Source organism: Delphinapterus leucas, chromosome 15 (assembly GCF_059928025.1).
Source record: "Delphinapterus leucas isolate spDelLeu-1000000601 "Yukka" chromosome 15, BTC_Dleu_Yukka2, whole genome shotgun sequence".
In the NCBI taxonomy this organism is placed as follows: domain Eukaryota; kingdom Metazoa; phylum Chordata; class Mammalia; order Artiodactyla; family Monodontidae; genus Delphinapterus; species Delphinapterus leucas.
This window is the reverse complement of record NC_143143.1, coordinates 77,740,637-78,027,935: the sequence shown is the minus strand read 5'-3', so window position 1 is coordinate 78,027,935 and position 287,299 is coordinate 77,740,637. Positions and strand designations below refer to the sequence as shown.

Genomic DNA, 287,299 nt, shown 5'->3' with positions numbered 1-287,299 from the left:
GATGACATACGCCATAAAGAAAAAATAGCCTGAGGTAGTAAGGAGTGGAGGAGAGGGAAAGGAGGCCTGAGACTGAGAGCCGGTGGTCAGGGATGGCTTCTCTGGGGAGGGGTCACGTAAGCAGAGACCTATGGAGTGAGGGAACCCGCTGTATGGGATACGGAGCTCATGTACCTGATGGATTCCCTCCATCCTTTCCTTCCTGACCCTCTCACGTGATTGGAGCCCCACCTCTGCAGGGATGCCCTTCCTCTTTCAGACCTGGCTCAAGCACCACACCACAGGTGGGGTACCTGGCAGGAGGAATCTGTCTGCCCAGTTCTCTCCTATCTCCCTCTTGGTCGAGGTGTTGCCCATAGAGAGAGCTACTGCCTCCTCACTTCTGAGTTGTGTACCGTGGCCCTATTCTTCCCTTCTTCGGTATAAGCTTTTTGTTTGGAAAAGCAATACATCCAACCAAAACTTGACATTTCCCAGCCTCCCCCCACTGCCTTGTAGCTAAGCTGTCGCCTTGTGATCACAAGTTCAGTGTTGTGCAAAAAATTCTTAGAATGTTCCTTAAAGGGAGCTTCCCCAGCTGAGAAGTAGGCCCCTTTTGTCTTTGCCCCATCTTTGTTCATGATCCCTGGAATGCAGACATGATGGCTAAAGCTCCAGCAGCCATTTTGCACCATGAGGCAAACTTGAAGGAGGTGCTACAGAAAAACAGAAGTCCAGGGCCTTGAAGACCAAGGAGTTGCCAAACCAGCCTCAGACTGCTGATTTCTGGGCTTCTTTTACACGAAAGAAAAATATACTTCTATTTTTTGAAGATACTGTCACTGGGTAATCTAATTCCAGTGGATACACATCAGGGCTGCATTATGACTCATGGATCCTCAGCACCCATGCCTTCATGGGCTCCTTCCTCCATAAAAATGTTTAAGATTATATTGTATGACTATGCAGGTATAAAGATAAGTATAATCTGGACTGGATTCATTATTATGCATCTATTATTATTATATTCTTATTTTTCTTATGATTTAAAAAAGTAAAATGGAAACATTTTGTGGATCCCTAAAAGAATCATGGGTCCTGTGCCTTCTGCACCTAGTGGAGACATCCATCCATCCTGATACTCATGCCTTATCTTGCTTTACCCCTAACAGAACCTGATGGTGTAGGTACTATTAGTCTTCCTGCTTTTTAGAGCAGGAAGCTGAAGCCAGAGAGTTAAGTAACTTGTCCAGATTTGAATCCAGGTCCATCCAACTCCAACCCCAAGAAAGGGGCTATTTTTGGCACCCAAAAGCAATTATTGCTGCAGCTATTATTATTATTCATGCAAACAGCTCTGACTACTTAAGAAAATAGACCTGATAGATGGTAACAAAGCATAATGGACACGCTGACCTTCTGGTAGCTTCTTTTTATTTTAATCCATAAGATAAACACAGCGACGAGCCCCATCTCTGCAGGAAATGTTTTAAATCCCCATCTTTTAGGACTGGATTTACTCATCCAACTTCACAAAGAAAATAACTCCACTCAGCTTGACAGAGTCCACAGTGAAAAGGAAATTATTTTTCTGGAAATCACCCTAAAAATAGCATGGAATGGGCCTGCTTACAGAAACCAGAGGCAGTAAGACTGAATATGTTAGTTTTAAGGGCACAAACGTGTTTTGAAACACAGAGATTCTTCTGTGGTCTTGAGAAGAAAAAATTGATTTTCCAGAGAGCACGATAAATCACGTGGGAAAACAACTTTGGAGTAAAAACAGCGTGAACTTTGAGGGGATGGCAGAGCACTCAGTCCATCTTATATGCCTACCCCACCATGGGAGCCAAGAAGAAGTCCCCCCCACCCCCAACATCGCTCTGTTTATTTCTTCTCATGCCCTCTTAGCACAAATTAAAAGACAAGGAAATGTTGATGAAACCAGACCAAAGGATGGCTCAGCTTTGCAGTCCACTGCCTCCCAGGGAGAGGTGTGCAAATGGCTGGTTTCTAGAAAAGAGCCACAAACTATCCCCTTTTAGGTAGCATTTTCTCTCCAAGGCAGATCTGAGTAGACAACTTATGCCTCAAACAACCGTATTTTGTTTAGTCATTCATCCGTCCAGCACTTATTAAATGCCTTCTGGATGCATTGCACCATATCAGACACCAAAGACCACTCCGAGACCCCACCTTTGGAAAGTGAAGTCAGCGTTCAGTGAGGACTTGGAACATACACAGAGGAATCAAGTGTGTGTCGATACTTTCCCAGTCTAGAGGTTAAGAATCGGAATGCTGGAGCCAGGCAGCCCCAGGTTCAAGCCCTGGGTCTACACTTACCTGCAGAAAAAATTGGGGCAAATTAACCTAAGCCTCAATTTCCTCATCTGTAAAATGGGGATAACAAAAGCACCTTTCTCTTAGGGAATTCCCTGGCGGTCCAGTGGTTAGGACCCTGAGCTTCCACTGCCAGGGGCCCGAGTTCAATCCCTCATCCGGGAGCTAAGCTCCCATATGCTGCATGGCAGGCCAAAAAGTGAAAACAAAAACCAAAAAACCCAGAAAAACAAATGCACCTTTCTCTTTGAGTCAACCCTGAATTTTGCAATTCATGTAAAAATGCCTGGTGGGAGTGGGGTTATTCTGTGGGAAGTGGGCAGAAAGACTGACTGTTCCTTCTGAGTCAACCCCGAATCGGCACCATGTGTAATAAGGGGCAGCTGAGAGAGTTGGCCAGAAAGGCCAGAACCCAACCCAACACAACAGAAATGAAAGCCTCTAGAAACTTCTCAGAAACCTGGGGCCAAGCACCAAACTGCCACTGGCATAAAATAGGGTTTGAGACAAACTCTAACTATGTGGTAAGAGGTATGGACACCACAGACAAGAATTATTTGAAACACACGTTGGGTTGACTTGGGGGGCGGTGGGTGGCATGATCTGACGCACAGACTCAGATACCAGGTAGACCCTGGTTGCAATTGACCAAATACATTACCTTGGGCAAGTCCCCATGACCTTCAAGCCTCAGTTTCCCTGCCTGTAAAATGGGAGATAACAACACCTACCGTGCAGGTGAGAGTTACAGAAAGTGCCTGGCGCACAGGAGATATGCCAGCAAAGGTAGCTACTATTATGGAACTGAATTGAATCTGGCAGAAGACAGCTCCCCGGGAGCACAGAAAGGCTGGAGCCTGTTGAAACAACTTTGCTCTTTTCCTGTATTTCTGGCAGACATGTCCACAAGCAAAGACATGACATTTAAGTTGATAGTTCAAGCAGAGTAGCTGTTCCCACATGTGCAGTGTCGCTGTCCTCCCTGAGAAGTTGGCTGTGGCCAAGGGGATTTAATAAACCTGGGGCCACGGATGCCTGGGGCTGGAGCCCAACGGGGTGTGTAATGGAAACACGGATATAATTAAGAGGCGGTTCATTTGCAATGTTATGCACTGGTTGGTTAATTCTTTCAAGATGCTAAACAGCCCTTCCCTGGGGCTTCGGTAATTGACTCTGTCAACGGCATCTCACACTGCTGTCTAGAGACTTGTGCTTAAACAACCTGCTAAGTCATTTTAACACACGCACGCTCACTTTCTATGCTCCTTAACAGACAGGTCTGAGCAGAAGTGCCAGGGTGGAGATTCTGCTTGGAAGGAATGGGGAGGAAGAGAGGGCTGGGGAAGGACTTAGATGGGAAGAAGTGCTGTCTGCAGAGAGAGCAATAGAGGGAGAAAGAGGAAGTGAGACAGGCTCCCACGCTGAGGTCATGAGGTAGGAGATAGATGGGCCCCAGGCTGAACAGCTGCAACCAGTCTCCTGCTGACACCTTGAGATAAGAGACCAGCAGGAGCAGAGCCCTGATTGGGTGGAAGCCAAAGCGACCACATTTTTCTCATTCTTGTGGTCAAGGGGATTTTCCAGCAGGCCCATATGCAGAGGTGGTCCTCAGCCTAGGGAGGGGCCAAAGGAAGGACGAGCTGCCAGCCCACAATGTGACCTGCCAACCTCCCAGAATCCATCTTGACTGAGGAATGCCGTGCACTCACCAGGAAGGATCCTGAGTCAGGCCAAATATGGGCACAAGCAAGATGATTGGCCAGAGACAACCCGGAAGACTGCCCACATATAAACGATCTCAGCCACCCTCATTGGGCGTAACTCACTCCCCAAGTTCGCCCGTGTGTTCTTTGCTTCTAATAAACACTTCCTCTGCTTCACAAGCTCTGTCTCTTTGCTGAATTCTTTCTTCAACGAGGACTGGGGGCCTGCTTCAAGCTGCCACACCCTTCTCACTCCCTCTCCCCCACCCTGAGATCAGTCAGGCCACCCGGGTTCAAACCTGCTTTCACTGCTTACCAGCCGAGTGACCCTGACCAAGCTCTTGGAGCCTCAGCTCTTTGTGAAATGGGGATAAATACCTTCACCTCAAATGAATTGTTGCAAGGATTCAAAGTAACATAATGCAGAGTGCCTGGCACTGTGAGGGTGTTTAATAAGCACCGGCTGTTTCACTCGCAGAGGGACCAGGCTGAGCGATGATAACACATCCGGACAAAATCAGAAGAGTTTGCAGCTGGTCCAGGAGAACCAGTACAGGCTCTGCCTGTTGCACTAGGAACCTGAGGTGTGACCTCAGGCAAGGTCCTGAACCTCTCCATGCCTCGGTTCTTCTTTGGAATTGGAGTTGTAATACGTCCCGGGGAGGGTTGCATGAGGACGAAATGGAACAACACCTGGCACATAACAGACCCGCAAGAAACGGTGGGTCCAAGACTTTGTCCACCTTCAAGTTTGGCTCTACTTGAAAGCCTGATGTCCAGGCACGAGTGGCCAGGCAGCTGCTTCCTACGGATTCCACAGGTACCGAGACCGGCAGCTGATTCCCCGAGGAGGCCCAACCTATCCTGAACGCTTACTCAGCCCCACTGACTCCCTTCCTGGATCCATGCAGACTGCTCCTGACCCGGCTCAAGCTGTCTTGGAAGCCAGACAGGGGAGCGGAGCCTTGGTCAGCCCCCCGCATCTGCTGGGAGTAGGAGAGATTTCCCCAAGTCAGTCCCCTTCCAGCCACTTAGACGGCAGCCGGGGGGATGGGGAAGCCCTTTCACTGATCCATGACGACCCTGGCTCCCCTTCCTCATGACGCCCCTCATGATGGAGAGAGGGCTGGTATAATGGTGGGTGCCCATCATCCAGCTTCCTGTCCCAGGAGATGGGTGAAAGGACAGGAATTAGCTTCCAGATGTATCACAGTGAGCATTAATACCCTTCCAGTCCAGCCTCCCCCAGTCCACCACCCCCAGTCATCTTTCTACAACACAAATTTCACCATCTCATCCACGGGCTCACAAACATCCAGTAGCTTCCAGTGACCCAGGGTAAAGCCCACAACCAAACACAGCTCACAAGGTCCTTTGGACTCTGATCTCTGCCAACCACTTTGGATTCATTGACCCCACCCCCTGCCCCGTCCCCTGACATCCTTCCCCAGACTTGCTACACAAATCACTCTGCAAGCATACTGTTCAGTTCCACACCTTCGTGCATTCGCACCAGCTCTTCTCTCTCCCTGAAAGGCCCACCCTCGTTCTCCATCTGGAAAATGCTTCCTCATCCTTCGGTACGTAACTGACATCAACTCCCCGCCTGGCGCTCCCCGGCACCTCCCCAGAGTCAGCCACCTTCCCTGCATTTCTGTTAGGCTTTGTGAATATTCACTCTTTCCTTCTCTCGAGATGTACTGAGGCCCTGCCGTGTTCCAGGCACCGAGCAAGACCCTGAGGTCAGAGAACAAGACCAGCCCCTGGGCCACGAAGCCACGGTCCAGCTGTTGGAATCAAGCAGAAAACACGGGAATGCCAGAAAGTTGCCGAGGTACATGGTGATGACAGAAAAGTGCAGGGTGCTGAGCAAGCCTGGGAGGAGGGTCTCAGCCTAGTATGGGGAACAGCAACCCCCCACCCCACCCCAAGGATGTGCTGTTTAAACTAGGATGTAAAGAATGAATAAGCATTAGCCAGAGAAAGAGGAGGAGAAAGACAGAGAGCAGGTATAGACCCCGCAGCATAGATGCCAGGGTGGTCTCGACACTCCTAAACCAATGCCTACTTCTCCCCAGGCCTGCCCTGCCTCGCCAGGAAGTCTTTAGGCGCAGAGAGTCCCACGGTCACTGTGACATATCCGTTCCACCCACCTCTGGCCAGGTTTTAATCCGCCGTCCTGACCTGCAGACAGCGGCCCGGCTTCCAGTCAGTATCTATCAGTCGGGCTCTGGGTAAGTAAGTCCATGGAGCCAGCAGAACATGGTACCGTCTCCGCCCTCCTCCGGCAACGTGTCTGCCACTCTCCCAGGCTATATGTTGCTCCTTGACATTTATCACACTCTAGGATACAATATATTTGTTTATTAATTACTACTTTTGTCTATCCTTCCCACGCCTAAACCTAGAAGGTAAGTTCAGGGCTTTTTATCACTTTCTTCTCTGCTGTATCTCAGCATTTGGAACAGGGTGTGGGGCATTGCAGGGGCTCAGTATGTATTTTGGAATGAAAGGTAAATACAGGCACATGCGCATTTTTCTGGGAAGAGGATTTTCATCAAGTTCTCAAAGGGACCTGTACCCCAAAAGAGATCATGAGCCACCAACTTAGCAGACCATCTAGATCCCTTCCGGTTCCAGCTTCTGGGATCCCAGTGCCAAGGAAAGTGCCTCGCTGGAGAGTGAGGGATGCTCAGTCCAAGTCCTAGGAGACAATTGGTCCATTCAAAATGGTGGACCAACATCACTTGACCAGTGGACCACTGCTGGGGGGCAGGGACAGTAGCCATCCTAAGGCTGGGTAATATATATCGATTGAATTGAGTCCTGATTTGGACGAATGGACAGAATGTCCATAAAAATCATCCATAACATTTGGATATAATCAGCCTTTCAGGCATCTTGACTAAAAGTAGATTCACCAGCCCTACAATGCACCCAGTATTGTGTTTGTGGTTAGGGGAGAGAGTTCCTGTTCACAACAGAGTGGAACAAATGTACTTGACATGGGGGAGGGGGGGTTAAAGCTTCGTAATCCATGTCTCCATTCTGTGGATGAGTCTGTTTAACCAGCCCAGGCACAAAGCTTTAATGAAATAAACAATGTCACCAGTATTTTAAAAACGGACTTGGTGAAGTGATGCATGGCACATTGTAGAGAGAGCTCATCACAGCCTGGGTGGCATCTGAACAAGACAGGGTTTGTCAGCTGAAAATTTCAAACCAATTAGATTTATGTCATGGAATCAGATAAACAGACCAAGGTTTGCAAAAATCGGATAAACTTGGAATCACTGCAAACAATGACACCCACATACTCGCCTTCTTGGCGCTGAGCTTGCTGACCTCTGAATTATTTAGCAAGGAAAGAGATGGTACAGTGTGTTATGTATCACTGGAAAACAGTCAACTGGAGGTTTCCCGAAGCCACTTGCAAGGTCCAACTCAGTTCCAAAGAAACAGCCGAAATGCCCCCTTCTCCACCCCTCCCTACCACTCCGCAGAAATGCCCTTCAAAACAAATACCTGCTCACAGCCCCATTGGTTCCTTCCGGGTAGCCTCATAGCACTTCCAAAAACAAATGAAGAGGCTCCCACATTGCAGTTCCCACCGTTTCAATTTACGCTTCCAGTTAAGATGCATTCAAAGGAGAAAATTAACATTAAATGTGAATCTGGGTAGTTGCTTTCTGACTCTAGATTCCTTACTACATTTTCCTCTGTCAGTCTCACCTCCCCTGACCCCACTGTAGTGAGCTCACCCTGGGCTGTCAAAGACCCCAGTGGAGCCGCGTGTCATCAAACATGTGACACCCCAACTCTAGCAATGGCGCCAGACTCCTTGTCTGTTGCCAGGTAACTTCTAGCAGAGAAAGAGTCTCTTGCAGGGAAGGAGGGAGAGGAGAAGACCCAAACAAGGTCAGCGTCTCTGAGGAGACAGCCATGTTAGCACACATGCTCGTTTAATAATCTCAATAACCCCACAAGGTAGACAAAAATCAATCATCGCCTTACAGACAGGGAAACTGAGCCTCAGAGGAGTGAACTCCTTATCTGGGATGTAAATGTGAGGTTGCATTCTGTCTAACACCTGAATCCATTCTTTCTCATTCACCAGACGGCCTCTTATGACAGTGATCTGAGCACTTTGTCCTCTGCCAGCCTGCCTTCCTGGGATTGAGTGCAGATAAATATATTCTATTAGGAATTTAACAGCAGATATAATCCTACTAGTGGCCAGATAAATGAGTACAGGTACCAACAGAAAATGACTATACCTCATTTTGTATTTAATACGGCTATTTTATCAAAAAGTGTTTGGAATTAATAAAATTATTTTAAACCACCGAAACGAATCATCCACTATAATTTGAAGACATAACTGTATAAACATTACAAAATGTTAAGCACTACAATGAGCACAGAAAATATAAGCAATACATATTATACTTTAATACAAATTATTAGCAGATACAATTTAATAAAATATAACAAAAATAACATAGTCAACATTGAAAAAAATTCAAAGGAATTTTTAGTAACTGGGAAAATTTTAAATAAAATATTATGGTTCTTTAAATGCAATCATTAAAAAGTAAAAGTGTGAGGGGCTTCCCTGGTGGCGCAGTGGTTGAGAGTCCGCCTGCCGATGCAGGGGACACGGGTTCGTGCCCCGGTCCAGGAAGATCCCACATGCCGCGGAGCGGCTGGGCCCGTGAGCCATGGCCGCTGAACCTGCGCGTCCAGAGCCTGTGCTCCGCAACGGGAGAGGCCACAACAGTGAGAGGCCCGCATACCGCAAAAATAAAATAAAATAAAAAATAAAAGTGTGTATCAATGATGTCACAGTTGAGTCCCGAGCATCTTCTTGTGAAAAATTTTCAAGGTGTTAAAAACATCTACTCAGAGGAATGGAGAGGAAACAGTTAGCTAATCCAAATATTTCCCTCTGACACTTTCATATTCAAATATCTTTGAGATCCTTTGGAATAACTGATTTCTTCACAGAGAGTATAATTTTTTATTGATAGGAGCCTGGAATTTTGTTTTAAGGAAATTGTTTTACCAGCTCACCTTCAAGTTCTTTCATTTCTTCATATACAGTTACAGAATCATTTGATTCAGCTGTTGCTGCAGAGTGCCCTGTATCAGTTTTGAAGCTATCATGTTCACATCCCACTTACATGGAGAATTTTTATTAGTAGTATCTTTGTAACACATGCTTTGCTTTGTCAAATACATATATTTTTTTCCTTCTCTTGAGGATAAGGGAGATGAGAAAGATGTTTTCTAAACAAGTGATCTTTTGTTCAATTAGAACATTCAATGCAGCATAAAACTCTCTTAAAATCTCAAGATGTAAATGATTCAGCTTTCAGATTTCTTAAAATACCAAAATAACGGTATTACATTTTTTAAAGGCAGTATTTTGGTATTTAAAAATAGCATAGTATACTGGAATACAAAAAAAAAAATTTACTGCATTCATTAGCCCAGTTGCTAGGAAACGTGTGAGCAAGCCTAAAGCTAGGGTATAGGTAGGTAAAAGGGTACTTCTTTAAGCAAAATAAGAAAAACCAGAATTAATTTTAGCAATCATGGGTAATAAAGAATGCAAGATGATAAGATGATACTAAATTGTATTGACGAGTTTGTATTCCTTTAGAACATGCTCTTAATTACATCCTCCACTGAGTAAGTATAAATACTAATCATTAGAAATAATTAGACATGCTTGTTATTCTTCTAAATATTATCTTTATTTTCAAATAGCACATTGATATTTTCATTCTCCATGGTTAAATAAAGACTCTGTGGGTGGATTCATCCCCACAGTAAAGGCATCATGGATAGAGGAACAGACAACTTGAACTGCAAGTAGTTTGAAGTGTTAGCCATGTGCATCCTGACCTATAACATATGACAAGTAAAAGAGGAGCCAGTTCTTGACAAAGAGGGAAAAGATGAAAATGTTTTCAAAAAATTAATCAGAGTTCTGCTTCTTGCTGAGTCAGCTCCTATTGGACTTACTCTCCCACAAATAACAACAATTCAGGGGGCAGAGGACACAACTACATGAAGGCACTGGAAAGTCAGCCAACGCAGACATATTTTAGAAAGGAGGTGACATTGGAAGAAAGAAATGGCAGGAAGTAGGTTTCCTGACATTTTATATTTTTTAGCCTAAGGTCAGGCCACAGTCAGTGCTACGTGGGAAGGTAAAACTCTGATAGAAAAACCACAATCCTTCTGGCCTGAATAACTGGAAGGCAGAGTTCAAAGCAACTACAGCCACTGGAAAGTGAGGAATGTGGGGAATCCTAAAAGGGAGAGCTACAGAGAGGAAAGGCCCCAAAATTCTGTATATAAACTTTGCCCAAATCTCTGTCTAATCCCTGAATAGCATGGGGAAGACTCCAAGAAGCCTAGGTATGGGTTAAAAAAATAAATAAATAAACTGAGGTATTAGCCACCAATCAAGAGACAGATCTTACAATTTCAGTTCAACCAAGTTAACTGCCTACAAAAAACTCCAAAAACCAAACACTCTTTGGAAAAGTAAAACAATCTTATGTCTCTGTGGTATAATACTCACAATGTCTAAGATATAGAACAAAATTACTCATCATGCAAAGAAATAGGAAAATGTAGCCCATTCACAAGTGCTACTATAACTGCTCAAAGATTTAAAGGAAAATATGATCATAATAAATAAAAAGATAGGAAACTTCATCAGGAAAAGAAAATGCAAAAAGAAACCAAACAGAAATTCTAGAACTGAAAAATACAGTATATGAAATAAAAAACTCAATGGACAAGTATAATGGCAGAATGGAAATGACAGAGGAAAGAGTTGTTCACCTTGAATACAGGTCAACAGAAATTATCCAATCTGAAGAACATACGGAAAAAAAAACATTTTTTTCAAAAATGAATAGAACATCTGAAACTTTCAGAGCGATATTAAGAGGTCTAAGAAGATCATTCAGGCAGCCTAGGAGCAAAAAACCTGGATCCAGGAGAATGGATCTCACAGCCGTGTGGGCACAGTGACTAGGATGTTAGTCATGGGTCTGTGGAAAGGAAATACCAGATTCAAGAAATATTGGGAAGAAGGAAACATCAAGTCTTCATAATTAGTTGAATAAAGACATGCAAAAGAAAGAGAAATCTCAGGCTTCCCTGGTGGCACAGTGGTTGAGGGTCTGCCTGCCGATGCAAGGGACACGGGTTCGTGCCCCGGTCCGGGGGGATCCCACATGCCACGGAGCGGCTGGGCCCGTGAGCCATGGCCGCTGAGCCTGCGCGTCCGGAGCCTGTGCTCCGCAACGGGAGAGGCCACAACAGTGAGAGGCCCGCGTACCGCAAAAAAAAAAAAAAAAAAAGCACACCTAGCACCCAGATCCTGGTTTCTAAATACCATGCCCCTTCTAAAAGGAGAAATGACTGATTCAATTTCTGGGGCAACATCTTATTGTGTCAGAGAGTAAGGAAGTGCTCAGAACTGACGGAGGCATGTCACAAGGTCAAAGAAGCCACCTTGAAGGGACTCCCACTGGCCAAATCTTGTGGGGAGTGGAGAGACTCTGTAATTCCACAATGATACTGAAAATAAGAAACTTAAAGGTGAGTGGGATGGACAGGTGGATGGAGCGCTTCTTTACACAAGAATACCAGATAATAAATGTACAAAGAACAACACAACTAGAAGGCTGTAACTGCCAATATGATTATTGATTTAGGCAAGGGCAATCAGTAGATGATAAAACCACAGAGGAAAGGCTGTTCGGAACAGAATTGTCACATGGCCTCAACTGTTAATTATAAAAGGAAAGAAGTACCTTTACTAGTAGATACAACCTTGAACAGTGCTCAAATGTAGCATTACCAATAATGGATAGTAACTGACATGATGTGCCTCCCAGTGGGAACCAGTGGGAAGTGAAAAACATTCCTTGTGTATGACATTTGCCAAAAAGGTTTATCCTAAATCGAATCATAAGGACATAATCAGATAAATCCAAGTTATTGGACATTCTAGAAGACAGCTGGCTGATTCTTTTAAAATGCCAATGTCATGGGAGTGGAAAGAACAAAGGCTAGGGGAGGGGGATGTGGCAAACATTCTAGATTAAAGAACCCTAAGAGACCTGACAACTGAATGCAGTGTGTGATCCTTGACTGGGTCAAGGAAGAAAAAAAATTGCTTCAGAGAACAATAAGAAGGTAATTGGGAAAATATGAATATGGATTTTACATTCGATAAAATTATTATACCAATTATTAAATGTCTGAGCATGATGATGGTATTGCGGTTTTGTAGGAGAATGTCCTAGTTCTTAAGAGATGCAGGCTCCTAAAAGATGAAGGATCATAATATCTGCAATCTAATTTCAAATAGTTTGGGAAAAAATGAAAAATGTGGCAAAAATGTCAAATGCCAACAACTGGTGAGTCTAAATGAAGGGCATAAGGCTGGTTATTGTACAATTCTTTTACTTTTTCTATAGACTTGAAAAGGTTTGAAATAAAAGTTGGGGAAAATGAAGAACTGGGCATGAAAACCCAATTACGTGTGTGGATAAAGGGAGCCCTCTTTTAGCAATCGGTGTGAACGTTGTTAGAATACCAACAGGTAAGTTATTAACAGCTTTGTTGTGAAAAACTGGTTACTCAGAAACATCAATGGAAAATGCCCTGTTAATTTATTTGGGGGATTGGAGAAGCAGGAAAGAAAACAATTTAAAACCAAGTATTGCAGATGAATGAAACTCCAGCTGTCCCTACTCAGACAGAAAGTGAAAAATTAGATCTTACTGATGTTTGATTTCTGTGAAGCCACTCGGCAGAACTTTTCAAAGCGTGTGTCTGTGATTAAACTGCACTCACCCTGGTTCTTGAAACACCCGTGGCACACCCCAAACTTGCCCAGGCTGGCACAGTTGCCATCTGTGTCTTTAAGATATGCTAAAAGGCCAAGGCACACAATAAAGAGTATAGTTTTCTGCCATTTGTACATACAGATACATTTGTGTGCGTGCAAAATATTTCCGGAAGGAACTAAAAGAAACTGGTAACTGTTACTCTCTAGGGAGGAAAACCAAGTTGCTACCGTCTTGGGCTTACCTTTTATTCTTTTGTTTTATTTGAATTTTTCCACGTGAATGTATGAACCATTCAAAAAAAATTTTTATTAATGGTGAAGAATGGATGGAAGGATGGAGGAGTGGATGGATACATGGATGGATAATGGGTGGATTAGTGGGTAGGTGGGTGGGGAGTGAGTGAGTGGGTGGATCGATGGAAGATGGTTGGGCGAACGGGTGGATGAATGGATGGATGGATAGATGGATGATGGGTGGATGAGTGGGTGGGTGGGTGGAGGATGAATGGATGGGTGGACAAAAAAATGAGTCTATGCACAATTCCCATTCCACACATTTGCTCCACAATACTTCCCCTTGGGCTCCACGCCCCAATTACAAGGATAGGCTGCTCCCAGGCTAATCTCTGATTTGAGGGTGGCTGGCGCTGTGCTCAATTTTAGGTCTTTAGTTTATGAGACACAGCTTCTCTCAGTTCCGCATCTCCCCTGATTCCAAGAGCTTTCCCCCACCCCCTACAGCCCGAGACACTTTCTTCTAGCCCACTGCGGTTATGTCCCTAGCCAGGGGGACTTCATCTGTCAAATTCTAACACCCATCCACTTTATCTGCAAGGACAGAACCAAATTGCAACAAATCTCGTGGACTGGAATTGCTCAACCTCTAGCACAGAGAATAATTCTAGTCACACCCCTGGGAAGCCTTCTGATGACTTGCCAAGGTCCCACACTTCCCTGGGGACTGCAATCCTTTTCTCTGTCTCTGTGGTAATGTGCTTTTTCCCCAGGCTCTCATCTCTCTGGCCTCTGCGTGAGCAATGTTTCTGCCTGCTTTCATTTACAGCAAAGGATGAGAAGGACAGTGCAAAGGGCTGAGACACCTTTTCATCTCCACTACCTGATACCATCAGGGCAGTGGAAATGAAGAAACATCGACTTCAGGTAGATGACGCCCCTGGGAGGGCTGAGTCCATCAATATGCCAGCCACTGCCCCCGTCACAGGCCGTAATCCCACAGGAGTTTTCATAGAAAGAGCAAGGACCACCAAGCCTCAATCTTTTAGGAATGAAGAAGTGCCAAGGGCCCTGATGGTGCCCACCCTGATCACCCCTTACCAGGCGTGCACCCACCCCTCTCTACTGTGGATGAGTAAGGATTGGCTTCTAACAGCTCCCAGTTGCCTCCTAATCCAGCAAATTACCTTCTTGCACGAGGAAGCCCCCATCTCCACCCCGGGAGGCTGCCCAGGAGCAACCACTGGCTGACACAGGGTCACAAAGTCTAGCCTCTTGCCGCAAAGTGGGACCAGTTCTGTGCAGTTCACATGCCAGAGCCCCACTCACCCATCCCCAGTGGGAACGGGCTGAAGCTCAGATGAAGCTGACATCACCTTACTCAGTTCTTCCCCTGCTCCATCCTCCTTCCCTCACCCCAGTTATTGCAGGGCCACATCCTCAATAAATCACAGGCGCTGCAATCCCCTCTCAGGCTCTATCTTCGGGGAGCTCCACTAAGAGGCAGCCTTCTCCTCCACCACCAGCATCCTTGCTCTCAGTCAAGTTCCCACCGCGTACATGACGCCCCACTAAAGGGAGGAGCATTATCTGATGTAACCCTCACAACAGTCCCATGAGGTGGGGCGATTATTAGCCCCATTTTACAGGTGATGTCACAAAGGCTGAAAGAGGTGAACCCACTTGCCCAAAGGCATACAGACATAGGTGGTGGAACCAACACAACTGTTAGAGATGCCTTCCTGTCACACTTCGGGAAACTGAGACAAGAGGACGATGGAACATGTGTCAGCCTCAGACCAGACATCCAGACCCCACTGCAGTGCTCCTTCCATCACATCAGACCTTTTAGCCTCTAGTCAGGATTATATCTTTAAGCGCAAAACCAAAAAATCTCATGTTCACACACACACACACACACACACACACACACACACACCCCAAAGTGGATCTTTCATTCCAAACAACCCAAGATAAATACAAACCAGCCTGTGGCGGTTTCCTTAATCCCAAACATGGATTCCATGAGCCGTGGCACCCATTTTAATAATCTGATTACCATCAATTACTATTGCCCCTCGTAGAGAACGGGCAGGACAACAAAGCTCCGATTTTTAGGGCGGTCCAAGAGCTGGTGTCCCTGGGAGGACATCAAGCCTTTCTTTTAAAGATTCATTCTTTTTTTTTTTTTTGGCCATGCTGCACAGCATGTGGGATCTTGGTTCCCTGACCAGGGATCGAACCCACACCCCCTGCAATGGAAGCATGGAGTCTTAACCAGTGGACCGCCAGGGAAGTCCCAGGACATCGAGCCTTTCAACTAAGCAGACTGACGTCCATGCGTGTGCTCTTAGGGGGTTACGGGCTTGCCCTATCCCACCTCCCAACTCCCCCCACCCCAACCCCACTAGCATCAATATCTTGCTAAGATTTGGGGATCACTCAGTGTGTGCCAGGTACCAGGCCAAGTGCTTTACCTGCATTTTCCGTTTTGATCCTCATGGGCCCTGTGTGGTAGGTGCAACCATTTGACAGGTCAGAAAACTGAGGCTCGGAAAATTCAAGTAATTCGCCCAGGTTTAGGCAGCTGGAAAATGCCGGAAGCAGTGCTGGCACCCGAGGCAATCTAAATGCAAAGCCCGCACTCTCACACCCGAATTCTGATGGCTGGGCCTTGCCTAGGTCTGCCTAGTCCCTCTACAGCTGACCCCACGGCATCTTCTAACGACATGGCCCCAGGAAGACAAAGAGAGAACAGATGGGACCGTTGGGTTCATGCAGAAACGTGAAACTGAACTAAAACTCTCAGCCTGCAAAGTGTGTCCCTTTGCATCCCTGGCAGAAACATAGAGGAGATAAACAGAGCTGAGGCTGTTCGCAAACCTGTCAGCTATTTCCATATGAACACAAAGACACTGAAGAGAGCGAGGCTATTTTTTTTTTTTTCCTTTTTCTGAAAGGCCACTGGTGGACACTTCTGCCCTTGCTGGCGATAAAGCGTTCCTTTAATTATCAGTTTGGGGCCAAGTCCAGAAAGCTATTTTCCTGCACTATTGTCACAAGGAAATGAAAGGCGCCAGCCTCCCAAGTGGCTCTCGTTTGGGGCCACGGGTGGTCGCAGATATGCTGCATGCCCGGGAGTGTGGGCTGAGCGTGGTGATGGAGGCCACTGCAGTGACCACCCGACTCAGAGGACACTACCCTCGGGTCTCTGGGACTGTCACAGGAAAGAGTGCCGGCGCCTTGAGTCTGCCTTGGACTCCTTGCCTTCCCTCTGAACACTCACGCATCTTCAGGAAACCGTGATGGGAAGAAGACCAAGGGGGTATTTCTTTCTCTACCTCTGACCCTCAGCTTAACTCCTGAGAACATTCCAAGGTCTTGCTGGCATGATCCAGATGTCCCTGGCCCCCAAGCTGGCCACTGCTGGCTAGAATCTGGACATTCAGGTCAAGAAGACCTGCTTTTCCTTACCCCACATTGCCCCCCCGCCAAAACCTTCCATAGCTTCCCATCGCCTTCATGAAAAGGACCTCACTCCTGCACCAAGCATTTAAGGCCACTGTGATCTAGACGCTAGAGACGCAGAGGGGATGATCGAGAGAGCTGACCTGAGAATTAGTATGCCAGGTTTGGGGTCATAGCTGTGTGACCTTGGACAGGTGTCCTCATCTCTCTGAGCCTGTTTCTGTATTACATATTACTGCATTTTAAAATTACCACAACAGTTAGAGGCTTAAAACACACATTTGTTACCTCACAGTTTCTAGGAATCACGAATCCAGGCGTGGTTTCACTGGGTCCTCTGCTCAGAGTCTCTCATGGGCTGCAGTCTAAGTGTCAGCCTGTGGTCTTATCTGAAAGGCCAACTGGGGAAGGATTCACTTCCAAGCTCACCCCTCTGGTGTTTGAAGCATTCAGCTCCTCAGGAGCTTTTGGAGTAAGAGCCTCAGCTCCTTGCTGGCAGCCGGCAGGAGCTGCCCTGGGTTCCTTGCCACCTGGGCCCCTCCTGCTTGCTTCATCAGACAAACCACATGAGAAGAGGCAGAAGAGTCGCTTACATGATTAGGTTATAAAAGAAATCCATCTTTGTAACCTAATCTCAGACAAGACATCTTATACCTTCTAACAAATATTCTATTTGTTAGAAGCTGGTCACTAGGTCCAGCCCACATTAAATGGGAGAGGAATACACAGAGGCATGAACACCACAGGGTGGGGATCACTGGGGGCCACATCATCAGAAGCTGCCCACCCCAGTTTCCTTCTCCCTAAAGTGCAAACTATGGAGTTGTTACTAGATTGAAGCATGTAACGTACACAAAATGCTTAACACAATGTCTGATAGATTATAAGTATTCAGTAAATGGTCCTCTGACTTTTTTTAGATCAGAGTTTCTTGACTTTTTTTTATTATCACTCCCACTCCAAGGATCCTTTTGGACAGTGTTTTCCTAATTGGCCCCCACTTCCACATGAAATTTAATACCTCAGATATACTACCTAGGGTTGAGTTCTGGAGGACCATTTATCATTGTAATACCTAAGATTTTTCCCTCCCTGCAAGAACTAATTTTTTCCCTGTTGGTGATACCGCGTCTATGACAAATACGCGCTCTATCTCTGTTTTCTCATGCCTCCCCATAACCACAGGTATGTGCATGCATATGAATGCAACCACACGTGTGTGCAAGCACACATACAACCTGATGCCAGTCACACAGGACACGGCTTTCCCCTGATGCCGTGCGCTTTCTTCTCTATCTGTACTTCCGTTCCCCTGTTCTCTCTGCCTAGAACACCCTTCTGACCCTTATTCACCTGATTAACTCCTGGTCACCCTTAAAGGTTCAGCTAAAGTAAAGATGACAGGCAGCCTCTAAGATGCCTCTTGATGATTCCTGCCTCCTGGTGTTACACCCTTGTGTAATCCCCTCCCCTTGAGTGTAGGTCACACCCTCTGACTCCCTTCTAACAAACAGAATATGGCAAAAGTGATGGAATGTTACTTTTGAAATTAGGTGACAAGAAAACTCCGGTCTCCGTCCTGCTCACTGTCACCTTCTCTACATGTGGTGTAGAGACATGTGGTGAGATGTCCCATGGAGAGGCTCCTGTGACAAGGAACTGAGTGGGGGGCTCAGTCCTGTAGCTCACAAGGACCTGGGTCCTGTCCTCAACCAAGTGAGGGAGCTGGAAGCCAATCCTTCCCCAGCTGAGCCTTCAGATGAGACCCCACCTTGATGGCAGCCAGCACCCAAGTAAGCCCTGATTTCTGATCCACAGAAGCTGTGAGCAAATGTTTGCTGTTTAAGCCACTAGGTTTTGTCACTTGTTACACAGCAACAGATAATGAAAACAATCAGCTCCTTTAGGAAGACTTCCTTACCACTTAGCCACAGACACACACAGGCAAGCACACACTCACTTAAACACACATATTCACATACGCATAACACACATGCACACCTACTCATGCTTTCTCACACACACTCACACACTCCTGTATACTCCCTCATTCCAGGAATGCCTCGGTCCTTACACACTTTCTCACATATACACATGCTCACGTACACTCACACACCTGTGAGTAGGAAGCATCCCTTCTCTGTAACGTCTTGTTCTTAGAATTTATCACACTTTCTTGTCACTGCATTTTGACCACCCAGTCTCGCCCACTGTGAGCTCTTTGAAGTCAGGGACTGAGTTTTTGTTTGCCTGTTTTTAGGGTCTAATATCTATAGGTATAAGGGCTTCCCTGGTGGCGCAGTGGTTGAGAATCTGCCTGCTGATGCAGGGGACACGGGTTCGTGCCCCGGTCCGGGAAGATGCCGCAGAGCGGCTGGGCCCGTGAGCCATGGCCGCTGAGCCTGCGCGTCCGTACCCTGTGCTCTGCAACGGGAGAGGCCACAACAGTGAGAGGCCCGCGTACTGCAAAAAAAAAATAATAAAAATAATAATAATATCTATAGGTATCAATACATTTTCAATAAATTAATTTTGTTCATCAGTCCCCTGTGGAAGTGAGGGTCAGTGACTCATTCTGCCTCTTGAGTTGGTTGTATCTCCTTTCCTCTTTTTCATGAACAGAAAGACTGTCTTCTTAAGAATCCTTTACCATCAGCCTGCTTCCACTGATGACAGGAAATTACTTACCCTCCTTCCTGGAAAACAGCCTGTAGACTGACTAACAGATGACAATGAGACAAAGACAAGCACCTGCTATCCACCTAGAACACTAGGGAAGGAAAAGACACAGCATCTTTGGGAAGGGCATCAACCTTGTTTTGCATTAGAAATGATGCTGGGTGGTTTCTGATGATGTGACAAAGTGAAGAGTTCAGACAGCAAGGTGGCAAAAGCAGGAGGCATGAAATTCACCGTATGAATTTCAGGGCTCAGAAGCCCCACTGCTTGAGCTTGAAACCGGCTCTGCCATTGGTTAGTGCATTAACTTGGGGCAAGTTACTTCACCTTTCTATGCCTGTTTCGTCCTCCTAAAATGTAAATAACCATATTGTTTTCCCCCAAAGAGCTTGTGTAAGGATTTTTAAAGGTTATATATTTACCACACCTGAAACTATTATTTAGTATTATTATTATTAAGTTCAGAAAAGAAAGAGATAAGAATTAGTGGCAGTAAGCAGGGAAGGCTTCCTGGAAGAGGCAGAACCAAGGTAGGAATAGCTAAATGGATGGGATGAATTAAGCAGAAACTACTGAAGGTAGTAACTCTGGTAGAAGAAATTGCACAAACTGAATGGAAGGATGACCACTGGGTTGCTGGTATTCACGGAAAGCAGGGGACTTTTCAAGAGACGCAGATGGTGGAGCTGGAGTGTTACTATTGTGACACAGCCTTGGGACAGACAAAGAAAGTCGAAGGCTAGCTCACCAGGGCTGTGTTTCTGCCTTTCAGTAGGTGGGAACAGCAGGTGGCTCTGCCATGTTCTATGGGGCGTCACTGGCACAGCTAGAGCTACAGAAGACGAGTGAGATCGTAGGCGATCATGGACTTGGGAGAGTTAGTGTCTAATGGATACAGAGTGTCTGTTCGGGATAATGAAGACGTCCTGGAGGTGGATGGTGGTGACGGTTGTGCAACAATGTGAGTACAATGCCACTGAGCTGTCCACTTAAAATAAAAATGGTTAAAACGGTGAACTTTATGCTATATATATGTTACCACCAGCACCACCACAAAAAAGAATGAAATCGACCTGCATGTAATTAACATGTAAATTTACCTCAAAGAGAGGATTAGAGAGGAATAAGTAGCAAGATACTACTGTAAATACACATAAAGGGCCAGGGCACAATACCCTTATCTGACAGCACTCATTACCTTGGGGGAAGAGACTGCAACTGATGGGGGCGTGGGGAGAGGAGCCAGTAAGCCACGGGGACACTCTCCACAACCCGGAAGTGAGAGCCCAGGCTTTCAAGCCACACTGTCTAGATTCATATCCCACTGAGCAACCTTCACCTCTCTGTGCCTCTTGTTCCTTCATCTGTAAAAAAGGAAATAATAGACCTACCTCATAAATGGCTAGGATTATTAAATGAATTAAAACATAGAAAGCCCTTAAAATAGTGCCAGGCACATAATCCCTTAATGAATGCTAGCTATTATTATAATTATTATTATTAGCCTGAGTCCAAATAGTTGGAAGATTAAAGAAAATTGTTCCAGGAGATGGGGTTTGTTTGGAACAGGGGCAGATAACGTAGGTCCCCCAGTGCCAGGCTTGCAGAGGGAGTTTTTCCTCCGGGACATGAAGCCAAGGCAGGTGCTGAATTGCGATTCATCTCACAGATGAGCTGCCTCAGGACAGCAGCAGTCTCACAGTCTGTGGTCTTCCTCTCCAACCTAATTATTTACTTTCACTTCACTGTCACTCCCCTCGCCCTTCAAGACCCTCTAACGGTGCTTAATTGTGTTTACCTAGCCTTTCCCCAGCCTCTTATCTGCAAGGCCCTGGCTTCCCTGAATGCTGAAACAAACCTGACGAATCCAGATGGCCTAAGTAACTCTCAGAAGCACAGGACCCAGAAATAAGGGTCAAAATGGGGCTAAATCAACACAATTACACTGGACACTGGAATGAAGACAGCTTTGTGCTCTCTGTTCCCGACCAGCAGGGTCCTCTGGGGTTTGACTTGATGCCTCCTGGCTCGGTCCTGACTCCAACGTGATGCCCCAGGTTCAAATCTCGCCTGGGCCCCATGCAAGCCCTGTCTGCCACCTTGCAGGTCACCGCATCCCTCCAAGCATAATAATAGTGTCTGCTTCATGGCTGTCAAGATGACGAAATGAGCACGCTCCCCTACGGACCTAGAACCAGGCCCGCCCAGAGTAAGCACCCCATAAACTACACCTACATTACTGCCAAATTCAGTCATTTGCGTGAAAAAACACACCAGCAAACCAGTGGTGTCACATGACAGATAAGGTACCTAGTCGGGTGAGCTGATTTCCATTTCTAAATTATTCAATATATAGTTATTCACTTGTTGACTGAAAAAAATGCACCGCCTAAAAGTTGGGAATTGTTTTATCTGGCAGCCTCACTGAGGGCTATAGCCCGGTATCGCAGCCTTTCAAATAGCTCTGAGGGACTGTTCTAAAGAGGTAAAGGAGAAACAAGGATACATGAGTTTTTGCTGAAAAAACAAAACAAAACAAAACAAAAAACCATGTAGTCAAAGATCAAAAAATGACTCCTCAACATAAGAAACAGACATCTCAAGTAAATGATTATAGTGTTTTCCCATGTATGAGAAGACGCAAGAGTCTGGGCTCACTGAAATTATTCCTTGGATATGCACCTTCACTATCTGGGGCCAGTATCCGATTTTTCTCCATCCTGAGTCCCCTCAGGGCGCAACGTCAGGGGCAGCTGCAGTGGCCGATTGCTTGATGCCCACAACAACCTTTGTTTACTGAAACGGCAGGCAACATTCTTTGTCCACACGCTCCATAACGTACACTGAAGGCAGGTAGCAGGCTGGGATATCAAGAGTGTCAAACCAGAGACCCTGTGCTGATGGCCCATTGGATGAGGCTTCACATTAAACTCCAGATTTCAGCCTCCTGCTCTGGGAAAAACAGAGGCTCCACAGCGCTGGGCTGTATCCTCTCGTGGCAATAATTGGCCGAATCCCTTCTCCCCACCAGGGGCAGCTAGCCATACCCCCGCTGTATCTCAGTCAGACCCTTTCCCACTCACATTACTATCTATTCCCTGTCATCACCCCAATGTGCCACCCCTGTAATCAAGCCCAGATATACAGAAATGAATCACAAGCACTTCCTTACCCAGGAAGCTTAGAAACAGGCTGGAGAAACCCTCAGAGGTACACAAATAATAATGTACAGTATAGCCGGTGACAAGATTGACCAAAAGCAGTAAACAGACAAGGAATCCGGGAGTCTTCCTGTAGGAAGTGACTATTAACTCACTCTGGGGCTTCCCTAGTGGTACAGTGGTTAAGAATCCGCCTGCCAGGGCTTCCCTGGTGGCCCAGTGGTTAAGAATCCGCCTGCCGATGCAGGGGACACGGGTTCAATCCCTGGTCTGGGAAGATCCCACATGCTGCAGAGCAACTAAGCCCGTGTGCCACAAATACTGAGCCTGTGCTCTAGAGCCCACGAGCCACAACTACTGGAGCCTGCGCACCTAGAGCCCGTGCTCCGCAACAAGAGAAGCCACCGCAACGAGAAGGCCACGCACCGCATCGAAGAGTAGCCCCTGCTCGCCGCAACCAGAGAAAAGCCCACACGCAGCAAGGAAGACCCAACGCAGCCAAAAATAAAATAAAATAATAAAATAAATAAATTTATCAAAAAAAAAAAAAAGAATCCGCCTGCCAATGCAGGGGACATGGGTTCGAGCCCTGATCTGGGAAGATCCCATATGCCGTGAAGCAAGTAAGCCCATACGTCACAACTACTGAGCCTGCGCTCTAGGGCCCGCGAGCCACAACTACTGAGCCCGCATGCCACAACTACTGAAGCCCTCGTGCCTAGAGCCCGCGCACCACACAAAGAGTAGCCCCCGCTCGCCGCAACTAGAGAAAAGCCCGCGTGCAGCAACCAAGACCCAATGCAGCCAAAAATAAAAATAAACAAATTTCTTTTTTAAAAAACTCACTCTGGAAGGATGGAGAAGATTGAGAGAGGGAGTGTCCGGGAGGAAGGAGTGACAAGGACAAAAAGGTCAGACACGAGAGAGTGGGGCTGTGTGCAGAGAGCAGTGTACTTATTCGGTCTGCGGCCAGGTGCCGAAGATGAGCAGGTCAAGGTTAGGGAGGCAGGTCAGAATCGTATTGTGGAGAACCTTGAATGCTACGCTGAGTTCAGACTGTTTTCAAAGGGAGATAGAGAGCGACGGAGTCCGGGAGAAGAATCGGAACGTATTGTGAGAAATGCACTTGGTTCAGGGCGGGAGGCAGCATCAGAAAAGGAACGGCAATAATTCAGCAACAAGTTCAGGGAGGCTGAACGTTTGGGGACCTACAGTATCCTACAGTATTTGGGAGACATACACCCCCAAATCCCAGGGCAGAGGGACGGTGGAGGTGGGGGGTAAACTTTCTGTCGACAATTTGAAAGGTGTCAGAATCTTATGCTGAATTTCACAGGAAGCTGCAGCATTAAGAGTTTTCCAGAACAAGAAAGAAAAAAGTTTATAACTTCGAACATAAACAGGCTGGTTCAGTAACACTGATTTTTCAGAAAGTCCATAACCTGCAAAAATTAAGTAAATGTGAATGCTGAATGCAGAGTAAATTACTGTTGAAAGGGATTACTGGATTCCTACGTTCACAGTGAAATATCTTGGGGATTATGATGAAATGTTTCATAAAGTTAATAAGGAGGGGGAAAATATTGCTAACCAGAAAGCCACACTATATTTCATAGTGATTTTCCTCTAAGAATGGTGATCTGCTGAGGAATAATTAGGTATAATAGTCATATTATTTATGTCTAACTTCTATATCAAGACACACTGGCAGCATTTATGAATCTTAGGCGGTTTTTAAATGTTTTCACTAAGTATGATTATTCTCTTCAGGGTTTTCTAAGTGCAGTATAGGTATGATTGTGGTGCACAAGGTGATTTTAGGTAGCACACAAATCAATATTTTGTTTTAATTTAGTAACATTAGGGAATCTTTTATTGCATTTATATCTGGCTGTTTTTTACTTATGCCAAGTGATGTTGGTTTTCCATTTACCATAGTGATGATATAAAGCTTCTTTTTTTCATTTTTTAACATCTTTATAATTGCTTTACAATGGTATGTTAGTTTCTGCTTTATAACAAAGTGAATCAGCTATACATATACATATATCCCCATATCTCCTCCCTCTTGTGTCTCCCTCCCACCCTCCCTATCCCACCCCTCTAGGTGGTCACAAAGCACCGAGCTGATCTCCCTGTGCTATGCGGCTGCTTCCCACTAGCTATCTACCTTACGTTTGTTAGTGTATATATGTCCATGCCGCTCTCTCACTTCGTCCCAGCTTACCCTTCCCACTCCCCGTGTCAAGTCCATTCTCTACGTCTGCATCTTTATTCCTGTCCTGCCCCTGGGTTCTTCAGAATCGTTTTTTTTTTAGATCCCATAAATATGTGTTAGCATACGGTATTTCTTTTTCTCTTTCTGACTTACTTCACTCTGGTGAAGACTCTAGGTCCATTCACCTCACTACATATAACTCAATTTTGTTTCTTTTTATGGCTGAGTAATACTCCATTGTATATATGTGCCACATCTTCTTTATCCATTCATCTGTCAATGGACACTTAGGTTGCTTCCATGTCCTGGCTATTGTAAATAGAGCTGCAATGAACATTTTGGTACATGACTCTTTTTGAATTATGGTTTTCTCAGGGTATATGCCCAGTAGTGGGATTGCTGGGTTGTATGGTAGTTCTATTTTTATCTCTTTAAGGAACCTCCATACTGTTCTCCATAGTGGCTGTATCAATTTACATTCCCACCAACAGTGCAAGGGGGTTCCCTTTTCTCCACACCCTCTCCAGAATTTATTGTTTGTAGATTTTTTGATGATGGCCATTCTGACTGGTGTGAGGTGATATCTCATTGTAGCTTTGATTTGCATTTCTCTAATAATTAGTGATGTTGGGCATCCTTTCGTGTGTTTGTTGGCAATCTGTATATCTTCTTTGGAGAAATGTCTATTTAGGTCTTCTGCCCATTTTTGGATTGGGTTGTTTGTTTTTTTGATATTGAGCTGCATGAGCTGCTTGTAAACTTTGGAGATTAATCCTTTGCCAGTTGCTTCATTTGCAAATATTTTCTCCCATTCTGAGGGTTGTCTTTTTGTCTTGATTATGGTTTCCTTTGCTGTGCAAAAGCTTTTAAGCTTCAATTATGTCCCATCTGTTTATTTTTGTTTTTATTTCCATTTCTCTAGGAGGTGGGTCTAAAAGGATCTTGCTGTGATTTATGTCATAGAGTGTTCTGCCTACGTTTTCCTCTAAGAGTTTTATAGTGTCTGGCCTTACATTTAGGTCTTTAATCCATTTTGAGTTTATTTTTGTGTATGGTGTTAGGGAGTGTTCTAATTTCATTCGTTTACATGTAGCTGTCCAGTTTTCCCAGCACCACTTATTGAAGAGACTGTCTTTTCTCCATTGTATATTCTTGCCTCCTTTATCAAAAATAAGGTGACCGTATGTGTGTGGGTTTATCTCTGGGCTTTCTATCCTGTTCCATTGATCTATATGTCTGTTTTTGTGCCAGTACCATACTGTCTTGATTACTGTAGCTTTGTAGTAGAGTCTGAAGTCCGGGAGCCTGATTCCTCCAGCTCCATTTTTCTTTCTCAAGATTGCTTTGGCTATTCGGGGTCTTCTGTGTTTCCATACAAATTGTGAATTTTTTTGTTCTAGTTCTGTGAAAAATGCCCTTGGTAGTTTGATAGGGATTGCATTGAATCTGTAGATTGCTTTGGGTAGTATAGTCATTTTCACAATGTTTATTCTTCCAATCCAAGAACATGGTATATGTCTCCATCTGTTTGTATCATCTTTAATTTCTTTCATCAGTGTCTTATAGTTTTCTGCATACAGGTCTTTTGTCTCCTTAGGTAGGTTTATTCCTAGGTATTTTATTCTTTTCGTTGCAATGGTAAATGGGAGTGTTTCCTTAATTTCTCTTTCAGATATTTCATCACCAGTGTATAGGAATGCAAAAGATTTCTGTGCATTAATTTTGTATCCTGCTATTTTACCAAATTCATTGATTAGCTCTAGTAGTTTTCTGGTAGAATCTTTAGGATTCTCTATGTATAGTATCATGTCATTTGCAAACAGTGACAGCTTTACTTCTTTTTTTCCAATTTGGATTCCTTTTATTTCTTTTTCTTCTCTGATTGCTGTGGTTAAAACTTCCAAAACTATGTTGAATAATAGTGGTGAGAGTGGACAACCTTGTCTTGTTCCTGATCTTAGAGGAATGCTTTCCGTTTTTCACCATTGAGAATGATGTTTGCTGTGGGTTTGTTGTATATGGCCTTTATTATGTTGAGGTAAGTTCCCTCTATGCCTACTTCTGGAGGGTTTTTTATCATAAATGGGTGTTGAATTTTGTCGAAAGCTTTTCCTGCATCTATTGAGATGATCAGATGGTTTTTCTCCTTCAGTTTGTTAATATGGTGTACCACATTGATTGATTTGCGTATATTGAAGAATCCTTGCACTCCTGGGATAAACCCCACTTGATCATGGTGTATGATCCTTTTCATGTGCTGTTGGATTCTGTTAAAGCTTCTTTTTAAAATAAATCCATTTAGTCAAAAAGAATTGTTAAAAAAAAAAACTTTGTCAGTAATAGCACAGGTATTCTACTATGGCATGGACATGGTAAATGGATATGACAAATATAAGGAATGCAGAAAACTAACGTTTGCAAAATATTGTTCTTAAATAAAAGGGAATTTTGATGGAATCTAATATACAACTTCTTGGGTATTGTTTCCCTCTAATTTTATTCCTTTTAAATATTTTCCTACTATTTCCAGTATATTAGCATGGCAGGCCCTCATACATATTTGCTGGATAATCCAGTGAGGATCAATCATTAGAAGAAACTTCCCATAAGACCTGCAATATCATCCCTGATTAATTCAGTTAATAGTGACAGTAACAAAGGCATTTACAATACACTGAATATTTATTATATTTTAGAAACTTAGTCATATGTTTTACATACATCATCTCATTAAATCTCTACACCGACTTCATGCAGTAAGTATTTATTCTTCCCTTCTCACACAAGAGCAAGACAGAGACAGCTTAAGTTGCTTGCCCAAGTATATCAAGTATGGTCTAAACTCTAAGGATATTTGTGCCTTAACAAGAGGCCTAGAGGTAGATGCTTCCAGGCTTTATTCATTGGTTCACCAAGGTCAGACATCTCTGTGAGTCTCCTGACTTACCTCATGGTCTCAAGATGGCTGCCACAGGGCTTCCCTGGTGGCACAGTGGTTAAGAATCCGCCTGCCAATGCAGGGGACAGGGGTTCAAGCCCTGGTCCGGGAAGATCCCACATGCAGTGGAGCAGCTGAGTCTGTGTGCCACAACTACTGAAGCCTGCATGCCTAGAGCCCGTGCTCCGCAACAAGAGAAGCACCGCAACGAGAAGCCTGCGCACTGCAGCGAAGAGTAGCCCCCACTCACCGCAACTAGAGAAATCCGCGTGCAGCAACGAAGACCCAACACAGCCAAAAATATAAATAAATAAATAAATAAATTTATTAAAAAAAAAAAAAAAAGATGGCTGCCACAGCCCTATTTATCACATCCCCACACAGGTACTCCAGGCAGGGAAGCTGTAGGGGCTGACACCAGACAGCTTCCTCTCCAGAACATTCTCAGGAAAGAAGCAGTCTCTGTCCCAAAAGCCCCCAGCACATCTCCCCTTACATCTCAGTGGCCAGAACTGTGTCACATGGCAACCTTGAGCTGCAAGAGAAGCAAGAATTATCTAGCACTGGGGTGTGTACACAACTGGCTTAGACCTGTCACAGTTCATCTCTGTGGCTGGTAAAAGACTAAGCTCTTTGAAGGGTGAGGTTCCTTAGAAGATAACAAGAATGCAAAGGGAAGTTACATTCAGAACAACAGGAAGAGAAAGAAAAAGAGGTTCCCAGGCTGTGAAGTTGTCAGAAGTCAGAAAGCTGGGAATATAGAGGCTTGTGAGTCTCTAAGGCAGGTTTCTCAATGTCAGCACTTCTGGGGGCAGGATAATTCTTTGCTTTGTCGGGGGGCTGTGCTATGCACTGCAGAGCATTCAGCAGTGTGTGTGGCCTCTACTCACCAGGTGCCAGTTGTGACAACCAAAAACGGCTCCAGAAAAACACCCCCAGGGGGTGGGAGGAGGGGAGGGAGATTGCCCTGAGTTGAGGATGACTGTCCTAGGATGATAAGGTCGGATCCCAGCCACAGTGAAGATACCTATGGCTCAAACACAGGTCAAAAGCCAGGGCTTTCCCACTGCTCTGGATCTGCCAGGTCCTCGGCACACTCCTGGCAGTTGGGAGGCGACATAGAGAACCCCATTAATGACCGAGATTGAATTTGCCACCAGCTGAAGTGAAAGAAAGTAAAGAAATGTGCTACTTCTTTTTCTGGCCTGCCCAATATTTACGGACTAAGATTTATAGCTGCTACAATGTCCCCTGCAAAGTCCATGTGAGATAAATGCCGAGGTTACCGGGCCAGCTGGGGCCCCACAACATCCCACTAGAATGACTCAACATTCCCCAGCCAGGCTGTTTACATCCCTCTGACCACCTCTCACAGCCCTCCTGTCTGCAAGGCTGGTCACAGCGGTGCCTTGTTATTCCACCTGCCTGTGACCTTGGCCAAAGCAGCTCTTCCTCAGATGACACAGGCCAGTGTATGAGACCCAAGTTGTGAATCCAGGTGCGAGCAGCTTGGCCGGAGACAGGCCTGTGTAAGGACACGTCTGCGCTGGGAACCTTACACTACAGCATTATATTTATAATAATGTAGTTAATTAATGTATGTGTGTATTGGGTGGGGGATGAGAAGGGTGCTCTTCCTGTTTGTCAACGATTTGATAGGTGTTAGAATCTTCACTGAATTTTGCAGGAAACTGCAGCATTTAGAGTTTTTCAGAACAAGAAAGAGAACGCTGGTTATAACTTTGAACATAAAAAGGTTGGTTTCTGATTTTTCAGAAAGTCTGTAGCCTGCAGAAGTTAAGTAAATGTGAATATTGAATGCAGAATAAATTACTAATCACTGTTAAAAGTCATTATGTTATTACTATTATTACTATTACTATAATAATTGACGTACTTATTATTATAATTTCTTATGTTGTAATGCTGGAGAGGAAACATGAGGATCCTGCCCATGGAGCGTTTCCTGATCTCATCTGAGCACATCAGGGCTCCGGGCCAGCCTGAGTCACGTGTAAAGATTTCATGCACACGTGGTGATGCTCTTTGTGGAACCAAGGGCAGCCAGGAATGTTTTCAGGGTTCGTACTGGGGGCCAGTCAGCAGATCTCAGGGTTTCCCTTGGGTCTTCGGAGAAGTTAGGAGGCTGGCAATGCATTCAGAGGGATCCCCAGAGCAGGCAGGCTGCACCCCGCCAGCCCTGAGTCTGCTGGGAGGCACAGCCCTGCCAAGACCAGCGGGTGGGCTGCAAAGGGCATGTGACCAGTGGGCCCCCTGTTCAGAAGAGCCCTGTGCTTGGGTGGGTGAATGCTCTGCTGTTGCTATCTTAAAATGCTTAATATTTTAAGACTAAGGGCCCACATTTTCATTTTGCACTGGACCCTGCAAACTCCATAGCCTGTCCAAAAACCACCCACCACAAGGTGGCCAGGTCTGGTTCACTGGCCTTCAGGTGAGGCCGGGGTGTAAGCACCTTGGCTTGGGAGGCAAATTACCTGGGTTCACTTTCTGCCTCTGACAGTCGGTAGCTTTGAGACCGTGGGCCATGACCTGAGCTCTGCCGCTCAGTTTCCTCATTTGAGTAAGCAGGATGATAAAGCGATGACCTCCTAGGGTTACCATGAGGAATACATGAGATGATACATAAGAACACAAAGCACCAGGCCTCACTTATACTAGGAATGCAATAGCTGACCACGCTTATTGGTATAACCATCGCTGCCAGATATCATGTGCTCCGCAAGTACAATTTCACACTTTTGTTTTTTTAAAAATGATGCTGAAGTTACCATTATCCTCATTTTCCATGAAGCATCTGAGACAGGGCAGGTTAAACAACTCACCCAAGCAATCAGAGCTAAGGGAGTGTCAGAGCCAGGATTCGAACCCAGGGCTACTAGGCTCAAAGCCAGTCACCTTTCCGCCACGGTACCCTGCCTTGCACCCTCCGTATCCATCCAAAGACTCCCACTCCTTGAACACAAAGAGCTGCATCAGGCTGGTGGGTATAGAACAGCTGCGGGGAGGGCGAAACAGAGGGTGCAGGAATTGCCAGTCAGTTCGCAGCCAGAGCTGAGTCCCGGCTGGGGCCGCAGCTGCTGCAGGTGCGACATGAGCATCCATCCCAACCTTCAGCTACCGCTCAGCTTCCCACCTCTCACAACCCACAGCAGAACCTGGCGGATCGGTTTCTCAAGTGCTCATATTCACAAGCCAGCTCTTGCTGTTCCCTTTACTGAAGGGACGTTGAAGAGGAGCCAGCAGATTCTCCTTTCCAGCCTGAAAAAAGCAACATTTACCAAGTACCAGTGAGGTGCCTGGCGCGGTGTTAGGCATCTGGCAGAGTGGTAGTGGCTGGGAAACAAAGAAATGGGAGATGTTTAGCTCTGCTTCAAGGAGCTCATCTTCTTCCTAGAAATTCTGATATATTCACTCATTTCCTCATTCGTTCAAATGTAATTGGAACAACCCATAAAAAAAGAAATGCAAATGTCTATTAACCATAAAAAAGATGTTCAATCTCGCTCATAATAAGAAAAATGCAAATTAAAACTACACTGACACACCTGAAACTAACACAACATTGTAAATCAACTGTACCCCAATATAAAATTAAAATTAAAAAACTACTCTGGTAAACCATCTTTCCTCTATCAGATTGGCTAAAATCCAAAGGTTTATACACAAGGTTTGGGGGAAAGAAACCAGCCCTCCTGCACATTGTAGGTGGTGATGCAAAATGCTGTACCCCCGTCAAGGGCATTGACAGTATCTGCAAGACTGCACATGCATTTACTCTTTGATCCGGCAATTCTATTTCTAGGAATCGATCCCAAAGATACACTGGCAAAAATACAAAAGGATATATGTACTGCAGCACTATTTGTTTCAGCAAAAGACTAGAAACAATCCAGCGTCATCAAAAGGAGACCAACAAATAGAATATGGGACTTCCACACAATGGGATTGTCTACGCTATAAAAAGGAATGAGGAATAACTCTACATACTGCTATGGAGTGAGCTCTAGATTATCCGGTTAAGTGAAAGACGCAAGGAAAAGAACGTGTATAGAACCTATGGATCTAAGCAGGGGATACAAAGATATATGTATTTGGTTATGTATTTATATAGTTGATTACATATATATGTATATACACATATATATGTATGATTATATTTCTTAAAGATGGAAGGATATGCCATAAATATAGTTTAAAGATTATAAGGGAAGGATGGAATAGGGTGGAGGTGGCAGGAATAAATGCTAGACGCGGTTTTTGGAACTGTATGAGTTTCCTACGGCTGCTGTAGCAAATTACCATGAGTGGCTTAAAACAACAAACTTATTCTCTTACAGGTCTGGGGTGGGGGGCACTGGGCTAAAATCAAGGTGCTGGCAGGGCTGTGCTCTTTTGGGAGGCTCTGGGGGAGACCCGGTCCCAGACTCTGCCAGCTTCTGGAGGCTGCCTGCATCCCTGGGCTTGCAGCTCCTGTGTCTCCATCTCCAAAGCCAACAGTGCAGCGTCTGCTCTGCTCTCTGACCTCCGCTTCCATTACCAAATTTTCTCTCTGACTCCCCCACTCCTGTGTCCCTCTATAAGGACCCTTATAATTCCATTGGGCCCACCTGGATTATCAAGGATAATCTTCCCATCTCAAGACCTTTGGGGACTTCCCTGGTGATCCAGTGGGTAAGACTCCACGCTCTCAATGCAGGGGGCCAGGGTTCAATCCCTGGTCAGGGAACTAGATCCCACATGTGTGCCGCAATGAAGATCTCCCACACGGCAACAGAGATTCCCACGTGCCGCAACTAAGACCCCATGCAGCCAAAATAAATAAATATTAAAAAAAAAAAAAGATCCTTAATCCCATCTGCAAAATCCCGTTGCCATGTAAAGTAACATATTCACAGGTTCCAGTCCAGGGATTAGACTGTGGACATCTGCAGCCAGTGGCAGGGGAAGGATGGAGATACCATACAAATATTTTACATATTTACAAAGTTGAATTTTTCACAAAGCAATACTTGAAAAATGAAAATAAATTAAAACAAAAGATACTATGTATCCAGCTGATGGCATCACCTCACAGAGAGGAAGTATGCCAAGTGACTTTAAGTGACAGTATTTTGACTTACATTATTCTAAGGGCAAAAGGACTGCAAGTAAATCTTAAACTGTTTTTGGTAATCATACTGTTGATGGTAATGTTGACGTTTTGCTATTCTGAGACTGTTGTGTGTGTGTAATGGGATAAAGAAGGTGAGCAATTATGTTTTTGTTGAAAGAATGAGGGTTTTGGCATGAGGGAAAGAAGACACAATGTAAAATCAATGAAGTTAAGTAAAAACCCTGTAGTTCCTGAATTTGAAGTATGAAATCATGATTTATTGTATACATATATATTTTTTAAAGTAATATTTCCTAACTCTATCTTCTGAAAAGACTTAGGAACAATGACCAACCCAGTAGCAATGAGCACCCTAGTGCCCAGATCGTGGTCTCTAGGTGTCATTTCCCAATAAAAGAACCAGAGCCCCCTGGAGAAATGACTGATCCTAGGTCTGGGGCAGGAAGTATACAACATGAGTCTGGGACATCTTGTCATAACAGAAACTGAAGAAGCTACCAAAGACTACTAGTGGTCACCTACCAGGAAAGGTCTCTGAGGAGAGGTGGCTTTTGAGCTGAAACATGAAAAACAGAAGACACAGCCATGAAAAGATCTAGAAGGAACACCAAGGGCAAAAGCTCTAAGCCTGTGCAAGATGAAGAAAGAAGCCTGGAGTAGCATCCTAGACAACGCAGAGGTGAGAAGACAGGCTGGAGAGGGAGGCAGGAGCCCTAGCAGACACACAGGAAGGAACTGGGATTTCTTTTTCCTCCTAAGTGCAATGAGAAGCCACTGATGAATTTTAAGCAAGTGATGTCACTAAGTTCTCAAAAGATCCCTCCAGCTGCACAGAGGAGGATGACTTGTAAGAGGCCAAGAATGGCAGCAGGGCTTCCCTGGTGGCGCCGCGGTTAAGAATCTGCCTGCCACTGCAGGGGACGCGGGTTCGAGCCCTAGTCCGGGAAGATCCCACATGCCTCGGAGCAGCTAAGCCCGTGCGCCACAACTACTGAGCCTGTGCTCTAGAGCCCGCGAGCCACAACTACTGAGCCCGTGTACCACAACTACTGAAGCCCACGTGCCTAGAGCCTGTGCTCTGCAACAAGAGAAGCCACCGCAGTGAAAAGCCCGTGCACCACAATGAAGAGTAGCCCCCGCTCGCCTCAACGTGAGAAAGCCCGCGCGCAGCAACGGAGACCCAACGCAGCCATAAATTAATTAATTAAAATTAAAAAAAGAATGGCAGCCGGGAGCCCAGTTGAAAGGCTGCTACATTCCTCCAGGCAGGACATGATGGTGGCCTGGATCAGAAGAGGGACCATGGAGGGATGAAAACCTGGATTCAGAATTCGTTTTGAAGGGAGTAACAGTATGACTCGCTGATTGGATATGGGATGGGGGGAGAGGAGAAATAAAGGAAGACTCCTAGGACTTTAGGCTGATAAGTTAGGTTTAGAAAGAGGTGAGGAAGACGGGGCAAGAGTGATCTGGGTTGGAGGGGAATCAGTGGTACTTTGTGTAAGTGGAGTTGTTGAATAGATAGATACATGAGTCTGGAAATCAAAAGAGAATCAATGCTGTAGATATAAATTTAGGATTCATCCCAATATAGATGGTATTCTAAGACTTAGGACTGAATATGATCACGTAGGTTCTGTATGTAGAAAGGGGAGGGGAGAGAGACAAAAGCTAAGTGGTGATTTCCTCCAATATTCAGAAGTCAGGAGGAAGACGCTGGGGAAGAGCCGTCAGGGAGGCAGATGGGAAGCCAGGAGTGCGTGAGGTGTAGCTCAAGAGTGTAGCTCAAGGACAAGGTCAACTGTATCAAATGCTGCTGAGAGTCTGTGATTCTCCTGAGCAGTTGGAGTGGCTCAAAAGACAATGCGCTGGGCTTCCCTGGTGGCGCAGTGGTTGAGAGTCCGCCTGCCGATGCAGGGGACACGGGTTCGTGCCCCGGTCCGGGAAGATCCCACATGCCGCGGAGCGGCTAGGCCCGTGAGCCATGGCCGCTGAGCCTGCGCGTCAGGAGCCTGTGCTCTGCAACGGGAGAGGCCACAACAGTGAGAGGCCCGTGTACCGCAAAAAAAAAAAAAAAGAAAAGAAAAGAAAATGGGCCGGCATAGCACAGGGAGATCAGCTCGGTGCTTTGTGTCCACCTAAAGGGGGGGGATAGGGTAGGAGGGAGGGAGAGGCAAGAGGGAGGAGACATGGGGATATGTGTATATGTAGAGCTGTTTCACTTTGTTATACAGCAGAAACTAACACACCATTGTAAAGCAATTATACTCCAATAAAAATGTTAAAAAAAAAAAAAGACAATGGGCTGGGAAGGAACTGGAGACCCAGGTATGTTCAACTCAAGGGTGTCACTCTCAAGAGAAGTGGGAAACTGGGAGGGCTGTAGGCAGAGGTTTTCCTACGACACTGAAGGAGCGGTGGGGAGAGAATGCAGGAGGTGGAGAGGAGATCAATGCAGGAATAAAATCCGCAAGGAAAGGGGGTGGGTTCCAGGGTGCAAGTGAAGTTGGGTGAGGACGGAGAGGGAGAAAAGGTGGGGTGTACGGCTACCGACGCAGGCGCGCTGAGGGCAAGGAGAGAGTTCTCTTCTGCTTGCTTCTGCTCTCTCAGGAAAGTAAGAAGCCACATCACCAGCTGAGCGTAAAGAGTGAGAGAAACTGAGGATGGAGTAGAAAATGCAAAACAGTAATCCTCGGTAGAAAGAGGATGAACAGAGAGACTGAGGAAGGGGGGTGGGATCGTCGGCATTTCTGAGGGTCCACTGAGGGCTTTTGTACACGAAGATTTAAAAAGAGACCCTTGGCACAGCTGTCTTTTTCTGTCCAGGTAGTGTCCAGCGTGGGCGCAGCTGGGGACAGCTGGATTTAATCAGGGTCAGGGTTTTGCTGGAAGGACTCAACAGAGGGAGAGGGACCGGAGAGCTGAAGCTGTGTGCACAGACCAGCTGTAACCATGGAACTGGAATTTAAGAGGGGCCTGCTCTTCCCAGGGTTGTTACATCAGAAACTGGGCTTGATTCTCACTGGCTTATTTCAAAGACTCACAGAGCAGAGGGACTTGATTTCACTTCTCCTTGGCCATGACTGACTATCAGTCTTGGCCTTTGCACTGAGTTGAATCTGCCCCCCAAAAAGGTATGTTCAAGAGCTAATTCCTGTTGCTTGAGAATGTGACCTTAGCTGGATATAGGCTCATGGCAGATGTAACCAAGTTAAGATGAGGTCACACTAGATTAGAGTGGGTCCTAAATCTAGTGTTTTTGTAAGAGAAAAGAGAGAGAGTTTTGGACCCAGAGACACAAGAGGGAAGGAGACCACATGAGGACGGAGGCAGAGAGTGGAGTGATGCTGCCACAAGCCAAGGAGCGCCAGAAGCCTCTGGGAGCTGGAAAATGAAGCCTCTGGGAGCCTGGAGGCTCTGGAGTACGGCGCCGCTGATACATTAATTTCAGATGTCTGGCCTCCAGAACTATGAGAGAATATATTTCCGGTATTTTACACCACCTGCTTTGTGGTACTTTGTTACTGCAGCCACAAGAAACTAATCCAGACTTCTAATAAGATTACTTACTCCTCAATAAATTTCACAAAGCTTAGGAATTCAAAGGATTTTTCCCCGCCTAGGAAAAAATATATATATTTTTTTCTAGTCCTTTCTCTGGATATGTTACCTAATGCTTAATATGCTCTGGTTATAGTATTTAATTACCTAATGTGTTAAATTTCAAAATTGTTAAATATGAAGATAAATTAGGCACCATGAAGCATTCCATCACATCACCTTTTTAAAGGTGAGATTTGAAATTGCCTTAGGTGGTTACATGAATATTGTCTCCTTCTCCCCAAACCCTCTCTAGAATATGGTCTTCAATGTGTGGGTAGGACCAGAACCAGGACACACCAGAAACAGGTCTGTCTGGTCCAATTTTATATTCCCAATGTCTGGCACATAGTACATGGTCTTCTACATATACTGAGAGAGGGAGAAATAATAACAACAATGACAATAATTTATCCTCCAGAGTAATATCCAGGGAAAATATTTCCCATAACCTGCAAAACTTTTAGCCTACACCCTAAATCAATAGTTCTTAACCTAACCAGGCACCATTTTGCTCTCCAGGGATATTTGTTACCATGTTTTATTGGAGTCATTTCTCTTTGTCATGACTTTCAGGGCAGGTGCTCCTTGCATCTAGCAGGGTAGAGACCAGGGATGCTGGAGACACCGGACAAAATACAGGACCGCCCCCCGCAGCTAAGAATGCTCCTGCCCCAAGTGTCAATACAGGCAAACCTCAGAGAGATTTTGACCCTGTAAGGCCAACTGGCCCGAGGCAGGGGAACACAATCAGATTCACAGGTTGCATCTGAGCGAAACTCTCCGGACCACCCAGTTCCAGGAACTGACCTGGGGACTTTGAAGCCAGCCCAGCCTTCCCGCCTTTCGAGAGGTGGGACTAACGGTCCCCCAGGATACCTGAAAAGACCACCAAATAAGGAATACCCTGCGCCCTCCCAGATTCACCACACCCCTTTCCCTTCTTCCCCTATAAAATCTTGCCCAACCCTCGCCCGGGTGCGACTTCTCTGGCCCCTTTCTCTCGGACCAGTGAACCTCGCCCGGGAGCGCTCCCTAATAAAGCTCGCTTGAAGCTTTCCTCTGTTTTGTGGTGCCGTTTGTTAAGATCCGAACTTACAGACCCCTTGTTCTTTTTTTATTTTTAATTTTTATTTATTTATTGTTAACATCTTTATTGGAGTATAATTGCTTTACATTGTTGTGTTAGTTTCTGCTGTATAACAAAGTGAATCAGCTATATGCATACATATATCCCCATATCCCCTCCCTCTTGCGTCTCCCTCCCACCCTCCCTATCCCACCCCTCTAGGTGGTCACAAAGCACCGAGCTGATCTCCCTGTGCCATGTGGCTGCTTCCCACTAGCTATCTATTTTACATTTGGTAGTGTAGATATGTCCATGCGACTCTCTCACTTCGTCCCAGCTTACCCTTCCCACTCCCCGTGTCCTCACGTCCATCCTCTACATCTGTGTCTTTATTCCTGTCCTGCCCCAGGTTCTTCAGAACCATTTTTTTTTTTTAGATTCCATATATATGTGTTAGCCTACGGTATTTGTTTTTCTCTCTCTTACTTCACTCTGTATGACAGACTCTATTGACCCCTTGTTCTTCATGGCATCTAGAATGATAAATCCTTTCCAGAAGGTTTTCAATTGACTTTGTCCAGATCCATCACAGGAATCACTTATCTGTGGCAGCTATAGCCTTACGAAGTATACTTCTTGAAGAACTAGGCATCAAAGTCAAAATCACTCCTTGGGCCATCAGCTGCAGAATGGATGCTGCGTCAGCAGGCGTGAAAGCAGCATAAATCTCATCGTCCATCTCCAGCCGAGCTCTGGGGCGACCAGGTGCATTGTCAGTGAGCAGCAATATTCTGAAAGGAATCTTTTTTCTTCAGCAGTGGGTCTCAACAGTGGGCTTAAAATACTCACTCAACCATGCTGTAAACAGATGTGCTGTCATCCAGGCCTCGTTGTTCCATTTCTAGAGCACAGACAGAGTAGATTTAGCATAATTCTTAAAAGCCCCGGGATTTTCAGAATGGTAAATGAGCACCGGCTTCAGCTTACAGTCACCAGCTGCATTAGTCCCTAACAAGAGAGTCAGCCTGTCCTCTGAAGACCTGAAACCAGGCACTGACTTCTCCTCTCTAGCTATGAAATTCCTAGATGGCATCTTCTTCCAGTAGAAGGCTGTTTTCTTTATATTGAAAATCTGTTGTTTAGCGTAGCCACCTTCATGAATTATCTTAGCTAGACCTTCTGGATAACTTGCTGCAGCTTCTACATCAGCACTTGCTGCTTCACCCTGTACTTTTCTGTTATGGAAATGGCTTCTTTCCCTAAACCTCATGAACCAACCTCTGCTGGCTTCAAAATTTTCTTCTGCAGCTTCCTCATCTGTCTCAGCCTTCACAGAATGGAAGAGAGTTAGGGCCTTGGCTGTGGATTCGATTTTGGTTTAAGGGAATACTGTGGCTCGTTTCATCTTCCACCCAGACCACTAAAACTTTCTCCATATCAGCAGTAAGTCTGTTTCATTGTATTATCATGTGTTCACTGAAGTCGCAATTTTAACTTCCTTCGAGAACTTTTCCTTTGAATTCACAACTTGGCCAACTGTTAGTCACAAGAGGCCTAGCTTTTGGCCTATCTCAGCTTTTGACAGGCCTTCCTCACTAAGCTTCATCATATCTAGTTTGTTTGTTTGTTTGTTTTTGTGTTTTTTTTGCTGTACACGGGCCTCTCACTGTTGTGGCCTCTCCCGTTGCTGAGCACAGGCTCTGGACGCGCAGGCTCAGCGGCCATGGCTCATGGGCCCAGTAGCTCTGCGGCATGTGGGATCTTCCCAGACCAGGGCACGAACCCACGTCCCCTGCATCGGCAGGCGGACTCTCAACCACTGCGCCACCAGGGAAGCCCATCATATCTAGTTTTTGATTCAAAGTGAGAATCACGCAACTATTCCTTCCACTTGAACAGCTGGATTATTAACTGGCCTGATTTCAATGTTGTTGTGTCTCAGGGAATAGAGAGGCTGGACAGAGGGAGAGATGAGGGGGACAGAGGGAGAGATGAGGGGGACGGCCAGTCAGTGGAGCAGTCAGAATGCACAGAATTTATCGATTAAGTTCCTCATCTCATGTGGGCAGGGTTTGTGGTGCGCCAAAACAATTAACAGTAGTGACGTCGAAGATCACTGCTCACAAATCACCATAACAAATACAACAGAAATGAAAAAGTTTGAAAGGTGGCTAGAATAACCAAAATGTGACCCAGAGACATGAGGTGAAAAGGTGCTACTGGAAAAGTGGAGCCGATACACGTGCTCGGTACAGGGTGACCTCGAACCTTCAATTTGCAAAAAACGCAATACCTGTGAAGTGCAATAAAGCAAGGTACAATAACACGAGGCGTCCTGTAGTGCCTGGGCTGAGAAACCGTGCCTAGAAACGCAAGGTATTCAAACTGGAAGGAGCCTTACATACCACAGTACAACACCCTCATTTTACTAAGAGATAAACTGAGGGCCAGAAAAGGAAGTAACTCGCCCAAAGATGGAATGAGGGAGTAACAGAGCTGAGACGAATACTCAAGGTTCCCTTGCCCAGGCTAGAGTTCGGGCCGCTGAGCCATGAGACCCCATCGCTGGAAACGAGGATGGATTCAGTAAGCTGACGAAGGGAGAAAAAGAGGGCCTCTTTCCCCACCCTCAGCAGCAAACACGATTATCATTATCAAAGCCGGAGACTGACAGCAGGCAGCGGTGGCTGACTGAGAACCGCCTCTAACCCTGGCGCTTGGTACAATGCCTGTACCCAGCACTGAATGCCAAATCACAGCAATTAGCCGTGTAGTGCCCACCAGCCAACTTCACGCTGGGCTAGTGGTCCAGATTGCTGAAGAGCCACGCCCTCTGCATCTCAATGCCTTGGCAACCACAGCAATGTTCTCTGCTCTCCTTGGAGCAGGAATCATAGGGCTCCGGCTGTGGGGTGTCTCCTAGCTGCTACAGCCTGGCATGTGAGTCCCGGAACAAAGGAAGAGGGAGGGCAGTTTTCCCTACACTCTTCCTGCTGCTTGGCACACCACACCCTGCCACCTTCCCTCACCCCCGGAGAGGTGCTCCCTTTGGCTGGAGGGAGGGAGGGAGGAGGGAAATAAACTGATCACTGCCTGAAGCATTTATTAAAAGCTGGAGTCAAGATCTTGTCTACAGGTCCCCAGCAAAAACTGGGTATCCTGCATACTGATGGGTAACAGAACTACTACCCACACCTGGGAGTTTAAGAATTCTGTGGATTTTTCCATCAGAAACCAATTGAAGTGAATCGGTTGTGCTAAAAATATCTGTCATTCCCAGGTCCTCACGGTGACCAGTAACCCATTTTGCATCTAGACTTGGAATTCCCAAGTCAACGCAGGCATTTCAGCTGGTGGCTGAAATGAAAGCAACAAATTTGTCCAAGACTCTGCCATTTGCACAGCATTTCCACATCTTGAACCTCACTGAAACTTCACAACCATCCAGACAGGGATGCAGAGCAGGGATTTTTAGCTGCATTTAACAGATGAGGCAGAGGGCACAGTGATTTGTCCAAAATCACATACCTGGTCAGTGGGAGAGCTGAAGTTCAAATTCAGGTCTTGTAATTCTCCACACTCATACTGGTGGAAATGTTGCTGTCCACTGGGTCAACCCTTGCCTACTGTGATGGCCCCCAAACTCTTTAATAAAAGCCTAGGGCTCCAAACAAGAGTTTGAAGGCCACTTGCCTCCAGATCGCTTTCTCCACCCTTCTCTGTGCCCTTAGAGGCTGACAGGTACCTGCCTCCATCTTCTGATTGGGCGTGGCCAATGGGGAGCCTTAGCAAGACCAGAGGGAGTGAGGAGAGGACGAGTTCATCAGGCTGCCTGGTCCCTCAACTGCAGGTCATTGGTTCTCTCCAGACAGCTCTCTGTCTCCATTCTCCCTCGGATTCCGGTAATGCTTCCTCCCTCATCCCAGATGATCAAAATCTACAGTATGTCAAATCAAAAGCTAAGGAGGAAAAGGAAACAGGATAGAGAATGGAGAGGTCTAGGAGTAGGGATGGGGTAACTGTACTTTTAAATAGAGTGACCAGGAAAGACTTCACCATGAAGGTCACTGACCTTTGAGCAAAGACCTAAAAACAAGTAAATGATCAAGCCGTGCAGATAGCTTGGGGAAGAAGAATGTTCCAGATGCCTGGTGTGTTGGAGCCATGGCAAGGGCAGCTGGAGCAGATGAGCAAGGGGTGGCCCAGGGCACTAGTGGATGGACTGGATTTAGGAGAATGCAGGTGGGGCAGGAGCCAAAGAGAAGGGGGCGAGGGTGACAATGGTTCAGCACGGCAAGTTCCTGACTCGCAGAGAAGGAACACAAGGGACAGACGCTATGGACAAAGGATCTGCGGCTCAGCCCTATGCTCTGCAAGGAGTGATACTGAGTGAGCGGAGTGCACTCAGCCCCGGACATGACTTTCCCAGAGCTGCCCCCACTGCTCTTGAACCCTCACCATTTTACTTTGCTGCCCTTCGTTTACCATTATCTATCATTCCATATGTATTTGTTTATTATTTACTGCCTCTCCCTCACACTAATATTTAAAATGCATGGAGACAGAGATCTTACCCGTCATGGCCAAAGCCATATCCCCAAGAGCCAGTAGAAGGCTTGGATCATAGCAGGTGCTCAATAAATGTTTGTTTCAAGATGAGTAAATGAGTGGACCAATGAATGCACAAACTACTACTACTGCTGACAGCTAATGTTTTTTTCTTTTCCCCCGAAAGATTTTTCATTTCAGTCCCTATGAAATTAAAGGCAAGAGCTACCGCTCTACCCCTAAGAAAGCATAGCTTTTAAGCATTCAGGGTCCATGAGTCAACAAAGCGTTTGGCATACGGTAGATGCTTAATAAATATTCAGTAACTTGACCAGGCATGTAAGCTGAAGTGATGAGAAAGCATTAACCTGGGAGCCCCATTCTACCCCAAACCCACCCTACAATTTCTAAATGCCACAACAGACTCTCTTGAAATGTCTTTATGTTTTTGTTGCCTTCTCTGCCCATCCTTCCCATCCAAGACTCTGCCCCAATAAGTCAGAAGGATCCGCACTGTGTGAAAGAGAATTAAAACTGTTTCAGAGGAAATAAAAGGAGAAATTGATAAGGTTCCTTTTTTTTTCTTACTTCAAAAGGAAGCTCTTGAAAATAAATGGGAGGCCCCAAGGGGAATGAACATTAAGTGTGCTCCATAATAAGGGTCTGGAGAGCAGAGAAATTGCCAGAGCCCTCCATTCCAGGGGTGGCTGGAGGGGACTCGACTAGACTGGGAGACTGAGGGACCAGACTTGGGAGGACCAAGATTAGGATTTGAGTCAGTATCAAGAGAGCCATGAAAGCCAAGCCCACCCCTGCAGACCACCAGCCACCAGTTCAGAGTCAGACAAGGGCCTTCCTCTGGCAGCTGCCCAGAAGCCCCCAGGGATCCCCCAGCAGGATGATGCCCACCTAAAACCAGGACTCTGTCGAGCACTAACAGGTGGGTTGACCCTCTTGTCAACAGCCCAAGATACTTCTAAGTTCCACCCCCATCCCACCTCCCTGATGTCCAGAGGGCTGCTAGTAGTACAAGGAGGCAAAAGCCCCAGTGCCTGGACCCAGCTGAGACTGGCCAGCCAGTGGCCAAGCGCAGGGCAGTTACATGAGACCTTTACTTTGGTGAGCCTCTGTTTCCTCTTCTGTAACACAGAGAGGGCAATATTTGACCGTCACAGGCAAACATCTGGCAGAGCAAGAAAGGTGGGGCTTTGTCCCCCTTGAAGGGCTCTCAGCAGCATTTGTGTGGGAGCAGCTCAGGGGAGGTGATGGGGGGGAAGATGACAGCCAGCCTGGCACAAAGCAGAGGTGGCTCCCCAGGAGCTGGCCTCCAAACAGCTGTGACAATTAGCCAGGCCGTCTATTCCCGAAGTTCCCTTCTTGAGGAAGAGATGGTGGAATCGAGGCAACACGCGTTCATTCACTCAGCCATCCAGTCATTCATTCTACAAATATTTATTAAGCATTTTCTGTGTATCACTGTACACTGTGCAATAAATAAATAAATAAATGGGAATAAAGCTGTGAACAAGAGGGCGTAGACAAGGACTTCAAGATTTTTAAAGATAAGTTTTGAACTATACTTACTGTTGTCAAAAGTGCCCCCAAGGAAAAAAATACAGAGATCACTTTTGTCAGGAACTGTGAAGGTTCTGAGATTGGCCCTACTTGCAAGCTAGAGGATCAACATTTTCTCATATGAGTTCCCCAAGCCCCAGCTCCCACTGGGTAGTGCAAAGACATACAGTGAGTTGCATTACAGGAGAGGAACCCTGAGCTTAGGAAACCCAAATCTTTCGTCCATGTGTGTCTGTGTGTGTTTAAAACATGCAACATATGGACTTCCCTGGTGGCGCAGTGGTTAGGAATCCTCCTGCCAATGCAGGGGACACGGGGTCGAGTCCTGGTCCGCGAAGATCCCACATGCCGCGGAGCAACTAAGCCCGTGCGCCACAACTACTGAGCCTGCGCGCCACAACTACTGAAGCCCACGTGCCATAACTACTGAAGCCTGCGCGCCTAGAGCCCGTGCTCCGCAAGGAGAAGCCACCGCAATGAGAAGCCCGCACACCGCAAAGAAGAGTAGCCCCCGCTCACCACAACTAGAGAAAAGCCTGCACGCAACAATGAAGACCCAACGCAGCCAAAAATAAATTAAAAACGCGCAACATAAAATTTACCATCTTAACCATTTCCAAGTGTACATTTAGTGGTGTTAATATTCTCATTGCTATGCAACCGATATCCAGAACTTCTCCATCTCCCAAAACTCTATACCCTTTAAACATCTCCCCACTCACTTGCCACCCAACCCCCCTGGCAACAACCATTCTTCTTTCTGTCTCTATGGATTTGACCACTCCAGGTACCTCATATAAGTGGAATCACATAGTATTTGGGCTTTTGTGTGTGTGACTGGCATATTTCACTTAGCATAATGCCCTCAAACTTCATCTATTGGCATAGCCCTTGTCAGAATTTCCTTTCTTTTTAAGTTGGAATAAGATTTGGAAACCTAAATCTTTTCTAATGGACAGTAAACATGCTTGTCCTTTGCTCCGGAAAGAAACACTATCTCTATCTTCCAAAACTTTTCCCAACACAAACATCCTCTAAAATGTGGTCTAAAGGAAAACAGTTTGTGACTCTGCTTACAAGACATGCAGAAACACAAGACACCCAGGAGGATTATCTCCAAACAACTAGCAATCCAAAAAAGACTCACCCCTCAACCTAATCATCAGAGCTGGCTGTGGACGAGCTACTAAGCAGAGTGCCTCAAATAATAATGCACTGGGCCTTCACACAGTTCACAACCGGGTCACACCTCCAGACAGAAGACCCTAGCACACGGAGGTAGTCTATCATTGTAAATGAGGATGTGGGATTTTTCACCCAGCAAGTTCACTGCTAGGAATCTACTAAAAATGGGTGCACATGTCCACGAAAAGACGTGTACGAGAACATTCATAGCAGCTTTATCCACAGAAGTCCCTAACTGGGAACACCTGAATGTCCATCAACAGGGGAACAGAGCAACAAAATGTGGTGCATCCGTGCAACAGAACACTACTCAGGAATGAAAAAGAACGAACTAGTGATACTTGCAGCAACACGCCAAGTTCAAAGCTGAGCACGAGCTTTATGCTAAGCCAAAGAAGGCAGACACAAAAGAGTACACTCCGTATGGTCCCACTCACACGGAATTCCACAGGACACAAAGCTAATCTACAGTGGAGGAAATGGGAACAGTGGTGGCCTCTGGGATGGCAGGTCTGGGGGAGGGGGGCCTGATAGGAAAGGGGAGGGAACTACGTGGGGTAATGGAAACTCTGTTCCTTGATAGGTGTGTGAGTTATGCAGGTGCACGCATTTGTCACGACTGATCAAACCACACACTTATGATCTGCAGCATTTCACCCTATGTAAATTACACCATCATTATTTAAGTAGCTTTTAAAGAACATGGGCTTTGGAGTCAGGCAGACCAAGCCCTTGACTTTTCAACCACGTGAACCAGTGGCTTCTCCTTTGTGGGGAGGCCAGTTTGAGAAGAATCCTGGTGAATCCCGGCTTCTCCTTGTCTCTGCACCCCCCAGCACCTTGCACAGGGCGTGGCACAGACCTGGAGCTGAGCAAATAGTGTCAAATGAACCAATAATAGTGAGGCTAGATATATGCCCTTGAAGCACTTTTAGGAGTGGACTTTGTTTCCACAAATAAAATCTTAACCTAAAGCAAATGAAAGTGATTCCGCTTTAAAGACGTTTAAATCTTCATCACTTCCGGAAAACGGTTTCCTTTGTTTAAGGATCAGTTGAAGTCCCTGAAATCCACCTGCATAGGTTTATTCCTTCGTTCTAAATATAGTTATGGAGCACCCCTGGTGTGCCAGGTGCTTGAGAGAGAGTGGTAAATAAAACAGACAACAGACCTGGTCCCTGCCCCCAGGGAGCTTGCACTCTGGTGGGAGAGACAATAAAAATGTAAATGAAACTCTGATAGGAGATCAACTGGGATAGGACCAGAGCTCTTGAGGACAAGAAAATAGAGGCTGTGAAAGAATGTGATGTGGGAGAGGGGTTGCTCTAGAGGAAGACCTCAGAGGCAGTCTCTCTGAGGAAGAAACATCTGAGCTCAAACCGAAGGAATAGGAGGAGTGCCCCATGAAGGGCTGGCGGTAGAGCTTTCCAGACGGTTGGTGCATAGGGAAGGGACCTCCTGAGGTTTGGCCTGAGATTCTGAAGAGGCCGGCTCGTGTAATGTAAAAGAGCTGGAGCCTGTCAGTCTTGCTCTGCCACTCAACTTGCTGTGCAATCTCCACAAATCTCTTGCCCTCTCTGGGCTTTGTTTCATTATCAGAACACTGAGAGAAGGTCTGGAAACAGTCTCTCGGAGCCATTGCAACTATGACAATCCAGGAGTATCTGACTGGACACTTGCAAAGCCCATGCTGTGCTCTCCCAAGCTTTTGAGTCCGAAAGGATAAAGGACCGAGGGACAGAGTCCACCAAGGCAGTGTCCTCTGGGGCAAAGGGGATAAGCACTGAGGCTCTAAGGCTCTGACAGCTTTGCTGCTGCAAAATGAAGACGTTCTCCTGTCTCCCATCCCTGTCTACAGGAACAAAACAAGGTGGCAAAAACCCAGACAGAGTACTCCGCTTAGCTGTCGGCCGCCCTCCGACTGGCTACAACCTTGGAAATAAGTGGTCCCATCAGCTCCAAGGAGGGTGAGCTCAGGATTTCAGATGAAAATGAAATAAGAGGGAACGCAGCGCAGAAGCAATGCAAAGTAACGACAAGGGCACTAAAATCTTCCACTGCAGAAAGATGGATGCAGAGAGCGGTGCAACGGGGCACTGACCTCGGATGTGGGGACACTGGAGGAATGAGCTCACGCCCCAGGGCCGGCTGGTGGGGCCTGCGTTTCTGGGATCCAGGGGCTGTCTGAGGGGACCTGGGCCGGGCTGACAGGGCCCCTGCCCCACCCCCACCCCATCCTCCTCTCGGTAAAGCCTTATCCTCCTGCATTTCTCCAGATCAAAGAGACTCCAGGAACTGACCTGCAGGGCTGGCTAACTCCAACCCTGTGCCAGGGAAAGGAGCCTCAAAGCTGACAGCCTCCCAGCAGGAGGCCTGCAGGTTCCAATCCCAGGAAATGAGGCAACATAGAGAAGACAGTGATTTTTAAAAACCATCATCTACCGGCGCCTCCAGTCCTGCTAAGCTTGAGGTTCCAGGGTCATCTGTGGACACTGTTTTCTGGCCGTGTCATCCTGAGCAAGTTACTTACCCGTTCCCTTGCCTCTAAAGTGGGGGAAACAATAGTACTGACCACGCAGGGTTATTATGAGAATTCAATGTAAAAATCTGAGTACAGTTTCTGGCACATAGTAAGTGCCCTCAATAAGTTAGTTTACTTTAATTTTTACATTGTTTTGTAGTCACGTTAAATATGTCTCTATATGTACAGGTAAAGCAACATAGTACCAGCCAAGTTTAACACCCATCTAAGCTCACTGATACTAAGAATCTACAGCCTGGATTCACAGCAAACAATCTCCTGACTCTCCCCTCCCCCATCAACCGAACACTCTTTAGCAATGACACCCAGCCTCCCTTTGAGCCTTGCTAAGCCTCTGCCAGTGCACAGCGCTCTGATGAACTGTCCCTCCTCTTAGAGGAAAAGACATTTGAAAGCAAGGGTTAAAATCTCAAATGCCTACAGGGGCCAGGAAAGTAAAACAGATGAGTAAAGGGAGCCCAGTGTTAGACATCAAGGAGTAGTGAGGACTGTGGCAAACTAGAGAACCCATGTCCCATCTGAAGGAAAAAGCTGCTACCAGCTCTAGCCAATTTTTGCCAGGGAGGAAGATAGGTCCAGGGTTGGCACATCTTTTAGTTTTCCAGGGAAGCCAGCAATCCAGATTTTTATGTGAGATCTCCTGATGTTCAAATACTGGCACATAATTCATTATTTTTAAAATATGGAAGTCCTAGCAAGATTCATCTGTTTGTACCCACTGACTTGAGGGGCAGAGCCCTCCCAACTGTTACTGTCTGTTGGGCAATTGCCCTCTCCCTGCAAGAATCAGAATGCTGGCTGGGCTGAAGTCACAAGGAACTCGAGACAGATCTTAATTAAGCTCCAGGCAGAGCTCCTATTAGTTGATAAAGGCTTTGGAAAAGAGTGAAGGAGAGAGTCCCCTGAGGGCTGGAGCTGTGGAGGAAAGCTAAAAGAAGGAGGTGGGCTTTGAAATGGGTTTTGGGGCCTGTCGGACCAGGAAAAACTGAAGAACAAAGCACAGTCCACAGGAGGGATGGAGGGAGATGGGGAATGAGGAGGAACTGAAAGCTCTAACTCAGAGCTTTGCCTGTTCAAGTGTGGATGCAAAATGTCACACAGCATCACTCTCCAGAGGATTCTACTAGGAAGGTGACTGTACACTGCTCTGGGATGGTGGCACCTGGAGATAGCACCAAGGATGCAGGCTCCTCCCAGGAGAAAGGACAGTGCCCAGTTCCCTGGATGTGGCCTTAGCTGGAAGTCCTCTACCCCATGCAGACCTCGCTCAACACATGATCTGCTTACGTGCATCCTCCTTCACTACAACTAAGCTCTTCTAAAGCTGGAAAGGTGACTTCTATGTGCTGGGCGTATAGAAGGTCCGCAATGAATGAGTGTCACATGATCCACTGAATGAAACCAAAGAACAAGAAGCAAGACATCAAAGAACAGGGTGCACGCCCACACTTCCAGAACTGAACATTTCCCTCAGGGAAAATGAGCAAAGGCATCAGTGCTCATTGCACGCAGCAGCCATGAAGACCTGGTGTTTGTACAGAGAAATACCCCGCGTGGGGTGTCAGGAAAAGGACAGTGTCATCCCATAAAGACCAGAGTCAGTGAGGCTTACAACATCCCAAAGCCCCCAGGAGATAGACACGATGCACAACCTATCAAAGCTCCAGTGGGTGTCTTGGGTCATTCTAGAATTAATGTATTATAAAAAATTAAAATAAACTAACTTATTATTTTAAGCCCTTCCCTGGATAGATGGTGCAGCTGAGAGGCTCAGGGCACCTAGGGGACTTGCGTCCAGTCACACAGCGAGTCTAGGGGCACAGGCTGGACCAGAGCTCAGCTCTCCTGACTCCCATTCCAGGACACTCTAGACTAGGAGCAGAGCTGGGACTAGGGTGAGGCAGGTGAGGCACACTCGCCCGAGGAGCAAAATGTAAGGAGGCTAAAAAGCTCTGTAATCAAGGTAAGTAGCATTTTGATGCAATATTTATTCTTTTGGATGCAATATTTTTTAAAAAACAAAACCAGTGCAAAACAAATCCATGGTAAGCAACAAAGCAACTTTTAAAACAAAGACTTAAAGTTGTACCCTCGTGTGCCTCAACCTCCTCCACTGCACCCTGATCCCAGCCTAGACTAGGAGCCCCGAAGTGACAACTGACTAAGACGCGGAGGAAATGGTTGTGTGGAAACCTATAGGAAGATCACGCCAGGATCTTAGCTCCCCAACAAGGGACTGAACCTGGGCCCTCGGCAGTGAGAGCGCGGAGTCCTAACCATTGGACTGCCAGGGAACTCCCTCAACCTCTGCACTTTAGAATCACTCAGGAAACTTCAAAAATTCCCTTCCAGGGAATTCCCAGGACGTGGCTTGCTTGGGGTGTCTGAGACACAGAAAAGCGGCAGAGTGCTGGGAGAGGTGGCAGGTGAATGCCACCCCGACCCCCATCCCCACCCCAACTTGCAGGGCAGCATTTTTCCTGCAACAAGATGTGTACCAGGGACACCCAGCTCGACCCCCTGCCAGGAGAGCTCAGGGAGAAAATTCCACCCGCCACCCCCCTTCCTAGACACCCGCCTCCTAACTCTAACCAATTGTCTCGTGAATCTTAGCCTTTTCACCTCCAGAGGCAGGATGCATTTAAAAGTTTGGACAGCTCTGGGTAACCCTTTCTGCCACGGAGAAACAACCCAGAACTTTATGACTTACTGGGTTATGAATGGGAAGGAAAGCATACCCTTAAACCGCAGACTGTAACTCCCTTTTAAGGTATTTCCTTGGGGCCAGAGACGCCACATCTTCCTCCTGCCCCCGGTTCTAATAGCACCTTGTTTTTTAGTGACAAGCTTGGGCTTTTAGGTCAGCCAGGCCTGGATTCAGATCCAGTTTTGCCATTTACTGGGTGGCCCTAGACAATTTATTGAGACGAGACAATAGCAACTCATGCTTCCAGGGGTCTGGGGGTAACTTAAAGGACATGATGGGGGCTGAGGGGCAAACCATGGGCAAAGGGGGCAGGGCACAACCCAACACCAGCACACGGCTCTCATGGGGGATGTCAGCCAGACCTTCCAGTGTTTCAAAAGAAAAACAAATTATGTGAAATCTCCTGATTTTTACAGGCTGGCCAACTAATTCAAAATTAAAAAAAAAAAAAAAAGTCAACCCAGAAGGGCCAAATAAAGCAGGTCTGCGAGCCAGAGCCCACCGACTGGCCCAGTTTGTGCCTCTGACATCCACAAATCACCCAGCAACCTCCCTGGCACCTAGTAGGTGCTCAGCAAACACAGGTCATTTCCATCTTTTCAGGAAACTCTCCAGGCATCATCAACATCCATTTCCACACAACAGCTTGGGAAGGAATGCTTCTCAGGAGGAAAATGAAGATACAAAAAGAAGAGCTGAAAATCTGGAAGGCTCCAAAGGGAGGGAGGAACTGCCAAGGGAATTCCTTAAAAGGATTTAAAAGAATTTTATTGGCCATAGTTTAGCACAAGTCAGGGATAAGATCAGGCAGTAATTTAACTCCTGGCCCCAGCAGGCGAGTCTGTGCCTGTGGGGTGGATGGGGGGTGGGAGGGAGGAATTGTTCTTACCATGGTCTCCACCAGTGTCTCGGGTCCTCTGTCCACAGGTCACCCCAACATCTGCCTCCGACTCACAGCGTTCTGATGGGGACAGCGCCTCCACGGAGGGGCGCATAAGGCCCAGCTGATCCTACACAACAGAAAGCAAGGCTTGAGTCTCCCCACCCTCCCACCCCAGTGGATCTGGTAGCTCACATGAACTTTGAAGTCAGACCCAGCTGGGTTGAGTTTCAAGTCTTCAACATCAGAGGTTCTCAAAGCGTGATCCCCAGACCAGCAGCGACCCCATCAGCAGCGGCAGCAGCAGGGAACTTGTTTGAAAGGCCCCATCCCAAACCCACTGAAACAAAACCACTTGTTAAAACCGCCTGGGTTTTAACAAGCCCTCCAGTGGATTCTGATGCACGCTAAGTTTGAGAACTCCCGCTCTCCATCTTTATCCTGCGGTCTTCAGCAAGGCCTATGTCTCACTGAGAGGATCAACTCTATCCTACGGGACTGTCCTAAGCACCCCTCCAACAACTATTTCAGAAGCCTGGTCTGTCTGTGCCAGACAGCGTGGAAGATGCTAGGAGGAGAGCACATAATCCTGGCCCTGATGGAGCTTGATGTCTAGTGGGGAGACAGATAATAAGCCAGGAAAAGAGATATAAACGCCGATTTTCAGAAGGGAGAGGAAGGCAGGGGCCTGATCCACCACATAGAGCTGTGTTTCTCAAAGTGCACTCCAGGGACCACCTGAGCACCAAAGCCCACACAGCCAGGCAGACCTCCTTTCCTACACGCCCCCCAATACTCCTCTCTAGTGTCCCTGCTGCTCCTCAAACACACCTCTCTCTCCTGGGCTTCGGGGCCATTGTCTTTGCGGTTCCACCTACCTGGAAAGCTCTCTTCCCAGATCTTCCAAAGATGGGCTGCTTCTCCTTGTTCAGGGCTCAGTGTAAATGTCGCCTCCCCTTAGGTCTAGCTAAAGCGGTCTCTCCCCTCACTCTGTAGCCCCACCACCTGCTCGGGCTTCCTCCCTGCCCTTCTCACAGCCTCCCATCTTGCGCCTCAGCGGCTTTGCTGGTTCAGCCTGTCTCCCAACAGAAAGTGAGTTCTTGGGGTCAGCTCCTTGTGGCGGTGGCCTCTGGGGCACGGGTGAGCCGTGACACCCTAACCCTATTCCTCTTCGCGCACTCCCAGAAAGAGCAGCGCTCTCAGCTCCGGAGCCTGCTCCCCACGCCTGAGGAGGAGGCCACAGGCCGGGCTCAGGGCAGGGTTTCTTCACGGCCTTGCTGGGTGCTCTGATGGTGAGAAAGGGCGGTAGAGACTGGAAGGGAAAGAGGAAAACGGGGTGCGAGGCCAGCGACCCTAAAAGGCCGGCTCTGCGGTGGCGCCCTCTCTCGGGCAGAGCCCTCCAAACCAACCCCCAGCAAAGGCGCGACTCCTACCAGTTCCGAGGCGAGGCGTCGCTCTCAGCCGGCTCGGGACCCCAGGACCCGGTCCGAGTGCCCCGCGTCGGCTGGGGGTGCTGGCAGCTGGGCCACGCGGACTCCGAGCTGGTGGCGCACAGGGACTTGGAGGGAAAGGCACCTGGCGCGGCACGTGCTGTCCCTAAGAAGTTGACGCCGCAAGGCGCGTGCAGTCCCTGGCCCGCAGTGGCACGAGGGGCCCAAGGGCAACGGCGCACTCGGACCTCCAGGGAGAAGCACAAGACCGGGCGCGTGGTGCGTGCAGCCCCGGGGCAGCGGAGCGTGGAGCCTTTACGTGGCACGTTGGCGCCTGGGGCAGTGACGCGAGGGGACCAGGGCCAGCGGGGACTCGAACCTCCGGGGGAAGCACCTGACCCCAGGAGGCTGGCGCGCTGCGGGGCGAGTGCATCCCGAGGGCAGCGGAGCGCGGGGACCACGAGGGCAGGCGGGCGGAGAGGCGCGGGCGGGAGGGCGGGGAAAGGGGAGAGGGCGGCGGCTGGGCGCTCGGCGCGTGCGGTCCGGGCCGGGACTCGGGAAGGCGCCCAGCGGAGCGCTGCACATCCGAGGGCCCGGGCCCAGCCCTGGGCCGCCCGGAAGCCTGGGGTCGGCGTCGCGTGGCCTCCGCGTCCCCCGCCGCCGCCCGCGCTCCCCGCCCCGAGCGCCGCCCCTCCCTCCGGCCCGCCTCCCGCCCCGCTCCCTCCCTCCCTCGGCGGCTGCCTCGCGGCGCTCCCGGCGCACTCGGAGCCCGGCGGGGACCGGGAGGCAGAGGCTGGGGGCCCTGGGTCCGAGTGCCGGAGCTGAGCGGGGCCCGGGGGCCGAAGTTTGCCGGCGGCTCCGGGAGGTGGCGCGGGTGGCTTCCAGCCCCTGGTCGTGTCCTCGCCGGGACCCGCCGGCGAGCCGCGGCCCGGCCAACTCCGCGGTGGGGACGCTGTGCCGCGAACTTGAGGTGGGAACTTGGCGCGCTGCAGCCTCTCCGAGCACCGCCGGACTGGCGGACTCGGGCTCCGGTAGGGGGAGATGCACGTGGCCGTGGCCCCGGCGCCCCAGAGGGGACCCCGAAAACCACTGAGGGGGGCGGCCGGGACGACAGAGGATCCGGGAGCAGCTGCGGGCGGTGGGGTGGAGCTCGCTCGCCACGGTCATGGTGCGGGTCCAGCTTCTTTTCTTCCCTGGGGTCCCCGGGGTGCGAAGTGACAGGGAAGGAGGGGGGGTATATCCCGGCTGTGGCAGAGGTTTCTCGGCGTCTCGCGGGAGGATCCAGGGAAGAGGGAGTGTTGGGGGGAGGTGGTAGGGGGGCGTCTGTCACTCGCTCATTCACTCCATCCTTAGGCACCGCTCCGAAGGGAGCATCCTGTCAGTGGGCTTTATTGAGTCACTCATTAACGCCACAAGCTTTTATTGAGCGCCCACTGTGTGCTGGGCCCTGGGGACTCCTCAGCCTCCGGGGCTCCCTACCAAGAAGGGGCTCAGCCTGGATGGATTGGAGTCTTCGGATGAGGAAGGAAAAGAGAGAAGTTCATTCATGGATTGGACAAAGATTGGTTGAGCACCTACTACGCACAGCTCACCATGCCAAGTGCCCAACGTTAATTATTTCATTCATTTAACAGTTATTGAGGCACTGTGCTGAGGAGAGAACCGTGAAGGAGAGGGATGGGATGGGGGCAGGAGAGGATGGAAGCCAGCTTGCAGCTTGGAGAACATCCCCCCTCCCCATGTGTGTAGGCAGAATGTCACTGGACAGGTTGCAGAACAGCCTTTCCTTGGTTCGCCTACTGCATTCATTCTCAAGGAGGAGCGGGGGGAGGCTGGAATAGGTTGTTGGATAAGAAGAAAAGGTCTTTAAAAAGCTCTTTAGGGGAGGGTGGTAGTGGGGAGGGGGGCTGAGAAACACTGATCTAACCATACCGATGAAGGGAGGCGCCCACCAATGGGGTGTATTAGTTAAGTTGTCCATTCCACAGGCATTTTCTTAAGTGCTTGCTCTTCTTAAGCACATACAGGGTGCCAGGCACCAAAGTCACCAAGGAGAACGAGACGGACACAGAGACCCCGTTTGCTGACTCCTCAAGACAAATGCAGGGGAGGTGGGAGAAGGGAGCAGGAACTGCTCTGATTCATTGTGTGCGTGTTAAGGGGGAAGGGGCTGCTTCTGACTCTATGAATCTAAGCAGAGGTTTATTCACTAGGGTGTGTTTGATACCCACACACATGACTGCAGTCAGAGTCACTTCAGGGACCCCCCCCGGAGCACGTTTCCAAGGCAGATTTGGCACTGCTGGAGCCTCCAGCCCCAGTGCTGGAGCCAGGGGAGGGGCAGGTAACCAGGACGTGCTGGCTTTCTTGAGTGGAGTTCTCAGAACCTGTCAGACCTGAGCTTGACCCTGTGTCCTCTGTCTTGGAGCTCCGCAGAGGCACCTGTCGAGCAGGGAGGGAGGGAGGGAGGGAGGGTGTGTCTGAAAGACAGGTGAGGATGGCCCCTGGGGATTGCCCTCACCAGTCATTCCCTAAGCCAGCCCATTCCAGTGGAAAGATGTCTGTCATGGGACCCACTACAAACCCACAAGGGACTGTGAGTGTGCTAGAAACAAGACAGCCCTGATTCCTGTCCCAAGCCTTGAGAACCCAGGCTGGGGGAGTCCTGGAGTCTGATTGGGGCAGATCTGGGGGCTAAGCTCCTGTCCCACTGCCATTCTGAATTCTCTGCACCAGCCACACAGCCGGGCTGTGGCAAGAGATGAGGGAGATGCCCCAGGGAACAGAAGAGCAGAGAGATGTGTCCTGGATGTAGGACTGAGAGACTCAAACCGAGACTAAGGAATTAACCCCCTGGACCCCTAAAAGGTGTCTTGACTGGGCCGTCTTTTCTCCACATCCCCCTTCCGAATATGTGAGGAAGAGTCAACATTTCCGGTTGCCAAAGATATAGGGTCTGGGAATCCACTCTTGGTTGGCTCATTAAACACAGAGATGGAGCCCCTGGGTGGAAAATGGCGGCTGGAGAAGCCACTCTAAAGAGAATTAATATAAAGGGGGAGGCAAGAAAGTCTAGCTGCAAGCAATCAATCCCTGGTGGCCATTTTTGTTCCATAGCAGCCAGTATTTGACTGACAAAGTCAGAACCTGGAGTGAATGTGCTCCAGATAGGATCCGAATGGTGCCTCAGCCCTTCCCCTGCCCTGTGGTCACAGCCTCACACCTGCGTCTCCCCAGACGGGCGGGCACACCATGCTCTCCCTCGTTCCTTCCTCCCTTCCCTGCCGCAGCTGACCACGGACACGTGGCCTCAACACTTGCTAAGGAATAAGAAACGAGGGATTGTTTAAGCTGGTGTCCCCTTCCTGCTGCCCCAAGGTCCTCATGGCTCTCCAAGCCTGTGCCTCTGCTTACGCCTGTGTTCCCAAATTGGGGGGCTGCAAGGAGGCAAAGAGAAATGGACCTTCCGGCTCCCACCCCAAAGCCCCTCCTGGTAGAAGGCAAACTGTTATTTTGCCAGAAGCAGAGCAGGGAGGCTCCAGAGGCTGCCTCTGTCTGGGGGGAGGGGCGTCTCTGGCATGTTCTCTCTTTGGGGGTGGCGGGGTGGAGGAAAGAGCCCAGCTCCCAGCAAATATCCCCCCCACCCCAGTGACCTGGGCCCCAGCTCGCAGGAAGCAGGGCTGAGGTCCAGCATGGTTGGATTGTAACGAGGGAGGACAGGAGGAAGCCAAGGAAGATGGATCGCCCCACGCGGGCACAGCATCGCACAGAGGTCCAGCATGCCAGGACCTGGGCCAGCCTAATGGCTGGATCTGTTTTGATTAACGTTTTAATTGAGGATTAATGCGGCATGACCCACCTCTGAGTCAGCCCAGCCAGGAGCCCTAACCCTGACCGATGAAGCTGCACAGGCAGGGGAAGGGCTGCATGGAGAGATCAGTGGGGTGCCCTCGACACCCGATCAGGGTCAGGGGATCACACAAGTTGGCAGGTGTGGAGCGGGGTGGGCAGAAAGAAACCAAAGACCGAGGAGCTCAGGAAAAACTTTTTTTTTTTTTTTTTTTAAGAGAGTTGCATTGCACTTGGTTCATCTCTTACTGCCACCTATTACCACCCATTTAGTGGCCGAAAGCAACAAATTTCTTATCTTACAGTTTGGGGGGATCAGAAGTCCAAATGGGTCTCATTGGGCTAACATCAAGGGGTCAGCAGAGCTGTGTTCCTTCTCGGGGGAGAATCCATTTCTGCCTTTCCCAGCTGCTGGAGGCTGCCTGCCTCGGCTCCTGGCTCGCATCATTCCAACCTCTGCTTCTGTCATCACATCTCTTCCTCTGACTCTGATCCTCCTGCCTCCCTCTTATAAGGACCCTTGTGTGACATTGGGCCCACCAGTCGATCCAGGGTCATCTCCCCATCTCAAGGCCCTCGGTTTAATCACAGCAGCGTAATCCCTTTTGCCATGGTAGGTAACATATTCACAGGTTCCATCCAGGGCTTGGGACATGGGCATCTTTGGGAGGCAATTGTTCTGCCAAGCACAGGAACGCGCCTCACCAGTTTACATTGCTGACGGGGAAACTGAGGCCCAGCCAAGCGAGTGACCTGACCTCAGCGCCAGGTGAGATGGAGAGCCGGCACTGAGGTCCAGCCCTCTGGAAGGAGTTGTCTGCTTCACATTCCTCCTCTGAAAGAGGAAATGCAAGGGGAGGAGCAGGCAGGGGAGGTGCCAGGCGTGCTGTGCAGAAGCCATTCTAGCCAGCACAGAGCCCTTCTCATGTGCCAGGCATGGCTCCAAGCACTTAGGAGGAGAGCGCGACGATTACCCCCACTTTACAGCTGAGGACACTCAGGCACAGAGAGGTGAAGTTATTTGCAGAAGGCTGCACATGTGGTAAATGGTGAGCCAGGCAGCGTGGTCCAGAGGCCACACCCTCACCCCTGGCTGGTGCCTGTCTACACCATAGGAGAGTTCTGCCCAGAGACCAAAATGGCAACTGGGAACTTGACGCAAGCAGGAGTTTTGTTGATTTCTTACTCTGCTCTTGTGCAAATACGCAGTAGGAATAAAGATGGTTCCCCAGCTATGGGCAGTTGCCTGCTTCTCCCCATCCGCAAAGACTTTTCAAAAGCTTGTGCATAGAAAATAGAGACGAGAGACCCCGTCCCTGGCTTGCTTCTGGTGCTGGACACCCTCCCCACTCCACCAGGAATGAGCAATGCAGGGGCCCAGTAAAATGCAGAGTCAGAGAGGTTTGCTCAGAATCCCACAGACCTAGCTGGAGTCTGGTTTCATCACCAGAGTCATGAGTTTTCACTTCTCAAAGCCTCAATTTCCTCATCTGTAAAATGGGGGTGTTGATAGTAACACCTGCCTCTTAGGGAAGGACGTGGGCTCGCACAGTTAAGGCTCTTCACAGCGCCTGGCGCCTAGTGTGTGATTATGGGAGGCTGTGACGTGTGTTGCTACAGCACTGTGAGTGGTTGGTGCTCTCTCTGCATTGCCCCCTCCTGCTCAGAAGAGGGACAGGCCTAGGACTGGAAGAGTGGAGTCGAGAGAGGACAGCAGTTGGTCAAAACCCTGGAGAGACCCAAGAGGTGTCTTAGCAGTTGGGATCAGCACATAACAGTTTGTGGAATCCTTCCTGTCCTTGATGGGATGTGGCCCTGGGGATGAGAGATCAAGTGACAGTGATCATACCTGCAGCAAACCTCCATTCACCACATCCTCATAACAGCCCAGTAAGGTTGGCACACTTATCCCCACTTTATAGGGGGAAACAGGCCCAGAACAGGGCCGGCGCCTCAGTAGGTGCAGACGGCTGTATCAGGCCGAATGGGTATGAACAAAAGCAGTAGTAACAGCGAGGCAAGCCTGACTTCGACCTTCCTCCCATCCTGCTCCCCACACCTGAGTCCTACCCCCCAGGCCCTGCACCCCACCCTCAGTCAGATGCTGACCACAGAGCAGCCTCATGGTGTGTGGGGGGGCTGCCCCTCAGAACTCCTCCTGGCTTCAATGCTCATTTCTCTTTGGAAATGTATACTCAGCCCTCCATCATAGCTCGTGAACATCATCTTTCTCCCAGGAAGAAGGAAAAGAAATTGCACGGGGAGTGTCATCGGATCTGTGGGCTCACAAAGGGGCATTTGATCAAGGCAGCCCCAGTGCAGAAGGTTTTCCTCTCTAAACAGAGGGTCTCCACTTCTCCAGTGAAGCTCCCCTAGCGTGGGATCCACAGAGGCTTCCAGAACCCCAAGGAGGTTGAGCAGTTGGGCAGGGGGCTTCCTGCCAAAGTCCAGAGCAGCTAGAGGGTCTGCAGGCTTTCCTGGCCCCCTCCCTTTTCTCTCTCTCAAACGTCAGCAGGCTCTCAGGGAGCCTTCGAAAATGCCAATTCCTGGGCCTCCCCCTTGGGGATTCTGATGGAGAGGCTCTGGGGAGGGGCCTGGGAATCTAACTCTACTGAGTCCAGGGAGATTCCGAACGCAGTGGCTTGATTTTTTTCATATTCTTCTTTTTTCTAAAACCTGGATTAAAACGCAGGGCTGTGCTAACCACACTGTACTTCATACCACTCTTCATCACTGGCCCGTGCCAGGCCACCTTAGTCACTTCCCTTCATCCCAATCCCCACACTTATTCCCCTCCCCCTGCCCTCCCGGGCACCCTCCCTGTGGTTGATAGAGGTCCTTACATGTGCTCAAGTCTTCGTAAAATATGTAATGTTGTGTGTGTGTTCATTTACATAAATAGCATAGTGCTATAAACTTCTGTTTCTTTTTCCACTCGGCACCATGTTTTTGAGATCTAAATGTGTTGCCAAACCTACATCTAGTCCGTTGCTTCTAATTCCTGTGCAACCTCCAGGCATCCGCCATCTGCATCGCTTGTTCACTTCCCCCCTGGGAGGGGCACTGGGAGGCCTCCTAGCACCAAAGCGACGCAAGCTGCACGTTCTCGTGCCGCGTTCCTCGCTTAGATATGAGTCCCCAGAAGCCGATGCTGAGTCAACTGTTTGAGTGTAAATAATATATTACAGACAACGTCTATCACAGCCCCTATGGACCCAGGTCGGGGCAATATACCAAAGAGTGGGTTTCCTGCGTCATGAGGTACTTCCCCTCAGTACCCCTGATGGCTTTCCCAGAGGCTATACCAGACTGCACTCCCTCCAGCAACGGGCTCTGGGGGTCAGACAATGCTGGGTTCCAGTCCTGCTTGATCAGGTCAAGGAAGGAGTCACAGTTGGCTGCTGGAGGGGGAGGACGACAAACCTCCCTCATAGCTAATAATAATACAGCAGGCCCACTGAGGGTCCACAGGGTGTCAGGCACTGGGCCAAGCACATCGCCCGTGAAATCTGCTTTAGTCCTCAGCATAACTCAGGGAGGTTGGAGCAACTCATAGTCCCATTTTACAGAGAAGGAAACTGCATCTCAGAGGCAGGACATGACTTTTCCAAAGTCACAGAGTGACTGGGCTTGAACCCACATGTTCAGACTTCAGAGCTAGTGGGCTCTTCTGCTTCCCCGTCTTGGGGTGGTCAGCAAGTTGCCCCCCAAGCTGGAGTCTAACCAGCTTTTTCTCAACATCCCCTGTATTTGTCTCCTATTGCTGCTGTAACAGATCACCACAAACTGAGTGGTTTAAAACAACAGGAACTTCACAGCATTGTAAATCAACTATACTCCAAAAAAAAATTAATTAATAATTTTAAAAACCATGAACTTACTACCTCACACTTCTGGAGAAGAGAGGTCTCAAATGGGCATTACAGGACTAAAATAAAGGTGTGGGCAGGCTGCGTTTCTTTCTGGAGGGTCTAGGGGAGAGTCCATTCTTTGCCTGTGTTGGCTTCCAGAGGCTGCCTGCTTTCCTTGGCCCGTGGCCCCTTCCATCTTCAAAGCCAGCATTGGCCAGTCGGGTCTTTCTCACAGTGTTGCATCACTCTGATGCACCCTTCTACCTCCCTCTGCCATCTTTTAAGGACTCTTGTGGTTGCATGGAGGCCCCAGAGACTCCGGGAAAATCTTCCCACCTCAAAGGAAACCGATTAGCAACCTTATTTCCATCTGTAAGCTTGATTCCTGCTTGCCACATAATCTAACATATTCAGGGGTTCTAGGGGTTTGGATAAGGACACGGACATCTTTTGGGCGGGGCAGGGTGGGGATTGGGGGGATTATTCTGTCTACCAGAGCCCCCCTAGTGGTGTCTACCCACACTGACCACTCGGGCCTGGGGTGGAGTGCAGCTTCAGCAGGGAAGTGGGTGCTGGGCGGCGGGCACTGAGCACAGGGAATACCGGCTTCTGCGCCTCGCCATATATCTGCTAGCCTGGCCCTCCTGCCCACCCCAGCCCAGCCAGGTCAAAGCTACCAGCTAATACCATCCCCTCCCCGACCACACATGATCATCAGGTCAGCTTTGGTGGTCTGACACCACCCATCCATCCATGTGCGAGGCCCCCATCCCTGCTCTCTCTCCCTGATTTGCCCACACCCTCTCCTGTCCATCATCCCACAGCCGGGAAAGGCTGCCTCTAACTCAGGCCTCATCACAGCACCACCTATCGGTCACCTGGGTGAATGGCACCACTGGAATCATCCTGCAGCCTAGTCTTTCCCCCTCACCACACTCCAGTCCTGCAGCAGGTCCTGTCAGCTCTCCCACCAAAGTCCACCCCAAATCCATCCAATTCTCCAGACCCCTCCACTGATCCAAGCCTCGATGGTCTCTTTCCAGAATGACTACAGGGGCTTTCAGCCTGCTGTCCCCAACCCAGCCTGAATCTTCTCCTGAGGATGCCTCGCCCACGAGGAATAAACCCCAGCTCCGTCTGATGCCTGCCGATGCCCCCACACACATCTTCTCCTACCTTCCCCTCACTCACTCTGCCCAGCCACTCGGGCTTCACTTTGGTCTTTGACCATCCAAGCCCATCCCCAGGTCGGGGAGCAGGCTCTTCCCATTCCCACCACCTGAGACACCCTCCCCCAGGTCCTCCCAGGGCTGGCTCTGCCCCCAGGGTCCCCTCCTCCGAGAAGCCCTCCTGGGTTAGCCCTCCAGCTAACATTGACCCCCAGTCATTTCCCATCTGTCACCTTGTTCTGTTTTCATCACAACACCCACTACAGCCTGTGTACTTATTTAGAGACTGTCTCCCCCACTAGAACGTCACCTCCGTGAGGACAGGGCTGGGTCCGTCTTGTCCTCTGCTGTGCCTCCAGACCTAGCCCAGTCCGACACATGATAAGTGTTGACTGAATGCATGACGGCTCCCTCAGGACGACTCCTCCTCATGCCCACCATCGGAGCCCCTTTTTCAAATGGCTTCCTCTTCCCAAGTACACATATAGACCCTAAGAGGCAAAATCATTGAATTTCACCATGCTCGAGAACTGACAGACCTAACACTGTAGGGTAATTTTAAAAGATCAGCCTTTTTGTGAGGGTATCAGGCTGGGTGAAAAGAAGCATTATATTCCAGAAGCAGGACTTTGGAGCCTGTTTGATCTATGATCCTCACCCGAGACTCTAGCGTGCAGAACTGTCACCCCACACCCATCAGACTGGGTAACCCCAAGACTAAAGGCTCAGGAGAAGTGTGCCCACCCCTCGCTTAGCAAATTCCAGCATCTGGGCCTCCCCAGGGCCCTCTGGCCCTCTGCATACAAGCAGCCTGAACGAAGCATGCTTTTTCTCTCCTCTCCACTAACAAGTCTCTGAGACAGGACAACTTTCCACATAGGAGGCTGAGGCTTTAACTCACAATTGACATGGGTCATGAGAGAAAAAAAATGAGGAATCGTTCATTGGGGGAGCTTTCTGCTGGAGGGAAATCGAGGAGGGTTGAAAGAAGAAATTCTGCAAGAAGAGAAGTGATTACAGATGTGGGGTTTCACAAGCGCTCTCCAGGGCTTGCAGGATGAGAGGAATATTCCTTTACCTTCATCACTATTCTTGCCAAACAGAATGTCGTTTTCCCTCTTGTCTTTGGTGGCAAAGAGAATGCAGCAGAGCTGAAAAGCGGTCCCACTTAAAAGCGATCTTTCCCCTTCAAGGGATTCTGGCAGGCTTTGCCTGAGGAGATGAGTTCCAATTTTAGGTGAAGTTAAAAACACTCAACTCTTTAAAATCAAATCATTTTTTTCAAACACAGGTGTACCCTAGTTTTCCAAAACCTGATCTGTGAAACTAGCTTGCCCCAAAGATAAATGAGTGGCATGAGGATTTGCTTTTGTGAAAGAATTTGTTAGGAAGGCGCCCCTTTCAGATGTGGAAACCGCCGTGGCTCCTGTTAAGCACTGCTTCTCATCCATGCAGGGCTGTGTGTATGTGTGTGTACCCGCGTGTGTTTCCCCTGAACATGTCCATAGCACAGATGGACACTCAGGTATCGGAAATAGTTTCCATTTGTAATTGATAGGCTTTGCTGGTACCACTTGCATCCATGGGGAATTGAGCTGGGGAGAGGAATGGTGATTTTTAAAAGCAAAGTATTAGACTCTTACTACTTTTCCCTGGATCAGCTGAATTCTGGAGAGCTCTGTTGCTGTCATGTAGGGGTCTCAAACTCAAATGCCTACAGGGGCCAGGAAGGAAACATACATGAGAGAAGTAAAGTGGGTGTTAGGAAGACGACAGGGAGGGGTAGGGACTGTGGTGTATTGTAGCGTTCATGCCCTGCCTAAAGGGGGCAGTCATTTCTCAGCTGGAATTTGGGCCAAACATTACCAGATAGTCTGATTTTTCAAAAGAAACCAAGATATACGAATTTTTACAGGAAATGTCTCCATTTTCAAAATCTTCTCCAAGCCAGGCAAAATATTTGTGAACCAAATGCAGCCCATGAGCTATGAATGAATAAGCGATCTCATTCTAGTGGCACAAACCCTTAGCTTTGAGGGTTGGGAAGGAAGAAGTCTATAGAAGCTGAGATTTTGACCTCAGTTTCTCAGAAGTGCCCTCATCGTGTTGGCCTCACCAACAGGAAACGTAATCATTTGTTAAGCATTTCTTGGAGCTTTTACACTGCTGGGCACAGGGATTCAGAGACGAGTAAAGCACACTCTTCCCCCAGGGAGCAAGCAGTCTACTAAAGGAGCCAGGCTTGCACACAGATCATTCGAAAACAGGTGACAAGTGCAGTGAAGATAAATGGTGGGGGGGGGGGTGCTGACATTCGATTTAGCTGGAAGAGCCAAGGAGGGCTTTCTGGAGGAATGCCTGTCCAATTCATTCCTGTATCCTCAAGATGATGTTTACTGATATATGAGCAAACATGGCACCGTTGTGATAACTGTGCATTTTTTGGACATTGACCCTGATTTATGGCAAGTGATATCAGTTTTCCATGTATGGAAGGAATACAAGGTGTCTGTTTGAGTTAAATACTAATAATAGTAGACAGTGGGAGTTCTCTGGTGGCCTACTGGTTAGGATTCCAGGTTTTCACTGCTATGGCCCGGGTTCAATCCCTGGTTAGGGAGCTGAGATCCTGCAAGCCACATTGTATGGCCAAAAAATAAATAAAATAATTTAAAAAATAATAGTAGACAGCAAGTATTGAGTACCTACCATGTCCCAGGCACTGTAGTAAGTGGTCTTAGACAGTACATAATTCATTGAATCCTCTCAGTAATACTGTGAAGTAGATCATATGGTCATACCCATTTTACAGATGAGGAATTGAAACACATTGAGGTCGAGTAACTTGCCCAGGCCGCGTGGCTCCAAAATCTATGCTTGTAACCACAACAGCAGACAGACATTTATTACTCACAGTTCTGGAGGCTGGGAGTCTGAGATCAGGGTGCCAGCATGGTCGGGTTCTGATGGGGGCTGTCTTCCTGACTTGCAGGTGGCTACCTTCTCACTGTGCCCTCACATGGGACCTCTAGTGTCTCTTCTTCTACTTATAAGGGCACTAATCCCACCACGGGGGCTCCACCCTCATGACTTCATCTAAACCTAATCACCCCCCAAAGGCCCCACCTCCTAATACCAACCCATTGGAGGTTAGGGCTTCCCCCTGTGAATTTGGGGGAACACAATTCAGTCCATATCAGCAAATATCTGCAGAATCAGCATCATCCGGAAGACTCAGGAGTCACTGTGGGTCTTTCCTCCCCTCTCCCCCCAGGCCCGAGAGGGATGTGAAGGCCCAAAATGACCCTCTTACCGGGAGACAATTCTGATTACGACTACAGCGCGCTGAGCTGCGCCTCCGACGCCTCCTTCCACCCGGCCTTCTTCCCCCAAAGCCAATCACTCAAGGGCGTCTTTTACCGCCGAGCCCAGCGGCTGCGGCCACAAGACGAGCCCCGCCAGGGCGGCCAGCCAGAGGACCGCAGGCGCCAGATCATCATCAACGTGGGCGGCATCAAGTACTCGCTGCCCTGGACCACGCTGGAGGAGTTCCCGCTAACGCGGCTGGGCCAGCTCAAGGCCTGCACCAACTTCGACGACATCCTCAACGTGTGCGATGACTACGACGTCACCTGCAACGAGTTCTTCTTCGACCGCAACCCGGGGGCCTTCGGCACCATCCTGACCTTCCTGAGGGCCGGCAAGCTGCGGCTGCTGCGGGAGATGTGCGCCCTGTCCTTCCAGGAGGAGCTGCTCTACTGGGGCATCGCCGAGGACCACCTGGACGGCTGCTGTAAGCGCCGCTACCTGCAGAAGATCGAGGAGTTCGCCGAGATGGTGGAGCGGGAGGATGAGGACGACCCGCTGGACAGCGAGGACCACGACAGCGAGGGCCCCACGGAGGGCGAGGGCCGCCTGGGCCGCTGCATGCGGAGACTGCGCGACATGGTAGAGAGGCCGCACTCAGGGCTGCCCGGCAAGGTGTTCGCCTGCCTGTCGGTGCTCTTTGTCACCGTCACCGCCGTCAACCTCTCCATCAGCACCTTACCCAGCCTGAGGGAGGAGGAGGAGAAGGTAAGAGCCCAGGACCACTCTCCTCCCAGAAGTGCACAGCCTTCTCACCTGCACTGTCACCTCCTCCAGGAGGTCTTCCCTGAGTGCACTGGTTGAGCAGCAGCCCAGTCCATCATTGTGCTTACATCTGTTTATAAGTGTGTTTATATGTGTGTTGCCCATCTCCACGTTCAAACACAAGCTCCATGCCTGTGCAGGTCTGCGCTGTGCCCTGCCCCCCCCCAACATTGTCCAGCAGGGAGGAGGCACTCAGCCACTCCCTGTTGGATGGATGGATGGATGATGTGATTTATGATGTGATGTACCTGGCCCCAAGCTAAGCACATGACATATACCATCAAAATTTATTTCACCAACTTGCATCCTTTCTCAGCCTTGCTAATTCCCTTGCATGAAAATATCCCAGAAAGCTTTTTTGGGTCCTGAATATGAGTTTTATTGATAGATGTGTGTGTGTGCACATGACCTCAAATAGTGAGCATTTCTTTCTGTTAAATAAGAGAATTCCCATAAAGTGCTTACTCCAGGGCCTGACGGGGTGTGTGTCCAAGTCTCAGGGATACCACTCACTTAGCCAGCTGTTACTAGGAGCCAAGGGCCGGGCTGCCACTCTGCCTGCATCTTTTCTTCTCAGCGAATCTTCCAGCATCCTGGTATGGGAGGTGCTCTCACACCTACTTGACAGGTGAGAACACTGAGGCAAAGCAGCTTGCCCAGACCCAGGTCTGACTGAGTCCCTAGTCTGGCTCTTAAACATGGAAGTATGGGTGCCACGTGGCAGCCTGAGACCTCATCTAGCCCCACAGTTCAGCCTCCTTATGTATGAGACCCTCAGCCTTTGAGTTGGGACCCTTTCCCCATACATAGGGGTTCTGGAAGCAAGTCTCAAGACAGACCAAAAGGTTCAGATGGTGCAAATTGTGTAGGCATTGGAGAAATAGGTAGTATGGCGGTAGGAACTCAACATAAATATCATGCCAGCCAGCATTTATTGAGCACTGGCTGTGTACCCTGCATGTGCTAGGGGCTTTACATGAACTCTCTGATCAAACATTAGAACCACTCACCACGTGAGGGTTTTCCCACACACATATATTATGGAAAAAGTAGCAATAGTGTTGCATTTATAACTCGCAGGAAGTTTCTGGCACTTCTTTTTTAATACACTGCATTTTAAAAACCAGTGTTAAGAAAACAGCACTCCACCAGTAAAATGAACTTTTGAGAAGCATAAGGGGTAGTGATGAAGGGGGCAGGGCTAGAGCCAGACGGCCTGAATTTGAATCCCACTTCGTCCACTCTGGCTGTGTAACTGTAGGCAAGTTACTTAATGTCTCTGTGCCTCAGTTTCCCTACATGTCCAAGAGGCTGTGAACAGGCTCACCTCACAGCACTTGAGGGTTCAGTGAATGGGTCTACGGGAAGTGACTGGAACATTGCCTGGCGATGTGCGTGCGGGAAGTGCTCACTATGAGGATTATACGTGCCTACCAAAAAAAGAGAAAATGCCCGTCATTTGAGACCTGTCTGGAAGCACCTGTATTTAGTGTAGATTTCTTCTTGGCTCCAACATACACAATACTGATTTTATCAGGAAAATACTAACAAAGCCACAGTTTTATTCAACTTCTGATACTTGCTTTAAAAAAAAATACCTGGCCTTTTTCATGACTCAGTAAAAATGCTGTTCTTCTGCTTCATTTGGGGGACCAGTGGGGTTCACTGTTTCACCTGAGTACACGTTTGAGTGCCTACTGTATTCAGGCTCCACAGGGCAGACAGGATGACCAGAGTGAGTCTCCAGATTCAGGAAGCTCAAGTCTAGGTGACAGCCCCGTGACCATAAGTATGACACACAAGCCAAGGGGGCTCTTGTGAGAGGACCACCAACTGTGCTGGGGATACTTGGAGGGGAAGCACTCCAGGAAGGCTTCCCAGAGGAGGGGGCTTCCTGTCCCAGAGGTCTGAGATCTCAAAGCCTCACCCAGTACTAGTTCATCTCTCCAGCCTCTCACATATTCCTAGAGAAAAGGCTAGCAGAGCAGGTCTGGTAGAACCCAGCTGTGCCCGGGAACCGACAAGATGCCCCAGGTAGAACCATTTGTGCCTTCCCTCTCTGCCAAAGGCCCCTTTGAGATTGAGGTCCAAACCCACTGGGGACGGTCCACCGTCCAGTTGTATTGCAGACCAGAGCAACAGCTGGCAGCCCACATGACAGATACAGCGCACAGATGTGTTTGAGTGAACCATGGAGTGCTTTCTTTGTATTGAATTGTCACAACATTTAAAACCCAGGAGATTTCATGTAAAACTCCAAATTTCCAGCTTCTCTTAAAAAATTCGGTGAGGCAGCCTCAAGACCGAATTCTCCTGGGACAGCCATCAGGGGGCGACGAGCTAGATGGCTGCGCCCCCCAGCAGGCCTCCACCCCACCTGGGCCACCTCCGCGGCTTTCCCTTTGCCTGCCTGGCCTTCGTCTGACACCCCGTCTAAACACCAGGCCAGGGCTCTTCCGTCCATCCTGGTAACAAATATGAACGGACCACTGGGCGCGTGCTGGGCCTTTCCGGGCACTGGGGTCCTGAGAGTGAACAATACATAAACTGTCCTGCCCTGTGGGGCTACAGTCTCCTGGGGCAGTGCGGCAGGCAGGCAGGGCTGAGACAGATGATAAACATGGTAAATAAGTAACTTATTAAGCATATTAAAAGATGATGAGCATTACGATCAAATAGAGCAAGGGGAATCGGGGTACCGGACAAAGGGGGGAGGGCTTTTAAACAGGGCAGGTCCCAAAAGCCCTCCCTGGGAAGGTGATATGGAAGTAAAGAGCTGGAGGAAGGGAGGGCAGAGCGATACAGGTGTCTGGGGGAAGAGGAATCCTGCAGGGAAGGTCAAGAAAAGTCAACGCTGAGCTGGGGGTGAGCCTGGGGTGTTGGAGGAGCAGTGAGGAGGCCCGTGGGGCTGGAGCAGGTGAGCGAGGCAGGGAGGGGGCAAGGAAGTGGGAGAGGTGGTGGCTTGGCCACCTGTGCCCCTGGGGGACTTGAGCCATCTCTCTGAGCCATGGAGGATGCTCAGCAAGGAGGGACAGCATCCGATTCATGTTCTGAGTCCCTCTGGCCGTGTGTGCGAAGTGGACTGCAGGGACCAGGAAGCCCAGGGAGGAGGTGGCTGCGACTGTGCAAGTCAGAGAGGGCGGTGGCTGGACCCAGGTGGGGCAGTGGACAGAGTGAGAAGTGCTTTGACTCTGGAATCATTTTAAACGAAGCACCAGTGGGATTTCATGAGGATTACAGGGGAGGCGTCAGGATGAGGCCAAGTCTGTCCTGAGCACCCGGAAAAATGGGATTGCTGATCGCTAAGAAGGGAATCCACAGTGGGCAGGTGTGCAGGCAATCAGGAGCCCAAAGAGACTAGATCGTAAATGTTCTCAACACAGTAAACGGAACGATAATTATTCATATTGCAATATATACATGTATCAACTCATTGTACACCTTAAATTTGTACACCATGTTATATGTCAGTTACATCTCAATAAAAATAAATTTTAAGAAGAAAGAAATCAGGAGCCCGTTTCAGGACATGATGAGTTTGAGACACCTACCAGACATCCCAGGAGGCAGCCCGTCTGGGGGCTGGAGTTCAGGGGCGAGGTCTGGGCTAGAGAGAGATTAGGAATGGTCAGTGTTGAGATGGTACTTCAAGCCCTAGGTCTGCATGGGATCAACCAGGGAGTGAGCATAGCCAGAGAAAGAGAGGACTCGGGGCCGCAGGACACGGACAGGCACATGCCCAGACCACCCTTCACCCGGGTAGCCCAGCCAGGACAGAGCCCCGTGCCCCTTGCTGGTGGGACCGCTGACCTCTCCCCTCTCTCCCAGGGCCAGTGCTCCCAGATGTGCCGCAACATCTTCATCGTGGAGTCCGTGTGTGTGGGCTGGTTCTCCCTCGAGTTCCTCCTGCGTCTCATCCAGGCGCCCAGCAAGTTTGCCTTCCTAAGGAGCCCGCTGACGCTGATTGACATGGTGGCCATCCTGCCCTACTACATCACCCTGCTGGTGGACGGCGCCGCCGCGGACCGCCGCAAACCCGGCACAGGCAACAGCTACCTGGACAAGGTGGGGCTGGTGCTGCGCGTCCTGCGGGCGCTGCGTATCCTGTACGTCATGCGCCTGGCCCGCCACTCGCTGGGGCTGCAGACGCTGGGGCTCACGGCTCGCCGCTGCACCCGCGAGTTCGGTCTCCTGCTGCTCTTCCTCTGCGTGGCCATCGCCCTCTTTGCCCCCCTCCTCTACGTCATCGAGAACGAGATGGCCGATAGCCCCGAGTTCACCAGCATCCCTGCCTGCTACTGGTGGGCCGTCATCACCATGACAACTGTGGGCTATGGCGACATGGTACCCAGGAGCACGCCTGGCCAGGTGGTGGCGCTCAGCAGCATCCTCAGCGGCATCCTCCTCATGGCCTTCCCCGTGACCTCCATCTTCCACACCTTCTCCCGCTCCTACCTGGAGCTCAAGCAGGAGCAAGAAAGGGTGATGTTCCGGAGGACCCAGTTCCTCATCAAAACCAAGTCGCAGCTGAGCAGCATGTCCCACGACAGTGACATCTTGTTTGGAAGTGCCTCCTCAGACACCAGAGACAACAACTGAGCCCAGAGGACACAACCCGCCACCGCCACCGCCAGGACACCCCCAGCCCTACCCGCCCTCTGAGGCTTGAAGCTATCGCCATCACTGCAGACGCCTTCAAAGGCACGTGCTGCTTCTGAGCGCAGCCCTGGCCTAGGAGTGACCGAGCCACGCCCCAGGGAGGATGTCCCAGCATCCATCCGCAGGGGGTCCCTGGTCCTCAGAGTCCAGAAGTGAAGCCCAGCACACAGCCCTGTCGGTCCCCCCGCCCTCCCCAGCCCCCATGCCTGTTTCCCTAATAAGGAAATGGCTTGTTCTTTCCAACATGTAAATAACATGCCCAGCAAAGACTTGCTTTCTGTGGCTGCCTAGAGAAAAAATACCAACAGCAGCAGCTACACGTCTGTCTTCAGTGCGGATCATGTGCAATTAAAGAAAACCGGTGAAAAAGAGAGAAAAAGCCTTCCACGGAGCTCTCTTAAGAGAGGAAACGGCGCTTCCCAGCAAGGCCAGCCAGTGTGGGAACCAGAAGTAAAAGGGCCTGTTTCCTTGGGTCCTTCATGCCTGGTGGGGTCCCCGTGGGCTTGGAGGAAAACAGGGCAGGTACCTTTGGGAAACTGCTGGTAAAGACTGCAGTCCCTCGCTCTTCTTTCTCTTTGATTCCTCCCACCTCCAGGCCTCTCTTTCCCTCCTTTTTCCTCTCTCCCATCTGCTGTTCTCGTTTGCACCTTAAGGCCTTTTTCTCAAACTTTTCCCCCAAGGCACCCCTAACAGCCTTGTAGACACCAAGTCAGCATTGCTGACTACAAAGGTGAAATCACTTCATTTTCTCTTTAAAAAAAATAGTGTGGATTTTTTTATTCTATGCCACATTTATTTTAATTTTTGAAAAAAAAATGCTTCAGACTGTTTATCTGAATCTAAATGTAAACCTAGATGACATTAGGTTGATGCTTTGGGAAGGTGGACCACAGTTTCCTGGGCCATCTGAGAGCATAGTCTGAAGCCCCCAAAGGCCTCCCTGGGCCCCTCAAAGACCTACAGAGCACCCACCCGACCAGGAACACCTCCCGATCTCATGCAGTATGGATGGTGCCAGGTAGAGAGGGAGCCCCAGGGCAGCCCACCAGATTTACTCTGCTTGCAGAGTTCAGAGCCCCTCGGTGCCAGTCTGGAGAGGGGGCTTGGCGCCCAGGTGGCAGTCACACGCCTGCCTTCCGCCTCACAGATACCGCAGCATCGCTGGCTTCTCCACCCCAAACACCTGCTGCCTTGGCCCCGGCTCCTCCCCTTGGCCAGCTGCGGAAAGCAAGCTCTAAAATAAATCTGGTCCCATCACTGTCCTGCCTAAACCCACAGCGGCATCCATCACGCTGAGAATAAAGCATAAATGCCCGGCATTGCCTGGGCCTGCTGCCCTCTCCAGCCCCATTTCCCACGTGTCTCTCTTTCGCTCACTCCATCCAACTACGCTGGCCTCCACACTGCTCTTTAGAAGCACCCAACCCATTTCCCTCCCCAGGCCTTCACACATTCAGATCCCTCGGCCAGGAACACCGTTCCTGCTGAGCACTGCAGAGCTGCCTCCTCCCATCACCTTCCTGACCACTTGCCTAGAGAATCCCCTCCAGCACGCGCGCTGCCCGCGCTGTCTCTCTCACCCAGCTTATCTTCTCCATCCACTTATCGGCTTCTGGAATTGCCTTGTTTATTTCTCTGCTCCTCACTTATGGTCTGTCTCCCGCCCAAGGAGGTCAGTGCTATCGTGGCAGGGATTCAGCGATAGAGCTCACGGCTGACTCCCAACAGCTAGCACAGGGCCCGGCAGCCAGCAGGTACTCAACAGACATTTGTGGAATGAATGAAAGACTGAGGGGAAGCAAGAAAAAGGGCCAGAAAGTAGAAAGGCTTTTGCTTTTAACACTGGATAGCGGGACGTCCGAGCACCTCTCCCTCTCCCTCTCCCTCCCTCTCTCTCTCTCTCCCCCTACCCAGTGCGGAGGCAGGGGCAGTGCTACCTCTGCACAGTGTACACGCAGTGATGCCGACTGGAAATATGCAAGTCACGCGGGCCTCGTTAAAGCCTCCCCCTGACACCTGCTTCCAGTGACTCACGCCTGAAAAGTAAGTGTTCCGACTAATTAGCTCTACCCTCCGGAGCCCGGTGGGTGTCATAGAGATCAGGCACTGCCGTCACCCATAATAATACCTTAGATTTATGGAATGAGCTTTGCCCCCCTCCGAAGTGGCTAAGAGAGAACGGAAGACAATTGAAAACGCAGAACAGAGAGAAACGTGACACACAAAGAGCCTTTAAAACTCCAGGGAGGGGAAAGCAAATACCATCTGAGGTGGGGGGAGCCCAGAGCAGGCCACGCTGGGAGGGGAGTCATGCGCCCACCACACCGAGGGCAGAGGAGGAGCTGGGTCACTGAAGGTCCAGGTTTCTGGCATCTTCTTGCCCAGATTCTCATCTGTGCTGGTGACTGAGGTGGAGGCCCAGACGCAGGTGCCTCTCAAGACCTCCCTTGAGGGACAAAGGGGCTCGAGATACTGACCTTCACACCCAGAGTGGTGCTTAAGGATCCTTTGCCCTAATTAAGAATCCGGAGGCCTCAGGACACCTAACTAGCCACTTCTAGGACCATCATCGACTTGACTATAGTGGCTTTTCCACTCTTTTTTAGCAATATGAAATCTGATGAAGAAGCCCAGCTAAAATTTGGACTGAATAAGGGCTGTTCTGTTGGAAGTTGGGGGCACAATTCTTCTCCCGGTCCTAAGGGCACCTCCCTTTTGACCCCGGTTCAGACAGCTAACTCCACGCAGTGAAAATTACGGTGAGTGAAAATCACTGCTCTAGGGGAAACGGCAAAGCAGACCTTTCCCAAATTTGTCTTATTTTTTAGGTCACATGGACATCCCCCATCTATAGTTGAGCTCAGGGCTTCCCTAAGACTCACAGTGGGGACTGGGAAAGGCTGATTTCACAGTACAGATTCTCAGCCCACCTCAGAGGAGGGCTGGGACCTCTTACCTCGGATACAGAATTTAAGGGGGAGTCAAAAAAAAACCTTAGTAATCAAGATAAATCATATTTCAATGCAATATTTTTAAAATATCAAGACTAATGATAAAAACCCATGATGAACAAAATAAAGACAGGATCTGCCTTTGCAACTGCATAACTCTGACCCACATACCTCTCTATAGTTCCGGTCCTGACTGGACACCCCTGCCATATTCTATAGGACAGTTCCAGCCAGCCAAGCCAGTCCCCCAGGAAGCACAGGTGGGAGCCTTTAGCACCTGGCACCGCAGCTGCTGGGCATGGGCACCCTTCCCACTGGAGGGGATCAGAATGGCCACCAACCCCACCTCCTACCCCAGTGAACATTTGAGAACCAGGCCCCTGCCCTCATGGGGCCCGCACAGTGATGGGGAGAGAGAGAGACAGTGAAATGCAAATTGAAGAAAATAATTTCTGATGTTGGTGAGCACAGGGTGACCTGGCAGACAGCGACGGGGGCCAGAGGAGAGGTGGAGAGCAGCCCCTGAAGAGAGTCAAGGAAGGACTTTCTGAGTAGGTGACATTGAAATGGGGACCAGGAGGAGGGGAAGGGGCAGCAATCCAAGAAGAGGGCACAGCCAGTGCAAAGCCCAGAGGTGGGGAAGCCCTGGACATCCCACCAGCTGTCGAGGGAGCCTGTGGGCACATGGCCCCACTGCGAGAATCCTTCCTCCTAGGGAGAAAACTCAGATCTGCAAAGTTGACACTCTGAACAAACATTTCCAGAGACCTTACTCTGAGCCAGGCCCTCTCAGAGCAGCTGGGGACAAAACAATAAAACAACAGAACTGGACTCAGTCCCTGCCCCAGAGGTGCTTATTATTTAATGGAGAGAAAGACACGTGAATAGAAGATTTCTGCGCATGTGGGATGATGGGGGTGCAGGCGCAGGGAGCTGTATGAGCATGGAGAACGACATCAACTGGGAATTCCCTGGTGTTCCAGTGGTTAGGACTCGGTGCTTTCACCGCCAGGACCTGAGCTGGATCCCTGGTTGGGGAACTAAGATCCTGCAAGCTTCACAGCACAGCCAAAAAGAAAAAATCAGCTAAAGGAAGCATGATTTTCACTCAGATTTACATTTGCTAAACGGCCTCACATACATTTTCCTCCAGAAAAAAAAAAAAATAGTATTCCTCCTAACACTGGTTCTCCTACCTCTCCATCCAGTCCTGTTAACTTGTATCAGGAATCTGGCCACTTAACCTCCTCCAGTGGTCCAGCCCCCATCCTCTCCCACGTGGATTGTTGCTGAAGCCTCCTCCTTGGTTTCCCTGCTCTCCTGCTTCCCCTCCCATCTGTTCTCTGCACAGCACCAGACGGACCCTGTTGAAACGCAACTCTGATCATACTCATCCTCTGTACAGAGTGTCTCCCCCAACCTGGTGACATTCCATCCCACTCAGTCAAAGCCAGTGTCTCTCGTGGCCCCAGCTCCCTGACCTGGTGTCCTTGTCTCCCTCTCATCTCTCCCTTCAGCTACACCAAACTCTTTATTCAATGAACAGACCAAATACAGTCCCTCCTCAGGGCCTTTGCACTTGCTGTTTCCTCTGCCTGGAAGACTCTTCCCTAAGGTATATCCACGTGCTCCCTCTCTTTATTAGGGTCTCTGCTCAAATGTCACTTAAACAGAGAGCTCTTATCTGACCTCATCCCCACAGCCTGTATAAAAGACCACACTCCTAGCATGCCCCCAGTATATTAACCATGGCTTTTCTTTTCTGTATTCTGATGCGTTGACATCTGGGACCTTGCAGACCCTGCAAGGACTGCTCCTTCCAGGGACAGCCAGTTCCTAGAGATGGTAAACCACTCACCCGCAAGCGTGCTTTTCAAATACAAACCAACCAATCCAGATTCCATACCCTTAGCCACCTCCTTCCACCTCCCTTTTGGAGCTCTCACACACCAGGCCACTGTCCACATGCCCTCATCACCCCAGGGCCAGATCAGACAACCAAGCACAGCCCTATGCCCCAGGGCTCGCTGAAATTTTTCAAACTAGCCAATCCTAAGCCTGCTTACCCTGCCTCACCCACTCCTTCCCTCAAAAACCTCAGTAAAGTTCTTGCCCACAGTTACCCCCTCCCTCTGCCTCTGACCAGCCCTGTGCTTCCCCATGTGTCCCCCCACGATGTGGCATGCCCCCTTCTCTTGGGAACTATGAGTATAACAAACTGTCTTTTCAATGGCAACTGATCTGTTGGCCTCGCCGTATATGAATAATAATAAAATCTATATATAAAACACCCAGCCCCTTAACCTGCTTCATCCTTCTCTGAGAGCCTTATTATCACCCAATACCTTATATATTTGTTGCTCATGGGCTTTCTTTCTCCACTAGATGGTCAGCTCCATGAGGGCAGGGACCTGCACAGCAGTATCCTCAGTCTATGACAGCACCTGGCACGTAGTAGGTGCTCAATAAATATTTGCTGAATAAATGAATCTGTGGGTCCCTTCTATACAGAGTCCTACAAAATACATACACATATCAACCATATTTGTTCATACATATGGCGGCATGACTCTCATTACAATCTATTCCTGTAAAAGGGCACCACAATTAAGCGGTCAAATAACCCACCCCCACCCCCACGTCACCGGATGATTTCTGCTTGGAAACCATCTCCACCATGTGAATTTATTTATTTTATTTTTTTGGCCACTCTGCATGGCATGCAGGACCTTAGTTCCCCCAACCAGGGATCAAACCCATGCCCCCTGCATTGGGAGCGCGGAGTCTTAACCACTGGACCGCCAGGGAAGTCCCTCCACCGTGTGAATTTAGTCCTCCATCAACATCCATGTATTTTTAATTAAATGTATAAAAAGAGGGCTTCCCTGGTGGCGCAGTGGTTGAGAGTCCGCCTGCCGATGCAGGTGACACGGGTTCGTGCCCCGGTCTGGGAAGACCCCACATGCCGCGGAGCGGCTGGGCCCGTGAGCCATGGCCGCTGAGCCTGCGCGTCTGGAGCCTGTGCTCAGCAACGGGAGAGGCCACAACAGTGAGAGGCCCGCGTACCGCAAAAAAAAAAAAAAAAAAAAAATCATTAAGCAAATGTATAAAAAGATAACGTGGGAGTTTGTTTGAAAACATAAAACATAGCCCGAAATATATATATATATTTTTGTGTGTGGTACGCAGGCCTCTCACTGTTGTGGCCTCTCCCGTTGCAGAGCACAGGCTCTGGACACACAGGCTCAGTGGACATGGCTCACGGGCCCAGCCGCTCTGCAGCATGTGGGATCTTCCCGGACCAGGGCACGAACCCGTGTCCCCTGCATCGGCAGGCAGACTCTCAACCACTTGCGCCAACAGGGAAGCCCCCGAAATATTTTTTTCATTTTCTTTTCTGAGAAGAACGTGCCATTTACCCAAATGACCTGGAAATGTCCAAATAAATAAATTTGTTGTAATAAATTTAAAGCCACCAACTAGCCTTGCCTTTAAAAATAGGGGGCAAAAAGAATCTAATAGGACTACGTCCCAGGTCTGGATTACTTGGTAGCTATTGGCATTCCACCATGTTTATTATTATATATACATGGGACACAAAAAAGAAGTCCTTAGAATCATTCTCTAAATGACAAGTCCATTTAATAAGGACAAGCCCAAGGAGGTGGGTATGTGACCGCATTTAACAGAATAGCTGCTAAATAGATAAAAGCTGTTTCTCCATAAAGAAGATTAGATGGAAAATGCCTCATTTTGGAAGCTCAGAGGCTTTTGAAACAGGCATAAAAATTACTCAACAGTGAGAGTCAACCAAGGTTCCTAGGGGCAGTTCTGGGGAAGGGAAGGGGACTGGCCAAAGTGAAGCAATGTTGCCCTCAGCTATTCAGTCTTACCCATCCCAGACTGCTGGGCTGTGCTTTGCTTTTGAAGGAGAATAAATTGGAAGGTCCAGCTGAAAGCACATCCCCAAACGCTAAGATCTATGGTTCCTGGCAGAGACTTGGGGGGGCCCTCCAGCCTCCTCCACGTGCCCAAGGCAAGAGCCCAAGTTTGCCCAGAACTTCAGCAAAGGATCTGGGAGAGTTATGAGGGTAGCCTCATCTCTGTTAAGGAGGCCTAACCTATTTGCCTGCAGGGACCAGGGAAAGAGGTAGAGGGAAAATAAGTAACAACCACTCGTGTCTACAGAGTTGCGATCGGTGCTTGGACCTCACCACAGCCCCAGAGTTGGGGCAGTGTTGAGGGCAGACATTGCTAGTTGCCCATGTGAAAGCCGTTCCCCATCTTCCGCACCAGCAGGTCCCCTGTTTGCCCAGTCCCAGGGTTTACACCAACCATGGTAATCCCATCACCCTTTGCAATGAGTCATCAGAGGTGGGCACGTGACCCAGTTTTGGCAAACGAGACCCCAGAGGAAGTCTGTCTGAGGTTGCTGGGGAGATTTTCCCTCTGATATGAGAAAGCCCTTTTCTCCTCTTTCCTCCTTTCTGCCCTGGATGCTGTTGAGTGAAGACATGGGTAGAAGAAGCTGTAGTTGTCCAGCCCCCAGATGCTGTGTTGTCATAACTCAGGGCAGCCCCCTCTCCAGGGAATCACAGCACCCAGAGATGCCTTCGAGGTTACAGCCCTACCCCACCAAGCCAGCTCACAGCCACAACTGGCTGACACGGGTGCAAGTCCTCAGCCCCTTGCCTCAAGGTGGAACTTGTTCTGTGATGCTGTTCATGCTTCAGAGCTCCCTGTGGGATCAGGCAGAAACTAAACTCTAGGCAAAACCACATCTTTGCTTACCTTTTCCCCTGCCCAATCCTGCTTCCCTTCTCCATTGCAGCTTTCTTCTGAGAGCACATCTGAATAAAACACATGTGCCTCATTCCCCATCTCAGCCCCCTGCTTCTAGGGAGGCCAGCCTAAGACAACAGGTGCTGAAGCGGGGCAGCCATACTCATGACCAGGGGATGGCAAGTTGGAGGAAGGAAACCCAACCTGCCAAGCAGGGTGGATCTGAAAGATGCAAAGGGCCTGCTTGGGTCCATAAAGACATCGTAAACCTGCTGAACTCACCCAGGGACACCTACCTCCAAATGATAAACGCCTTTCTGATTTAAGTTACTGCTACTTAGAATGACCAATCATCCCAGTTTGCCTAGAACTCAGGGTGTTCCCAGGATGCTGCATTTAGCATTTAGCATTCAGTGCTAAACTCAGAAAAGTCCCAGGAAAACCAGGATGAGTTGGTCACCCTACTGCTAGTCAGTCAGGCATTCTCAGAGGCAGAGGCATATCCGACTTGTAGTCTGAGGCATGTCCGACTGATATGACTATAGTCCCCATTTTACAGTTGGAGAAACTAAGACACAAGAGGCAAAATGAGGTGTATGTGGCCTCATGGCCAGTTAATAGCAGAGCTGGAATCAGCAGTCAGAACTTTTGACCTCTAATCCAGAACTCTTTCAGAAATACCTGTTTCACTGAAGAGGCGCTATTAGACCCCAGCAGAACACTAACTGCCAAGTTTAGTGGGCACCTGTAGTTTGCCTCCCCAGCATCCATCCCCCCAGCATCTGGCAGTGGCCACTGGGACAGAAGCCCTAGTGGCTCATCTACCACCCATTCTCCCCTTCCTCCTTACCAACAAGCCCCAATTCTATCCAGGTGCACTGCCACTGAGATAAAGGCTATATTTTCCAGCCTCCCTTGCAGCTAGATGGGGCCAAATGAAAATGTTCTGGCCAGTAAGATGTAAGTGAAGTCTTGTAGGGGCTTTGAAAAGGCCCCTGAAGAGGGGGAAAATGGTCCTTCTTCTGTTCTCCCTGTTCCTGGAACATAGATGTGATTGCTGGATCTCTAACAGCTGTCTTGGACAGTGAAGTGACTCTGAAGATATAAGCCAAGTACCAAGGATGACAGAACAGGAACGCGAGTACCTGGGTCCTTGAGGGCATCTTAGGGCTGCCACATCCTGGACTCCATCCTCTGAATGGATGTTGGGATTTATATAGGCCCTATCAGCAAAGAACCTCTCTCTTCCTCACGGGATATAAATCTGAATGGTGTGCATATGGGAGCCAAAGAACGGAGCCAATACAGAGGAAACAGAACCAAAGGATGGAGAGAGAGAACCTAGGTTCTAATGTCAACAATGAATCCCTGGAACCAGCAGTGCCTGAAGCCATCCCTTCCCCTGGACTTTTCATTCATGTGATCCAATAAATTGGGTTTCTGTCATTTTAACTGACTGATACATACCTGAATCTGAATCAGAAGTCCAGGAAGGGTCCTGTGAAGTTTAGCATCTATCAAGACACCTTTAACAATACGAGCATCTTCAAGCTGAACTTAGCACTCTAGCCAGCCAGTAACACTGGTCTTCAGAGGAGTCAATCCATATGGTTTTCTTAATTTATGTGAGTGGGACACCCTGAAGGAGCAGGAAATGCTGCAAGTCCCAGGACAAACAGGAGCCAGAGAATTCTCTGGAGCCAGAGAATCTCGAAGTTCAACTCCCTGACAAGCCACTGCCTTGTTGTGTGTCCCTGGGCAAGTTAATGAATGTCTAGTTCATCCTCTGTAAAAAAAAAAAGAAAAAGAAAAAAAAAGGAGCAACACCCACCATACTGGGATGACATGAGGATTAAATGAAATAAAGAATACAAAGCACCAAGAACAGAACCTGGCCCATAGTCGGTGCTCCACAAACAGTAGCTATTGCTATTATTGTTAATTATTCTCCCCAAACTCAGCCAGCAACAATGAAAAGGGACTGATAAATTAATAGCATACACAAGGTAATAGAGGTATGCTTTTGCCTGACTTTTTATAACATTTCAAGGGACTTTCGCACTTTTCTCATTTGCCTGCACAACGGCTGCTAATTACAAATGCACGTTCACACTTCATTCCAAAAGACTTGGCAGAACCACAATTTGGAGATCTTTTCGTTAGCAGAGAATGAATGTGGCGGAGCTGCATTTTTGTACGATTACTCAGGGATCTGTATTTCACCCCTGCCCTCCTCCTTGGCCAGTGTGGACCCCCTCTGCTGTGATGCACGACTCTGGCCACTTGAGAAGGTGGACAACTGGCTTCCACTCTGCACGGTCCGTCGTCTGCTTCCATCACTGACTAGCTGGGTGGCCTTCACTAGTTACTTACCTTGCCTGAGCCTTGTTTCCTCATATGGAAAATGGAGATAATGATAACACACCTTCCCACCCTACAAGGGCTGTGAGGGGATGGCGCGAGGATTAAATGAGATAATGCAGTAAAGTGCCTGGCAAAAAGCAGATACTTAGCAATAGTTCTTTTCCTAAAGCCATTTTGTAAAAATCGAAACAGATACTCTATCAGGCAGGATTGCTATGTTTCTAAATAGCAGAAAATCCAACTCAAAGTGGCTTAAGGGGGGTGGGAGGGAACGTGGTGGTGGAGGAAGGAATGTGGAGAGAGGACATTTATAAGCTTGCATCACTGAAAAGTCAAGGTCACAGCTCAGTGTCATGAGGAGTCTTGTTTCTCCCCATCTTACGATCCCCACCTTGTCGGCTTCACTCTCATGATCCCTGTGGTGAATGCTCCTGTTTCACCTGGCAGCTCAAGACTCTCCCTCCCTGGTGACAACATGGCTGCAGCAGCCCAGCCTCTCATCTTCTCAAGTTCAAGTCTAACAGGAAAGATCAAGGTATCTTTGGGATAGCTCCTGCCATAAGCCCTGAGATTCACTCTGACTGGGAGCCTAGATCACCTGCACATCCCTGAGTCAATCAGTGAGGCCAAGAGGAGGCGGTGCTCTGATTGGCCATGTCCTGGAGATGTGTTCCACCTCACGGAGTAAAAGTGAATGACGGGGGCTTCCCTGGTGGCGCAGTGGTTGGGAGTCCACCTGCCGATGCAGGGGACACGGGTTCGTGCCCCGGTGCGGGAAGATCCTACATGCCGCGGAGCGGCTGGGCCCGTGAGCCACGGCCGCTGAGCCTGCGCGTCCGGAGCCTGTGCTCCGCAACGGGAGAGGCCGCAACAGTGAGAGGCCCGCGTACCGCAAAAAAAAAAAAAAAAAAAAAAGTGAATGACGGATAAAAACAGAAGCAGAGCCAGCAGTGTCCCTCTAGCTCCCTCTACTGATAAAGCTTAACATTGCACTCACTTCAAACGGGAGATGCTGGAAAGGAACTCTCCATCGTGGCAGAACAGGTATTGAAGGGTGCATTTGGAGCTGAGAAGCAATAATAAGTAATTGGCAAACAACCCAGGGCTGGAGCTATAGCGGCATCTGCTTGGCAGGAGCTGTGGTCGCAGAAATGCACAGCTGCAACCTATAGTAAGGAGGGAACGGGTAATAAATAACAACACCTGTCTTCTACAAGTACCTCCCATTGTAAACCCAACCCAAAGCCGGAAGACAGGATGCCCAAGGGATGCAGTCCCTAACGGTCAGCTTCTCAGGGCAGAGAATAGGTCTGGGAGCCAATAGGGAATGCCCAGCTCAGCAGGCACAGTCGCTATCCCCATTTACAGCTAGGACAAGAAACTTGCCAAATTCACATAGCACCCAGCTTCACCGTGCTGAACTGCCCAGCCCTGGAGCCATTCTATGTAAGCAGCAGCAAGAGGAAGCAGGGGTGGTGGCAGTGCTATAACAGAGACTCTTCAAAAAAGCTTTCCTAGAAGCTCAAAGGTCAATGTTGTTCCTTCCAGCAATTGCAACAAACCTATGTCTACTTGCACAGGAGGACAGAGAAAAAAAAATACTGATTTCAATCTCTTTCCAACAGGCTGCCCAGCAAGAGTTGTCATTTTTCAGGGGGCTATCTTTCATTTGCACACTGACCCAGGCTGCTGTGGAGTGAAAAGTACGAGAGATAAAAGAAAAAGAGAGGGGGAGAGAAAGATGCAAAATGCAGGCCCACTGCACCCAAGCAGGAGGGACCCAATAATTGGAAAGCAAACCAAGTAGACAGTGCCTGTGGTGGGTGCTGCCTGCGAGAGGTGTGCATTGGATTTTAAACAAAAATATATTCAGCAGCTAATTTTTCTGCTGTCTGGTTGGGGCCTGAGCAACCCATTAGAGAGGGGACTGGTTTGCATTTGCCTTGGGAGATAGATGCGCTTTTTGGGTGATCGTAGCCTCTCTCTCCTAGTTGTGATCCAAAGTAGCTGGTTTACAGTGAGCCTGAGTGTGCTCTCAACCCTTGCTACTCAAACATGGACCTGTGCCCCCTGGATGCCTGTTAGAAATGCAGATTCTCAGGCCCCATCCCAGACCTGTGGAGTCAGAGTCTGCATTTCAACAAGAATCCAGGTGATTTGTATACATGGTGAAGTTTGAGAAACACTGGTCTACACCTACACTTGGTGGGACCAGAATCCTGCGGAGACAAAGGTGAGGGGACGCTTAGCTTCCAGTAGGGCAACCAACCATCCCAGTTTGCCCAGGACTTTTCCTGGCTTTAGAATTCAAAGTCCTGAGTAAACCAGGACACCTGATTACCTTAGCTGCTGCTCCAAACCACCTCTACCAGCTTGTGGAAGCCCAGATGCTTTTTAGAAGTCCCAAATAAAACACTCAGCTCCCCAGAGCCCTCAGGCTAACATCTAAGGGTGGTCACAAGTCCTCCGCAGCCTGGCCCCAGCTCTGCTTCCCAGCCTCCTCTTCTTTCACTTCTCCAGCCTCTCTTGAAAGCTCCAGGCACGTAGGGGTCTGCAACCAGGAACACGGGCACGCAGGCAGAGGGAGAGGGGGCCAGGCACAGGCAAGTGGCAGCTGATGGCATAAGAGTTCATGCCCAAACCCTCCAAGTTCTCTTGACCCCAGACTTCCGCGCGTGCGGAGTCCCCTCTGTCTGGAATGCTCTTCCCACCTGCCTTCTCACTCCCTATCCCCACCCCCCAGCAACCCCACTGTGAGCGGCTGTGCCTCTCTTCACCTCCACCGCTGCATCCCGGTGCCTACCTTGACCCCTGCTCTGTACACATTTGCAAAGAGACACAGCCAATCCAGTGAGGCGACAGTGTGTCATCGGGATTCATCACACAAGCCGGCCTAAGATTCTTAAGCAATCCAGAGGTTCTCAGCCCTGCTCACACTAGAATCTTCCGGGGCTTTGAAAAATTATAGATACCTGGACTCAATGCCAGAGATTCTGGTCAAGAACCATTCAGATGAACCTGCAAGACATTCTCCCCCTCATCTCTATCCCAAAAATCTCAGAGAACTGGGCAGGGGTGGGAAACTCAAATGTAAAACTAAAGAGCCCGGACTGGCAGCCTGCATGTATGAATTAGGAACAGTATCAGGCAATAGAGGGTGGCAGAGCTTGGAGAGTACACAAGCCACTCAAAAGATAGGTACATTCAATGGATGACACTACAGATGATTAAGAGGGAACAACTTCCCCTTTCTGAGCCTCAGTTTCCACCTCTGTAAAATGGGTATGCTAATGATAATACCTCTCTCATAGGGTTGTGAAGATAGAATAAGTTACTGCATGTAAAGTGCTTAGAATATTGCTTGGCCCATAGTAAGTGTTCAATTAGCATTGCTGTAATTACTATTATCTGCCAACCACAGCTCATAGCCTGTGCGCTGCCAGAAGTTTGCATCCCCTGGGCTGCCTGGTCTATAGCTAGGGTTTGTAGTGAACTAGTATTTGGTTTGGTTTGGTTTGGTTTTTGTCTTCTGAACTTCCTTCCAGCTTTGAGGAATCCCCAACTTTATGGTGCAGAGCCAGCCTCCCACTATTAGACTCGCTTTCCCAGCCTCCCTTGCAGCCAGGGCACAGGCACGTGACGTGGGATCCACCAATCAGATGCAGCTGCCAGCGAAGGTCAGGAAGAGGCAGCGACTGCTCAGACTTCCTGTTGGTGCCTGCTCTGTGCCTGGGCTCTGTCTTTGGAGAATCCTTCTAAACAGGGTCAGCCGTTAACACCAACACTTCCCTTTGTAGGAACAGCCTCATTCGAATCCAGGCTCCAACTCTCCAGGTAGGTGACCTTGACCAAGTTACCTGTCTGAGCCTCCGTATCTTCCTCCACAAAAAAAGGGTGCAAATAACAGCCCAAACCTCAATAAACTGTTTTGAAAGTTAAATAAGACAGGACATGGAGAGTACAGCACTAAAACAGCGACCGTGGGTGCCTGCTCAGAACAATAGTTTTCAATGTATAAAATAAAATGTATAGGATTGCAACGGAAGCCTATCATACTGAAACACAGCTATTAAATATATATATATATATATATATATATATTTTTTTTTTTTTTTTGCGGTACGCTGGCCTCTGTTGTGGCCTCTCCCATTGTGGAGCACAGGCTCCAGATGCGCAGGCTCAGCGGCCATGGCTCACGGGCCCAGCCGCTCTGCGGCATGTGGATCCTCCCGGACCGGGGCACGAACCCGTGTCCCCTGCATCGGCAGGCGGACTCTCAACCACTGCGCCACCAGGGAAGCCCTATTAAATATTTTTTAAATGAGTAGGTAGTTCAGTAATAAATGAACTTCTTTGTTATCCATGAATTAATAAGATATAGCAGTGGTTCTAATAATTACCATAATTTGGAGACACTGAGGAACATAAACAATATTTCAAGATACCTGCAGCAAGTGTAATGTAATATGAAAATATCTGGAATTTTCTCTATGATAGATGTAGGGGATAGATCTAGGAAAAAAGCTTTTTCCTTCTACCCTTGTAGGTTCTCAGCTGGGCTCTGCAACAAAAGATAAACAGGAGAAAAGCATAGAAATTGATTTAATAAAAGTTTTATGTGACATTTCCTCATAAGGACATGAAGACCCAAACAAGTGACGAGGCCTTAGTGCTTATATACTAGGTTAAAGAAAGAGTAGCAGTTATGGAAAAAATAACCAAAATTACGGGGAGACTAAAGGAAGATAAGGACTTCCCTGGTGGCCCAGTGGTTAAGAATCCACCTGCCGATGCAGGGGACACGGGTTTGATCCCTGGCCCGGGAAGATCCCACATGCTGCGGAGCAACTAAGCCCGTGCGCCACAACTACTGAGCCTGCGCTCTAGAGCCCACGAGCCACAACTACTGAAGCCCATGTGCCACAACTACTGAAGCCCACGCACCTAGAGCCCACACTCCGTAACAAGAGAAGTTACCGCAATGAGAAGCCCGCTCACCGCAACGAAGAGTAGCCCCTGCTCGACGCAACTAGAGGAAGCCTGCGCGCAGCAACAAAGACCCAACACAGCCAAAAATAAAAGTAAATAAATTAAAAACATAAAGGAAGGTGAAATATTTTCACAAGGTCTGTTTGTACAGATTTTTCTTGGCCTCCTCATCTTTGGTGATAAGACTGTTTCTTTCCTCCTGGTCCAGGGAGGGCCTCTTTCACCTGGGAGTTTATCCCCTGCTTTCAGGAAGAAAAGGAGAGGCCAGAGAGCCCTTTTTGCACCTGCTGTTTTTCAGGCTCAACATTATCAATATGCCAAAGCAGCACAGTTGGAGATGGCACGTCTTGAACTCCTCTGCAGGTCCTGAACTCCATCCTAGATCACGGGACATGGCTAATACTACAGAGGTTTGCTGCTACATTCGTGGTGGGAGGAAATACTAAACTTCAGTTAGAGGTTAGTGAAATAAAGATGGATATTTTTTTCTCCCATCTGAATGCTAACTCTACACCCTCAGTAAAAAACAACGCTTGACCCAACACAAAGTAACACTTAACAATTAGCTAACCGCTCAGCATCAATTAGTGGCCTCTCCGCCTCCCCTGATGTGTAGCTGACCTGAGTGAGTTAAAAAATGTCAGCTCGGCCATATATGAGGATTTGGCCAAGTTCCTTAAAACCTCTGTGCCTGTTTTACTCAAACTTAATGAACCCTCAGTGTGCAAAGCAAGGTCCAAGGCCCTACAGCACCAGGCTCATCTGGGAGCCTGTAGAAAGGCAGACTCTCAGGCCCCACCCAGACCAAATGCATCAGAGGCTGCATTTTAATGAGCTCTCCAGGGGACTGGTGTGCACGGTAAACTTTGAAACGCACTGTCTAAACTTCATGGCTGTGCAATCAGGATGAAAGAAGCTCAGGCCTGGAGAGAACTTAGAACCAAGCCTGATTAGCAGTAGAAAGGAGGAGGGAGGAGGGAGGAAAAGGTTTGCAAGCAAATAAGCTTGAGGTTCCTTGGCCCATAACAAGTGCTACATAAACCCTTATTAATTTCCTCCTTTGGAGCTCCCATGTCCTCAGACGTATTAATCTACCAGAAGCTGGCATTCGTGTATTCCTGAGCTACACTCTGGGAGTAATTAGTTCAACCTGAACGGCAACCATCTCTTATAGACGCTACGAAGTGCTGTTTCTTGTCCTTCACCCCCACCTATTGGTCTTTCTGAGAACTACAACCTGGAGTCAAGACCGCTCTTCCCACTGACCCTGCTTGTAAAGGTTCAGGTCTGTAAAGTTCCATAAAGGAGGTAAGAACCCTAAAATACCTGTGCATCCGGAAGAAGTTCTCTCCTAGGCTCTCCTTTATTCTCCATGTTCTTCTAGACCCTTCCATACCGGCAGGGGGAAATCATTCAAGCGGTCTCTAACATCTGTTCCATGTCATGTAGACATTTGATGGGCTCTCTTCACAATAGTTTCATGGTTTCAACCTTAGATTAGAAATCAATCCTAAAACTTGGATAATGTAAGCATGAGAAAAGTACACTCACTTCCCATATCTTTACATGTCTGGCTACTTCTCATTCTTTAGTCCTCAAACTCAAGTGTCACCCCCTCTATAGTTTTGCCTTGGCCATCCTTTTTTAAGAAGCTATCACCCACCTGCCCACCTAGAACCTCCTTATCACATCACAAGGATTGAATTCCCTCATAGATAAAATTATTTATCACCTATGTATGTTCTACCTGATCACCTGTTGATCCAAGTATAAGGTAAGCATCCTTCTATTTTGGTCTAATTTGACCCTCACTATCATTTTCAGGGACTAGTGTTGTTACCGAGTCCAAGTTCATACTGCTCACCACATGACAGGCCAATAAATCAAGAGATGAGTTGCTGGGGCAAGGAATAGCAACTTTATTTGGAAAGCCAGCAGACCAAGAAGATGGTGGACTAGAGTCCCAAAGAACCATCTTCCCCGAGCTAGAATTCATTTAGGCTTCTTTCATACTAAAAGGGGAGGGGGTAAAGTCCTGGTTCCAGCCAGACTCTGAATGGGATGTGTTCATTTCTTCCTTCCTGAAGCCATTCACAGGTGGGCCTGGTCAGTATGTTTCCTGTGAGCTAAACAGAAGTATTTTAGTTTAACACTTGTTACCTGGGAGGCAGAGTTCCCAGAGATGGGCCATTATGGATAATTTAAGTTTATAGGCAACATCCCTTTAGTGATTAACTTGTAACAGAATACAAAGTGTTTTCCCAATGACGGTGTTACTTTTATAAATACACATTTTTATGTAGAGGCAGTACTTTTTCATGGAAAATTGAGATCTTTGTCCCAGCAATTCAACTTCTAGAAATTTATTTTACAGAAATAAATAAGTATATGTACCTAGATGTTCACTGAAGCAGTTTATAGTAGAAGAAAAGACTGGGAACCAGTTAGGGGTCCTTATCCCAGGGTCCACAGACTCCCAGAGTGTCCATGGATAGATATGTTTTTCCATGTAATTGGTTTCTCTTGTGTCCCCATGTATCTTACTTTATGCTCTTAAAAACATTTTTTTCTGAGATGTCCTTTAGTTTCACCAGCCTGTCAAAGGGAACTATGGTGGAACCAAGCAGGACCCTGTGGGGCTCTCCTGGGCTCATTTCTTTTCAGGTCCCCCATTTCTTATTTTCAGGATAAAGCCTTCAGCCTCCTAGACCTTCCCGGAGTACCAAAGGGCAGATTCAAACATTTACAAATCAGGGAAGTAGGAGAATGCAGAAACAAAGGTGGAGCAATCAAGAAATGATAGTGCAGGGCTTCCCTGGTGGCGCAGTGGTTGAGAGTCCGCCTGCCGATGCAGGGGACGCGGCTTCGTGCCCCGGTCCGGGAAGATCCCACATGCCGCGGAGCGGCTGGGCCCGTGAGCCATGGCCGCTCAGCCTGCGCTTCCGGAGCCTGTGCTCCGCAACGGGAGAGGCCACAACAGTGCGAGGCCCGCGGACCGCAAAAAAAAAAAAGAAAGAAATGATAGCGCAACGACTAAAGTAGGATCCTGGTTCCTCCTCAACGGATACACATAACAATATCTTTGAGTTCTGCTGGAACTAAGGCCCCCACCCAGGTGGAGGATGGTAACTTCAGGCTGAGCACAAGATTCCTGGAACACCACCCTGTTACCTCACCACCAACCAGTCAGGAGAAAGTCACACATCCTGCAGCCTTCATCCCAAATTTTGCCTATAAAAACTTCTCCCCAAAAGCCACTGGGGAGTTCAGGGCTTTTGAGCGTGAGTCACCCATTCTCTTTGCTTGGCCCTGCAGTAAAACCTTCTCTGCTCCAAACTCCAATATTTCTATTTGTTTGGCCTCACTATGTGTCACGCACATGAAGTTGTGTTCAGTAACAATGGCACAAAAAAAGTTGAAGAGCCCCTTCATCCAAAGAGACTAGTTGATTTGATTGGGGTACATGCATAGCGTGGAATAGTCATTGAGCTATTTAAAAGAAGTAGGTTATCTACATGTAATGAGCTAGAACAATCTCAAAAGGACATTGTTAACGGTGTGGAATGGTGTGTATTATGGTCACATTTATATTTAAGAGAAGGGTATTTTTACATCTATGGTTGTGCACACACATACCATCTCGGGAAGGAGACACAGGATACTGATAACCATGGCTGCTCTGGGCAAGGGAACTGGGGGTCTGAGAGTTCGGGGTGGGAATAATAGTTCCTTTTACTCTTTATCTTTTTGAATTGTTTGGAATTTTTTAAACATTGCAAACATCTCTTTTTTAAAAGTTCAATTTGCAAAGTTTAAATAAATCTCAGGCTTAATCCTTGAAGCCAAAACACTTAATAGAGTCTCATGACATTTGTTGGGAAGAGATTAAATACGTGATAAAATGACTACATACTTAAACTTAAAAAAAAAAAAACAAAAAACACCTTACTAGGTCAAGTGCATGGTCCACCCTGCTCAGAATCCTCTCCCAGAAAAGGGCCCATGGGGTGACACCAGTAGAGCATGGCTGTCACAAAGTGGATAGAGAGGTCCCCAATCTCTGTGTTCTCCCACGGATACCATGCTGTGGGGTCTCCCACACACACCCTTTTTCCTTTGAACCTTTATATTCTGTTGGAGAATATATAAGCGGCTGGACCTTGAATAAGAAAAAAAAATTATTCTACTTTTTTTTTTAAATAAATGTATTTACTTATGGCTGCGTTGGCTCTTCATTGCTGCACGTGGGCTTTCTCTAGTTGGGGTGAACGGTGGCTACTCTTCGTTGCGGTGCATGGGCTTCTCGTTGCTGTGGCTTCTCTTGTTGCAGAGCACAGGCTCTAGGCACACAGGCTTCAGTAGCTGTGGCCCGCGAGCTCACAAGCTGTGGCACACAGGCTTAGTTGCTCCAAGGCATGTGGGATCTTCCAGGACCAGGGCTTGAACCCGTGTTCCCTGCATTGGCAGGCAGATTCTTAACCACTGCACCACCAGGGAAGTCCCTTAAATTTTTTTTTTTTTTTTAAGAAAACAGAAATGGTTGTGCACAACATTTATTGTTTTTGCATTTGCTGCCAGGAATGTTTGACATGACTTTGGGGCCAAGTTGTAGATAGTGATCTGTGAATCTCGAAGCATGATGGTGTCCACTCTTCCTGAGTCCGTACCTGGACTCAGTCTCCACTTGGCTTGTTTGGATTTGTTTAAGCTGTAAACTGATTCAAACCTTTCTACACAAGCTGTGTATACATTTCAAACACAGACCATCTGTCACCCTGGTGGTGAAATCTGACAAGAACAATATAAAGTGGTTTATAGCACTTACTGATTTTAACTTGGCTAATGTCCCAAACTAGTTAGGAGATAAGGCAGTACTCAGCAAACTTCTGTTATTTGCCTACCATTGTCAAAGTTTTTGTTGCATGTATTACTCTTGTTTATAATCAATATTTTTCTTTAAATCTATTTCTCTTTTTTTTGAATTTTATTTTATTTATTTTTTATACAGCAGGTTCTCATTACTTATCTATTTTATACATATTAGTGTATACATGTCAATCCCAATCTCCCAATTCATCCCACCACCACCACCACCCCCTCCACTTTCCTCCCTTGGTGTCCATACGTTTGTTCTCTACATCTGTGTCTCTATTTCTGCCCTGCAAACTGGTTCATCTGTACCATTTTTCTAGGTTCCACATATATGTGTTAATATATGATATTTGTTTTCCTCTTTCTGATTTACTTCAATCTGTATGACAGTCTCTAGATTCATCCACGTCTCTACAAATGACCCAATTTCATTCCTTTTTAAGGCTGAGTAATATTCCATTGTATATATGTACCACATTTTCTTTATCCATTCGTCTGTCGATGGGCATTGCTTCCATGACCTGGCTGTTGTAAATGCTGCTGCAGTGAACATTGGGGTGCATGTGTCTTTTTGAATTATGGTTTTCTCTGGGTATATGCCCAGTAGTGGGATTCCTGGGTCACATGGTAATTCTATTTTTAGTTTTTTAAGGACGCTCCATAATGTTCTCTGCAGTGCCTGTATCAATTTACATTCCCACCAACAGTGAAAGAGGGTTTCCCTTTTCTCCACACCCTTTCCAGCATTTGTTGTTTGTAGATTTTCTGATGATGCCCATTCTAACCGGTATGAGGTGATACCTCATTGTAGTTTTGATTTGCATTTCTCTAATAATTAGTGATGTTGAGCAGCTTTTCATGTGCTTCTTGGCCATCTGTATATCTTCTTTGGAGAAATGTCTATTTAGGTCTTCTGCCCATTTTGGGATTGGGTTGTTTGTTTTTTTAATATTGAGCTGCATGAGCTGTTTATATATTTTAGAGATTAATCCTTTGTCCATTGATTCGTTTACAAATATTTTCTCCCATTCTGAGGGTTGTATTTTCACCTTGTTTGTAGTTTCCTTTGCTTTGGAAAAGCTTTTAAGTTTCATTAGGTCCCATTTGTTTATTTTTGTTTTTATTTCCGTTACTCTAGGAAGTGGATCAAAAAAGATTGCTGTGATTTATGTCAAAGAGTGTTCTTCCTATGTTCTCCTCTAAGAATTTTATAGTGTCCAGTCTTACATTTAGGTCTCTAATCCATTTTGAGTTTATTTTTGTATATGGTGTTAGGGAGTGTTCTAATTTCATTCTTTTACATGTAGCTGTCCAGTTTTCCCAGCACCACTTATTTAAGAGACTGTCTTTTCTCCATTGTATACCCTTGCCTCCCTTGTCATTGATTAGTTGACCATAGGTGCGTGGGTTTATCTCTGGGCTTTCTATCCTGTTCCATTGATCTATATTTCTCTTTTTGTGCCAGTACTATATTGTCTTGATTACTGTAGCTTTATAGTATAGTCTGAAGTCAGGGAGTCTGATTCCTCCAGCTCCGTTTTTTTCCCTCAAGGCTGCTTTGGCTATTTGGGGTCTTTTGTGTTTCCATACAAATTTTAAGACTTTTTATTCTAGTTCTGTAAAAAAATGCCACTGGTAATTTGATATGGATTGCATTGAATCTGTAGATTGCTTTGGGTAGTATAGTCATTTTTACAATATTGATTCTTCCAATCCAAGAACATGGTATATCTCTCCATCTGTTTGTGTCACCTTTGATTTCTTTCATCAATGTCTTATAGTTTTCTGAGTACAGGTCTTTTACCTCCTTAGGTAGATTTATTCCTAGGTATTTTATTCTTTTTGTTGAAATGGTGAATGGGATTGTTTCTGTAATTTCTCTTTCTGATCTTTCATTGCTAGTGTATAGGAATGCAAGAGATTTCTGTGCATTAGTTTTGTATCGTTCAACTCTACCAAATTCATTGATTAGCTCTAGTAGTTTTCTGGTGGCATCTTTAGGATTCTCTATGTATACTATCATGTCATCTGCAAACAGTGACAGTTTTACTTTTTCTTTTCCAATTTGTATTCCTTTTATTTCTTTTTCTTCTCTGATTGCCGTGGCTAGGACTTCCAAAGCTATGTTGAATGATAGTGGTGAGAGTGGACATCTTTGTCTTCTTCCTGATCTTAGAGGAAATGCTTTCAGTTTTTCACCATTGAGAATGATGCTTGCTGTGGGTTTGTTGTATATGGCCTTTATTATGTTGAGGTAGGTTCCCTCTATGCCCACTTTCTGGAGAGTTTTTATCATAAATGCATGTTCAATTTTGTCAAAAGCTTTTTCTGCATCTATTGAGATGATCATGTGGTTTTTATTCTTCAATTTGTTAATGTGGTATATCCCATTGATTGATTTGTGTATATTGAAGAATCCTTGCATCCCTAGGATAAATCCCACTTGATCATGGTGTATGATCCTTTTAATGTGTTGTTAGATTCTGTTTGCTAGTATTTTGTTGAGGATTTTTTCATCTATATTCATCAGTGATATGGGTCTGTAATTTTCTTTTTTTGTAGTATCTTTGTCTGGTTTTGGTATCAGGGTGATGGTGTCCTCATAGAATGAGTTTGGGAGTGTTCCTTCCTCGGCAGTTTTTTGGAAGAGTTTGAGAAGGATGGGTGTTAGCTCTTCTCTAAATGTTTGATAGAATTCACCTGTGAAGCCCTCTGGTCCTGGACTTTTGTTTGTTGGAAGATTTTTAATCACAGTTTCAATTTCATTACTTGTGATTGGTCTGTTCATATTTTCTATTTCTTCCTGGTTCAGTCTTGGAAGGTTATACCTTTCTAAGAATTTGTCCGTTTCTTCCAGGTTGTCCATTTTATTGGCATAGAGTTGCTTGTATTTCTGCCGTGTCTGTTGTAACTTCTCCTTTTTCATTTCTAATTTCATTGATTTGAGTCCTCTCCCTCTTTTTCTTGATGACTAATGGTTTATCAATTTTGTTTTTCTTCTCAAAGAACAAGCTTTTAGTTTTATTGATCTTTGCTATTGTTTTCTTTATTTCTATTTCATTTATTTCTGCTCTGATCTTTATGATTTCTTTCCTTCTACTAACTTTGGGTTTTGTTTGTTCTTCTTTTTCTAGTTCCTTTAGGTGTAAGATTAGATTGTTTATTTGAGATTTTTCTTGTTTCTTGAGGTAGGCTTGTATTGCTGTAAACTTCCCTCTTAGAACTGCTTTTGCTGCATCCTATAGGTTTTGGATAGTTGTGTTTTCATTGTAATTTGTCTCTATGTACTTTTTGAATTTCCTCCTTGATTTCTTCAGTGATCTCTTGGTAATTTAGTAACGTATTGTTTAGCCTCCATGTGTTTGTGTTTTTTACATTTTTCCCCTGCAATTGACTTCTAATCTCATAGCGTTGTCTTCAGAAAAGATGCTTGATATGATTTCAATTTTCTTAAATTTACCAAGGCTTGATTTGTGACCCAAGATGTGTTCTATCCTGGAGAATGTTCCGTGTGCATTTGAGAAGAATGTGTAATCTGCTGTTTTGGGATGGAATGTCCTATAAATATCAATTAAATCTATCTGGTCTGTTGTGTCATTTAAACCTTCTGTTTCCTTATTAATTTTCTGTCTGGATGATCTGTCCATTGGTGTAAGTGAGGTGTTAAATCCCCCACTATTATTGTGTTACTGTCAGTTTCCTCTTTTATAGCTGTTAGCAGTTGCCTTATGTATTGAGGTGATCCCCTGTTGGGTGCATATATATTTATAATTGTTATATCTTCTTCTTGGATTGACCCCTTGGTCATTATACAGTGTCCTTCCTTGTCTCTTGTAACATTCTTTATTTTAAAGTCTATTTTATCTGATATGAGTATTGCTACTCCAGCTTTCTTTTGATTTCCATTTGCATGGAATATATTTTTCCATCCCCTCACTTTCAGTCTGTATGTGTCCCTAGGTCTGAAGTGGGTCTCTTGTAGACAGCATATATATAGGTCTTGTTTTTGTATCCATTCAGCGAGCCTGTGTCTTTTGGTTGGAGCATTTAATCCATTCACATTTAAGGTAATTATCGATATGTGTGTTCCTATTACCATTTTCTTAATTGTTATGGGTTCGTTTTTGTAGGTCCTTTTCTTCTCTTGTGTTTCCCACTTAGAGAAGTTCCTGTAGCATTTGTTGTAGAGCTGGTTTGGTGGTGCTGAATTCTCTTAGCTTTGGCTTGTCTGTAAAGCTTTTGATTTCTCCGTCGAATCTGAATGAGATCCTTGCCTCGTAGAGTAATCTTGGTTGTAGGTTCTTCCCTTTCATCACTTTAAATATAGCGTGCCACTCCCTTCTGGCTTGTAGAGTTTCTGCTGAGAAATCAGCTGTTAACCTTGTGGGAGTTCCCTTGTATGTTATTTGTCATTTTTCCCTTGTTGCTTTCAATAATTTTTCTTTGTCTTTAATTTTTGTCAACTTGATTACTATGTGTCTCAGTGTGTTTCTCCTTTGGTTTATCCTGCCTGGGATTCTCCGTGCTTCCTGGACTTGGGTGGCTATTTCCTTTCCCATGTTAGGGAAGTTTTCCACTATAATCTCATCAAATATTTTCTCGGGTCCTTTCTCTCTATCTTCTCCTTCTGGGTCCCCTATAATGTGAATGTTGTTGTGTTTAATGTTGTCCCAGAGGTCTCTTAGGCTGTCCTCATTTCTTTTCATTCTTTTTTCTTTATTCTGTTTCATGGCAGTGAATTCCACCATTCTGTGTTCCAGGTCACTTATCCGTTCTTCTGCCTCAGTTATTCTGCTATTGATTCCTTCTAGTGTATTTTTCATTTCAGTTATTGTATTGTTCATCTCTGTTTCTTTGTTCTTTAATTCTTCTAGGTGTTTGTTCTTTAATTCTTCTAGGCCTTTGTTAAACATTTCTTGCATCGTCTCGATCTTTGCCTCCATTCTTTTTCTGAGGTCCTGGATCATCTTCACTGTCATTATTCTGAATTCTTTTTCTGGAAGGTTGCCTATCTCCACTTCATTTAGTTGTTTTCTGGGGTTTTATCTTGTTCCTTCATCTGGTACAAAATCCTCTGCCTTTTCATTTTGTCTATTTTTCTGCAAATGTGATTTTCCTTCCACAGGCTGCAGAATTGTAGTTCTTCTTGCTTCTGCTGTCTGCCCTCTGGTGGATGAGGCTATCTAAGAGGCTTGTGCAAGTTTCCTGATAGGAGAGACTGGTGGTGGGTAGAGCTGGGTGTTGCTCTGGTGGGCAGAGCTCAGTAAAACTTTAATCCACTTGTCTGCTGATGGGTGGGGCTGGGTTCCCTCCCTGTTGGTTCTTTGGCCTGAGGCGACCCAGCACTGGAGTCTACTGGCTCTTTGGTGGGGCTAATGGCATGGTGGACTCTGGGAGGGCTCACGCCAAGGAGTACTTCCCAGAACTTCTGCTGCCAGTGTCCTTGTCCTCACGGTGAGACACAGCCACCCCCCGCCTCTGCAGGAGACCCTCTAACACTAGCAGGTAGGTCTGGTTCAGTCTCCCCTGGGGTCACTGCTCCTTCCCCTGGGTCCCGATGCACACACTACTTTGCGTGTGCCCTCCAAGAGTGGAGTCTCTGTTTCCCCCAGTCCTGTCGAAGTCCTGCAATCAAATCCCGCTAGCCTTCAAAGTCTGATTCTCTAGGAATTCCTCCTCCCGTTGCCGGACCCCCAGGTTGGGAAGCCTGACATGGGGCTAAGTACCTTCACTCCAGTGGGTGGACTTCTGTGGTATAAGTGTTCTCCAGTTTGTGAGTCACCCACCCAGCAGTTATGGGATTTGATTTTATAGTGATTGCGCCCCTCCTACCATCTCACTGTGGCTCCTCCTTTGTCTTTGGATGTGGGGTATCTTTTTGGTGAGTTCCAGTGTCTTCCTGTCGATGATTGTCCAGCAGTTAGTTGTGATTCTGGTGCTCTCGCAAGAGGGAGTGAATGCACTTCCTTCTACTCTGCCACCTTGAACCAATCTCCAAAGTCCCTTAATTTTTAATTGTTGTTTTAAAAAGCCACATACCATAAAATTTACCACCTGAACTGTTTTTATATGCATGGTTCATTAGTATTAAGTATATTAAGTATATTTTTGTGCATCAGAACTTGCACAACTGAAGCTCTATACCCATCGAACAACAACTCCCCATTTGCCCTCCCCCTAGCCCCTGGTAACCCCATTCAACCTTCTGTTCCTATGATTTTATCTACTCAAGGTACCTCATATAAGCCTTGAAGCCACTGGCCACAGTGGGATCCAGAGCAAGTCAGGTAACCTCTGCCTCTTTTTCTTCATCTGTGAAGCAGGGATGACAATAGGACTCACCTCACAAGCTTGTGTGAATTAAATGAAGCCCTATTAATAAAGCTGTTTGAACAATGCCTGGTTCACAGGAAGTACTATATAAAGGATGGCTATAGTTATGATGGTTGGGACATATTTATTTTCATGTATATTAGGGAAAAGATTAAACCAGTACAGCAAGCCTATGACTTTGTGAATAGAATTGCTTAAAATTCGACTAAAATATGTTTTGAATTTTTAAAAGTTGATTTAAAGAATGTTCCATTTTTTAAAAAGTACAAGTGTACAAAACGACAAGCTTTTTCAAAGCAAACTAGTGCCCCCTCCTGGTACTGGGGCAGCAGCGTCAGGCTGATCCTCTAACTGAGAAGCAGAAAATGAGAGTGACGGACCATGTCAGCTCCGTAGCTCACCTTCTTCAGAGACTGTTGTTCACTGGTAATCAAGGGCTCGATGTGGCCCAGGTGAAGGTAACCCATGCTCAGCCAGCCACCCTACACCCACTCCAGGATCCGTCTCTGGTTCCCCAGTATGGCACTGCTCTGGACAGCCTGATTTTCTCCCGGGAATGTCTGCAGGCTTGAGGAAGCCCAGGGAACGCTCACCAGAGGTCTTTCCACTCCAGCAGGGGTCTAGGCCCCGCCAGACACATCAGAAGGAAGGACTCACCTTTCTTGCCCCTGTGCTCTTTATACATCATGGCAGTTAGCACTTGGTAGGTCCATAGAACACAACCCAAATTTCTCACTGTACCTTCCCAGTGCCTACGTCCTCTGACCCTGACCTTACACTGTCTCCTCCCCTCACCCCCTCCCACCTCTAGCCACACCAGCCTCTGTCCTCAAATGCACAGAGCTTTCTCCCACCTTAGAGCCTTTACCCCTGCTGGTTCCCCCACCCAGATTTTCACATGGCTTTTTCCCCACCTGCAGGTCTCTGCCTGCTGCCATCTCCTCCTGGCTGTCCTGCTGACGCTGGCCCCCAACTCTCTCTGCCACTATCCTGTTTTATTCCCTCCATGACATTCCCAATAGAGAAAGTATTGTCCTTCTCTCCTCACCTGTTTCTCATCTGCATCTTTCGCCAACTGTGAGCTCCTTGAAAACAGGTACCTGTCTGTCTGGCTCACTAAACATCTCCAGCCTCTACTCAGTGTTCAATGAATATTTGTTGAATGAATAAATGGTATCCTCACTTTACACACAAGGAAATTCCAAGAGGAGGAGTGACTTGCCAGACAGAAGTGTCCCCGAAGATCACGCCTTTGACCTATGCCACACTACCCCGGTCCAGCCTGGCTGCAGCCGAGTCGGCTCAGGCATCCTCACTGAAAATGTTTTTCCCTTTTGGCAAGGGTCGGGGGGTCATTCTGACTCTGGTGACATCACATGGGGGAGACTTAGTCATCGAGTCGGCTCAGGCCAGCTCCATGGAGCAATCCCTCAGCCCATGACTCACCCCCACTGACATTTGCAGAGAATGTGTAGATACAGTATCAGTGGAACTTTTCACTCACAGGGAAGAGTAATCGGTTTGCTCCTTGCCTCAGTCACCAAATTGGCAAGTGAGTTGCCTCTGAGAGCAGTGGACAAAAGGGGACCCTCATGCATCCTCAAAACAGACACACAAGCAGATTTTTTTTTAATAGGTCATCACCAATTGCAAACCCTTATTCAGACCATGACATGGTTGCCAGAGTGATTTAACCAATCATTTGACAAATATTTATTGAGCACTTCCTGTGTTCTAGGCACTGATATACAGCAGGGAACAAAACAGACACAAGTCTCGCCCTTACAGAGCTGCCATTCTAGTGACGGAGACAGATGTAAACAAATAAACAAGGAAAAACATAATTATGTCAGAGGGTGACATGCCATGGAGAAAAACAAAGCATGGAAGTCCGAGAGAAGGTGTAACTTAAAATTGCATTTTAAATTTTTGATTTTTTAATTTAATTAAGTAAATGAAGGCCTCCCTGAGAAAGTGACATTTGGGCAAAACAGAAGGTAAAGCCGATGCAAAGGCCCCGAGGCACAAGTCTGGCATGTTGGCAGCACAGCTGTGAGGCAGTGTGGCTGGGGCAGAGTGAGCAGGAGAGAGCAAAGGAGACAAGGCCGTAGAAGTGAGGGCAGCTGGCAGTCCTCTGGACAACTTGGCTTTTACTCTGAGTGAGATGGGAGCCAGGGGAGGGGTTTGAGCACCAGTGTGGCAGGACCCACCTAGGTATTCACAGATTCCCTTTGGCTGCTTTGGGAGAACAGATTGAGGCAGGCAAGGTAGGAGCAGAGACCAGGGATGCACCAGTTCCGGCTGGAAGTGATGGTGCTTAGACCAGCAGAGGTCCAGATTCTGGGTGTATTTTGCAGGTAGAGCTGACAGGGTTTGATGGCAGATGGGATGTGGGAGAGAGCATGGGAGAGAGAGCATGATTACAAGTTTCGTGGCCTCAGCACCTGGAAGCGTGGTACCACTTTCAGAGCTGGGGACTCCGCTGTAGGAAGGGTGGGTTTGGGGGAAGATCAGCGTAGTAAACCAGACTCATCTGGACTCATATAGATCAAGGTGATCCCAAAGCAACCACTGACAAAAACCCAAACACCAGTCCAGTGCCAGGGAAACTGCTCAGTTCACGCAATTTACAAGCAGCAGAGAAAACTGTTGAATTCAATTTTCAGAAGCTCCTGCTGGAAGAAGCTGAGAGAGAAAATGGGCTGCTAGAGAAAAGAGAAGGATGATTGCTGAGCACAAAAGCCTCCTGCAGGAGGAAGGGGGTGCACCTGAGCCCCCTCCCCACGCAGAATCCAGGACCCCCACTTCTTGCCACCTTGGCTCATCAGCTCCCACTTCTGACATGATTCAACCTCAAAACCACAAAGGAGGCACTTTCTAATCGGCAGCTTCTAATGAATGCCCAGCTCCCTTGGGAAAGAGCTCAACACACATATGGATGTGGGAACAAAAAGGGCCCAGTCCCTTGAACAGCCCAAAGCGTCTCCAAACGAATGGCAGGTGCCCTGATGGTGCGTCTCTCACTTTGTCCAATGTTCGTGCCTCTGAGGTGACTGACAATCCTGTTACCGCCTGAAGACAAACATCTCACGTGGCTCGGATCACCCCCTGCTCCTGGCGACAGCAGGCACAATTTCTGGTCACAATTAAACAAAACAAGAGGGCCTGGTGCCAGGGGAAGTGAGAACCACGGCCACTGTCAACTGTCAGCTTTTCCCCACAGTGATCCAGAATGAATATGGCAGGAGCAGGTGCGGCCCCAGGTCCTGGTGACCTGAGGCTGAGAAACCTGGAGAAGACCTAGACATTCTGTGAGGGATCCCAGGACAGGACCAAGCAGGAGGCCTGAGGGTGCACTAAATCCCAGTGACAAAGAAAGAGCATCCCTCTGGGAGATCAAGGATAAAAAATTGACAAGGTAAGCAGAGTCCTAATTTGGGGTGAGAACGGCTGGAATTGTATTTCTGTAGTGGATCTTTTGTTTCTGCCTGCCCAGCATCTGTCTCCACTCCTGGCCACAGAAATTCGATGTTTATTTGGAGAACTGTATTAATTACATTTTTTTATTCTGTATTTTTGATGCTTTGATGTTTGGGGCCTTGCAGACCCTGGAGGGACTGCCCCTCATAGTTAGTCAGTTCCTAAAGATGGTAAATTTCTTGCCCTGGAGCTTGCTTTTCATATGCAAACCAGCCAATTCAGAGCCACACCCCCACTACCTCCCCTGTTGGTGCTCACACTCCAGGCCACTATCCACCTGCTCTGATCACTTGGCCCAGGGACCAAGCCACTAGGGACAGCCCCTCTGCCCAGAACCCACTGAAGTTACTCAAACTAGCCAGTCCTGAGGCTGCTTACCCTGTTTCCTGGTTCCCTCTCATGGAAACCACAAGAAAGGCTCTTGGCAATGTGTCTCCCACCCCCTCACTCTGACCAACCCCCATTCTCCCCCATGACACATTTTTCTTTTTTTTGGAATCTGTGGGTACAAAACCATCTTTTCAATGGCAGCCATCTCCTGATCTGTTAGCCTCATCATTCCTGAATAATTATAAAACCTACGTTTCAAAACAAAAATGACCTCTCCCCCACTTGCAGTCCATGGGTCTGTATGGAGCTTACCCTACCCCCAGCCCCATTTCAGGGGTGGGTATGTGACCCAGACCTGGCCAATCAGAGTATCCCATCCCTGCTTGCCATCGTTCAATGTCCAATGAGAGTCAGTCCTGAGATTTTAGTTAGAAGGATTGGGAAAGAGTCGTTGAGAGGGTGGTGTCTCATCTCTGCTTTGATCTTCTGGCTCAGCTCACCAGCAGGGTGGTGTTTTCTCCTGCTACGTTGAGCTGCACAGGTGCAGGAGTAGACCAGAAGGCTGAATTTAATTAGGGCTGGGATTTTGCCAGTAGAGTATATAAACATAGCAAAAGGGGCAAGGGTGTGGAGTATGTTAGAAAGTGATTAAAGCAATGGAAAATAGAATCTAAAATGGGTTAGAGGAAAGTGAAAATATGGGGAGAGGGGAGCCGGGGAGTACAGCGAGTAGGTTGTAGGGCCATGGATTTGTACAGTCTGGTGGGCCAAGGCGTTGTTGGAATTGAGGCAATAGAGGGAGTGAGTTGAAAGGCTAGGAACGGGGTGGAGCCAGGTTTGGGGGCCCTGATGCTTATATAATTTAGGGACTTTCATTAAGAAAAGGATTACAGGGAGTTCCCTGGTGGCCTAGTGGTTAGGATTCCAGACTTTTCCATGGCCCGGGTTTAATCGTAGGGGAACTGAGATACTGCAAGCTATGCAGTGTGGCCAAAAAAAAAAAAAATTACAAAATTAGTAGGATCTCATTGAGGGCTTTGAAGAGGGTCCAGGCAGGTGACAGGTCCAAAGCTTAAACTTCATTGTCTTCATGGTGAATCCACCATTGGCTAGAACCTTGAAATTTGTTATGGAGGAGACATGATTGATTATTGGTAATGAGATCAGGTCTGGGTCTAGGTTGTGATTTGATTATAAGTGACCATCTTTTGGTTCCAGTAACGCTTCACCTCTAAGAGGCAGAGTTTTGATAACAATGATTGTGGATTTTACCGTGGCTTTCAGCTGGTCTGCAGGCTGGGATTCTCAACTGCATTACAGAGAGTCTGGCTTTAAAGAAGTGCTGCCCGCCCCAAGTAGGTTCTGCCCTATTGGCTGCCCCAAACTCTATTACTACTTTGAGAGAATTGTTGTTTTTAATGGCTTTGGGTACTGAGAGAAGAAGCTTCTGGAATTCACATGGCTGGTTCACAGGCTCTCGAGGGCACCATCCTCCGTGTGTCTTTATCAATTTATCAATTACATAAACTATGACCATGACTTCACATAGTGTGGCTTCACCCACTGACAGGTGATAGAGTTTACTAATAACCAAATAAGGAACAAGAGCCTTAACATAGAGATAATATGCCAACTTCTTAGACGGAAGTAAAGAAATCGTTTGATGAAATTAAGGCAAATCCAAAGTCTGAGAAGACCATCAAAATGGGCTCTGCCTGGAACTCTGTTTCCCCAAATCCGATTTGATCAGGGAATTAAGGAGGAATGAAGGTGGTTTGAAACATATGAGCTTCATTCCTACTGTCAGAGCAGGAACAGTGGAAGAATGAAAATCAATACAGGTCACAATTTTGCAAACCCTAGTGAACAAATCAGTATAGGCCAGGGCTATGTCCATCATCAAGGGCTGCTAACATCATAAACAAACAGACACCCAGACTCTCTGACTTCTGCTGCAGGAACACACTGCCCCCTTTAAAGATGTCTTGCCAAAAAAAGTCAGTCCTGAATCTGAACCAGCCACTAAACCTAAACACCAATGTATAGGAAATACGGAGGACAGAGGAACATGTTAAATTACACCACAGGGCTGCGATCAGCAAAATCCAGACTGTGGGAAAATCTACAGGACACACAACCCAGTTTCTTCAACAAACATACTGCCGGGGAGAAGGAAAAGTTGGAGGGTGACATCTGTAGATTAAAAGATAGATGACTTAGAGAGTTAATGAGCATCTCAAGCTTTTTCTTTTCCCTTTTAATGATGCCTGCACTAGCAGAGTATATCTAGTGTTCTCTCTTTTGTTTGGCATATAATCATGCACAACCTTTTTATTTCTTTGAGGTGGGAGTATATTTTTATTTCCTAAATGCCATACTGTAAAGATCAAATTCTTAAGTGTGTTTGTGCAATTCAAAACTAAAGATATACTAAGGTGGGGGGGTGGTAAATACTGGTCTAGATACGAGGCAAACAATGCAAGTCTTACTTTTGGTTGTATTTTCCTTGTATATTATAAGCATTTATTTAGCTTGTTGCAGTTTGAAGTAAAAAAAGTTCTAAAATGTATGTTCAACAATAATCATTAAAATGTTTGCAGCATAAAAAAATTTTTAAAAAAAGATAGATGACATATATCAACCAATTGGAATTTGTAGACTTTATTTAAATCCTCATTCAAACATTTTTAGACTTCTAAGATTTATGAGACAACTGTATATTTGAATACTTATTGGATATTTAATAATATTAAAGAGTTATTACTCAACATACAATAATGGTATTTCAGTTATTGCTTTTTTTAGTCCTTTGTTTTTTTAAAAAAATGTATGGATAAAATGATGTGGTAAGCAGAAATCCAAGATGATCCCCAATCACTAATGCCCTTGAGTGTGATACGAGGGATACCACTCACCCAATATGTTACATTATAGGCAAAAAGGATTGTTGTGGTTGTAAATAAGGGCCCTAATCAGTTGAGTTCATCATCAAAAGGGAGATTATCTTTGGTGAGCCTGGCCTAATCAGGTGAGTTCTTTAACCGTTATCTAGATATCAGGGACAGAAGAAGTCAGAGGAATGTGCTCCTGCTGGCCTGGAAGAAAGCAAGCAGCCATGTCCTGAACTGCTTGCGGGGGCGTATGACAAGGAACTACGGGGAGCTTCTAGGAGCAGACCGCAAGAGTCTGCTGACGGCAGGGAGAAGACGGGAACCTCAGTCCTACAGCTACGAGGAAATGAATTTTGCCAAGAACCAGTGAACTTCAAAGCCCCAGGTGAGAATTGCAGCTTTGACAAAGAACTTGACTTCAGCCTGGTGACACTCTGAGCAGAAGAGTCAGCTAACCCACACCCAGACTCCTGACCCACGGAAACTGTGAGATAATAAGTTTGTGTTGCTTAAAGCTGCGAAGTTTGCAGTCATTTGTTATACAGCAATAGAAAATGAATAGGAATGATAATGTTTGGGATTTCCTTCAAACTGAGGGAAAGAGGAGTGGAATGTCTGGAGGAGCCCCTGCAGAAGTGTGGTCCTCACCAGCCTTCCAAGGTTGGGGTTCAGACATTTCAGCAATAACTTCAGTTCTGGAATCTGCAGCTGAAACAACAGCTTCAGGAAGAGTAAGAAACATCCCCAGCAGGCAGGCTTTGCAGGCCAAAGAAATTTCCCATCAAGAGTCAGGGCCCAGGGGCTTCCCTGGTGGCGCAGTAGTTGAGAGTCCGCCTGCCGATGCAGCGGACACGGGTTCGTGCCCCGGTCCGGCAAGATCCCACATGCCGCGGAGCGGCTGGGCCCGTGAGCCATGGCCGCTGAGCCTGCGCGTCCGGAGCCTGTGCTCCGCAACGGGAGAGGCCACAACAGTGAGAGGCCCGTGTACTGAAAAAAAAAAAAAAGAGTCAGGGCCCAGGGTGAACACACCTGCTCACCAAGAGCTCATGCCCGTTTCCCATAAGGACCCTAGAAACACAGGGCTCGAAAGGGGGTAGCAAACAGAAAGAGGCTTTGGACCAGCCCAGGCTGCCTGGATTCAAATCTTGTCTCTCCCATGTTCTAGCTGGGTAGACTTGACCCAGTTATTCCATTTCTCTGTACTTCAGTTTCCTTGCCTGTAAAACAAGAATAATAATAGAATCCACCTGATGACTTCTCATAGAAATCAAATTAATAAGTATAAAGCACATAGGACAGTGTTGGCATTCAGTCAACTGAATTGGATCATTCTTTGCTATAAATGATTATCCTGAGTATGAAGGAAAAGACCTCAAATAAGACCCTCACTTTTTTTTTTTTTTTTTTTTTTTGGCCACACCGCGCGGCTTGTGGGATCTTAGTTCCTCAACCAGGGATTGAACCCAGGCCCATAGCAGTGAAAGTCGAGAATCCTAACCACTAGGCTACCAGGGAACTCTCCAAGACCTTCACATTTTAAAACTTGGCAAAAAAAACAACAAACCTAGGACATATGTGTAAATGGATGTTCCCTCTAAATATGATAAGTGGCTAGTACCAAAAGTAACCTCTTAGTGAGATATTGCTCCTAATTAAAGGGTCAGCCAACTACAGCCCACCATCTGTTTTTTTGGGGGGGTGGGGGGTGGGGGGAAACCATCTGTTTTTTAAATAAAGTTTTATTGCAAAACAGTCATGCCCACTGGCTAAGTAGTTATTGTCTCTGACTCCTTTGATGATGCAAGAGAGACAAATATATCTCACAAAGCCAAAAAAATTTACTTTCTGGCCTTTTACAGAACAAGCTCTCTGTTCCAACTGGATTTATGTTCACTGGCTGTGATGTCTGGACCTTCAGCTTGCATCCGCATGAAGCTGGTACCAGTGTTATTTTCTGCTGTCATTAGCAATAATAACATGGGTCTGGATTAGACCAGGAGGTGGGTGTGGCAGTATCATTGCCTGGGGGCTGTTCAAGGCTGGAATTTGCTTCCTTAGAAAATGCTATGGGCACAGGGCCGGGGCCACCATACCTGTGTTTCACTTTCCCTCTTTCAGCTCTTTAAACAGGGGGTCTCACGTGACTAGTCCAGCCTCTGAGACCCTGAAGGAACTGCACCTGTTCAGAGGGAAACAGCCCACACTGCAGCTGCTGAAGGACCCCCTACTCTACCTGGTATCCTTACAGGCCCTAAACAGCTGAGTCTGAGCAAAATAAGAAATGAGGGCAGATGAATTTGGCCCCTAACTGCTTTGGTCTTACAGCTCACAGGTGCCAGTGGATTTGAGCTCAGCCTTTCATTCCTTTCGACTTCAATTTACTTGCACCTTCAGTTACAAGGAATCTTTGGACATGAATTTGTCCCAAGGGTTATCATAAAGACTTTATATTCGAATGTGAGGCAATATACCGTTGGCTTGAATTATGGGAGTCTATATAACCTCGTGACCGCACCTCTGGTAGGCCATATTGGATAACAAAGCTGGACATAATGTGAGATGGGAAAAGAATAGGGAGTTCATTTTCAGTAGGGAGTAGGCTTGAGTTGATTTAAAGACCGTATTTTTCCCAGTCCACTGCTGAGCTATCGTTCTAGGAGGATCCACAAGAAGCACTGGCTGGTATTGAGGTTCAAGAAGGCAGGCCCAGGACTGGCATGAAAGACGGCTATCCTGCTGCCCACCCGCCCCAGGGGACAGCCCAACCCCAGTTGTCCACAGGCTTAATAGTTGTGCTTTAGGGTCAGAAGAACAAAGGTGGGAGGAGGATACCTATTTCCCACTCCTCCCGTTTCCTTGGGTCAGCGGTTCTCAACCTTGGCTGCAGGTGGGAATCACCTGGGCTCACAGGCTTGCCATGTTCAGCAAATAAAAATACAAGATGCCCCAGTTAACTCTGCATTTCAGATAAACAACAAATACGTTTGTAATTCAAGTATGTCCAGGCAATCTTTGAGACATTACTTGAACTACAAAAATGTATTTGTTGTTTATCTGAACTACAAAGTTAACTGGGCGTCCTGTAGTTTATCGGACCAGCCTGGGAGGGAGAACTTTAAAAAACTACCAAGGCCTGACCCCATCAATCCTAGCTTCTCTCAACCCTCGCTCACCCTCTCATGCCTCCACGGAGAGGATGACTGACTGATTTATCCCGCTGGTGAGTTGGGGCGAGGGAAATGGGCAAATGTGCTTTGGCCGCTTCCTGTCTTTCTGAGATTGGTGGCGGGGGTGCACTCTAGTGGGTAGCAGGACATCTTTTTTCCCTTGGGTGGGCCTGCCCGCTGGGGCAGTAAGTGCATGGTGGGGACGGGGTGGGACGGGGACAGAGTATTAGCCAGTTTGGCGGAACCTAAGCCAAGTCCTTAAGTAGCTTTCTTAGTTATAAAGGTAGAATTTTCACCTTCGTCTCCCTAAACCCCATGTCTCTTTCTCTGTTGGTTTTGAACCTCCTTAAAGAAGAAAAGGATGTTAAGAATTGACACTCCCTCCCAAGACCCCGACATCTGCCACCTCCTCTCCTCCAGGGCATATGCGGGCTTCACGTTTTAGCTCAAAAGGCCTTTCCTCCAAGAAGCCTTCCCCAGACCAAGGCAGATCCCCTGGCTGTATGTTTTCATAAACCCCTCTGCATTGGTTTTCTTTCTGGACCTTGACACAACTGAAATTCGGGGTCGCATAAATCTTTGTTGTGAGTCTGTCCTGTGCATCGTAAGATGTTTAGCAGCATCCCTGACCTGTACCCACTAGATGCTGGTGACCCACTCCCCTGCCCATCCCCAGGGTGACAACCAAAATGTCTCCAGACATTTGCCAAATATCCCATGTGTGCTTTAATGTTCTGCTGCCCCTGTCGTGAAATTCTTAATAGTGTTTGAACGAGGGGTCCCGCAAATTATGTAGCTGGCTCTGTTTGTGCACCTCATTTTTTTAAAGCTTCTCTCCCACAACACTGGCTTTGAGAGCAAAGAGTGGGTCTACCTTATTCACTGCTGCACCCCCAGTGCCGGCACAGAGAAAGTGCTCAGAAAATATGCAAAGACAAGGAGCAAGGGAGAAGCTGAATGGAGACCCCCCACCTCTTTCCCCGACAGAGGAACAGAAGGAAATATAACCTCAGCGGGCCTGCGTAAATCGCTCTGTTCAATAACCTTCCTTCCCGAGGCTGCCGGAACATTCTTCCAAGCTCCTCAAGCGTGTGGAGCAGGAAATGTACCCTGTGTGGTCTGTGGGCGTTTCTCGCAGCCTCCATGTGCCGTGTCAGCTGGACGGAGCCGTAATCCCCAGGTGTAAAAAGATAAGGGCCCGGGTGGGAGCCTTCACACTGAATTTCTGAGCTCCACCCGTTCAAAGGAGGCCTTCATTTTGCATTAATTCTGGCCAGTTTAGCTTGTGCTCCCATCCACAAAACGGAGTTGACCTGGTTGCAAATCTTATAGCCAGATGAGCAGAGGACCGCAGGCCCCAGTGAGGCAAGTACAACCAGCACTAGAAAAAGGCAAGTCTACTTAAAATGGGGACCCAGATTTCACAATAAATAGTGAAGGGGAAATTTTCAGAGTAAATAGTTTGATTGGGGCTTTATCTTAATAAACGAAAGTAAAATTTATAAAAGTAAGTCTATATTCACAGCAGTTTTCTTCGTAATGGCCAAAAACTGGAAATAACTCACATCGGTGATCAAATAAACTGCAGTGCAATCCACAAGGTGGACGTCACTCAGCAATAGAAAGGAACAAACTATTGATACACGCATGCAACAATTTGGACGGACCTTGTATCAGTTTCCGGGGATGACTGTAACAAACTACCATGAATTTACTGGCTTAAAAAAGCAGAAATTTATTCTCATGGTTCTGGAGGCCAGAAATCTGATACAAGGTGTCAGAAGGCTTGGTTCCTTTAGGGAGCCCTGAGGGAGAATCCTTCCATGCCTCTCTCCTAGCTTCTGGTGGATGCCAGAAGTTCTTGGCTTGTGGCTTCTTCACTCTCATCTCTGCCTTCTTCAGGTGGACTTCCCCTCTGTGTGTGTCTGTATCTCAAATCTCCCTTTCTTTTCTCTTAGAAGAATTCTAGTCATAGGATTTAGGGCCCACCATATATCCAGGATAACCTCATCCTGAGATCCCTAAATTAATTCCATCTGCAAAGACCCTGTTTCCATATAAGGTCATAGTCACAGGTTCTGAGGATTAGAACTTAGACATATCTTTTTGGGAAACACTATTCAACCCACTACAAACCTCAAGGGAATTATTCTGAGTGAAAAAGAGCCAATTGCTAAAGGCTACATACTGTATAATTCCATTTATATAACACTCTTAAAATAACAAAATTATTAGTGGTTGCCAAGCATTAGGGATGGGGGAGAGGTGGAATGGCAATAAAAGGGGAGCTGGAGGGGGCCTTGTAGTAAAGGAGTAGCTCTGTATCTTGACTGTGGTTATTTGAATCTACACTTGATAAAACTTCCTAGAGCTACACACACACACACACACACACACACACACACACACACACGAATTCATGTATAACTGATGAAATTTGAATAAAGTCTGTGGATTGCATTAATGTGATTTCCCTAGTTTTGATACTGTAGCACAGTTATGCAAGATGGGGACTTGGAAAACTGGTGGAGCATACAGGGACTCCCTGTACTTTTTTTTTTTTTTTGCAATTTCCTGTGCATCTCTAATTACTCCAAAATAAATTTTTAAAAATAATTTTATTTAATGGAAGTTAAGCTATTGCAAACTATGACCTCATTCTTAGAACAAAGACTAAATCAAGAACTCAAGAATAGACCTTTTTGTATAATTTTATTACATGTGGGAGGGTTTTTTAAAATATAAATTTATTTATTTGACCTAGAAAAATGGTACAGATGAACCGGTTTGCAGGGCAGAAATAGAGACACAGTTGTAGAGAACAAACGTATGGACACTGAGGGGGGAAAGTGGCAGAGGGGTGGTGGTGGTGGGATGAACTGGGAGATTGGGATTGACATGTATACACTAATATGTGTAAAATAGATAACTAATAAGAACCTGCTGTATAAAAAATAAGTAAAATAAAATTCAAAAAAATTTTATTTATTTATTTATTTTAGGCTGCATTGGGTCTTTGTTGCTGCACGTGGGCTTTTCTCTGGTTGTGACAAGCGGGGGCTACTCTTCGTTGCAGTGCACGGGCTTCTCGTTGCAGTGGGTTCTCTTATTGCAGATCACAGGCCCTAGGCACGCGGGCTCAGTAGTTGTGGCCCACGGGCTCTAGAGCGAAGGCTCAGCAGTTGTGGCTCGCGGACTTAGTTGCTCTGCGGCATGTGGGATCTTCCCGGACCAGGGATCGAACCCGTGTCCCCTGCATTGGCAGGCGGATTCTTAACCACTGCGCCACCAGGGAAGCCCACATAGGAGTTTCTAATACCAAAACTTCAAAATTGCCTTGGGCCTGGAAAAGCATTGTGCTAAAGCCATTATCCCTGTATATCTGGCTTTCAGAAATTCAACCAAGGAAAAACAGTTCCCATGAAATGCTTGTTTCCAAATCAGGAAACTCAAGTGCAAAATTGTATTATAAATATGTGCACAGAGAGGGGCTTCCCAGGTGGCACAGTGGTTAAGAATCTGCCTGCCAATGCAGGCGACACGGGTTCGATCCCTGGTCCGGGAAGATCCCACATGCTGCAGAGCCACTAAGCCTGTGTGCCACAACTATGGAGCCTGCGCTCTAGAGCCCTTGGGCCACAACTACTGAAGCCCACACACCTAGAACCCGTGCTCCACAACAAGAGAAGCCACCGCAATGAGAAGCCTATGCACCACAACAAAGAGTAGCCCCTGCTCACCGCAACTAGAGAAAGCCCGTGCACACACAACAAAGACCCAACACAGCCAAAAATAAATAAAATAAAATAAAATTTTTAAAAATCTTGAAAAAAATATGTACACAGAGAATCTTAAATGAAACAGTCTATGCAAGCCATGCATTGGGAATAAAGAATGTGTGTCAGAAATATCTGTGCTTAGCTAATGGTCTAGGTGTCCCAAGTGCCCTGACTCCAACCATCTACTCTGAAAAGAAGATCAGAGTCTGCACTGAAGTGGATCTGACTCCATCAGGAGACCAACAGTGGACCAACAGGGACAAGCTTCATAGCGGCCATTCATTGCACTCACAATGTCCCACCATGGCCCCAAGTTTCTGATGATGATCAAGATACATAGAATACTTTGGGAACAGCTGAAAAATTTATCCAGTCTACAATAGAAACTTCCCTAAAATGCTACCCAGGAACAGAGAGCCTGATCTCATTAGTGACAGAAGGATTCCACTTTGAGGACAAGGCGTCCTGCCAATGAAGTTATTTCAGGGAAATCTATTGTTGGTAAAAACAGAGAAGAGGAGCCTATGAACAAGAGGGAGTTACCTTTTTCTCAGAGTTGTTGAAGAATTAAATGAAATAATGCAGGTGGGAAAGGGCTCTATAAATTACCCGTATAAAGTTAAGATATGAACGCCTAGAGGGCAAGCCCCATATCCTAATTATCTGGTATCCCCAGAACTTGGCTAGTGCCTGGTACAGAGTAGACTTTCAATAAATGTCTGCAGAATGAATTCATTCAAATCTCTTTTGCTAAGGAATACAGATTTTCCCCCCTAAGCAGTCTTTCTTAACTGTATATATCAATAAGAATAAGAACACACAGTTCAGTAGGAAAAAAAAGAGCTAAGAATAAACAGATTTTTTTTAATTTGAGAAGACATTTAAGCACATGAAAAACTGCTCAAAATTACTTATAATAAAAAATGTAAAATAACGAGATTTTTAAAAAACTATCAGATTGGCAAAGATCTAAAAGTTTAAAAAGACTATGCTGGTGAGTGTGTTGGGAAATAGCCTTTCTTAGGCATGTTGGTATGCATTAATACAGCCCCTTGGAAAGGGAATTTGGCACTGCCTACTCAAAATTTGAACTGGACATATTTTTTGGCAGAATTCCATTTTGAGGAATTCGTCCTACAGATGAACTCTCACATGTAACCCTAGAACTCTGTGGGGTACATAGTAAGCACTTTATCATTATTGTTAAATGTATTTGTACAAAGATATACATATCAAGATATTCTCTGAAGTACTATTACTAACAGCAAAAGACTGTGAAAATCCTAAATGTCGTTCAATGGGGGAACTGGTTAAAGAACACCGAGAGCATGTATATGGCACTCTAAATGTCGGTTTCAAAGATTGAGGCTGAGGGCTTCCCTGGTGGCACAGTGGTTGAGAGTCCGCCTGCAGGGGACACGGGTTCGTGCCCTGGCCCGGGAAGATCCCACATGCCACGGAGCGGCTGGGCCCGTGAGCTATGGCTGCTGAGCCTGCGAGTCCGGAGCCTGTGCTCCGCAACGGGAGAGGCCACAACAGTGAAAGGCCCGCGTACTGAAAAAAAAAAAAAAAAAAATTGAGGCTGGGGACTTCTCTGGTGGCACAGTGGTTAAGACTCCAAGCTCCCAATGCAGGGGGCCCGGGTTCAATCCCTGGTCGGGGAACTAGATCCTGTATGCATGCCACAACTAAGAGTTTGCATGCCACAACTAAGGAGCTGGCAAGCCACAACTAAAGAAGCCGCCTGCCGCAACTAAGGACCCCATATGCTGCAACTAAGGAGCCCACCGGCCACAATTAAGACCCGACACAACCAAATAAATAAATAAGTAAAAGATTGAGGCTGATCTATGTGAAATGAGAGAAACTGGAACGGTGGACAGTACACACTACTTTTTAAAAAACAAAGTATAGGAACAGTGTAAATATCATTTATTTTAAAGAGCTATATCTACAAAAATGCATGTATAAGGCTGGTTACAGAGATTGTCTCTAGGGAAGGAACTGAAAGGATGGGAGTTAGTAGTGGGAAGGAAGACTTGCACTTTCTTAATACACTATTTTTTGTTTTGCTTTTAAACTTTTTATTTTTAAATAATTTTAAAGTGCAAAGATAGTAAACAGAGTTCCTGTATACCCTTCACCCAGTCTCTCCTAATGTTAATATCTTATATACCCCTGGTTCATGTGTCAAAACTAAAAACAATTTTTTTGAGAATTATAATTTTTTTAATTATTTTATTTTTAAAATTTTTATTGGAGTATAGTTGATTTACAATGTTGTGTTAGTTTCTGCTGTACAGCAAAGTGAATCAGTTACACATGTACATATATCCTCTCTTTTTAAGATTCTTTTCCCATATAAGCCATTACAGAGCATTGAGTAGAGTTCCCTGTGCTGTACAGTAGGTCCTTATTAGTTATCTATTTTATATATAATAGTGTGTATATGTCATTTCCAGTCTCCCAATTTATCCCTCCCCCCTTTCCCCTGGTAAACATAACTTTTTTGTTTGTTACATCTGTGACTCTATTTCTGTTTTGTAAATAAGTTCATTTGTACCATTTTTTAGATTCCATATAAGCGATATCATATGATATTTGTCTTTCTCTATGTGACTTACTTCACTCAGTATGACAGTCTCTAGGTCCATCCATGTTGCTGCAAATGGCATTATTTCATTCTTTTTTATGGCTGAGTAATATTCCATTGTGTATATGTACCACATCTTTATCCATTCCTCTACTGATGGACATTTAGGTTGCTTCCATGTACTGGCTATTGCAAATAATGCTGCAATGAATATTGGGGTGTGTGTATCTTTTCAAATTATGGTGTTCTCCAAAACTAAGAAATTAAGCTAAACTATAGACTTTATTCAGATTTCCCCAGTTTTTCCACTGATATTCTTTTTCTGCTCCAGGATTCAATCCAGGATACCACATTGCATTTAGTATATCTACCTTTGAGCTGTTCAAATTTACCATGAGCATGAATTACTTTTTAAAAACTAAGCATGTTTTTAAACAAAGAGTATGATCATAACATTGATGCTATTGATGCTTTGAAGGCATATTGCTTCTTTAAATTAGAAGTAAATGTTTTAGAGGATAATAAAAACTCCTTTTCAGATAATCATTGTGAATCATCTTTCAACAGTTTTTTTTAAACAAAATCCATTTACTACTCTTTTTCCTGCTGTTATTAAATAAACGTTCATTTATGGGTCTAATCCAGCCCAAAACACTACAGGTGCAAATCTCCCAAAGTATCAAGTGCAAACTCTCCTTTCCGTCCCTATACTCTTCCATCTTCACTCTGATTTTCTATTATGCAGGTACGTTTTTCTAAAAAATTACATTCAATCACCAATTCACCAGAATACCAGGAAAAGCAAACGATATTGACTGATAGCACATGCAGCTCCCCAATTCCAATTTCTCAGTCCTTTGAAAAATATCACTCAAACCACTTTACATATTAACTTACATGACATTAAAATGAGCAAAAAGTATACTTTCCTTCAAAACTTTAACTAAGATGATTAGCTTATAAGTACAAAAACAATGAAAAACACAAATTACAGGTGTTAACAAACTGTTAAAGCTGCTTTAGGTGTCTCCCACCACTCAGTAACATCCATGGCCACCAAGTTAAATAAGATGCAAATCATGTGTTTTGGGTTTTTTGTTGGTTGGTTGGTTTGGTTTGGTTTTTCCTGTTTAAGCCTAAAGGCTCTCTTCAGCCTCCTATGCGTATATTTCAATGTGAAAAGAGTTTTGGAATTTTAAACTTTGTTTTCAACATTTTAAAATTAGGAGATTTCGTGGAAAACTCCAAATGTTCAGATTTTCTTAAAACACTGAAACATTTGTCAACACTGTAACCACGTTCCTGTATGGCAAAGTGAGCTAGTTGTATAGTGGCTTTCGATGGGACCTGTGTTTCTGCTTCACCATGGTCCCTAGCTGACCACCTTTACTCATTTCTTTACTTGCCTAGCCCCTGGAGTTACTGAGTTTGCAAATCCCTTTGAGCTCTGTACAAAGTAGATAAGTCTTGTTCATTACATCACTAAGAGAAACATGATCCAAAAGTCCTGTTTTCCTTCTCAGGTCTCAAGATTACCAAAAGGACATTTACGAGGCCGGCAGTCCCTGCTGTACACAGGTACCTCTTTTGTTATCTTAAGACCTAAGAGCGATACTTGGTTCTTGGTGCTCCACAGTGCGATTGATGCTGCGTGTGTCCCTAAAAAGTGATACATTTGATGGAGAGATGGCTTGATTAGGGTGGCAGCAGTCGAGACAGTGAGAAGTAGACAGATTTGAACTGTATTTGATGGAATAAATTGTTTAGAAGTGCAGGTTCTTCCAAAACTGCAGGGGAGGCTGGGAAAGGAGTCTGACATTTTCAGCACTGCCAGGAAAAAGGAGGTGGGAGTGGGAAGGCTGTTGGGTAGACAACTCAGAGCTTACCGCAGATGACCAAGTCAAGATTGTAAAAGCACTGCTTCCCTTTGCTCTTACACATAGCAAGCCTTGCCTGGGAGATTTCTTCTACTTGAGGGTCAACTGTTTCAACTCACCTGAACTTTGGTCTGTTAAATTCCAATTGGTTTCAGGCCTCCCTCATCTGGAAGCACTGGGTAAGGAAAATACTGTTAATTAAAAATAATGCCCCACACATCTTCCATCAATGTCACCCTACTCTGACACCTTTTAAACCAAGGTGCCACCAAGAGGGGAACTTTTAAAATATAAGCCTTTTCTCTTTCCTTTCCTTCAGCAACGTGTCCAACAAATGGCATTAATAGTCAGGAACAAAACACCTGGGTAAGTCACAATTTATTGTTTTTTAAATTCTGAATAATTGGACTAAAGATTAGAAACCAGAATCAGTGTCAATATATAGGACTTCATAGTGAATTATAGTAAACTGTATATATACTATTTATCACCCAAATTCTGGGCTGATTTGATTAGCTTTCTCCCACATCCTGAGTGCTTTGGAAATTATATTTCATCAAAGGTATGAATTAACCCCTTTTACTGTTTTATTGCAAAATATTTTCCCACTCCTGCACCATAGTAGTCTTCCTAATATTCCCAACCAACTCCAGAATTATCTTGAATCTTCAGCAGGTGCATGATTTCTAGTGATGAGATTTTACTCTTACCTGGACAGGTCTACCTCATGTTACATATGGAACCCTGAGAAATTACACCTAATAAAGAAATCTCCTGGGTAGAGCAAACTGGGCCACATACCTGACCTCAGGCTCCCAGGGGACCCTCTGCTTCTGTGGGAGGGAGCAGCTAATTAAACATAAACAAGCTTAAAAAACAACAACAACAACAACAAAAAAAAACACCTCATCTCCCATGGGAACATCCTCAGGCAACTTACTGCCCTTTTTTGACCCCCCTCCTTGGCCACCGTTCCATTTACTAGCTGTGACTCCTTACGCTGAGACTTTCTCACCCTCCCTGACCAAAGTGGCTCCTGATTAACTGGATATTACTGCCTAGGTGTGTCAGAGGGCTCCCAGGGATTTCACTCTGGGGTTCCTTCCCTAGAGAGAGGTCTGCAAACCAAGTGCATCAGAGTGCAATTGTGTTGCATCTGAAATACAGGCCCTTTCCATTCTGCGATTATCAGGGCTTAGGTTGTTTTTCAAAGATGAAAACATATACAACAATTACAAAGTTCTCACTGAGAGTCAGCCTAGCATACTGCTTAGGGCACAGGCTCTCCAGCCAGACCACCTGGGTTCAAATCCCAAATCACCAGTAAGTGCTCAATAAATGTTAGTTGTTATTTTACTTAAAATAAAAGACCCTTATTATGGTCTACAACCTACATGGTATGTTCCCTATCTCCCTAAACCTCACCTTGTTCTACTCTCCCCAGCTGTTCACAGCCTGACACGCCTCTTCAAGTTTCTCGAACATTACAGGTTTATTTGTCTCAGGGTCTTCCCACTTGTATTCCTTCCAGTATGGGATGTTCTCCCAGACCTAACTGGCTTCTTCTCACCACTCAGGCTTTGTGTTTCATGTCAACCCTTCTCTGAATCTATCCAAAATAACTTCCCCTCCCCACTCCAATACATCACATAGTTTTGTCTTTTATAGCACTTATCACTAACCTACTTGTTGACTTGTCTCCCCCTGTCCATTTAAATGTAAACTCCATAGCAATAGGAAACCTTGTTTTTTTGTTTTTTGTTTTTTGTTTTTTTTGGCTGCAACTTGCAGCTTGTGGGATGTTAGTTCCCTGACCAGGGATTGAACCTGGGCCCCCAGCAGGGGAAGCGCAGAGTCCTAACCACTGGACCACCAGGGAATTCCCTCTTGTTCATCTTTCTTTATCCCAGAGCTCAGAATGGTAACTGGTACACTTGATGTTCAATGAAAAGGAAAAAAGTTATCTGGTTCAAATCCCATCTGATTGTAAAATGCTAGCTACAAGAGAAAAGAGAATTTCAAAGAATAAAAAGATCTGGGTCCTGTAATGGATACTTGTCGTATTCTTAACAGCCAATCTTCTGAAAAATCATTCCCTAATCTGAGAAAAATCCCAGGTTATGAGTTCAGCCTCCCTACTGTAGATGTCGGAACTCAAATTCCCAGCGGCTCTTGCAGCTAGGAAGAAGGCATGTGACCAGGCTCTACTTACCAGACACACCCTCATAAGACTGACTCAGTAAAGAGTGGTGAAAAGCAACTGTGCTCTCTGGCCCCTAAGCTGTGGCTGAGGTGTTGGGCTTTCTGGAAGAGCATGGAGGCTGTGCTGCCAGCTTCCTCTAGTACTAGATGGAACAGCACAGCATAGACAGAGTTCTCAGGTCAGTTCTGTGCATGGTCTTGGGCATCGTTCCTGGAAGTACAGTTTCGAGTCTTCCCCCAAATTCTCAGATCACTTTAAAGCTTTTTTTAAAAAAAAATTTTATTTATTTTTGGCTATGTTGGGTCTTTGTTGCTGCGCGCGGGCTTTCTCTAGTTGCAGTGAGCAGAGGCTACTCTTCGTTTGGCGCACGGGCTTCTCATTGCGGTGGCTTCTCTTGTTGCAGAGCATGGGCTCTAGGCGCGCGGGCTTCAGTAGTTGTGGCACGTGGGCTCAGTAGTTGTGGCTCGCGGGCTCTAGAGCGCAGGCTCAGTAGTTGTGGCACACGGGCTTAGTTGCTCTGCGGCATGTGGGATCTTCCCGGGCCAGGGCTCAAACCCATGTCCCCTGCATTGGCAGGCGGATTCTTAACCACTGCGCCACCAGGGAAGCTCTCAGATCACGTTAATAAGCCCTTCTCTCAATCAGTCAGGGTCAAGTTCTGCTGCCTGTCCCACTGACAACCAGGTTTGCAGGAACTAGCAAATCTGCCTAACTTTAGGACATCTGTCTTTACAGTATGAACTAGTTCCTACTCTGTCCACCTGATTGTTTCCTGATATATATCAGAATTAGCTCACTTCCCAGGAGTAAGAAGTGTGACAGAGGCCAGCCGTCTTTGTTCTCCTCTCCAGGTCTGTCATTTATTTCCACCTCTCCTTGGGAGAAACAGTCATAAGAAACCTGCTTTGTCTTTATAACAAAGGCCAATCATACTTTAAGCATGCCTATTCCAAAATGAGCTATAATATGTCTCACACTCAAAAAGTGATGTCTAATTTTGAATTTGATTATTAAACAATACCATCCTTTTATCATAAAACAAGAGTCTGTGTCAGAGGTTTCAAACTGGTGAGAAATTCTGACCTGCAGAGGGTTTTGTCTGGCCCACAACGCTTTTAATCTTTAAAAATTGTACTCAGAGGGCTTCCCCGGTGGCGCAGTGGTTGAGAGTCCGCCTGCCGATGCAGGGGATGTGGGTTTGTGCCCTGGTCCGGGAAGATCCCGCATGCCGCGGAATGGCTGGGCCCGTGAGCCATGGCCGCTGAGCCTGCGCGTCCGGAGCCTGTGCTCTGCAACAGGAGAGGCCACAACAGTGAGAGGCCCGTGTACCGCAAAAAAAAAAAAAAAAAAATTGTACTCAGAGATACAAACATTTTACATTTACATCTGTGATTGCTGATGGTTATAGCCTGCCACACAACAATCAGCTAGAGAATAGAGGCCCCCTTTTGATATATCATGAATTGTTCAATTTGCCTCTACTATATACTCACATACCAAATTTTTGGTTTTAATTTTGTTGCATAATACGTTGGAAGTTGGGCATACTACCTGCCATTTCATGAAAAAGCTATTTAATAAGTACACAAACATAAAAACACCAACATTTTATACTGCTATAAAACACTGGAATAGATTAAATCAAAATAGAAAAGGTAAATTAAAGGGGAGAGGCGGGGAGCTGTTCAGTGGGTATAAAGTCTCAGTCATGCAGGATGGAGGCTTCTGGAATCTGGTGCCCAGCATGTGCACAGAGTTGACAATATTGTATTGTACATGTGGCGACTGTCAGGAGGGTGAATTTTATGTTATGCGGGGGGTATTTTTGCCACAATAAAAAAAAATGTAATTCACAACATTAACAGAAGAAAAAAAGCACATAAAAATGCAGAACTATACAGAAATTTATTTAATCTGATAGGAGGTATTTATCTACAGTAAAGCAATAACAAGTAATATTGGTTAAATATTCGAAGTTCTTCACCTGAAACTGCAAAGGAGAGAAGAATGTTCATTATTTCACTTTAATTCAATATTGTATTTGGCATTCTGGCCATACAGTAAAGACAAAAATAAAAATAACAGGTTGGACAGGGACAAAAGGACACGGGAGGGCAGAAGGCTGGGACCTGGGACTTGAAGATTCCAAAGCAAGCCAAACCATACAGTTTAGAAATTTCTGTATGTGTCCACATAAGGTGGACCCTAAAGTTAAGTCTAAGAAAAGACCAGCAATTTATAAAAGAAACTGACATGCTACAAAGGTGGTTTCTATCTTGCTAGACTGTAAATATCTTACTTGGCTATTAACTGAAAATATTTAATAGAATGACCACTTCCCAGCTAATTTTCATTTTAATGTTTTAACAATTTACATTTTAAACACTGATTTCTCTAGGGCATGTTCCATCATTTGAATTAGAAATAACACCCAAAGAATGTCTTAGTAAACAATAAACTTATCTTAACTATATCATCCGTGATCAATTCAGTAAGTATATTACACCTTTCCAAGCAATAAAATGGACAACTTTAAAGAGCTTTTTAATTGGGAGATTTAAAAAAAAAAAGGCAGGACACGCAAATGACCTGCAGTTCAAAACACAAAGTCCTGTCACTTACATTCTATCCCACCTGTTCAACACACCATCCAAGTGCTGCAAACACAAGACAGTTCAGAGGAACAGTGTTATAACCCCTTAATTGCTACATCACCCAGTAAGTTACAATTAAAAAGCTCCTTATAAAAAGAAGTCCACCTATCCGCAGATATTGGAGAATCCCACTCTGTTCCGTACATTACTGAAAAAAATGCAAATACATTCATAAAGGCAAAAAAACTTTAGGTAACATGACAACCCACATCTTTCGCTGGTCAGACTCTACCGGCCATCTCAGTATTGCGGAAACGTTCCATCGATTTTGGCAGCCCAGGCCATGAGGCCTCCCACAACATCCCGAACTGTTAAAGAGTCTAAGTCTGTCCAGGACTGCAGGATCTTCACGGCTTTCTGGGAGTCATTGCCCAGTTTGCAGATCACATAAATGGGGAGAGATACCCCTTCCTGTGTGCCCTGCTTCCCTTCCCGGATTGCTTCTCCCAAGAGTTTCAGGCTCTCCGCATTCCTCCGTTCCAAATGTTTCAAAGGGATGTGTAGGGAGTGAGGCAACCGACACAGGTCCACCTCCACTGGAGGCCTGACGTCCAGCAACACGTGGGGTGACCCGGAATCCAGAAGTCGCTTATAGTCGACGACAGAAATTCGCTCCTCTGGGCTCAGTAACTGTAGGGAGCGGCACTTATCGGTGGCCGAGGAGCCACAGAAGCTTTCGTAGTCCTGCAGATCAGTCACAGTGGGCCGCTCCCCGCAAGCTGCACAGTCGGGCCTGCGCCTCCGCAGCCGAATACAGCGGAAATGACCTCCGAGGGCATCAAAGAGCAACAGGCTGCCACTGTAAGAGGGGCCCAGACCTGCAGCGATCTTCAACACTTCCAGCGCCTGCAGGCAGCCCAGGACCCCGGTAACCACACCAAGCACCCCGCCATCCGCGCAGCTGGTCACCGTCTCCGCCGGAGGTGGTTGCGGAAACACGCAGCGATAGCAAGGCCCACCGCCGTAGTGGTAGACTGTGAGTTGGCCCTCGAAGCGCAGGGCGCTGGCCGACACGAGGGGCCGGCCGGTTAGCACACAGGCGTCGTTAACCAAGTAGCGAGTGGGCACGTTGTCGGAGCAATCAGCCACCACGTCATAGCGGCCAACCAGGTCTAGCGCCGTGGCTGGCGTAAGCGCCTGGGCGTAGGGCACGCACTCCACCGCCGAATTGAGACGGCGCAGTGTAGCGGCGGCCGAAAAGACCTTGGCCTGGCCGGCCAGTGCCTCGCCGTGCAGCACCTGGCGGGCCAGGTTGCTCACTTCTACTACGTCGTAGTCCACAAGGCCCAGGCGGCCGACGCCGGCCGCTGCCAGGTACTGCGCCAGTGGGCAGCCAAGCCCCCCGCAGCCCACGACCAGCACGGACGCGGTCGCCAGGCGCAGCTGTCCCTGCACGCCCAGCTCAGGCAGCACGAGCTGCCGGCTGTAGCGCAGAATCTCATCTCGGGACAGGGCGGCCTTCGGCGGCAGGGGAGACACCGGAACCAACCGCTCTGACTCCTGCTCGGCCAGAAGAGCCGCCGCCAGCCTCCGCTTCAGGGAACTCAGCTCCTCCTCACGCTGGGCAACTTCAGCTTGCAAAGTGAGCACCTCCTCCCTGGCCGCCATGGCAGCCTCTTTGGGAGGTTGTCAAAGGCATTTCCGTTTCCGGCTTTCCCTCGTCTTGCGACTGGAATAAACTAAACAACTCTATGGAGCTTGGGGAAAGGTGATAAAGAGGTTTGTATTTTTCTGAAGCAACCATCAGATTCAACTTCAAAGAGTCACAAGTCCTGACTGTTTCCAGTGGAACTACGCAGAGAGCCTTAGGAGGACTAGAACTCGCCACCCAGACCACCCCCCTCCTCCCGGTTTTGGTACGTTCCGACGCGTCCTCTTCCCGTGCCGCGTTGACGTCATTCCGCTTCCGGCGCCTGGCGCAGCTCTGCCATGGCCTCCGGGGAAGCGAGTGGACTGTCTACTAGGTCTCCGCGGGAGCCAGAGCCGCGCACCCCGCGACAAGACAAGTATTCGGTGCTTTTGCCTACCTACAACGAGCGCGAGAACCTACCGCTCATTGTGTGGCTGCTGGTGAAGAGCTTCTCCGAGAGGTAGCGCGCCCGGCCGCCCTCCTAGAGGAATGAGATGAGCTGGCTTTCCCGGCCTGGGTGTCGGCAGTTGGCTGCGAGAGGCGGCCCCCTGCCTGGCTTCTCTTCTGTCTCCCGCTGGAAGCCTTGGGGAGGAAGCCACCCTACGAGGAAGGAGGCGGATACTTCCCGGGTTCTCTCTGTGTCTCGGGTTCTTATCTCTGCCCTTGGGTTTTGTGACACACTCCTTTATTATACACTCCCTTATACTCCTCACCCCGCTTTTTTCTTAGAAGGGTTGGCCCCCCTTTTATTTGTTTTATTTTATATTTGGCATGCGCCCGCAGCATATGGGATCTTAGTTCCCGGACCAGGGATCGAACCCATGTCCCCTGCGTTGGGAGCTCAGAATCTTAACCCCCGGACCGCCAGGGAAGTCCCTAGCCACCCTTTTAATTACTGCGAGGCCGAAAGCCTGACCTCACTCCTCCCTCTATCTAGGTGGTTAGGATCTGCGGCAGGAGCCAGGACTCTCAGTGAGGCCGCTCACTCCCGCCTGGGTGCTGAGGGCTTATGTAAGCATGAGGTTTGGGCTCTGTGGGTTAGGGAGCTGCTGCTGGGCTGGACATCCTTTCTGGAGAGGGCAGAAGGGCAGATTCGCTGCTGGTTGTTTGATGTGATTGTTAGAAACAGAGATTTTGGAGTTGAATTTGAAAGAGTTATACAGTTTTTTTTAAACTTCAGAAAATCGTGGTATCAGTACGAAGTAACTTGTTTTACGGTTGCACCAATGGGATCATGTGTAAATCTTTGAAGATCTTTCCGTATCAGCACATACAAACTTCGCAAATTATTGTGAAAATTGGGTAATATCATATGGCTGTGTTATAATTTTTCTAACCGGGTCATATCAATGAACACGGATTATTTCCAGAGTTTTTCTGTTTTTCTCTTTTGACTTTAACTTTACAAACGAGAATAGGGACTTTGTGCGCAACGTATTTAACAGCATTGAGAAAAGTGCTTGACACGTAAGAAGTGCTCCTTACACATTCTTACTTTTACTAGTATACCGTGGATAAAGTCTTTGTGGTGTAATTGCTGAGTCGACAGAGATGTGCTTAGATTGATACTTAATGATAAATTGCTCTCAAAAAAGAGAGTACCGGCTTAGGACTCTCCAACATTCATCAGAGAGGGCCTGTTTCCCCACCAACCAGCCAGTTTTATTAAACCTACATTGTTGGAAATGTTAATTGGTGAAAGATACTGCTGTTTTGATTATAATTCTTTGAATGAAATAACTATCCTCACATTCACGGCTTTTCAAAGTTTTTTTATCCATAGCTTTTAACCCTTTTTTCTTTAAGTTATATTTTGATTTCTCAAGCTCTTTCCAGATGAGAGAAATTGTCATGTAGCTGATCTTGTTGAAGCTTGTCTTCTGATTATACGATATTTTTTGCTCTATTCTTTAATTTTTTTATGTAGTGCAGTTTATCTTTCAGTAGTTTCTGGGTGGATTTTTTTTTTAATCAAAATGAAGTTTAATGACGGAAACAGCTATTTTCTTTTCAGACGGCAGTCAAGTAATCTGAAGTTTGCTCAGCTTGATTCCTTTAACTACCTCACCCTCAGGTGGTGTGGGTGCTTTGAAGTGGAGAGGGCAGTAATTTTGCTTATGAATGACTCCATTTGTTTATGAAGTATATCTCTTTCAGAACAACAACTAGAATTAACATCTTAACTTTTTTTTAAGTGTTTATTGAATGTGTTACAATATTGCTTCTGTTTCATGTTTTGGTTTTTTTGGCCACGAGGCATGTGGGATCCTAGCTCCCTGACCAGGAATGGAACCTGCACCCCCTGCACTGGAAGGCAAAGTCCTAACCAGTGGACCACCAGGGAAGTCCAACATCTTAACTTTTTTTGTCTTTAGGAGCCAAATTTAATGCACTGTTGGAAACTGAAGTCATCTTATCTACTCTTAGAAGATAGGATGGGTTTTGCTTTCTTCCAAGTTTGCTGGGGCCGACTTTTTTAAGCTTTTAACAATAGAATGTGTTTTCTGGTTGATTTCCTCGCATTTGTTTCTTCAAGCAGGACCAGAGGAAGCAGAATGTTGCGTTTCGGGGGTTTGTCTGTATCTCCTTTTCTTTCCCCTTAAGTTTCCCAATAAAGTTAACAAAAAGAATGTTTTCTTTAAAGGGAGGTGGGGAGAGATGTGATGGTGATCACAGGTACATCCAAGTATTGTGCTGGCTTGTTTTTAGAATAAAAACTGTCACATGAAGTTAATGGGAACAACGAAAAGATGTTAATTTTGAAGCACTGATATCTTTTGTCATTCTATGCTCTTTTGGTTTTGGGGGTTTTTTTTTGTTTTTTTTGATAGTGTGGGATAATGGGTATAACTGTTTGAAATAGTGATGTAAAAGACTGTCACCATTCTCAAGTGGGTTTTTTAAGGGTGAAATTAAATCAGATTTATTTATTCATGGATTAAATTAAAAAGAATAATCACCCAGAGCTACTCAGCTGACTTGATATCTTTAAATATATTTTTGAAATATTTTATGTAACTAAGACTTGATATTAAAGTTCCACAATTCCATTTCCCAAGTAGGTATAAAATTTTATATGATATCCTATCGTATATAATATATATGATCACTATAATTTTTTTAACGAAAGAGTATGTTTTCTGTGAGAATTTTAACATCTCAGGACTGTATAGCATTTTCCAGCAACGTACGTAATTGGGAGGTGACATAGTAAATATTTGACATTTATGTCATTTGATAATTAAAGTTTTCCTTGGTGCTTAACATGGCAATAAATTTCCACTTATACTGGGGAGGAATTAGTGATTTTAAAATCATTTTTTCATTTGAGACTACTGTCTCCAAGCAGTAGTTTAAATTTAAAAAAATTTAAATTTTTTTATTTTAGTGGCTTCAACTATGAAATTATAATCATAGATGATGGAAGCCCAGATGGAACAAGGGATGTTGCTGAACAGTTGGAGAAGATCTATGGGTCAGACAAAATTGTAAGTCATTTTTCTATCATATCAGTTATGTTTATATTGGGGAAAGATGATGGATGAACAGTGCTTAAATTCAGTCTGTCTAGAAACTGAAAAAGTTAAAGAGCAACTTACACACTTGGGGTTTAGATGCATTTTCATTGTGCTTGAGATTTTACATGTCTTTGATATGTTGAGTCAGTGGTAGGTTTACAGCAAATAGCCTTTGGATGAACTCTGTTTTTATGTCTGACTCTGCAGATCAGTTTCCTTGAAGGGCAGAATTAAAGCATGATACTGAAATGAGAAGGAATATTGGTCGAGCTAGGTTGCAGTTAGTAATGTGTCTTGTTCTTTAGCACTCCCTTTCTCTAGGTATTCTCATACTGTCAGTAGAGAATCCTGCCTACAGCTAGCTTGTAGCTGGGAAAGGTGACTGATTGTTTTCATGTGAAACATGATTTTCCAGAGAACTTGGCATTTTTATTTTTATCTGTAGAACAGTCTTGTGGAAGTATTTAGATTGACTTTCTGAGTCTTAAACTTTAGATATTCCCACTGTGCCTTAAAGCCTGTTGTTCTTCTACAGGAGTAACTTAGGCAGATGTAGAGTTCATTTTGTAATAGCTTTGTAATTTTTATTTTTGATCAGTGTTTTGGCTTTATAAACGTTGGAGCATACTTGTGAGATCACTTCAGCTAATTCTTGGGCCAAAAGCATACATTAAATCCAGGTTTAATTAGAAAACACATTCTAGGCTTTGGGTATTTTGTAATTTGTATAGACCAGAATTTCTCAATCTCAGCACTACTGACCTTGGGACCTGATAGGTCTTTGCTGTGAGGGACTGTCGTGTATGTTGTAGGATGTTAGGATCATCCCTGGACTCTACCCACGAGATGCAGCAGCAGCCCCCCTCCTCAGTGTGGCAACCAAAAATACCTCTGGATAACATCAAGTGTCCCTCCCTTTGTGGGCAGAATTGTCCCTCTTCCCAACAGAGAACGATTGGCATAGGAATAAAGAAGTCTCTTGGAATAGCCAGGACCTGGAAGCAACCTAAATGTCAATCAACAGAGGAATGGATAAAGAAGATGTGGTACATATATACACAATGGAATATTACTCAGCCATAAAAAGGAACGAAGAAGTCTCTTGGAGAATCTTTATTGATATTTGCATTTCAAGAAATGGCAATTAAGCATCATAAAGAATAGGCTTGGGCTTCCCTGGTGGCGCAGTGGTTGAGAATCTGCCTGCCAATGCAGGGGACACAGGTTCGAGCCCTCGTCTGGGAAGATCCCACGTGCCGCGGAGCAACTAGGCCCATGAGCCACAATTACTGAGACTGCGCGTCTGGAGCCTGTGCTCCGCAACAAGAGAGGCCGCGATAGTGAGAGGCCCACGCACCGCGATGAAGAGTGGCCCCCACTTGCTGCAACTAGAGAAAGCCCTCGCACAGAAACGAAGACCCAACATAGCCATAAATACATACATACATACATACGCAAATAAAATTAAAAAAAAAAAAAGAATAGGCTCTGGGTCCAGATATTCTTGATTAGTCCCAATAATGAAATAATTTCTGTGCAGTTGGAGGAGATCTTAGTTGGTGAGAAGTATTTAAAGAAATGTGTTACTCTTATATACATGGTAAATCTGTGCTAGAGGTTCTTTCCATCTCACAGACGAGCAATTCACAGAACTAGCACACCTCAGTCCTCTCTGAATGTCTCCAGATGTACAAGTGTACAGAGGAGATAAAAACTGAGATTTTCATCCTTCTAGCAGTGACTTCCGATAATGCTAGGTTCATATTTTTGGCCAACAGTTCCTCAGTTTTTATTAAGTTCTGGGCCAGGGCTGATTCACATAATGTATAGAATACTTTCATTATGCACTTCCATTTAATCTGGGAACATCAACCTAACAGTGTTTTGAATGCTTTTGTCATAGAACCTCAGCCTTGAGGTGTGATTGATTGATCTTAAGGAATGCCTGATGAATTGATCTCAAATTCTAAAACAACATGGTCTTCAAAGGGTTCCACTTTTCCCATCAATCCAATAAAATTTAAAATAATGAGGAAAAAATAGCATTTACTATCATGATTTCCATGTGGTACCAGGGAAATTCCCTATTCATTCATTATTTTATCACTTTTAGGTCATTTAAACTAGAAAATTACGTGTGTGCGCGTGCGCGCGCGCCAATAACAAGCTATGCCAGGGAGGGCACTTGCTTGCTTTTTAGGTGACATATATATATTTAGTTGGGGGAAAAATTAGGAACCACCTTACAATACCTCAGATAAAATATTCACAGATGCTTTGTTAGCCTTTCAAACTGGCTGAAATGAATATTTTAGAAAAAAAGCTAAAGAAAAAAGAAATTTAACTCTTGAGGTGAGGAAACAGACTAGAGGTTAAGTGACTTTCCAAGGGTACATAGGTAATAAATGGCAGGAGTGGGACCATAGAAGAATTGGAGGCACATATTCTGAACTGTTAACAGTGATCACAGGGCGGGGAGATATGAGATTTGGAGGGCTTCTATTATGTTTGATGTACATGGCTTGTTTCATCCCCCAACTTGAGATCAGATAGACTCATCTATATTTTGTCATTATTTATAGTTTAGTATTTTTAAAAATTGTTTTGATAATGAAGTGTAACACACATTCATTACTTTTTAAATGTCAAGCATAACTATAGGATTGAGAGATTTGACGACTTAAAAATATTTGGTTCATCCCCAAATACCAACATATTTTCTCTGACAAAGAGATCAGTATCGTAATCAAATGTACAGAAATAAATATTCATAAAAACAAGAACTACAGGGCTTCCCTGGTGGTGCAGTGGTTGAGAGTCCGCCTGCCGATGCAAAAAAAAAAAAAGAACTACAGATGGTCAAAAGTGAAAAAAATATGAGCCTCACTGATAAGAATTGCAAAATAGAGTACGATTAGCCTTTTCTTAGCTGCAGATTTATTTTTATTCTTTCTCCCAACCCGTTTTCGAGAGTACGGTAAAACAGATCCACTCAAATGGTGTTGATCCTAGTGGAAATTGATATAGTTTTCTGAAGTGTCACCAAGATTTTCTACGATAAAGATTTTTACAAAGTAAGTTTTTTGTCAAACAAATCATAGTGTCGTATGGTATTTTCTAAGAAGTTGTGGTAAGCATTCTTCAGGGTATGTGCCCTGTACCCTTACATGCACTTCCTGTGAATTCACAGCTTCTTCTGATGACGGCTGAGTGAGGTGAGCTCTGTGTGCCCATTGCTGCCCCGGGGTCACACAGCAAATTAGCAAGGGGGTTCCATAGTCATCTACTAAGCCATCCTGCCTCGTGTAAGAAAAAGCAATCATACTGATGTGAGGATGGAAAAAAAAGGAGAGGGGTGGAATTAGCAGTCTGAAAGTAAAGCACAGGAGATGAAACAATTTGAACTTTTTACTACATAAGAAGTAAACAAGTATATTCTTTTTTTTTTTTTTTTTTTTTTGTGGTACGCGGGCCTCTCACTGTTGTGGCCTCTCCCATTGTGGAGCACAGGCTCCGGACGCGCAGGCTCAACGGCCATGGCTCACGGGCCTAGCTGCTCCACGGCATGTGGGATCTTCCCGGACCGGGGCACGAACCCGTGTCCCCTGCATCGGCAGGCGGACTCTCAACCACTGCGCCACCAGGGAAGCCCTCTGTTACTCTTTAATTATACCTTGGTCATCTTTTGTCACCAGATTACCTCATTCTTTTAACTGCTCCATGGTACCCTATCTATGTAACGTGGTTTGTATTTTATATAAACTTTTGAACGTTCTGAAAATTATAAATAACAAAATTATCCTTTGTTTGAAAAAAAGATTTTTAGCTAAAACATACGGTTATAGAAAATCTAAGATGAACTTTAAAGGATTTGCTTTTTCAGGGCAAATACCAGATGAGGTCAGTATTTTGTCAGTAACAGTCAAGCACAAAATCAAATAAAACCTGACATGTCTGGTTTGATTTTGTTCAGTGAATAGTAATTATTATAGATGATTGATTGAATGTCTAGTTCTCCTCTATATAAAAACTCATGGGGTAGGAATGTATTTTATCATCTTTGTTCCTCACCTAGACCTATAGCAGCTTGCGTGTAGTTTTTAAAAAAAAGAGAAAATCTATCCTGCTTAAATTAAACTGCAAATACTTTGGAGATTGCAGTCTGAGGCAACCTGCTTACCCACTGGCAAGTGCCGGGGGGCGGGGGAGGGGGGAGGATAAGAAATGCTCAGTAGTTAGTCTACTTGAGCCCCCTACCTCAGAAACTTAGCGCCAAAACCTTGGCATTCTACTTTTCCAGAAATTTAGAGAAAAAAGGAAATAACAACTAAGTCAGTGTTTATATATGAAGCAAGAAGTGTAGAAAGACTAATTGACAAACTGTAAGGAGAAAGAATTTAATCTTAGGAATATAACCTGAAATCATGTCATTGGACCAATAGAGAATAAGATGAGGTCATCCAAGCATGGAGTCAAGATAAGTGGATGGAGTATCAACATTTAAAATCACAAAGGGAATTGAGAAAACAAGCATGGCTATCAAATATTCCAAAAAGGTATAGAATAAGTGAGTTAAATACTCAGTTTTCCTAGGAAGGAATCAATAGATATTGCTTAAAATGATAAATCAAGTAATAGACATAAAAAAATGGTTTTTTTGGTGGATAGCTCTGGGGTGCGGCAGGGGGCGGAGTTTAAGATTTGGTCTGTGGGGTTTGGGTGAAAGAATGTTACTTTTCCTTGAAAGCTATTAAATTATTTGATTTGTTACTAAATGCTTTTTTTTACTTTGGCAAAAAATGTTAAGCATGTTCTGCTTTAAGGTCTAATAAATGCAGCTGTATTTCTGTTAAAATGAGTGAGCACTTATTAAAAAAGAGTTTTTATTAGTCAGATTTTCGATTATTTGTGTTAAAATGCCATTTCTTATTCTTACAGCTTCTAAGACCACGGGAGCAAAAATTGGGACTAGGTAAGTAGAACCTCTCACCCCTCATGCCTGCTCCTTGCCTTGGTAAGATTATCCAGTGTGTATTTCCCCAGTTTGGAACAGGGCCAAAATACAGTCACCTTCTGTGATGGTTTTTAATGATCTTAATGATATTCAGATGGTTTAACTTGAATTGCCTGTATGAGGCAAAGCCCACTTAGGAAAACAGAAACCACTGTAATTCTTTCAATATAGGGAATTTAATACAGAGAATCTAGTTACACAGGTGAAGGAATTGCTGAGAAGCCAAATGGAACAGTGGGGCTACTCAGAGATTAGTAGCAGCTGGAGCTCACTACCGCTCCTGGGCTGGAGCAACAATGGAGGAGATGGTGTTTTTAGAGCCGGGAACCCGGGCTGCCCAGAGGAGCTAGAATGGTGGAGTCAGGGATGCTTGGCAGAAGTGGGAGTCATGGATGGAATCTGGTCCATGCTGGGAGGCAGAGTAAAGGGGAGGACACTTGGACTTTTCCCCTTCTCCTTGAGATCTTCCTTCTTCCTGTGCCTCCCAAAGCTGCTTGGAAACCAGTTGACAAGAAAACAAATATAGTACCCTGCAATATAGAACAGAGAAGGGATCTAAGGGCAAACATTTAGACCAGCACACTCCCTTAGCTGTAAGTCTTTTGAACAGTTCTTGAAGTTACAAGTTTTTAAAAGGTGTTTATTTTTTTAAAAGGAAGCTTTTCCAGCTTTAAAATGTAAGGGGTTATAGAAAAGCTCAGATGAGGTCAGTCATTCTAAGATGAAAATCTTGAATGCCTTTATTTCTATTGTTGGTCACAGCTGCTTTATGTTGAAAAGTGGTATAATTTTACTGAAAACTTGGGGGAGCATGGAGGAAGCACAGTTCTTGAAAATTGAGTATCTGCTCTCCTCAAGACCCTCAGTTTCATGGCATGATCAAATGTTCTGAATATCTGAATCCAGAAGGTTCTTTGGGATTGAAATAATCTTGAAACTGCCATGAAAGCCACCAAGAATTACTAACCCATCAGTGGAAATCCAGAAAGCTGTGGATAGTCATGTTTTTAAAAAATTAATTAATTAATCTGGTTGGCTCTTAGTTGCAGCAGGCAGGCTCCTTAGTTGTGGCTCGCCAGCTCCTTAGTTGCGGTTTGCAGGCTCCTTCGTTGCAGCATGCGTGTGGTATCTAGTTCCCTGACCAGGGATCGTACCTGGGCCCCCTGTGTTGGGAGCGTGGAGTCTTAACCACTGCGCCACCAGGGAAGTCCCTGGATAATCACTTCTTAACAAAAGAAGTCAGAAGAGTTCTGCCTTTCTAATAAGATACTGTGGTGATTTGGGGCTAGAGAATGCAGGAATTCCCACATCCTGTCCCTGACCAGTCACCCTTACCTGCCAAGTCCCCGAGGAATATTTAAGCATGAGGGTGGCTAAGTAATTGCTAGTTGCACCTTTGGCACCAGATACAGGGCTCTAGTGTACCAGCCTTACAGTGTAGAAGACACTCACTGTGTAGCTTTTGTGGGACAGGGGTGATGGGCTGAGCAGAAGCAGAGAGACTGGTTAGGTAGGGATCCAGGCATCAGAAGATGGTGCCCGGGACTAAAGTGAAATTGGAGACGAAAGAATGAAATTGAGAGTTTTGTTTTTTTTTAAGGGCTTCAAATGCTTGGCCTTTTTATTTATTTATTTATTTATTTATGGTTGTGTTGGGTCTTCATTTCTGTGCGAGGGCTTTCTCTAGTTGTGGCAAGCGGGGGCCACTCTTCATCGCAGTGCGCGGGCCTTTCACTATCGCGGCCTCTCTTGTTGCGGAGCACAGGCTCCAGACGCACAGTCTCAGTAGTTGTGGCTCACGGGCCTAGTTGCTCCGCGGCATGTGGGATCTTCCCAGACCAGGGCTCGAACCCATGTCCCCTGCATTAGCAGGCAGATTCTCAACCACTGCGCCACCAGGGAAGCCCGAGAGATGTTTTTGATGGAGAATAACAAACAGGACGTTAGAGGACTAATGTATGCTTTTCAGAGGTGCTTAGCAATTTCTTCCCTGTTCAGATATATACCTAAGCATTTCTGGTGATTTCCTTTAATGGATATAAATATTTTCATTTTTAGGAACTGCATATATTCATGGGGTGAAGCATGCCACAGGAAACCACATAATCATCATGGATGCTGATCTCTCACACCATGTGAGTGGCATATTTCTTTAGAGGCTATTTATGATAGTCTTAGCCTGCTTTACTGACCTACTCTTTATTCTTTCTAAATTTCAGCCAAAATTTATTCCTGAATTCATTAGGTAGGTATTTCTAATATTTGAAAGAATTATTCAAATCATTTATCTTATATTGATTTTGTACTTATTTTCATTTTTCATTCATTAAGAATACTCATGGTATTTTAAGTTTGCTATCAAAAATGAAACCAAGGTATAGCTTTGAGACATGTAAATATGTAGTTACGTGACTAAATGATATCTTTTAGGAGCCCTGAGAGGAGTAATCAACAGATAATTCCTTTGTTACCTAATTCTTACAGACTACAGAAAAATATGAAAAGCAGCTTCCCTGTTAAATGGAATTAAGCCCTGCATCATAAGAGTAGAACACTATGAATACCTGGGGTTTATTCCAGGAATGCCAAAATCAGGAATCAGTCAAAAAAATTCATTTATCACATTAACAAAGAAAGCAGCATGACTGGGGACTTCCCTGGTGGTCCAGTGGCTAAGACCCCACACTCCCAATGCAGGGGGCCCAGGTTGGATCCCTGGTCAGGGAACTAGATCCCACATGCATGCTGCAACTTAGCGTTTGCATGCCACAACTAAGGAGCCTGCTGGCCGCAACTAAGGAGCCTGTGTGCTGCAACTAGGACCTGGCACAGCCAAATAAATAAATAAATATTTTTTAAAAAGACAAGAAAAGAAGCGTGATTAAGTCTATAGATGGTAAAGCGTATTTGGTAAAATTCACTAGCCATTGCTAATTAAAATTTTAATGTAGATATAGAAGGAAACCATACTGAAGGAAAACATACTGAAGACAACCTGGTCCTAACACAAAGGTCTTACTTTTTGTTTTTGTTTTTTTTTGGCCTCACTGCGTGGCTTGCAGGATCTTAGTTTCCTGACCAGGGATTTAGTCCAGGCCCTCAGCAGAGTCCTAAGCACTGGACCACCAAGGAATTTCCCCACAAAGGTCTTATTAAATGGTAAAATGTTGAGTCATTTCCAATAAACTCATCAATGATTATAGGTGTACCACCTATCATTAAACATGGAGATTTTAAGTAATGTAACATAAGAGTTTAGTATATATTGGTAAAGGATACAAAATTACATTTATTTGCAGGTAATGTAACTATATTTTTAGAAAACCCAAGAGACCATGATACCTCTCAGAATAAGAATTTGGAAGCTGTTCTGAATGTAAGCTAAATACACAAAAACAGAATCAGATCAGGTCACTCGCCTATTTAGAACACTTCCAGGAGTTCCTGTGAACACATGGGGAAAAATCCACACTCCTTTACTTGCCCCTCAAACCACCCGTGATGTGGCCCCTGCCTTGCATTCTGAACTCATCTCATGCCCCTCCCCCTTGCCTGAAGTGCTCTTTCACTGCTCCTTAATGGCCAACTACTCCTTGTTTGATCTCTGCATAAAAGTCACCTCAGAAATACCTTCTCTGCTTAGATCACCAATACACAAAAGCTCCTTTGACCTGATAAGGCAGTAGAACCAGTGGAGTAGAAAATGGGTGAAAGATACAAGCAGGCCATGTGTAGAAGAAGTCCAAATGGCTAATAAACCTAAGAGAAGATATTCACCCTGGGATGTAGTCAGGGAAATGCAATTAAAATAACCGTGTGTTACTATTAGTTTTTCAAAATTAAAGACATATAGAACAATACATCCAGCACCAATAAGATGATAGAAAATGAACATGGATATTGCTGGAGGAAGTACGAGTTACTACAGCCTTTTTGGAAAGTAATTTCTGGTGATATCTGTTAGAATTAAAAATACTCATAAGCTTTGCTTTAGCAATTCTGTTGAAAGCTCAACAGCTTTTTCTAATTGCCAGCTAATTTATTTTTTTCTGCAGGAAGCAAAAGGAGGGTAATTTTGACATTGTCTCTGGAACTCGCTACAAAGGAAATGGAGGTGTATATGGCTGGGATTTGAAAAGGAAAATAATAAGGTATATATGTATGTGCTCATGATTTCTCTATTTTTTTTTTAGTGTAACTACTAGAAATATGTTTTTAACAGGTATTTGGATTAAATTACCATGCTGCCTTGGAGTTTGTGGGATCAGATTGTAACTTCCAGAAAGTATTCCCAGATAGCTTCTTACCCACAGTTTTTCCTGTGTTAGAGTATTGTATTTTGGATGGTTTTCACTTGGGAAAAATTTGCATAAACCTTTGAACCTTTCGTAGAAATGGTCTAATTCAGCACAGTTTGTTCTGCTGGACCTTCAGCTTTGATTTAAGTGAACTATTCATCTATATTTTTGGACTAAATATGTAATTTTTTCCATATATATTTTTCAGTAATTTAAGACACTTCATGATTTCAGCTTTTACTAAGCAGCATAAAGTAGTGAGGCTTTGGAGGCAGACCTGAGTTAAAATCCTGATTGTGTCTTTTAATTACTTGTGTCCCCTTGCATGTTTTACCTTTTCTAGGCTTTACTTTCCTCATGATAAGATGGAAATAAAACAAACTGTTTCAGTTTTCTATTACAGTGTAACAAACCATCCCAAAACTGAGTGACTTACAGCAACAATTTATTGTTTCTCACAGTTCTGTGGTTTGGCTACTGGTTCCTCTGCTGACTTCACCTGGGCTCACTCATGCAGTTTCCTTCAGCTGGAGGCTCCAAGATGGCCTTATTCATATGTTTGGCAGTTGATACTGGTTGTTGGCTGGGCCATCTCAGTTCTCCTGCATGTGGCCGCTTACCTGGGAAGCTAGATCAGCTTCTTTACATGGCATCCTAAGGGCAGCACCCAAAAGTACCAAGGCTGCAACTGCAAGGACTCTTGAGTCCTAAGCTCTGGGGCTAACACCAAATTAATTTTTGGTCAAAGCAAGCCCATAATCAAGGGGGGGGGGAAATAGAATCCACCTCTTGATGGGAAGACCCACAAAGAATTTTTGACCATATTTAATCTATGGCACCTAGGTTGTTGGGAAGATGTGTTTCTATCTCTAAAGGATCTATATAGCTTATTGCTTTTTGTGTAACAACATAACTTTATATAAATTCTTACTGACAGTATTTTTTATCACCCACTTCATTCCTATTGAAGGTTCTGTTAGGTTAATGTCACTTTTGCCTCTTAACTGTTAAACCTTGGGCAAGTATTTCAAACATGTAAGAGCCTCAGTCTTCAGTGAAATGAAGGGTTCGGATAACTCAGTGGTTTTCAGTCCTGCTGAGCATTGAAGTCATGTAGGGGGAAAATTATACACAACTGCTCCCTGTTTGTCCTCCCTTTCTTGTGCACACACATACTGCAGACCATTTGAGTGGATCTCCAGAGGTGGTGCAAGAGCATCAGTATTTTTCACAGGCTCCCAGATGATTCTGTTGTGCAGCCAAGGTTGAGAGCAACAAATCAGTGATCTCTCAGGCCTCTCTGAATTGTTCATTAAAGCTACTATTTAAAATCAGGGAGTCCCAGTCAGAGACAATTTACAACGTTTAGTTGGATCATTTAGTTGTATTGAGTTGTATCTGTCATTAGTTGTTAATGTCTGCACTGACTTTATAGTATAAACTCCTGAGAAAGAGTCTATCACTTGCTCAAGGTCTCATTTGTATGGTCCAGAACCAGAATTGAACCCAAGTCTGTCTGACTCTTGCTGCATTTTAATTAAAAGACCCCAATTTTAAAATGCATTACCTTAAATAGATGTACAAATATATACATACAGACATGCACACATACACATAAATACATATACACTCACATTCCTTTGATTACACCCATTTTGGTGGGTAAACTATGTCCTGGAATTTTTTTGTAGCTATTTGAAGGAAAATGTTTCTGTTAGCCATTATGCCAGCTATATCCCTAACCATGTTATTTTTATGAAATAGACACTCCTGGGACTTCCCTGGCAGTCTAGTGGTCAAGACTCCGCACTTCCAATGCAGGGGGCTTGGGTTTAATCCCTGGTCTGGGAACTAAGATTCCACATGCTGTGGGGCACGAGGGGGCGGGGAAGGGAGGGAGGGGAAGGAGAAGAAGGAAGGAAGGAGGGAAGGAGAAGGAAGGAAGAAAGAAAGAAACACTCCTAAGGAGTGCCTTGATGGTTACCCTGGCTTTGCAGAGAAACTGTTTTCTCCAGGCTGCTTCCCCTGCTGCCCTCCGCACCCCCGCCAAAAAAAAAAAACAACACCTTTTTTCTGAATCTGAACACTCTAAAATAATCTGAGCCCACTAAAATATAGCTGCAGTACCAAAGTCATTTTTTCCAAGTGTACTTCACATCTTTTTGAAATGTTAATAATAGCTATTAGTCAGTAATAGATTATAGTTGATTGATACCTAGTTGTGTTTGAAGCACAGATCCTAAAGTCATTGTTATGGACTGAATGTTTCTGCTAGAATTCATGTGTTAAAGTACCTTGTGCAGGGAGTGTTGGTATTTGGAAGTGGGGTTTTGAGGAGGTAATTAGGTTTAGATGAGGTCCTGAGTGTGGGGCACTTTTGGTGGGATTAGTGCCCTTTCAAGAAGAAACCAAGAAAGCTTGGCCTTTCTCCTCCTACCCCCACCCTCAGCCCCTCTGCCCCCCTCCACTTGAGCACACAGCAAGAAGGTACCATGTGTAGGCTAGGAACAGGATCCTCACCAGGAACCAAGTCTACAGCACCTTGATCTTGCACTTTTCAGCCTCCAGAACTGTGAGAATTGAATATCTGTTGTTTAAGCCACCCAGTCCATGGTATTTTGTTATAGAAGCCCAAGCAGACTAAGAAAGTCTCAGAATGGAACTTTTGGTCAATTTCCAGAGATTGCCAAAAACCAAAACCTTCTCCCACCTGCACACCTTTTTAAAAAAAAAAAAAAAAAGCCATTTTAATGCAAACTGACCTATTACCGAGTTGGAAACTGCCATCACTTGGTGATCTGAATCTGAAAAAGAAACTCCAGATCCCTGATAGATCACTTTTGCTGTCTTGACAGATGTTTGTAATTCTAAATCATGACTGTTGGCAAATATGGCAAAAATCTATTACCATTCTCACCTAGAGTTTGGAAGAATGAGTGTTTTATGGTCACCTCTACATGTCACATTCCAAGAATAAAAATCCCTATTTTCTGAAAAATGAGAACTACCAGATCTCCTTTCACTGATTTCTGTTTGTTCCATAGAATTAACATTTTTGTGAAATAGTGTTGCATTTATGAAGTCAGTGTAGCATTTTTAGCACTCTACACTTGGGTGTATTTCTTTTGTTTAGAAATTGTACTTTATAAAGAAAATCTTTTATTTGGCAGCCGTGGGGCCAATTTTATAACTCAGATCTTGCTGAGACCAGGAGCGTCTGATTTAACAGGAAGTTTCAGGTACAGTGAGAACCTGTGATTGTGTGTATTCTACTATTTACAATTTCTTGCCTAAATTTCTTGCTTTATAATGAGTTAAAGAAATACTTTTCGTTTCTATCCCATTTTTGTTCTGGAACGCTAAAAAAGACTGAAGTTGGTTAGGAGCTGCTAATGAAGCGTAAGCATCTTAAGGGAAAATATTGTACCTTTTAAAGAGTATGGACGACAGGTTCGTGTGCTTGTTAACAGTAGTATCGCTGCTCAGCCCTTGAGGGACCTGAGGTGACCATGGACTGCTCATTCAGGACATTACTGAGATGGGCTTCAAAAACAGTGCCTCTTCCAGTAATTTTCTGCAGCTTATAGCATTGTCCACAGAAAAGTTTAAAATCTTTAATATTTATATAGAGCTTTTTCAGTTTCCTTATTCTCCATGTTTTTTATAAAAAAAAAATTCTTGTTTAAATGGAGCGAAGCCTCCTGCTAGGTCCTTGGGGGTTTTTTATTTTTGTTTGTTTCTGGGGGTGTGTGTATTATCTCTGAAACTATAAAATTTCTGTTCATCTGCTTTAAGGCTGAGACCCATGCATTGGTTAATACTTTCTATTACTTGGCATTTGCTTCTATCCATTAAATAATGTTGATTCTTCCATAGTTCATTAGAACACACAAACACACAAATTTAGGAGCTGGTTGTTGAAGGTTAGCTGGTACCATTAGTGCAACTGCAAGTCTGTTGGATAGCAGTTCAGAGAGAGTAAGACAGAGTCAAAAGTGAAGAGAGGAGCCATCGCAAATTAGAGGTCAGATAATGAAAATGAAACCTCTCTAGAATTAAAATGTAAATTATTTTGAAAGCACAATTTGGTGTATAAAAGATAGATAGGAACCCCATAAATACATCTCTTCAGTTCCACACTTCGAGGCAAGTGAATAATGTGTTATAAAGATCTCTGATTTCCAGAGGAAAAAAAAAGATTGTAATTAAAAAAAAAAAAGATTGTAATTAAAAAAAAAAAAAGATACTGTGGTGGAGGAGACAGGGGTGGCAATGAAGAGAAATAAATCTTACAAAGTGACTCTTACGGGAATAAAGTGACTCTTATAGGGAAAGAATTCGTAGCCTAATCCTAGTTTTAAAGGTACTGCTGAAACGTTATTCCATTATCCCACCATCATAGTTCTTCCCATAATCCCAGACCTCCCTCCCCTACTTAACATCATTTGACATATATCTTTAGTTTCTACTGCTAAAATCCCAAAACATGAAAAGGTGCCTGAAACACAGTAGGTTCCTCAATAAACATTTGTTATTGAATGAGTATTACTACCATCAGAATCTCCTTTCTTCACATTTATTCCAGACTTACCCTTTTGAGTTCTGATGGAGACTGTGTGGGTAAAGGAGTGCATACCACTAATCCCCCTCAGGTTCCTCTAAGGACTGTGCTTTAGCCTTATAGCCACCTAAAAGCTTGAAAAACAAAAGGTGGGGTAACCTGAAAGGAAGCCTGAGAAAATATGTGAGTTCCAGGTATAAAGCCCTCTGGCATTATAGATCCAGGTGGCTTTAACTACCAAGGGAACAAAGTTACTGCCTCACCTAGTTTTCTCCTAAACAAAAACAGCAAGAAGAAAGAGGTAGGAATTGCTGCCTTTCTACTCACTGAGGCTCAGGGTTTTTTTGTTTTTTAACCTCAGTGACTCTGAAAATAGGGAGCTCCTGAAGAACGTGACTGAGTTCACCCATAGGACTTCCCAGCTCCCGTCTTTCTTTGTAAATCTGATGAGCTCTGCCTTTGGCCTGCAGTCCCTCTAAAGTTAGGGTGTGCATTCGCCCAGTTTAAGTGTCTAACTGTGACCTCAGTTGCTGATATCTGATTCCCACCAGGATTGCCTCATCCTGTGATCCCTACTTCCTGTCTTAACCTAGCTTAACCAAGCTCATCCTAGAGGGACTTAGTTTATCTCAGGAATTTATTTAGATCTCAGGAAATAGGAACTTCATAGACATTTATGCGGAGATGCCTGTTAACTACTTCTTTCTTGTTACCTAGTTTATATTGTTGCTTCATCTGTCAACTCTGTTGTTCCAGAATTTGAAACAGTTTCTCCCCTTTCAGCTTTAAAAATAAATTAAGAAAATAAAAACTACAAACGATGGGGGGGTTCTGCTCCACATGATTCACTTTATCACCATATTTTTATAATTTCTGATAGTGTGAAAGGAAGATAATTCTCTAAAAGATACTAAGAATTCATTTTCAAAATCGTCCCAAATTATTTACCAAATATTTTTATGGCCTTTCCAGTTCAGGACAAATGGATCATAATCATCAACTGTGAGAACTTTTCTATATACAAATGGCTGGTGAAAGTTTAAGGTTTTATAAATACCAGTGAACTTTTTGTAAGGTCAGGATACATGTAGGCATGTATATTTATCCAGGTGTTCATATACATTTTAATTTCTTACAGGTTATACCGAAAAGAAGTTTTACAGAAATTAATAGAAAAATGTGTTTCTAAAGGCTACGTCTTCCAGATGGAGATGATTGTTCGGGCGAGACAGCTGAATTATACTGTTGGCGAGGTATGGTAAATAGTGTTATACTCCTCATAAAGAAACAATAGGGTTATACTCTTTATCATAAAAAGGTTAATTTTCATAAACTACTAAAAAAATGTGGAAGGCTTCCAGGTGTCCATGCAAAAGGGTGAAAATTCACATTTCTTTAAAATTAATATATTTGTCTTACCAAGATTTAAAGCATAACAGAAGGCAGCATTCCCTTTTAAATAAATAAAAGTTACCGGTATCTTCTTTCTCCTTTCCCTTTCTTCTGACCACTCAGCATTATGGGATGAGTCTGCTGCTTTTCCCCTTGTCTCAGCCATCAGCCACCCTACTTAAAAATGAGTGGTGAATCCCTTTTGCCCGTTGCCTATGAGTAAATGAAAAGGGCAAGAATTGGGGGAGCAGAGGGGATTTGTAATATTTCCAGCCGGCTAGTAAGTTCTTAGGGAACACTCTCCTTGTTTAACAATAATATTCTTATTCAGAGCAAGAAAATAGCTAACTAGAATGTTACTACTGTTGTGGAAGTTATGAGATTTTTAACTTAGTGCTAAAACAGTGACAGCTAAATTTGATGGACTGAAAAAAATTAGGTGAAAGGCCATTTTACTTTGGGCATATAATTTTTCTTGGAAGCTTGAGTAAACCAACTTAATATTCAGGATCAACGCTTTTCAAAACAGTTGTAACTTGGCTGGATGACCTATTTTTAGATAGTAAAATGCATGTTTAATTTTGAAGACTTGGAGGTGCACACAGTTGCTGTAAGAATCCCATAATTCGGATTTACCTTGAAGGACTTGCTATCAGCGGACTAATCTTGTTTCTGTTGTATGAGTAATTGTTGTATGCCTGCTATGCTTCCTTTCTAATATTTTTGAAGACTCACTTAACATATATTTTTTTAACTAGGTTCCAATATCATTTGTGGATCGTGTTTATGGTGAATCCAAGTTGGGAGGAAATGAAATAGTCTCTTTCTTGAAAGGACTATTGACCCTCTTTGCTACTACATAAAAGAAAGTTATTCATTTATACTTAATCATGTTCATTTCAATTTAAACATAAAAGAAGCCTGGTTGCTGATTTTTATAAAATGTACTCTTAGAACATAAATCTTAAGGTAAGGTAAATTTCATGCAAATCTTTTTTCCTGAGAAACTCCATTTTACATGTCAAATTAAATTAGAAAAATGAGCAGCGTTCTCAATTTTCGTTTACATTTTGCTGTACTAAGACCTATAAATAAATGTATATGAAATTTTTGCATAAAAATGCTTTCATTAGCGTATGCAAATGCAGGATTTCTTACATGGGGAAGATTTTGAAATATTCTTTATAAAAACTGTGTTCAGGGGCTTCCCTGGTGGCGCAGTGGTTGAGATTCCGCCTGTCGATGCTAGGGGACATGGGTTCGTGCCCTGATCCGGGAAGATCCCACGTGCCGCGGAGCGGCTGGGCCTGTGAGCCATGGCTGCTGAGCCTGCGTGTCCGGAGCCTGTGCTCCGCAATGGGAGAGGCCACAACAGTGAGAGGCCCGCGTACCGCAAAAAAAACCAACCAAACAAACAAAAACTGTATTCATAGCTCTGGATTCATACCTAATACATGTCAGAAGTAAGAGGAGTGCTAATTATATTCATGAAATACACATATGATACATGGCTGTTTCTATATGAACTAAAAAAGAAATACACACCTCTGGCCCCCCCCCTTTTTTTTTTTTTTTGGCTGTGCTGTGCAGCTTGTGGGATCCTAGTTCCCCAACTAGGGTTGAACCGGGGCCCCCGGCAGTAAAAGCGCCGAGTCCTAACCACCGGACCACCAGGGAATTCCCAGCTGTAGTAATTTTTAAACAACTATGTTTTTTTTCCTCAAAATATTTTTCATGTTATTTCAGGACCCTTAACAAAGCATACATCTTTAGTAATATGACTAAATCCCCTGTAGCTCTTCTGTTGAGAAAACTGTTCTGCCAGTTGAAATGTTCAGTAAAGCCCTCAGAAATATTCTATTTACCCACCTTAAGTGGGTATTGCAAAAAAGATTAATTTCCAAGTATAGCATAGCTTTTAGATCACGCAGTGTCTTTTAAAATTTTGAGTAAGGCATACTTTGAGCAAATAAGCTTAAGATCAAATTGACTTTCCTTAGCAAGTAAAAGGAAGGGGCGTCTCTAAGTCATTTAATAAGCAGATTCAGTGAACAGTATTCCTACTACTGCATTTTCCTGGCTTAATTTGGCTGCTGAAGAAACTTCAAGTCTGATTTTTCCATTTGCATTTCTAACAGATCCTACCAGAAATGAATACCAGAGTATAAAACCTTTGGTGTCGTTTTGAACATTACCAATTCCCATAGTTGAATCCATAGGACACATTCCAATAAGGGCCTCTACTATTCTGTTTCCCTTTTAAGCAGAGCTGAACAGCTGGCCCACCGTGGACCCCTCTTCCTTGGGGAAGTGACTTCTCTCATCACTACTAACAACTAGAAAATTTATTACCACTGATGTAAAATAATTTTTTTTGAGTGTTTAGATTCTTTCTTGTCTGAGCCCAAAGTTAAATTTTCATTGTCAACTCTGTGGAGCAGAGATTAAATAACCACCTCAGAGAGCCCACTATAAAATACTGTCTTCTCAGACCTCACTAGGGTAGGTACCTTTTGCCTTTGTTTAGTCTTTTGGTTCTTATTCCCACAATCATTACAACACTATCATTATTTACAGTAATTATTTGAGCAGTGAAAACTTTCACCATTTGGAAGTTATTTAGAAAAGAATCTGGACTATTTAGATAGATTTTTGTAGTAAATCTGGTGACTTAAACACTAAAATCTTTTTAAACATTTACATGTGAATCCAGCATCCCTTTTTACTTTGTAAATGGGGCCAAGGATGAAATCCAGATGTTCTCCCTTTGTATTGGTATTGTCTCTGTATGAAATCTAAATATATCTAAGGAAAACTAAATTTAAAATTATTTTGCTTATTTCATATTAGTTCTTGCCTGTCTTCTGCAACATGGAATTAGCTTCTTCATCTTTGTTTCTCTAAATTGAATGTTTTGGGTCCCCTCCTCCTTTTTACAACTTTTTTCAGCTGTTTTCCCTTGAAATACTGATTTGGCTTTTAAAGATATAGTTTATCACAATTTCAGAAATTAACGGAATACTGTGTTGGATGAAACAGCTTGTTAAACCTGCTAACTGAAGCCTTAGACATTGAGCTATATGTAACCACAATTTGTTCTGTTTTCAGTAAAGTCAGATTCTTTGCGGATGTTACGTATGGTTTGAAACTATTTTAACATGAAATTTAGAGAAACAGCAAAAGATAAGTGTAAGATGTACAGAGCACATCTTAACAGGTTTGGTTAATCCTTCACAATTGACATTTATTACTTTTAAGTATGTCTGGCCAGTGACAGACACTCATATGCACTCAACTATAAAAGGTGGATTCAAGAATGTTGAGAACACAATGTGTTGGTCGGGGCTGACCTAAATTTACAAAGGCCCACGTTGTGTCCTATGCTGTCCAAATTGTGGGAGCACTAAAAGGCTTGGGACTACAGTCTGGTTAAGGATCTTGTGGAGGCCCACTGGCAACATCATTTCACATCCTTGGGCTTCACTAGCCCAGTGGCCTCAAACGCTAGGGATCCCACTTGTTTTCTTCAGGCCAAAGAGAAGAGTCCATCACTGATTCGGAAGAATGTCCAGTCCCAGGGCAACAGCCGGCCTTCTGTAAAACGCAGGCCTGTCCACTGAATAGCGCACCTCACCCGCAAGGGGTCATCCATGGGGTTGGGTCTCATCTCAAGTGGGTGTGTGAAGCACGAGGCCCTCACACCTCATTTAAAGCAGGAGGTGTCGGGCATGACCGGCCAGGTGTGTCTGCCCTTCCGGCTGCTGCTGCTGCCCAGCCCGAGAGCGCGGGCTTCCCAGCACGTGGAGCCGCGGGGCTGCGCGCACGCCCCCTCCCACCAGATGTAGTCCAGGCCCAGCTGGGCCCGCGCAAGGATCCCCAGCGCGGCCACCTGACTGAGTGCAGCGCGTGCTGCGGCCCTCTGCTTGTGCCTCCGCCGCCGGCGCTGTGGCCAGAGGAAGGCGCCCGCCGTGCACACGGGCCATGGAGGCGCACTGCGGCCATTATCCGCGGCGCCTCCTAGTGGGTCAATGGCAAATCCTCTTGGTTCTCGCGAGAGCTCCCCCTCAGTGGGGATTATATAATGTCCCTTAGGTGGGGGTGGGGGTGCTGATGCCACCCTCCCTCAGAAAAAGTTAGGAGCAAACACAGGTGGGAGTAAGAGTTGTCTATGGGGGGGGGAGGGTACTGTCCCCCACTGCCCCCCTTAGTTAGCTGGACAATGAGTCCTCTTATGCTAATGAGATACTTACGTCACTTCCGCTCTTTCTCGGCCGCCATTTTGGCTAGGGCAGGTTCGGGGACTCGCTCCGAGGCGCTTGTATTGTCTGCTGAGGGGAGACGCGGGATCAGCCCCCCTCCCCCGCCCGTTGCTGCCGCCGCCTCCGCCGGCCCGGTCTCCCCTCCGCCGCCCGCCGGGATCCATGAACTGAACTCCCGCCCCCCCGCCCGCCGCCATCTTGTGCCCCCTCCCCCTCCCGCGGGCAGCGCTAAGGGGGATTTTGGCGTCTCCTCAGACACAGCTCCCTCTCTCGGTCCCCGCTGCTGAGGAGTAAGAGGAGCGCGGCCGTCGCCGCCCGCCTGCCCGCGCCGGTGAAGCCGCCTCTCCCACACCCTCCGTCTCCTCCCTCCGCCCCTCCTTTGTCTGCACCGCTCGACGACGCTGCCGCCGCCGCCCGCGAGGGGACTGGAGGGAGCCGCTCGCGCCGCCGCCGCCGCCCGCCGCTCTGCTGCGCCCGCCGCGCCCCCCGGCAGCAGCCGCGGCCGCGGCGCGAGCCGGACCCCGCCGAGGCCGCCGAGCCGGAGCGCGACGAGGCCCCGGGCGCGCCCTCGCCGCCGCCAGCGCCGTGCCGCCGCCATCCGCCCGCCGCCGCCGCCCGGCCCCCGAGCACGCCGGCCCCGCGCGCGCCTCGAGGCCGAGTCAAGGTAAGCCCGGCGACCGCCGCGCGCGGACCCACGGCCGGCCCCGCGGGCGCATTATTGTTGAGACCGCCAGCCCTCCGGCCGCACACGCTCCTTTGCATACTCCGGTGCTGACGGAGCACCCGCCCCGGCGCGGACCGCTACCCGGGCTCTTGCTCCGCGGTCCGGGCGCCTCCTCCTGCAGCCCGACCCCCCTTCCCCGCCCCGTGAGCCCGCGGAGGCCAGCAGCCGCCCTGGCCGCCGGAGCTTTTGCGGCTAGTGGCATCTCTCTCCACCCCGCCCCCAGCAAGAATCGAGCTTCTCCCATCCCTGGAACTACTCCCGCCCCCCGCCCAAAATGAGCCCCCCACGCACACCCCCAATCCCTGGGACGAGCCTTCTGCCAGGTCTACCCACCTTTAGTCGGGGGAGGGGGGGAATAGATTGGGGGGCGGGGAGCATGCATGGCACGGAGTGAAAGTCTTTGCCTCCCCTGTGCAATCCTTCCTCCCCAACAAGCCAGCTCCCCTCCTATCCTGACCACGGAGTCCTCCACCACCCCCTTTTCTCAATCGCAGCTGCCTGGTCAGCACGACCTCTTGCGAGCATTCTGAGCCCCAACTTTGCAGTAAGATGGTAAAAAATGGAAATCCAGAAAGCTGCGAAAGATTTTTTTCTTTTTTCTTTTTGTGTGTGTGTGCAATGAATGGGGAGTAGTTCTTTGAGCACCCTTTTATTCACCTCTTCTTTCCTCTGGGCTGCCTGCCTGCCTTCCCCTCCCCCCAAACCTGGATGCCTGTCTGCTGGAAAAGGCGCGATTGCTTCTCTTCCTCTTCTGCCCAAGACCAGGCGCTAAGGTCTAATAGTCTTTCCAGCCACACACATACCCACACTGAGTCTTCTTGATGTTCTTGCCTTCCCAATTCCTCTGGACAGTTCTTGCCATAACCCCATTTCTCAGACAAAGGCTTAGGAGGGAAAAGAACCAAACTGTTTCCTGTGTTTGCCATTTTGATGCTGTCCATCCCCACACACCCAATCTCTTTCCCTGATGCTTCTTGTGCCAGTGTCTTGAACCTTCAGAATGGGGAAAAAACAAAAACAAAAGAACTCCTGGGTAGCTTGATACAGTTTCCTTATAAATCCGCATTGTTGCTTCTGGTTTATGGCCTTGAAGAAAATACCAGCCCCCACCCAAAATGCACCGCAGCCAAGTCGGCTAAAGGCGATGAGCGTTGGAGTCAGTAGGGGGCGCATTCCCTGCACTGGGTAAGGCTGCAGAGGGGGGAAGGGCCCCAGAGCTAGAACAGGATGTGCTTCACAGCGCCTTCTACAGACCATGGGAAAATGGACCCAGCAAGACACACTCACACACTCTTAGTTGGTGAGCTGACAGCAACATGGTGAAGGATCAAGTGAGTCAAGAGCAGTGATTTTATTTCTTTTAAAGAATTTACCCTGCGTTTTAGAAGTTCTCTCTTTTTACTTTTTCAAAACTGTTGACCCTTGGACAACCCACATTTGTTCTTGAGGAATCATCTTGGCACATCCTTGGTACACAGATAGCCCCTTCTCTGGAATTCTTCCACCTTAAGCTTTGAATGTGTCACCATATCTTCCCAAGGTCAGATGGTAAAGGGAAAAGTTTAAAACCTCGGAGTAACAGGTTTGGGGGAATTGCTGATTACTTCCCTTCTTCATGGCCCCAACCTTTTCAGCTCTTTGAGAGTTGAAAATCCTTGAGGGATGTTAGATTTTAGTGGGGTAGTAATTTTCATAAGTATGTAGATGGGTGTCATGATTTGCAAAGCCTTGTTGGTAAACATCAAGCCCATGTTGAGTTCTTCATTGTCAGACTCAACAGAGTTGGTTGTAAAATTTTCTTTCTTTCCAACTTTGGACTTGTGGTTGCTGTTCATTATCTCAGTAGCCAACCACCTTTGCAAAAGTGTTGACACCAGTCTTCTGTGAGCACCCACTTTCATAGGGTGTGTTGATTTCTATAGATTTTACTCCTCTTGTTATTTCCATAGGTGTGAGATGCACAATGCGAAACCTAGGCCCCAGCTTTTGCACCATGATGCACAGGGTTGTACTTTTTGTACTGAACTGATAGGTGGCCTAGTGGTTATGCCCTGTACTACCATTTTGAGGATCTGGACTCCGTTCCTGCCTTGCTCTTTGGACCACATTGTCAATTCACACCGGTGGGTATATTCATTTTGGAGGGTGGGAACTGCAGCAACAGGGAAGCCAGAGACTTCTTCCTCCTTGGTCACCACCAAAGCCAGCACTTCCAAAATTTCAGCCTAGCCACATTCCTCAAGGAACGGGTTAGAGCTGGTTGCAGATGTGGGTTCTGAACAGAGAAATGACTTGTGCCTTGTTTAAGAGAAAATTTTGAAGTTGCTAATATTGTTTTAATCGTTTGCATTCTGCACTCTTGTGTATAAAATATGTTAAGTATTCAATTACTGCTGTTTTGATGACCCAATCTCAAGAGTTGCTAAGCATTTAGAAACCTTAAAGATTCTCTGATCAGAACAGGCCTTTCCATGAACAGGTACTTGCTACCAAAGATGGATAGTGGTTGTTGATACTTAAGGGTACTTTTAAGACTTTGTTGCAGGTATTTTATAAAGATAACACCAAGATAAATTTATGGGAAAATGAACTGGTGTATTCTTTGATACATAACCAGTTGGTGCTTAGGGGAGAATTTGCATTGGACATTTGCTACCAAGTAACATTTTGGTGAGTGAAAAGGAGGCAGCTTGGTTCAGGTATTCCACTAGAGACTTAACTAATTGCTTTTACAATTTGTTTAGTAATCAGAAGAATCAGATATATAATTTAAAGGGTATTGTAATCTTTAAATACTTTTTAGTATTAAGTAGATATAATTTTGACTTGAATTTGTGTTTGATATAGAATTATACGACTTTTTAAATGAGTAATATGAATAGCATTTCTTTGAGGGTGTGTTGGAGGTGAAGTTTGTGAAGGTGCTTTCGTTTGATTTAGCAAATTATACGTAAGATATAATGTTAACCGATGTCCTTAGTGGTAATAGCCATTTTTCCCCTATGGGAAAACTTACTGTGAGCTCTTAAAAAGCATATATTCTGCACTTTCAAATGTTCCCTGATTTTGGCATTCCCTCTCCCTCCCACCAAAAAAAAAGAAAAGAAAAAAGGTCGAACAATTGGACTTGAAGGCTGGAATTTAGGTAAACTGTGAGGGTTCATTAAAAAGCCTCAATTAACTAGAGGGTGGGGAATGGGTATTATATTTAATTGAACTTTAAGTAGAAGTTCCTTCTTTGTCTTGGCCCTTGTTGAAAATTTCCTAACACTGCCTTATTAGAGGCTGCTATACTTCGAACTAACTAAATCTTTGCTTTTTGGCTCTTATAGTCTCTGTGTAGGAAATAGAGGAGATTGGGCTATGAATCTCTAAAGACCCTTGTTCCTGTTTATTCTGAAAGTCATTGATTTTAAACATATCCATTGTGAATTTGTTTTGCTTAAATTTCTCTTTTTTTCCTTAAACCAGAGTGCAGGAAAAGTTCTAATACTATTTATATTAAAAATAAAACGCCACCATGTTGAACAGACTAAGTGTCAAGTAAGTTCTTGATTATTGTTATTTTGATGACCCAGTGTCAAGAGTTGCTAAGCTTCTAAAAACCTTGAACATTCTCTGATCAGAACAAACCTTTCCATGAACATGTACTTGCTCCCAAATAATCAGTAGGCTTTTATCAAGTAAAAATGAATTTTGATTTTTATTATTAGCATACATGCCTACATTTATTATTTATATTTGATTGCTGAAAGCATAATTATATTAGGTACATTATATATTAAAGTAACTGCTTATAAATTTTGGAAGATGTTAAAAATAATTTTTAGAATTGTGAAATGTTAAATATTTAGCAATCTGGTGGTTAATATATTTAAGGTGATGTACACATTTTGCGACTTCACATTTAATTGTGAAAATTTCAGTTTAACAAGGAACATAGAGCTATTCTGTTATAAAGGAGCAAGTAGGGATCCCTACCTTAGGGGAAAAAAAGAAAAACTTCAGAATTTAAGTAGTATTTTTTCTTTTGAGAACCATGCATAAATAACAAATTGCATAAGTTGTAGTAGACCTTGATTTTGTTAATGGCTGGGTGGGTGTATACATAAAATACAGTTCACTTTTTTAGTGTTGAAATGACATTAAATACAAATAAAAGGTGCAAATATTGGAGATAATGTTTGGAAACAATACATTTGTGCAGAGAAAAAAATCAAATGTCGGAGTTTTTTTTACTCTGTTTAAATCTTAGATAAACTTCTTAAAAATGATGTGAAACTACAAACGGTTTTTTTTGAAATTCTTATTAGAACCTAATTTGTAGTTTACATCAAGGTGCCCAGTACTGTTGTGTAATGAGCTACTTGTTCAACCTAGACTTCCAAAGGACTTTCACTTTTAAAGAATGTCATAAAGTCTGTTATGTCTTCCAGAAGGTGAAATATTTTCCACAAGAGTGTAACTTTCATCTACTTGCCTAAGAGGCATGAACATTAAGAAAAATGTTGCTCACCTATGTAAATAATTTTAGTTAGATTCACAGAGCTTGATGTGTTATTAGCATCACATGAACTTACAAAATTTTTTCCTCCCCTAGTTTTGTGAGAACTTGTGGTATTAAGTCTGGAGCAAATGCCATGTTTGGCTGATGTGCATATACATTTTATGTTGTTAGTTTGGAAACTTGGCATTTGAAACTGGTATGAACCAAAGCCCCACACTAATTAACTGAATTGGTATCTTGAATGTAGAGGCTGTTTCTCGTTTACATGTTGGCACTTTCCACCTTGATCGTTGAGACACTTTATAAGAACAGCCACCCATGTTTTGCCCAGCATGAGTGGCCACAGTTCCATGTGACTGCATTTTTGTTGTTGTTGTTTGTTTGCCTGATCTTGTCCATTAGAAAGTGAGGAGAAGGATGATTGTGCTCCCTCAGTCTCTTACGGTCTTAGTACCCCTTATACCTTTGTTTTGGTCATGACCTACCTTTGATATCTGCCAGTTTCGAGGTCGGCTTAAATGAGAATCCACATTCTGCCTCCCTGGAAAGAGAAGGCTCTCAACATATTAACAGGCCTCTTAGATTGGGATATATATATATCAACTTGATTATATGGGGATATGCGTGTATATATAGGAAGTCACGGATAAAATGTGAGCCAACTATGTAAAGTGAGTTTTGATTTAGGGGTGCACATTTTTGTTCTAATACGCGTAAAATGCAAAATTCTTCTCACTGTTTCCGTGCTTGGTTCTCATCTCCACGTATGTGTTCCTGTCCTTTGCCTTTGGGACTTCTTTGAGATGCACTCACAGTCCTCTTTGGTTTTATTGATCCCTAGCTTAGTTCCAAGACAGCAGCGAGAGAAATCCTGATATCTCAAGAATTTTAGCAGTGTTCCAGAAATAAAGGTTTGGAAATTAAGAGAAGAGCATAAAAGACTTTGAATAGAATTACCAAGGGAAGGCTGCCCTGAACATATGCCACAGTTTAAGATTGAGTTATCATTCAAAAACATGCACATGATCTGTAAGAGACTCCTGCATTGACCATCTCTTAGAATTAAAAATAAATCCCTCCACACCCTCATTCCTTTTCCAGTAAGGGTATAGATTTGTACTTGAGTCACTTAGCTTTGGGTTGTTTGTGTTTGTTACTTCTCATATGACTTGGTTGATGTCTTTAATAAGGATGAACTATAAGTGTACAGGCCCCCTTGCTGGCCTTTATGGTATTATAATAATACTGGTGTCATTTTTCTAAGCACTTCATAAACCATTCTCAGTTCTCTCAGGACTGATTTCACAAGTAGGGAAATCAAGGCACTACCGTGTGCAGTGATGAAGTGAGCCATGGAATATGTCTGGGCTGGTTCCCAGGTCTGTGTTTGGAACACAGGCTTTTATAGGGCCCCTGTGAGCTGTTTGGCTAATGAAGACCCACATGAGTGCTTCATAACTTCTTAGTGATGTTTTGTGCTTGGATGTTAGCTAACAGCCAAGGATCCCAAGTGGGCTCCGCAGTTAAAGCAGTTAGCTTCACTAGCTTCTTTACCAATGAATTGTGCTGGTGGTAGTTAGTTGAAGTAGCAACTGTATAAGGTTTGAAGTTGCCTGTATAAGGATCTAAAAAGAAAGTTTGTTTATGGTCCATTGCTTTCCCCAGTGTTTTGGTTTAGGGCAGTCTTGTTCCTTCTCTCCTCTGAGCAGTTATTTTTGCTTAGACAGATAATTGCTGGCTTTTGCCCTCTGCCTTTTCTTTTTCTGAACCCTCTATGCCCCATTTAAGAGCTTGTGGAAACCTGTGCTTCTCTTGAAAATCTGTAAGGCTTTCCTTTTCTGATGGGAGCTGACAACAATTGAGGACCTATATGAGTGGTCTCTGGAAACCTGATATGTCTGAAGAAACTTCTGTCTAGTGGAAATGTGGTGGAATTTATTAAATGTACGTTTAAGTCAACAATTAGAATTCTTGCTCTTGTGAAAGATATGAACTGAGACTGGGTGTGTCCTAATGCAGGGAGTGCTTAGAATCCTGGTTTGAGATCAGAAAAATATAAATAAAACTTCTGTGGAAAATGTAAGGATTGAGCCATCAAGTGGCAAAACCTGCTCTAAGAATAATGCTTTCGCTTAAGCCTTGACTCTAGGAGATAGCTTAGAAAAACGTGAGAAGGTGATTCAAATAAATTACATATTTTGTTGCTCAAGAATGGTGAGAAAAATATATTTCCCATTACTATGGGAAAATTATTTTGAGTAGTTTTGAGACAGCATGGAACACTTATTAAGGGATTGAAAATAACCTACTTTTTGTCTTAGGCCATTTAGATGAAGCAGTAGCATGCTTCTGGAATGATTATAAATGGACATATCTGGATGTTCTCTTAGGCCTGCTCGTTAATTGATTTCCCTTTTTCACACTTCTCTTAAGCCAGGTTGTTCACCTGTATTGACAGCAAGCAGCACTAAGCCTATGGAGTTCTTATGTAGGCAGCATGGTGTTGGAATCACTCCCACAGTGTGTCTTGCTGGAATGCCTATTTAAAATGGAGTAAATTGGGAAATGCTTCCCATCTCACAGTCTCCCTGAGGCTAGATTGGGATGTTAGAGATGTTCTCAATCCTTTTTGTCCTTTTTTAAGTAGTGAGGTATCTTTCCCCCTTTCAAATAAAATTTTATGTGAACTGTAGTATATAAAACTGATTAAAGGGGCAGCTTTCACATTGTCCCTTAAATGTCAACTTCCCCTCCATCTGTATATATCTCTTACAGTCTCTCAGCACACTCTGAGAAGTACACCCTGAAAACCGTTGGTTCCATTAGTGTTCTAGAAGTTCTGGTGGTCACAGCTAGGGTTCTTGTCTGAAATCTAAATACTCAAAAGCAACAGGATAAGCAGCAGCCATAATAACAGTTCCTAGTTGTAGGCACTAGTTTTTTAGTCTGAAAGCCTTAAAAGAGAAGTAACCCAAATTTTATATTATATAAATATATATATATTTAATAAGCAGACTCTAGGTCACACCTTTATATTTCTAAGTCACCTAGGTTTATTTTGGGTACTTGCGAATGTTCTATTGCATAACCGTTATAAGTGCCACAGAGCTTGTAAAGTTAATATGCTAACTCTAACATGAATGGCTTACACAAATATATAAAAAACACTCTTACGTGTAAGTATAAATGCACATTGTAATGTGTACGGGAACAGATGTGTGGCAACCACATCTGATTCTCAGGAATAATGATAGTCTGTGCTTTTTAACAGATTATATCCTGGTATGAACTCATAAATTTCAGAGTGATTGCTCCAGTATCTGACCTGGTTTAAGGTAATAATAATAATAACTGCTTTAAGTATTAATTGGCATCATCTTATTTAATCCTTCTGACATTTGAACAGTAGAATGGTGTTATACTGGTTATACCATAGGAGACAGACCTCCAGAAGTAAAGTAAGATTTTTAGAGTCACAAAGCTAGTAAGTGGCAGAGCAAGGATTTAAACACAGATCTGTCCAGCTCTAGAGCTGTATTCTTTCTTACTACATTGTACCATCTTTTCTAGCAGGGGAAAGCTTTACTGTACTATGTCACCCTACTTATTATAGAAGTTTAAAGTTATGAGGGAAAAAATCTTTACACGTGGCTGAGAGGTAACCTAAATATTTGGTCATGAAACCAGTGTAGTCCTACTGGAAAACACAAATTTTGATGTTGGCTATAGGCTTTATACTTAAACTTTTTCTCCCCGTCCTTGTGCTGTCATTTCAGTATCTTGTTACCTTATACCTAAAGTTCTGGCTATTTTGCAGATGTTTCAGATTGAGTAGGTAGGTCTGGAATGGGTGTAAGCTCCCTCAAGTGATTGTCACAATGGCTAGGTCTGGTATCCACTCTTCTACTTAATCTACTTACTCCAGACCTTTTTTAATGGGACCTGCCAAACACAACCAGATTAATTCTCTCAAAGCGCCATTAAAATTGTATCACTTCTCTACTCCAGTAACTGCAACATCTCCTCAGTGCCTGCTAGACATGGCAGCAGGCTCTAGCTTCACACTCAAGGCCTCCATTCTATCCCCATCCTGCCTTTCCAGCCTTGTCATTTATTACTACTCAGAAGCTTGACACAGCAGCCATTCTGACTCTCTGCAGTAGTTCCTAAAACTCTGCTTTTCCACCTCTGGAACTGTGCTAGTGAGACTTTTTTTTGCAGTGAGTGCAGATTCTCCAACCTAACATAGTGGCCGCAGCTCAACAGCTACTTCCGCCCTCTCCTGACTGCCCCTGCTGAGAATGAACTGTCCCTCTTACAAAGCCTCAGAGCATCTAGTTTGTGACACATCTGACATATTGCATCCTATCCTGTATATATTTATGGGGTGTCATCTCTATAAGACCTTTGTAGGCAGGGACTGTTCATTCATTCTACACTTACTGAGTGCCTGCTATGTGCCAGCCAATGAAGAACGTGTTAGAGAATATAGCAGGGGAAAAAAACCAGTCAGGGTCCTTGTAATGGACATTCTTTGCCTTGAATAGTGAGATGGCATCCTTGTCCTCCTGCATATTTTAAGGGTTCTATTTAGCCTATCAGTTGAGATAAGGACAATTAATCTGCGCTGAAAAATGATTCATAGTGATTCTAATTTAAAGACATAAATATCTCTTTACCAGTTGTATGAATTATACTTTCAGGTCATATTTTACTAAATCTCTTGAGATCACCTGTGATGAGCATTTAAAATAAAACTTTTAAGTCACAGAGTCATTGTAATTTTGGTGATTGATAATGTGGTGAACCAGGCTTTTTATTTCCCATTAGATTCTTGGTTTGTTATTAATGAACCACACCAACATGAAAGAAAATAAAACTTGCGTAAAGGACTAAAATTAAATTTTTCATCTTTCTGTTACCTTTGAAAAGGCTTCCTGTTTTATTTTTCCTGGGACCTCTCCCCTTTTACAGTTCTATCCTGTAACTGTTTGAAAGAAACTTGAGGTGATTTGAAAATTTAATACATGGAAATTCTGTGAAAATCATTTCTGTACTGCTGCTTCATGCTCTAGAATCATTTCAGTTTTGCAAAATTAAAAATAATTGAATTCATTAAAGTAACTCTAGCTGGATTAAACTATTAATTAAGGCAGAGTGAATTTGGGCCTTTGACGTTGACAAAAGTGATATATTCCTCTGTTCCTGGCCTCTTGGAGTGGAGCAGATTTGCCAGGAAGGTGAACTCTCTACTAAGATTTTTTTTTTTTTTAAGTGCTTAACAGTTTGGGGGCTGTTGATATATTACCATAGAATCACTCGTTTAAAATTGTCCAAAATGGTCTGGAAATTTGTAAAGGCCTTCAAAGTTGTTCTGCTACATCCAGGACTTGCTCTAGAGGATCTATCCTGTTCAAAGGAATCTTAAACAGTCTTAACAGATGCTTAATATTCATAGTTTTGGCAAAGAGACCCATCAGTGATAAATGTCTCTGATTTTGAACCCAGATTGCCCTGCTGATAAAATTACAAGCAGCCTTATCTGGTTCCATATTCACTACTCTTGTCTTACGTTTTCTAGTAGCCACTTTTTTTTTAACTTTATTTTTAATTGTGGTAAAATACACATAACGTAAAATTAATTTATCATGTTAACCAACCACTTTTAAGTATACGGTTCTGTGACATTCAGTATATTCACATTGTCGTGCAGCAGTTACCACTATCCATCTCCAGAACTGTCTCCATCTTGCAGAACAGAAACACTCTCCCATTAAACAGTAAATCCCCATTCTCCCCTCCCCACCAGCCCTTGGCAACCACCTTCTACTTTCTGTCTCTATGAATTTCACTACTTTTAGTATCTCATATGAGTGTAATCATGTAATATTTGTCTTTTTGTGACTGGTTTATTTTGCTTAGCATAATATCTTTGAGGTTTATCCATGTTTTCAGTAGCTACGTTTTTAAAAATAAAAAGTAAAATTAATTTTAATTTTTAATCCAATATATCCAAAGTATTGTCATTTCAACATGTAGTCTATTTTTGGAAGGGTATTTATGAGATGTTTTGCATTTTTATCATACTAAGTCTTGGAAATCCCAAGTATATTTTATGCTTAAAAGCATATCTCAAAAAAAAAAAAGCATATCTCAGATGGGCAAAGAAGATGTATAAATGGCCCAAAAGCACGTGAAAAGATGCTCAACATCACTAGTCATTAGGGAAATGCTAACTAAAACTACAATGAAAATATATCTCACACCCATTAAGATGGTTAGTGTTAAAAAAAAAAAGTGTTGGTGAGGATGTGAAGAAACTGGAACTGTACACTGTTGGGAGTGTAAATGGTAGAACCACAGAATTACCATGTGATCCAGCAGCAGTGTCTTGAAGAGATACTTGTACACCCATGGTCATAGCAGTATTATTCACAATAGCTGAAGGCGGAACAAGTGTCCAACAGGTGAATGGATAAATGTGATATATACATAGCATGGAATATTTTTCAGCCGTACAAGGAAGGGAAGTCTGACATGATGCTCCAACTGGATAAACCTTGAAGGCATTGCTAGGTAAAATAAGTAGTCACAAAAGGACAGATACTTTGATTCCACTTACGTGAAGTACTTAGAGTAGTCAGAATCATAGAGGCAAAACGGAGTGGTGGTTGCCAGGTGCAGATGGGCGGGGAGAAATGGGGAGTTACTGTTTAATGGAGATAAGTTTCAGTTTTGCAAGGTGAAAAGAGTTGTGGAGATGGATGGCGGTGAGGGTAGCACAATAAAAGTTTAAAGCACCTCAATTCAGTTCAGACTAGCCACATTTTAAGGGCCTAATAGCCATTTGTGGCTAGTATCTGCCGTATTGGAAAGCATAGTTCTTAAAAATGAATTTATAAAATTTTCAAGCAACATTGGTTTTCTTGCTGCTTGAGTAAATACTGAAATACATCTATTCCTTTTGTTGTACATCTTGTAATCTTATACTAGGCCTGATTGCCTTTTTTTTTTTAACAGCTTAAGATATCTTTCATATACCATACAATTCACCCATTTAAAGTGTATAATTCAATGTTTTCTAATATATTCAGGGTTGTGCACCTATCACCACAATTAATTTTAGAATATTTTCTTCACAAAGAACTCAGTACCCCTTGGCAATCACCCTCTATTCCCCCTGCCTATTTCCTCCAGCCCTAGGCAACTTTAATCTCCTTTCTGTCTCTGAGATTTGCCTATTCTAGATATTTCATATAAATGGAATCATACAATAAGTGGCCTTTTGTGACTGACTTTTTTCACTTGGCATAATATTTTCAGGGTTCATCATGTTGGGGCATATATCGGTATTTCACTCCTTTTTATGGCTGAATCATATCCCATTGTATCAATACCATGTTTTACTTAACCATTTATTAGTTGATGGAGATTTGGGTTGATTTTCCTTCTCGGATATTATGAAGACTGCTGAGAACATACGTGTACAAGCTTTTGTGTGGGCATATGTTTTCATTTCTCAATTGCTTTTGTAACAAGAATGAACGGAATTTGGCAGGGGAAAGGAGACTAAGAGGTAGTTAGCTGAGAGCCGACTAGTCTCCTGCCTACCCCTGCCCTTTAGAAAAGGAAAAAAGATGACAAAAGCCTCTGCTTTTCCCAAGCAATTTTCAGAAGACTGTGCTTTGAGTATTGATAATGGATAACTGGTCCATTATCAATAGGAGAGACATAGGATATATCTGGTTTTTGAAAAGGTATTGTTTTGTTGAAGGATTCTAAAATTGTGGTTTTCATTTTGCAAGATATTACCATTACAGGGACTTCCCTGGCCGTCCAGTGGTTAAGACTCCTCTCTTCTACTACAGGGGGCATGGGTTTGATCCCTGGTTGGGGAACTAACATCCCACATACCGCACTGTGTAGCCAAAAAATTAAAAAAAAATTTTTTTTTTAATTATATATATATACATTACCATTACAGTTTGGATAGAAAGATATCCGTCAGATGTGACCATCTAGTGACTGTTGGCATCCACGGTGATGTGAAAAGCGCTTTAGGGCAAGTGGTCTCAGAGCTGAGTTCATGTTTCACTTCTTTGGATGTGATGGGACCATCTGACCTGAGATATGTGTGTGTATTCTTTTTTTTTTTTTTTTTCCGGTACGCGGGCCTCTCATTGCTGTGGCCTCCCCCGCTGCAGAGCACAGGCTCCGGACGCGCAGGCTCAGCAGCCATGGCCCACGGGCCCAGCCGCTCCATGGCATGCGGGATCCTCCCGGACCGGGGCACAAACCCGTGTCCCCTGCATCGGCAGGCGGACCCCCAATCACTGCGCCACCAGGGAAGCCCTGTGTGTGTATTCTTAATCTCCGTATCTCCACTTGAGCTGGTTTGGCTGAATTATTTATGGTTATTTCAACCTTGGGTATTAAAGTTCTGGCACTTTCAGATGTGTGTATATAACATGCAGTTGTTTACTTTTAATTAATGTCAGAGATCAGAGCTTCATCTGCATGGGTAATGGGAAGAACACTGCATTCTAGGTCTGAAGATGACCTTGAGACCCAGCTCTGTCATTGACACGCTCATCACCCTTAAGCCAGTTGCTTCACCTCAGTTGCTAATCTGTAAAATGAGAAGAGTTTAGATTAGGCAAAACCCTAGGTTCTCTTCAGTGATTCAAAGTGCTGCTTTTTCATAACTGATTTTAGTTGGAATATGAATCTCAGTCTCTTGTCTCCTAAGGCGTGTACTTTGTTCTTCATTTTGGAATTAGAATGTTCATGCCCCTTCAATTGAGAAGATACTTAAAGACTGTTGATAGTTATTTCTCTTCTAATCAGACATGGATTCAGAATAGCATATCTTTTTCTCATCAGCTAAACCAGCTAATGCTGAAAAAGGCAGCACATATGCAAAAAAAAAAAAAAAAGGATTGATTGTAGTTATATGTGTAAAGTGGCTGCCACCAACACAAATGCACCTTTTAGGAGCATTAATTTAAAAATAATATCCAGAATTAGAGAAGTGTTGTCCCACTTGACCTGATTATGTCACATCTGGAATAACAGTTTATTCAGGGCACCACAGAGATTGACCAACTGGAGCCTCTTCATTGGAGACTGGCGTAGGCGATAACAGAAGGAATGGTGAAAAGAACTGAGCATGGTTAACTTGGAGAAGGGGAAGTCTTGAGAGGGAAGGAGGAAGTGTCTTAAAAACTTGAGAGGCTGTTAGGTGGCTGTAATTAGACGTCTGTAGCTGAACTGAGAGTTGTGGGCAGGTTACAGAGCACTGTAAAGAATAAACTTGTGAACAGAGCTGTCCAGTGTGGGACAAGATGCCTGGTGGGGTTTGTGCTTCCCTCACAAAGTAATCAGGCAGAGAGTCTCAGAGCAGGGTTGTTTGTGGAAAGGATTCACACATTGTTCATAGAAAGTGGCCAAAAGTATTACTGTGATAAAACATTTTTGTACAGGATGCTGTATTTAGATGAATACACTCATTTTGCCTTGCGTAAATATAGTCTACCTACCAAAGAAATAGTTACGAAAAGTTTTTTCTTTTTCTTTTATTTTATTTTACATCTTTATTGGAGTATATTGCTTTACAATGGTGTGTTAGTTTCTGCTTTATAACAAAGTGAATCAGTTATATGTTCCCATATCTCTTCCCTCTTGCCTCTCCCTCCCTCCCACCCTCCGTATCCCACCCTACGAAAACTTAATTATAAGGAATTTAATAATTGATTTGGTTAAACACTTGAAGAAAACCTTTTTTTTTTGAAGTGGAGGCAGTTTTATATTTGACACTTTACTCAGTTAATTGGGTTTCTTTTATTACCATACTGAAAGAATAGTAAAAAATTAATGCAGTTAGTAGTTAAGAACAGAAGAAAAATTAGTTACATTTCCTGCCTGCTTCTTATCTTTATTAACAGTGTTCTAATATGATTATCCTGAGCAACATAATTGATGTTCATTATTTAAATTTAGCTTTTGGTGCAAGTGTGTCTTCATTGGCAAAGTAGTTTCTCTTTCTAGTCCTTCTGGGCTTTCCAAATACTCCCTTTTTTAGCCTCAACACTACTGAACATTTTCTGGTGAGATGGAAGAGAGGGAAGACTAAAACTTTGCTTTTTTACCTCTGTCATGCTGCACAGTTTTATCTGCTAATCCAGGAGAGCATTCTGCCCCTGGATTAGTCAGACAGTTCCTTCTTTTGTGGTATTTGGGATTGAGGAAGAGAGGAAAAAGAGGAGACCGAGCTGCCTTTATGTGAAGAGCCGAGCCTGTGGCATCCAGAAGGTCTTTTGCCAAACCTTATAGGAAATTGAAAGATAAGCAGCTTCTGTTCAGGACTGTGTTTTAGAAAAAGATTGAGTAGGGTGATTGCTTCCAGACTGAATGTAGGCTCTAGGGTCTCGATGTGTTCACTCATCGGAGGGTGGTTCTAGAAAGACTTTACAAGGTTCATTTTTTTTCAAATACAAATATTACATAAAGCTTTTTACATCTGGTTTAATTTAAATGTAGGGCTAGTGACATCCTGAAAAGCAAATAAGGTGTCTGTGTTCACCACTTTGGATCCCAGAATAGTCAGGAAAGATAAACACTTGCTGGTTATAAAAAGAAAGTGTTTTACAGTGACCACACTTTTTTTGTACTCAGTGAGTGATATTGACAGGTATTAAATATGTTGTCGAGGGGGTGGCAGGAGGAGAAAACAGCAGAAATATGGGAATGATTTTTTTCTTTCTGCCTAGTTTTTAACTTAATGGGTTCAAAATCCACAGAGATATCACAGATTTTTTTAAGTGCCATCACGGGTAGCAATGAAGTAACTGATGCTTTGATTCTCTTCGTGAGAATCTTCTTAAAATGCCTGTGTCTCTTAGAAAATAGCATAACTTAATATTTTTAGTTAGATCAGTGGTTTAAAGAAACTTCAAATATCTGACTCTTAAACCCCAGTGTGGATTATATAAATACTTGCGCCAGCGTTAAGTGGAGTATTGTTTTAAGGATTTAGGATCTGAATTTCTTACATATTAATTTGGGTTGATGATGTACCAAAAATGAAATGGTTTATATTGTAGTAGTTTGAAAGTCTTCCTAATTTATTAACTTAGAAAATATTGCTGCCTTTTTTTCACTAGTAATGGCATCTTTTCCAGCCTTTGATTCCCCCCCGCCCCCTACCAAAAAGGATTTCCAGAGAGGCTGTATCTTTCTTAACAGCTTTAATGTAGAAATGTTTAAAAAAACAACAGAGTATAAACTATGTTCTAATCCTTAGGCTTACTGTGGGCTTCCTATAACCATATTCTGATCAAACTGTAATTTAGGGGAGATTTTCAGTGAACTGTTGGAATTCTGCTGTAGCCATCAAACATCATGCTTTGGTTGACTGTCCGCTAGGTCCAGATTCTACATTTCAGTAGTCTGCCACCTTGGCATAAATTTGCATTATGAGCTTAGTTTAGACAAGTAACTATTTCAAGGAGATACTTGGAAACGGAGAACTTTTCCTTCTTCCTCTTTCCATCAACCTGACCCCCTCCCTCCACTTTTTATCTTTTTTATATTTCAACTAAGATTTCTTTAAAAACAAGGATTTCACCCCTTTTAAGGTCAGGTGGGGTGGTGGAAACCACTGGTTTAGTCTAAGTAACTTGTGTTTAGGTTTTAGCAGGAAGAAGTATCTGTCCTGGTCTAGCTCTCAGTACAGTGTTAGAAATGTTTTTTCTATGAAAATTCTAGATTTGCATTCACAGTATAACTGATGCAGTAGTTGTCATTCTGGTATATGTTCAAATTTCAGTTCCCAAATATTAGAAAGTAGCAGGGTTATGCCTGCAGGTGATGGAAACTAGGACACACCATCATATTTACTGGCATGTTAAATTAGCACCATATGTTCTTATTAGGAACTTGAAACGTACAAGAATGCACGTAAAAATATGAAGAATTTGTATACTGGAAAATGCCACGCTAGATCCATACTTGGAGTCGTTTAAAATATCTGTAGAAGTTTGGTTTGGAGGCTTTTTTTTTTTCTCCTGGCTTGATTATCTGTGCCTAGTCAAAGGTTTGATTGGGTTTTATGGGGGTTATTTTTGTTGTTTTGTTTTTACTTTCTGATGGCACAGTTATAAATACTTTTCTTCTGCCCCTAAAAACAGGGACTAAATGATGCCATCCTTGATATGGTGGCTTTGCAGAGGGACTGCGATACACAGACAAGCCCCATTGACTATTGGTACATTAGGTCCTGCAAATCTTGCCTTAAGCCTGCTAAACTAGTCCTCTCATCTGTTGGGTTCCCCTCCATCTTCCTGACCCAGATGAGCCTGAGTACAGCCCCTGACTAGATCCAAGCCTTTTTTTCTGGCAGAGCTCTGGTTTCATAAATGATTATAATTACGTTTCTCAGTTAATGACCTCTTTGCCTAAATGAAGTTCACAGTCATTGATGTTGTATCATCATCCTTGTACAGTCCTCTTATACAGATTCGGCCTGTAGATATTTCCTCGTGAGATAGGTTCTCTCGGCCTTTATTTACCCTCTTTGTACTTGGTGTAAAGGAGTACTTTTGCTTTTCGTATTTGGTGAGAAAAGAGGTACATGTTATTTGATCGGTCTTATGTATTGTTATAATTTATATGGTTTTAAGTCATCATGGCTACAGATCTCAGATTTTCATTTCAGCCATCTGACTCTTGCTTTCTGAGGAAGGAATTGGTTTCTGAGTGGGAATTTGGCCGGGATTATTGGTAAAACTTTAATGTTTTGGCCCTAATTAGTAGGTGTGGGTATAATTTGCAGATTGATAAGGAGTGTGGCTGAATTATTCAACAGTGAATTTAAATCATTCTCAAAAATCAATAATTTAAGTCTAGTTCATCAGGCAGCATATGCTTAACCAAAAGTTACTTAACTTCAGTTAATAAATCGCAGACGTTAACTCCATTATTAATGGGTTTGAGCTTTCCCCAAAATCTTTTAGAATTTACGAAATGTTTTACTCTTTCCATACAGTGTTTTTGATTAATGAAACGATGGGCCAACGCCTCTTTCAGAATAACTGTATCTCCCTGACAAATTCCTATTCTTCCTATTAGTCCCAATTCACAAGAATAATTATTTTTCATAAAATTCCCCATCTTCCCTTACTTATTCACTTCACTTCTTCTCTGTCCCACTACCCAGTGGGTCTACCAGAACTTTTGGTTGCAAGTAACATGAACCAAAACTTAAGCAAAAATGATCATGTGTTTTTGTTCTTGTTCATGAAAAGCTGGGGGGAGGGATGGTTCAAGGGGGCTATCTTTCAGGCACAGCTAGATTGAGGACCTTAAGCAGTATCAACAGGAGTGTTTCCCTTTCTGTGCTTTTCGCATCGTCACTGTCCGCCCTGTTTGGGGCACATGTCCAGGTTTGTACTAACCAGTGTCTGCAGAGATAGAACACTAATTGGTTAACCTGTGTCGTATGCGCGGTGGAGGAAGGGCCTCTTAACTGACAGCACCTCCACTGCGGCAGGAGTGGCTCCAAGAGGAAGTTGGGCAGGGAGAAGCAAGCATCTTTACTCCAGTGACCCAGTGCCTGCTGTATACCCCAGAAGCGATGGGCTGTTGAAGGGGAAGAGCTGTGTCCTGTTCAGCTTTCTGTTTCTAGCACATTAATGGGCAGGGTGCTCCAAAAATGATTGATGAACAGTGGTTTCATTCTATTAATTTGGATGTTTTTCCCTTTTTTATGCCATGAGCTGAGAAGTTTATGGTTTGGCTGAAGGGAGCTCTCCTTGGTATTGGGAAATGGTGCTGACCTCATCAAAATGGCCATCCTGATAGCCAGGGAGGCTCAAGAGAAAGGTTTAGCCACTGGGGACAAAAGTGGAAAGTAACCCCACCCTTCTGCATTCCTTTCAATGCCCATCTCTAGACAGTTTCTGACATTATTGTAAGACATTTTCCTCCCTAAGAGTAATGATTGTAAGAATTTGTTTTCATCTCTTCCTATTCAAAAGTGAGGAACACCCCTTAATCTCAGGCAGTCCACTTCCTGTTTACTCTGTCCTTACCCCTCAGTTAACAGAGTAAATAGAAAGGTATGGGCCCCAAGAATCAGATAGATAACATCAATGAACCCTGAAGGCAGCTGTTGATTTGAAGTTGTTTCTTAACAGCAGGTGATGGGCTGAAAAAAAACAACAACAACATAGGGCCCTTGAGTTCTTTTTCTTATCACCCATGATTCTAACATTAACTGGTAAGAATTTGTTGGAGACTTTCTTACAAGGAACGTTTGGCTTGTTACAGGCATAGAAAAGCTTAAGAAATAGACACAGGAAATGGAGGATGGGAGTAGGAGGGAGCCTTCTTTGCTTATTATATTCCTATACTACATACCTGCTTTATATACTGCGAGAAGTGTTTTATTTAATAAGCGAAAAACCAGAAGAATCTCTAAGTGCTTTTGAGGATGCCAACACATATGAATGTGTTATTCTAGCTCCAGATGGACAAAATCTTGGAAATGGCCTCCGCAGAGGGTACCTCCATCTGGGGAAAGGGGCAGATGATAGAATTCCCAAGGTCATTAGAAATGTCAGAAATCTGCTTATGAAGACGGTTATAACCTTAATTCAGAATATTCTACATTTTTCAATGTAAACTTTTTCTCTCTTTTTTTCTTGGCCGCACTGCACGGCATGCGGGATCTTAGTTCCCCGACCAGGGATCGAACCCGCACCCCCTGCAGCAGAAACGTGGATTCTTAACTACTGGACTGCCAGGGAAGTCCCGATGTAAACTTTAACTTGGATTCCTCCTAGCTAATCATAGAACAAATAACTTTTTTGTAGCATTTTCCAATAAGCAATGTAACTTTTATTTATAAACCTGTTTAATTCAACTCAAATAAGTAAACTCAAGATTTATTCTATTGCTGAAATATCACCTTCTATAAATAAGTTTTTTGTAACTAAGCTCCCTTAGAGCATATTCTTACTTTTTCAGAACTGTAGGTGGATAAATTGGGTACAACGAAGCAGCGAGGTGCTTCACTTGGAGGTCTTGAAACAACTTTGTTAGCTGTGGGTGGGCACTTAGAACACCTGGTATTTTCCATAGGAAACTGGGTTTTCCTTTATCCTGAGCTGCAGTTTGGCTCCCTAGGATGTTTTCTGTAGGGGGGGGGGGGAGGCGGCATTTCCAAATCTGTGTGTGTGTGTTTTGCTGTGCTCATCCAGGAGGCAGGGAAAGCCAGAAAGGGCTGCCTCTGGGGTATGTCTGTGCTCTGAAGTGAAACAGGATTCACATGGGATGTTCCAGAAGAACTGGATTTTGGCCCGTGGAGAGTTGATAAAATGAATGGAGAAACAAAATGTCTCTTTTCAGAATTGGGTGTTTATGGACATTCATTTTGATGCCTGGTCTCTTCAGAATTAGCCTGTAACACTTCCTGTATTTCTGGAACACTTTTCTTGTATTTCTGAAACATTTTTCTATCAGGTGGTTCTCTCTAAATGACCTAGTTTGTGCGAACCTAGATTTTTCTTTTTAATCAGTTTATTAAGCAACTGATTTTTTTTTAAACCATCAAAAAGATGGTTCAGAACAATTTAGGAATAAAATTTCCACAAGGAATAATGGATTTGGCCTTGAACGCACACTAATTTGTATCAGAACTGACTTCTAAGTCTGTTAGCTAAATGATACACAGATTATTAGATGGCAGAGTGCAGAGGACACCATAGTCATGCTTCATAACTAGGAGTTCCATCCTGAGGATGTGTTTTGCAGTGAACCGCATTCATCTTTTGGCCTCAGGTATACTAAGTTCTGGTAACATATTGAGATTTAGAATTTCTAGAAGTTGCTGGGACATTTTGGTAGGCTTCATTTTTTTTCCATTTTTCATAGTTAATATTGATGTTTGGATTTGAATAATAAGTGAGGTAACATGATATCTTATTACATGTGTATTAGTTGACTTTATGATTGTGGTTTACAGATGGTAGTGGTATTATAGAGTGACAGCCTTGATTAATTAGAAAACCAGATTTTCATGTATTGAATACTAAATTTTAAATCCAGATGCATTGGCTTTTGTTTCTGCCTGTTTTTGATTTTTAGAACTACTTTATATCCTGCAACATTTATTTGGATTATTAAGTCGATGATTAGTTTTTACACTATTTTGTAGGAAACATTTATGGTCACATTGGAAGCCATACAAATTCTCAGCTGCCCAAGTTTTATTAATTTTATTTTCTTAACCTTTGTTTTTAAGGAACTTGGGAAAGTGGGTGTAAATTTCTACTTTAATGTATTGGGTCATTTAAATAATTTTTCAATTCCCTCATACACACATAAGCTTTTCATTTTTCAAAAGGGACCCCCCCCAAAGTCTGTAACAGTTATTATTTGCTCTGGTGCTGAGTGCCCAGCTTTCCCTGTCTCAGCATTCATTCCGTGGCATTAGTGAGTGCCTTTGTCCAGGTGTGGTGCTGGCTGGGGGGCAAGTTACACAGCCATTCTTGTCTTTCGTTTGGGTGGTGTGCAGAAACTTATGGTTACCACAGCAATACGAAGGGTAGCTCCCAGACAACAGAAACTTATTTCCCCTGGCACTCAAAATTATGTGGTAATGATGCTGAAATGGTGAACATTTTTCTGTTTTCAGAGGTTCAGCATCACAAGGAGAAAAGCACTCACACTTGATTTTGAAGTAATCGGTTGGTATATAAACCTCATTCTCAACTTTAAGTAAGCTCATCACCGAACTAGTTTTTTAAAAGTCTAATCAGAATTGTGCCACATTAGATTCATGTTACCTGTGATATAAAATGTCCTGTTAAAAATAGAAAAGATCAGAGAGTACTTATTTTGCCTGCCTGCTCTAAGTATTCAGAACATGCTGGATAAGGATATCTATTCACCTTTTTTGTCAGACTGGGCCAGGGTTTGTGATCCTACCATCAGTGGAATTAGTAAATATCACAAGTTGTACATGTTTTGACTTGACTTAAATTTTTTTTCCCAATAGAAACTATGTTCCAACTTCCTGTCAACAATCTTGGCAGTTTAAGAAAAGCCCGGAAAACTGTGAAAAAAATACTTAGTGACATTGGGTTGGAATACTGTAAAGAACACATAGAAGTAAGTAGCATGTCATTTTTTTAATTTTAACATGACTCAGCTTCTGATCCATTACTTTGTGTCAGTGGCCAGGATCGTTAATTCTTTGGGGTGATTCTGTATTTTAACTGCAGCGTTAGCTTTGCCTGAGCTTTCTCAAGTAGCCTAACTTGTTCCCTTCTCCCTAAAATGGGCTTTTTCATCTTTGCATCCTGGAGCAAAAGCAGTTACCACTGAGGACGTACCACATCAGTCATTTTTTACTAGGTGCTTTAAAATGGTCTCTAAATTCAAATCCTTAAAACAACCCCTAGGGGATATAGGAATTCTTATCTCCAATTTACAGATGAAGAACCAGTAAAGAAATAGGTCCACCTCACAGCTGAGCATGTGGCAGGGTCTGTCTGTGAGACTCCAGAGCCTGTTCTCATTCTGATATGCCTGAATGTTCTGATTGACCTTCTGATTGTTGAGGCGTGGTGGTTTGGGTGCTTGTTGTCTCTTTCCTTGGGATTTGAGCATTTGTTGGCCCTTTTGACCCATCGTAGACTATTATCTTCCCCTAGGTAACAGTTTGGACTTCACAAACTGTTTTTCTAGCCTTTTTATTCTGTGAGCTTTATTAACAGCCCTGTGGGATAGCCAGTGTAGTGGTCTCCTCTTCTAGATCTCATTACTCCAGGTCTTGTGGTTAGTTGATCAACAACCTCTGATTGGAAAGAAATGTTTAAAGCTATTTTCCCCACTAGCCTTTTAAGTTCCAGCTGGCCAGGGACCTTAACTACCTTGTCCATCTTTGTATCCTCAGCACTTAGCACAGTGCTGGGCACGTAATAGGCACTCAGTAAATGTTTGGATGGAGTTGAAAGTAAAAAAGCAATTTCCTTCATGCAACAGGTTTTCTTTTCCTGGTTCCTGTTAATCCTACTTTAGGGGTATATCATGAAGACTGAAGCTTCTCAAAATTGGATTTCTCTAGTTATGTCGTCCCTGGTGTGGCAGTTCAGTCCCTCAGTTTCAGGTAGATCTGCCTGATGAAACAGTCCATTTACTTCCCATGCAGTGGGGTGATCTTCACAAGAATAAATAATGCAAATGTTAAAGGTACCTTTTCTATCCTGCATTTGATTTGTTCCTCCCATTATTGCACCCACTACATACTCTGGAATATATGTGTACTTGATTTTCCACACTGAACTGTGACCCTTTTAGGAACAAGAGGAATTTTACCATAAAACTCTTTATGTTCCTGTCTCAGGGTGGAGGGGATCAAATTTTTACACAAGAGTGTAAATTTAACATAATACTACTTGCTTTCTTTGAATAGCTTTCCTCCTTTTGGGGTTCAGAAATCCTGAGTTTTCGTTCCAGTCCAATCCCACCCCACCCCCATCTCCCACAAAAGACTTTTCTTGCACAGAACCAGAATATTTCATCTGTAGCACTATAAGTGAATGTTGCTCTCTTACACTCCATTCTAATATTACAACTGATGAGTTATATAGTACTCTTACGAAGGGTGCTTTGGTATTAATATGTGGCTGAATTTTTTACTTACTTAGTTAGAACTTCCAGTGGTTTCTTTGGAAACCTGGTGACCATTAGGGGAATGTTTAGTTGATATAAAAAGTTCAGTGTAACATCCATATGCCTTTTTGTATTTCCTAGAGCTTTATCGATCCTAGTTTAGTTCTCGGTGGTGTCGATTTTCCTATGCATCTCCCCAACCCTAGTTAGAGATAGGATTTATATGTAAAGTTGAGCTAGAGTTGATAAAATGTTTTTGAAACTTCTTTCACTGTTTTCTAGGATTTTAAACAGTTTGAACCTAATGACTTTTATTTGAAAAACACTACATGGGAGGATGTAGGACTGTGGGACCCTTCACTTACAAAAAACCAGGTAAGTGGCACAGGAGACTTCCCCAAAAGGCAGCATCCTCCCTTTTCAGTTCTACATTTTTCATGGTATTGCATTGTTGTAGGCAACAACCTAACGTGGGAAGTGTTGAAACTGATTGTTTCATATATTCCTAAGAGGTAGGGAAAATTAGGAAGAACTTTTGGTCTTTTTTTTTGTCATTGTACTGAAACTTCAAGTGTAAGAAGAATAGGAAGGTTTGTTACTTAAAAGTTGTGAAGCCCACTGTATACCAGCATTCCCCTCTCCTCCCCTAACCCCTGTCAAAAGTTTTTTGGTTCTAATTCTAAAATGTTCCCTCCAGCATTCTGTTCATCTAGGGTATCCATCATTTTTCTGTGTTGCAATCCTTGTTTTTTCTAGAGAAGGGAAGACAGGGCTCTTGCTTCCATTTACGTTTTCTTACTCATCTGTGTTGTCACCCAACCTCTCCGGGTAGCCTAAGCCAGGACATGGGGGATGGGACAGATGGCTCTGTAGGATGGCAGAGTGGTGCAGCTTAATTTTTACAAATTGGAATTAAAAACAGTATTAGGTAATCAAGGGCACCAGCTATGCCGGCAAATATCAATAGGTGATGATATAACAAAAATGAAGTTATAGGTGATTTTTTTTCCACAGGGAGAAGTGATTATCAATTCAAACTGTACCACTGTTTATTTCAAGTGATTGTAGTAATTCTGGATTATTGATCTGTTCATCTGTTGGAACATACTTGGCAGGGAATCAGTACTTTTAAAATCCACCTCAGAAATTTGATAATATAGTCATGTTTCTTTCTTAGAAATACCCCAAGAAAGGGTATTAACCAGCAGTCTTAAAATATGAAAGCTTTCCAGTGGGACACATCACTTAGTTAATTCAGTTTTACAAATACTAAAAAAGGGTTGAGCTTTAAGGAAAAACAGAGTATTTCATTTTGGTTCGAATTGGTATCTGAAACAAGGTAGGTTTCTTAGGTTTACTAGGGGAAAAGATCACCTCTCACCAAACTTGTGTTTCACCTATCTTCAAAGGACCAACTGCACAGATGTTAATGAGCATGGTTCTGTAAGTTGCTCTTCGATACCAGTATATTCTGCAATGCTTTACTTTTTTATTGGCTTTTTAACACCTTGCTTTTCTCACAGTCTGTAGGAAATTTTTTTTTTTTTTTTGCGGTATGCGGGCCTCTCACTGTTGTGGCCTCTCCTGTTGGGGAGTACAGGCTCCAGACGCGCAAGCTCAGCTGCCATGGCTCACGTGTAGGAAATTTTTATTTAATTTCTTAATTTGAATCAAAGCAGCTGTCACTTCATTACTTCTTTTGAAGCTGCTCTTGCTTAAGAAGGAACAGCATGGCTTGTAGAAGAAAGCTGACTTTTCAAATCATTAGTTTTTTGATCTCAGTGAAAACTGAATACTATACTCTACTTTGATCAGAGGGGGGGAAATGTTTGAGATTTTTGAAGATGAGCCTTTTTCTCTATGAAAATTTTTCCATGATGGGGAGGATCAAAGGTGTGTCTTTATATCATATGCCTAATTGCATTACAGCACTCTGGGCCCTGAGTTTTACTATATAGTGAATCTGAAGCCTTCAGCAACTTACCAGTTCACAGAGTAATTGTAGTGATTTCACCTAGCTTATTCTTATCCTTTCTAAGTAAAATGTTTATCTTGAAGCCATTTGTCTTTGGTTTCTCTAAAACTAATGAGCAAATGTGACTCTGGTCTTTTCTAAAAACACTGAGGAAGAACTTTGAATGGAGTTTTTATTTACACTGTGATGCCAGAACAAGTGTTTAGTTTAAAACAGCTTTCTCATTTGAATATTTTATCAATTTATTTTGCAAAAGGAAGAAATGATACTCAAATCTCAGTGCATTATAGAGTTTCAGTTCTAAAAATAGCATTATGTCTCTTAAAGACTGTCGGTGGGGGACTTCCCTGGTGGTGCAGTGGTTGAGAGTCCGCCTGCCGATGCAGGGGACACGGGTTCGTGCCCCGGTCCGGGAGGATCCCACATGCCGTGGAGCGGCTGGGCCCGTGAGCCATGGCCGCTGGGCCTGCGTGTCTGGAGCCTCTGCTCCGCAGCAGGAGAGGCTACAATGGTCAGAGGCCCACGTACTGCAAAAAAAAAAAAAACAACTGTCTGGGGGAAAATAGCCTAAAACCTGTTACTGCTTATCTGAAGTGGCATTCTGATTCCAGTTTTTGTCTTTTCTTTAGGACTATCGGACAAAACCTTTTTGCTGCAGTGCTTGCCCATTTTCTTCAAAATTTTTCTCTGCCTACAAAAGTCATTTCCGGAATGTCCATAGTGAAGACTTTGAAAATAGGATTCTCCTTAATTGCCCCTACTGTACCTTCAATGCAGACAAAAAGACTTTGGAAACACACATTAAAATATTTCATGCTCCAAACGCCAGCGCACCAAGTAGCAGCCTCAGCACTTTCAAAGATAAAAGCAAAAGCGATGGCCTTAAACCTAAGCAGGCTGACAGTGTAGAGCAAGCTGTTTATTACTGTAAGAAGTGCACTTACCGAGATCCTCTTTATGAAATAGTTAGGAAGCACATTTACAGGGAACATTTTCAGCATGTGGCAGCACCTTACATAGCAAAGGCAGGAGAAAAGTCACTCAATGGTGCAGTCCCCTTAGGCACAAATGCCCGGGAAGAAAGTAGTATCCACTGCAAGCGATGCCTTTTCATGCCAAAGTCCTACGAAGCTTTGGTACAGCATGTCATTGAAGACCATGAACGCATAGGCTATCAGGTCACTGCCATGATTGGGCACACAAATGTTGTGGTTCCCCGATCCAAACCCTTGATGCTGATTGCTCCCAAACCTCAAGACAAGAAGGGCATGGGACTCCAATCAAGAATTGGTTCCCTCGCTTCTGGAAACGTCCGGTCTTTACCATCACAGCAGATGGTGAATCGACTCTCAATACCAAAGCCTAACTTAAATTCTACAGGAGTCAACATGATGTCCAATGTTCACCTACAGCAGAACAACTACGGAGTCAAATCTGTAGGCCAGGGCTATGGCGTTGGTCAGTCAATGAGACTGGGTCTAGGTGGCAACGCACCAGTTTCCATCCCTCAACAGTCTCAGTCTGTGAAGCAGTTACTTCCAAGTGGAAATGGAAGATCTTACGGACTTGGGTCAGAGCAGAGGACCCAGGCACCAGCAAGATACTCGCTGCAGTCTCCAAATGCTTCGTCTCTCTCATCGGGCCAGTTAAAGTCTCCTTCCCTCTCCCAGTCACAGGCATCCAGAGTATTAGGTCAGTCCAGTTCCAAACCTACTGCAGCTGCCACTGGCCCTCCCCCACCCAATACTTCCTCAACTCAGAAGTGGAAAATATGTACAATCTGTAATGAGCTTTTTCCTGAAAATGTCTATAGTGTGCACTTCGAAAAAGAACATAAAGCTGAGAAAGTCCCAGCAGTAGCCAACTACATTATGAAAATACACAATTTTACTAGCAAATGCCTCTACTGTAATCGCTATTTGCCCACAGACACTCTGCTCAACCACATGTTAATTCATGGTCTGTCTTGTCCATATTGCCGTTCAACTTTCAATGATGTGGAAAAGATGGCGGCACACATGCGGATGGTTCACATTGACGAAGAGATGGGACCTAAAACAGACTCTACTCTGAGTTTTGATTTGACATTGCAGCAGGGCAGTCACACTAACATCCATCTCCTTGTAACTACGTACAACCTGAGAGATGCCCCTGCTGAATCTGTTGCTTACCATGCCCAGAATAACCCTCCAGTCCCTCCAAAGCCTCAGCCAAAAGTTCAGGAAAAGGCAGATGTTCCTGTGAAAAGTTCACCTCAAGCTGCAGTGCCCTATAAAAAGGATGTCGGGAAAACCCTTTGCCCTCTTTGCTTTTCAATCCTAAAAGGACCCATATCTGATGCACTTGCACATCACTTAAGAGAGAGGCACCAGGTTATTCAGACGGTTCACCCAGTGGAGAAAAAGCTCACTTACAAATGCATCCACTGCCTTGGCGTGTATACTAGCAACATGACCGCCTCGACTATCACTCTGCATCTGGTCCACTGCAGGGGTGTTGGAAAGACCCAGAATGGCCAAGATAAGACAAATGCACCCTCTCGGCTTAACCAATCACCAGGCCTGGCACCTGTGAAGCGCACTTATGAGCAAATGGAATTTCCCTTGCTGAAAAAGCGAAAGTTAGATGATGACAGCGATTCTCCCAGCTTCTTTGAAGAGAAGCCTGAGGAGCCTGTTGTTTTAGCTTTGGACCCCAAGGGTCATGAAGATGATTCCTATGAAGCCAGGAAAAGCTTCCTAACAAAATATTTCAACAAGCAGCCCTATCCCACCAGGAGAGAAATTGAGAAGCTGGCAGCCAGTTTATGGTTGTGGAAGAGTGACATTGCTTCCCATTTTAGTAACAAGAGGAAGAAGTGTGTCCGAGACTGTGAAAAGTATAAGCCTGGTGTGTTACTGGGCTTCAACATGAAAGAATTAAACAAAGTTAAGCATGAGATGGATTTTGATGCTGAGTGGCTATTTGAAAATCATGATGAGAAGGATTCCAGAGTCAATGCTAGTAAAACTGCTGACAAAAAGCTCAACCTGGGGAAGGAAGATGACAGTTCCTCAGACAGTTTTGAAAATTTGGAAGAAGAATCCAATGGAAGTGATAGCCCTTTTGACCCTGTTTTTGAAGTTGAGCCTAAAATCCCTAATGATAACCCAGAGGAACACATACAGAAAATTTCTGAGGATGCTTTAGCGTCTGAGAAGCTAGACCAAAAAGAGGAGGATGGTTCAAAATATGAAACTATTCATTTGACTGAGGAACCAACCAAACTAATGCATGACGCCTCTGATAGTGAGGTGGACCAAGATGACGTTGTTGAGTGGAAAGATGCTGCTTCTCCATCTGAGAGCGGCCCTGGTTCCCAACAGGTGTCAGACTTCGAGGACAACACATGCGAGATGAAAACAGGAACCTGGTCCGATGAGTCTTCCCAGAGTGAAGATGCAAGGAGCAGTAAGCCAGCTGCCAAAAAAAAGGCTACCATGCAAGGTGACAGAGAGCAGTTGAAATGGAAGAATAGTTCCTATGGAAAAGTTGAAGGGTTTTGGTCCAAGGACCAGTCACAATGGAAGAATGCAACTGAAAATGATGAGCGCTTATCCAGCCCACAGATTGAGTGGCAGAATAGCACAATTGACAGTGAGGACGGGGAGCAGTTTGACAACATGACTGATGGAGTAGCCGAGCCCATGCACGGCAGCTTGACCGGAGTTAAACTGAGCAGCCAGCAGGCGTAAGGGCCAGCTTCTCTGGCATTGGTGACAGATGCTGCAGCCTGGAACTCTGTGCTCCTTTCAGTATGACTGCAAAGCTGTATTCTAACTGGTACCGCCTTTTGAGTGCTGGGTCATCAGGCTGTGGGGACATGTGGCCACTCCGATCCACGTGGTTATTTCTAAGTCTATGACACATGATTGGCTGATCTTGCTTTAGAACGTGCTGTGACAGGCACAGTAACTAAATGTGAAAAACCAGTAAGTTGGGGGCTCATGAACGCACACGAGAAAAAGCAGAGGTTTATTTTATCTGCCTTCTCAACATTTCTTTCCCTCTGTAAAATGTTTGGTTGGATGTACTTGAGAAGCGTTCTCTTGATTCAAACGGTAGTGTAGGGCCAACATACAAGCTACCAGTCCAATGTGTATAGTAGACTCTGGGGAAATTGATTTTTTTTTCATGTATTCATTCTGAATAGTTGAAATGTATATTTGTACAGTCTTTTAGACCTATTCAAGTGATGCTTCTGATATTGTTATTGTGTACCCATCATAGATTTGTTTCTTTTTTTAGTGTTGCCCTTGCTGTGTTAATAAGCGCTGTATCTAGTTGACCTAGCAAAAGCCTGAAACTACGCTAGTGTGGACTTCGGGACAGACTTAGTTTTTGCACATAACCTTGTACAATCTCGCAACAGAGGCCAGCCACATAAGATATATATCTGGACTCTCTTGTATTATAGAATTTTTCTTGTTCTGAATATCCTTGACATTACAGCTGACAAAAACAAAAACTGGTATTTCAGATGTTTCCTGAAATCTTTTAAGCTAAAATCACATGCAAGAATTGACTTTGCAGCTACTAATTTTGACACCTTTTAGATCTGTATGAAAGTGTGTTGTGTTGAAGCAGCAAGCCAATGACTGCTGCCTTTTGGATATTTAGTTTTATCTTTAGTTAAACACCACCCTGGTGTAGTCATTTATACCATCTAATATATGACACACTGTTGTAGTATGTATAATTTTGTGATCTTTATTTCCCTTTGTATTCATTTTAAGCATCTAAATAAATTGCTGTATTGTGCTTAATGTAAATATTTGCTTTATTACACATTACAGTCCTGTGTGTCCATTATGTCTTGTGCCAGTTGATGCCATGGCTCTCTTTCATCAGAGATGGAGGTACAGCCACTGAGGAAACTTGTGGAAGACCAAGGTTTGCTGCCCTTGGCATAAAGAATGCTTTCTCTCAAGGCACCTGTTGCAAATTCTTTGGTTTGGTTTTTGTCTTTTTCCCTTTTTACTTGCTAAAATAAACATCCTCGAGTTTTTTCAGTTCCCCTTTTGTTAAGGAGCAGAGCCTGCTTATATATGTAAATGTATCGATGATAAAAGGATGTAAACATAAGTTAGCATTCATTTGCAAGCAGAATCTTAATGCCCTGGTGTTCTTTTGTCTAAATGAAGTAAATGTTAGTTTTCACCTTATAATGGGAACAATTGTACTAAACAGTCAGCTATTCTCTGCTTTTGTTACAACTCTCTGGACCATCTTGCTGTTATGAAAAAGGCTTTGGAGATCACACGTTTGGAGGGCTGTCAAGATACAAGGAGCTGGTATGGTGCGTTTACTATGCATGGATTCCCAAGAGCCAACCCCGTACTAAACAGAAAGTTACAAAGAGGCAGAATTAGGCCGATGTTTTTGGCAGTTAGGACAGTGATGGGATGGATGCTCCAATCCATGCAGAGGCTGGTCAGTCACCTCTCAGGGACATTGGCCTAAAGAGTTCTGAAGTGGCTAGTTTCCATGATTTCTGAGACTCTTCCCAGAAGGTTCATCTTGTTAATGCTTTTGCTACCCAGGAATAAAGGTTTGACCGACGTTCCCCTAAGATGTAAAGTCGTGCCTCTCAAAAAACAGTACAGGAGAAAGCACAAAAATAGACTAGAACCTTTAGGGTGTTCGGGGCTGGCACGGAGCTACTTTAACTCCATTATACAGATTATAAATTCTGTGGACACCAGCTAGCATTTAGGACAGGATGTCCCCAAGTTAAGATGCTACAGATTACCCAATCAGAAAAACCGGCATTGAGAAGGTCTCTTTCCCTTGAGGACAGTAATACCAGCTGCATGTAAGCCATCTCACATTTGTTTTGAAATTAGACTGCCTAATTAAAAGGCAGGAAGAACTTAGCCTGGGCTTATGAGGCCTACATGGAGTACTAGTGAGACTTGTGCAAAATAGTGGGGCGGGGTGGGGGGACGTTCCAGGTTGGACATTTGAACAAAGATAGATGAGTATGCTTCCTTGCTGAGGTGGTGTGAATGGGCCTTGTTGGCATATGAGAAGAGTTTAGCCACCTAAGAACTGGAAATAAAGAAGATTTCCAAGTAGAAATGTTGCAGAAGCCCTAAAAGTGTCTCAATAAAAGCCATTTTTAAAAAATGCTGTTGCTACTGTTTGCTTTTGGAATAATCTGGAAATAAAAACTGGCATTCTGCCATCTTCTAATTAGAGAAGGTCTATAACTGTAGATTGAATAATTCTGTAGATGTGCTTTTTAACAAGGAAAAACAAAATTCCGGAGAACTTTTTGCCCTTTAAATTTCCTGTGGCCATGAGTTTCAGACTCAGATTGAGTAGCACTATGGTTTCTCTCCCTTTTCAGCACGTTGAAGCATTTTCTTGTCCCATCTTTGGTTCCCTGTCATTGAGCAGTACAGGGTCTTCAGCAAACAGCTCTCTGTCCCCTCTTAAATTCCAAGTAAAAAAGGATCTGCCTCCTTTTCTCCCCTGTGGCTGTGTTTCTGTCTGCTCGAAATGCCTACCCACTTGGGAAGACGCACAGTACTTCAGGAGGGAACAAAGTAAGTGCCAGACTTGAAAATGCTCCATCAAAGACTGGGCGTGCCCCGCCCGAAACACTTCCCTGGGAGCCATTCAACTTGCTTTTGCCAAGTGAGTACTGCCATATAGAGGGGTGGTTGCCCACGTTGTGGGCTACCAGCACCCAAACCTTGAGATGGGGCTCCCAAATCACCTCTAGGTGATTCTGTGCCACGCGAGCTTGAGAACCACTTAGCTTGAGTGATGGAAAAATCTACTTTTCACCAGCGAGATTAGGTAGAGCATACTGAATCTGGATTCCACAGAGCAGCCGGTCAGCCTTCTGCCCCTCCCTTAGGCAATGATCTTTTCAACCCATTGTGACCCTTAACTGCCAACCCACCCTGTAGCTCACTGGCCTGGCACCAGTAGCAGGCAAGTTTCACCAAAGTGTCATGTAGGAACATTTCAAACTCCTAAACCCCCAGAGGACTGAAAACAAAAGGAAGAGGCTGCTCTCACCATTCTGAAATGCATTCCAACATACCAGTTATTAACTGGCCACCATGATGTACGTGGTCTGGGGAAAGACTCAGCTGAGAGAAACTAGACAGTCAAGTTAGAAAAAAAAGGTGTTTTCTGCCAACTACTACTAGAAGGCTAGCTCAAAAATGGATCCAAACTTGCACCAAAGGAGGATCACCGTTTGGTAATTCTTTGCATCCTGCTACTTCCCATCAACTTACTCCACTGTAAAAAGTTAACTTTAACATTCACTATAACAAATCCTAGTGGAATTACAGCTTAATGGAGTTGTGTTCAAAAATTGGCATATAAGGCAAAAACTGCATATATCCTGAAAATCCTTAAGTCATGATTTCAAAGTGCTCCAGCTAAGAGGACCAGGAGGGAAAGTCCATAGTCATTTCCAGGACACATTCTCTGGTTTTTTCCAGCTTATGTACAATGTTATCAGTATACCTTAGAAAGGTGCAAGGCCATTTAAACCTAAACTGGTTTTTGCAATAAAAATCTTGCTGTACCTTTATGAATGTCTTATTACCAAGTGAAGCAAAATGGATAGCCTAATAAGCAAATTGTTCAACTTTTGGAAACTGATAGAGCAAGAGGCTAGAAATAAAAGGGCTTTTCCAATGCATTTGATGTCAGCGCCATGCTGGCTGCTATCTAGAATGGAGCAGAATGTGACAGCTGTGTACGTGGGGCAGCCATCTGGGAATCTAAAAATTAAAAGACCTTGCCTTGGGGACCATTGGCGAAAAGATCACTGCACGACTTGCTGGTGGCTGCAACTGCTGGCACACAGCTCTACGGGCTTCCCCGGGAAGAGGACTCCGAGAGAGGCTTAAACACAGAGCCCTCCAAGGAGGGGACCTCCAGGCCAGGGGTGAGATTACACCTTTCCTAGGAGTTCAACACTGTTCCTGAAAATGCCTGGGGCTCAGCACACATCCTGAGTACATATTTACTCAAGAACTTTCCAAACATCACAGAAGTGTTCCTGGGACTAGTCGTAGGGCATTAGATTCCAAGATAATTTGAGTCCTCAAAACGGTCCTGCCCCAATTCCCTAAACCACCCCACATACACACACAAAAAAGTCCTCTAAAGGGAGTATTAGTACTAGGTTTCGGGTTTCAGGACATGAAGTTTCAGAGAAGCCAACTTGTCCCAAGATTCCAGCTGGCAGAGGGCAGATGCTGACTTGGACCCAGGATATCTGAGTCCACAGCCCCTGGAATTCCCAGCCACACCATCCAGCCTTGATCTTGGCTGAAGACTACCCTCTTAAGAAAGGTTTTCCCTGCTATGAATGCAAAGACATGTGAGCCTTGGTTTATAAACCAACACATCATAGTTTCCCTGGCACAGCGTTTCCCAAACTATACTCGTTCACATTGCCATCTTTGTCACTTTTGCCACATCTGCCTAACAGCTGCTTTACATACTTAGTACGTTTCAACTCCCCTATTTGAAAGGGAAAACTATCTCTACAAAAAAAGAACAACCAGCATAATTTGCCATTAATGAAGGCATCCCTAAAAACACATACAAAACGTTAGACTAAAAATGTGCCACCTGTCATTGCTTGCTGAGGGCTGTGAGCCTGAGACTTGCTCTGTTTGTTAAAAAGGAAAATCAGAGAGGCCCAGGGCACACTAGCACCAAGATGAGACTTTTTCCTTGGCCCAGACGAGACTGGAAGAATTGGATGTGTCTCCATGGACTCGTGTTACCTGATGCATGCCAGGTGGCACCAAACCATTTGTCAAGAGATGGCTCCGGTTCAGAGTGCTTCCCAGGGAAGCCTTTGCCCAGTCATTACCCAGCTCTTCTTACCTGGCTTTAGACTCCTTTTTATGAAATAGGGCTCTCACTGGCAGTAACAGGAACTCCAACTCAGATTGGGCTTAATAAAGGGGACACACAGGTAACAGCTGTGGCCGAGGAGGGCAGGCTGCTCAGTGATGTCAGCAGGGTGTCAGGTCCTCTGTGCTTCCGTCCTGCCACCCACACGGTCACCATCCTAAGCAGGGACCCTGGTGTTCGTGTTGCTTCCCATTCACCTGCCCTGAGAGAGGGTTTCCCCTCCCTTACCACAGAGGGAGAGTCCTGAACTTGGAGCTAATTGGACCACTCCAGAACTAGTTTCTGTGGCCGGTAGGCTTAGGCCAGACCTAAGCCTCGGTGAGTCACTGTGAGCTAGGATTACCTCGATGGGCTTAGATCAGGCAATACCCATCTCTGGAGCTGGGGTGCAATCAATTCAACCCAAACCAGAAGCCACCTCAAGCCTGATTCTACCCACTACACTCAGGAGGGTGTGGGACGGATACTGGGGCCTCTACACTCTTCAAAGGAAACCTCCTTGAAAAATCTCTTAACTGCTATTCTTCCAAAGCACGAATTCCCAGACCTGGCTGCATCTTGAAATCACCTGCGGATTTTTAACACTTAAAGATGCTGGGGACCCTCCCCCAGAGATTCTGATGCAATTGGTCTGAGCTGTGGCCCAGGTGACTCCAATGTGGTTCCCAGGCAAACCTGAGAACCATCGTTCTAAAGACACAAGGACCAAGGCTACAGCGTGAGCCTTCCCCTGATTCATGTATTTGCTACCAGTGGTCTCCTGTTTAAGACCATTTATTCTATTTCTCTCCGTTCAACAAACACGCACTTGCCGGACAGCCTAAGAACCCCCATCCCTACACCCAGAGATGCAACTTGTGTGTAGAAAACAATGTTACACGTGTAAGCTAATGCCCTGATGTCTCGCCGGTTCCCCAGGAGCAATGATGAGATCGCGGGCCTACACAGGTCACCGCTGCAAACAGTCCCAGTCCTGGTGCCAACAAAGGAAAAGCACAAACCTCATCGTCCAGGGCGCTCCCGCAGGTCTCCTCCCTCTCCTGCGCCTCGGGCGTGGCTCCCCCAGAAGAGCCTTGCTGGCGAAACGCTGAATGCTACATTTATGACGGAACTGCTCCCTGGAAGACCCAATGAGAAAGCCCTTCCGGTTGAGGGGCCGACCTCCAGCAGAGTCAGGCTTGCCTGGTTTGGTTCTCTGAGGGAATCATGTGATTATCCAGAGCAAGTACACCTGCCCACTGCAGTCGGCTCCATACTCCTTCCTCCACCTCAGCAGCCCAGGCAGCCAGCAAAGCACACTCCCCAGAAGTCCCCGCAAAGAAGGCAGAAATAAGCCTCAGACCGCTGCCCCTCCCCAGCGGCTTGCAAGCCTAAAGTGCATCCAGCTGGTGCTTACCGATAAGAATTTTGATGCTTTTAAATCTACAGAGAGCACACAGGCCTCACAGAGGAAATTCTGTGACAGCTGCTCCGAGTCAGAATTGCTTTGAATTCTTTCAAACCCAAAGATGCTTGTGCTCTTGACCATAAGACAAAGCGGGGGGGGGGGGGGGGGGGCTTCCCGGCTTCCCTGGTGGTGCAGTGGTTAAGAATCCACCTGCCAATGCAGGGGACATGGGTTCGAGCCCTGGTCAGGGAAATCTCACATGCCACGGAGCAACTAAGCCCGTGCGCCACAACTACTGAGCCTGCGCCCTAGAGCCTGCGAGCCACAACTACTGAGCCTGCGTGCTGCCACTACTGAAGCCCACGCACCTAGAGCCCGTGCTCCGTGACAAGAGAAGCCACCGCAATGAGAAGCCCGCACACCACATGGAAGAGGAGTCCCCACTCGCCACAACCAGAGAAAGCCTGTGCGCAGCGACGGAGACCCAACACAGCCAAAACTAAAAATAAATAAAATAAATTTATTTTTTAAAAAAAGACAAAGCAGGATTTTGCTTTAAGATGGGAAGGAAATGCCTTGATGCCTCCAGGTGCCTGGGTCAACAGGTCATCTCGAGAGAACTGGTAATCCTGGAACAAGACCCCTTTGGGGGTGTCTGCCTAGCTTCTAACCTCTTCTCTGAGAACTCCCCTTTCCACCCCAAGAAGGAAAGCTTTTATCATGAAGGGATGTTGGATTTTGTCAAGTGCTTTTTTCTGCATCTCTTGAGATGACCATGTGGGTTTTTTTTACTTTTATTAATCCAAGTGTGTTGCACTGATTGATTTTAGGGTGTTGAACCAACCTTGCGTTCCTAGGAGAGAGCCCACTTGGTCATGATGTGTAATCCTTTTTATATATTTCTGGATTCAGTCTGCTGCTATTTTGTTGAGGACTTCTGCAAATGCAAACACCTGTGGGGCCAGGCAGTAAAGAAATCAGTGAGTTAACTTAGATACAAGAGAGACCCGGAGGGCGTGGCCCTGCTAAAGGGACTCAGCTGTGGCTCGTTGTTGTCTTGCAAGAATACGAGCCCCATATTGCCTTATTTTCGTTTTTGAAGAGAAGCTGGAAATCCAGTTCTTAATGTGAACTGCCCTGATTGTTAATTGCTGGCAACTGATTTTGATTGAAGTTTTTGAATAGGGAAACACCAAAATATCAAAAGTTTAAAATAAAATGGAAAGTCCACTTCTCACCCACAGTAGATATTCACCATTCTCAAATATTTGTTTATCCTCCCAGAGAATTTGAATGCTTTTCTTTCTCACACAGATGGTAGCATATCAGGTACCTTTTCCTCCACTTTGGCTTTTGTGATATCTCCATACCAAGTCACAAAGAACTCCCAATCCATTTTTACATCTTCATAGGATTCCACCCATTCATGCATGTGTGGAGGTACTGTAACTGAACCAATCCCTAACTGATGGATACTTAGGTTCTTTCCAATCTTTTGCTATTTCAATGAGCAGTGAATAAACTTTTGCATTTATTGTTTCTCTTGTGTGTGTATATATATTGGGAGGCTAGATCCCTAGGGGCGGAATTGGGCCCTAGGGGTCTAAGGGTATATACATTTCTAATTTTGATAGGTACTGCCCATGGACCTCCATGAGAATCATGTCCCACCACCAACGTATGAGAATGCACATTTCTTCAAAATTTCACCAACAGTGTCATCAAAAACGTTTTATTTTTGCCTGCATAAGTGAAAACTAGTTTCAATATTCTTTATACTTACAGATTGAGGTTGAGTATCTTTTCATATCTTTAAAATGACTTTTGCATTTTCTTTTCTGTGAAATACCTATTCATAACCTTTGCCATTTTTCTGGGGGTTTTCCTCTTATTTATTTGTAAGAGATGTTTATATATTAGGGAGATTATCCCTTTGTAATACAAGCTGCAAATATATTTTCCCAGGTTGTCCTTTGTCTTTTTGGTCATTTGTCTTTTGAATTTGCTTAGGATTTTGTCGTTCTGTTTTAAGATTTTTTTTTTTTTGGTTGAATTTTCTGTTTGTTTTTGCCATGCAGAGGATTTTAAATTTTTTAATATAATCCAATTCTTCATCTTTTATGGCTTCTGGATTTTTTTTTTTATGACTCTCCAATGTTTCTGCCTCCTTATTCTATAAATTCATTTTACACATTTAACTCCTCCTTAATCCATTTGGAATTTTGGAACCGTTCCTGGTGTACAGAATGAGGTATGGAACTCACTTTATTTTTTCCAGATGGTTACCCAGTTGTCTCAACATGAAAATAATTTTAAAACAGTTCAGGGCAAACCATACAGTTCTGCCAACCTGTGGGCCACCGTCTTGAAACCTCTTACTTTGAACAGACGTGAAGTTCACATCCACGGGGAAAGTGGGAATGATCGACCAAAGGGCCTTGCTCTTATGAAGACTTGCAATGGCCTATACCCTGGTGCCCCTGTCCAAAAACAGCCACCAATGAAAGAAAAAGAGAAAGAAAACGATCACCCTTTCGTAGGCTGCAAAGTGACCCTTGCCGTGGGCTTTGGGTTTGACCCTCTCAAGTCAGCGTCAAGGCTTTCGCTGATTTGCTAGGAGACACATCCGACACTTGCTCTAACGGGGGACGCCCATCAGGTCACCTGGCACCAGGACAGAGCACCAGCAGCTCAGAGGACTGAGGTCAGGAATTCCTGGCAGGCTCTGTGTCCTGGCTTTCCCTCCCATTAAGTGTCTCCAAGTGTCCCTGAAAGTTCATTGTTTGGCACTGCAACTCCAGGAAACTTGGAAAGGCCAATTCTAGCTCATTAGTCACCTTTTCCCCATAGATATTGTCATACAACCTTACCCCTCCTCGCTGCCTTGTGGGGGGGTATCCCCAAAAGAGTCCCAGGACAGCAAAACCAGAGGGTGCGAGTTGGACTCTGGCAGCTCTCACTCTCCCGTGACTCGTTCTTACTCTGAAATGTAAGGCAGTTCTGAAGCCACTCACTGCTGAGGCTCTTGGATGCCACGAGCCAACTGAGAAACGCAGGACAGTGGGCCTTTCCCCCACCCAGCCTGGTCACCATCACAGCCACCTGTTACCCAGTGCCCATCGCCGGGCCCTGACACAGGTCATCTCATTTCCTCCTCAATACACCCCAACAGCCAGGTGCCATTATTCTCTGTATCTTACTGTGGAAGACCTTACTGAGGCTAGTCTCAGAGAAGGTAAGCAACTAGCCCAGGGCCACACAGCTGAGATGTGCAGGAGATGATGGCGTTACCCAGGCAGGCTGACCTCACAGCCTGTAAGCTCTTAGTCATGGTCCTGTGGGTCTCTATTTTAGGACACCTCTGTTGCTGTGGCTTAATCCTGTGACATTCCCCTTCACCTCTCCCAGACCCTTGGTTCGCCCTCTGGAAGGAGAAAGAAGCCTGGCCATCTTCAGCAATCAACATATACCCGGTTTTCCAGAAACTGCTGTCCTCACCACTTGTCTGGAAAAGGAACTTTCCATTGAATCTCTGCTCTCCCTGAGCAGACCAGGGCACGGCGAAGATCTAAACTTCCTTCGTTAAAAACAGTCCCTATCAATACATCACGGCCACGACAATGAACGGTCAGCAGCCACTGGGATGCCGCCACAGGCTCAGTGTCCGCCGGGGGAGCCAGGGACAAAGCTGACACGCTGGGTATACACACGCCACTCCGCCTCCAGTTACAAGGTACAGAAGCCGGCGACACCAGCACCGTCTATGCTGTGAGATGTCAGGGTAGTGTTAGTTTGGATGGGGGTGGGGCACTGGCTGGAAGGGAGCACGAGGGGGCTTCTGGGTGCTGATCATGCTTGTGTGTTTCTAGATCAGGGTGAGGGTTAAGCAGATGTGTTCAGTGTGTGAAAATTCAGTGACCCATACACTTAGGTGCACCTTTCCGCCTGTAAACTTTACTTCAATAATTTAAAATAACGTCTTGACATTTTTAAATAAAGAATTATGTTTACTTTACAACAATTATCTCCACAAAACGCTGGCTGTACTTGAAACAAGGGGTTCACTTATATCTTTTAGTTCAAAAAATTGTCCTAAGGAACTGCCCTGGTGGCGCAGTGGTTAAGAATCCGCCCGCCAATGCAGGAGACACGGGTTCGAGCCCTGGTCTGGGAAGATCCCACATGCTGCGGAGCAACTAAGCCCGTGCGCCACAGCTACTGAGCCTGTGCTCTAGAGCCCGCGAGCCACAACTACTGAGCCTGTGTGCCATGGCTACTGAAGCCCACACGGCTAGAGCCCATGCTCTGCAACGAGAAGCCACCACAATGAGAAACCTGTGCACCGCAATGAAGAGTAGCCCCTGCTCGCCGCATCCAGAGAAAAGCCCACGTTCAGCAACGAAGACACAACACAGCCAAAAATAAAATAAATAAAAAAAAAAAAAAAAAGAAAAGCCAAGTGATTTGCTTATATAAAAAAAAAAAGAACCCGCCTGCTAATGCAGGGGACATGGGTTCGAGCCCTGGTCCGGGAAGATCCCACATGCCGTGGAGCAACTAAGCCCGTGCGCCACAACTACTGAGCCTGCGCTCTAGAGCCCACGAGCCACAACTACTGAGCCCGTGTGCCACAACTACTGAGGCCCGCACGCCTAGAGGCCGTGCTCTGCAACAAGAGAAGCCACCGCAATGAGAAGCCCCTGCACCGCAACGAAGAGTAGCCCCCGCTCACCACAACTAGAGAAAGCCCGCGTGCAGCAGCGAAGACCCAAAGCAGCCAAAAATAAATAAAAATTTAAAGAATTGTTCTAAAATTGGCAAGACTCAACTCTTTTTTGCTTTGCTACCACTATCTCACTAGATTCATGGTGTCAGATTTCCTTGAAATTCAAATGCTGGTCTGCAATACAGGGGTGTGTGTGTGTGTGTGTGCAATACGGGTGTGTGTGTGTGTGTGTGTGTGTGTGTGTGTGTGTGTGTGTTCTTGGCTCTGGGAGGGATTCCAGAAACTAGAAATATCCATCACCAAAGTGAGGAATCCAACATTTCAGAACAATAGCAGGAAACTCATCTACATGAGAAGAAATTAAAGCAAACACACCTTGGAAGACTCCAGAGAATCTGAATGATCTCTGCATTCTGCTGGGAATCTGAAGGCCAGCTGCACCCTCCCCTCAGGCGAGGGGCTTCATAATAAGCAGATTCTGAGGATCAGGCTTGAGCCAGCTGCAGGAGCACCCATCAAGGAAACATTTACACCCAGGCGACCTGGACACGTTTATTGAGACGGTTCACAGGGCCAGTGGGCACTGGGGTTCACACAAACCGGCCAACACGCATGGACCTGGAGCCACGCACCCTGGGGGCACCGCGCAAGCCCCTCACAATGTCTGTGCAAAGCCCTTCCAAGGCAAAGGGAAATCCAAGGCCCCACAGCCCATCCCCCTGGGTGACCACCTTGTCCAGAACACCAGGCAGGACAAACGCCGGTGGAGAAGGCCTTCTCCAGCTCATCTCTGAGGCACTGCCCACCTGTGGGTTCTAAATGCTTCTCCAAACCCTGTGGGCCCATGTGAAGCAAGGGGGAAAATTCAGAAAACGCATCCACAACAATAAAACAAAACAAAACAAAATGAACAATCTGTGCGGCACACAGATTTCACTTCCCGACGTCCCTGACGGCAGGACTGCAGGGCTCACAGACGCCTTTGGCAGCTGGGGGCTCGGCGCGTTGCCTCCCCGGCGTCCACAGGAAAATAGTCCTCGGTTCTGTACAACGCGGGCAGCTCGAAGGTCGGGGCCGCCGGCGTCCACAGCTTCTGGAATGACAGAAAACCAGGTGCCCCATCAGCCTCGTGAAGCCACTTGTTCTGAGACCCAAGAACTCCACTTGCAGGAGTTCATCCTGCAGGGAGAATAGCCCAGTTGACCAAAGACTCCACGATACTTTGGTGACACTGCCTGTGACAGCCAAAGCCGGCCCATTTGAAACGTGGTGGGGAGCTAGGTTGGCAGGGCTGGTCCGTGTCCACGGAGCCCTCTGCAGCATTAGAGAGAGCCGGGCTCTGAGGAGGGATGACTGAGAAAGCCAGGTGTACCTCGTGCCACCGCGTGCCAGGAAGGGCCTCGAGCCGAGACAGCGCCGTGGGCCGGGCCCTGGGAAAGCTGGGGTCGGGCCGATGCTTCTTTGAATGTGCACCCATCTATGCTGCCTGAAGGCTGGGCCATATGCATGTGTTACTTTTTTTTTTTAATTGAACCATTTTAAGAAGTGCTTACTTATTTCTGGTGTGGATTTTTGTTGCAGGGAGGTTAGGGAGGGGAGATTTTGCATCAAGCAACCCTCCTCAAGCTCTAGTAACCCTGCGGGTTACCCAGGGATCTCAAGGTCAAACCGGTTTTACAGAGGACGGCCTCAAACAGTGCTTCTCAAATGTGACTGCACAGGGAACCTCCTGGGAGACTAATGGAATGCTTATGCCCAGGCTCCGCCCCCAGAGTCTGATGTCGTTGGTCTGGGGTGTGGCCTGGGCATCAGGGTATTTCAAAGCTCTCAGGTGATTCTCACGTAGAGCCAGGGCCGATCCCAATAACTGTGACCTGCTCAGAGGAGGGAGGGTCTACTAGGCTCCGGGGCAGAACAGCAGGGAGATGGGCAGGAGTGTGGGGCTCCAGGGGTGCAGAGGGAGGAGGGCTCTGCACGTCTCCACCTGGGGTCCCTCTCACCACCCTTCTGCCCTTCCCCCGCAGCTCCGTCTACTGTTTGATCTCCAGGCCACCTCTGCCCGCTCAGCCCAGAGCAAGCTATGCCCCAGCCTTCAGCTGCAGTCACAGGTGCCAGCGCACAGGTGTGCGGCTCCAGCCCGTAGTTAATAACAGCTCCCCAAAGCCCAGCCCGTCCACGAGCTCTGCGCTGCACTGGATGTGTACTTACCCACCCCCATGCTTCCTCCCCACGGTGACACCGTGACCATCCCCCCTTTCGTGGGTGGTTGGGGGAGCCTACGCTCCGGGAGGTGCCTTACCCACCTCCCACCTGTCCGAGTATCTGTCCACTCAACCACTACCTCATTGAATGCCCAGGGCCGGCCGAGGGCACAGCTGTGAAGTAGACGCATCCCCAGCCATCATGGGCCTCCCTCTCTATCTGGAGACAAAGGAACCAATAGGAAAACACCACCAACGTGCGATGAAGCACCAAGGCCCCTGGAACCCAGAAGAGGCGCATCTCATCCTGGAGGGATCAGGAGGTATTCAGAGGCTGAGCACCTAGGACCCCAACCCCCCGGCCGGAGGGGCTGCATGGAGGGGTAGCCGGAGGTGCAGTGGTCCAGGCTGTGGACACCCTGTGCACAGTGCTGAGTGGTGTGGTGGGCCGCGGGCACTGAAGCAGCTCAGTCTGGAGTCAGGCCGGGTCAGAGTGTAGACAGGGATGATGCTGCAAAGCAGGGCCAGATGATGTGGGCTCCTGGAGGCTGAGCTAAGAACTTTATCCTAAGAGACCAGGGACGGGGAGAGAGGGAGAGAGGGAGAGAGGGAGAGAGGGAGAGAGGGAGAGAGGGAGAGAGGGAGAGAGGGAGAGAGGGAGAGAGGGAGGGAGGGAGGGAGGGAGGGAGGGAGGGAGAGAGAGAGGGAGAGAGAGAGAGAGAGAGAGAGAGTGTGTGTGTGTGTGTGTGTGTGTGTGATAAGTGTTTTAGAAAGAGCAGAGACTAGACTGTAGGGGAAACGGGACCAGAGTCGAAGCTGTTGCAGGTAGGCATCCCTTAAAGGTGAGAGTGGCTGGATTTGGGGTGAGAGTTAACAGATTCTAATGTCTGAGCCCCGAAGCCCTGAACTACCGCACCCCCCAGCCCTCTCTCTGCTGCAGAAGGAAACCACAAAAGGGCTTCAGATAAGGTGGACCGCACTCGGGTGTCTGGGGACCGCTTACCTCCCTGAGTCTCCACGCACATCTGGAAAGCCAGGACGAACAATTCACCTTGGCCAAGGGTCTGCCTCCCAAAAGGGCACAGGGAACATTGAACCAGTCAGCCCCGGGTCAGCCACTCGGCTCAGCCCGCTTGGGGGATACTTGGGACACGTTTGTCCCCCCTTCTCCCAGCACCTTCCCGGGGCTGCCACCCACCCCTGTGGGCTGGACTTGAGTCCTCTGACAGCGCTGTGACCAAAACACAACGGGGAAACGAGCCCCAAGATGCATCTCACAGCCTGAGGGATGCAGTCTGTGGATAAGCCATCGTTTTAGAATATCCTCACCCAGTTCCTCCTGAGAACTGGCCGTTGTAATATCTAGAAAATGCAAGATTCAAGTAATGACAGTTCAAAGACCAGCTCCCTTGTCCTGACACAAGGCTTGGGGGCCAAAGCACACTTGGTGATCCTGAAAAGACAGGTTCCTTTCTCTCCTGATCTCAGGACCCAGGCAAGGCCTCACGGGCCCCAAGCGTGAGTGGCCAGGCCGGGCCAGAGCCGGTGTCCCTCTCCTGGAGATCCTGGGCCTCTGGACTCCCTGTTCTTTGTCAAATGGTTCTTCCAACAGGGATGGGGCTTCTGCCTCCTCCCTGAAGGAGACAGGCTTCCGAAAAAGGAGAAAATCATATAATTATGAAGGAACCAAGGAGAAGTAATCCTAAGAGACTCCTTAGCAGCTTTAGATATAATCGTATCTTGAGTTCCAGCGAGATCTAATGCAAGCAGTGGTGGCATCTTTGCTGGTGATGGAGTGGAAACGTCCTTCCTGCACTCAGAAAGCAAGGAGAAGGGGGACGCAGGGAGAGGTGAGCCTCGTGCCAGCGCCCAGCCAGGCGGCACTGTGGATTATTAGACAGCAGCTACGCGTGCTCACCAGGACCCCACAGGGGCCCAGGAGAATGAGCCATTCCAAACAAGCTTGCTTCCCTCTTCAAAGGGGCCCCCAGCCGGGAAGGTGGCGAGGAAGGCCACAGAGGCTGGTGCAGCTCTATGCTGGCCCTGGACCGAGCCCCTGCCAACATCTTGGGGCACGTGGAAAATCTGTGGGAAAGTAACTCACAGCTCATTGGAGATCTGGGCCTGCAGTCATCCAGGAAGGGGGGCCCTGAGCTGAGCCAGGGGGCTCCAAATGTGGCCACTTCAGCCCCAAATACTGCTCTTGGAGAGCGGGTGGGCATGGGAAGGGCGTGGGATGTTATCTCGGCCTGTGCAGCCTCCACGTCCCATTCTGGTATCAGCATCTTGGCCGTCTTGTGGAATCACTGCTGCCAGCTCCCCAGCGGAGCTGCTCTGCCCACCTCCACAGCTGAAGGATGAGTGAGTGGAGGCCTGACCCACCTGGGCCATGATTGGTCCAGCAGTGAGCAGGTGACCCCAGCTCACCCGATGAGAAGCAGCCTTGGGACTCTGGCTCTTGGGACAGGGCTGCTTCCTGCCCCCGTCCCCCCTTCCCAGGTCCCAGTGAGGACGCGCCCGTGAGCCTGGCAGTCACTTCTGACACACTGAGGGGCCTGCCTGTGAAGCCAACACAAGGAAGCCGAGTTGGGAGGGGAAGCAACAGAGTCCTGACAGTATCATTTGAGCACCTGAATCAAATTTTGCCTGAGGTTAGTGTCACCTTGGGACCTTTCCTGTTCTTGAGACCACGGGATTCTCTTCTTTGCTTAAGCCAAGGTGACCTGGGCTGTTGTCACTTGCAACCAAGCCTCCTGCCTAAAGCAAAGAATAAATCCACAGTAGTGCGGACAAGCGCTTGGAAACCAGTGGCAGAATCGGCAGATGAGGGCCGGCGTGTGAGGCTAAAAGCAGCCCGAGGCCCCAGATGTTGTCAGGGTAAAGCAGGACCACACACCGGAGGCCAGGCCCCAGTCGCAGGCACCCCGGATGCCAAGGAAACCCAGCCCTCTCACACCCAGGATGACCTGCAACAGGAGGAGTTGTCCCCATCTCAGAGGTCACAGGGGCCAGGGAACCACAGAGCCGGGGTCCACTCAGGCCTCTCCGGCTCCAGGTCCAGCCCCCGCCCATCGCCCTACTGGGCTCTTGCCTCGAACCCAAATCCTGGAGAATCTCAGAAGGGACTTCAGAGAGCTCCCCCTTTCCCCCCTCACCTGCAGCTGGTACTGAGGTTCTTCTCCAGGGGCGGCCAGGTAAGCCAGGAGGACTGTCCAACTCCCTGGCGCTTGCTCCAGGCTCCCACCCTCGCCTGCAGGCGGGAAGGTTCCACCAGCGGGACAGGATGGGAGGCACAGAAACCTGACACCACAGGTCCAGGGCTCCGCCGCCCTCCCTCCCAGTCCCCCAGGCCCCCATCAGCCCCGAGCTCCCAGCTGGAGGAGGGTCTCTGGAGCTGGGGCGCTGGGCCTGGCATGCTCTCCTGGGTCTACACAGCCTCCCACATCTTCCTCACTTCCACCCCGGACCCCCGAGTTCCCAAACCTGCAGCCCACACACCAGATGCATGTGTGTGCTTGGTCGGCTGCATGATTTTTAAAAACTGGAATTAACTGCAAACATGTAAAAAGTCAGCAGATTTCTCAGGAAAACCAGACTGCCAGCTAGCTACTCTTGGAAAATCAGATGATCTGGAAGCTCCCGGCGGCTGGGCAGAGGAGCTACGGGTGCTCCCCTGTGGGCCCCAGGGCCCACGGGGCCACGTCGCCTTTCTGGAACCTGCCGCTGCCGGTGGTGGGTGCCTTGGGGTTCGCCCTCTGGGCTGTCTGCACCACCAAGCAGCTCCTTTCCTGACAAAGCCCCCAGATGGCTGTTGAAGCGCGTGGCAAGGGGGAGCCTCAGGCCAGCCTGGCTTCAGGGTCTCTCCTCTGAAGCCCCCCAGTCGGATCACTGTCTGCCCACCCACCTCAGGGCCTGTGCCATCTGCCCACTCCTGCCCCCAGAAATCCCGCACAGCTCCTCGTGAGTCCTAGCCCGCCTCGTATCTCCCTCTTGGAAGCCCCAGCTGCATATTCCCGATCCTGGGCTGCTTTCTCTTTTTTTTTTTTTAATTTTACTTATTTATTTTTATACAGCAGGATCTTATTAGTTATCTATTTTATACATATTAGTGTATATATGTCAATCCGAATCTCCCTGGACTGCTTTCTGTTCAGGCCAGGGTGAGCACACTTGTTCTGCAAAGGGCCAGATGGTCAATATTTGCAAGCCCCATAGTCTCTGTCACAGCTACTCAGCTCTGCCCTCCCAGCACCAAAGCAGCCACAGGCAACGTGTAAAGTAATGGCATGGCTGCGTGCCAGTAAAACTTTATTTACAAAGATGGGGGCAGGCCAGACTTGTTTTTTTCAGTTTGCCCCAGAATTAAATCTATCTTCCTAAATAGAACAGGAATGACAAACCCATCTCTGTATCTCCCATGCAAGTGGGCACTAAGTGATAGGTCACCAGACATAGGATGCAGGATTTAGGCCCAGGCCCACCTTGCTGACCGTCCCCAGGCCGGAGTATTATTTGGTTGGCTGCACTTGGGTCATCACTGCAACTCCAGCCTGTCGTGGCTAAGCATCCTCCACCTCAAAAGAAAGGCCACACCGCTGACCCACGTGTGGGCCAGGTTCTGAGGTTCCAAAGTGTGGGTCATCCTCTGGGAGGCTGAGGCCTCAGGCTGACCATGGGTGGAAGCTCGGGTAGCCAGAGACTCACCCTCATCCCCCAGGTTACCAGGCACCTCCAGCCCCAAGGGACTTGGGAGAGGCCCATCCTACTGGGAAAACAACAACTACACTTCCTGTGGCCCAAGTTGCACACATTATCTCTAACCCTCCAGCACTGCTTCGAGGCAGAGGTTTCTCTTCCTCTTGAGCCTCACTTTCCTCTCTGTAAAGTGAGGATAATACCGTCGACTTCTTGGAGTCCTGCCTGGAGCACAGCAGTGATGCTGGAGGTGCTGTACCCACCTTGGGACCATGAGGACAAAAGCCACTGGCTAAGGATGGTAGGGCAGTAGCCAGGAGAATCAACTGGCCACTCAGGACTTCTTGTCACATGAAGGAAAAACACAAAGCCTATTTGGTTAAACCACTTCAGTCAGGTTTCTGTTATGCCGCCAAACACAGCCTGATGGACACGTGCTATTACTCTCACCATCACTCCAGTTAATAGCAAGTTGCCCAAGGTGGCACAGGTAGTAAATGGGTGGAGCCAGGACTCAGCCCAGGTTGTTTGTATGATGAAATGGAATGATCACCAAAAAAGTGAAAACTTGTAGATCTCACAATAGTTCCAAAAGGTAAAATGGAATTCCAAATAACTGACGTATGCATTGCCCCCTCCAGGAGCTCCACTCCCCTTGAGTGGGCGCTGCACGCGGTGACTTGCTTCCACAAAGTAGAGTAGGGAGGAGGGGGTGGAGGCGGGAGTAACAGCCTGGTGGAGACACCTGGCAAACACTGCCTCGGCCAGAGGGTCATCGTTAACATCATCAGTGCTACGTCACGTTGACAGCATGTCCCCTGGATCTGATGTGATGAGAAGGGCACTTCACCTCTGTGGTCTTCCTCCCCCAAACCCATAACCCCAGTCTAACCACGAGAAAAACATCAGATCAGCTCTAATTGAGGGACAGTGTACAAAATACCTAACCAATAATCCTCAGAACTGTCAAGGTCATCAAAAACAAGGAGAGTCTGAGAAGCCGTCATAAACCAGAGGTGGCTAAGGAGACGTGACGACTAAATATAATAGGGAACAGAAAAGGACATTAGGGAAAAACTAGTGCAATCTGAATAAACCGTGGAGGTTAGTTAATAGCCGTGTATCGAGGTGGGTCCTTTAGCTGTGACAACGTACCACGGTAAAACAAGATGTTCACAATACAGAAAACTGCGTGAGGGGTATATGGGAACTCTCTGTATTATCATAGCAACTTGTCTCTAATTCTAAAATAAAAAATTCTACTGGGTGGGAGCGGGGTGGAGGGAAGCAGACAGAGAAGAAACATCTCCGTCCATCAGCACTGACCAAGCCCCCGGCCTCTCTCGCTTCAACCAGTGACCGAGTAGTGAGCACTTCTTGAGTGCCCAGCCCGTTGGTGGGCCCTGCAGGCTCCCGGCCCATTCGTGCCCACAGCCGCTGAGAGAGGCAGGTGTCCCTACTCCCATTTTCCAGAAGGGGAAACTGAGGCTCAGAGAGACACTTGCCCAAGATCACCCAACTGGGAACTGGCAGAGCTGAATTCAAACCCAGGCCCGCCCTGCCCCAGCACTGAGCCAGGACACAGGTGGCCCTGGGGCTGAGTGGGGTTGGGGGCTGAGCTCTCGCCCAGGACCTGGGATGTCCCTCCAGCGTCTGCTTGCCAACCTTGGGACCCTCGGGAGCGCCCCCTTTAGCCTATTCAGAGATCACAAACGGGCGGCCTTTGGGTAGCGTCTGGCCCGCAGGCATGACTGAATGGGCTTATGCAAATTTAAAAATGAGTCACCTGAGTCCTCGCGGAGAGTCGCCACGGTTTCCTGCTTCAAAAGCGCTTGGACGGAACCTGGCGCTCGTCCCCCGCTCCGGCCGGCCGCTCAGAGCCAGCCCTCGCCACCAACCTCACAGCGCCCTCCGAGAGCCCCAAGGTCTCCGCCACCGCTTCACCTCAGCCGCCCGCCACGACGACCGCGTCCCCCTCGCAGGTGCGCCGGAACTACCACCAGGGCTCGGAGGCCGCCATCAGCCGCCAGATCGACCTGGAGCTCTACGCCTCCTACGTCTACCTGTCCGTGTCGTACTATTTTCACCGCGATGATGTGGCTTTGAAGAACTTGGCCAAATACTTTCTTCACCAATCTTGTGAGGAGAGGGAACATGCTGAGAATCTGATGAAGCTGCAGAACCAACGGGGTGGCCGAATCTTCCTTCAGGATATCAGGAAACCAGACCGTGATGACTGGGAGAATGGGCTGAATGCAATGGAATGCGCACTACACTTGGACAAAAGTGTGACTCAGTCACTACTGGAACTGCACCAACTGGCCACGGAGAAAAATGACCCCCATTGGTGTGACTTCATTGAGACTCATTATCTGAATGAGCAGGTGAAATCCATTAAAGAATTGGGTGACCAGGTAACCAACTTGCGCACGATGGGGGCCCCCGAATCTGGCATGGTACAGTATCTCTTTGACAAGCACACCCTGGGAAATAGTGATAATGAGAGCTAAGCCTTAGGCTGGCTTCCCGTAGCCACAGGGGTGACCTCCCTGGTCACCAAGCCAGTGCATGCATGTCTGGGTTACCTTTTCCTTTTCTGTAAGTTGTACCAAAACATCTACAAGTCCTTTCATTAGTACCATTCCTTCAAATAAAGTAATTTGGTACCCAGGAAAAAAAAAAAAAAAAAAGAGTTGCCTGCCAACATGGAAGAACCAGGATGGTTCAAATAAACATCAAGGGCTTCCCTGGTGGCGCAGTGGTTGAGAGTCCACCTGCCGATACAGGGGACACGGGTTCGTGCCCTGGTCCGGGAAGACCCCACATGCCGCGGAGCGGCTGGGCCCGTGAGCCATGGCCGCTGAGCCTGCGCGTCCAGAGCCTGTGCTCCGCAACGGGAGAGGCCACAGCATTGAGAGGCCCGCGTACCGCAAAAAAAAAAAAAAAAAATAATAAAAAAAAACCCATCAAGTTCCTGTTTCTCTTGAACAATGTAGCTACCTGGCCGCACTGGGCCCATATTCCTGCGGGGTGCGTCCAGCTGGCCCCTCTCCACTGGGCATGTGCTGTCAGGCTTGCCACTGTCCCCGCCAGGCCTGACTCACTTGTCCGCAGCACCTGCCGAGCCCCGCGGGCATCTGAGCTGGCAGCGGCTCCAGGCTCACATCACCGTGGGGCTGTCGAGGAGCTGGACGCTTCCCATCCGTGGCCCAGGCCCCCTGGGGTGGGGACGGCCCGCCTGGGCCACTGCCGAGACCAGCGGCTGCTGCCCTATACCCGAGGTCCCCTCCAGTGCACTCCAGGGCCCGGGAGGCAAGTACGGCAATGGGGCCGTTTTGTGGAGGGGAAAGCTGGCTCGGAGGGGACAGCGTAGGCCGCGTGCCCAGGGTCACACAGAGTCAAGCGGGCTCCTCTGAGCTCCTGGTACCGGCCCCCACCTCAGCCATCCCGCACGGCCCTCACCGCGGGTCCTGGCCTCCCTCCTCGGCCCCCCTCACAGCCTCTCTGCGCCTCAGACCACGCCTGCCCGTCCTGCCTGCAACGTCTGTGTCTGCTCCAGGGCCCCCAGGCTTCCACCCTGACAGCTGGGAGCACAGCCCCTCCCATTTCTCTTAAGCAGCCCTGCGTGTCCGCTCCTGCCGGGAGGGCTGGGCTGGCCGGCCTCACGGTGGCTGCACAGGAGCTGCCCTCCTGCCGTCCCGGTCACCTCGGCTGCTGGTGGCAGCGGGAGGCTGCTGCAGCCCTGGCAACAGAAACAGGGCTGGGGGCTCCCAGATGGGGCAGCCCCTACCCAGGGGGACCCCAGCAGCAGGGACAAGCTAGTGTAATCTTGTTAGAGGTGGTGCTGACCCCGGCAGCAGCCCTAGACGGCTTCCAGGTCCCCGTGGATTCAGCTTTTAGCTGGACGAAAAGCTTTAACACGGAAACCAGCAGAGAAGGAGCCCCAGAAGTTCTGCCAAGATACTGGCTACTAAATTCAAACTCATATGGGGTCTAGGAGGAAAGACAGGACACCAGGTAGGCAGAGTCATGGCACAGCCCCCTCCAGAACTAGGTCTCTGACCTGGAGTCTGATCTCTCCAACCTTGGCCCCTCTGCCCACTGCCCCGGGCCCTCTGCCCTCCCAGCACCATCTCCTGGAGGAGGGAGGTGTCTGACCTGGGCTTTGCTTCTCATCACCTGGCCACTGAGTGTAACTGTCTAATTACCATGGCCTTATATGTATATTGGGCACCTGCTACATTCCAGAGACTCAAATCTGAAGATCACAAAGGCTCTTTGCAGACGAGCAGACTGAACTGAGGCTTTCAGGGGTCAGTTGACTCACTGTGGATCCACCCACTAACCGGAACCTCAGTCAACCCAGGTTGCCCAAACCGGCAAGCTGGGGGCCACCCAACTTCCCACGACACATCCAGCCCATCCTCAACCCCCTCTGCTAATTCTTCCCTAATCCCTCTCCCCCTCACCACTGCCACCCCGTCTCCCAGCCTCTGCTCTTGCCCTCAACTCATTCTCCACGTGGCAGCCTGAGGGGCCGTTGTAAAAAACAAGTCTGATCCTCCAGTAAGTCCCGCACTGTAGTTAGAATAAAATCCAGCTCCTCCACGAGGCCTTCAGGCCCTGCCACCGTGGTCCCCGACGCGTGAGCAGTCCTCAGGCGTGTCCTGCTTGGCTTCCACTGGGCTAAGTTTACTAGCACTGTTGTCTGTTTGGTTGTTGGTGCTCTCATACTTTTGAATGAAATGCCATTTCTCTTTAAAAAAAGGATTTCAAGCTTCCCTTTAAAAAAATCTCAAGCTCTGGGCCACTGGAGAGTGATGGGCAACCGGCACTGAGCAGCGGCCCCTCCTTCCAGGAGCTGCGTGCTCTCGCCTGTGCGGTCCGCCGGCCACATCGCTGTGGCCACCTGTCTGCCAGCTGTCTGCCACCTTGGAGCTGGGGGGATTTGACCCCAGATCCACATGATCCAGCCTGATTCTCTAAACTCCGTCTGTCACCTCCCATCACTCACAACCCTCCAGTCTGGGGCCTTCTTTCTGCTCCTGGATCTCACCAGGGTCTGCTTGACGGGAGACCTTGGCACCTGCTGTCCCCTCAAGGCCTTTCCACAAGGTCTTCCTCTGCTGGTTCCTTCCTTCCTTCAGACTCTCCTAAGGGAGGCCCAGTTTCATCTGTGTCACCTTCCCTCCTTCACGGCAGCACTGTGGAGCCTAGCCTGTTTACCTCTCTCCTCGGTTACCACCCGGCTCCCCACCAGGCCGAGCTCCATCGGGACGGGCACCAAGCCAGTCGTTAGGGCCAGGGCCCCAGCAGCAGCTGGAGCCTGGTGCACAGGAGACGCTCAGGCAACGGGAAACGGATGAATCTTCTCACCACCCCAGGCAGAGCAGGAAGGGCCTGGGGATTGGCCTTTCGCCAAGTCAGGGCCCCGGAGCCTGAGACCAACGATGACAATCACGTCTCCGGCTGAGGACGCCTGGTCGGACCCATTCTGGAGTCTCGGGGTGGCTCAAGGCTGGTGACCCCACCCCGGCCAGGTCTGTGACCCACATTAAAAATAGAGCACACGTAGGGGCTTCCCTGGTGGTCCAGTGGGTGAGACTCTGCGCCCCCAATGCAGGGGGCCCGGGTTCGATCCCTGGTCGGGGAACTGGATCCCGCATGCACGCCGCAACGAAGATCCCGTGTGCCGCGACAGAGACCCGATGCAGCCTAAATAAATAATCATTAAAAATAGATAAATAAATAAAAAGCACACAGGGGACTTCCCTGGCGGTCCAGTGGTTAGAACTCTGCGCTTCCACTGCAGGGGCACAGGTTCGATCCCTGGTCAGGGAGCTAAGATCCCGCACACCGTGTGGCATGGCCTAAATAAATCAATAAAGCACACAGTAAAAGCGATGCACTGCCCTGGACGGGAGCCTGGAACAGACAACAGACGAGGAAGAAAAATCTGGTAACATCCAAAGACTGGTGTTCAGTGAACGGTACTGGACCAATGTGGGGTCTTGGTCTTGACAGCTCTCCAGGTGACGCGAGATGACAGGATATGGGAAACGGAGTAAGGGGGGCACGGAAGTCCTCAGTAGTACTGTCTTTACAAGTTTTCTGCAAATCTAAAATTATTCAAAATAAAAGGTCATTTAAAAATAAATAAATAGGGACTTCTCTGGCGGTGCAGTGGATAAGACTCCACGCTCCCAATGCAGGGGGCCCGGGTTGGATCCCTGGTCAGGGAACTAGATCCTGCATGCATTCCATGAGCCGCAACTAAGGAGCCCACGTGCCACAACGAAGGAGCCCCCGTGCTGCAACAAAGGAGCCCTGGAGCCACAACTAAGACCCCATGCAATGAAATAAATAAATAAATATTTTTAAAATAATAATAAATAAATAAATAAGAAAATAAAACTCATCCACGGCAGCATATGTGAAGCACTGAAGGGAACAACACAGATAATGAGCTATTAAATAATAATACTAATGTCACGATAATAATAATAATAATGATGGCAGCTAAACCTTACATTACCTCAGTCACTGTTCATGACAATCCTGGGCAGAGGATAGGACTGTAAATCCCATTTTACAGATGTGGAGACTAAGACGCAGCAAGCTTAAGATCCACTCGAAGCATGACGCTTGCAAGTGACGGGCAGGGCCGGCCTCATGGCTTGGTCTGATGCTCTGCTGTTACCGTCTTGAAATTCTTAGTAAGTTCTGACAAAGGGGCCCCAGATTTTCATTTTGCTCTGCACCCGCCAATTCTGTAGCAGGTTGTGGTGACAGAGGTGGATTCCAAACTGGGAACGGTGTTCCCCATCCTCAGAAAGGTCACTCAGGATCGGCTCTGTGCACAGTGCGGAGCCAGCGCTCCTGGCTAAGAAAACATCATGGGGCAAAGGGTGGCCGCAGGATCAATGGCAGAGTTTGGGGGGACATCAGTGGATGGATTTGGCTGGAGCTGGGACTGTCATACTCTTGGCTTAGAGCAGGGAAAGGAAGATCCTTTTCCAGGCCAGGGCAACAAACCAGCTGCCCATGCCCAGCGGCATGCTCAGCCGAGTGGCCTCCCCGTCAAACGGAGATTCTCCACATTCACGTCCGTGAGCCCACACCAACAGCTGGCCAGGGCCCAGCAGCTGGCGACTGTCACACCAGAGCCGTACATTTCTCACTCTGGTGCTGATTATCAATAGAATCCTCAAGGTTTTGTTGGCTGACCTCGAAGGTGGTGGGCTCCACAAAAGGATGTTAGAAATAGCACCAATTAGCTCTGGGAAGCAGAAAGCAAACACAGACACAATCGACCATTCTGTCGGGATCCCAAACATGGGCAGCTGTTCTCCATTAAATAAACAAGCCAACAGGGCAAAAACAGAGGCGTCCACCGGGACCAGCAGGCGTTCAGAAGCTGCCCACCTCTCGCCCCTGCCCGGAAAGACTCTTCACCCAGGACTGCAGGAACCTGCTTCTGAGGCAACGCCCGGACTGTCACCTGGGCCCCTCCTCTCCCACTCCAGGCATCTGGGTGGCCTCAGGAGCCCTTCCCAATCCACCCTTGACTCAGACACCGGTGCCCTCAGAGCTCCAGCCTGGTCTCAGCCCCAGCCCGTCCTTTGCCACCGGGTGGCCTGTGAGCCTCGGACGGTTACCGTCACTGCACCAATCCCATCTCTGCAGCCCCAGGGGCCCGGGCACTGATTTCACGAAGCCCCTTCACAGGAACTCACCTCATGCGCTGTCCTGGTCGGACCAGGACGTTTCATCCATTGGGCCCCCTGAGCATGGAAAGGGATGGTTTCCAAACTCTGGGAAATAACGTTTGAGAGCAAGAGAAAGGAAAAGAGGGAGAGACAGAGAGAGCTCGGTGGAAACAGAGATGAAGGTAATTAGAGCAGGAGAAGGAGACACAGACAAAGGGAGGTAGAGGCAGAAACAAATGACCAACAAACAAAACCCAAGAGAGAAAAATATAAAAGAGAGAGAACTGAAATCGATAGAGATGTGGAAACCAGATAAGGGGGGGGATTCAGAAAGAGGGGAAATGGATGAAAAGGAGGAGGAAAAAGATGGAGGAGAGAGGGAAAAATGAGGAAATAAGAGAGGAAAGGAGAGGGAAGCGATGAGTAGCCCTGACAGAAAAGTGAGGCAGCCAGGAGGCGGCGGCAGCAGTGGGGACCAGGGCGCGGGGAGCGGACTGTGTTGGGAGCTGGGGAGTCGGTCCACGGGGTCAGGGCTTCTCCGGCCCTGAACCCTGTCAGTGTGCACGCAGGGACACAGAAAGACTCCCCACCCTCACCCCGCCTTAAACCCCATCCCTGTGTCAAAGAAATAACAATATTCTGAAAGGACAAAGGCCGTCTCAGCAGACAGGTCAGTCTCTGTTGAATGGACTCCATCTGGCCTGAGGGGCAAGACTTTGCTCTTTTCTCACTTTACTCGGGACTCCTGGAAACCTCTCGTCTGCACGCTCCACCCCAGGGAGGAGCTCTTGGCCTCATCCGGGTCCCCACCTTCCCTGGCTGCAAAGCGAGAAAAGAGGGAGAGAGATCCTGAGGTGCCCCCCACCCATCCCATCCAGCCCAGGCCTCCAGCCCCGCATCAGCCTGGCAGCCCCCGCAGGCACCTCTTCCCATCTCTCAGGCATGGCTGCATCCCCTGCGCCTAGAACAGCACCTGGTACACAGCAGACGCTTAATCGGTAAGTGCTCACTCCACCTCCCTGGGTGATCCCATTCAGCCTCAGAGCTAAGGCCTCGGGCTCCATGCTGGATACCTCCAGCCCTGAACCCCACACTCCAACCCTGGCTCCACCTGCAAAGGCATCCAGACGGACTCGATTCACAAGGCAACTTGGATGAATCTCCGGGGAATTACGCTGAGTGAGAAAAGCCAATCCCAAAAGGTTACATGCTGTATGATTCCATTTATAGAACATTTTGGAAATAGAGAAATTTTATACATGGAGGACAGATTCGTGGCTGCCAGGGGTTGGGCGAGGGCTGAGGGAAGAAGGGTGAAGGTAGTCATAAGAGGACCTGAGAAATCCCTGTGGGGTTGGGACAGTCCAGAGTCAGGAGACAGGAGCCTAAATAAAATAAAACTGTACAGAATGGATACAACTGTATAGAACTTAAAACGCACACAAGTGAGTCCAGGTAAAACCGGGGACATCCCAGTATGAGCAACACATCGTATCCAGGTTGATATCAGGGTTGTGACGTTGTACCACTGTTTTGCAAAATGTTACCATTGGGGAAAACTGGGCAAAGCGTACGAGGGCGCTGTCTCTGTATTATTTCTTATAGCTGCCTGTGAATTTATAATTGCCTCAGTAAAGAATTTCAATTAAAGACAAACACGCGTTTCCCCACCTCCACCCTGGTCCCTAGCCCAGGCCACCAGCATCTATCTCCCTCTGGACCATCCCAGCAGCTGCAACCACCCAACCTCCACCCTTGCAGTGCCAGCATCTTCCTCCACGTTTCAAAACCCTCCAGGGCCGAGTCCTTGCCTGGGCCCCACACCCTGCTCCATCCACCACCCCCCCACCCCGACCTGCACCTCCAGCTCCAACACGCCGCCCACCAGGCCTCACCACTCCCCTTCCAGCCCAAGACACCTGTACACTCCCCTCGCCACCTCCCCCAGGGCGCCAGCCACCTCGTCGCTGTGCTCCATGTTACCTTCTCAGTGAAGCCTTCCCTGACCACCTCCTGCCCCCAGACCCACCTCTCCCTGCCCTCCTTCACCCTTCTCTCTCCCCGGGACACTTTATATATTACACTAGACTATTGGCTGCTGGAGAGCGGGAACATTCTCTGTCCTCCCTGGGTTCCGAGGATCTGAAACAGCACCGGGCTCATATAGATGGTAGATGTTAAGTATTTGTTGAGTGAATGAATGAATGAGTACATGAATGAAAAGAGGGGTGGTGGGTGGAGATTTGGCATCAAAGGAGTTAAGCCCGGCCCAAGGGCTGGGGAAGGAAAGGGTAAAGGGCTGGGATTGCACACGTGGCAGCTCCTCGAGCAGCCAAGAAGGACTTAAGGGGACCGGAGAAGAGGCCGGTATGTGCGCAGTACAGAGGGGGATGGGCGGGGCTGTCCTCCAAGCGCAAGATCTCTCTAGGCCTCCAGGAGCAAGAGCCCAAGGTACGGAGGGAGAGAAGCCTGGGCAATACCCTGCAGGCCGGGCCACGCTGTCCACCCAACTCCCGCCCCGCAGGCTCTCAAGAGAACCAGAAACAGGGGTTGGGGTGGAGGCCGAGCTCACTTTCTGGGGCCTCCGGGGGCCGAGGGGCCAAGCCTCAGCAGCTTCCCACCGCCTGGCCATTCCCGCCGAAGTGCTGTGCTCAAGCTGCTTGTGGGAATGAGGGTGGGCGTGCGGACAGGGGTCACAGAGGACCTTGGATTTGCACTCTTAACATCCCTCCAAAGCCCTGCGTGGGGCTGCCAGTGCTGAGAGTAGGATCCCTTCCTCCAGCACAGTAAACGGCAGTGGTCCCTCTGTCTAGCTGTGTAACCTTGGCCAGGTCACTTAACCTCTCTGTGCCTCATTTTTCTCATCTGGAAACAGGGCTAATAATAGTTTCTACCTCATAGGGTATTTTGCCCAAATAACCCAAAGTGCTTAGAAAACTGTAAGTGCTCGATGAACGCTGGGTAATTTCATTATTATTACGGCCCCCTGAATTCTTTTAAACGATGTCATTAGCTTGTGAACAGCCCAAGTGTACAGTTTTGTAACACTGCGTTTTTAGTATTAAATGCATTCCGCTTCGAAACATGAACATTTAAACTGAATCACAATTGCGGAAGCCAGTCCAAGGAGCCTCAAAGATTATGCAGAACACCTCTCAACCCCTCAGAGGCACGGCTCGTCCTCAGTCAGGCGGCCAGGCTCGCAGCAGATGCTCAATGATGCCTGCTGGCCAGTGACAGATTACGGGGGGCCACACCGGGCACAGATATGCTGGCAACCAGCCCTGCGAGCAGCCCCCTGGCCTGTGGCCTCTGAGTTCTCTCCCAGCAATGACTGCTGCCATCTGAGCCCCTCCTGCCCACACACCCCCACACACACACTCCTGGGGGCACTGTCTGTGGCCTCCGGAACCAGGTCCAGGCCAGCAAAGAGCTGCCAGACACGGGAGGGGAAGAGGCAGTGCCAGGGCCACAATGCTGAGATCCCCAGCCCAGGTAACCACGGGCACCTCCCAAGCGGTGCTCAGTGATGTCCGGCCCTGAAGCAGCCACCTCCTTGCTCTGGCTTATTACTCCATGTAAAAGCCAGGATTCCCCCCTCTCTAAATTTCCCAGGTTAATTATTAGGACCCTCCAAGTAATGGGAACTTTGGTCTTGACATTCCGTCTGGCAACGTGACAAGGTGTGATGGTATCAGCTGGAACACGCACCTGGATGAATTTACTGCTTAATGAGACGTGGTTTATTTTCCCAGCAGAAAGCTGACCACGAATGGAGCCAAGTTCAAGAACTTCCCAGGCCCCTTAGGCATTAAAGGGATCATCACACTTTCTCCAGATGCCGCAACTCCAGCTGCAGGCATCACACAGGTTTCTGCACTAAGGAGGGACTCACCTCCCTCCACTCATCACGTCACCCGGAACCTGCAATCGCTGATGGGAGCTGCCTGTCCTCTGCGCGGCCCTGCCTCGCTCAGGAATGCCGTGCGACCCAGTGCCAAGCTGGTGCCACGCACTGGGCCATGCTGTCCCCTGCCACAGCCCTTTCCTGGCCTCTCTTCTCCCTTTTTACTTTTTTTGTGTGTGTGTGTGTGTGCACTGCGCGGCATGCAAGATCCTAGTTCCCCAACCAGGGATCGAACCTGCGTCCCCTGCAGTGGAAGCGCGGAGTCTTAACATTGGACCACCGGGGAAGTCCCACTCTTATCCCCTTTTCTGTCATGCACAGGAGTCAGAAGCATGCAGCCCACCTCAGAATTATCTGCTGCAACGCCCGCCTCTGGGCGTTTACTTTCTGGGGTGACCTAGAGCTCAGGCAGGGACCAGTCTCATCACTTCTGCATCCTCTGGTGCCCAGAGGAATGCTCGGAGATGCAGGCGCTGAGCCAGTTAGCTGGGGGCATCCCGGCTGCTCCCCTTCCCTCCCCCAGCCCACGGTGGGCAAGTGACTCTGCCTCTTCCTGCCTCAGTTGTCTTTTATAAGATGAGGCCAGTGATGGCAGCCCACCTCACTGCAGCCAGCAGAGACTGAGTCACGCGCACCGAGGTCAGCCCAGGGCCCTCAAGCACGGCGATTGCTGTGTAGACATTCTCCGTGCACCTGGCTCCTCCTGTGATCCACAAGCCTCGGCACCTGGAACAGGGCCCACGGCATGGTAGGTGCCTGACAGAAGTTCACCGAATAGAAAGGGAATCACGCACGTCCAAACCCTCAACCTGAACCCCTGTGAGCCCCATTTCACAGAGGGGAAGCGGGGACCCTGCTCCAGGCCACGGAGCTAGCAAGCAACACCGCCACGGTACAAACCCAGGGCCGCTGGGCTCCAGAGCCCATGGTTTCCTTTATTTTTAAACATTTCATTCCGGAAATTTTCCAGTCATAGAACACAAGCAAAAGCCAAGAGGCGGCTATGATGAGCCCCACGTGCTGCGGCCTGGTTCTGACAGCGGCCACTCATCTGGGCCAGTGACGCCTAACCTGGGGCAGCCGGGCCTCCAGGGCACATTCGACAACTTCTGGACACCTTTTTTGTGGTACGCGGGCCTCTCACTGTCGTGGCCTCTCCCGTTGCGGAGCACAGGCTCCGGACGCGCAGGCCCAGCGGCCATGGCTCACGGGTCCAGCCACTCCGCGGCATGTGGGATCCTCCCGGACCGGGACACGAACCCGCGTCCCCTGCATCGGCAGGTGGACTCTCAACCACTGCGCCACCAGGGAAGCCCTGGACACCTTTTTGATTGTCGCAACCAGGGGGATGGTGCTACCGGCAACTAGTGGGTGGAGACCGGGGATGCTGCTAAACACCCTACAATGCACAGGACAGACCCCACCCCAGAGAATGGTCTGGTCCCAAATGCCAACAGCGCCGAGGGTGCAAAACCCTGGTTTGAGTCCAGTCCATGCTCTCAACTATGCCCTCTCCAAGGGCTGCAGGAGTTTGGTCTACACACTGTGAGAAAGGGGAGAGGCCTGCGCCATGATATGGGGACCTGGGAGGGCAGAATCGCTCTAGGAAGGGTGATCTTGAGAGTGATGCTCTGGTTAGAAAGTGGGTATTGGGAGCTGCATTTGTCAACACTTCACATAAGACTGAGGAAATTTCAAATCCTCAGAAAATAAGGATGCCCATGGAGAGTACTTGGAGAGGGCCCCACCGAGTGCCTCTGCCGGCACTGCCTCTGGGGAGAACCAGCCCCTTTCAAGAAGAGAGCTCGTGGCCAGCCCTGGGCCCTTGTAGCCCTCACATCTGCCTGCTCAGCACAGCCTGTAGCTCTCCAGGCCAATCCCCGCTGCTGTGGTATCAGGCCCCTCTCTCCCTCCCTTGGTAAAGGGGCATTGACCCTCCAGACTCTGCAGTAGACACCAATTTACCGTAGGTCTTTGCCAAGACATAGATGGAGGCCTGTGAGGCAACAGGCCCCCTGAGGAGACTTCTTGGAGGCTCTCAGGCAAGTTTTCAAAATCAACTGACGTCACATAAAAACCTGCATCCCCAACCTCCCTTCCTTAAGAAAGAGCACGGTCAGACCACTCTGAGCCTTTGTTCCCAGCTGGAGGGGAGGGCACCTGCCTCTCCCATTGGCCACAGTCCCCACACAGCCCTTGGGTCTCACTCAGGGCCCTACCTGATTCCAGGGTTCGAAGTCGACCCCTGGGGCATGAAGAATATGGGGCTCTGAAATCAAATGGGGCCAATGCCTGGCTCAGATAAAATGTTCTAACTCCTCTGAGCCTCAGTTTCGTCATCTGTAAAGTGGGAATGTTGACAGTACCTATGTAACAGGTGGGCATGAAGATGAACCAAGCTAGGGCAGGTAAAGTGCTAGCTTGTGTCAACCCAAAGAAGAGCCCAGAAAACTGGCTGCTGGCACCAACACTGTCGTAACTACTATTAGTAAGTCAAAGATAATACAGTCCTTACCCTTGAGAAACTCTTAGTCTTGGGGAACAACAGGTGAAAACACAGATGACTCCCCGAGGTGCTGTGCCAACAGTGGAATGAACAGGGGGTTGGGGAGTCCAGAGGAACGTTGCCTGGGGGAATCCAGGTGGCTTCCCAGTGGTGGTAACATTCAATTTAGCCTTGAACAATGAATAAACATTGCCAGGCAGGGAGCAGGGGACCAGCGTACGCAAAGGCCATAGGCAGTGTCCACCAGATCCAGGGATGGCAGGACTGGGCTTGAGGATGCTCACAGGGACGTCCCTGACAGTGGCGGTGCTCGGAGATGGTGCACTGTGTCCCTCCAACCACAGGGAAGTTGGGGTGCTCCCACGTAGCCCTCAACAGTGCCCCCCAAAATAAAAACTCCTCCTTGTGGTAAGGAACTTCCTCCCCACTCAAAATCTTAACAAAAATGCAACACTTAAAAAAAAAATCTGACCCCCAAACCAGCCTGCCAGGGGCCCTCTGTCACTCCCCTGCACGTGTGCCACCAGATATCTGGAGTCAAACAAATCTGTTAATGTGTGAGTGCTGAGTGACTCCCTGAGAGCCAGGCTGGTGGGGGATTGGCAGGGGGGCTGGGGACCCAGCACCACTCGGCCTCCATTGTTGCGTTAATATTTGCCATCTGCTCATGTTGCATTTTTACCGCAAGGGATGATGGGGGCAGAAGCAGAAGGAGAGGCCGCTGCAGGGCCGGGAGAAGGCGCCATGGAATCTCCTCTGCCTTCTTTGTGTTGCTGCCTTGCTAGGCCTCCACCACTGAGATAAAGCCCCGGCCAGGCTGTGCCTCCTTCCGGGAGTCACCCCTCCAGGGGGATTGGGCAGAGGGAGAGGGAGGGGGAGGGGGAGGCGGCCCCAGACAGACAGAGCCTCCCCCTTCCCTGGGTGGGGCGGGGCGGGAGGGGAGGGGACGGGGGGGGGGGGGGTCCGGGGTACGGAGCGGGGAGGGGAGGAGGCGCCGAGCCTGGCACTGACGACTCCTACAGGCCAAGCCTGGGCAGGACAGCTCCGCCCACAGCCTCCGCTACCTCCAGGAAAGCCCAGGACGCGGCCCCAAGCCGCTGCGGAGAGAGGCAGGCATGGACACTCATCCCAGCTCTCCACGGCCTGGAGACCACCTCCGGAGAAATCTGGGGGACGGGGGCTTCCAAGGGCCATGGAAGCCTTCAGAGCATCCATTGACTAGTATTTATTGAACACCTACTGCATGCTCAGCCCGGCTAGGAAACTCAAATGCCCACAGGCAGGTAATGACAATGGGTGTCTTAGGCCAGATGGCGGCTCAGTAGCGACACTGCTCAGGGGCCGAGACCTCTGCTTTTTCAAGCGAAGCCAGAGGTGTACATTCTTCTGTGAACTTGGCTTTTCTAAATGCTGGCAACTAATTCAAATTAAACACATGCATATTAAACATATGCCAAGCTGGCCAAAGAATGTATGTGGGTGGGGCAGACTGGGTCCAAGGACCTCCAGCTGCAACCTCCACCTTCTAGGTTGTGGGTCCTGCACTCGGGAAGATCATAGAGAAGGGGAGAGACACTGAACGAGGTCTAAGCTGGATCAGATTCTGGCTCTGTTGCCTATGCTGTGTGACCCTGGGCAAGTGAACGGCCCTCTCCGAGCCTCAGGTCCCTTTCTCAAATGATATCATTTACCTCTGGGGTTGTTACAGGAAGTCGAGACGAGGCACCGAAAATCCTTCATGAATGCTCTCAATACAACTACCATAGTTGGAGCAATAGATGTGTTCGTCATGCTGCTCCCAAAAGCTGAGGGCTCCTGCTGGGGCTGGTGCAAAGTGAAGGAAGACGTCATGGGCTTTCCACTCTTCCCTGGTCCCAAATGCCTCTGAAGGCGTGGGGCCTGTGGGATACAGGCCATCAGCCTGAGGTCCAGAGCTGGGGGGTGTGCTGGGTGTGACCCACAGGCGCAACAGATTTTTCTTCCCCAAGATGTTTAACATTTAGAAAAATTAGTTGCTGACTTTTAGACATTAGAAGATTCATATAAAACTCCACATGCCCAGCTTTCTCCCCAAAATAGAAAAATCTAGCCATTCTTGATCCCATTTCTGCAAGGCTGCTTCTGGAAATCTCCACCCCATAGGTAAGGCAGGGTCTCTGCAATTCGCCACAGTCTCCACCGCTCCTTACTGTCTCACACCTGGCAGACACACTCATTTATGTTACCAGATCGCCTCCTGGGTATGTGCGGGGTGAGCCGGGCAGGCCCAAGGCCACAGTCCACCCCGGCAGCCTGGCTCTGTGCGGTGCCAGGACTTGGCCCCAAGTGGTTTTGCTATTAGCCAGAGAGCCTTCCTTGGAAAGCACCTGACTGTTATTCATTGGAAAAGTAATCAAAATGACACCTCGAGGGACTTCCCTGGTGGCGCAGTGGTTAAGAATCTGCCTGCCAATGCAGGGGACATGGGTTCGAGCCCTGGTCCCGGAAGATCCCACATGCCGCGGAGCAACTAAGCCCGTGCGCCACAGCTCCTGAGCCTGCGCTCTAGAGCCCACGAGTCACAACTACTGAAGCCCATGTGCCGCAACTACTGAAGCCCGTGCGCCTACAGCCCGTGCTCCACAACACGAGAAACCACCGTGATGAGAAGCCCACGCACTGCAACAAAGAGTAGCCCCCGCTCGCCGCAACTAGAGAAAGCCCATGTGCAGCAACGAAGACCCCAGGCAGCCAAAAAATAAATAAATAAATTAATTAATTAAAAGAAAAAATGACACCTCGTCAACACGATGTTTTGGCTCGGCGGAAAACAAACAGCGGTCTACAACAACTTAGCACGGCTCTTCTGTGCCCCCGGGTGTGGGCCCCGAGCGGAGGGCCTGGCGTGGTCAGAACACCTGTGGCAGCCACTTGGCCATGACCAGGCCCGGACCGAGGGGACATGGGGCCACCTGACGTGGTCTCCACACCCCTCCAAGGCCTGCGGCCCGTACGGCTCCACCTCCATCTCACTTTCGCTTCCACATATGTCTGAAACCGTCTCCAGATGTGAGAGGCCCTCTGTGTGCAGAGACAGGGCTGCCTCCTCAGGCAGGGTCTCTGGGACCCAGACACATGGCCAGGAGACCTGGGTGCCCTCACTGGAGCGCCTTTTCTCTCTTCCAGTTAGAAAAAGGCCCCGAGACCCGGCAAGGCGAGGATTCCAGTGATCTCAAGGCACAGCATGAGATGTTTCTAGGCCGAGGAAACGCACTCCTAACCGTTGAACTCTGAGGCTTGAAGGGCACCTACGCACCCTGCTCAGCTCTCATGGTCAAGTCTAAACAAGACATCGCTGACCCTAAATGCCAGCCTTAGCTCAGGGTAGAGAATGTGCCCTGGAAATTCCCCAAGCAAAGCAAATTTACCAAGTCCCTCCCCTGCTACGAACACTTCCATGGCTTTCCATTGCCCTTAGAATAGTATCCAGTCCCCCTGTGTGGCCTGAGACCCCGCCCACCCAATCTGGCCCCAACCTCGTCTCCCACACTCCACCCCCCCCCACCCCCCCCCCCGGCTCAGTCCCCATGCTGGACTCCCCGCTGCTCCTCAGGCACCAAGCTCAGTCCCACCCCAGAGCCTCGGTGCCTGCATCCCCACTGCTGGGTGCGCCCTTTCTTCTGACTTCAGGCTGTTTTCACTCACCATCCAGGTCTCAGCCTACATGGCCCTTCCTCGGAGGCCATGCCTGGTTCCCTCAGAGCAAGCCAGGGCCCTCTTTAGAAATGACTAGCTACTGAATTTTCTTAGGATTTGGTCATTGCCTCTATTCTTCCACTGGATACATGCTTCCTGAAGTAAGAGATCACAGCTCTCTCCCAAGGCAACAGAGTTAGGAATGTGGGTTCATATCCTGATGCCCAGCTGTGTGGCCTTGGGCAAGTTACTAAACCTCTCTGTGCCTCAGTTCCCTCACCTGTAAAATAGGGATAAAAATAGCACCTCCCCCGTGGGGTATTGAGGGTTGAGAACAGCGCCTGGTGCTGCAGGGCTGGCTCTGTCACCACTACCGATACCTGCTCATCGCTGAGGGATTAAGCAGTCTGTCTTGAACCGTTATTTAAAGGCAAAGCTGGCTTTTCAGACCCACCAATGCTCAGAACCCTCCGTCTGAGAGTTCTTTTACTCCCCACTGCTTTAGTGGAGGAGGCCCTCTTCATCTCACAGCAAATTGAAACCAGTTTTCTAGCAAGCAGAGCCTTTCTTGGTCAAGCCTGTGTCAGCCAACTGACAGCTAAGCTGTCTGAGGCCTGCAGAGGCTAAGAGACTTACCCACAGTCACACAGCTAAAAAAATGCCACAGCGAAAGAGAGGTACAGTTCTGAGTTAAAATCTTGGAACATTTTAAAAATCAATGTAAAAGTATAGTTGAAAACTTCTTTGCAGTACAGCATGGAAATATGGACCTTTATACCATGAAAACATGTATGTTAGCATTAAAACTGAAGCATGGAAGCATGTACATTTTTACGTATGGGCGCAGAGGGTCCAGGGTGCCAGGCCAGCTCTCACCCCAGTCTGGGCACTGACTGCCTGCTTCTTTGGCAGCTCAAGTCAAAGGCCAAAGGCCTGGCCTTTGCGGGGGATCTCGTGACGAGGAGGTACACTCAGGCTGGCATTCCCGGGCCGGCCCAGGCCTCGGCCAGCACCAAGTCACGTGGGCAGGGGCGGCTCTGGGCCTCTGGTGCTGGGGAGGGGTGGGGGGCTGGCGGACTGCTTCCCAACCCCACTCCTGGTGTGTTGGGAGACCCTAGCCCCGGTGCTGCACACCCTCCCTGGGCCTCCCCACTATAGCTGCAAAGTGAGGAAGAGGAGGGAGGGAGAAATGAGGCCAGCAGGGCAGAAGGGGCTGGCAGAGTTAGAAAACACACAGACCAATTTTCTCCCCATCTCTCTCCCTCCCCAGGAACTCCTGTTCCAGCTGATGGAACAGCAGGGAGGGTGGAAAACACACCCCCAAAGGTCCCTGCCCAGCGCCAGGGGTGAGGGCTGAGGGCCTCCTGCCTGGGCCCTGTGAGGGAGTCCCCACTGATCCCCCTGATTCTGGGAGGGCCTGGGGGCAGCAGTGGGTGGCCTATTTCCTTTGGGGGGATGGGCTTCCACAGGAGTGGGGACAGGACCCTTGCGCGCAAGAGCCTCTGCCCCACGCCAGCTCCCGGAGACGGAGGAGGGCGAGTGGAGACAAGAAGGCAGAATCTGGGCTTGTGCGGAGGGGCTTCCCACTGCTGGGGGGGCCTGGTGTGGACACCAGGTGCGGGCAGTGGTCAGTGAAGCGTCCACCTTGGGTGGGCACTGAGGGGAACCGACTGGAGACAGTGTGAAATCCTGGCTTGGTGGGTTCTTCCAGGTGGAAGAGACGGAGACCCGTCCAGGTGCTCTTCAAGGACCCCACCCCCCGGACTGCAGCTCCAGTGGTCAGAACCAGGCCCAGAAAGACGCAGCAGGGCCAAGTGGTGCAGAGTGCCAGCTCCAGGCCTAGGTCTCACAGGTTCAAATCCCAGCTCCACCACGTTCTGGGTGGGCAAGCACTTTGACCCTTTAGTGCCTCAGTTTCCTCATCTGTAAAATAGGGACAGTGACTAGACCTATGTCACAGGGTGGGATGTGAGGTGCCTGCCGGGTCAAGGCCCCAGTACAAGCCGTGACAGCCATTATTCTGGAAGGGCCACTTCAGCTTGCACCCCCGGGTGCAGGTGCAGCCCTGGAAACCCTCGGGTCTGCACATGCGTGTGCGCACACTTGCCTACATTGCCTGCTCCACACAAAGCCCTCCCAGGGCCAAGATCAACATGCCACGGTTGCTGAATGACTCACCACCCCTGGCTGGGACGCATCTCCTGGAACAAGTCACTGCAGGTAGGGCTGGGGGGCCCTGAGTCTGGTAGAGATGAGAGGATGCAAGTCCCCGCATGCCCGGCCACACCCCGATGGGATCCTGCAACAGGAGTGGGCGGCGGACCCCATTTCACAGCCCCACGGGCCTGAGTTCCAACCCCGGCGCTGACCTTGGATTCGTGACTCTCCCCCTCCAAGCCTTGGCCTCTGCCACTAAATGAGGACACTAGTGCCAACCACAAAGGGACAATTGTGCAGGCTATAGAAAAAGGCTGTAAAGTACAGAGACCAAGGACCCAGCAGGCCCCACTGTTAGGATTCCTGCTGCAGACCACGGGCAGCCAAGGTCCTCTGTCCTTCCTCCCCCATGGTGCTTCTAAGTCATCAGCGGGCAGAGCACTGTGTGACTGGGGGGCTCCTGGTCACCCTGGAACAGTCACCATAACTCAAGGGACCAAGAAGGCAACTCCTGACTTCACTGAAAGGCAGGAGAGACCACATTTGGCTGGAGAGGGGGCAATCCCAGAGGGCTTCTCAGAGGAGGTGGTATTAAGTTGGCTCTAAAGGATCAATAGGAGTTCCGAGATCATGAGATCTGTGAGGCCATTGTCTAGCTGCTACTGGCCTTGGGCAAGTCCCTCACCTGGAGGCAGGCAGGTAAGCAGCACATGCCTCAGGCAGGTGTAAGACAAGACAGAGCAGTGGGGTCCTGGCAGGGACTGGAGAGTGACACCCAGGCAGGCATCCCAAGCCAAACAGAACGAGTTCACACGGGGCCAGAGTGGCAACACTGCAACTACTCCGTTTCCTCATCAGTCAAATGGGGATAACGTTCATTCCCAGCGCACACGATGGTCGGGAAAAGTAAATGAATTAACGCACATGAAATACCTCAGCAGTGCCTGGAACACTGTAAATGCTCGATATATGAGCCTTTGTGAGAACACTAAGTGGAGACAGGGAAGGGGGGCATGCAGGAGGGACAGAGAGAACAGAGGGGGACCCCCAGGCAGGGCCCAAGAACAGTGAGAGACCCCACTGGGGGGCAGGACAGAGCAGCTGGCTGAGCAAGACCCCTTTCCTGGAAAGGGCAAGACCCTGGAGATAGGTCAACCAGGGCTCCAGCCTGGCCTTGCTACTTGAGGCAGTGTGGCTTCGGACAAGTCCCTTCACCACCCTGAGCCTCGGTCTCCGCAACTGTAAAATGGGGAAATGACAAAAGTACCTTCCTCCAAAGACTGGCATGAGAACCAGATGCCATATACAACAGCACACAAAGTGCTTAAAGCAGACCTGACATAAAATTATCAAATCCAGCTTAGAGTGGGTTCTCAAACTCAGCACTACTGATGTTCAGGGCTAGATAATTCTCTGGTGTGGGGGGCTGTCCTGTACACTCAATGGTGTTTAAAAGCATCCCTGGTTTCTACCCACTTGCCTCCAGTTGTGACAATTGCAACATCTCCAGACACTGCCCAATGTCCCCTAGACTAGGGAATCAGTAAGCCGGAAAGACAGAGGTGCTTAAACACTGAAGGTCTCTGCAAGGCAGGATCAGTCTGGCCTCAGTTTTTCCATCAGTAAAAGGGACACAATGACCTTTCCTTTCTTATAGGGAGGATCCCAGGAAAGCAGCAATGTGGGAGAGAGAGGCCTTTGCAAGCTGCGGGCTGGCTGCCCCTCTCACCGTCCCGTTTTCTGGTCTGCTAGAGGCTGACTTGTGCCTTGGGAAGGGGGACCCCGCCTGAATTCTGGAAGTCACTCTGAGCACGTCCTTAGGTGTGGAAGGGACAGGAGGGCAGGGGCTGCTTCTATTCACCATGGTAACCCCAGGTGGACCACAGTGCTTGGCAAACAGCAGCACTTACTAACTGGTGGGTGAGGCGGCGGGCAGTCACGGCACCGAAGCACGCGGCTCAGGGCACGCAGGGGCGCACGAGGGAGGCACTGCAACACTCCAGCCACCTAGCCAGCTCCCCACCGGCTGGCCAGATGCTGTTTCCTGTCTGCAGAAGCCAGCCGTGCCCTTTGAACTCCTGTTTCCTGAGCCCCTCTCCCTGCTCCAGGGTCTGGGAGGGGGCAGGGAGGTAGGGGATACTCACGTTCCCGAAGGCGGGGAGCCCCGAGGAGCCCAGCCACTTCCGCAGGGCCTGTGAGAGGGCCCCGTGGTCCCGCTCGGCCTGAAGCACGTGGGCTTCCAGGAAGGAGACGTGGTGCCCGACCATCTTGACAAAGGCCTGGTGGGAGAGGGGAAAGCAGTGATGCCACATCTGTGCAGACTGGGGTGTGTTCCTGGCTGCCTCCCTCTCACCTGGCCCCATGGGCTCCGGGAGAGTTCAGGCAGCACCTGCCCAGCTGGGGGCACCTTCAGAAACCCTGACAGTAACAGTGACACCTCCCTCTTGGAGGCCTGGCCTGGCCGAGCCTCCACTCGTGTCCTCTCACCTTCTCCCCCTAGTGACCCTCTGTTTAGCCTCTATTTTACAGAGGAGGTAAACTGATGCTCAGAGAGGTTGGACCACCTGCCCAAAGTCACACAGCCAGGAAGTGGCAGAGAGGGGACTCAGGCTGCACAGCCTTCTTTATGAAAAATGGAGTTTTTAGAAATCGCTCACTTTAATATTTGATGGATATTGGGGGAGTCTCAAACGCAGAAGCTGCCAAGGGGCAGGCAGGTGACAAGCGGGTGAAGTAGGATGAGTGCGGACAGGGTGAACTGGAATGCTGGGTCCCGGCCCCCAAGGGTCACTCAGCTCTGGGTCTCTAGTGCAGAACCTCCAATTTCAAAAGAAAAAAGAAAAGAAAAGAGAATGCTGGGGTCAGATTCTCTGGACTAGAATCCAGGTTCTATCACTTACTAGTTGTGTGCCTTTTGGCAACTTACTTCATTTCTATTATCCTCAATTTTCTTATCTGTAAAATGGGAATAATAATAATACCAACCTTGTTCTGCAGTTAAGTGCTTAGGGTATATTAAGAGCTCAATTAATATCAGATAACATCATTTAAAAAGAAAAAAAAAAGGACATTCAGATTTTATGAAAAGTGTCCAGTTTTTAAAAACGTTAGCAATAATTTCACAATTTAAAAAAGTCCTGTGCAGGCCCGGTGAAACTCATTTGTGACTTCTGGTGTGCCTGTGTGTTGTGTGCATGTGTGTTTCCGTGGGTACCTATGTTTGTGTGTTGTGTGCATGTGTTTGTGTGTGTTGTGTGTATGTTTGCGTGTGTGCCCATATGTTGTGTGCATGTGTCTGTGTGGTGTGTACACATGCATGTGTTTGTACATGCACTGCACGTACAGCCGGGAAGGCCACCAAAGGTGGCGGCTCCGGTGCCATTTCAGACAAGCCCCCCTCGGCGGAGGCTTTTACTATTGGAACCTCCCTGTTGCAATAGTAAAATGCAAGAGATTTTCTTGCACCAGGAAGAGGCAGGAGACCCTCTCAGTGCTGGGCCCCACGAGGGAGCCTCCCTTCACTGGATGGAAAGCCCCGGTCAGCCCATCCAGCAAGGCCCACCACCACCCAGCCCTGCCTCTCCCCGTGTCCCACACACCAGCCACACAGGCTGCCCTTTTGTTCCTTGAGAATGCCAAGCCTCACCCTCCACAGGGCCTTTGCACCAGCTCTCTCCAGACCAGCAGCACTTCTCTGTTCTCGATGGGGTGAACCCCGCTTGTCTCTCAGGCCCTGGATCCACTGTCCCCCGACAGAGAGGCCTTCCCCAACCACCTAATCTAACATGCCCCACGTCACTGCGGAGCCACCCGTTTCCCCGTCTTCCTAGCTCTCCTCTCCCTCTGAACTTCCTGTCTGCTTGTTCACGGTCCATCTCCCTCTAGATGTAAGTTCTGGAAGAGCAGATGCTAAGTCAGTGTTGTTCACAAGGCCTTAGCCAGGGCCTCGTCAGCTGGATGGTGGAGGCACGAATGCACGCAAGCATGAATGAACGAACGAGTGCACACACACGAGTGAATGTATGCATGGATGAATGCATGCACGCGTGAATGAATGTATGCGTGCATGTATGAATCAACGCACACACAGGAATGAATACATGCAAGCATGAATGAATGAATGAATGTATGCATGGATGATGCATGCACGCACGAATGCATGCGTGCACGTATGAATCAATGCACACACAGGAATGAATACATGCAAGCATGAATGAATGAATGAATGTATGCATGGATGAATGCATGCACGCAGGAATGCACACATGCATGGATGAATCAATGCACACACAGGAATGAATACATGCACGCATGCATGCATGCATGCATGACTGCATCTTTAGCAAAAAGACATTGGATGAACACAAGATGGTGGCACTGCTGTGCTGCCGCCGCCCTGTGGTTCTGGCAGGGGCAGAGCTGAAAGGCTCTGAATAAGCCACATCAAGTGTGTGTGTGTGTGTGTGTGTGCGCGCGTGTGTGCGTGTGTGTGCGTGCGTGTGTGCGTGTGTGTTGGGGGGCGGGGAGACAAGGAGCCACAGGCTGGGCAGCTTCCCCTGGCCTTGCTGGGCCTGCACATCTGGTTGTAAGACACAAAAGAAAGTTCTACAGTCCCTCCTCCAGCCGATTCCAATTTTACGCTCCCTGCGTTAATACCGTTAATACCGATGTGGCGGGGAGTATGAGGGATGCTGAGGAATGTGCGCTCACGAGGTCGGAACCGCCTCCAAAGTGCCTGCCAGAGAGGGCAGCCCGGCCAAGCCGCAGCCAGGGAGAGGCCGAAACCTGGCCAGGAAAGCTGATCCGGGGAAACTGGAAAGACGCGGACACGCATCCACACAGAGAGGGGAGGAGAGGGGACAAAAGGAGGGTGACCGCTAATTGGGACCACCCTTAGGACTATAGGTGACTTCTATATAATTTTCTCTACAATGAAAATGAACCACTTTTATTATCAGAAGGGAGGGAAGGAAGAAGAGAAGGAGGGAAGGAAAGAAGGAAAGGGGGGGAGGGATGAGAGAGAAGGGAAAGTCACATTGTTTTAAATTTTATTTGTGAGTCCTCAATGATGTATCTGAATCCTTGTGGCAAAGGCCCCCAGCTTCAGAGCAGGGCCCAGTCCAGAAAGGGTGCCAACGCCAGCACTGACTTTTGTAATCCCAGCTCCACCACTTCCTAGCTGTGTGACCTTGGGTAAATAACTTTGCCTTTCTGTGCCTCAGCCACTTTCTCTACAAAATAGGACTAATAATGGGACCTTCCTCCTGGGGCTGCTGTGAGGGTGAAGCAAGTTGTTTCAACTAAAGCACTTAAGAGTCCCTGGCTCATAGCAGGTGCTCAGTAAATGTTAGTTTTTTCTGGCCTGAAAGGTCACCCCCATGGTTCCCAAGCCTCCCCTGCCATGGGTCACACTGATTTGAGAGCTGAGTGGTCTTGGGCTCCCTGGAACCCCCTGACATGTTAGGCCCTGGAGCCCCCAGTTGGCTGGGCCGAGTGATGAGCAGGCATCCCAGATTCTGGCTCTCAGCCTGTGGGCAATGGCCACCACCATAGTGATAGCCTGTCCTCAGCTAGCATCTACAAGATGCCAGGTGCTGAACTAACACCTTCACGATGACATAGTCACAATATACAGAGGAGGAAACTGATGCTGAGAGGGTGAGTGAGTTACCCAAGGGGCAGATCTGAGGCCCAGGTGGTCTGGCTCTGGAATCCATCCGCCTCAGATTGGGGTCTGATCGGGTCCTAAGTTTTATTGTTCTCATGTCACATGCAGCTTAGTGGGAAATACATATTCTCCCATTTGCCTTGAAATCCATGACCCTCTTGGACTAACTTTTTCTTCCTTTTTTTTTTTTTTTTTTTGTGGTTCGCGGGCCTCTCACTGTTGTGGCCTCTCCCGTTGCGGAGCACAGGCTCCGGACGCGCAGGCTCAGCGGCCATGGCTCACTGGCCCAGCCGCTCCGCAGCATGTGGGATCTTCCCGGACCGGGGCACGAACCCGTGTCCCCTGCATCGGCAGGCGGACTCTCAACCACTGCGCCACCAGGGAAGCCCTCTTCCTTTTAATGGAGACCCAGTTACAGAGAAATATCTCTAGTCTAAGGAAAGCAGCAGTTCCGGGGGGTTGACAAGAGGCAAATGCCACTTAGCCTCAATGTTGGGGAGACTCTAGGGCAGAGTGGGGACTGTGGCAGCCGAGAGATTCACACCCCACTGAAGGGGAGAGTTGCTTCTCAGCTCCAGCTCTTCCCAGAAAGTAAGGGGGGGTGGCTTGGGGTTGGTCTTCTAATACCTGACTGCCCAGCACGGTCCTGGATCCTGCTGGCATCTGAGTTTGCAATCTCCATCTAAAGCTTACAGTAACTGCTGGTGGGAGAGTAAAATGGTGTCAACACTTTGGAAACTGGTCTTGGCAGTTCCTAAAAAGACTTAACCACATGACCCAGCAATTCCAGTCCTAGGTACTTACCCAAGAGAAATGAAAATGTATAGCCACGCAAAAACCTGAACGTGAATGTTCATAGCAGCATTATTCATAATAGCCCCAAAGTAGAAACAACCCAAGGACCCATCAACTGATGAATGGATAAACAAAATGCGGTATAGCCATCCCTACAATGGAATACTATTCATTCATAAAAAGGAATGAAGTTCTGACACATGTTCCAACCTGCATGAACCTTGAAAGCATTATGCAAAGTAAACTAAGCCAGACACCATAGGCCACATATGATATGAAATGTCCAGAGACAAATGCATAGACTCAGAGTAGATGAGTGGTTGCCAGGGGCCAGGAGTGGGGAATGATTGCTAACCAATGAGCCATCCTGTGTCTTCAGCGGCTTCCTACTCCTCAGGAAAAAGGCCACCATGCTGACCTTGGAGTGGAAGGCCTAGACAACGGGCCTCCTGCTGCCCAATTTCTCCAGCCCCGCTCAGGTCATGACCTCCCTCATCCCTGTAGTCTGGCCCTCCCCGGATCCTTCCAGTGTCCCCGTCTCCTTCCTGCCCCAGAGCGCAGATGCCCCCCGCCTCTGGGCCTCTGCCCGAGCTGTGCCCTCATGCGCCCAGCACAGCTCCTTCCACTCACCCTCCGGGGGCCAGAAGGTTCCACTCCTTGCTCGCTACTTCCCTCCAGAGCACCCGACTCCCTCTAGGTCACCCTTGGTGAATGTGGTCAGCAGAATCACGGGCCCCCAAAATATCCCATCCTCATTCCCAGAGCCTGTGGCCAAAGGGACTTGGCAGGTGTGAATAAGGATCTTGAGCTGGGGAGACTGTCCTGGATTATCCGGGTAATCACAGGCATCCTTATAAGATGGAGGCAGGAGAGTCAGAGGAGGACAGAGCCTGGAAGATGCTACACTGTGGGCTTTGAAGGTGGAGGACAGCACCATGAGCTGAACGACGCAGGCGGCCTCCAGACACTGGAAAAGGCCAGGACGTGAACTCTACCCCAGAGCCTCCAGAAGGAACCAGCCCTGCTGACTCCTGCTGACACATTTTGGACTTCTGACCTCAAGAGCTGTAAGATGCTAAATTCATGTTGTTTTAAGCCACTATGTTTGTGATAACTTGTTACAGCAGCCCCGGGAAATGCTACGGCCATGCTTTGTTGCTGTGTCTCTCCTGGCTGGAACACACCCCTGGACTCTGTCTTTCTCACTGTGAGAGCCCTGCAGCGGTGCATAGTAGGTCCTCAATAAATGCTAGCGGACTGAATACTAAGGAAAAAATTGGGCTTGAGAGTTGGGCCAGCCCAAGCAAGGCAAGAACCAGGGCTACAAATCTTCACCTTTTCTTTCCTCTTTCAAACATGTGGAATGAAATTCAAATGAATCAGCTATTCCAAGGGCAAAGTTTTAATTATATTCCTGCCTCATTCTCTGCTGACAAGAATGTTAATTCTCTGTTAACTCTGGGCCCACTGCCGGGCTCCTTTCCTCCACAGCTCAGAGGGGCACACATCCCCTTGGTCTAGGTGACAGTTATTAAATTGCAGGCTCCTCCAGCCTCCCGGTCCTTCACTGTGCAAGAAGCCAGGCGCCCAAGCCAAGGGCCCCAGTTTGAGTAAGAGCTTGGGCTCCAGAGGATATGAACTGAAGTCCCAGCTTCACAGAATTAGCTGTGTGACCCCGGAGAAGTGGCTTACCCTCTCAGAGCTCGTGTTCCTCCTCTAGGAGATGGGACGGTGAGGATACTGACGTTGCAGTGCAGCCAAGAGGAAATGAGATACCATGCACCTTAGCCTGGTGCCCACACAGGTAAAAGGCAGGTGAAATAAGTCAGCATTGAGGCAATAGGGCATGGTGCGGATTGTGGTGAAATGCAGAACACATGTCTCGTCTGAGGGGCGGCTGCCACCAGCTCTACCAGAATATAGCCTAGGGGTTGGAAATGTTCTATTTCTCAGTTTGGGTCATCTTCACCTGGGAGTTTATATGTGTAAAAATTCACTGAATTGTACACTTACTATGTGTGCACTTTATGTATTTATACCTTAAAAAATAAACAGAATAAAGTATTTAAAGAAAGGTGGGTCTAGGGTTATGAAAGCTGCTGAATTTCCAAAAGCAGCTGAAAATGCAGATTTTTGTATAAAGTACCCTGATTTTTAAATGGGTACTTTATATAAATTCATATTTGTCATATTTTAGAGATACTGTGTAGGCCCCGTTTTGGCTACCACCCCACTCCACTGGGTCTAAGGCCTGACACTATCAAGGCCAGATCAGCATCTTGGAAGAGACAACGAGAGAGCCAGAACAAGTCCGTGGAGCTCACAAAGAAAGCTCATTATCCTGGACTCACCTCCAGCTGGTCCACTTTGGTGTAGATGCCACGCATTTCCATCACCTTGGCCTTAAGGAGGGGGATGTTTTCCTCCAAAATCTGTGAGGTATCGCTCCTGATCTGCAGGGAACAAGACAGCTCATCAGGCTCTCCGGCCCAGCCCCGCGTCCTCCTGCCGCCCTGGGGCGGCCAGGCTCTTCAGAGACCTCGCTGATGGCGGAGACACCGAATGCCATCCTGCCCAGGGACAGGCCCAGGAACGACCCATAGTCCCAGGTGGGGACCAACCTCACTGCCTCTCGGCATCCAGACCCAACCAGGTATTATTTACTGAACTGCAAATTAATCGTTCCCCCTGATCAAACACCCAACACCACCAGCTCCAAACTAAATACCTTTATATTGTAAACCAGTGAACTGGACCAAATGGAAAGAATCAAAATCTCTTCTCTAAACTGAAGTCGAGCTAAATCAAGTTTCTGTTACGCTGGAACTAATAATATCAATGAGAAGAGTTAATAATAATCATTAACATTAATAACGAGTCTCATCGTCGTGCTGCTTCCTACACGTAGCCACTGCGCTAAGTATTTCCTGCGCATCACGCATCTCATTTAATTTCAAGATTCTTCTGCTTGGAAGGACCCCAAAAGCGACGGAGAACTTTGGGAAGCCACATCTTTCCCTTGATCACTGAGATCGGACACTTAAGCCTCCATTTTCCTGCAGAGCCAAAAGGACCAAGCCTAACCTTTAAGTGTGTGTGTGTGTATGAGAGACAGAGAGATTCCATTTCCATGTTACCATGTCCTGACCACACAGAGAGGCGGAATACATACCACTCTCAGATTCTAGGGAGCATGTGGATCCCCTGGAGGGAAGCCTGTTAATGCTGATTTGAAGGCTCCTCCAAGTCTGGTCTCGCTTGCGTGGGGGTGGCGGGCAATCTGTTTTCTGCCAAGCTCCAAGGCTGTGCTGGAGTGGCGGTCCGGGGACAGTCAGAGAAACACCAGTGGGCTACTAGGACTCAGACTGGAGTTTGAATTTAGCTCTACCCACCATGAGCTGTGTGACCTCGGGCAAGTCACTGCACCTCTCTGAGCCCTCCTTTGCTTGTCTGGACAGGGAAGCAATCAAGACAGTCCTTGCTTCCTTGGAATGCAGTGAGGATAGAACGTTTAGCAGACTGTTTGGCATGGCGTGTGCGGGAAGCTTCTGACACGGTCCTGAACAAGCCCCACCTCCTGGTGTTCATGTTCTTGTGTGATCCCCTCCCCGAGACCATTGCCTGGATCTAGAGACTGGCTTCTAATGAAGAGGAGTCAGCCAACGTGAGACATGGCCCTCCTGAGACTAGAAGACTGTCACTCCATCTTGCTGGTGGTCTCTCCTACCGCCTGGTTCATGCATGCTTCCCCCCACCCCCTCTTCCTTCTCACTTGCCCTCTCCTGCCAGCTGTGAAGAAGCAAGTTGCCGTGATGGAGAAGCCTGCCTCTGGCCAATGGCCAGTGAGGAACTGAGGGCCTCAGTTCAATGATCATGAGGAACTGGATCCTGCCCAGAAACACTGACTTCGCCTGGAGGCAATCCTGCCGCAGTCGAGCCCTGAGATGACAACAGTCCTGGCCAACATCTCGATGGCAGCCTGTGAGAGACCCTGACCTACAGGACCCAGCTAGGCTGTACCAGAGTCCTGACCCACAGACACTAGCACATAATAAAGATCATTGCTTAAGTCACTAAGTATGGTGGGGGGGGAATTTGTTATGCAGCAATAGCTAACTAATACAAGGTGACAACTCAGCAAAAAATTTTAATTTAAAAAATGTTTTTGAAAACTGTACCCATTTTCCCTCCTCTTTCTGCCTAAATATATGAGACCTCTGGTTCTCCTGCCATTCCGCTCCCATCACTGTTCAGGATGACACTTCCCTCCTTGCCCTGGGTAGCCATTCCATCACCTGCATGTCTAAAACCAAACCCTTCCTTCCTGGTCCCCCTCCTCTGGTCAGGGCACTGCCATCTCCCTGGGCACCTGGCTCCACGCCCACTGTCCTGAGGCACACTCCTTTCCCATGCCCTGACCCCTTGGGGCCAAACAGCAGCCCCGAGAGGGTGGCATTTGGCACCAGGCTGTCTGGCCTCAGTCTCTGCCCTGACCTCTCTGTGCCTCGGTTTCCTCATCTGTAAAGTGGGGATCAGACTAGTGTTTCTCTCGAAAGGATGCTTTAAGGATTATACAAGATCGTCCATGTCTGCATGTGGCCCACATATGTGGCTCATTTGGCCCACAAAGTGTTTTCGTTTTTAAATTTGACTTAATTTCCAACTTTAAAACTCAAGTGGAGCTCCGAGGAGAAATGGCTGATTCTAGGGTTGGGGCAGGGAACATATAAAAGCCTGGAGCATCTCATAGTGCCAGAAAGTAAGAAAGTGTTAAAAAAAAAAAAAAAAAGAAAAGAAGGATGGGGCAGGTCAAAGGAACACAAGAGCCAACCTGAAAGAGCCAAATGGCCCAAACTGGGACAATTTGAGCAACAAAATAATGTAACATTGGACGATATCCCCAACTATAAGATAAATACACACGAATGTGACAGGAACAAGGCACTGAATGGGTCGCAGAAAGGGGGATGTGGTGATGCTACCGCGGAGCCAGGCCACCAGCCCAGTGATGCCGTGTGGGTGTCACGTGCCCCTGATGTGATGTGATGAGAAGGCGCCTCAGCTCTGGGGATTCTCTCCAGAAACTCACAACGCCATCTAAGCACAAGAAAACATCAGACAAACCCAAACTGCGGGGCCTTCTACAAAATACCAAATACCCCTCACAACTGCCAAAGTCATGGAAAGTCAGGAAAGAATGAAACTGTCACGGACTAAAGGGGCCTAAGGAGACCTGACAATTTAAGGCAATGTGGTGTCTTTGATGGATCCTGGAACAGAAGGAGGACATTAACGGGAAGCTGGGGAATCACAACCAAGTGTGGCGTTCAGTGAGTAGCCAAGGATCTGTGTTGGTTCCTTGGTTTTGACAAAGGTACCAAGGTGAGGTTAACAGTGGGGGAAACTAGATGAGGGGTGTGTGGGAACTCTTTGCAATTTTTCTGTAAATCTAAAACTATTCCAAAATAAAATACATAGATATGGCTTTAAAATATCCAACAGATTAAGTGCGGATTTATAACTTCTCTTAAAAGTCAGCATCTTTGGCGACACTGGGCCCACATCTCCCCAGGCACCGCAGGCTGGGCTGAGTAGCAACTGCTCCCTCTCAATGGCACGCGCGCTCCCAGTTTCTGCAGTGGCCACCCATCCCTAGCGCCTCGCCCCAAGCCCCTGACTCCCTCCATATCCTGCCTGGCTCCTGCAGGCGCCTGCAGTTGTTAGCAGGGATAGGGAAAAGGGCTCGATATCCTCCCTTGTTTCCCCCAGGCCAAATTTCTAGAGAGAAGCCCATCCCTCAACAAGGCTAAACTCGGGAGAAATTGCCATGATGCGATGAAGAACAGAAACTCATGACAAGGTCAGAGCACAGGGAATCAAAGGCAGATCTTTTCTTTCTGTTAATTTCTAAAGAAACAAGCAGCGGAGAACAAGTGAGAATCAGGAGGGACTGGGCTCAGCAACCCACGGGGGTGAAGGGAACGCGGCAGAGATGAGATTCTGGAACTCTGCCCGCCTCCCCTCAGATCCTCAGGAACTGGAGGGCCAGAGGGTCTGCGGGCCGAGCAGGAAGGCCCCTCTTTGCAGAGGCTCCTCCACTGGCTGAGACTCAGGGCAGAGGGAACTCTCTACGCCTGCCCAGAAGGTAGCCTGCAGGTCCTTGGGGGGAAAGTAGAGGGTAGTCCTTGGAGTCTGAAACACCCCCAAACCTTCCTCTTGGCTCCCCCAAGAGCTGGGAACCGAGAGACAAAAACCAGGGTATTTAACATGGGCTGGGTGGGGGGGGCAGGGTACCGACACCCAGGAGCGTTCACCACGTGCTGGGAACAGACCGCGTGGTACAGGAATTGCTTTCTCTTCAACCTTGTTTTATAGGTGATGAAACTGAGAAAAACTAAATGAGCTGGGCAAGGTTGCAAACCTACAAAGTGGGAGATGGAGGATGCTAATCCAGGTGGGTCTGAGGCCACCTCCTAACACCAGAGGTCTGCAGACGTGTTCTATCAGGCTCACGCAGAGCCAGCCTGAAAAACCGAAAGTACAACCAAGCTAGGTGCCAAGATCTAAAATTAAGGATATTTCCCTTAGAAACCCAGATTTCTGGCTTCTTGTGAGAAATCAGAAGACCCGGCCACACTGACATGCCACATGTTCCCCCTGGCAACAATGAGCTGGCGCTGGGTGACAACAGCCCGCTTTGGTTCACCAGAGTCTCCACCACTACCTACAGTCTCCCCAGCATGGCGTCCGTGGCCACCTCATGCCCTGTTCATCTTACAGGGGAGTGGAAGGAAAGGGACACATTTCTCTTCTCACACCCAACCCACCTCACATCATCACATCACAGGCATGTGAGTTCATGCTTATGCATACTTCTCAGAAGAACAAAGATGTCAGGGAAGAATCAGTGCTTTTTGAGCCTCTAATGGGATGAAACTCCAGCCAGGTCTATGGGCCGGGGGGCCTGGCGGACCCTTCCCCAGCCTGTCCTCCCAGCTCCCCGGAGCTGGTCTCCGGAGCCCAGAAGCCTGGGTAGCGGATGCAGGGGGTTATCACAGAGCAAACATGGCTCTCCAGGATGATGCAAGGCCCAGGAAGAAGAGCCAGATGCACTTGACCTAAGAACGCGCACCAACGCCAAATGCAACTGCTGGGCCGAGGCCAACGGGAAATTTTCTCCATTTATGTGAGAGATGGGAGAGTCCGCTCCCTGCCAGAAGGTGGGCCCAAGGCTACTAGGGTTTCCGAGGGCCCAGACAAGCTGCCCAAAGCCCCAAGGGCACTGAGCTGAAAGGCCTCACAAATCCAGTTTCTGCGGATAAACTCATCTGTGTCGCGGCCCCCTGGGGCTTTAATATTGATGATGATGACGGGTCATTTAGTACATAGCAGGCACCATGCTAAGCAATTACTTTTGATTGAGTGTAAATGACATACGGTGAAGAGCCCAGGCCTTACGGACAGCTCGATGAATCGGTATGTGTGTTTACATCTGTGGAACCACCACCCAGACCAACGCATGGAACATCCCCTCACCCCATAAAGCTCCTTCTGGCGTCCTCCCCGTCACGACCACCCTCCCAAGGCTAACCTCTACCTGACTTCCGTCCCATGGACTGGTTTTGCCTAGGTGTGAACTTCATATTGTGGAGCCTCACACAGGAAGCACTCGTGTGTCTGGCTTCTGTCCCTCAACAGCACATTCGTGAGAATCACCCATGTTGCTGTGTACGGCAGGTTGTTCTTTTCCACTGCTGTGCATTCCAGTGTATGAATAAACAACAGTTTATTTACCCATTTCTACTGCCGACAGATACCGGGGTTGCTTGCAGTTTGGGGCATGATGAACAAAGCCGCTATGAACATTTGTGTGCGAGTGTCTGCTCCACACGGCTGTCCCTTCGTGCATTTCCACCAGCCAGTGAAAGAGTTTCAGCTGTCCCGCATCCTCGTCCACACTTGCTAATGTCTGTCTTTTTCATTTTGGCCGTTCTACTGGATGTAAAGGGCACATCCCTGCCTCGTCTATCCCTCGCGATCACTCTTTGGAGATGGGTACCATTTGCAGTGGATGATTGATGGCCACAAGTTCTGTACTTTCCTTCCATGAAGCAGAGGGGTCTATGTCCTTTCCCCTTGGATCCGGGTGGGCTATGTGGCTGCTTTGACCAATAAGATACGACAGAAGTGACACTGTGCTGACTGCCATACCTAAGTCTCCAGAGGCTTCCACTTCCCATCTGTTGGAGCGCTGGCTCTGGGAGGCCAGACGGCCACGAGGAGAGGCCGCGTGGAGACTGATACCAACCGGTCCCCAGCCAGCCAGCCAGCCCTCCCAGCCCAGACATCAGACAAGTGAGGGAAGCAGCCACCCTGGATGTCCCCAGCCCAGTAGGTGCCACGGAGCTTGGATGAGCTGTCCTGGCCCACATATTAAATTGGTGGTTGTTTCACCCCACTAAGTGTTGGGGTAGTTTGATGCTGCAGTACATAATCAGAGCCACACCGCCATTTTACAGAGGAGAAAATAAAGGTACAGAAAGGTGACATGCTGTGCCCAAGGCCCCACTGGGAAGAGTCAGAGCTTGAAGTGATGGCAAGAGGTATTATATCTAAGGTTAGAACAGGTCACGAGCACATGGTGTGAATGCTGGTCACTTGGAGTGATCCGGGACAGACTGGCAGAGGACTTAATACATCAGACAGGAAGGTGGACTCTCATTCCTAATAGCCTGATTTTATCAGAAATAAACCATTTCTCTCTGGACTGTGCACCAGGGAGCCCGGCCGTTCTGGGACCTCTAACTTGATCAGTGTTTCCAAAGGCCAAAGCAGGGCCCTGGGGACAGTGGTCCATGGTGTGACATCACCTGCCTCCCAGAGGTCCCCACTCATCCCTGGCTTGGATCAAAAGAGAAAAGGAGGTCCCAAGTCAGGGCTGATAGCTGGACAGCTCTCTCTCTGTGCCATGGAGCCCATGACACCTGGGCACAGACACACTAGGTAAGCTAAGCACCAGCTGTTGGGGCCGAGAGGATTTCTATAATCTAAACGGCATCAGCACAGAGCCTCATTGTAGGGACTGCAAACACAAAACACCTCCATGGGCCACAAAAGCATCGTACAAGGCGCATTCTATTATTAATGTAGACATGCTCATTTGCATATAAACACACTGAAATAGTCTTCACTTCCCGGGAAGTGCGATCTCTTCCATTTCTTAAAAACATGGGACTCTCTCGGTCTGGTGGATATCTGCCTGCTTTCAGTAGGGCCCGAAGTACAGAGAAATGTTCTCTACCATAAAACACATGCACAGAGCACAGGATGGATGCCCCTGGTAGGTGGCCGGGGAGTCAAGGAGGCTCCCATGGGGAGCAGTGGGGACGGTGACAAGCTGGAGAGCACGTGTGCTCTCCACAGGGGTGGTCACTGTCCAGCTCTGGCTGATGCTTGCCAGGTGAGAACAAGCACGCACGGGGCAGGGGGTGGCGGGAAGGACAGATCTTTGCTTTTCCAAGAGAAGCCGGGAATCCATATTTTTTTGCATGACATTCTATAAATGTCAGCAGCTCATTACTTTTTCTTTTTTTTCCCAGAGACATCCAACATGTCTGCAGACAGGATTGGGCCCATGGGTCATCTTGTGACCTCTGTATTTAAAGTCTTTGCATAAATGCATCTCTAGGCTTTGAGTTTGGAGAGGATCTTCTCGATGCTGCATACAATCTTGCGCCTCCGCAGACTTCCCACCACAGGAAGCCTTGAAGTTTTTAAGGCAAGTAAGGCCTGGCCCCTCCCTGTCTATCCAAGCTGACTTCTGCCCAAAGCTCTCATTGAGGGTGGTTGGTGGATCTCCCTTCGTGGGAGGAGGATGCACTGGGATTTGAGAACAAAAATGTCCCAGGATCGCCCGTCCCCACCGTCTTCCCAATGCCCCACTGTGTGGGCCCACACTGTCCCTATGTGCCCAGCATGCCACCCCCAAAGGCCGGTCCCTCTGCCTGAATGCCCGCCCCCCCCCCCAGCAATTGAATTCTTCCTGTTCCTCTTTCAAACCCCAAACTAATCACCACCTGTTCTGCAAAGACTTCCTGATTTCCCAGGCAGAATTTAACACCTCTTCGTTTTTTTAAAAAAAGCAAACTGAGTCTTGGGATTATGTGCCCAGTTCCTTCTAGAACCTCTTTTCCTTTTCAAAACCTCTGCAGCCTCGCTTCGCACCTGGAACACACCTCCAGGCCAGTGCTTCAACCCTGGAGGACAGCGGCTGGTACACAGATCACGTTTGGGGGATCGGGGGCTGTTGGACGGGAGGGGAGGGTGGATGGAGACAGATCTGTCTGCCTTTGCATCCTCAGGCTCACCAAGGGACCAGTCAGAGAAGGTGCCCAATGTTCGGTGATGAAGAAAGGACCATTCAGGGCGTTCAAAGTCAGTCTCGTTACCCAGCTCCCACCTGGACCCACATCTGAACTAAAAAATTGGCACTCAAGAGAAAAACACAGATAGGTCCTTGTGGGAATGTTTGTGTCTTGTTCACTGCAGTGTCCCCAGGGGCTGGCACGGGCACGCTCAGATGTCTGTTGAACGTATGGGGAGAAAGTCGTACCCATCGTGGCAGGTTGCTCTGAGGTGGGATGGGAGGATACAGGGAGCACGCTCTGTACGGAGCATGGCACAAAGTAGATGTTCAACAAACGCTACTCCCTGGGGCTCTCACCAGCGTCTCTCCAGACGCTTGGTACACATCTGCACGGCTGGGCCCAGCTGGGCTTCCTGTGCTCGGGGGGAGAGGCAGGCCTGGTCCCAAAATGGAGCTCCACCCTTTGGGCCTCCAGGCCAAAGCCACGAACCCTGGCTGCTGGTGTGCCTTTAATAAGCTTGGGAACTTCCAGAACATTCTATCTGCACTCCTCAGGGCCCCACAGCTGTCCGGCAACAATCCTGGAGACACAAGGAGGAGTGGAGACCTTGCCTTCCTGGCCTAGGGCACTATCTTCCACGGTCCTCCCCACCCCGCCAGGAGGAGCCGCTCCCACCAAGCAGGGTAGGAGGCAACAGCGGAGGGACCAAAGGGCTGAGGAGGGCCCTCGATGCCGCAGCCCTCCAGGGCCAGGGCCCGGCCAGGAGGCTCTTCCTAGGCCTCCCAGGCCTGAAGCCATTTCCTGGCTGTCTCCGCGTCTGCCTGGCGAACTGTGCAGAGCAAGGAAAGTTAAATATAGTCTTAGCGTCCCCGCCGACCGGCTCCCCGCATCGGGCCCGAGAGTGCCACCTGGTGGCCCACTCCCGCCTCCTCGGTGGAATGAAGGCATCTCCGGGGAAGGGCGTTATCAAGATGGCCGCCTCAGGGAACCTCGTGTGGACAGAGGGAGAGGGTGTGAGCTGCCCCCACGCCGCTGCCCACGCCTCCTGCTGGCTAAGCCGCCACGCCACCGAGGTGGCTCCCCAGGGAAGCCCAGGAAGGCCCTGAAGTCTGGGCTGGGCCTGCACCCACGGCTCCCAGGCGGGCACTCACCATGTCAGCCAGGCTGCAAAACTCTTCCAGCCTGAGGAGCAAGCCCTCGACGGTCTCCTCCACCTCCGCCGCCTGAAGAGAGACAAGATCCTGGAGATTAGCAAGTGGTTTCCAGGGAGACAAACGCCCTTCATTGTCTTTCTTCTTTTTTAAAGCAAACTAAATCTTAGGATTATCTGCCCAGTTCCCTCCAGACCTACTTTGCCTTTTCAGAACCTCTCGTAGCCTCATTTGAAATCGGGATGTGCCCGCATCAGTCTTGATAACCATGGGCACCTCTGTTTAACCTCTCTGGTTCAAGCTACCGTGGACCATCCACTCGACGCAGCTCTCAAAAGAGATGAGATAAATAAATACTAACAGGAGATAACAAAGCGAGCCTCATCACCCCCATTGTTTAGATAAGGAAACTGAGGCTCAGAGAAGTAAGGGAACCTGCTCAAGGTCACAGAGCTAACAAGCACTGGGGCCCAGACTCTCCTGTAGGTTTGAGTCGCCAGCCTCAAAGCCTGCTCTTATCAACACTGAAAAATGCCTCTCCAGACAAACCACAGGGAGCAAAGTCAACTGCAGGAGAGATAGAATATAAAACTACCCTTGTGAAACGTGTCTGCTTCAACAGAGAAAGGCCTGGGATGATACTACCAAACTGTAATAGTTAGGGGATATACTTACACTAAAAAAGTATTTGTTGTTTATCTGAAATTCATACGTGACTGGGGGTCCCATAGTTTATCTGGAAACCCTATCGATAGTGCTTACTTAGCCCTGGGGAGTAGGAACTGGGGAATGAGGTCTGACACTCTGACACAGGAGCCCTGAATGTTTTATGTTACGTGAAAGGTCCAAACCTCAGAAGTTATCAAGGCCAGGCGGTAAGGTAGATGAACGCGAAGCAGGCCACTGGGGCTTGGGGTGATCTGAGAATCACTCTGCCTACTTCTGGAGCAGCCAGCCACTAGCAGCCATCAGCAAACACAAGGCCAGCATTGCCAGAACCTTCCATTTTCAAGAGAAGCCAGAAATTCTAACTTTATGGGAAATGTCCCAATTTTTAAGTAGTGACACAAATTTTAAAAAAAATTGTAATGCTCCATGGGCCAACCAAAATAGAACATGAAGGGTCTCCCTGCTTTACTCACTTGTGTAAAAATTAGTCTGAACCCTTTTTCCCCTTGAGCATGTACTATTTTCATGATTTATAAAAAATACCTGTATTTTTTTTTCTAATTACCAGGCATCTAGGAAGGAAGTTCAGCTGGAACGTGAACCACTTTCTCTGGCTTACCAGGCCGAATTGTTCTGCTCCAGGGAGGTGTTCCCAGACATTTCTGGGCAGGCCTGGCACCTGCCCCCCTCACCTGAAGGCTGCCCTTACTGGCCACTTGTCCCCGGAGAAATGTTTATACAGTGCAGGAGCCGCCTGCCGCCTGCCGCCTGGGCTGTCAATACCACAACCAAATAAACGGTTGCACAAAAAAACATCTTTCCGGCTGCAGTATAAATAGTGCCGAGCTGCAATTTTAAACTCTGCAACCTTCATCTCACAGCTGGGACTATTTCTGTGCCTGACTGGGGGAGGCTTGACAGGGGAAGGGGGCCGCAGTGGAGGGAGGACAGGAAGTCCCCCTCCCACCCCCCAAAAAGTAGAAGCATGGTAAAAAAAAAAAAAGTGTCCTTAATGCACTAAGGGAGAAAGAAGGAGCTGAGAGGCCACTGAGGTGGAAGGGGGAAGGTTGGTGGTTCCTTCTGATCCAGAGGAAAGCGAGAGAGACGGGAGGGGGCACAGATGCATGAGGGAGCACAGTGCAGACAATCTACGCCCCAGTCCAAAGATGCCTGGGAAGACTAAACCTGCCAGAGGGACATGAAGGACCACGCCCCAGCTGGCTGGTCGGCCTCCTTCCCAAGACACACTGCAGCTCTTTGCTCATAGGAAGAGCCTCTCGACCTCTCCTAGTGTGTTCACAAAGGAAGTTAGTCAGTCCTGAGTTCGAACCCCATCTTTCTCTTTTGCCAGCTGTATGACCTTAACCCGGGGGCTTAACTTGAGCATCTGGGCTGGCTCACCTGTGACAGGAAGTGCCACATCCATTTGGCAGGATTTTAGGTTAACCTCACATAATAGACATGGCTAAGCCATTTAACGGGGTGCAGGCACACAGTAGGCACATATAAATGGTTGCTCTATGGATCTCTCTCACTAGATAATAGAAACAAGGGCTAATCACCATGTGTGGATTATCTCATTTGCTTCTCAGGAGAACTCTATACTGTAGATGCCATAATTTCCCCCTTTCTATGGATTGAGAAACAGAGGATCAGAGAGTTTAAGTCACTTGTTCCAAGTCACACGGCTAATAGACACTGAAGCGAAAATTTCACCTCTCTGACTTCACAAGTTTGTCACCACCAAGGTGCTCCCTGGGGAGGGGGAAAGTGTGCCCGCTTTACTGTTGCCTGTCAACTATGGTCTCCCCACCACCCCCTCCTCCTGGTGCCTAGGGCGGTGGCCCAAAGCAGCAGGGAGGGAGCAAAGAGAGCATTTGCTGACTGCTTGGTCAGTTAAGGGAAGGACAAGTCCCAAGGCATTCCCAACCAGCAGGAAGGATTAGCTACCCCACCGTGCCCACAGATCATTCACGGGACAATTTTCTCTCACGGTAATTCCCTAAGTGGCCTCAGAAATAAGAGTCCTGCAGGCTGCAGCCCACATGCCTTTTTAACCAGCCCATAAGCAAAATGAATGCCCTCACCATCCTTTGCAACCCCCGGGCAGAAATTGTCCCACTCCGAGGGAAGGGAAGCAAATGGCTCGCTTTAAGTGACATTCAGGGCGTGGTCAGTGGGGATGGCAGGCAGGCATCTTTTTAACACGTGTGAATCATGGTATTCACCGCCTTCTTCCACATCTCCTGCTCAAAGTGCCAATCCCAGCTTCCCAGCTGGGCGTGTCAAAAGCCGAAAAGGGGCTGGCTCTGCCTACCAGCAACTGGGACAAGGAAACACAAAATGATCCTCCACCATCCGTGGTCTTCTCCATCTCCACAAAGGGAAACTTCATCTTCCAGGTACTCAGGCCAAACACATGGGAGGATCCTGGACTTGTCTTTCCTTCCCACCCCCAACCCCATCCAACCTTTATGCAAACCCTCTCAGTTCTGCCTTCAGAATATATCCCAGATCCAACCACTTCTCTCCACCACTCTGGTGCAAGGCACTGCCTTCCCTCGCTGGGGCCACTGCAGTAGCCTGTTACTCACTGGTCCCCTGCTTCCTCTTTTGCTCCCCTTCAATCTACTCCTCAGAGATTCTGTTAAAACCAAAGCCCTCCTCAGCTCAAAATCTTCCACCGTACCACGTCACAGCCACTAGAATGGCTACGATCACAAAAACGGCAAGTGACAAAAGTTGGTGATGACGTGGAGCAACTGGAACCCTCATCCACTGCGGGTGGGAATGTGAACTTGTGCGGCTGCTTTGGAAACCAGCCTGGTTTGGAAACCAATCTCAAAAGGTTAAACATAGAGTTACCCTATGACCCAGCAATGTATCCAAAAGAACTGAAAACAGAGGTTTGTACAAAAAACTTGTACATTATTCATAATAGCCAAAAAAGTAGAAATAGCCCAATGTCCATCAACTGATGAATGGACAAACAACATATGGCATGTACAAGTGATGGAATATTATTTGGCCATAAAAAAGAATGAAGTCCTAATACGTGCTACACCATGGATAATCCTTGAAAATATATGCTAAGTGAAAGAAGCCACATATTACATGATTCCTTTTATGTGAAATGTCCAGAAGAGGCAAATCCACAGAGACAGAAAGTGTCTTAGTAGTTGTCTCCCCCATGGAAAGGGTGGAGGGGGAGTAGGGAATAACCGCTGATGGTTATGGGATTTCTTTTTTGGGTGATGGAAATGTTCTGGAATTAGGTTGTGGTAATGTCTGAACAACATCAAGAATATACTAAAAACCACTTAACTTTATACTTTAAAATGGTAAATTTTATGTTATATGGATTATGTTAATTTTTTTAAAAAGTCCTCCCCCATCTTCCATCTCAATCAGTAAATGCCTACTGGAGGCCTCCCCAGCAACCACACCAACCATGTCCTCACCCCAGGGCCTTTGCACCTGCTGTTCCCTTCACTGGTAAAGCTCATCTCATACTTCCTTCTAGCCTTTGCTCATATGACTCTCCTTAGTGAGGCCTTCCCTGACCCTGTAGCTTCCCTACCACGCCACATCCTGCCCCAATTTATTTCTCTCTTTAGCCTTTATCACCATATAACTTACTATATATTTCACTTGTTTCCTGTCATCTTCCCCCAACAGAATGAAAGCTCCTGGTGAACAAGGGTTTTCTTTTCTTTTATTTACCTTTGTGTTCTCAGGGCCTAGAATAATGCCTGGCACATAGTAGGTACCTGTGTTTCCTAAGACAGCCTTCCAACTCTCTCCCATCCCACGTATCTTTTTGCAATATGACCTTGCCACTCTGCCCATGAAGAGGTAGGATCATTCCTTTCCACCCGAATCTAGTCTGTGACTTGCTTTGACCAGTAAAATGTGGTGGAAGCAACGCTCTGTGACTTCCGAGTCTAGAGACCTTGCAGCTTCTGATTCACCCTCTTGGAAGACAACAGCAGGCAAGTTTGCTGGAAAGGCCACAGGGCGGAAAAGATCCTGGAGAATGAGAGGTCGTGCAGGAAAACTGAGGTGCCCCGGCTGGAGCACCAACTGCCCAACACATGAGTGAGGCCATGTTGGACCTTCCACTGCTGAATGCAGCCTCATGAGGCAGCCCAGCCAACACCACGGGAGCAGAACGGCGCAGAGGAGCTCCACCAACCTACAAAATCAGGCACTATAAAATGGGGGTCGTTTTTAAACACTAAGGTTGGGAGTGGTTTGTTACTTGGCAATTGGTAACCAAAACAGTGCTCAATGAATATTTGTTACAAGAAAGGAAGGAAGGAGGGAGGGAGGAGAAAAGAAAAGGGCCACGGGAAGGAGGAAGAAAAGTGCTCTCCTGGAAGAGCTACAGCCTGAGAACAGCAGCCGCGATGGCGTCTTAGTCCCCATTTGCATTCATGCTGTGTGGTCTTAACTATACCTCTGACCATCTCTGTGCCTCGGTTTCCCCACTTGAAAGTGGAGGGGGGTGGGAATCCTCCGACTCTCTGTGTTTGGAGATGGAAGCTGAGGAGGGTCAAGTAACTTCTTTCTCTAGGTTACTCTTGGTGAGATGCTCCACCCATGCAGGAGATGGCTGTGACCCCACCAGGGTCTCCAAACTCAAAAAGACACAGAAGCCAGGCAGGAAATGAATACTAGGGAAGGGGGCCATGCTTACGAATGTTTTCTTCACATTGCTTATCTCAGTTTCCCACTTTTGACAGAGACGTTTTACTTTCCTCCGAGAAACACAGCAGCACCAGCAGAATAATAAATGGCAGCTGGGGCTTCCCTGGTGGCCCAGTGTTTAAGAATCCACCTGCCAATGCAGGGGACACGGGTTCAAGCCCTGGTCCAGGAAGATCCCACATGCTACGGAGCAACTAAGCTTGTGCTCCACAACTACTGAGACTGTGCTCTAGAGCCCACGAGCCACAGCTAATGAAGCCTGTGCACCTAGAGCCTGTGCTCGCAACAGGAGAAGCCACCACAATGAGAAGCCCGCGCACCGCAACGAAGAGTAGCCCCCGCTCGACGAAACTAGAGAAAGCCCGCGTGCAGTAACTAAGACCTAATGCAGCCATAAATAAATAAATAAATGGCAGTTGACGCCATGCAGGGAGACAAGAGGGAGGGGTGGGGACTGTGGCAAATGGGAGGCCTCGTCTAAAGAGGACACCTGGGAACTTCCCTGGCGGCCCAGTGGTTAGGACTCTGCGCTTCCACTGCAGGGGGCACGGGTTCGATTCCTGGTCAGGGAACCAGATCCCACATGCACACCGCAACTAAAAGATCCCGCGTGCCGCATCTAACACCTGGCGCAGCCTAAATAAATAAATATTTTAAAAAAATAGAACACTTAAAAAAAAAAGACAAAAGGGTGATCTAGATATTTATGAAAGCTCTTCCAATTCGAAAATGTTCAAAACTAACCTAAAAAATTAAAAAACACTATGACGGCCAAACAAACCTGACTGTAGGCTGAACAGGGCCTTCAAACCTCTGACCGATTGGTGTCTTTAAAACGCAAACATCAGGCTTCCCTGGTGGCGCAGTGGTTGGGAATCCGCCTGCCAATGCAGGGGACATGGATTAGAGCTCTGGTCCTGGAAGATCCCATATGCCGTGGAGCAACTAAGCCCGTGTGCCACAACTACTGAGCCTGCACTCTAGAGCCCGTGAGCCACAACTACTGAGCCTGCAAGCCACAACTACTGAAGCCCACGCACCTAGAGCCCGTGCTCCGCAACAAGAGAAGCCACTGCGATGAGAAGCACACGCGCCACAACGAAGAGTAGCCCCACTCGCCGCAACTAGAGAAAGCCCGCGTGCAGCAACAAAGACCCAACGCAGCCAAACATAAATAAATAAAATAAATTTAAAACAAAAACAGACAAAAAACCACACAAACCCAAACATCTATGAAATGTCCAGAACAGGTGAATCTTTAGAGACAGAAAGTAGATTAGGGGTTCTTGGTGGAGGGAGAGCTCAGGGGGACAGGGTTTCTCTGGGGGGTAATGAAAATGTTCTAAAATTGATTGTGGTTGATTGTTGTGCAACTCTGTGAATAAACCAAAAGCCATTAAACTGTACATTTTAAATGGGTGGATTGTATGTCATGTGAATTATATCACAATAATGCTGTTTACAGACACACACACACACTCTCTCTCTCTCTCTCCCTCCCCCTCCCCCTCCCTCTCTCTCTCCCGCCCCCGGAGAATCCTTCTAGAAACCACAAGGTCCACTCAGCCCAGGAACAAGGCCACTGAAGACCTGTAGCTTTTGCTGCAACATTTTTAAAGAAGCCAGACATTTGGATTTTTATGTGAAAACTCCCACTTTTTTAAAGTTGGCATCTACTTAGCATTTTAAAAAGCAGATCACCATGCCAGCCAGAGGACACCCACATGCAGCCAGTTCAGGGGAGGGTGTGGTGGTAGCTTTGCCTGACACCTGGCGCTATGGCCTGACCTTGCTCCTGCTTCCTCCAGCCAGGCTGGGCCAGGGTCCATGAGTACATGACGGGGGTGAAAATGAAACAGGCTCAAGGACTGTGAGGCCTGCCCACATTCAGGGCATGTAATTAGTAATGTCACCTCTTCTCCAAAAGCACTCATGGTGGCCCCTTCAGATGGCAGGGAAAGTAAAGGTCTTTAGAGGAAGCAGCCTCATCTCTGTGCACAGGATGAAAGGGCTGGATCAATGGCAGAAAGACCCTGGGAGCTGGGCAAGCCAAGAATGAAGGGCTGGAAAGAGCAAATGAAGGGATTCTCCAGATGGCCTTGTGCTGAAATCGCAAACTGAGAGGACCTGGCCCTTTAGATGATGATCCACTTCCCAAAGAGGGGACATGGGAACTCCTTCCTCCCAGGCCCCTACAGCAGCTCAAATAAGAGTTCCCATCCCCCAGAGGGACCCTCGACCTTGAGGTGTGAATGTCTAGAAGGGCTGACTACTCTACTCTACTCTCGCCTTGACCCTGACTTCTAAGAAGGTTAATTTGGCAACAGCAACCAAAATTTTATATGCATGTATCCTTGGACCCAGTAATTCCCCCACTAGGTATGTATCCTCTGGACATATATGCACAAATGCAAAATGATGTACGTACAGAGATACCCATTGCAACAGACTTTGTTTTGGGGTTTTTTTTGGTTTTTATTTATTTATTTTTGGCTGTGTTGGGTCTTCATTGCTGTGGGTGGGCTTTCTCTAGTTGTGGTGAGCAGGGGCTACTCTTCGTTGCGGTGCACGGGCTTCTCATTGTGGTGACTTCTCTTGTTGAGGAGCACAGGCTCTAGGTGTGCGGGCTTCAGTAGTTGCAGCACGTGGGCTCAGTAGTTGCGGCACGTGTGCTCAGTAGTTGTGACTCACTGGCTCTAGAGCACAGACTCAGTAGTTGTGGTGCACGGGCTTAGTTGCTCCGTGGCATGTGGGATCTTCCCAGACCAGGACTCAAACCCATGTCCCCTGCATTGGCAGGTGGATTATTAACCACTGCGCCACCAGGGAAGCCCGCAACAGACTTTGTAACAGCTAAAGAATCCATGTAACCTAAATGTCCATCAGTAGAGGAACGGTTACCTAAATTATAATTCAGACAGACAATGAGATTCTGTTTAGCAGCTAAAAAATAATTGGTCAGCTCTCTGTGCACTCATATGGAAAGCTGTCTAAGACATAGTGAGTGAAAAAAGCACAATGCAGAAGGGGGAGGCGGCAGGTGGGGACGACAGGGGACACAGGCATGGCCTGCAGCGGCCTCTGTAGAGCAGCAGGGGCTGAGAACCGGGGGAGGCAGGGCCTCACTCAGCATTCCATGGTCACCGGGACCTTTGGATTTTGTAACATGTGCATATATTTTTTATTTTTAAAACAAACTTATTTTAAAACCAACTCCAATTCACTTAAAAGAACCACAGGCCAAATTTCCATCACACTTGCACCAAGGAATAAATTCAGATCCCGAGATAGCTTAAGGAACCGGGGGCTCATGCTGACCGTGGATGCAGCAACTATGTTTTGCAAACCAAAAACTGGAATCTATGGTTGGTCTCACGTACACAGATACAGAAAGTTAACATTGGACCTCCAGGCTTACACGAGGTCATGCTAGTGAGAGAAAATTCACCATCTTCTGCACAAGCGAAGGGCTGAAATCACCCTCTTGCAAACACTGTGTGGAAATATTAATGTGTGTCACGCCCACCCTCCCACCTGTTCTGAGAGCCCTGAGGGCGGTGGGCCTCTCCTGCACTTTTGCTTTCCAGCTCCTGACATGGGGTCCGCACCTGGTACCTGCTCCATAAACAACTATAGAATGATTAAGTGAATAATTGTAGCTAATGCACCAGATCGCTTACTGTGGGCCTGACCCTGAGCCAAGTGTTGCCCGTGAATCATCTCATCCAACCCCACAACTGGAGGAGAAAAGGCAGAGAGAAGCATGAGCGCAAAGCCGAGATCTGAACCCAGGCCATGTGGCTCCAGAGCTGGTCCTCCCACCACTCAGCCTGACCAGGAGCAAGGGGGTTGGGGGGAGGCACACATCTGTAAAGGATGCTTCTTCAACTGATACGTGAGGCATCAGTAGCTGGTGCGGTAGACACAGCAGCAGGCAGGACCGACGGGTTTTCTGTCCTCCTGCGGCGGCTGGAAGCAGGCATTCCTGGGCATGGGGCCAGTCCCGCTAGCATTGACGGAAGCTGTGAGCCCCCGGCAGGCTGGCCATCAAAATCTCTGGAGGGGCGCTTACAAGTCCAGATCCCCAGGCCTGGGGTGCCTCCAACAGTTAGCAGTCGTGGTGATTGTCCAACAGACGGATCAGTCTTGGCCACTCCAAGCTTACAGCCCTGCTGGAGGGCTTTCAGCGTTCCAATGCCCAGGTGGCGCCCACACCAACGAAATCAGAGTATCTGGGGGTGGGAGCCGGGCATCAGCACTTTTTTTGTTGATCTCGGATGATGCAGATGTTTGGCAAAGGTTGGGGACCACGCCCTACACCAGTGCTCTCACCTTGGCTATGCTCCACCTACCACACCCCACCCCAGCGATCGATTTAACTGGATCTCCTATTTATAGATGCATGAAATAGGTGTTTTTTGCCTTTAAAGTTTTTATTTCTCTCTCTTTTTTTTTTTTTCTTTTCTGTACGCAGGCCTCTCACTGTTGTGGCCTCTCCGTTGTGGAGCACAGGCTCCGGACGCGCAGGCTCAGCGGCCATGGCTCACGGGCCCAGCCGCTCCGCGGCATGTGGGATCTTCCCGGACCGGGGCACGAACCTGTGTCCCCTGCATCGGCAGGTGGACTCTCAACCACTGCGCCACCAGGGAAGCCCCTGCCTTTAAAGTTTTTATTTACACTGCACACACCTCTGTGCATCTTGCTTTTCTCCCCGGTGCCGGAATGGCATGTTCAGAGCTGACTCGCTGCAGCCGCGAGCTGTCCGCTGCGCAGGAGCATCGCTACATGACCAGCCTGGGCTGGTTGGCACCAGGGTCACTTCCCGTCTTTGGGAACCTGTTTCAAAGCTTCTCCGTTCGTGCTGAGAGTCAGCCAGACTGGGAACTTCTAGCCAAGGTTCCGAGGTGACTCTCCCCCAAAGCCCAGCTGTCCTGTGATAAGAGATTGTTCAGAGCCAGGGACAGGTCCTTCCACTGCTGGGCAGTTCTGCGGGGAGAAATATAGGAACTTTCTTCCGAGAAATGCTGCCCCTCTCTAAGCACCCACCTTGGCCTTGGCTCTCACACCCCCGAAGGTTCTGATTCAGGGAGCCTGGCCAGATCAGTGTACGTCCACCGGGACATCCACATCTGTGGTCCCCCTGCTGCCACGCCAGCCCCTCTGACGCGTTCCGGCACTGCAGCCCTAAGTCCACAAATCTGATCCCGTCTTTCCCCTGCTCACACCCAGCTTGGCCCTGCTCACAGCTTCTATCCATGACACCCCAGAATCGAATCCAGACTCCTCCTCTTGACCCCAGGCCCTGGTCTGGCCCTGCCCCCTGTCCCCTTTATCACTGAGGTCCACCCACTCAGGCACCTCTGGAGACCTCATTTTTCCCTGTCTCCAGCGACACACATGATGCCAGATCTTTGCCTGGTGGTTCCTTCTAATCTTCCTGTGTGTCGCTATCACGGCCCCTCAGGTGTCTCCCTCGTGGCATTTATCACCGTTAGTTACTCTGTTGGGTAACTCCTGGTGGGCTCATCTTCCTGACTGCAGTGCCAGACCTTGAGGGCAGGCATCGCCTCTGCCTCACTGGCCTCTCCCCGGTGCCCGGCACAGTGCCTGGCACACAGCAGGTCTTCCATAAAGATCTGAGGGGGCTTCTCCGGTGGCGCAGTGGTTAAGAATCTACCTGGGGCTTCCCTGGTGGCGCAGTGGTTGAGAGTCCGCCTGCCGATGCAGGGGACGCGGGTTCGTGCCCCAGTCCGGGAGGATCCCACATGCCGCGGAGCGGCTGGGCCCGTGAGCCATGGCCGCTGAGCCTGTGCGTCTGGAGCCTGTGCTCCGCAACGGGAGAGGCCACAACAGTGAGAGGCCCGCGTACCGCAAAAAAAAAAAAAAAAAAAAGAATCTGCCTGCCAATGCAGGGGACGCAGGTTCGAGCCCTGATCTGGGGGGATCCCACATGCCGTGAAGCAACTAAGCCCGTGAGCCACAAGTGCTGAGCCTGCGCATCTGGAGCCTGGGCTCCGCAACGAGAGAGGCCGCAGCAGTGAGAGGCCCGCACACCGCAATGAAGAGCGGCCCCCGCTTGCCACAACTAGAGAAAGCCCTCGCACAGAAACAAAGACCCAACACAGCCAAAAATAAATAAATTAAAAAAATTAATTTATTTTAAAAAAAAGATCTGAGGAATAAATTAATACAGAACTACATCTCTAGACAGAGTAGACTGTGCCCTGGCACCCACCCACAGACTTCTAATCTGAACATCCAAATTTGAATCCCGAAAGGGGACCAGTAGGTCACAAGAATAAGACACATGCCAGGGTTCCCATAGGCACAGGGTGTTTGCAGGTTGGACACAATAAAATATTCTTTACTTCCACAAAGAAACAGTCTCTTCTACATTTTTTCTTGAAACTCAAGGGCATTTTTGGCTAATTTATGTTTTCCCATTTCAGTCCAGACACACGGTTTGGAGGAATAGTTCCCTTTCCTCTTATCATGACTACAGAAAATTCAAAGGTTCAAGCACAAGGGTAAATGGTAACTGATACCAACTTCGGTATGAGGGAGACAATGAGGAGGAGTGGGGACTGTGGCAAACAGGAGACCACAACTAGGAAACAGGGACCTAGGATTACCAGACTGTCCATATTTTAAATAAACAAGAAACTCAGATTTTCTTCATGAAAATTCTCCATTTAAAAACCCCTATGTGAATTGAACCCATCATATCAGAGTGCTGGATTCAGCCTCTGGGCCACCAGTTTGCAACCCCTGATCTAATCCACATGTGGTTAACAGGCGCTTTCCCCCATCATCCTTTGCCCACTCAAGCAAAGTCCCTCGGTGTGAGAAAGTGCTGGCTTCCTTTATTTCCTTCCATGTAGGCCATTAACCCCATCTGTGGGCAAATCTGTCCCGTGTTCCAGCACAGGAACCAAATGGAATTCTCAGAGTCTGGTCAGGAATTCACCCTTGGGTGGGTATCAGGAGTCAGCCATTCGGGAGGGCCCTGAACTCCCCTCCCTCCTAAATCACAGGGCACCCAAGAGGCAAATCTCTCTCTCTCTCTCTCTCTCTCTCTCTCCCTGCCATCTTGAAGCAGCTTCCGGAGATCCTGCCTGAAACTTCCCCTAAAAGAGGAAGTTCAAACCAGAAAAAGAGAGAAAGTAAAACACAAAAAGCTGGTTGGACAGAAAAACCCAAAGGCACTAGAAATAGTAAAATGCTCACCTGCCGACTCATCTCAACATGCCGCCCTTCAGCGGCTCCTCGATCCGGGGAGACCGTACAAAATCCCAACACAGTTTCTGCCCCCTCACTAGCCCCGCCTCCCACAGCTCCCCCTTCTCCCTGCTGCTTGCTCTTCTATCCTGGTGATCACCCTGCTTCATCCCACCCCAGGATCTTTGCCAGTTGTTTCCTCTGCCTGGGATGTTTTCCTCCTACCTCTCAGCCTGGTCAACTTCTATTCATGCTTCAGAGCTCAGCCTAAAATGATGCTGCCTCAGGGAAGCCCTCCCTGAACACTCCCAGACAAAGTGGGGTCCCTCTGCTAATCGCCCTCCTGGACCTCTCTTCCTCTTCCCTGCCCATTCCTAAGGGGTTACCACACGGGTCTCAAGCTTTCTTGGAGAGGCCTTCCCCACCCCATGTCTCCCAGACACAAAGACACCCTCTATCACATCACCCATGCCCATGTTCTCCATGGCATTCATCACAATTTAGAGGTTTTGTATGTTATGTATTTACTGTCTGACAGTCGGGCCATGAGAGTGGGAGCCCTTGTGTGTTTCACTCCCCGCACACGGCAGGGGTTCAAGGTGTTGAACGAGGAAGGCCCACTTCCCTAAGAACCCCAGGACACCCCTAGGACTGGAGCTGGCTGGTCTGAGACTCCTACTGCTCCATTTAAAAGCCCAAAGTGGCCCTAGGACAGGGGCTGGTACAGGAGGCACTGGCTGCCCAGGCCTGTTCCCAAACCAGACTTTCCCTTTCCAGTTCATTTGCCCATCTGCAAACAGCTTCAGCACGAGGAACTGCTAATGCATTAAGCTTTAAGTAGAGGCTGCAAGTGACTCCACCCTGGCAGTTTTTGCTTCTTTGCGTAAATAAACTTCAGCAAGAGCTCTAGGTGGCTTTATTGCCGCGTGGAGCTACAGGGAGTTTGGCTCTTCATTACGGCCATTACAAACGAGCGTGAGCCAGCCTGCGTCTGAGTTAGAGAGAGCCCTTTGTGAGCAAATGAAGTTAATACATGCAGCTTCTCCTGAAGGCTGTCCCTAGTCGAGACAAGATGAGGCTGGGTTGAGCCGCTGGACACAGTGACACCTTGCTGCTGAGAGCAAGGGGGAGAAAGAACACAAAAGATGCTCAGGTTACTTAAACCCTTAAGCAGGTACCCAACCTAAATGCCCATCCCTGGGGGTGTGGTTCAGAAATTACAGGACATTCATAGGATGTTGCTTATTCGGTGAGGGCCTCAGTTTTCAGTTATGAAGCTGACATAACGTCCTAGCCACTGGGTCACTGCCAGGATGCAATGACATAATCCATGGACAGAGTGCAGCACGCTGCTGGCACATAGTATGTGCTCAGAAAATAGGAGGAATTATTCTGAAACGGTGGGACACGAAGAAGCCAAGGAATGATGAAGACCTACACTCTCTGATGCAGAAGCCGCCAGTGTCTTATGACTATTAAGTGCTTAAAACGTGGCTGGTCCACACTGAGATGTGCTGTAAGTTCAATCGTCCAAGCCTGATTTTGAAAACTTACTTCAGGACTTCCCTGGTGGTGCAGTGGTTAAGAATGCGCCTGCCAGTACAGGGGACACGGGTTTGAGCCCTGGTCCAGGAAGATCCCACATGCTGCGGAGCACCTAAGCCCGTGCACCACAACTACTGAGCCTGCACTCTAGAGCCCGCGAGCCACAACTACTGAGCCCATATGCCACAATGACTGAAGCCCCTGTGCCTAGAGCCCGTGCTCCGCAACAAAAGAAGCCACCGCAATGAGAAGCCCACGCACCACAATGAAGAGTAGCCCCACTCGCCATAACTAGAAAAAGCCTGCACGCAGCAACAAAGACCCAATGCAGCCAAAAATAAATAAATTTATATATATATAAAAGAAGGAATCACTAAATAAAAAAAAGAAAACTTACTTCAAAGAATGTAAAAATCTCCTTAAATTTTTTTACACTGATGACATGTTGAAAGGATATTTTGGAGACACTTATTTTAAATACATTGAAACTTGTAGATCTAAATCTTATAGTGTTTAATGTCAATTAAATCTCAATAAAACTGGAAAAAAATATATTGAAACTAATTTCATCTGTTTCTTTTTCCTTTTTTATATGGCTCCTAGAACATTTAAAATTACATGGATGGGGGACTTCTCTGGTGGTCCAGTGGTTAAGACTCCAAGCTCCCAATGCAGGGGGCATGGGTTCAATCCCTGGTCGGGGAGCTAAGACCCCAGATGCCACGTGGCGTGGCCAAAAAAAGAAAAAGAAAAAGAAAATTACATGGACGGCTCACATCTTTGGCTCAAATTATATTTCAATTGGACAGCTCTTATAGATACATTCTGACATGGAAATATGTCCATACTATTTTTTTAATTGAGATATAACTCATATACCATAAAATTTACTCTTTTAAAGTGTACGATTCTGTGGTTTTCAGTGAATTCACAAAGTTTTGCAACCATCAGCACTAACTCCAGAACTATTTCATCACTCTGAAAAGAAGCCCTATACCTTACTATTAAGTCACTCTCCATTTGTCCATGCTATTTTGAATAAAGAAAAGCAAGTTACAGAACATTATTCTAGTATCACGTGGGTTTTTTTGGTAAAAATTAATTATGTATAATTATTAGTATATATGCATACCTACATTTGTAAATGCATTTTTAATATGTTTGGAATGATGTACACCAAACTGTGCAAGATGGTTATCTCTGGGAACTAGAATTGAGGTGAGAGAGAAAAAGGAGAGGGTGCTTACCCTTTATTTTAAATACTTCTGTACTGCTTCTGAGATTTAAAGAGAGAATGGCTTGACTTTCTGGCCCTACATAACTCCTGGTGAACTTCAGTGAATGACTTTCACGGCACTGTCAACATACCGGCTTCAGCTGGAAGATAAAGAGGCTAGCTTTAGATCTACTTTTTGTTCTGTGCTTTTAAAATAGAAAGAACAGCCAGAGATGAGGTATTTTCCCTCCTAGCAACAGAAGCGTACCGAGGCCGGCAGCATCCTCGCACAGACGCAGCCTGCCCGCCTCCTCCCGGCATGTAGCATCAGCTCAGAGCAGAGCAGGCCGAGCGCCGGGGCAGGGGCAGGACCGGGGGTCAGACTCCCCCGGGGCCCAGGCTGGCAAAGGGCAGCAGCTCCGAGCGCGCCTCAGTCTGGCATCCCGCAGGATGCCGGGGGTGGGGGGGCGGTCTCAGGTAGGGATGGGAAGCGAGTCTGGGCCCCCGAGAACCGGGGCTGGAGGAGAGGGCGGGCGCGACCTGACGCGCATCTCTGCGCGACGCCAGACAGCCACCGCCCCGCAAAGGAGGGACCCCCTCGGACCCCCAGTGCGGGTCCGGAGCCCCAGCGCCAGGTACGAGAGAATGCTGCGGGGAAGCCGAGGCTCCGGGTCCAGCGCGCAAGGGGTCTCCATTCGTCCACTCCTCTCCGGGGGAGCGCGAGCCCTGGATCCCGCAACCCCAAGACCCGCCTCCCCCACTTCCAACCCCGTCCCCTACCTCGGCCCCGGGCTCGGGGGTCAGGAAGAGCGCGAGCTCGCGCGCCCCGCTGCGCACGGGCTCCGGCCGATCGGCGTCCACGAGCAGCATGAGGAGCGCGGCAGAGTCCAGTTGGCGGCGGCTGCCCGGGAACCCGACGCCGCGTCCTGGCCTCGGAGCCCCGCCCCCGACCGGCTGCATGCCCCGTGGCCCGCCTGGCGGAGGCGGGGCAGGTGCGCACCCAGTGGCCGCGGCCCACGCCTCCCGGAACGCCGGGCCGAGCGGGCAGCGCCACCCAGTGGCGCGCGACGCTCACTACGCCCGGCCCCGCACCACCTGGTAAACGATTCTCAAACTCGCTTTCAGATTGCAATCACCTGGGGCTCCTTCAAAACTTCCGAAGTCTGACGGCCACACACAACCTTTAGGGTTGGAACCTGGGCATCAGTACTATTTATGTTCGCCAGGTGATTCTTACATAGAGCCAAGTTTGAGAACCATCGGTATAGACCACCCCTTTTCATTGGAATCCGGTGGAGCAGCGGTTCCAGCTCCCACAGCACTTTAGAATGCCCCGGGGAGTTTCTAAAAGCCCGGAAGCCAGGCCTCACCCCAGGCCGATTCAGCCGGAATCCCTTGGGGTGGGGCTTGGGCATCAGTTGTTTGTAAAGCTCCCCGGGTGGTTCCAGCGTGCATTCAGGATAGAGAACAGATATCTTAAGAGGATCCTTTCATTTAAAGACCACCCCTCCCCGCCATCACCCCGCCCACAGGGCCTCTCCTAGGACAGCATCTTGTTTGCGCCAGTCCGAAAAATTAGGGAAGTCGGGCGTAGCGATCCTCTTCCTCCCAGGGGCAGCTTTTAAAATAAGCTCCCCAGGGAATTCTACAGCGCACTAAATTGGACACAGCCCCGCACCCCTAGGAGGCTAGTCTAGACCCCTTAGAGGCTGAAGAGGGTGGGGTCCAAAGCAATGCTAGTGAGGGGAGTTCTACAAAAGGTAACGAGGTATAGGGAAGTCTAGCGGTCTCATTTTTCCTATGATGCCTTTTAAAATGTTAAATTCGTTTTTAAAAATCGGGCTGCGCTTAGGGCTGCAAATAAATATACAGGACTCCCCTCACCCTCGTCCTGTTAAATCTTAATTTATATTTTATCTGACAACCTTAGGTAGGGGGCGTGAGCACATGCTTGATTTGTCTTTTGGGTAATACATCACTGTACAGTTCCCATTTCCACAGCTTCCCACTGCTAATTTCTCGACATCGCCGCCCAAACATTCAGGCCTTCAGGCCAGAGTAATTTTCTGGAAAATTCTTGGCAAAGACTTGGGCCTCAGGTGCTAAGGAAAAGGATTTAATAGGAACTCACTGAGCCCGCATGTGGCCATTCATTACTATGCTGATGCGTCTGATGCTCAGAGCCCTTCTGTATCCCACACGCACCCAGAAACCCAGCTCCGACCCTCACCCTTACCGGCTGACTGGGGCCCTCCCTCGGAAAAGCCCAGAACCGGCCTCAGATTAGCCACAGTCCTGAGCACAGCAAACTTCCCCTGACGGACGAATTTCAGAAACATAATGCTAAGAAAAAAAGGCAAATCGTGAAGGCTGTGTAGGGCACGCTGCCATTAACATAAAGGTTTTAACACATGTGAAACCGCACTATATATTGTTTATGGATACAGACATATGGAGTAAAAGTGTAAAGCCGTGCATGGGAGTGATGTACACCGCATTCAGGAAACGGGTTACTCTGGGGTGGGGGAGAGGAAACGGGGGAGGGGTTTCAATTATATTTGTAACGTTTTATTTCTTCTGTTGATGTTTGTTATAGTATTTAAACTTTTAAAATGCCCAATATGACTCACTGGGAAAAAAACAAAAACCAACAAAACCCTAGGATATTAGCTAAAAGTGCTGCCCCGACCCCCTTTTCCTGGAGATGGGGGGTCCGGGAAAGAGATCTTCGCTCTTCACCAGCCTCTCCGCGATTCATACCCTGGGCCACGCTGGCTAGCCAAGAGTCATTTTGTTTCTAGTCTTTTTTTCTAAATGTAATGATGCCTTAGAAACATTTTGCTTAGAACACAGATGCCCAGAAGCCCACCCCCCACCTTTCGGAATCGCAGTCTTTGGGGCGAAGGGGAGCTGGGAACAGCTTTTAAAGCTCTGCCGTTGACTGTGATGCACGCAGCACCCCGCAGGCTGAGAAGAGCCCCTCTCCGGTTAGTCCAGCTGGCTGTAGCCAGGGACCCCCGTGGGAGGCCGAATTAATGATTTTAAACAAAGAAGATGAATTTTTAAACAGCCTCCCCGGCCTCTCACAGGCGCTTGGGGTGACCCTGGGGCAGGCGGCAAGCCCGAGGCCTGGAATGCAGCCCGCCTGGGCCGCACCCTGCCCAAACCAGTTTGAACCAGCTGTGGGGATGGAGCCGTGGCGCGTCCCCACGAGCTCCCTCTGGCGCCCAAGACGGGCTCAGAGCGGCTGCTGCGGCCTCCTGCTCGGGAGTCCTCCGCGGGGCCAGGCAGCCGGCTCCCTCCCAGCCGGAGGTCGGGGCGCCCGTGGCCGCCTAGCCCCGAAGACACCCCCGGGAGCTGCAGTGGCCCCCGGCTGGGCCCCGAGGCCACACAGCCTTCCACCCCCGCACCCCCGTCCCATCTGGCTTCACCTCCAGCTACAAAATGGTTGCCTGTCTGTGTCTTTTCAAGGTCACCTCTGTCAGCTCAGGCCTCAGGCACACAGGGTTCTAGGTGCGCATCGTTCCCAAGCTCGGCTGCGCCTTGGAAACTTCCAGAAAATACTGTCGCCGAGACCACTCCCCAGTGATTGGGATTTAATTGGTCGGGGGCGTGGCCTCGGTTGGGGAGGTTGAAAGGATGCCCCAGGTGATTCTGATCTGTGCTGCTCCAAAGCTGCTTAACTCCGCGGGCCGTTTCTAAGGCCCGTTGGTCTCATTGGGAACGTGTCCTGAAAGCTTACTAAGTGCCAGGCTCTGTTCAAAACTCTTCACAGAGACGCCCGCCTTGAATCTCCTCCACACCCTGTGAGGCAGGGAGGCTCTGCTGATGCCCCTTTTAGAGATGAGGAAACTGAGACACGGAGAGGTTAAGTCACTTGCCAGGGATTATAATCAGTCAAGGGAAGAACCCAGGTCCTTACCTGCTCCTCAGGCTACACTGCCTGTTGCAGGGAAGCCTGGCACTGGGAAAGCTGGTGGCTGCCCTGCCCCTCTGCCAGCCCCCCCTTTTCACTGCCCTCCCAGAGCACCTGTAGCCACCTCTCTTCCTGCTCTTAATTCCCCAGCACTCACCAAGTGAAGTTCAAACACCTCCACCCCCCAAGCCTCCCTTGCCAATCTGTCTACTGCTTTTCTCTTTGAACCCTAAAATGCAAATGGGAGCCCACAGAGCAGAGCCAGGGCGCGGAGGAGGTAAGAGAGACACTTGGAGTACAAACTGTTAAGGGGGTCTCCCGGTCAGGATTGGCCCCAGGGAGTGAGAGTCTCCTTTCGTTGTGTGCCCTGGGCATCTCGCCTGCCTCACCTGAGTCCTGGCCCTGCCACACAGCCTGCCGTTATAGACCAAAGGTTTGTGTTCCCCCAAGTTCATACATTGAAATCCTAACCCCAAGGTGATGGTCTCAGAAGGTGGGGCCTTGTGAATGGAATTAGTGCTCTTAACAGAGGTGACCCAAGAAGACCAGGCTGGGGTGTCTAGTCCACAGGAAGATCTGTGCCCCCATCACCTTCACAAAGGTTAACTCGAAGACAAAGGAGCTCTGCAGAAAAAAAAAATATATATACATATATATTTATATAAAAGAAAAATATAAATATAAAAATATATACATATAAAAGAAAAATTAAAAAAAATTTAAGAGACCCCAGGAGAACTCCCCTGCCCTTGCCACCGTGTGAGGACACGCGGAGAAGTCAGCCGCCTGCAATCCGGAAGCAGGCCTTCACCAGAACCTGACCCTGCTGGCACCCTGATCCTGGGCTTACAACCTCCCGATCTGTGAGAAATGAATGTCTGCTGTTCATAAGCCACGCAGGCGATGGTGTTTTGTTACTGCGTGGCCCAAACGAAGGCATCTGTAGGTGTGTTAGATTTGCACAACGTCGTGCTTAAATACCTGCATCTTCCAATGGTACCTTTTACAGTTCACACGTTCAGCTGTGGCTTCTCTCGAAAAGAAAGGGAAGCTCAGGAAACCGTGGGCCTGCCCTGCGGCAATTAGGAGCTGCCCCAGTTTGCAGTCTCCCCACCCACTCTCTGACCTCTTGGTCTGTGAAAGTGTCTGGGTGTTGCTTCCGGGGTCCCCTGAATATGCCAAGTCTGCCGGGCTCCACATCGGCGTCCAGCGTTTCCGTCTGCCCCTGGGCCCACTGCCCTTCCTGCCTTCCACCCAGCCTTCAAGGTCGCTCTTCCAGGGCCTTTTTCCTGACCCCCAAAGAGATGAGCCCTTTAAGCTTACCTTCTCCCTTCGGCTAAGTTGAAAGTAAGGCCACCATCAGACAGAAATTTCCTGGAGGACAGAACACACGTCTCGGGCGTTTTGGGGGGCTTGCTGTAGGAGTCCAGTGGCTGCCTTTGCACCTAGAAGTCAGTCCTCAATAAACACATTCATCTAAAGTTTGGAGTCACTTTCCTGCTTAGTGTCTCTGTTTCGCCACCAGCAAAATGATGTAGAACAGCACCCCTCTTGATAGAAGCATGGTGAAAACCCAGGTTTTAAAAGCATTTTCCTATCACAGTTTTGAAATGATCTCTCTATGGTAATAAGAGATAGCACATCCCCTTCGTTCCCTGTAAAAGAAAAGCTTCTGATTCTCCTCAGGCATTTGATCCGTTTTTCTCTGCACCTTTTCTTTCCACAACAGAGCTGCACGAAGGGGCTCGTAGCTTTGGAGGCAAGAGGCCAAGCGTCGAGACTCAAAGTGCTCCCTATGTGTCGACGTTTGGCTTTCCAGCTAGAGCTGCCCCGGTCGTGGAAAGTGAGGGGAGAATCCTGGGTTTAGAGGAAAGAGGCATTTCCTTCCCCCTCCAGCTACTGAAATGTGGGTCCCAAGCTGTTTGTTCTGCCTCCGTTTAAACAGACCCTGGAGGGAAAAGACCCTACCCAGCAAGGTGTGAAGTGGCCGGGCTTCCGTGACCCAGGCAGGAGCTTAGCGTCTTCTGTAAATTCTCCTGCAGGCTCAGGCAGTCCTGGGCGTTACAGGCCCACCACCCCTAATGCAAAACCCTTGGGGCCAGACATGTTTCAGAATCAGAACTCCTGGGTTTAGAATGTTAACACGGAGCACATAGGACACCCGAGGTGACAACTCCAGGACGAGTGGGGCAGCACCCTGTTATCAGACTTCGTATTTCTCAGTAGAATGTATGAATAGTCACCTTATATGAGCTCATTAAGGGTCTTAAATAAATCTCATGCCAGTCCGGCTCAGGTTCTGCTGGTCAATGCATTTCTGCTGGCCCGATGGGGAAAAAAGCGAATGGTTTTCAGTTTCCTGGATTTCAAAGTTTCAAAAAAAGGAATTATGGACTTGATTTTCTGTTTCGCAGTTGGGAAAACTGAGGCTCAGGAAACTGTGGCCCAGGCCCACGTATGTAACTGCGTGGAGTTGGGTTTCAAGCCCATGGCTCTTTCATCTATATCACACTGAGATGAATCGGAATACGTCAGAAGATGTTAGAAAATAGTTAAGTGCCCTGGTAAAACAGTATTCATTAGACTATTTGGGACATTGGAATATATTTGTTTCTTGCTTCAGGAAGCTGTATCTCTATTCACTAGGATTCAAAGGCCCTTAAGTGTCTTTGGAGAACAGGGTATGGCATTGTGTACACAGTAGGTGTTCCATAAAAGAGATCCTGCTCTATACGAAACCTGCAGGCATATCAGCGGCAAACAATAAGCTGAGAGGGGCCCCTGGTTATAACAATGGCCATCAGCAAACACAATGAAATTTAGCAGAAAAAAAAGAAAAAAGTATTTACTTTTTTGAGGATTATTGAGCATGTGGGAAACCTCGTCTTCAGCAGTTCATGTGACAACCACAGAGCATTTTTTAATTGATTTTGAGTTTAACTTAAGATATTGAAATAACACAGCTGCTAAAGAGCAAATGAGGATGAGGATGCATTAACTAAAAAATACAGAATGCAGTGCAAAGAGCTAGAAGTGGACTGTCTTCTGGCCCCTGGAGGGCTCCTGCTGGGTACAGAATGTACCTCTGGGAGGGAACAATGCACAGTGACTAACAGCACAGGCTCTAGAGTCAAACTGTCTGGGTTCCATCCACCTAAAAGCTGTGTGACCTTGGCGGAATGACTTAACTTCTCTGTGCCTGAGTTTCCTCAACAGTAAAATGGCATGATACAACTTCACAGCGCTGCTGAAAAGATTCAATGAGACAATCTACATAAACTTCTTTAAACACTGGCTGGCATAAAGTGCTCAATAAATCCTACATTATAAATGGAATATTGACAAACTAGAGTGTTTTCAAGGGAGGACAAAGAAGATGGCCAGACAGATAATATAGCTGATGGTGGCAAGGTTTTGCTCACCAAGAATGCATTTGATAAATATCTGTTTGAGGCAAACTGAACATAAAGTCAGTTTATGACTGACTTTATGTTCATGTGATGCTCACGTGACCTTATGACATGTAATGACAGTTTGAAGGATCAGGAGCTGTTTTGCCGGGAGAAAGCTTGGATTATCTAAAGGAAGATCGCAAGGAAGGGGTCGATGAATTCCGTGGGGCTGCTGAGAGAAGAACGACAACTGAGCCAGGGACACGAAAAAACAGAGAAACCCCACCTGCCTAGCTGTGCAGAGCACCACTCACATAGACAACGGGCGTGCATGGCGTCCCCTGGAGTTGTGTGGAATTCTAAGATTCCAGCCCACTGGCGTACATCACATAATCCCCGAGTATGGGGGGAGCCGGAGGATCTGATGGGTTATCATTCCCATGATAAAGTTACTGATTAGTTGACTTGGAGTTAATCAAAAGGGAGATTATCTTGGGTGAGTCCGACCTAATCAGACAAGCCCTTAAAGAGGCTCTTGAGGTCAGAGCTGGAAGGAGTCAGGGAGGCGCGCCCCTGCTGGCCTGGAGGAAAGCAAGCAGCCACGCTGTTGTGTACCCCTCTGGGGGCCGCGGAGCAGCGAACAGCTGGTGCCTCCAGGAGCCCAGGGCCTCAGACCTACAAATGCAGGAACTAAAATCGACCTGAATGTGCTTGACGTTGGATGTGGACTCGAGCCTCAGACAGCCCCAGCGGCACCTTCACTATAGCCTTGTGAGAGAGACCCTGAGTCATGGAGCCGGGTAACTGTACTGAGACTCCTGACCCACAGAAACTGAGATAACAAACGTGTGTCGTTTTAAGCCTCTGAGTTTGGGGGAATTTGTTAACACAACAAAATAAAACAAGTACACAGGTATGACTAAAGGGAAGCGGACTTCACCTTAAAGTGAAGGGGAAAGTTTCCGAAGGTGAGTTGTATGTGAATAAACAGATGGGGTCTCCGAGGGGTGAGGCTCCACCTCGGGAGCAATTCAAGCAGAGTCGGGCCGTCTCCTCCTAGACAGGAACGTTATAGACAGGGTTTCTGCTTTGGTTGAAAATTCACCTCTAGATCACTGGTTCCTAAACTTGAATGTACCAGGTGAATGACGCGTCACCTGGGGATTTTGGTAAAAGGCAGATTCTGATTCAGCTGGTCTGTCCAGTCATTCGAAACCGCTATTCTTCAAGAAATGTGAATTAGAAGCCAGAAGAATTTCTGATGGTCTCGGAAATTTCTTTTTTCAAGTATCTTCTTTCCAAGGATACAGTGTGACAGCAGGTCCACTAGATGTTAGCTCCATGAGGTCAGGAACTGCACCCTCTTGTTCACTGCTGTGACCCCCCAACTGCCACAAAGTCCACATTGGCACAGTTCATATATTTTGAATGAATGGGGTTTGTGAATCATTTTTTAACAACTTTATTGAGCTATATAGTTCACATACCATACAGTCCCCCTGTTGAAAGTATACAGTCAATGGTATAGACTAAAGTACATACACAGAGTTGCTAACACTACTTAGCCATTGCTCCCCAAACCTCCCATCTACTTCCTGCCCAGGCAACCACTAATCTAATTTCTGTCTTTATGAATTTATCTATTCTGGACATTTCATATAAATGCAATCATATGTTGTGGGACCTTTTGCGTCTGAGTTCTTTCGCTTAGCATGAAGTCTTCAAGGTCCATCCATGTGGTGGCACACATCAGCCCTTTACTCCTTTTTGTGGCCCCCAAATATTCCATTATATGGATGTACCACAGTTTGTTTATGTATTCCTGAGTTGATGGACACAAATATATTAGAAGTAAAAAATGAACAATTACTTAACCTCAGAGTGTGAAAGCATCTCTTATTTTGACACAAAATTCAGAAGCCATAAAAGAAAATTTCAACTACAGAAAGGTGAAAAGTTTCTGCATGGCAAACACTACTACTAAGCATATTCCAAAATAATATAAGAGATGCCCGATATCTTGATTGTGGTGGTGGTTATATGGATGTATTCTATTTGTCAAAATTCATTGAACTGTCCATTCAAAGTACATTGTATTGGAATAAATTACACCTCAATAAAGTTGCTTGTTAGGAAAAACAACATGACAAGAGGGGAAAAAAATATCTGCCGATACATAGTCAAGGTGTAATCTTCAACTATAAGGGACTTCTGGAAAATGATAAGGAAAACATCAAATGAGCAAAGTATATGCAAAAATAATTGAAAGAAAAGCTAATTCAAGTATATTATCATCATATGAAAAGATGTTTGACCTCCCTCATTATAAGATACATTCTTCAACCATCAGAGTGGTGAAAATTCACAGGTTTGGCAAGGTTATGGGCAATCCCACTCTTTGTTGGCTGGATTATACAAATTGACACACAAACCAGCAGACTCTATTGAAATTACAAATGCATGTGCATTTTGCTCAGTAATTCCTCTTCTAGGTATTTACCTTACAACTATATTTCAGCATGTGCAAAATGACTTATGAATACAATTATTAATTACCACATAGCTGCAGTGGCAAAAGAATTGATACAAACCAAAGGTCCAGCAATAAGGGATTGTTTAATATATTAAATTGGTTGCATGTAATGGAGCTGCAAAAGTGAATGGGGATTAAATGCAACGTGGTATCCTGGACTAGATCCTGGAACAGAAAGAAGACATTAGTGGAAAACTGGTGAAATCCAAATAAAGTCTAAAGTTCAGTCAATAGTAATGTACTGTTATAGACTGAATAGTTGTTTCTTTCCCCCTTCCCAAATTCATATGTTGAAGCTCTAACCCCTAGTGTGCCTGTATTTGGAGATGGGGTCTCTAAGAAAATAACTGGGGTTAAATAAGGTCATAAGGGTGTGGCCCTGATCCTATAAGATTCGTGCCTTTAGTGTCCTTATAAGAAGAGATGCCAGAGAGCTCTTTTTCCCTCCCTCTCGCTCTTGCACAAAGGAGAGGCCATGTGAGAACACAGGGAAACAGCAGCAGCACCTTGGTCTTGGACTTCCAGCCTCCAAAACTTTGAGAAAATAACTTTCTGCTGCTTAAACCATCCAGTTTGTGGTGTTTTGTTATGCAGCCGGAGAAGACAAAGACATGTACCAATGTTAATTTCTAGTTTTGACAAAGGTACCATGGTTATATAAGATGTTAGCATCAGAGGAACCTGGGTGATGCTGTGCTATCTGTGCAACTTTCCTGTAAATCTAAAACAATTCCAAAATTAAAAGTTTGTATTTAGAAAAAGGAATGGAAATAAATGAATGGGGAAGAATTTTATCTAGTGATAAGGAAAGAATTACCAAAGATATATTAAATGAGAAAAGCAAAGGGTAGAATATGCTGTTTTTATATAATAATAAGAGGGGACATAGTATATTTTCATACTGTCTGATTTACATTAAAAATCTATGAAAAAAAAAATCTATGGAGAGATAAGCAAGAAATAGAGCATAATTGGTACCGAAGGGAAGGGAATGACAGTTGGGTGAACTGGGGACCAAAAAAGGTGAAAGCGTTTTCACTAGGTACTTTTAAAAACTTTTTTTGGTTGTTTGAACCATGTGAATTTATTTACCATTCGAATAACTAAATTTGTAAAAAATAAACAATTGGGGAGGAATAAGAGGGCTTGCTCTACAGATACTAAAATGTATTTTAAAGCTTCAGTAATCAAAACAGCATGAAATTCTTCCAAAGCAGACGAGTAGATTAACAAATCGTGATTTGGCCAAAACAAACCCAAGAACATGTAAGAAACTAGCAAATGATAAAGGTGGAATTACAATTCAAGAGAAAGTAGTGTCTTATTCAATACATCATGATAGAACAATTAATTGAGAATTTAAACAAAAAAAAAATCTCAGATCTCTTACTTTAACCAAAGATTAGATGGCCAAAGAATTATCAGATGGATTAAATATTTAAATGTAAAAAAAAAATCATAGAAGTATGGAACTTAGAATAAAAGCTGGGTAAGCATTTATATAATTTGAGAGGGAAACTACTAGAGAAAAGAATAAAGAATTTTACCATGGACAATAAGAAATTCCTACAGAATAAATACAAAAGCCAATGATACACACAGTAAGGAGCAAATGACTAATTAGGAAAAAATGATGACCAAAAGGTTGACTTCCTTAATCTACAAAGCACTTCTATATTAAGAAAAGACTGATACCTCAATTTTTAAAATGTTATGCAAAGGACCCAAACGGAGAAGCTAACAAAAGAAGAAATACTAATAAACAGTTTTTAAAAAGCCCTTCAAACTAATAATCAAAGGTATGTAAAGCAAAATAAAGAGACGCTTTTTTCCCCTATTAAGTAGGAAAAGCATAAAAATAATAAATCTGGTGTTTTGGAGGGGAAAACGACTCACACATACCCCTGGTGAGGAATTAAATTAGAACAACCTTTCCGGAAGGAAACTGGATATATTCATGAACCAATGCCCCCTCCTTCTCCAAAACAAAACAAAAAACAAACAAAAAAACACATGCGTTGACCTAATGATTTCTCTTCTAGGAATTTATCCTAAGGAATTAACTGAACAAAGAATAAAAATATGTATTTACAAAGCTGCTCACCACAGCACTGTTATAATTGTGAAAAAAAATGGAAACAGCAAACGAAAGGGAATTGGTTTTATTAAATGAGGGTTCATCTATACAATGAAATACAATGAAGCCATTATAAAAGATGTAGAGCTGTATTGACAGAGCAAAGACATTCACAATATATTGCCCTCTGAAGAAAGCAAATTACAGAATAATTTAGATGTATGTAAGATCCTGTTTCTGTCAAAATCCATATTAGGTAATATATATCATTGTGCATATGTACTGAAAAACTTAAGAGTGGTTATCTCTGAATAGTGCTTTTTTGAGGGGGTGACTCTTTTCTTTCATATACTTTTTTCCCTAAAGTTTCTTCTGAAATCATATATTACTTCACTGGACACACAGCTTCCTTAGCCAGTCTAGTTTTTGTAAGAGATAGTTATATATGCAAATATATTTTTCTCTTTCCCAGGTTATGTCTCTGAAGCTCTGAGTTAACTGTAAGGACCAGAAATGAATATTAAAAAAAACCTTGCCTCGAATTTTGACTTTTGCTTTTGATGAAGAGAACATCTAGGAATGAGTACTTCAACAACAATAACAACAAATTATAAAAACAATTAGCCCTAGGAAGAACAGAGTAAAATTAAGCATGATGTCAGTTTGCCAAGGAGACATCATGGTTCTGAGACTCAAGTCCTAATTGAGAGCAAACTATTGGGCTGGAAATGAGCAACAACTCAGGAATAAATTATGCATGGCCACTGTTAAATATTTTATCCATCCTTAACCATTATTTATCTTCGCAAGGCTAAAAGAGGAAAGACAAAGAAAATACTCAGATAGTAAGCATTATCAGTCTTGTCATCTTTCCTCCATCCTAGAAGCCATCAACATTCAGGCACAAACCCTGCAAAAGAGGAAAAACTCTAACCATGATCACAGCAAGCAATCGGCAGTCTGAACTTGAACTTCATGACTTGATTAAGGGATGTCAAGGTGACCTCACCTTCTGCATCCAGTTTGTCACATCCCTCAAAATCATGAACATTTCGCTCTGCTTAACATGCTGTTTTAAAAACGAACGTTTATGAATTCTTGGCGACGTCCAGGCAAAGGGGTTTTGTGTTCCCCTGGTACCCATGCAGTGAGCGGGAAAGGACAGCGAGGATATTTGAGGAGCTGTCAGGAGTTGATGTAGCCCATTCAGCCCTTTGCCATTTGGCCAGCTTCCCAGCCACTCTGCCTCCTCCCCTGGCTCTCTCCCTTCACTGTTGATTTCCTCCCTCTCCGCTGTCTGCTTGGCTGATGGAGGCCCATGCCAGTCCCACAGGGCACGGGCCCTGTGAGCACCAGTCAAGTGGAGGGAGGACATGGACGCCAGCTCGCTAGAAAAACCCTCACGGGCCGCAACTGAATTGCGAAGACTTTATTGCAAAGGTTTGACTGTTGCCTTCCACAAGGGAATGAAAATTTTTTACGATGGCCATTTTGGGGTGAGATTTGTTTGGAATCATTTTTCAAGTATTGCCTGGCATTTTGTATATGCGTGTGTCAGAAGCGTACATTACGTTGTTATCCTTTTTTGGCGGGGGGGTGGGAAGGCGGGGCTGCACCAGGTGGCGTGTGAGATCTTAGCTCCCCCAGCAGGGATTGAACCTGTGCCCCCTGCAGTGGAAGTGCAGAGTCTTAACCACTGGACCGCCAGGGAAGTCCTTTTTTATCCTTTTTTTTTTTTTTTTGCATTACACTAATGTTAATTCCACATTCTGGCAGACCAGATGTGTATGTGTGTGTGTGTGTGTGTGTGTGTGTGTGTAAATGCATGTACCCAATTTAAACATCAACCAGTTAAAAGTTGTCTGTATGGGTGTTTTTACTTTTTTTAATGTCTATTAATTTTATTTATTTATTTATTTATGTATTGGGGGTATAGTTGCTTTATGTATGTTTTTAAACCAAGAATCCTTTTCCACATTTTTCTGCTTTACCAGATAGAGATTAGAATGAAATCTACCTTCTTGTTAAGTTACCTGGTGTGGATTGTTACTCCTGAGAGTGACTGATTGGGGATTCTGATTCCAGATGATTCTGGCGTTAGTCACTGATCCACCCGGGAAGCAACACTGACCAGGACTGCTGTTCCCATGCTGTCATCATCACGGCATTGTTGGAGGCCCACATTCTAAAGCCCTCTCCTTCAAGCTCCCTTTACCCATGCTTGGCAGGTATTTACCAAGTTAATGATTTAGTTTCTGAGTCACTAAGCATACAGATTTTTGCTGGAGTCACCCCGGGTACATACCTGAGACAGCAGCTGAAGGCCTCTGGGAACGTTGGGGAAAACCTGATTTGCGACTGACTACCCAGATTTAAAGCTAGCACGCGCTGGCAGGACAGAAAGCCTGGGAACAGAACTCTTATGTTCCATAAGAACAGTGCCCTGTTTCATCTGAGTGGAACCTGTTCCAGGTCTTAGTGGAACAATGCCATAAAAGCTATTTCCTTGTCGTTTCAGGCATTGCTAGGAGATGGGATGGAAAAGGAATGCTGTACTGATACAATCTGTGAGTTGTACTATTAGTCAAATTCTAGCCTTTTTTTGTCTTCTCTTTTGGTGGATAGCCCAGAACAAAAGTCCAGCCTGGAGTTTTCAGAGGCTTATTTTCTGCACACCTCTAATGATCTGTGTGGGGAATTACTGTATTCGATCAACCTTGCGATTCTGGAAAGTCAGATTATACTAATTTAAGGAAGTGGAGTCCCTTGCACAGGGGGCTGGAGACTGAAGCTTACTTTCGCCAAGTTAACAGTACAGTGTATGCCAGATGAGTAGATGAAGGCTTTCCGTACATCTTTACGAATTTTAGAAGACCTTATAAGCCATGCTCATTAAAGCAGTTCTGCTAAGAGTGAAGGAAAGATACAGATGGATCTGAGGACTTCTCAGACTGTAATATGCACAGGAAGCACCTGAGGAGAGCTTGTTAAAAATGCAGATCTCTGGGCTCCACCAGCAGAGAGTCTATTCGGCAGAACCGAGGTGGGGCCTGAGCATCTGCATCTCTAACTTCCATACAAGTGATGCCGAAGCTGCTGTCTGGGGACCACACAGTTGGAGGACTGCTTTGGGCTGGTCGCCGAATCCCTCTGGACCTCAGCCATCTCCCTGAGAAGTGGACAGCACAGCTGACATTCAGAGCACTTATTAATCCTCAGGCACTGTCCTCAATCCTCGCGGTGACCTATGAGGAGATGGTTTCACAGTAAAGGAATGAGAGCCTTTGATGGTCCATGGTTCTGAGCTTCTGAGACAGCGTTGGCAAACTGGTAGCCTGCAGGCCAGCTGGGGCTGGCCGGTCTGTTTGGTCTGTCTCACGAGTTGTTTTAAAAATCAGGATGTTCCACGGGAAATTCTGGATTTCTGGTATCTTCTTAAAAGTTCGAAGAGCTGGCAACGCTGGGCCCATACATATCCAAGTGGCAACAATGCAGTGGGGTGTGTGTGTAAGGGGAGACTCTGGCTTACCAGTCCCACCCACCCTACCCCATTCCAACCCCTTGGGCATCACATTTACCCATTACTCTAAGACCATGATTCTCTCGTTTCTGTATTTCAAAAGTAATGAATTTTTGAACTTTCTGCCATTTCAGATTAAAGTTTCTATGTACTCTTTATACATTACATTTGTATCAGATTTAGTTATGGTAAATACAATCAAAATAAAACAATAATATCTGAAAACACAAAAGCAAACGTTGCCATTATTATGAGATTTAAACTTTTCCATCAAATTCAGAACAGGCCACTAGACCCCATATTTCATTTCCACTTTTACCATTTTCCTTTGACAGAGGACTGCCCTCTGTCCCCATTTACCTTTTGCACAGTGCCTTATGCTTTCAACTCTCTCCTTGACGAGAAATGTACACCCAAACACTCTTTAAAAAAGCTGCAATTGATACCACTGTGTTCACTTCCCTTTCACAGGGTCCTTCTTTTGTGAGGTGACAGCACCCTGATGCCCTGATTCTTCTTTGAGGAACACCCCTCACCAACCCCAGCGCAGATGTGGGCTCAGGACCCAGACAGAGCCAGAGAGTGGGCTCTGAGGCTTTGGCTGTGATTGGTGGGGAGCGGAGGCTCGCTTCCGGGTGGGTAGTTAATGACAGAAGGTACACTAGAGTTGCTGCAGGCCATTTTTGTCACCACAAAGGGGTAATTTGAGAAAAAGCAAAGCAAGAAACAGAAATTCTAGCTTGTGTTGTAAATACAGCAGCCACTCGCTCCGTGTGGCTATTTAAATTTAAATTCATTAATTAAAACTACATAGAGTTAAGAATTCAGCTTCTCAGTTGCACAAGTCATATCTCAAACATGCAGTATCCATGTGTGGCCTAGTGACTCCCATTTGGACTGAGCAAATAGGCCACTCCCCTCATTGTATTAAGTTCTACCAGCCGCACTGTTAGATAATACCTGTGCTGAAGCTCTAGCCCTGACTATTCAGCTACGTGAGCCAATAAATCTCTTTTTAGTGAAGCCATTCGAGTTGGATACATTCATAATCCAAAGCCAGAAGCCTTCAGTTAGTGCTCTAGAGAACATGACCGCAGGATTTAAGTTTCATTGGGGATGGTTTTCTTCCACTCAGGTCAGTGCCAGAAAAAATAATCACTGGGTCCACAAAAAGTACTTAAGCAAATGACACTCAAGAATATTCATGCCATTTCACCATCTTCTATTGTTTCTCCAATCAGAAAACAATTAAGACATAGAACGGATGGATCTGAAAACAGATACACTTCCTAAGTCCCCGTTCACGTTCATCAGCTTGAGAATAATTAGAATAATTAAGAATACAAGAACCGTTTTCCCCCCACTGAGAAGCGTTTTAACATGAACAATATTGAAATAAAATGACATGTGCCTTCTGACACGGTACAATGAGGATATAATATCATATCTGTAGTATTCTTGCCAAAAATGCGTAACTTGAATTTAATTATGAGGAAACAGACAAACCCACACTGAGGGACAGTCTACAAAACAACTTGTCTTTACTTTGAAAAAATGTCAATATTATGCAAGACAAAGGAAAGCTGAGGAACTGTTCCAGATTAAAGGAGACCAGAGACATGACACCTGAATGCGATGCATGATTCTGGATTAGACCCTGGATGGAGGGACGATTTTTCTGCAGAGGACACTACGGGGGCAACTGGTGAGATTCTAGTGTGGCTTTTGTGTAATAAATATTACTGTATCAATGTTAAATTTTCTGAATTTGATAACTGAACTGAGGTCGTATACAGGAATGTATGAGAGAATGTCCTTGTTCTCAGGAAAATATATGCCTGTCTTTAGGGGCTTAAGGGGCTGTGATCTCTGCAACCAATTCTCAGATGTTTCAGGAAAAATGGAGAGAGAAAGCAAATGTGGGTATGATCGGGGTGAAGGGTATAAACTGTACTTTTCATGCAGCTCTTTTCTAAGTTTGAAATTATTTCAAAATAAAAAAGAAAGCAATGCAGCGCTTTTTCCCCCCCCAGGAAAAAAAATATACTAGTATTTTCCATGGCAAATTTCTCAAGTGGAAAACAAAGTGCTTCACAAGAGTTTTTCAAATAGTGCATCCTGAAATTGTTTTGGGATGGCCCAATAAACATTTAAAAAATGGAACAGAAAATCAGCATTTTTCATGTAATGGTTTCGCTTTGTGAAACTTTCAATTATATATAGGTGTGTAGTATACCCATCCATACACATGCATACACACATCTGTGTACTGGATCACAACATTCAATGCATTTCTTACTGTGGCGTGCAGTTTTTAAACAATGTTTGAAAGCCATTATACTACAGTATCTTTAAGATAGTGACTCACAATTTACCTAAAACACCTTAGTTTGTACCTGCTGTCCTGCCATAATTATAAATTACACTCATTTTCAGCCACTTTAATTTCTTTTTATAACCAAGTACCGTATGAATAAATATGCTTTGTGGACAAAAAAGAATTTTAGCCTTTTTTAAAAAAAAATAAGAATTATGTATTATTTGTATAATTGAAAAAAATTTAAGTTATCTTTACTAATACTATATTAAATAACTTTGCTATCCATCCCTTGGGATTATAATGAACTAGATAACTATAATGAACTAAAAAAAAGATTTTCTATTACACAGAGAACTCTCCAAGAAAGCTTTTTAAAATGGGAAAACACCTAAATACAGCTTGTAAATAAAATACGAACTCTATTTAATATTAATTTATAAAATACACATCAAATTTTGTAAAGTAACTGGACAAACACATAAGCTTTTAAAAATATATTATGTAAATCTTGTTTACAGGGAAGAACTTGGTAGACTACTACACACTAAGGGCTTTTCAATTATTAAATCTAACAAATTTCCTTTCTTTTACCTTGTAATAGCTAGTCAGACACCCACCCAATTACAGCACTTAAGTAGCATGTAATATAGCTAGAAGCACAACTAATGTATGCTTTACCTTACAGGTAACAGTCACCATCAGCAAGTGATATGCTGTCACAAATAACAAGGTCAAGACTTTCTACGTCTTCTAAGTCAGGTGCTCCCCAATCTGCTGCGCTGCCGAAGTCACTGACACACACACAACCCTTAAAGCTTTGTCACCCACAATTAAACCTTTCATCAGTCTAAAAGATGGGAAAATCAGAGCAAACCACCAGTTGCTGCTAACCATTAATTCAAGTACCTTAAGGCAAACGACCAGAACAGGGCTAGCTTTTCCTTATACACTTCTATGACTTCGATGATTTTTTCCTCAAATGTAATTTTTTACCCAGACTGGAAACTTGGAAGCAGCAGGGATTTAGGATACAAAGAGCACTGGGGTCGTATTTGGGGATGAAAAGGATCTTTTAGTACCATACCATTGTTTCATGGACCCTGAAACCAAGTGCATCAGGTACTGAGTGCAGCACAGTCTGCACCAATGGATGATGTGAAGGGTTCTATGTACACGATGTTGAATTTTTACTCAGAAGACTTTCAGTTTTTAAACTGGCGGAAGGAATCGGTTATTATCCTGCATGCTGGATGGCAGAGGAGTTAGTGCAGAGATCGACTTAGCCAATGACTGGGTGACTAATTTGGGATTAGACTTGGCTCAGGAAGAGGGTCTGTTGTATCTCAGGCCTTTTACAGTGTTCAGCATAAAGTGAACTCAATCCATATAGGCAATACCTGTACCTGGGGTGGTAATAAAAAGTATAACTAAGTGAATTTGAATTCAGAAGAGAAACTTTCACTTTACAAACAACTTTTGCCTTATTTCAAATAATCTTAAACAATGTAAGTGATAATTCTATATGGATATCATGCATAACCTCTCACATTATCAGAATTTAACTACATTTTAAATGCCCTAATCCTAGCCCTAACCCTAACTCTAACCCGGGCCCTCGGCAGTGCAAGCGCGGAGTCCTAACCACTGGCCCGCCAGGAATTCCTGGTGTTGATCTTCTAAAAATTAAGGAAGCCAGGATCTTGTTATAACTTAGCAATTTTCTCCCTACCCATTTGCTGTAATGGGTGCTTGGTAAATATTTGTTGGGTGACTTTTCATATATTTGCAGACAAGAAAGTAGCCTTTATACAAGTCTATCTTTATTTGTAAAAAATAATATACAACTAAAGCTAATTTGATTTTTAAAATCAAAGCTCATTTAGTGATAATGTACATTTTATAATAAAATTGTAGTAAAATACTGACATTTGATAGTTTAAACAAAGTAGCATTCATGTAAAAATCATGTTGCATGTAAAATTTAATTAGAAAATCCATAGTTCACAAAAGTACATATATTTTGTTGATAGCTCATGAGGACATTATCATAAATTTACTTAAGATACAGAACAATTCACAGTTAGCCTGACATTTAGTACAATTTTATGCTGAGTCCACTGATACTTTTGTTAATAAGGTACACTTGAAATAATTCAGACTACCAATGAATCGACATTTTATTGTATAACCAAGATCTATTGGTTTTACAATACGTCTAGCAATCAATTCTTTCACCAATAATTTAAACGAGAGATCTAGCTGAAAAGACCGTTGACATATACCCTTAGTGGGAATAATTAAAAATCACTAGCAGGGCTTCCCTGGTGGCGCGGTGGTTGAGAGTCTGCCTGCCGATGCAGGGGACGCGGGTTCGTGCCCCGGTCCGGGAAGATCCCACACGCCGCGGAGCGGCTGGGCCCGTGAGCCATGGCCGCTGAGCCTGCGCGTCCGGAGCCTGTGCTCCGCAACGGGAGAGGCCAAAACAATGAGAGGCCCGCGTACCGCCAAAAAAAAAAAAAAAAAAAAAGCACTAGCAGCTTTGATTTCCATTTTCATGAATACATACAAGACAAATCTGTATTTTACAGTTAAAAGTTGTACAAAAAGTCAAGCCCTGAAGTATTTCTTCCCCTAAGAGAAAAGTTCTGATGTTAAAACTTTGTTAAAAAAAAGAGAGAAAGAGAGAGAGGTAGTATGTGAAAGTATTTTTACTTAAAATGTTGAAGCCCTGCACCGCTTATAATTATAAGTTAAATGTAACCTTCTACTTATTAACATTTTGCCATTCAAGAGTCAAATTTATAGAACTCAACAGAATGTTAAACCTGGAATGCCATTAAAAAATAGTGGTTATATAATTGGAAGAACTTCAATGAATTCAACAAGTACACTGTATTACATAATGTTGTGCAGTTAACAGTTTAGTGATAACATGTTTAGTGGTAAAATGTGGGCAAAATACACTGAAGTATTCTGAGTCAAGAGAGCTTCATTTAATCAACTTTACTTCATATACTTCTACCATATAGAGAAAATATCCTTCAAAACGGAGTCATTTGATTCTTCATTGTTTTAATAGCACACAATTGTTATAAGGTATCCATTCTAGCCCTAGCATAAAATTAATCAATAAATAACTCTGAGAGAAATATCCATAAGTCACAGGGAACTCATGTAGTTCATACTATTCTTAGTCTCTATATACAAGCTACTGTAGTGCCTGTGCACCTCCATACAATGAAACCAGGCAAGGAACGAAAGTTAGCAGCCTTACTCTTACCTTGCTAAGTGGATGCATCGGAAAGTAATAAATAGCCTCATAAAATTAATCGAGATACACTCTACCTGTCAGAGGTGAATACGACATACTTTTCATAAAGTGTAGGCAGTGTTCCTAGAAATCCCATTAAGGAAAACCCAAAATTTTCATATAAAAAGTGCACAAGGTTGTCCTGTGTGTAAAAATCTCTTAGTTTGGGTGCATTTTTTTTTTTAACGAAAATAATTCACACTACTCAAATACATTAAAAGAGTAAAAAGGCAGACAAACAAAATATACACACAAACAACAAAAGGAATGATTTCTAATGAGATTTGGAATGAGGACAAGAAGAGGTTATGGGAGAGAGTCTCCCATGGGCAAACACGGACCTGAACAACTGTTAGAGTTTCTTAATTCAGGAACATAGCTTCAATGCTTTATAACTTAGGAAGCAACCCCTAAAAACAGTCAATTGATTTGATTTCTTAGAAATTAGGAAAAAAAAAAAAGCATTTGAAAAAATTACTCGCTACAATTAGCAACAGAGGAACAATATTAAAAAATCAAAATACAACATGGGGAATATAGGAGCCAAGGTCCCAAAGTACCGAAAGAGAGACTCAGACTTCTTCACGTTAGAATTAAAAGATATACAGTTAAAGGAAAAATCAACCAGGCTCTGCACAGCAGGTTAAATATGCAACCACTTCAAACGGAAATGATCTAGTCCTTATGTGTAGTTCTGGGAATGTGCTCTAACATCCAGTTCTCTATAGACAAAATAGCAAAAGCACATCATTTCATTAGCAAAGGCCCCTTTGTTTTACACTTAAATTCACCTCTGACCCACTGAAGTTTATATTAATTATCGAACTACTATTTTAATAACATTTTAAGCTTGCAATATATTTTTTTCATGCCTGTCCCAGATCACTGGTTCAGAGGTACATATGCTTTAAACTAGCCAATTTACAAGTCTCCATGGCATCCTCACTCAGAAAACATTCAGACGCGACGGTTTCATAGTGTTATGATCGTGCCATCTTCTTCTAAGAGTTTTTGATCTGGAGCACGCGTTTCAAATTCTGTATTTGTGCCACTTGCTAAGGGTGCTAAGCTCACTTCATTAGAAGGAATAAAACCGTTCTGTCCAGATTCAAAACTGAGTTCTATTTGTGTTAATGATTCTAGGCTCTCGGTGTTGCGAACAGCCTTAGGGATCTGCTGTGGCACACCATTGTCTTCAATAATAATGTCATCTTCATCGCTGTCTTCATCCTCTGGCTCAAAGCTCGGTTCGATCTGCTGTGGATAGCCAGGAAGGCTGTTGTCAGTAGACTGGCCAGAGCTGCCGGAAGTCCGACTGTTCCTAATGACGTTATTCCTCTGGTTTGCTGGTCTCACTGTGATGATGAGGTTGCGGCTGTTTGCAATCATCATGTCAGTTACTTGATCTAGACTCTTCCCGGAAACTTCTATGCCATTAACTTCTAAAACTTCATCATTAACGGCTAATAGTCCTGTGCTTTGAGCCAGACCTCCCGGCACAAGTCTGGATATAAAGATCCCTGGGACCTTCTCTAAGCCATGGGGTGTCACCCTGACACTGGAGCCGTCCCGGATGTAGAATCCTAGGGGTTTCTCAGTGCCATATTTGTAAAGACGGACCCTACGATGTGTTTCTGGGAGAATATCCACGTCTATAATAGAAGACACAGGTCTGAAGTCCTGGGGCATACTAATGACTATGTGTGGCTTTTTTCTATGGTTGTCAGGACGCAACACATTGGTTAAAACATTCTTCTTCTTTATTAGTGTGTCTGTACCAAAGGCACTGTAGTCTGCTTCTTCTGTTTAAAAATAAAATACAATAATTATAGAAATGCTGTAAAAACGCCCATTTATCTATAGTGAAATCTGTACAGAAAGGACAACTCAAATATATTTGATACATAAACAAACTCGTTAAATATCAGCCTGTTCCTATCGGCTGAAAATGTAGCGCAGTAAGACATGCTATACCAGAAAAGCCCAATAGGTGGCCCTCTCGAGTATTCACCATGAAGTTACTAAAAGTTGAAGTTAAATTTGAAAAAGCTCAATGACTCAAACAACATTAAATATGGCAGATGAAATTCTGATAAGCCTCGCACACACATTCTTAAACACCATTTAAAACAAGTTATTTACATTGTATTTTCCCTAAGTTTGTTTAAACACCTCCAATTTGCATGTTTATCATATTTGACTCAATGACACGAAATTGGGCACTTTTGAAGCTCAAATACCTGTACTAGAGTCTGGGAGGACAGTGTACAAGCAGACCTCTTTTTACTGCGCTTCACAGATAATTGTGTTTTTTTACAAATTGAAGGTTTGTGGTGACCCTGCACCGAGGAAGTCTACCGACGCCATTTTTCCAACAGCATTTGCTCACTTCGTATCTCTGGGTCACATTTTGTTAATTCTTGCAATACTTCAAACTTTTAAATTATTATACTTGTTACGATGTGCTTTGATCAGTGATCTTTGACATCACTACTGCAGAAAGATTATGACCTGCTGAAGGCTCAGGTGATGGTTAACATTTTTTTTTAGCAAAAAAGTATTTTAAACTTGAGTTATGTATTTTTTTAGACGTGATGCTATTACATGCTTAATTTGTGCAAGAATTCATGTGACTCGCTTTATCGCGATATTTGCTTTATTGAACCCACAATATATCTGAGGTCTGCCTGTAATTAAATGAAATGGATAATACACATAAAATGATAATGTAATTAAATGAATGCATATCAAACACAGGAATTCTGGTCTTCTGCAAATACACTCTCCCTCAGTTTTCTGGGGGAGTTCTTAACCTTTCATTTTCCCACTTTTGAAAGAGGCTGAGGTATAAGACAGAGACAACAGGGAGGGGTGAGGATTCTGGCAAAGCTGAGAGCTCCTGCCCCATTTAATGGCATGGCTTTTCTCGCTCCAGGCAGCTTTTCTTCACGGACTGTAGGAATCTGTGTGGACAGTCCAACTTGTCAGAAAGTCTTGTTTTTTTAGGTTAAAAAAAAAGAAAAACCTTCCCATTTAAAATGCCGACACCTAATTAAATAACAACAAAAACCTGTTTGAGCAAAATAACATCTGGGGGTTGAATTTATTCTTCAAGCCAGCAATTTATAATCTCTGATGTAAACCAGGGAAAACAGGCACTAAAACTAGATCTCCTTAAATCCCACAGCTGGAGGTAGACAGTCTACAAACAACATGTCTCATCAGAGGATGAGGAAACAGAATTAACAGCAGGCATAAAAGGTGAAATCACATTTCAAAAATAACTGGAATGGGGATAAACTAAAAAGTCACAATCTCCAAGGATGAAAAAAATATTTAATAAGAATAAAAAAGACAAAAGTGCCCCCACCATCCCAAGAACTAGTTTAAAGTCCTAGTCTCAATCACTGCTACAGACAACAGTAACATCACCAGACTGTGTCTTCACAGGGCTTCCATCTGTAGTCTCGTCACCCAACTCTCGGCCCCCCTGTCGGTAAGTGTTATTACCTTTACTTTACAGACCAGGAAATTAAGGGTACAAAATAAGGTACAGACAGAAGACTGGCCCCAGGTTTTCTTACTAAGGCCAATACCGTACATGTTCAATTCACACAGTGAATGTTAAATGTCCACTGTGTGTCAGAGCCTGGAGAACTTCAGTATTTTTTTCTCAGTGCTGCTGGAACACTCTTCAAAAGCTAGTTTCAGATAAATGTACAAGACTAGGGGTACCTGGGGACTTCCCTGGTGGCGCAGTGGTTAGGACTCTGCGCTCCCAATGCAGGGGGCCTGGGTTTGATCCCTGGTCAGGGAACTAGATCCCACATGCATGCCACAACTAAGGAGCCCCACCTGCCACAACTAAGACCCAGTACAACCAAAAAAAAAAAAAAGCCTAGTGGTACCTGATTTTGGGGCATTTTCCCCCTGGGGATAATTTTGCTTCATTTATGGAGAAAGTACTTACACTGTGTTCTTACAAAGACAGAAATTTATTTATAATTTGGCTTGGGAAATAAACTGACTGACAAAAGAATCTTTTGGGCAAAATGTAGCCAGAAATCTATCAACAATGATCTTCTACTGAATGTGTTTATTCAAAATTGTATATTTCATTTTACAATCAATTAAGAAAGCCCACACAATTTTTATATGGGAAATTCCAGACCATACAAAAGGAGAACAAAACTAAGTTGCCTACATACCTATTCATGGGAAACCTGACCAAAAAACCCCCCAAATCTGCATAATTTGGCATTGCATCCAGACTCTGTTTGAATGCTCTCTGCTAAATTCTCAAAAGCAATATGCCCCAGTACAAAGGCACCTTTGTTCTCCCATCTAGCTAATCAGTTTCCAGCCACTGGGAAAAGAAATATTTTGGCAGAAAGCCAGGGTACAGGGTGTCGGTTTAAAGTGTAAAGGTGAACATCTACAGGGAACAGGCCTGACGTTCCACCTGAGCATGTCTGTCAAAGTACAAAACTCAGAAAGAGACGGAAAGTTGGAATCCTGGCTCATGGCAACCTTTCACTTGTATAAACCCAGGCTTTATGCAACAGTGTGTGATATAGGCTCAGCGAAACCTCACCTATCCCGAGCCTGACAATCTCAGCTCACCGAAACAGACAAGGATCTACCCCTGGAATGCCGCCAAACAGCCAAACTGGATGTCTCACTTCCTTACACACAAAAAGCCCCTGTGCTTTACTCACAGAGGAAGGGAGCCCTGAAGGGCCTCCCTCTGAGCCTCTTACTTTTTAAACATTAATTCCAAAAAACCCTGGTTATCTCATTCCTCAGCTCACAGTCTTAAGTCACAGTCAGGGGTAAGGGTCCACCAGTGAGTGGCAGGCACAGATACAAAAAATAAAAGCCTACAGTGAAGAAAAAGCAAACCTGAAAACAAACAAACAAAACAAAAGCGTTATATAAATCCCAGCAGCATCCGTGTACAGCAACAAAACAGTATATTCATGGTAGAGTCATCAAGAAAGTTCAAGATTATGACCCATTCAAGTTCAGTAGGAAGACAGGGGAAGAATGAAATAATTTTTGAAATTGTTCTAATCAAGGGGTGGACAACCTTTTTCTGTAGAGTTTGTACAGTAAATATTTTAGGTATTGCAGGTCATACGGTCTCTGTTGCAAAAGCAGCCACAGGCAATACAGAACGGAGTGATCATGGTTGTGTTCCATGAAAACAGCCAGCAAGCCTGAGTTTGCCAGCCCTTGTTCTAATCCAAAATGGTTAAATGAAATACATGTGGCAACTTTAAAAGGACTAAACATCACTTAAAGCAATATTCGAAGTCTGCAGATCCCTTCACTTCCTAATACAAGGAATAACAAATGCCAGACACTTAAGAAGCATCTGCTACTATGTGGCTAGACATCGTGCTGTGTGCTGCAGATCCAGCGCACCAAACAGCTAAGGTGCTTGCTTTCATGGTGCTTACAGACTAAAATAGATGGCAATTAACAAAGAACTTGAAACCATTATATTATTACAGAGGTGCCAAGAGCTGTGAAGTTTATCAGTGGGAACTCAGCCTGGTCTGCAGGGTAAGGCAAGGCTTCTCTGGGGAGCGTGGTTTATACTGAGACTGGAAAACAAACCAGTAGCTAATCAGGTAGAAGGGAGGGAAGAACTTCCGGGTGCCGATACAACAAACACAGAGCCGGGCAGGATGGGGTCGGCGGAGGAGACGGTGAGAAGGCAGGGTGGGAGGGGAGAGAAGAGGAGGAGCTGGAGCCAAGTCCAGGCGGCCAGGGCCCTGCAGACAGACACGGCCTCCGGGGAAGTGGGGAGGATTACCGGCTTCAGCCTGAGGGCAAAGGGAAGAAAACCAAAGATTTTGGTTTTCCTACAAAGCTCACTCTGGCTGCAAGCTGGAGGAGGGACCTGCGGGGAAGACAGGAGGTTTTACTGCAGGTAATTTAGGATGGTACCTGGCCTGGGGCAGAGGCAGTGGAATGGGGAAATAAGCTTGAAAAGTAATTAGAACACATTTTTAATAGGCTTGGTGACTGAAAAAAAGGTATGTGTCAAAGGCGACACCCAGGTTTCTGTCATAAGCAACTGGCGTCACATTCTGAGCTGTTACTCAGAATTTTTTTATTTCTGGGGCCGTACCTTCTGTTAAACAATTTTTCACAATTTACTATTAAAATGTATACCCCTTAGACCATTTCTAAATTCAACCCTGACTCACTAAGATATAACCTTAAAATACAGCTCCCAAATAACATCCCACGCACAGTAAAGTTCTAAGAGACAGTTTAAGTGGCTACCCAGTTCCAGGTGTCTGGGCCACAGGGCCACGTCCTAACGCAGATGAGGCTTAAAGCAAGGCCCTTCTGGTATTTCCAACATACTCCTTTGAATAAACCCATGATACAAATGTGTTTGTCTGATGGCACACAGAAACAGACTGTGACACAGCAAGAAGTTGTGGTGTAGGTATTCTGATCAGATCTGGCGAGAAGTCCGTGCAGGTCAACGGGCCTCAGACTTGGCTGATCATCACAACGGGCTTTTAAAAAATACACATTTCCCTGGCTGCATTCCAAACCTACAGGAATGACCTGAGTACTTTTTCTAAAGGTGCAACCTTTAAATATTTTCTGAGATTGTTTACCATACAAGAACCACCTGAACAACAAGAGAAGAAAAACTCTCTTTTTCCCTCAAATAAATGAGGAAATTCTAAACTCTGACAGGGTGAGGGGGCTGGCAAAAGCCCTAGGATGCTCTGCGAAAGTAACTTTTAAAATATCAGGATTTTTGTTTTGTTTTTGCTTCCACAATAACAGCCCTGGAAATAGAGTCTGGGTTTTCTCCTCTAACAATAAATTATTGTAAAACATAAAACTTTTCAAGATATGCAATGACGCTACCCCCGAGTTCAAGCTATGAAGCGGTTTATGCCTTCAATCCTGAGATTTCACTTCAAAGAAGCTTTATTTGGTAGAGGGTATCAGATTTTAAAAGGTCACACGGTTTAAAATTTAAAATCGTTTTCATGTCTGTCTTTTAAAAACATCGCTTGGTGCCACATCAAGTGCAACTGCTGCCCTACTGGTTCCTAAATTGGAAGCAACAGGCCCGTAAAACAGAAAGTGTGCTGTAATTAAGCAAGAAAATGTAACTGTACTTAATGCCATGTTTTACATTAGTTTCCTGAATTTAATGTTCATTAAAGTTTAAGTAAAATCAGCTTTCTACTTAAACATCTGTTGAGCTCTGTTTAAAAGAAAAAAGGTATCACCACAAACTACAGGGCACTGTGTAACTCTGTAAGACAGACAACAAACATGTTAACTCTACCTAAATAACCAGAGGGTAATGTGGTAAAGGTGGAGGTTGGGGGGCCCTAGCTAGGGTGGTCAGAAGAGGCCCCTCTGAGAAAGTCCTCTGAGCTGAGAACTGAGGGAGGAGGAGGCAGCCATGGGACCAACTGCAGGAAAAGCGTTGCTTACAGAAGGAACAGCAAGTGCAGAAGCACAGAGACGGCAACAAGCCCGCTGAGTCCTAGGGACAGAAAGAAAGCCAATGTGGTTGCTGTGAGGGGGGAGTGGGAGAATGGAGGAAGGAGACACTGCTGTGGAGCACAAATCAGGATGTATTTTATTCTGGATGCAACGGAAACCATTGGAGGGTTTTCAGCAGGAATGAATCGACTGACTGACTTTTCATGTTTTGCTTAAGTCATATTTGTATTACAGTTACTTTTTTTTTTTTTGGCCGCATCGGGTGGCATGCGGGATCTTAGTTCCCCGACCAGGGATTGAACCCGTGTCCCCCTGCAGTGCAGGCATGGAGTCTTAACCGCCGGACCACCAGGGATGTCCTAAAGTTACATTTTTAAAAACAAAAATTTTCTGTTGAACACACTGCCTATTTCTAGATCAAATTCTGAGGGCTCTGAATTGTACTGGTTATTTACCTCTACAGCACAGAAAGCTTTTGTTTACATCTAAACATATTTGAAAAGGAAACAGCAGATGATAACCGCCCGTAAAAGATGTTAGGATTAATCCTATGAGCACGTAAGTGTTACAATTCCAGTAACAAAAACATGTGGTAGTATAATCCAACACCTATCATCTTTCTAACGAAGGGGATAATCCAACAAGTTCTGTCAGATGGCAGTAGTTTAAAAATAGTCATTCTATATTTACATACATGTTCCAAACAGCAAATTTATAATGAAAATTACAACTGCTAACAAGACAGGCCTTCTATGCAACAACAATGATTTAAATTATTCTGCTTAAAATGACAAGTTCCACTCCAATGTTTTGTCTTCTCTTCCTTCTCCAACATTCTATACATAGCTTTCTAAGAACCATCCCTGCTCTTCATCTCAGCAAGCCCTTATGTCCACTCCCCAAAATTTCAACTATCACTTTTCTGCAGACTTTCAGCTCTTTGATCAGCCTCTAGATTTCCACCCTAAGCTCCAGCCCATCATTTCTGATTTCCTACGGGACAAGGTTGAAACTCGCCAGCCAGATAAAAGCTTTTTTGTCCTATAACCAAACCAATTTTCTTTCCAAGTCAATCTCTCTTCCAGACTGTACCTGTTTTATGGCACCATCAGGCTCAAATTCAGAAAGCTATTTTCCTCTGGACGCCTCTTCAACCCTCTGCCCTCCAGGGGGGAGCACAGTGACTCTCAGATCCTCCCCTTTATCTTCCTCACCTGGTCTCCTGCCGGGGCAGCTTCTCAGCGTCTCTCACCCCGCTGCTCCTTGCTCTCTCCTGTAAGACTGCTGCATACTCCAATTCATCCTGAACAGCCAAATGAGTCTTCCTGAAGTAACACTCTAATTGTACCACACCCCTGCCACATACCTAGGAAATCCATCTTAGGGGTCTTTGGGAAAATGAATTTGCATGTTTGTAAAGTATTTTGTAAATAGTCAAGTGATACAGATGTAAGTTACCCTACCCTTGGAGGTTTATTTTGTTGGCGGACTTTAGTTCCTCCAAACCCAGAAGCAAAGATACACAATCAGTGGAATTTCAAAGCCCTAGGAGTGGTCCAATGCTTATCAACTGATTGGAAAGAAAGTTTCACCTTCAAGGGTAATTTCTACCCACTCCCTCAAACTGCTTTCTGGGTTGGTTTACAAACACAGTAAGGCTTTGATTATCCCACCAATACTGGGCTTGTGGCTCTCATGTCGCCTTTCCAAACCTCTTCATTTACCAAAGACAAAGGAATAAATGGCACACACCATGGCCATCTACAGGCGGACACAGATAAACACACACACACGGAGGAGGCCACAAAGTTAAAAGTTTTAGGGCTCAAAATACGTTTCAATTCTTGCCATATAGAGTGGTTATTTTAAAATGTTCTTTTGCAAGACCAATATCAATGTTTACATTCCTCCAAAATAATGACTTGCTCTCTGATTTTCCAGATAATTCACTAGTTTTATTTCTGTGAAAAATGCCTTAAAAGGAAAGAAAACATTCACCGGAGGCATACTACATGCCAGAGCACTGCACTGAGCTCATTTAAACTTCCTAGTAATCCTATGAGATAGTATGTTCATTCTATAGATAAAGATACCACGACCCAGGAAGAATAAACAGCTTTCCTTTAGGTACCTATTAAGTGGTGCATACAGATTTCAAAGTTAATTGCTACCAAAAAAGTAGAATGTTTCCCAGACTCCAAAGTCATACTCCTCCTACCACATCTTTCTGAATGGACAAAATTCCATTCAACAAAGTGAAGATTCAATAAATTCCTAATTTCCATTTTTAAAAAATCTAAGAGGTTATAAAGTAATTAAAACCACAATCTTTCGGACTTCCCTCGTGGTGCAGCGGTTAAGAATCCGCCTGCCAATGCAGGGGACACGGGTTCGATCCCTGGTCTGGGAAGATCCCACACGCCACGGAGCAACTAAGCCTATGTGCCACAGCTACTGAGCCTGCACTCTAGAGCCCGCGAGCCACAACTACTGAGCCTGTGAGCCACAACTACTGAGCCGGCATGCTGTAACTACTGAGGCCCACGCCCCTAGAGCCCGTGCTCCGCAACAAGAGAAGCCACCTCAATGAGAAGCCCGTGCACCACAACGAAGGGTAGCCCCCGCTCGCCGCAACTAGAGAAAGCCTGTGCACGGCAACGAAGACCCAACGCAGCCAAAAATAAAATAAAAATAAATTTTTTTAAAAACCCGCAATCTTTCCAAAGTATACTTAGTGAAGTGTAAAGATGTCAATTAAACCAATATCACAGATGTCTTAACTCACTTGTTAGTTAATATGGTAAGAAGATTCACACAAAATGTCTATTCATTAAATTTGTAGTGAATTCTGTGTGTCCTATCAATGAGGAAAATAAACAACTTCTAATTCTAAAATAATTTTTCTAAACATTGTTACTTACCCTTTTTTTGTATAAAAATCCTAAGCAGTGGGTTGGCCGTTGAAACAGCTTTGTGATAATTATCATCGTTATTTATAGGTAGTAAATCTCCGTGGATGTCTGCATAGCCTACTAAAACGTCAACATTGGGTATCTTATGAACATGTTGCAGTAATCCATAAAACTCCTCAAACTTTCCAGGTTTTGATCTTTCCAGTGAAAACCGACGAAATTCAGCTCCAAACTATAAATAAACATATTAATTTTAAAAAAGGTAACAGGATCCAATCTTAAAATGCATGACAGAAAAATTCACAGGCACAGTCTTTCCCTTAATGAAAAAGACAGTTCCAATAACACGGTCTATTGTCAGAAACCTCACTATCAGGAGATAAAACAACATAAGGAAGGCACAGGAATGTGTCTGCTCACTGCTGCATCTCTGAAGGGCATTCCCTTCAAGAGATGCAGGCTCAACTTAATCCCTGGGGTACCCAGGTCTCACTGGGGACTGTCCTGCAGAGTGACTCAGCTCAAACAAACCCTGTCTGGAGCCCAGATCCTGACAGCAGTATCTGCTCCTCACTCAGGCCATGGGGTAACAAAGATGTTCCTAAGTCTTTATTTTGACTGGTAGCAAAAAGCATCTAAGTTTCCTTCCCCATAAAAGGAATTACAATTTCACAGGAAGTGGCAAGAATTAACAGCAACATATACAAAAAGGACTTTGAGTTTCTTGGCACTAAGGTAGGATACAAATGGAGGTATGTCATATAAGAAACAGGTCTAGAGATAAGAAGTGTCTTCCCTATGTTAATCTTAAAAACACACACACACACAGTACATTAAATATATGTCCTACAACTCTCCAATTAAAGCAAAAGTGTTTACGTGCTTGGCACAGTGCTAGGCCCTAGAGAATGAAAGGTTCAGGCCTGCACCAGAGCTCAGAAATTAGTGGGGAAAGAGAATAACTATATGAGAGGCATTAAGGGATCACACGAACAGGGAGGACGACACTTCCATCATGCCCAATATTTATCTCCACAATTCTGGTTCTCAGGTCTGCTTCCCTACTCTAGATTCACACCTCTGCCTTCCAAATGCCAAATTATTTAAGTGGTTCTTACTCAACACGAAGGACTGGCTTCATCTAGTCCATAATAAATAGGATCCATGACTTAACAATGGGACTAGCATGGCATTTCCTCAAATGTGGAAACATAAGAAAGATTCATCAGCCTTCCTCAAAAAGTGCCCCAGTCACACAAGTTTGGGAAATGCTACATAACTATAATTACACTCTTAGGAATCACTGTGGAGACCAGATATTAAATGCTCAGTTAAGTCCTGTGGTTGAGAAAAAAAAAAAAAAGTTTTTAAACAAATGTTTGCCAAATATGTTTGACCACTGAACTCATTTTTCCTCTAAATATCTATTATTGGCAAGAAACACTAATGTACCCCTAAGACAGCCTTAAGCATCTTGCAGAGAAAGTCCCTATCAGAATAATTTGAGCAGGTTACAAATGTGTCAGTTCATTTCCCTAAGGATCCCACGGTCTCTCTGAACTCGCTGCTTTTGCTGTCTCGAAGAAGCTCATCTGCCTTGCTTTACGCCCACACCACTCACTAGTTTCAAATTAAAATGAAAAATTACTAAAACCACTTCTTACCTCCAACAAGTCAAAAGTTTCCAAAACACATTCCTGAAACATAAACACTAACATCTGTCAAGAACATAAGGTGACTCATACCTAAAGCGCTCAACAAGTGTAGTCATACCTTCACGTTTCAAAGTAAATAATAACTGGGGAACACCCTTCATATCAGAGTTAGTCTTATGATGTTATAAAAAGTCATAGTTTCTTCTCCATTTTCTTTATTCTGGTATCACAACATCCTAGTGCTTTCTGATTCATCTCAGGGTTTTACTACTTCCCCTGGTGAATGGGAGTAACATCTAATAATTGAATATTTTAGGGCTGCAATGTTTTTGCTAAAGCTTGTGGATAAAAATTCTTTGCTCAACATTTTTTTCTCTTGCTTAAATGTTATGATGAAAACAATGGAAAATTGCATGGCTTCACAAGTAGATGTGCCCTTTTGCAATGTCAGCAGGAAAAAAAAAAGAGAAATTGTTATGCTTCTTGCAGCAAAACAATAGGATTAAGAGAACTTTTTACTACATGAAGAAAAATACTAAAATAGAGATAACATTAAGACCCAATCGACAACTATTATAACTTTTCTTAGCCTGGTCTAGTTTGCCTTGGTCACCCAGAATGTGTATGGACACCTGTCTCCCAGCATCTTTTGGTACACTCTAGAAATGAAAACTTAATATTGTTTGCCCATGAATAATAACTAGGAAATGTACAGCTCAAAGACTATTCCAAGTGTTTAATAACCTAAGGTTATTAAAGGACATCACCTTGATTATTAAGAGCTTTTCCAACTCTGGAGAAACAGGAAGATAAATCAGTTACCAAAAAAAGTCACATGGTAACTGGTATCACAACTTAACTATAGTTATATTTGCATTATCCATTACTTTATTTGTACCATTTTCCCCTTCCATGAGCAAAGATATGACGTTGACACTGTTTTCTATGCAGAAGAAAAAGAAATCCTGAAACGTGGATCTGCACATCACCAAGTTGTGGTTACAACCTCTTAGCGACCAGCTTTGTAAAAAGCTGTGATATCACCAAAGCAGTGAAAAAGGAAGTATTGTTTCACACATCTGTCCAAATATTTTTTAAATGGTAAAGATGCCAAATGTTTTATTTAATCCATTAAATATATACTTAAAACATAAGGTGCCACTGACACACTAGAAACAGCACCTCTACTGTGCCTATTTATCAGCAGCTAGAGCACTAGTGGGACCACACTTTATGAGATGCAGGTTCTCAGAATGCCTTGATTCTATTTAAGAGACACGGTTCACCAGAAGTCCAGTATGGCAGGTCAAATATATAATGGGCAGTATGGGAAAGATTCACAAACCAGTTGACAGAAAAAAAGGGCAGAAAGCCTGAAATTCCAGTCCCCAAGTGCTCGAGGTTTTCTAGTCTGAGAGATAAATTACCATTTGACTATCAGAACACCTAGAATCCCTACTCATTTTTTCCTATGATAAAAAGATTAAATACTTTCTACCAAGATTAGGACCACAAACTGAATTTTAAGATTATGCAACATCATAAATGTCTTTCTTTTCTTAACCTCAACTCCCACAAACCCAAACTAGATTTATGACAAAAATGCCATGAGAAGGTTCAACCACTGGCCACGGAACTACCACCACTATACTGCTAGAGGAAAAGCTCTCTATATTTTGAGTTATCTTAACCCTTAGTTCAAGCGTGTCACTTCAATTTGCTATGGCAGTTCCACGGAGGACACAGGAGACAGCATATTCGTGAAACGGCTATAGCTACATTTCTATTCTTATTAAGCAGAAGGGTTTCTTAACTAGTGCCTATTCTGATACACGAGTTAAGTCAAAAATAACATTGTAAAATAATGTGAAAAATGAATGCAGATACTCTTGATGTGATCATCTCAGTTACAGCAACTTACAGAACTTTGTTTATCAACTCCAGATAATAAAAACCATTCTACCACAGGCTCCAGGGAGCCTTCCTACTCTACTTCACTGAAAATCACTCCTGGATTTTGCATTCTCCTCCCCCCTACCCCACCCCGTAGTCTTACATTCAATGATGTTTCATTATTCTTAGAGTTGATACGCTTTTACTTTTCTCCTATTCTTTCATGTGTTTTGATCTTCCCAACTCTTTATTTTAAATGTTCTCAGGGCCCAGCCCATGTCCTCTTTTTTCTATTCTATAAAGCCTAAAACTTATTTTGTAAAAGGTTTTAAGGTTTTGTCATAAAAAGCACACCTGGTCGAAGTCATAAGCTTTCTGAGCCCCCATCTTCTCAGAGGATCAGACTAGGTTATCTAAGTCCCCTCTGGCTCTTCAATTCATGAAATGCTTGCTGAAAACGTTCCCGTAGCCGCCGACCATCTTCAAATTCCATCTCAAAACCCCCGTTGGAAAGCATTCCCTCACTAATCCCTATACACCGTCCTGCTCAGGGAGCCCTGCAATTTAGGAACTCGGGGGATACTGACGTAATTATCAGCAGATCGGCATACCGGTGGTCAAGAGTGAAAGCACTTGATGCGAAAAGGTAGCAGGATGGAATGAAGAGGGCACCCAGACTCAAACTGTGAAGTGCTACTCAAACGAAAGGCGATAGTGTTAATTTTATAGATTAAATGCATACCAAAGTTAGTGCTAGAAAAATCTCTAAGCAGGAAGCAAAGCTAACTTTACAAGGGCTCTTGAGTTCCCTGGGCTCTCTCCTTCACCACTTGATGCACCCTTGAGCCACAGAAAGGGGTAACATTCTGTGACCACGGGTGTTCCAAATACTCTTTACTCAGAAGGCCAAGAGGTAGAATTCCTCCAAACCTTTCGTACCACGCTGCGCTCAAACGCCTCCCATCCTCGGCTATACCTCGGCCCTTACTCCCATCCTTGAACAGGAATGATTTTTAAGGAGATAGATTAAGCGCTCAGCTGGTCTCCTCCCTACCTGGGGCAGGAGCAGACACAACCCCCCACGCTCGTCCTCTTCACAGCAAGCGTATTATCCACCATCTCCTGCCTCCAAATCCCACCATCGCGCCCACCACGGTCCCAGACAGCGGGCAGCTCCTCAGGCCGTCCCCGGCCAGCCCTTGGCTTCCCCCAGGCCTCCCCCAGGCCCCGGGAGCACCCCCCTCAAGGCTCTGACCGCCAGTCCCCATCTAGCCGGCCGCTCCGCCCAGCCCGGGCCCCGCGCACCTTGCTCTTCACCTCCATGGTGCCCAGGCAGCCGCTGCCCGCTCCGTGCCGGTGGCTGCGGTTCATCCTGAGGCCTGACCCGCAACAGCCTCCTCCAGACGGGCCGCCCCTCGAGCGCGGAGAGCGAGTGCCCGGCCGCTGGGCTCGGGACTCGGCTGCGGCCCAGGCGCCTCCTCACAGGCACCTGCAGAGAGGCGACCGTGGCTCGGGTCTCCGCGCAGAGCTCCGCTCGGCTGGCTCCTCACGCGGTGGGACCGAGGGTGAGACTGGCGGCGCGGCGGGCGGGAACGCGGCTCCCTCCCTCCGGGCCTCTGCGACGGCCGCGACGGCAAAGAAGGAGGAGGGGGCGGAGCACAGGGGACAGGCGCCGCAGCCTAGCTCTCAGCCGCTTTCCCCCGCGAGCCCGCGCGCGCGCACCCCAGGCGGGCGGGAGCCGCGGCACGTGCGCGCGCTCACCTGCAGCTTCTGTAGACGCCTTGGAGGCTCGCGCTCCGCCCACACCCAATGGGAAGCGCGCACCTGCGCCCCCAGCGCCAACCAATCGGTACACGTCTCGCGCAGCGCGTGGGCGGGCCGCCTCCGCGAAAGTCCCGCCCGCCGCCGTACGATTGGTCCCACGCTGCGAGGGAGGGGCGGGATCACCTGAAGCCGTGGACCTCCTCTCCCGACCTAGTAGGAGAGCTGGAAAGCGCATGCGCGGGCCCTGGAGTTTCCGCCCCGGGAAGGCAGGCCGGAAGCGCGAGCGCACCTGGAGATGAGCTAGGGCGCTGGGCCTTTTGCGCACGCGCAGGCGCGCGCCTGGTTGACCCGGACCCGGCTCGCGCGCCGCGGGGGAATGGGAGGCGAGGCCCGGCTGGTGCGGAGGCGGGGTGGGGCTGCTATGTTTCTGCCACCCCTTATCTTCCTTCCACTTTGGGATGCTGCAGCGTGCAGCTACGCCCCTCCACCACCCATTTGCGTCGTTTAGGTGTCTGGCTGCAACTCTGATTACAAAATTCAAGTTTTCCCGCCTCTGCAACAGTCACTGGGGAAGAATCTCAGGGCTCTACTGGCTTAGTTTTGTTGGTAGTGACTCTTTCTGCAGTCCGTCAAGTCCCATAGGGTCGAGTAGCCGCTGGGAGGGAGGGAAAGTGGGCAGAGGCTCGGGACGGCTCCTCGAAGGTCCGGCTTCCCCAAGTACTTCTAGACCGGCCCTCCAGGGCTTTCTTTTTTTCTTTTCTTTTAAATTTATTTTTAACCTCTGAAGTCTTCCTCTCCCTCCAGCCATTTCTGGGCTATTCGTTGTGTCCACCAATGACAGCCTCCAGATTGCCTTTGTCCCCCTCCCCCCAGTGGAATGACCGAGCTATGTCCCTGATAACAAAAGACTGACTCCTTCTCTCTAAATGCCCCAGAGCTGGGTTTGTTCTTCCAGGGGCCCTTTTCAGCACTGGCCGAGCTGGGGAGGTGAGGAGGAGACCCCCAACGCTCCCACACACACACCGGCAGGGGGCTCATCATGGCACTGCGGCTCATCAAGGAGCTGTGGAACCCTCCTTTGAGCTGGACCTGGGCCGGCGGGCGGGGTTTCTAACCTGAAATGGCCAAGAAGATCTGGTTAGGGTGCTGCATTCCACCTGAGTCCTCCGAGGCTTCCTCCCCTTATCTCATGCCTCCAATCCCTCCTCACACTTTGCACCCCTCCTTCCCAGCACTTGTGTCAAGTTCCGGTTTCCCCATGTGTTTTGGGAGTAATCTGCTCCTGACCGAGAATGACGGCTCTGAGAAGGCAGCGGTCTGCTTTGCTCACTGTGGAGCAGTAGCACCTACCTGACTCCTAGCAGGTACTCAGATATGTCTCTGCTGGGTGCTGGAGCTGAGGAGGGCGATTTCTCCATACTAACTTTACCCCACCTGGGCTCAAAGGTGAGAAACCCATCTTTCCCCCTGAGGGGTTCAGTCCAGCAAATATTCGTGGGGGAATTTAAAGTTTTTCTGGCCATTTTGGGTGGAAGTCCAGATGGAAGGGATCCCATCCCAAGCTGAGTAATAATAAAACTGCCTTCTCTACCCCCTGTTCAAAAGCACCTACTATGTGACTCAAGCTAAACTGGAAAGGAAGTGCGGTGCTGTGATGGGGCGGCATGGCAGTTTGGTCTCAAGACCTCTTAATACTCTTAAAAATTATGGAGGGCCTCCAGGTATTGTGTTTATGTGTGATATGTCTTTCAACAGTCATTGTATTAAAATTGAAATTGAGAAATGTTTAAAACACAAGAATACACAAGCACACACACCAATAGTCATCAGGGTGATGATATCGTCACATGTCCTGTCCCTTCTGGAAAATTCCATTGTATACCTGTCTGACAAGGAAGGTGAGAAGAGCAAGTGACATCTTAGTATTGTGAAAATAGTTTGGGCTTTGAGACTCACCTGAAAAGGTCTCAGGGACTCCCAGGGACCGCTGGGATCTCTGTTCTCAGCTGTCACCTCCCAACCCCCAGCTGCCAGGGCTACATACTGGGCCCTAGTTCTGTGGGAGCTATTGCTGGATGGTGGAGCTTTATTACTGTTATCGGTACTGATTTATCAAGCCCCTTTTTAAAAAGGAAGTTCATGGGTGCCAACACACCTGCGTGGGCCCTGCATTCCTGGAGGTGTCGTCACATCCTCTCTGTCCTCCCCCGGGGTGTGGCATCCCTCTTGGACTTTCCTTTCTAGAAGGGAGGGCCCGAGCTTTCTGGATCTCCTAAGTGGAATGTGCTCTGAGGCCTGCGTCACAAGTGCGCCTGGGCTGTGTAAGGAAGGAATGTGGAAAATAGTCTGAATTTGATAAAGGTGGTGTGGAGGAGGGGAGCCCTTTCATTCCGAGACGGTGTTCCGGGCACACGTTTGTTCGCAGGGCCTGAAATTCAGCCTTTCTCAAGAAGTATGAAGCCCAGAGAAACAGCAGAAACAGAGAAGGGTTTATATTTTTGTTTCTTTGGTTTGAAAACTGAACCCTAATCTCATTTCTCTCCATCCTCCCTCCCCACCCCCAAATCCTCAAGCTAAAGCTGATCAAGTCCTACATGGGGGATGAAAAGCTAGTCCCAGGCCTGGGAGAATTAATACTCAGTGAGTTAGGGAGATAAGCAAAGTGAGTGGATGACACAGATTCTATAAATTACAGGTTCACAAAATCATTAGTTGGGAATGACTATCACACCCGCACAGTCATATCTCCCCTGCCCCAGCCCATCTCCACCCTCTGAAAGAAGCTAGTGAGGGTTCCATTTCTGCTTTATCCCTCTTCCCAATACTTTCTGTCTTTAGTTCTTCTACAACTTAACACAACTCTTATGTCTGTTTGAAATTTACCTTGTGAGGTGGAAAGAGCTTGTAATTTTCCACAATTCATTTTATTGATTTACATCTTGCATAACAATGCTTATTTCTTTCCTTCCTCCGCTTAGGGGGAAAAAAAAGAGGTGGCAAGAAATCACGTATAATGGTGGTGAGAGATTTTTTTCAAGAAATTTCTCTTGCCAGCTCTTTTCCTCCTTGATTGCTCAAGTGCCAGTTTTGACGGAGCTGGTTAATAATTCTTTGAGAGAGAGGTGAAGTGTACATTTATGAATCTCAGACTACTCACCGAAGCGTTTTAAGCCCTTTGCAGAGTTGGAATTAAGTCACATGATCCATTTTCTGGTTCATAGCTTATAACACTCACAGCTCGGGAAACAAATGAATTATCTCCTGTAGCTTGTAAGAAACTCAATGCCATTTTACTTAAAAACCCATCTTCATGGGAGGCAGCGTGTGCCGGGCACCGTGTGCATGAGCGCTGCCCTCGAGGAGCTTTGCTTTCTGACCTCTTGCCTCTCTGGGACTCAGTTTCTCCATCTGTAAATGCAGATGGAAGAGATCATCTTGACAATCCCTTCCAGCTCTTAACATTCTGTGTACCCCGGGGATTGATCATTATTTCAATGAGTTCATGCCAGGGATGAACTAGAATGAAACGCGTAACCTTTCCATCAGGGTCAATAGGCAGGCAGCAGTCATCAGCTAAAATATTCCACTTCCTAGGACGTGTTGATGAAGACGATGATAACTAACATTTACAAGGGTCCACCCTGGTGCTGGGAACTGTGCTAAGTGCCTTCCCCATGAACTATCTTATTGGCTTTTAAGGAGCATGGAAGAGCTTTATACTTGGAGGCCCTGAGATCTTAACTTTTTAAAGTGATAGCTGTTAATTTGAGCCCTTGCTCTGTCCCTTGCTGGCTGAGTGACCTTGACCCTGTTCGTTTAACTACTCAGAGCCTCAGATTCTCTCCTCAGATGAGAAACTATACATGGAACTGCTTTGCAAACCATCAGGTTCGGTGAGAGCATTGGCGGTTATTATTTAGCACATAATATTGCCTACCAAATCCTTTGGTAGAATTTCAAGAAATTCTTTGAAATAAAACAGAAATGTGTAATAAACCATTCTTGTTTTCACACGGGGTGACCTTTTAGTGGCCATCTCTTAGAGAGGCCGAGAGGCAGCCTAGAGGAGTCCTTAAGAACGTGATTCCCAGATGCCCACCTTCACTCCTGCCTCTGGCATTTCCTACCGGTGTGACCTTGGGCAAGTTCTTAAGCTCTCTGAGCCTCGGTTTCCTCACCTGTAGAATCAGGATAATAGGAGCATTATTTGTCTTCATTCATGTACAAAGCACTCAGGATAGGACCCAGCACAGAGTAAGGACTCCTTAAATGTTACCTATTATTGTCATAATTGCTGTCTAATTATTTTTATTACCTACTGCCATAATAGAATTCATTAATGTAATAAATATTTATTAAGCCTCGGCTGTGTATACAATACGGTCCTCGGCATGGAGTTAAAGAATAATTAAAAAAAAAAAAAAGAATGAAGGTTTGATTTCTACCATCTAGAACTTCACAGTTCACATAGACGTTGGCTCAGCAGGCATCCTTGAATGCCTACTAAGGATCAGGCAGAGACAATACTATGAATGTGATCAAGTTCTTGCCTCCAAGAATCCAGAGTCTAGCTGAGAAGTCAGACCCTTGGAGAGATGACTTCTGGAAGCGATGTGTGGAGTAGGTGAGGGGGGAGGTTTGCTGGAGTTGACCATCCTAGAGCTCACATCTGGCTCCATCACTAACCAGCTGTGGAACTGTGGGCGCACGTCTTCATCTCTCTGAAGACCACCTTCCTCAGGAGTGAAATGAACATAGTGAGAATATCTACCTCTTTTGAATTCATAAATATTTATTGAGTGTCTATTTTGTGCCAGATACTATTCTAGATGGTTAAAGATACAGTAGTAGCGAAGACATGACCCAATCCCTGGCCTCCTGGAGCTGACATTCCAGGGGAGGAGAGAGACAGAATACACAAGTTAATTAATTACAAAATATAGCGTGTTAGTGATTAGAGCTATGGTGAAAAATAAAGCCGGGAAGGGGGATGGGGAGGCCTAGGGAGCTTGGGGGTAGGGGGAGGTGTAGAAGGAAAAGGAAAATTTCAAATAGGGGGACAGGGGTGGCCTTTCAGGGACACTGGAGATGAAAAAGTGATCCTGTGTTTCTCTGGCTGGTGGGAGCGGGGGCGGGGGAGCTGAGGGTCGGGGCCGCCTTCCAGGCAGAGGCTCAGCCTGGGTGTGATGATTAAAGGAGATAAAGCTCGCTCCGTGCCTGGCACACAGCTAGTACTCAGAAGACACCGGCTGCTATTTTGAGCCATTACTCAGGGCTAAGGCCGGGGCAGGAAAGAGGAGGTGGGAGCGGAGAAGAGAGGATAACTAAGTCAGGCCTAGGGGGGAGTCTGGAGTGTTTCACGGGTGAAGTGACTTTGGTTAGAGCCAGGGCAGAAGAATGAGTAGGAGTTTGCTAGAGGCACGGGGTGGTGTGGCGGGGCGGGGGGGGGGGGGGGATAGGGCGGGGGAGGAGGCGTTCCAGGGAGAGGGAGCCTCGCAGCAGAGGTGTGGAAGC

The 287,299-nt window shown here is 46.7% G+C and overlaps 7 protein-coding genes across 18 annotated transcripts; 4 read left to right on the top strand and 3 right to left on the bottom strand.

Annotated features, from left to right (window-relative positions):
• Positions 1 to 63,446: 63,446 nt before the first annotated feature.
• KCNG1 (potassium voltage-gated channel modifier subfamily G member 1) lies at positions 63,447 to 69,873 on the top strand. Its single transcript, XM_022597629.2, has 2 exons — positions 63,447 to 65,217; positions 69,103 to 69,873. The coding sequence occupies exons 1-2, from the start codon at positions 64,444 to 64,446 to the stop codon at positions 69,871 to 69,873; spliced, it is 1,545 nt and encodes a 514-aa protein (XP_022453337.1). The 5' UTR covers positions 63,447 to 64,443.
• Positions 69,874 to 118,430: 48,557 nt separating this feature from the next.
• On the bottom strand, positions 118,431 to 121,201 carry MOCS3 (molybdenum cofactor synthesis 3). The gene has a single exon (XM_022597716.3). It carries the CDS (start codon positions 120,804 to 120,806, stop codon positions 119,439 to 119,441), a length of 1,368 nt encoding a protein of 455 aa, XP_022453424.1. The 5' UTR covers positions 120,807 to 121,201; the 3' UTR covers positions 118,431 to 119,438.
• Positions 120,717 to 143,321, top strand: DPM1 (dolichyl-phosphate mannosyltransferase subunit 1, catalytic). 2 transcript variants are annotated; one of them, XM_022597717.2, is made up of 9 exons: positions 120,717 to 121,288; positions 124,217 to 124,316; positions 129,285 to 129,318; positions 131,419 to 131,495; positions 131,580 to 131,605; positions 133,416 to 133,511; positions 136,829 to 136,897; positions 139,358 to 139,472; positions 140,370 to 143,321. In XM_022597717.2, exons 1-9 carry the CDS (start codon positions 121,128 to 121,130, stop codon positions 140,472 to 140,474), a joined length of 783 nt encoding a protein of 260 aa, XP_022453425.2. In that variant the 5' UTR covers positions 120,717 to 121,127; the 3' UTR covers positions 140,475 to 143,321. The 2 variants fall into 2 exon arrangements, with proteins under 2 accessions (XP_022453425.2, XP_022453426.2); XM_022597718.2 differs by lacking the exon at positions 136,829 to 136,897.
• Positions 143,322 to 144,430: 1,109 nt separating this feature from the next.
• Positions 144,431 to 174,565, top strand: ADNP (activity dependent neuroprotector homeobox). Of its 8 annotated transcripts, XM_022597714.2 has the most exons (5): positions 146,551 to 146,717; positions 148,066 to 148,137; positions 166,161 to 166,273; positions 168,062 to 168,154; positions 170,384 to 174,565. In XM_022597714.2, exons 3-5 carry the CDS (start codon positions 166,166 to 166,168, stop codon positions 173,486 to 173,488), a joined length of 3,306 nt encoding a protein of 1,101 aa, XP_022453422.1. In that variant the 5' UTR covers positions 146,551 to 146,717; positions 148,066 to 148,137; positions 166,161 to 166,165; the 3' UTR covers positions 173,489 to 174,565. The 8 variants fall into 8 exon arrangements, with proteins under 8 accessions (XP_022453423.1, XP_089753201.1, XP_022453422.1 ...); XM_022597715.3 differs by lacking the exons at positions 146,551 to 146,717; positions 148,066 to 148,137 and adding an exon at positions 144,431 to 144,534; XM_030762876.2 differs by lacking the exon at positions 148,066 to 148,137.
• A 10,781-nt stretch (positions 174,566 to 185,346) lies between these two features.
• On the bottom strand, positions 185,347 to 245,971 carry BCAS4 (breast carcinoma amplified sequence 4). 3 transcript variants are annotated; one of them, XM_022597557.2, is made up of 5 exons: positions 245,777 to 245,971; positions 229,639 to 229,710; positions 220,472 to 220,573; positions 213,802 to 213,936; positions 185,347 to 185,900 (listed from the first exon to the last, which is right to left on the bottom strand). In XM_022597557.2, the coding sequence occupies exons 1-5, from the start codon at positions 245,954 to 245,956 to the stop codon at positions 185,778 to 185,780; spliced, it is 612 nt and encodes a 203-aa protein (XP_022453265.1). In that variant the 5' UTR covers positions 245,957 to 245,971; the 3' UTR covers positions 185,347 to 185,777. The 3 variants fall into 3 exon arrangements, with proteins under 3 accessions (XP_022453265.1, XP_022453266.1, XP_022453267.1); XM_022597558.2 differs by having other exon boundaries at positions 185,347 to 185,897; XM_022597559.3 differs by lacking the exon at positions 220,472 to 220,573.
• Positions 186,157 to 194,278, top strand: LOC115803377 (ferritin heavy chain-like). Its single transcript, XM_089895461.1, has 5 exons — positions 186,157 to 186,251; positions 186,832 to 186,929; positions 189,508 to 189,527; positions 190,170 to 190,202; positions 193,506 to 194,278. Exons 1-5 carry the CDS (start codon positions 186,157 to 186,159, stop codon positions 194,211 to 194,213), a joined length of 954 nt encoding a protein of 317 aa, XP_089751587.1. The 3' UTR covers positions 194,214 to 194,278.
• An 18,746-nt stretch (positions 245,972 to 264,717) lies between the features above and the next one.
• PARD6B (par-6 family cell polarity regulator beta) lies at positions 264,718 to 281,798 on the bottom strand. Of its 2 annotated transcripts, none has more exons than XM_089897070.1 (3): positions 281,339 to 281,798; positions 276,483 to 276,705; positions 264,718 to 267,866 (listed from the first exon to the last, which is right to left on the bottom strand). In XM_089897070.1, exons 1-3 carry the CDS (start codon positions 281,390 to 281,392, stop codon positions 267,037 to 267,039), a joined length of 1,107 nt encoding a protein of 368 aa, XP_089753196.1. In that variant the 5' UTR covers positions 281,393 to 281,798; the 3' UTR covers positions 264,718 to 267,036. The 2 variants fall into 2 exon arrangements, with proteins under 2 accessions (XP_089753196.1, XP_022453330.1); XM_022597622.3 differs by having other exon boundaries at positions 281,327 to 281,797.
• Positions 281,799 to 287,299: the final 5,501 nt, after the last annotated feature.

Coding starts and splice junctions, on each gene's coding strand:
- KCNG1 (XM_022597629.2), top strand. CDS start 64,444: ATGACCCTCTTACCGGGAGACAATTCTGATTACGACTACAGCGCGCTG. Junction 65,218..69,102: donor TGAGGGAGGAGGAGGAGAAG/GTAAGAGCCCAG, acceptor CCTCTCTCCCAG/GGCCAGTGCTCCCAGATGTG.
- MOCS3 (XM_022597716.3), bottom strand. CDS start 120,806: ATGGCGGCCAGGGAGGAGGTGCTCACTTTGCAAGCTGAAGTTGCCCAG.
- LOC115803377 (XM_089895461.1), top strand. CDS start 186,157: ATGACTGAGAAAGCCAGGTGTACCTCGTGCCACCGCGTGCCAGGAAGG. Junction 186,252..186,831: donor CGGGCCCTGGGAAAGCTGGG/GTCGGGCCGATG, acceptor CTTCCCCCGCAG/CTCCGTCTACTGTTTGATCT. Junction 186,930..189,507: donor TCACAGGTGCCAGCGCACAG/GTGTGCGGCTCC, acceptor CCCCCTTCCCAG/GTCCCAGTGAGGACGCGCCC.
- PARD6B (XM_022597622.3), bottom strand. CDS start 281,392: ATGAACCGCAGCCACCGGCACGGAGCGGGCAGCGGCTGCCTGGGCACC. Junction 276,706..281,326: donor CCATGGAGGTGAAGAGCAAG/GTGCGCGGGGCC, acceptor GTTTATTTATAG/TTTGGAGCTGAATTTCGTCG. Junction 267,867..276,482: donor GATTTTTATACAAAAAAAGG/GTAAGTAACAAT, acceptor ATTTTTAAACAG/AAGAAGCAGACTACAGTGCC.
- BCAS4 (XM_022597557.2), bottom strand. CDS start 245,956: ATGCAGCCGGTCGGGGGCGGGGCTCCGAGGCCAGGACGCGGCGTCGGG. Junction 213,937..220,471: donor CCAAAGTGGACCAGCTGGAG/GTGAGTCCAGGA, acceptor CTCTCCCACCAG/GCCTTTGTCAAGATGGTCGG. Junction 185,901..213,801: donor GGCTCCCCGCCTTCGGGAAC/GTGAGTATCCCC, acceptor CTGTCATTCCAG/AAGCTGTGGACGCCGGCGGC.
- ADNP (XM_022597715.3), top strand. CDS start 166,166: ATGTTCCAACTTCCTGTCAACAATCTTGGCAGTTTAAGAAAAGCCCGG. Junction 166,274..168,061: donor ACTGTAAAGAACACATAGAA/GTAAGTAGCATG, acceptor ACTGTTTTCTAG/GATTTTAAACAGTTTGAACC. Junction 168,155..170,383: donor CTTCACTTACAAAAAACCAG/GTAAGTGGCACA, acceptor TCTTTTCTTTAG/GACTATCGGACAAAACCTTT.
- DPM1 (XM_022597717.2), top strand. CDS start 121,128: ATGGCCTCCGGGGAAGCGAGTGGACTGTCTACTAGGTCTCCGCGGGAG. Junction 131,606..133,415: donor TTTATTCCTGAATTCATTAG/GTAGGTATTTCT, acceptor TTTTTTCTGCAG/GAAGCAAAAGGAGGGTAATT. Junction 139,473..140,369: donor TGAATTATACTGTTGGCGAG/GTATGGTAAATA, acceptor TTTTTTAACTAG/GTTCCAATATCATTTGTGGA.